Source organism: Asterias rubens, chromosome 1 (genome assembly GCF_902459465.1).
Source record: "Asterias rubens chromosome 1, eAstRub1.3, whole genome shotgun sequence".
Lineage (NCBI taxonomy): Eukaryota > Metazoa > Echinodermata > Asteroidea > Forcipulatida > Asteriidae > Asterias > Asterias rubens.
In genome coordinates this window covers 15,117,366-15,328,738 of record NC_047062.1, presented here as the reverse complement: position 1 = coordinate 15,328,738, position 211,373 = coordinate 15,117,366, and the positions used below count along the sequence as shown (strand labels likewise).

The 211,373-nt window shown below is 38.4% G+C and overlaps 11 protein-coding genes across 20 annotated transcripts; 7 read left to right on the top strand and 4 right to left on the bottom strand.

Moving 5' to 3' along the window:
* Nucleotides 1-1,467: 1,467 nt before the first annotated feature.
* Nucleotides 1,468-19,005, bottom strand: LOC117294165 (mitotic checkpoint serine/threonine-protein kinase BUB1-like). Its single transcript, XM_033776602.1, has 22 exons — nucleotides 18,759-19,005; nucleotides 17,448-17,652; nucleotides 16,895-17,094; nucleotides 16,185-16,348; nucleotides 15,481-15,692; nucleotides 14,941-15,041; nucleotides 14,077-14,167; nucleotides 13,521-13,653; nucleotides 12,976-13,069; nucleotides 12,548-12,695; nucleotides 12,247-12,329; nucleotides 11,558-11,643; nucleotides 10,934-11,350; nucleotides 9,742-9,904; nucleotides 9,056-9,197; nucleotides 8,181-8,533; nucleotides 6,586-7,889; nucleotides 5,682-5,905; nucleotides 4,942-5,183; nucleotides 3,855-4,044; nucleotides 3,283-3,389; nucleotides 1,468-2,300 (listed from the first exon to the last, which is right to left on the bottom strand). Exons 1-22 carry the CDS (start codon nucleotides 18,893-18,895, stop codon nucleotides 2,132-2,134), a joined length of 4,965 nt encoding a protein of 1,654 aa, XP_033632493.1. The 5' UTR covers nucleotides 18,896-19,005; the 3' UTR covers nucleotides 1,468-2,131.
* A 157-nt stretch (nucleotides 19,006-19,162) lies between these two features.
* On the top strand, nucleotides 19,163-40,712 carry LOC117289848 (zinc finger protein DPF3-like). 4 transcript variants are annotated; one of them, XM_033771045.1, is made up of 10 exons: nucleotides 19,163-19,221; nucleotides 21,665-21,954; nucleotides 23,347-23,564; nucleotides 24,515-24,608; nucleotides 26,522-26,644; nucleotides 32,057-32,152; nucleotides 34,923-35,051; nucleotides 36,488-36,600; nucleotides 37,921-38,002; nucleotides 38,520-40,712. In XM_033771045.1, exons 1-10 carry the CDS (start codon nucleotides 19,196-19,198, stop codon nucleotides 38,621-38,623), a joined length of 1,275 nt encoding a protein of 424 aa, XP_033626936.1. In that variant the 5' UTR covers nucleotides 19,163-19,195; the 3' UTR covers nucleotides 38,624-40,712. The 4 variants fall into 4 exon arrangements, with proteins under 4 accessions (XP_033626936.1, XP_033626944.1, XP_033626937.1 ...); XM_033771053.1 differs by lacking the exon at nucleotides 26,522-26,644; XM_033771046.1 differs by lacking the exon at nucleotides 32,057-32,152.
* A 1,332-nt stretch (nucleotides 40,713-42,044) lies between these two features.
* LOC117288464 (polyribonucleotide nucleotidyltransferase 1, mitochondrial-like) lies at nucleotides 42,045-57,536 on the bottom strand. Its single transcript, XM_033769345.1, has 25 exons — nucleotides 57,358-57,536; nucleotides 56,540-56,600; nucleotides 55,746-55,820; nucleotides 55,169-55,274; nucleotides 54,762-54,811; nucleotides 54,555-54,618; nucleotides 53,563-53,724; nucleotides 53,042-53,228; nucleotides 52,353-52,404; nucleotides 51,807-51,864; nucleotides 51,537-51,633; nucleotides 50,732-50,834; nucleotides 49,913-49,983; nucleotides 49,613-49,649; nucleotides 49,298-49,361; nucleotides 48,191-48,280; nucleotides 47,489-47,542; nucleotides 47,263-47,372; nucleotides 46,492-46,563; nucleotides 45,152-45,296; nucleotides 44,478-44,561; nucleotides 44,038-44,144; nucleotides 43,314-43,369; nucleotides 42,770-42,848; nucleotides 42,045-42,511 (listed from the first exon to the last, which is right to left on the bottom strand). Exons 1-25 carry the CDS (start codon nucleotides 57,534-57,536, stop codon nucleotides 42,350-42,352), a joined length of 2,325 nt encoding a protein of 774 aa, XP_033625236.1. The 3' UTR covers nucleotides 42,045-42,349.
* Nucleotides 57,537-57,751: 215 nt separating this feature from the next.
* On the top strand, nucleotides 57,752-77,946 carry LOC117288446 (BTB/POZ domain-containing protein 17-like). Of its 3 annotated transcripts, none has more exons than XM_033769334.1 (3): nucleotides 57,752-57,936; nucleotides 67,122-67,493; nucleotides 73,036-77,946. In XM_033769334.1, the coding sequence occupies exons 2-3, from the start codon at nucleotides 67,149-67,151 to the stop codon at nucleotides 74,128-74,130; spliced, it is 1,440 nt and encodes a 479-aa protein (XP_033625225.1). In that variant the 5' UTR covers nucleotides 57,752-57,936; nucleotides 67,122-67,148; the 3' UTR covers nucleotides 74,131-77,946. The 3 variants fall into 3 exon arrangements, with proteins under 3 accessions (XP_033625225.1, XP_033625208.1, XP_033625216.1); XM_033769317.1 differs by lacking the exon at nucleotides 57,752-57,936 and adding an exon at nucleotides 62,241-62,894; XM_033769325.1 differs by lacking the exon at nucleotides 57,752-57,936 and adding an exon at nucleotides 63,490-63,637.
* Nucleotides 77,947-78,547: 601 nt separating this feature from the next.
* Nucleotides 78,548-101,328, top strand: LOC117287913 (N-acetylgalactosaminyltransferase 7-like). 2 transcript variants are annotated; one of them, XM_033768551.1, is made up of 10 exons: nucleotides 78,548-78,881; nucleotides 85,896-86,197; nucleotides 88,118-88,284; nucleotides 88,646-88,859; nucleotides 91,706-91,879; nucleotides 92,491-92,608; nucleotides 93,485-93,607; nucleotides 95,587-95,805; nucleotides 96,329-96,547; nucleotides 96,733-101,328. In XM_033768551.1, exons 1-10 carry the CDS (start codon nucleotides 78,732-78,734, stop codon nucleotides 96,874-96,876), a joined length of 1,830 nt encoding a protein of 609 aa, XP_033624442.1. In that variant the 5' UTR covers nucleotides 78,548-78,731; the 3' UTR covers nucleotides 96,877-101,328. The 2 variants fall into 2 exon arrangements, with proteins under 2 accessions (XP_033624442.1, XP_033624432.1); XM_033768541.1 differs by lacking the exon at nucleotides 93,485-93,607 and adding an exon at nucleotides 93,282-93,404.
* Nucleotides 101,329-102,173: 845 nt separating this feature from the next.
* LOC117287903 lies at nucleotides 102,174-105,512 on the bottom strand. Of its 2 annotated transcripts, none has more exons than XM_033768529.1 (4): nucleotides 105,410-105,512; nucleotides 104,240-104,358; nucleotides 103,203-103,331; nucleotides 102,174-102,513 (listed from the first exon to the last, which is right to left on the bottom strand). In XM_033768529.1, exons 2-4 carry the CDS (start codon nucleotides 104,297-104,299, stop codon nucleotides 102,391-102,393), a joined length of 312 nt encoding a protein of 103 aa, XP_033624420.1. In that variant the 5' UTR covers nucleotides 104,300-104,358; nucleotides 105,410-105,512; the 3' UTR covers nucleotides 102,174-102,390. The 2 variants fall into 2 exon arrangements, with proteins under 2 accessions (XP_033624420.1, XP_033624411.1); XM_033768520.1 differs by having other exon boundaries at nucleotides 104,240-104,338.
* A 220-nt stretch (nucleotides 105,513-105,732) lies between these two features.
* LOC117300497 (programmed cell death protein 2-like) lies at nucleotides 105,733-110,360 on the top strand. Its single transcript, XM_033784220.1, has 4 exons — nucleotides 105,733-106,284; nucleotides 108,102-108,346; nucleotides 109,405-109,521; nucleotides 110,011-110,360. The coding sequence occupies exons 1-4, from the start codon at nucleotides 105,765-105,767 to the stop codon at nucleotides 110,170-110,172; spliced, it is 1,044 nt and encodes a 347-aa protein (XP_033640111.1). The 5' UTR covers nucleotides 105,733-105,764; the 3' UTR covers nucleotides 110,173-110,360.
* A 181-nt stretch (nucleotides 110,361-110,541) lies between these two features.
* Nucleotides 110,542-120,181, bottom strand: LOC117298704 (tRNA 2'-phosphotransferase 1-like). Of its 3 annotated transcripts, XM_033782131.1 has the most exons (8): nucleotides 120,095-120,181; nucleotides 116,530-116,648; nucleotides 114,933-115,102; nucleotides 113,894-113,992; nucleotides 113,243-113,315; nucleotides 112,340-112,396; nucleotides 111,607-111,714; nucleotides 110,542-111,396 (listed from the first exon to the last, which is right to left on the bottom strand). In XM_033782131.1, the coding sequence occupies exons 1-8, from the start codon at nucleotides 120,160-120,162 to the stop codon at nucleotides 111,362-111,364; spliced, it is 729 nt and encodes a 242-aa protein (XP_033638022.1). In that variant the 5' UTR covers nucleotides 120,163-120,181; the 3' UTR covers nucleotides 110,542-111,361. The 3 variants fall into 3 exon arrangements, with proteins under 3 accessions (XP_033638022.1, XP_033637948.1, XP_033638101.1); XM_033782057.1 differs by having other exon boundaries at nucleotides 110,542-111,714; XM_033782210.1 differs by lacking the exon at nucleotides 120,095-120,181 and adding an exon at nucleotides 119,788-119,828 and having other exon boundaries at nucleotides 110,542-111,714.
* An 80-nt stretch (nucleotides 120,182-120,261) lies between these two features.
* LOC117294065 (zinc finger protein OZF-like) lies at nucleotides 120,262-122,952 on the top strand. Its single transcript, XM_033776586.1, has 2 exons — nucleotides 120,262-120,354; nucleotides 121,464-122,952. Exon 2 carries the CDS (start codon nucleotides 121,466-121,468, stop codon nucleotides 122,888-122,890), a length of 1,425 nt encoding a protein of 474 aa, XP_033632477.1. The 5' UTR covers nucleotides 120,262-120,354; nucleotides 121,464-121,465; the 3' UTR covers nucleotides 122,891-122,952.
* A 2,993-nt stretch (nucleotides 122,953-125,945) lies between these two features.
* Nucleotides 125,946-134,812, top strand: LOC117299182 (beta-1,4-galactosyltransferase 4-like). Its single transcript, XM_033782644.1, has 8 exons — nucleotides 125,946-126,280; nucleotides 128,904-128,966; nucleotides 129,533-129,637; nucleotides 130,172-130,440; nucleotides 131,157-131,273; nucleotides 132,105-132,292; nucleotides 132,919-133,149; nucleotides 133,672-134,812. Exons 1-8 carry the CDS (start codon nucleotides 126,091-126,093, stop codon nucleotides 133,805-133,807), a joined length of 1,299 nt encoding a protein of 432 aa, XP_033638535.1. The 5' UTR covers nucleotides 125,946-126,090; the 3' UTR covers nucleotides 133,808-134,812.
* Nucleotides 134,813-140,941: 6,129 nt separating this feature from the next.
* LOC117290007 (ALK tyrosine kinase receptor-like) lies at nucleotides 140,942-210,904 on the top strand. The gene is made up of 26 exons (XM_033771227.1): nucleotides 140,942-141,284; nucleotides 156,965-157,078; nucleotides 157,994-158,140; nucleotides 165,633-165,846; nucleotides 171,885-172,018; nucleotides 192,376-192,504; nucleotides 193,403-193,561; nucleotides 194,227-194,354; nucleotides 195,134-195,300; nucleotides 195,938-196,119; nucleotides 196,516-196,699; nucleotides 197,404-197,560; nucleotides 198,041-198,166; nucleotides 199,380-199,539; nucleotides 199,786-199,974; nucleotides 200,443-200,538; nucleotides 200,929-201,021; nucleotides 201,483-201,578; nucleotides 202,258-202,441; nucleotides 203,152-203,239; nucleotides 204,119-204,313; nucleotides 204,856-205,046; nucleotides 205,460-205,561; nucleotides 205,942-206,076; nucleotides 207,537-207,627; nucleotides 209,390-210,904. Exons 1-26 carry the CDS (start codon nucleotides 141,161-141,163, stop codon nucleotides 210,458-210,460), a joined length of 4,656 nt encoding a protein of 1,551 aa, XP_033627118.1. The 5' UTR covers nucleotides 140,942-141,160; the 3' UTR covers nucleotides 210,461-210,904.
* Nucleotides 210,905-211,373: the final 469 nt, after the last annotated feature.

The window sequence follows — 211,373 nt, the reverse complement described above, 5'->3', positions numbered from 1 at the left end:
AGTATTTCAGAAGGAAAACAATTCTGTCGTTCTATAGGTTTTATAATCGGAGAGCTTTCAGATATAAAAAACTAATCAACTGTATAATTATTACCAATCCTGTACCTTTTCGTTGAGAGATTTTGATTGGTACGATTTACATGTAATGAACATGAAAACAAAAACGACCACATTTAGTGAATTGCTTTTCTTGAGCAACAAGCAATTTACTTTCTTCAGAATAACATTTAGTTTGAATCAGCACTAAGGACGAGACCAGGTTAATTGAACCATGTCATGGCCTCTGTCTAATCATAGAGCAAGGACCAGATGGTCTAATTATAAACTTCTTGGCATCATTGCGATAAGAAAGAAAGACATCTTAATCAAACCAGCAAGGATCACATTCACCTGGAGAAAAGGGTTCCATTCTACCTTTGATTAGTTATATTATTCCAATGGGAAACTTTTTAGATTCAAAAAGCAACTTTCATTCTGGGTGCGTTCGTTTAGCTTCCCCGGGTCGACCCCGGTGTGTGGCGTTTTCTTTTTCCAGGACGAACGTGGGTCATTATCTGCACACCTGGAAAAAAACGCGACACACCGGGGTCGACCCAGGGAAGCTAAACGAACACACCCTATGTATGAGATGATTTACATAGTTATGCAAATTCACACAGTACATCTGCTGCCATGTTGTGAGGCATGGGTTATTGTCTTGGCAAAGACATATATCCCCAAAAGGATAGTTTAAAAGAATGTTTTTTGATGCTGGGGACCCACTGACATTCTCATATTTAAATAATACCACAGAGTAATTACTTCTATACACTTATTACAGTATTGTCATTATATAATTAAGTAAAATTCTTATTAATCATCACTTATAATTGTGTGTTAGTTTGGATAAAAATCAGACCTCATGCTTACTCCCCACCATACTTTAAACACTAGGAACATTAACGCATGCTGCTATGTAGATGTAACAAAATGTGTTTGTGTTGCTCAAAGAGATTTGCTCATTGTGTTGTACTTTTCTTTGATTAAATGTTCGCATTTAACATTGGTATGTGAAAACTGCCAACTTTTCATGAAAACAATGTACATGTACAAAGATTCATGTGATTATCTTACATTTGTCTGTAATAAAGTATCCATATAAAAAGGTTACAGCATCTTAAAGGCAGTGGACACTATTGGTAATTGTCACAGACTAGCCTTCACAGTTGGTGTATCTCAACATATGCTTAAAATAACAAACCTGTGAAAATTTGAGCTCAATCGGTCATCGAACTTGCGAGATAATAGTGAAAGAAAAAAAACACCCTTGTCACACGAAGTTGTGTGTGTTTAGATGGTTAATTTCGAGACCTCAAGTTCTAAACCTGAGGTCTCGAAATCAAATTCGTGGAAAATTACTTCTTTCTCCAAAACTATGGCACTTCAGAGTGAGCCGTTTTATACCATTAACCTCTCCCCATTACTCGTCACCAAGAAAGGATTTATGCTAATAAATATTTTGAGTAATTACCAATAGTGTCCACTGCATTTAAAGGGACAAATTTCTCAGAACCAGTGTTCCCATTACCCACTTATCTTCAAATTGGGTTAAAACGTTTTCCTTGATACTACCAACAAGGGTCGAAATTTAACCAAATAGAGCTGCTTAACAGAATTTAAAGTGCTTAATGAAAATATGTGCACCACATTGTAGTTCAGCTGGTAAAATATTTGTGTTTGATTCGAAGGCTAAGTTTTTCGGTGCTTGAGAGATTTTGTTTATAAAAATTGCTTATTGAAATCAATCCCAGCACTCGGTTCCATCGAGCTGTTATAAGCACCATCAAATTCTAATCATAGAAAAATCATACTCAGCAAAAAAGAAGAAGTTACCAGCCAAAATACTATGTTATATTTGACCTTTGCGATTTCCGACTAATTCCTTGTAAGTGTTTGCTTAGCGGAAATATTTTCTAAGCACCATTTTCTGCTAAATACCCACATAAAATTGGGCACAGGTGCCGTAGACTAGTTTCCCAAATGAATGGCACACTTCAAGTGCTGACAACCCTTCTCTCAATAAAACACCATCGAATCGAATATTGATCAATCACACATGACCTCAAAACCGAATCTCGAGTTTCTCAACTTATTATCTAAACATGGCAAATAACTTCATCTTTTGGAGGTCCAAGTTGGTCTGTTTCGTTTGCAGGGCATCCTCCAGATCTTGTCTGAGCTTTGCAAGCGATGGTATCGCATCACAGCTTGGGATGTTCAGCAGCGTGTCGTAGAAATTCTTCCAACAAGGGCTGTAGAACCTAGATTCAGTAAACCAAAAATCAACACTTTTAGGAGTATGATAAAAGGTAGACCTTTCAGTGCTAGCAGAGGAAGCAGTTGATTGTGGCTCGAGGATGTCCAGACGAAATTGCAATAGCCAAGAATCAAAGAGTGGATGGAGGAAGAAAGGTGTGTAGTTTTGATACGACAACCATTTTGGCAGTGGACACTATTGGTAAATACTCAAAATATTTATTAGCATAAAACCTTAAAGCCATTATACACTGTCGGTAAACAGTATTGTCCAAGTCCCACACTTCGTGTATCACAACTTATATATAAAATAACAATCCTGTGGAAATTTAGGCTCAATCGGACATCGGAGTCGGGAGAAAATAACGGGAAAACCCACTCCTGTTTTCACGCGTTTCGCCGTGTCATGACATGTGTTTATAACAAATCCGTAATTCTTGCTAACGAGAATTTATATTGTTTTACCGTTTTCTCAAAAAGTAAAGCATTTCATGGACTAATATTTCAAGAGAAGTCTTTCACCATTACCTTCTGTAAACCCTGTAAATTATTTGTAAATCTGTGAACTTTTTTTTTTTTTTCTGTACCGAAAGGGTCCAATGGCTTTGGTAATGAGTAATGGAGAGATTGAAAGTATCAAACAGTGTGAGAAACGGCTCCCTCTGAAGTGATGTAGTTTTTGAGAAAGAAGTAATTGTCCACGAATTTGACTTTGAGACCTCAGATTTAGAATTTGAGGTCTCGAAATCAAGCATCTGAAAGCACACAACTTCGTGTGACAAGGATGTTTTTTTTTTCCATAGTTATCTCGCAACCTCGACGACCAGTTGAGCTCAAATTTTCACAGGTTTGTTATTTTATGCATATGTTGAGATAACTGTGCATAACGAGTGAGAAGACTGGTCTTTGAAAATTACCAATAGTGTCCAGTGTTTTTAAAAACTCCATGATATGGTGCTGGGATAAAAAACAAGTAATTATACTGACCTTTTGATACTGGAGGTGTGTTTCACACGTCCAGATTCACTGTATAAGTTCATGTAGGATCCAAACATCAAACAGTGCACAGTGGCAGCAACCCCAAATAAATCGGTCTGAAAAATCATTTCATAAAAAAATACACGCATTTTGTTTAAGAAGCTTCTTATCAGCATGGCTCACTATCATATAGAATCAAAAGGCAAACAGTGTTCCTTTCATGTTTACGAACTTGTTAAATTAAATAAAACTGCTTGTACTTGTGAAAATGTTTACCAGCATTTGAACATTTGCACACAGGTGATTGGTGGTATAAACAAGAGACTTAAAGGGGTGAACTTATACCCGATTTGATTTGAGACGAGCCTTTACTTCATAGTTAAGATTTTATTTTTGAAAAATACTTGGTAATGTCTGCACAACCGTATGCATTTGTCTAATGTATTTTCTATAAACATATACATGTTTTTGTAAATAATCTTATATGTAAAAACTTTCTTAGTTCGGCCTTTGGCTGCAATGACGTTTTTTTTTTCAATTAACCATTTCAGTTCAACTCGATTCAATTGATATATAATCACCTGATAGGTCCATGGACGGCCAGACTGCATCTCTGGGCACATGAAACCATCAGTATTGCAAGTAGCCGTGAAGGTAGTGCCGTGTGTGAACAATTGCATATCGATGCTGCGGCCGAAATCGATAAGCTTGATGTGTTTAGTGTTGGTCATTGTAGCATTTCCTGAGGGACTCTCTGTTTCATCTTCATGCCTAAGGAGGAGTAAGAGGTAAAGGGGTTTAAAGTCAATCTAACTCAGAATGTACTGAAAGTGACAGGACAAAGGCATGCTTGAGGGCCAGTTTATAGTCAGTCGCACAATGTCAAATGGCGAACACTGATAACGGCAAGTGTCATTTAGCAACTAGTCACTGATGCCTCAACTGTTTTCTGTAATCGCCTGTCCCATTTTCAGTTGCACAGCCAACTATAAACCAACCATAAAAAATAACTACATTGTACTGGTAGAACTTGCTTATTAACAGAAACATCATTATGATACAGGATTTTTAAAGGAAACATATACCTTTGGTTTTTGGAACTGTTTGATTATTTTAATCTTGCATAAATGTAGATGTATACAATGAAACTAATTACAAATCCAAGGACTCGGATCAAGATTGCAGGAAATTTATTGTGAACCAAAAGTTTATCTCTCGGTCCAGCTCACATCGCAAGAACTCCATCCTTTAAATGCCTTCTCTTTGAAATGGATGGGGTGTATATTGGATTTGAGACATTGCATGGTGAAGTATTAACTATCAATACATTACCATGAGTGTATCGGCTTGCCAGGTAGATGTTCTTTAGAGAACTGTCTTGCTTTGTATTCTACTTTGGCGGAGCAGATTTTCGGAATTCGGAAGACTTCTCAATTCTGAAAAGAACTGTCCTGCTTTTTAAATACTACCTGGGCAGTAGGTAGAATATCAGCTTTCAGTGGATTGATATTAAATTCCCTACGGCGGAGTGAGTTCTTAATTGGTCTAAATGTCTCGACTTGCTTTCTCTAGTCATCTTCCAGGAGACGTTTTGACTAGCTTGCTCTAGTCATTGTCAGGAGACTGGATGTGGGTCTACAAACGAATGTATGAAATCAGTGAACTCACGCTATGAGAAGGAAGTTATCGGGTTTGATGTCACCGTGGATGATGTTGCAGGCGTGCATCTGTTCCACCACATGGAGAATCTCAATGGTGAAGAGGAGTAGAAGCTGCTCAGGCATGACAGCCTTGGTCCTGTTGTAAGCGTTGATGGCATCCAACAACGTCAGGTTCTTGTGCATCTTGGTGACGAGGCAGCTACCGTTGGGGAAGACATGCATGCCGTTAGCATACATGAGGGATGCTCTCTGAAGATGAGAATTAATGAAGAAGGCTGAGGACGGTTCTTTAACAAAACACTGACAGTTGAGAAGAGTATTGGAATTGTTGGGAAATTCTTTTAATCTTTTGCAAAAGTGAGCCGAGTACAGATGTGCCTAATGAACTCTTGCACCAACGTCATATGTTGCTGTGGTCTTCTATGCTAGTCACAATGGATGTCGAGGGTCTGTAAACGCAGTGTCAACAAAAATGCCGACCACAATAAAATGGTGCAACCAAGATTATTGTAATGTTGACAAGGGAACTTTAAATCTGTGGTGGGTGTGATCCCTGGCTATACAGCAGTGACATATTGCATGGCTTCTAACTGGCACCCAACTGGCACCCAACAAAGATATTGATTAAATAGGGAGACTGCCAACATAAGAGCTAATTAGCCCAGTTTGTTGAGCGCTGGTCGAGGTTTCTTTGTTAAACAACCCAAATTATTTGTTTATTAAAAAAAGTATTTAGAGTCTTCCTACCACATCTACTGGACTTCTCATTGCATTAAGTCTTTGATGCAGCGCTCGACTGACGTAGAATTCCCACGGACAGGGTTGCTTCTGCACCTTCAGGACCACTTTCTCATTCTCATCTGGTTTTGGGTTGCTGTGGTCGTCAGTGTACAGAGACAATATGGAAGCCTGGTAGATCTTTGCAAAGGCCCCCTCACCGATACACTTCTCCACGTTGTAAAGCTCTGTATCTGTTTACAGAGTGGAACAAATTATATTATAACACACTTCTTGCTTGTTCTGTATTCTGGTTGGTTGAAACACGGTCGCGTGGGACGAACTTATATAGTCTAGTGATTGCATGTGCGTTCCCGAGCAGGCACTAGTCTTTGAAAATAGTGCCCAGTTACAGCGCCCTCTCCTGACTTGAACCGTGAACAGCAACTACAAAACTTCCTTTATTTTCCAGATTTCTGTTCTTATTTCACATTTAAGACCAGGCTGTGCTATAAAACACACATTGACTGGCATAATTCGGTAACTAGTGTACGTCTATTCCCCCTCGGGCCTGTGAGTGACCAGAAGAGGGGCCTTTTTCCCTCTGCCTTCGGTCTTAGGAAATAGGTCCCTCTTCTGGTCAATCAAAGTTCCTCGGGGGAATAGACGTACACTTGTTACCTCATTGCCAGTCAATATGTGTATAATAATATCAATAATAAAGAACAATAACACCAGGGTATTATATAGCTTACACACAATTAGCATCCCATTAAGCCCAAGTGGAATAGGGGAACCCGTATCACTTTGAAAAGATTGGTTTTATATTCAGAAAACTTTCTGCAGAATCAGGGTTGAGTTGACAGCTCTGCCCCTTTTTGTTATCGAGTGAAAAGACCAAGTAATTTTCCCCATACTCTTCTCAAATACTTACTAAGACCAACTGCTTCATCGGGCACCACCTCAGGCATAGCACAGTCACTCTCGGTGTATCCATCGTAGTCCATCAGAGGCACTGGAAGAATCTGCAGTAAATTTTCAATGACCTCGTCAGAGAATGGGTTGATGAATGCGTCTGCGTTACCGGGAGCTGCTGCGCTGTCATCCGGTACTTCAGAATAATCCATGAGCGATGTATTCATGTGTTGACTCGTCTCCATCATGGATTCTTGTCTCCCGTTGAGGTGCATCTCGGCCATCAACGATGTGCTGAGATGAATGGAGGCTTCAGAGGGGTGTACCTCCATTAAAGATTCGTGTAAGCTCTGCTGCTCAGGGCGATTCGAAGGTGGCTTGAGATTTGATGATTGTAAGGATCGTTCTAAAGAGGCCGCTGGTGCGGTGTCATCAAAAACTTGAAATGACTGATGGGGGTTTGTTGGTTTTCCAACGGAGGAGGATTCATATTGCGTTTCTAGAGCACTGGTTTCAAACGCGCCATTCCTTGGTCTGGTTGCAAAGGACTTGTATTCCCTGAAGACGCTGTCATCAAGAGCTGTGTGTGATTGGGACGTCGGAGCGGGAATAGTCTCCCTGATCGAGATGCTCTGAGCAGACTGATGGAATATGTCGCCTGATCCAAGATCCTGCTTCTGAGATGGATCTTCAAAGATTTGGAATGATTTGGAAGTAGACGTCTCGGACAGTTTGAGATTCGTAGAATCATCAAAGATTTGGAATGGCTGAGCTTTCTTGCTATCCCTAAGAGATATATTCCCTTCGAAACCATTCCTCACATGTTTCAAATCCATGTTTTGGTCTTCAGTTATTCTACTCATGTTGGAGTCAACAGCAGAGGTCCCATGCCGTAAAGAACTTTGAGAGAGACCGTATGCCGTCTGACTCTGATGTTGAATGCTCACATTGTATTCATCTTTGATCTGTGCACTAGCTGAGGGGCCGGAAGCTGTGTAGAAATCTCCGTTTGTGTTTGATACTAAACCTTTACGGGAGGTACTTGATGAAAAAGTGGCAGAGGTGCTGTGAGGATTCGATTGGGTGACTGAATGACCCTGGTGGGCGCTTGAAACGCCTAGATGGGTGGCACTGAGACCAGTGCCTGGATGGCCTGGGTTAGTCATAGACAACCCCTCATGTTGGGTGCTTGAGTAACCAGGGTTGGTTGAAGAGAGACCCTCATGAGAGCTGGAGAAGGTTGGATGGGTGGAAGAAAGCCCAGTTGATGATGAATGCGATGATCCTGAGGAGCGGTCTTCATTACTGCGTTCCATGATGGGACTGTTGAAAACACAGGAACCAAACAAAAATTAATCAATAATTTAGAAATTTATTCAAAATTTTTTATTTAGTGTAATTGTTGGTGGCTTCAAAAGAATCTTTGTTCTCTTGAGTTTGTTAAGTCATGGTCTCTTTGTGCCGGCAGAAAAATCAAAGAAAAATAGTTCCAGTAATTCCGCTAAAATAATCCCATCAGGCTTGGGGGAAACAAAAAATGAAAAACCTGAGCTGCAATTGGTTGAAACAGAAAAAAGGACAAGTGAGTTATCAAAATTGTCATAGAAATCTCACCTGAGCTTGATCTGGTTAGAAGTGTTTACAGTACACTCTGAGGCTTCAAAGTTCTCCTGACTGCCAGCGTAGACACGGCTAGCTAAGATCACCGACCTCCCGCCGCCATCAACACACCCTCCGTCCACCAAAGAGTCATGTGCCAAGGATGAAGGGTCTTGCCCCAGGGATGGTTTGATGGAGCTCAGCGGGGGGAAGGATGGGACGCTGGATGAGGTGAAGGGAGTGGAAGCCATACGGGAAGCTGCCTTGAAGGCTGATTGGGCATCTTGATGGTTCAAGATGGTCACGTCTGGGGGGTGTTCTTCCTCGCCCAGGACCTTGAGGGGCTCTATACCTTCCATTGCATCCGTCTGTGTAGGGAGAATATCACCATGAGTTATTTTGGTAATTGTCAAAGACCAGTATTCTCACCTGGTGTATCTCAACATTTATGCATAAAATAACAAACCTGTGAAAATGTTGACATAATTGGTCATTGAAGTTGCAAGAAAATAAAGAAAGAAAAAAAAAAACATTGTTGCACAAGTTTGTGTGCTTTTAATATTTGAGTGAGAAATTACCTCTTTCTCAAAAATTAAGTTACTTCAGAGGGAGCCGTTTCTCACAATGTTTCACACCACTCTCCACTGCTCGTTACCAAGTAAGTTTTTATGCTAACAATTATTTTTTATTTATTACCAATGGTGCTCAGTGCCTTTATGGATCAGGTTATATTTCATAGCTCATATCTTTTTGAAAAATTTGATTATTTTTCCTAACTTTTTTTAGCTTCTTGACTAATCAGTCATCAACAGCTGCAGTGATTCTTACTAAGTATGTTTTTTAAAGTCATTATTTTTTAGAGTAACAACCAAAGGTTAACATACACGTACCTCTTCTAATAACTTTAAGTCTTGCTCCCTGGCCTCTCTCTCTTGGTCTTCTAATGACATAAAGGGGATGCCATGGGCAGGTTGTAGGATACCAGCCCGCTGTCGTCCACCTGGCTTGGGTTTGATGAAGTCCCGGGGAGGCCTGTCAATAGAAAATATACAAAAAAAACATGATTCAAGCACCTAGCCAAAACACAACCATTCTTTTTAACGTTCCCAGCCTTGGATGATTAGTTAGGATTAGGGGCGGAAGTGTCAGTGATGGCCAGGTATGTGGCAACTCCTTTGTTAGGTGTAAACCACAGTCAAGCAGCACTCCTTTTAACCTAGCCTTCCTTAAACATTGCTACATTTCCAGCTTTTGTGCATCACCAAGCTGTCTCCATCAATAGCACTTAAGCAGCATGCAGCATCAGAGTCCAGCTTTCTCCAGAAGACGATCAGAGCATACTGATCGAAACGCCTAGTTGAAACAAACGGTTCTTTTCAGAACCATCCCACAACTCATTTAGAGATTGTCATTACATGGTGTTACTGCAAACCTTTCTATAGGCACTCCTTTTGTCTGTCACCAGAGCAAGTGCGCTGGGGTAACCATGGGATAAACAAACTCCTGAGGCCTCCCTAGATCTGTATTCCCTGGGGATAAGAAACACAGTGTGAACAGGGCTTATTAAAAGACTCACATGTTCTCTTGGTTGTCCAGGTGCTCAAGTTCATCTCCATCGATCAACTCTCTTCCATTGTTTTCTGCAGCGCTCTCATTGAAAATTGTAAAAGCAGTGAAGGCACTTGGTTCCGAGATGTGCTCAAACGTGGGAGCACATTGTGGATCGGACTTCTTTGATGCTGTAATAAATTGTTAAACAAGCTTTTATATTTTGTCTGTAGGCTAGAAGAATTTAGAAAGATCTAGAGAGTACGTTTCCAAAATTGCTGTGCAACACCAGGGGCCAATTTCATAGAGCTGCTTAAGCAAAAAAATTACTTAAGGACGAAAATAGCTCGCTTATTTTACACATGTTACTGGCAAAAAATTTCATGCCATATACATTGCTTGTGACTGGTATTTAGCTGTTGTTTACTTAGCATAACAATTGAATGGAGTCTTGGCCGGTAATCTGATTTCACTAAGCAAGGATTTTTTTGCTCAGGCAAAATTTTGTGCTTATAAGCAGCTCTATGAAATTGGGCCCAGATCGAGTAATGAGACCTTAGAACCAAAAATGTTCTTTCAAATATTTAACATTTTAAATGGAGTGCATGTTCTGTAGACATTCTTCAAAGTATGTAAACAAAAATCTGTCATGCCCAGTGGAATAACTCTTTGCAGGATTGAATTGATGTTAAAGTTGCACTGAGGATAAATAATATTATTTGATTTTAACCATCGTGGGTTCCATTCTTATCGGAGTAACATGCCAGTGGATAAGATTTTTTCTTCACAGGTTTCGGGAAAGTACTGAATTTACAGGACTTTACACACATCAGTGTATGGATACAAAAGTAACAAATATTCTTTCCAGGATGTTGAAGAAAAAATTTACAACCATGTAAAGCAGACCATGAATTCTTTTGTATTTATTTTCAAAAAAATTGTATACAACATATAGGCTGACTTTTCCCATTAAAACACAACTCAATCTGTAAATAAAAAGTACAAAAGAAAAATTGCTCTGAATTTAACAGCAAGTTTCAGATCTTTCCTTTATAACAAAAAAGTACAAGGGGATACATTGAAAAGAAAATATCGTTTTGAATTCAATAGCAAGTTCTAAAACCATCCCTAGTTCCTGCCTTTCAAATTGCTTTTTTATCCTTCTGCAAATAATTTATTATTTGAACCAAAATGGGGGAAGGTTTTCAAGAAAAAATTACCAGTATTTGCAAATATATCCTCAAAGTCGTTGTCTCGTTGAGCTGGGAAAAAACGCCCTGACTCCAGCATGAAGTCATCATCTTCACCTAAAGGGTTATTCAACATTGCCATCACCACGCCCATTGCCTCCTTGGTGTTGACTGTCGGGGAGGGGCGTGTCAACCCACCAGGGGTGCGGCTAGGGGTCACCCGACTTAAATTCAAGTAGGAGGAGTTCCTCGAGTGGGATGAGCCTGGGGTTGGATTGTTGGGTTTACCGGGGGTTCGGTTTTGTGACATGTTGGAAGCAGCTGCACCAGGCGTTATCTGCGCAGAGCTGTTCAGGGCAGTCCTGGACGACGGAGTAGGGTTATAGGTGGCAGCAGGGGTAGGGTTACAGGCAGCTGATGAAGAGTCATTTGCACCCATCCAACTCGCTGTAGGCATAAAACCAAACACAAATGTGACTTAAAGAGATGAATAATGATTTCATGCCGATTGTGAAGATGTGAGAGTCTAGGATCATTTACCAAGGAAGCATACACAAATCAGCTTATGTACTGAAAACAAAATACAGGTTCAATATTCTGTGAATGTTTTAATTAATGGCGAGCCATTTCATTCAGTCTAGTTCAAAGAAATACCTTGATTTCCAGTGTCTTCATATATTAGCTGTCTTGTTACTGTAGGGTCCTTATCAGTCAGCTGTCTTGTTGTCACTGCAGGGTTTCTGTCAAAAAACAGAAGGAAAACAAGTCCACAGGATCAGTTGAAATGAATGCACATGTTTCAGATGAAGATCTTTTTCCAGATCCCTGGGCCTCTGTTTTTCGGGCACAGTGGTCTGAACAGGTATACTGCAATATTTATATTTAAGGGCATTCAGGGCCCAATGCTTTCGGCCGCCATGGCGTTTCCTCCTTTGTAGAGGGCACCCTACGAGGAAATTGTTAACTTCTACTTCAACATTTCAAGGGGGCACCAAGGGGCATGGAGGCAAATGCCTTTGTTGCCTTTGAGAAGCATCGGGTCTGGTCATTCACATTGGCTAGTGGTTTCTTCCCTGTATTTCACCTTTGTGGATCGCATTTCTCACTTAGGAACGCAGCCTTCCATGTAGATTGGGTTTTCAGTCCCTTCCCTGATTGCACGAGTTTCCTTATTTGGGGTTTTTCTCTCGAATCTACAAAACTGACTATTTCTTCACCAGGTACTTTTCAGGGTTCCTTGGTTCTGTTACAAAAATAGTAATAATATTCATAAATTTGACACCTTGATTTTCAGAATAAAGCAAATAGCAACTAAAACAGATCTCAAAATATAATTGTCTTACCTTGGACCAATGTCAGGTTTGGTGTCTTGCACTGTGGACTGACCATGTGAGCCATGCTGCAGTGGCACAACCTCCTCACGCACCTATTAATGGCAAATATTATAACATAATAGACTTCAGACAGACATACATCAATGGTTGGAAAACTGCTACTTTAACCCTTACCAAGTTGCAAACACACCTTATGACACGCCATTTTTAATATTTTTGTTTCTTGTGAGCGCCTTGAGCACCCTTTGGGTGGATATGTTTTTGCGCGTGATAAATGTCTTTATTTTTATTATGAGAAGTTTGTACATACCTGTAGGGGCTGTTTACTAGGCTGCAGTTTGAGCCCTTGCTGCATTTGTTGCAACTGCTGCTGCATCTGCTGCTGTTGTTGCTGTAACTGCAGCGTCAGCAGTTCCTGTGCCTTCCTCTGCTCTACCAGCTGCTGCTCATGTTGCATTCTGAAATCAAACGCAACAGAATGTTTACTGCTTAGTGACGCAAAGTGTTGTCACCATGGTGGGCAGTGCTGGGAGGGCCTGCCCAGAACTAACAAATTTCGCCAAACACTCTGAGCAAAATACACTGTGCTTTGCCCAGTACAGATTTCCCCAAGATTGCAGTTCAGTAATGATGGCCCCATATCTAAACATAAATAATGTTGTTGAACCGTATCACATTCGTAGGAAGTATGAACCGGGCTGAAGCCGCATTGCTGATTTATCTCTATGGTCGACTCACCGTTGTTGTTCCATTTGTCTTTCAAGTGCCTCCTGCTTTTGTCTCATGAGGGCTGCATACTCGTCTTTCTGCCTCTGCAAACCAAGACGTAGCTCTACAAAAAAAAATTTACTTTTCATTTGAATCAAGATTTTAAACATTACAAAAGGGATGAGAGTCATTGCTGACAAAAAAGTCTGAAAATAGGATCAAAATATTAGGAGGTATGTTGAAATAATGAAAATTACACCTATAGATATGAATAGAGGCTTCAGAGAATGTGCATCATCAGCACTAAGAGGTAGTTCAAAGAGCAGGATTTCTCTAGCAAAGAAAATAAAAGCTGGACAAAAAAAAAAACGAATTAAGATAAAAGTCAGACATTTCTCGCCCATGTTAAAAAAATCAATCATATCAATTAGGAGCAAATGTTCTGCCTAAACAGCTCCATGAATATTTGAAGACATTTGTGGTTGAAAATATAAATGTTAATGTTAATGATTATATAGGACTTTGATGTCAATGGCGAAAAGAAATATATTCACAGACTTGCAATTGCTACCTACCTTCTATTCTTTTGGCTTCCTTTCTGGCGTTGTACCTGATAGCTCTAAGCTCCTCTAGAGACATCTCCTGAGCACCGCTATAGATAAGATGCTTACAGTACATGGCTCTTGTCTTATCATCTGCAACGGGTTGCTGTTTAGAGACAGGGTTTTAAGATTGAATAAGATGGAAAACAATGGAGAGAGAGAGAGAGAGAGAGAGAGAGAGATTTTTAAAGGACACATCTAAAATAGGGAATAGTTTCTCTCTTAGGAATAGTTTCTTAATAGAGAGAAGATTAGGCACTAACTTCAAAACCAGGGCATGGGGCCAGCTGCTTTCAACGAGCATTCAGGCTTGATGCTTTACAGAGGCAATACAGGTGATTGCCTCCATGCTCCCTGGTCATTGCATTGGTGCCCTTGAAATGCTCTAGTAGAAATTTACAAATTCTTTATATGGTGCCTTTTACCATGTTTACCAAGGAGAACAAGCCTTGGAGTCCTTTCCCTTTCAAAAACGAAGCGTACTGGCCTGAGCATTCATGAAGTCTCCAGGTATGGAATAAGGACTTACCCGAGCAATGTTTTCCAGCAGATTGGAGGGCTTCTCTGGTTTGCGAGCATTAAGCACTTGACTGCCTATCTGTGGCATTTTCCTTGGGGTCCTATGATGAAAACAAATCACAGCTTTATCAAGAATCTGGGTTGTTATCAAATCCCATAAGAATTCAGGCCAAAACAAATGCATTTGTGATAGGCTCTGTGAAATTGAGTCACAGGTGGGCAGTTACCTGTTTCGAGTTTTATACATGTTTAAAAAGAGCATACCACAAGTTGTTACACACCCAGTAATTTTTTGGTTCAAAAAATGACCTTTTGAAAAATAAGTTACGTCATAATCTGAAAATGACCCGTTATGGAGACACAGCTGTTTTAAGAAAAGAAAAAAAACATATTGCAAGGAAAGCAAAGTTCACAAACAAAACAAAAGTGTCAGATTTTTGTTTATATATTCATCTTGATCAATAAAAAAAAAGACATTTATATTAGAGAAATATAAAAATATAGCCCATTAAGAGGCAAGAAACCGCACATAACAAAAAAAATTATTTCAATTTATTTTCATCATGATCATCCCAACACGAAAACCTTACATTTGTGAGGGCAGAGATGGTTCTTGTGATTGATTTAGCTCAGTGCACTACATATTTGGCCGCACAGGCTGTATACCGGTACTCCCCAGGGAGCTGAGATGGTTTAAGAAATGAATACGGCCCAGTGACCAGGGGTACTAATGTTGAAAGCACTTTGAGACGCCCTTCGGGTTTATAAAGCTCTATATAGAAACCGACTATAATTATTATGATTTTTTAGTAAATTCAAATAAATAAATTAAATATCATTCAGCCAGTATTTTGATATTGTTATTTTCACTTACACGATATCTGGGGCCGACTCATCCTCATGGACCGTAAAGGAGGGTCGAGCAAATGTTGCAGCGCCGCTGATGGCAATTCCAGCACTACGTGACTGACGAATCTATAACCCAAAGAAATGTACACATCATCACATCACAGAATAGATACTGTCTTTCTATCTCAAGTTGTTTTAGAAAACCTACTTGTGTATGACATAAATGTAGCGTGAATTGTACTCGCTATCTAATCGCTAAGTCATTAAAAAAATTACTGCAAACATAAATAAAGGGGAACTACTTGCTTGGTCATAAGGGATCATTTTGCATTTTTGGCAATTCAAACTGAGATTGAAAGTACTTTCAGAAATTTTGTTGGTATTTAGGTATTTGTTTTATTTTTATTTAACCGTTATATTATGGTTTTCTCTGTAGTTGTGATCTATAATTAGTTTTTTTCATTCGGCTGTATTTTTTAAACTCTTTAAAACTCAGTTGCAAATGTCATTTTATCGCAATGAATAAACCATTTCAAATCAAATCAAATTATTGATCGTCACGTACTTTCTGACCAGCCCAGGGTACAGGTCCTTTGAGGTTCTCCTTCTGAGCCTCCTGTCGTACGGGTATATGTTCCCACTCCCCTGTGGGGGGTGGCAGGGAGGCGTGGCCACCACCAGATGCCCCACCCCTCGAGTTCTCATCATCACAGAACAACGAAAAGGATTGTCCAACTTGTGGGGTCGGCAATACTGTACCGAGACCTCCTCTGCTGGCTGTGAAAGATGAAAAGGCAAAAATAAATTTCATGAGTTAAAACATTCCAAATGTATTTTCTTTCAAATCACAATGAAATAATAATACAAAATAGACACAAGCACGACTATAAAGGTCTTCCAGGAGTAGGGCAGAACTATTCCTATACAATAAACAATCAAATTTGACTTCTTAAAAACCATTTTTGAAACAAATTAGGTCATGAGATTTACCTGAACCAGATATTCGGTTCGGATTTTTCAATCAATCACCTGATCTTTGAAGTAAGTTTAACTTCCTGCATTATAAAAGTAAGCTACCTCAACCAAATTCAGCTCTTTTTTTCTACAAAAACCATCAACAAACTGAACAAAGTATTGCTTACAATTTTACACCTCTGAATTACATCTGAAATGTTCCTTAAAGCACTGACTCCATACCCCTGCCCCCCCCCCCTCCAACTTAAAATATTATCATGTTATCATTACTTCTGCATGCTGACTATACTTTACCTTGTTTGGCTGACCCAATTCTCCGACTGCTGACCTTTTGCAGCCGACCTTTGGCCCTGAGGTCACCCAAGTGATCCCGTTGATCTTCTGGCTTTGAGGGCGGCGCATTTATCCCTTCTTGAATCTCATTCATGGCTGCCCTAGCGACACGAGACTGAAAATCCCTGGCAAAATCAAGATAATAAAGCATTGAGTTTTTGTTATGAGACGAGAAACATTGCAATAAGGGATTATGTACTCTTTCCAACATTATAGTTTGTTTGGGTTAGTTGCCAAGCAGTAAAGAATGAATATGTTTTACATGTACTGTAGTGTAAAGCAACAACAAAGCACTACATGTACAGAGCTTGGGCAGGAACAGTAGTTTGATCACGGTCCGCTTGTGTTTTACTGCTATTTGTCCAGCGGACCACTGTTAAGGGAGAACTCCGAGTATAATGACAGGCCTGATACTTCAAGGAGTCAACGAAGGCGATTGCCTCGATGCCCCTCGGTCATTGCCTTGGTGCCCTTGAAAGGCTCAAGTAAAAATTTACAATTTCCTCATAGGGTGCCCTTTACCAAGGAGAAAATGCCCTGGTGCCATTCCTTTTCAAAAAGGAAGCACACAGGCCTGTAATGAGCTGAGCAATTGGCCACCAGACTTGAATTTTGAACATCCTCAACTTCCGACAGAGACCCTTACTGATGAGGGTTTGGTTGATCCCTACCTGTGAGCTGTCTCTAGGGCATTCCTCGGCACAGCGTTACAAGCTAACCCTTCCCGGTACACTGCATCAGCTTTCTTTGTATTTCCATGCTGTTCCAGCTCCCAAGACCACGCCTCATAGAAAACGCTCAGTACAGTGCCGATAGACTGGTCTCTCATAAACTGAAACACCTCCAACGGGTTGTCAAGAAAACTGTTTGCCTAGAGTACAAGGAAAAAAAAAGCATTGAGACAATTATTATTAAGCAACATGGTAAACAATAAGGTTGAACTTTAATGCAATCTTTTCAAATTGGGTTGGAAAGATCTGAAACACCAAACACCTGTATTGAGCACCATGGTCTTGCCCTTTTAACATGTAATGATTATCTCTCAATAAGTTGGGGTGGTTCTGAAGTAAACCATTGGTTTTAACTCCTTTTCAAAACCACCCCAACTCACTAGAGATTATCATTACATGGTGTTACCGCAAACTTGTCCATATCGTAATCCCACCATGCAAAGTTTCAAATCTTACTTATGTTCAAAGGTGAGATTCCAGGCCTGAAACATACCAGTTTAATCCAGCAGCCGACATATCTAACGTCGTTCTTGTAGCGCTGCTCATTCTTGAAGGCAGCTACACATTTCTCTAGAAGCACCTGCAAGTTGCTCTCCTTGCCACCGCTAGGGTAGGCTTGCTCGGTCCACTTGATGTACTGATCCCAAGGGTCGAGTGGATCGTCCCCAGTGTAACTCCGTAGTGCTGCTTCCATCGACCTGGTAAAGAGATTGGCAAGATTGGTAGTTGACGATGGATGTGAGTGTTTACAATTGTATAATACATAAACTGGGATGTCGGACACTTCGTACCTTTGCCACTTCGTACCCTGGACACTTCGGGACACTTCGTACCGTAACCAAATTGGTCACTTCGTACCGTTGGCGGGGTACGAAGTGACCATCAGCTGAGTCACTTCGTACCTTCATTAAAATGTGTATTCCTCAATAATTTAATGTTTGTTGAGATACAAATTAATAAAACATAATGAATTATAATTTTTGTTTGAATATGTGAATGTCATTTTTAATGTGAAACTAGTTACCGCCAAGGAAACATCTTCCGCCAATATTTTTTACAAATATTTTAAAGTCAAACAATCACGCAATCGTCGAAATGGCTCCTTGGTCCCAACAAAATAGTAACAGTTGGTTTGATTTGCTTATTCCCTAATAATCCGATCACAAAGCACAAAACAATCATAAACGATGCAGAAATCCCGAATTAGAACGAAGGTACGAAGTGTCCAAAGTCACTTCGTACCTTGAAAAGGTACAAAGTGTCCAGGGTACGAAGTGGCAAAGGTACGAAGTGTCCTGACACCCATAAACTGTAACTATATGAGGATGTTATTTCTTCCATTCATCTATGATCTATTCTTAGAAATCTAAAATAATTTGACAAATAAATTGTTTAAAATTAAACTTTAATTATTAAACCAATGTCTATATTTTTATAGAAGTTAGCACTCGCATAAATTTATTCAAACTACCAGTGGAACTTGTTTATAAAATATGCAAAAGTGAAAAATAACAAAGACACTTTCTCAGTTCAGGACACTTCTTTAGAAAAAAAATTTTATAGGAAAGAAGTGATGACTGTTTGTGAATTCAAAATTATAAAATAACAACGAAAACTTTTTTTTGTTTTCAATTCAAGAAATAAATCAAATAATTACATCAAGCCCTTCCAATCAAAAACTGCGTATCTCTTCTCTTACATTCAAATCCCCCCCCCCCCCTGGCAAATCCGTACCAGGGCAATACTTTTTACCACAGGCGCGGTTGCACCGGTAATTCTACCTCCATGGTTTTACCATACTTACTGTCGTTGGAGAATGAGTTGTTGATGTTGGTCAACGTTATGTGGCTGTAAAGCCGCCGTCAAACTTGCAACTTTTCGTCCATGTTTAAGAGGCTGAACATTCTCTTTACTGAGCTCCCATTCGTCTGAAGCATTCATGATTGCTCTCTTTCCACCAATCTCACACAAGATTAAAAATACAACTTATTTAACCACCATTTATTTGAGGTAAATTCTCAGTAGCTGTGAGCTAACCAGCGTCACCAACACTAAACAGTTCGGCGGTGAAATTTTAAAAACAAATTACGTGAGCGCATGCGCAGTACTTGTCCGAGATCCTGTCGTCTCACATGTTGTACATACAATAGTTTTGCCCCATCAAATGTACACGATTAAGTACGTCAAATTACCCGACTACCCTAATATTATAAGTTGGACAAAAGAAATCCAGCGTTGAACATGACGTCGCTTACACGGAAAAATGGGTAAATATCGTCCTCTTATATTTCCCAAAATTTTTTCTAATATAAATTGTTGAATTGTACTGGGTTTTGTATTTGCATTACGGTAAATGACGGTGAATTTGGAAAAGGGGTAGGGCTCTCGTTGTGGAAATTAACATTTCTATATTTTTGTATTTATTTTTTGTGCGACTCACGATTTTGACTGAACAAAAACCCATGACCAACTCGGTCCCGAGTCAACTCGGGTCCAAAGACCTACCAAAGTCAACTCGGTCCTGCGGCGACCAACCTTAATACTTAATTATAGTGTTTTTAAAAGTATTTTATTGGTACTGTAGACTGTAGTAAACTGTGTTTATTGTTTATTATTATGTGATAATATTATTAATAATATAATGTACGTGTAAGTTTACTTACTTTTTGTTTTCAACCAACCTTAATGTTTTTATTTTGTTTTTAATTATTAGGCCTAATAGTTGCGATAACGTAACCCTCCTCCCGACGGCCGCCAGGCCGGAGGGTTACAAGTTTGTTTCGAGCGGAAACGGTTGATCTGGTCCAACACGTATCGTAGGAGGTCCTGTTTTCGAGGTGTCCCTAAAATCGTGGCAAATCTTTTACCTCTCTGTGCGCGATGTAAACAGTCCCTAGATAAAAATTGTGTGGTTTTATTTGCCAAGCAAAGAGTCTCCTCTCCCTTGACCAAAACTTAGAAACACGTAAGGCTCCACTAGTCATTTGCACTTGTAATTGCAAAAAGTTTGGTATTTTAGGCATTTCTACAAGGTACAAAAATATGTCGTAATGTTGAGGCCATATAAAAATATTTGCCCACCGAAAAAGTTTCATCAAACGCTATTTCAATTCACAATTCATGATGATCAAAATCATGTGACTGAATGTTTTGCTGAGCATTCTTGAAAAAAAAGACCGAGGCTTAAAGAAGCCATGTGCCTTATATCATTTTCTAATATTTTTGGAGATTTTCATTTTGTAACCCTGGTATCAATACTATTATTAATATTAAAATTTAAACATCAGCTCGTTGATTCAATTATCACTGTTTATTTATACGCTTTATTATAAATATTAAGAAAAAAACATCTAAAAAAAATTTATAAAAATCAGATTTGGAAGCCAGTAATTATTCACACTTTTTATATATTTTTTTATGTTTTAAATTTTTACCATGGTAATTTAAAAAATGTAATAACAAAATATTTTGAATAAAATGAAGGCAACTGCTGGCTATACAGTCATACATAGAGTCTCAAAGAACACTTGTAGTCACTGCAGATGTTTCTTCCATGTATGGCTTCACCGGGAAACCATACTTTCTCGTTTGCGGTGAAAACAGGAAAAACTCGAAACAAATGGGGCCAGTTGAAGTCATTGAAGATCGATGTGTGGTGTGAACATTTCAATGTCCATCAAGTTTTAATAATGTTTGCATACTTCATATTAACAAATGAAGATAATTAGGGCATTGGTTGATATATGGCATCATTATTTTTTTCCCAATTCAAAGAAAAAGGCATAATAGCGTAAAAACTGGTAAGCAGAGGATACAATTTCGACAGCTAGTCACCAGATTTGCCCCATTTTTACCACTTTCAAAAATCATGACACAAATTCTGAGGGTACGAACTTAATCCGCAATGTCTAATGCAGCCTGCCATAATACTCAAAACACCATTTAGGAAATATTTCAAAGAAAAATGGACAAAAACTTACCAGATCCCGGAGCGAAATCCCAGGTTCATATTTTGAACCTGTCGCATCGCTTTGCAAACACATTATTTTGTTGTTGGGCTAAACCATTCTGTAAAAGGGGTGTTAAAATGTTGCAGTGCTACAGTGCTGAAAATACACGCTGGGACCGAGTTGACTTGGGACTGAGTTGACTGGGACCAAGTTGATTTTTATAGACGGTAAAAAATATTACAAATATTCAATTAATAATTATTATAATATAGAAAAAAGGGCGGAGAAAAATACCATATAAATAGAAATACAGCAACAAAACAAATTTTAAGAATGGATTGTACATTAAAACTGTGTGAGGTTGTGATTTTTTTCTTTCATTCATCTATTCTTAGAATTTTGAGTGTTCAAGAATCATTTTTTTATACAAAATTTAACAACTTTTTTTTTAATTTTCTTAAAATGTGGCAATAAAATGAATAAACCAATTTCTAATTTTATTGGTGTCTGGCCTGGCATATGAAATGTAAATGATAATTTTCTAAAAGTTTCAATTCCATATTTTCGTACAATCCAAATGTGATGCTTTAAGCTCGGTTTGGTAGGTAGAATGATTTATTTTGTATTTTTTTGTTCAAGCAAGATTCTGTTCTTGCCACTACCTTTTTCCCCCAATTTATACTCAAGTTGGATACTAAAGTTTCTGAGCTAAAATGTCTTAACAACCATTTCTTTAACTTGCTTTTTATATAAACATCAGAGATTATGAGCAGTTCTACCGTGAGGCATTGGAGAATGCAGCGCACTTCAACACACGCCTCGTGGCTGAGAGAAGAATGCGTCTTCCCTTCTTGGACTCACAGACAGGCGTCGCTCAGAACAATTGTTTCATTTGGATGCAGAAACGCCATCGAGGGCCAGGCTTAGAGGAGGGTCAGTTATACACATACCCATCACGGCGATGGCGTAAGAAACGCAAACCCCAGCATGCACCGCTGGTCGACTCCAGCAACTTGTATGCTCAACTTCAACAAGGTGAATCTTCTAATGGTAAGATTTTTATCAGTTCATCTTAAAGGCACTGGACACTATTGGTAATTACTCAAAATAATTATTGGCATAAAACCTTACTTGGTGACGAGTAATGGGGAGAGGTTGATGGTATAAAACATTGTGAGAAACGGCTCCCTCTGAAGTGCCATAGTTTTAGAGAAAGACGTAATTTTCCACGAATTTGATTTCGAGACCTCAGATTTAGAACTTGAGGTCTCGAAATCAACCATCTAAACGCACACAATTTCGTGTGACAAGGGTGTTTTTTTCCCTTCATTATTATCTCGCAAGTTCGATAACCGATTGAGCTCAAATTTTCACAGGTTAGTTATTTTATGCTTATGTTGAGATACACCAACTGTGAAGGCTAGTATTTGACAATTACCAATAGTGTCCACTGTCTTTAAAGGCACTGGAAACCGTTGATAATTGTCAACGACCAGTGTTTTCACTTGATGTATCCAAACATGCATAAAATAATAAATCTGTAAAATTTTTTACTCAATTGGTCATCGAAGTTTCAAGAGAATAGTGAAAGAAAAAACACCCCTGTTGAACAAATTGGTGTGCTCTCAGATGCCTAATAACAGGCTTCAGGCTTGAAGACTTTAATATTTGAGTGAGAAATTACCTCTTTCTGAAAAACTACAATACTTCAGAGGAAGCCATTTCTCACAATGTTGCTCGTTATCGAGTAAGTTTTCATGCTAACATTTATTTTGAGTAATTACCAATAGGGTCTCCAGTGCCTTTTAATTTAAATCATCATCATAAATCATGCAGTTTTTAGTCTGCCATTTCTACCTGAAACCCTCAAGACACCCATGGCTGAGAACCGTCCGCTCTTCATTGGATGTCATAGTATTGTCTGCCAACACCCAAACCTTAAAACTTTGAAATAGTTTTATGCCTTTAAGTATCAACAAGAATAACGGGTTTGACATTGCTCTAAATCAACACAAAAGAATTTTTTTTTTTTGCAGTGCCTCAAAGTTCTGTACTTGATTTTCATAGATTCAGTCTTGTCCACACTTCATTTCGTAGCATAACGTACATATGTATGTATCAATGCCATCTGGTATTGGTGGTGTTAACCAGTGTTGAGAAGTTGTAGGCTTCTGATGGATTCCTGAAGGCATCATAAAGCCTGTAAGCACAAAAACTTGCTATGTCGAGAAAATAAATGCTTGGCAAAAACAGGTTAACAGTGTTTTCTGCTAAACGGCTTTATGAACTTGGGCCCTGGTGGCTTTTAAGTGTTATTGGTTAAAACTCTGTATACATCAAATTACTTCCATGATAATTATCAGATGTAATTGAAATAAATTTCATGTGACAAACCGCATGTTCCTTTGTTATTGTGAACGCAATGTCTCCTTATCACCTCAGATGGAATAGACACAATTCAGGAAATATCAGGTTTCACTGAGACTGATTCCAATCATCCAGAGACATCAACAAACTTGGTGGATAAAGACCAAGAGGAGTTATTCAGAGAGATGGAGGCAGTGGATGACATCCCTGATGCAGGAGAGATCGAGAGGGCCGACTCAGAAAGCGATGAAGACTTTGAGGTGTCATCTCGTAAGAGAAGGGGAAGAGGAAAGGTAAATAGGCAAATACGTCAATGTATCTGAGGCAGTGTTGTAGCCACGGTGGGCGGTGCTGGGCGGGCCTGCAATTTTTGCCCAGCGCTCTGAGCAAAATACATTGAACCGACCAGCACAGATTTCCCCCTGGAATAAATCAAAATAATTTCCACTGTGCATTGATCGGAGGCACAGCTAATGATAAGGAGTATCAGAAGTCACAGTGAAAGAACAGTTTGGAAACATTGCATCATGCCTGAGCTTGCATTTCAGCAATGATGGCCCCATAGTTAAACATAAATAATGTTTTTGATCCACTCCCCCTTGGTTGACTTTTCGACTAGTTTGCTCTAGTCATCACCAGGAGACTGAAGAGGTAAGAGAAGAGTGGGCTTCTCTTACCACTTCAGTCTCCTGACGATGACTAGAGCAAGTTGTCGAAACTTTGAGAACAATTTAAGAACTGACTCAGCAGTAGTACAGTTAATCACGATCCTATAAGCTAAAGTAGTAGTTCCAGTCTAATTTCTATACAATCCGACCGGGTAATAGTTAAAAAAGCAGGACAGTTCTTTTCAGAACTGAGAAGTCTCCCGAACCCCAGAACATCTACTCCGCGGTATTTAAATAAAGCAAGACAGTTCTCTAAGAACAAACTCTACCTGGCAAGTAGATACACACATGATGTTACAGCAAACCAAATATATATACAATAATATTAGATTAAAAATACACAAGACAGCTGGAGTTGTCTGGTCATAACTTTACATAATACATAATACATAATACATTTGTAATCTTCCTTTTCTCGTGTAGATGGGTAGTTTCTCTCTAAAATGTTGTTTAACGTGCAGGACTTGCACAGTCTATTAGAGCCCATCTCAAGTAAAATAATAAGTTCTTTAGTCTTCAGAAACATTACATTTATCAGTATTGACCCAATGTCCCTTTTACCCCTACCCCCACAGGGACGTGGTGGCGGAAGGAAGAAAGCTCCAGCCATCGACGCAGACATGCCCATTCTACAAGCAGAAGAAAAAGAGAAACCCTTCGGCTGTAAAGGTAAAACAATCCACCGTTCCAACCTGTATCTTCATTAGGTTCAATGGCTGACGCCCGATTTCATACTTCCTGCGAATGCGATTTGGATGTTGATGTCGCAATTTCGCAACGAGCAGTTCACAGCAGTTGAGTTGTGCTCAACTCCTGCGAAATATTTACTGGGAAAACAGAGATGTGATGCATTCGTAGGAAGTATGAACTGGGTTTAATTCCCATGTATATGTTGGGCACGGTCAGTTGATGTGTGCGATCAGTCAATCATGTTAGGCATTGGGCAGATTCTGTATTCATCTCACACGCTTACAAGAAGGAAAAAAGAAATCCTCAAGAGTTGGGAATTAGAAAGGAGAGGGGTTCAACTTGTTGCAGCTGGATCGACTGATAGTTCAATGTAATTGGCCGATCGGGCAGATTGACTGATTGCGACCAACATTTGTATCTAGAAGAATCCTACAGAAAAAGTAACTGCCTCCAAGAACATTAGAATCGCCTACATGTATTCTGTTTCAAAGTAGTGGACACACAGTATAGTTCTTTGGTCAAGTTCATTTTAGACTTGCTAGTTCTCAAGTAGTCCTACAGCTATACTCTTTCAGACCATTGCAAGAAAGACACGCCCTTTTTTGCATAATTTTCTTCAGTCGTTCTAGGACATTTATTATCTGAAACATTAGACTACATTCTTCACATGCAAAGAAAGTCATGCAAACAAATTTTAAAAATTGGGCTTGACTGCTAGACCTGTAGTGTTTGCCCTTCCTCTGTGATTGAGCTGCTTTACTTTTTTAATAAATCTGGAAGAATTGGTTTTAAAAGCCATTCTGGAGTTAAATTTATTAACGATGTCTGGTTGTACAGTGCCTTGTTTGGTCACAAGTGAATGCACAATTTGAACTCTTCAGACTACATCCAGTGTGGGAATGTCACATGGTTATACCTTAAAGGTTTCATCCATTTTGTAAATTTGAGTCTTATAAACGAAAATTTATTTAATTTGTATAAGCTTCGTCCACCATTAACTTTTGACGTTATCAATTAACATTTTTTTTAAATTCATATTTGGCACTATTTTGCACATTTTTTTTACCACTTTGTTATCACAAAACTAACTTCTGAGTAAAGCTTCAGAAAAAAAAGTATATTTTTAAATTCATCAATTAAGTAAAACATTGTGAGAAACTGCTCCCTCTGAAGTAATGTAGTTTTTTTAGAAAGAGGTGATTTGTCACTCAAATATTGAAAGACTTAAAGTCTGAAGCCTTTTTTTATGCATCTGAAAGTACTCAAATTGTACAAGGATGCTTTTTCATCATTATTTTTTTTGCAAATAAGATGACCAAATGACCCCACATTTTCACAGATGTGTGGTCTTTGACAATTACCGAAGGTGTCAAGTGCCTAAAACCAAAACAATTGAAAAGATAAGATTAGATAAGATAAGATAAATGTGATTACAGTAAGATACTGATCATAATCTCAGAAAGATTGAAATTGAGGAAATGTGTGAGAGCATAAACCTTTATTATGCTGCCTCCATCTTGGTCATGTTCCTCGTGTTGAACAACAATAATGGATGCTATTAGTCATTTTGCAAATAGGAACCAGACAATTTTGTTCTTCCAGCTCCGGTTTGGTAACATTGATATCAATGGGAGAGATTCAAGATGGCTGCACCATGATAAAGGTCTATTGGATTACTCAAGTGTTTCTAGCACTCAGAGGAAACAACCTAATACATGTATTTACAGGCTGGAATTTAATTCACTTTGAGGGAATTCTCAACGTGATTACAAGAAATGCATTAAAGTTGGCAGAAACAGGTTCATCTTTGACGATAATTAGCACAATCACAGCAAGGTCCACAGTTTAGTTGGTAACCATCATCTGACACTGTTACCCTTCTCTAACGCTAGTGTGCGGCAAACGGTACAAGAATCGACCGGGTTTGAATTATCATATGAGTCACTATCACCAAGAGATAGAGGCTGTCTCGGACGAACAGTCCCAACCCTCCCCTCTCCAACTGACGGATCCACGTAAGTCTTCGCCCCTCCACTGCCACCCGCACCATTCACAGAAGATTTTGTATCGGAACGAAGCTATCTTTAACACTAATTGGTGGAAGCGCACATTGCTAGGGCATCATTGAGGGTCACTGACCTCTTTAGCTATTGTTTTGTGGCATTCTTTGTCATTTGTCCACCACTCACAGAGGACGCTGCTTTGTTCTTTAAAATGGCATGTTTTTCAAGATGGCGGCTGACTGTGTTGACTATCACTAATATCTGCATGGGTAACTCTAGCCATTATTATCTCCTGCTGCACATTGGCACTAACAGTAACCATGGTAACTCATTCTATCTAATCACTGATTGGCATCAATTCAACCTTAACTCATTGTTGTTGGTCTCTCCTCTCAAATAATTCTCTCTAAGTCTGAAAATCTAGACATTTCTGATATCAGCTGCAAATATTTCAATTGTGTAGCTCATGTGGATACACAATGTAAACAGTCCAAGCAAGTAGAGCGCAGTGTGTATTGAAAATTCATGGCTGCCTCCCTCCCACCTTCAGGCACAAACACTTGGAAGCTGCCATGCTTTTCATGCTTACTGTGCGTTACTTCCTTGGTTTGTTAACATTGTATACCCCTTATGAGTTGCGTAACAAACTGTTTCTATTAGACAAGGTATGTTGGCACACACAAGATTGACAGATCAGGCATCTAAAAGTGGGATTCACATTATACACAATGGAAGTTACAGAAATGTTAATAATGGAAACAACTTTAAAGGGTCTATGTAATTTTTGTAGGACAAAAACACAATGTCCACAGATTTACACTAAACTTACACAGTTTGAAGATAATGATAGTAGAAAGCTTCCCTGGAAATATTATGTGCTGATGTGCTGTAATTTTTTGGGAAATGAGTAAAACAATGTCATGAAAATAATTTTCGTCTTATGAGAAATTATTTTAATCATTTACAAACGTATTTTCATGACATTGTTTTACTCATTTCTCAAAAACTACAGCACCTCAGTAAGTAATATTTGAAGAGAAGCTTTCCACTATCATTATCTTCAAACCCTGTAAGTTTAATGTAAATCTATTGACATTTTGAAAAGGTACACAAATCCTTTAATAGGTCCAGATTTCAGGACTAGATTTCAGGACTTGTTTTACTTTGAATCTAGAAACTACTGAGGGAAAGAATCAAAGAAGCTGTGTTTTGATGCTGTTTGTTATTTGTGATGACGTAAACAATCTGCTTGCAATTACACCCAGGGGGGGCTTCTACCTCAGCACCTAAAATAGAGAGACCCAGACCTGGCAGGACAAAATATTCTACATGTGTGTCTCATTTTGGCAATAGTTTTGTCTTCTTAACAAAACTTTATTTTAGGAAAAAGGAAGCACCGCTTTGGTATAATTACTTCGCCTTCATTATTAAAGATGCTCATAAATGTGTCACAAATTCCCAAATTGAATTTAGCATTTAATTTAGTTTCCGTGTTCTGAGACAACCCTTGCATCTGAGGCAAACTTCTTTCAATTCTGTACCATTCCTTTTTTTGTATTAGTACAAAAGGTTTTATGTATATGCTGTTAATGTTAGTCTGATAGTGAGGAAGTTAACTGCATGTCACTATGCATGCACTTGGAGCTACACAAAAGGGCCTTGGTAAAGTCGGGTAGCCAATCATTTATAAACAAAGACTTGCATGGTAATGAAATCTTATAATCAGTCTAACATTAAAGTCACCTGGAAATAGAATTTATTTTTTCTATCAAACATAAGAGTATATGCTTGCGAACAATAAAACAATGTTTTTAGTAATTGTTTGTCACGATTTATATGTTTAAAAAATATATAAAGTTGTTTGGGAGGCTGACTCCGCCTACCCCTTTTGTGACGTCAATCGAGGCAGACATTGCCTGCAATTCGTATAGACGATGTGACCTATGTTTACATTCAAACCGCCCTCTGTTGACAAAACACTATACACATCATGTTTCGCCGGGCACTGAGTTGCGTAGTCATAGTAAGATTACGTACACTTTCTAGCTGGCTGCCAAAACACAAAGGTTTTGCCCGGCGGTATGCGCGCGAATCATGTTATGGTATTCGTGTGACGTCAGAGGTCACATCGTCTATAGTAAACACACGTGCAAAGTACATGTACGTCCAAGTCGTGAGTTGGTACGTTTCAAAAAGTGTTTTTCTGCATTCAGCAGCAATACACCTGGTCGGCATATTTTTTTGAAACGTACAAACTCACGACTCATGTACTTTGCAATTGTGTTTACTCTATGCATTACAGGCAAAGTCTGCCTCGATTGACGTCACGAACAGCACCCTCTCGGGTCGGGGTCTACTCTTAAATTTGTAAATAACATAAGAACTGATTTTTTTAAAACCTTAGTTAACTGTTTATTCACAGTCCACTCATCAAAACACATATATTAGTGACAAAAGCTTTATTTTGAAAAAATACCACTTCCAGGTGACTTTAATACTGAAAGTAAAGACTGAAACATAATTTTTTTTGTAAAAATGTCTACAACCAGGGGACATATTTGTATTTGTCATTAATGTTTTATTTTATTTTATTTAGTTGAATGAAAGGTTTTCCCCCGTTTGGGGGAGGGGGTGATTGTCGTCAGTGACTTGCCTGTGTGTACAGGCAGTGGTGTTCTGTTTTTCTGCTCAACATAAATTCTACCTCTGTTTAAGGCAGTGGGCACTATTGGTAATTACTCAAAATAATTATTATCATAAAACCTTTCTTGATAACGAGTAATGGGGAGAGGTTGATAGTATAAAACATTGTGAGAAACAGCTCCCTCTGAAGTGACGTAGTTTTCGAGAAAGAAGTAATTTTCCACGAATTTGATTTCAAGACCTCACATTTAGTGTTTTTTCTTTCATTAAATTCGACGACCGATTGAGCTCAAATTTTCACATGTTTGTTATTTTTTGCATATGTTGAGATAAACCAACTGTGAAGACTAGTCTTTGACAAATACCAATAGTGTCCAGTATCTTTAAAAGGTGGCATTTTGTTAGCGTTGTTGGAAAGGAGTCAACAGTGCATCACAACAGTTATTTGAATTTTGTTCATTTATAATGGGTAAGCCTTTCCTGCCCTGTATCCTCTGAAATCATTTCAGATTCTTATGCAACTACCGGTAATTGATAAAACTTTCAAATTTGCTTAATGGGGTAAATCATAGATGCTAACATGTCGGTTGTTGGGAGCTATCATGTGCTGGACGATCGTAAAATTTCTGTTAATTCTTGAACATTTCCACAACCAACTGTAAATCAACATGGTAATGGCAGTGCTACTCGCTCATTCAGCTCACCAAACATGACCATTGACCTCTGGTAGCAAGGACCTCAACTTCCACTCCTTATGCTCAGGGTGATCTTTTCTCCTTAATTAATATTCATTTATGCAAATAATAATACCACCGCTTCAATCTATTTACAACATTTGCTGCATTTTGCGAGAATTTCTTTACTCCATAAAACTTTTCAGGTACCTCATCTCCCTTTTTTTTCTTCAAAGAAAAGGTTTAAGTTTTGTTGTTCTTTTCTTCAGTTGCTTACTTTCAGTGTAGACAGAACGATTTGATTTGTTTCCTTTTGGAGAACAGTCATCTGTTCATTATCAAATTCAAACACCACATCTTCATATTTTGGTTAATGCAAAAGTTTTTTCCTCAGCGTAGGCCTACACATTTGAAAATATGTGGGGTTTATTTTTAGACTTGCAGGTGATTATTTTGTGTTGGATTTGATAGTCCTGCATGCAAAAGTGTAACTTTCACACTGTTTCACACACTTAGGTCTGCTGCTCAACTGTATCTGCACATTATTTGCATTGTTCCTTGTGACACCTTAAGTTCACTCAATGTCACACTGCTGTCGTAAATGGATATTTGTACATTGCACATACGTGTTAATAACTACGTGTTAATAACTACGTGTTAATAACTACGTGTTAATAACTACGTGTTAATAACTACATTTTTGTCAGGCCTGGAAACTCACCTTGAGAGGGCATGGCCATTTTCGTTTGGGGTTTTCCAGTGGAAAATCTTAAAGCCCAGGGGAAATTTCTTAAGGGGCACCAAGGCCAAGGTAACAGCAGCCAGGGCCTTTGTGGTTTCTGTTTAATTCCAAGCTTGATTTGTAAGTGATAATCCTTGAGTTGTGTAATTGCAAATGAGTGGTGTCAGTTGAAACAATTTTATTCAAGGACAATATTCCAATAACTGCAATGGAGGTTCTTAAAGAAAAGAGCTAAATGTTTCAATATTCAGCCAAAATTCACTCGACTTTGCTTTCAAACTAATTACTGAATGGAACTAAGTAGTGGGAAAACACATGTGATTTTTAGTCCCTTAATGCGTGATTAAGATTTGTTTAGAAGTTCAACCTCCAGCTTTGGATCATCAAACAGCCATGGAGTGTTCTTCTCCTGCCATAGATTTTTTCGCAAATACCCATTGCGCAAGCGCAAACTGTTAAACGGGGTGCATGCTGGTCTAGCTATGGTCTAGCTAGTGATCAAACTTGATCCACGCTTTGGAACATCAAACAGCGATGGAGTGTTCTTCTCCTGCCATAGATTTTTTCGCAAATACCCATTGTGCAAGTGCTAACTGTTAAATGGGGTGCATGCTGGTCTAGCTAGCGATCAAATTTGATTCACGCCTAACGTGCGTGAATCCACGAAAAATGGTTCACTTGAAAAAAAGTATTTGCGATAAGGTCTATGTGGCAGGGTAGTCGAGACCAGTGGTAGGTGCCATACAGTCCATGAGTCTGATAGTTTGATATAAGAGGGTCCAAGACATGGACCTTACGGGTTCTATTTTTTAGACCTACAAATACTGTGACGAATAGGACCTAGACTTGAAACTACAGGTCCTATACTAAACATACTAAAAGGAACGTTACAGTCGTGACCCAAATGGCCGACCGATCTCGAACGTTTACATGTTTGTCAGTTTATGTATATGGTGGATCACATGAAGTGCTTACACTGCCAGCAACTTTTTTGCTAGCAAAACCAATTTTGTAATGCTCCTTTAAAATGGTCCTTGAGTGAAGGAAAAAGGTCATAGACTGTGAAATACAGGACAGGTCTCATACTGAAACATAGCGTAGAAGTCTAACATTTTGACCTGCAGATGTAAAACCTGGACCTCTTTATACATGTACAGTGTATGTTCTTAATTAACCAATTTAATATGCCATTTCTGCGAATGCCTGGTGTGCATTTTCAACTTAAATGCAAAATAACCCAAATTGTTTTTCTCCATTCATACATTTGAAAAATACTAAGTGTTTTTGATCGAATGTTAAATGGCTTTTTGCTTCAGAGAGCGAACTTTTCAGATTGTATTGACATTTACTTCTGTTTTGATTCAGACTTTGGAAGTTCTATGGCTTTAGGGGAAAGTCAGGTTGTCCGCCATCTTGGAATGGGATCATGTGACTGGAGGGCAAAAGCAACACAAAATAAAAGTAATCAACATTGTTATCGTTAAATTATCGTTGCCAAAAGGAATGTGTACATGTTGGTATACCGTAAGTCATTGCTCCTAAAGAAGGCATTCTGATTGGGAGAGAGCTGATCATGTGACTAAGATTGGTTTATGTATTTGGAGGCCAGCAATAAAAAGTCTCTGGTTTCTTGTGCCTAAGCATGTCAGCTGTTTATCCCACTCCATTGTTTTTTTTGTTTTTTTTTCAGACTCATCCATTCATGTTTAAAAAAGAAAAAATTGAACTGGTAAAGACCCAAGTCAAAACTAGTTGACTATCTCATTTATGCTCATTTATTCATACATGGTTCTACATAAAAAGCAAAATGAAGCCAAATCAAGTTATTGATTCAATATCAGTGAAAAGGGCAAGTTACACTGCAGCGATAACGAAAACGATAACGATCACAACGCAAAGAGAAAGCATTCTTTTGATTGAATCGCTCCTTGCAGAGTACGCACACACTTATTCCACCAATCGAGGGCGTGCCTTGTTAACGTAATCGTTTTCATTTTCGTTATCGCTGCCGTTTGACTGGCCCTTTAGGCTGATGTGGAAATATCATCTTCGGACAAGTTGTTTCAGTGTTCAGAAGAATAAAAAGTGTAAGTTGTCCCCACGGACATCTTAAAATAAAGTTACATGACTTTTCTATGACTTGCAAGGACAAAATTCAGGTTTTCCCATATTGCATAAAACTGTTGGCTTTTGTAGAACTTAACCACACCAATGCATCACATTTTAGAGTTAGTTCCCCCCCCCCCCAATGAAAACCAGAGACTTTTAAGCTTTTTTTTGTTTTGCATGGCGCTAAAGGCAAGCGATTCACAGATCGCACCGATCAAAATGCAGCAAAGTCATGTGACAGGTTTGTTCAACGCATGCATGAAAGTTTTTGAATATTGTGCCGAAACGGGGTGTGCAACCCCTAAAAAATGAAATTCAATGGTTTATTGAATTTGAAAATGAAGGTATACTGTCTCCAAAGAAAGATAAATGAAGTTGGTGGTGAACTTTTATTGGACAAGTGATTTCCAGAAAGATCTTAACGTATAATTTCTAGAAAGTTGCTTATTGCTTTTTTGATGCTCCAATATCAAAATGAAATTTAAAAAAGAGAAGTCCCCTTGGTTTTCTACCTTCTGCCCTTGTAGTAGAAGGTAACAAGCAGTTAGTAGAATCTAAAGAAAGACAAGTTCTCAAAAGAACATCTATCTGGCAAGTAGATATACACACGCTGCCTAAACATAGGATTCGAACTGCCTCTAGCTGCCGGGCAACCTCGGTAGTCTAGTTGGTAAGACACTGCTCTAGAATTGCAATGGTCGTGGGTTCGAATCCCACCCGAGCAACATGCATGTGATATTTTTTCACAGGACTCGGGGAAAGTACTGAGTATACAGTGCTAACACACATCGGTGTATGGGTAAAAACCAAAATTAATATTCTTTATCCCCGATGCAAATTTAACATCTATTATATACACATGGTGTTACTGCAAAGCAAATATATATTGATAATCGACTGACCATCACCTTCATGCCAAATAACTGAAGTCACTAGTTTTTTAAAAGTTCATTGCCATTTAATCAACACACTGACAATGTTGATTGTTTTTGTACAATTTAACGGGGCTACTGTCTGCCATTTTGGGAGTCAAAATTGCTCCTATCAATTGTGGTAGGCATGTAACTGCAGTGCCGCCCTAAAAGTGCACTACACTGTATAGCTTAGAGGGACTTACATGTAAACTCCCAAAATGGTGCAACCAAGATTATTGTGATGATGATGATTTCAGGTGAATCGGTGGGTCAATATATGCCAAAATGTACCCCTGTGAATATCTGTGTGTTGCTCTCCAGTCTGAGTTATTGTTTTTAGGGTGCAACGCTTTACAGTTGAAAATGGTGGATAACCATGATTTTCCAGTCAAATATTTAAATTTCAAACAAGAAGCAAATGCTGTGAGATATATGCTTAGTACGTTTTATATAAGTGTAACATAAGTGTAAAAAAAATGATGAATGATGTTAAGGCATTTTTGTAATGGCTCCCCGTGTAGTCCAACTGAATGTAAATGTTTCCTGTTACTACCTGGGGTTTGTCTGCTCCTTTCCACAATGTTGTACATTTATTGTCTACCTATTTGTCCTAACCATTTATCCACCCGATTATATTACCGCACTAACATTACACAACCACATTCCCCACTTAATTCACCCAACTGTCTGTCCATAATCCACAAATACGTATTCACAAACAGTGCATGATGTTTAACTTCTACCAAATTTAAGAGAAATATCAACATATATTGAATTCTGAAATGGAAGATAATGGTCCTCTTTTTCCACTGTTGGTGTTGTTGAGGAATTTGCGTTGAATTCATCTCAAATGTAAGGAAGTAATTTTTAAATTTAAAAACGTTTACCTCATAAAGTCAGCTTTTCTTTCTGAGAAAAAAACAAAATTAACAACACTGTCTTTGAATTAAATAAATGTTAGTCCGATGAAAAGGAGTTTTCGAAAAACTTTTCGGATTTTCAGAAATTAGTTAATATAGCCTGTATGTAGTTTGTATTGTTTGTAGTCTGTATGTTTTGCGTTTTTCCCCCCTTTTTTTTGTAATGTTACGTTTGTTACTATGTTTATTGTTTCTTTTTGTTTGAGGTTTCTTTTTGTTTTTAAAGATAGGGATCCCCAATTTAGCATTGAAATTGTTTTGTTTATGTTATCCATTGTGTATTTTCAGCCAAGAAGAAAATGATCAAAGGCATCGCAGAGCCTAATAACTATTGCGACTTCTGTCTGGGTGATACCTATAGAAACAAGGAAGGTACTCAGGAGCAGCTGGTATCCTGCGCTGATTGTGGACGTTCAGGTGTGTACTCGAGGGGTACCAGGCCATGTCTGAATTGGCAGCTTCGGCTAGAGCTATGGCTTGATTGCCGCGTCGTCGTGCGTTCAAGTAAAAGACTTCCTTAACAACACCCTTAGCCATGGTCGTAGCTGCTAATTCTGATACGGCCTGATTAATAACAATAGGCTTATTGGGGCTTGTTTACATTGAGTTGAACTAAAAGCTAGTTTCTGCAGGCAAGTATCTCAAAAGATTACAACTACCCTAAACAAAAATCGTCTAAACTTGTTATACTGGTTGTTGGGGTTTGATGTTTTCGGTGTTGCATATTCAGAACAAACCATGCAATGTGAACCCAGACAAACCATTAAAGAATTATCTATTCTCATCGAGAACAGTATTGGCTGTTATTGATGATGAGCTCAGCTATGTTGTTGCGCAGTATCGGTTCATTGTTTAAAGGCAGTGGACACTATTGGTAGTTACTCGAAACAATTATTAGGTTAAAACCTTTCTTGGTTACGAGTAATGGGGAGAGGTTGATGGTATAAAACATTGTGAGAAACGGCTCCCTCTGAAGTAATGTAGTTTTCGAGAAAGAAGCAATTTTCCACGAATTTGATTTTGAAATAGAGGTCTCAAAATCAAGCATCTGAAAGTGCACAACTTTGTGTCACAAGGGTGTTTTTTCTTTCATTATTATCTCGCAACTTCGACGACCGATTGAGCTCAACTTTTCACAGGTTTGTTATTATATGCATATGTTGAGATACACCAACTGTGAAGACTAGTCTTTGACAATTACCAATAGTGTCCAGTGCCTTTAACATAATTCTATCTGATCTTGTGGACTCTAGTGAATTGGAGAGGGTATATTTTTAAGAAGTGCAGCATGGCTTTAAAGTATTTTGTGGAAAAGAAGAAGAATGAGAGCATGTTATTTTTCTTGTAAGTATGTTCTGCTTGTATTGTGCACCTTGATGAATGGATAGAATTTTGATTTGAGGAAGAGTTACATTTTGCTTATGATACAATATTTAAGATGAAAATAACACAGTGGAGCTGAAGGCAGGAATTGATATATTCCTCTTAAAACAGTCTAGATTTTAGGATGGAGGGAAACATGCACCTGGCAGGGAGTTTCATAGTGATTACATTGAAAATACAGAATCAATATAAGTGGTCATCATCAGTGTGTATACGGTACTTTTGAAAGGGTGGGTCAGTTAAAAACAGGCATGACATTCTTCCTACTTTAGTCTGATATCCGATTTTTCTGCTCTCAGGAAAAATTCAGAAAATCTTTGATTGAACAACCTAAAAATCTGTTAGAGCCTACACCATGATGGGCCCTTTTACTTGATAAAATGAAATAAAAAGGACCAAATATCATGCCTGTAAAAGGGAATTAAAACAATCATTAAATTGAGAGGAATCTTTTTTGCTCTAAACCTCAGGCCATCCTTCTTGTCTACAATTCACGGAGAACATTACGGCTAAAGTGAAGAGTTACCGCTGGCAATGTATTGAATGCAAGTCATGTGGCTTGTGTGGTACGTCGGATAATGATGTAAGTAATACAATGTCGACTGTCATCAACTTTCCATTTTTACTCTGGAAACATCTTTTAAGAAAAGCATTTAGTGATGTGCAGTGAACTTTGTATCTGCCGGTTTTTATGCTTCATATTTTATTGTGTATTGTGAGCTTTATTGTACCTAAGTTGCATTGGTTTTGTTTTACTGTATTATGGTGTTCAAGCACCCTTTTGTCAATAAGGCTCTGATTTCTATTTTGCTTATATTTTTTACTGGTGTACTTTTTCTTAAAGTCACCTGGAAATAGAATTTTTTTTCCTTTCAAACATAAGAGTATATGCTTACGAACAATAAAACAATTTTTTAAGTAATTGTTTGTCACGATTTATATGTTTAAAAAATATATAAAGTTGTTTGGGGGACTGACTCCGCCTACCCCTTTTGTGACGTCAATCGAGGCAGACTTTGCCTGCAAAGCGTATAGTAAACACACGTGCAAAGTACATGTTCGTCCAAGTCGTGAGTTGGTACATTTCAAAAAGTTTTTTCTGCATTCAGCAGCAATACACCTGGTCGGCATTGTTAACTGTTTATTCACATTCCACTCATCAAAACGCATATATTAGTAACAAAAGCTTTATTTTGAAAAAATACCACTTCCAGGTGACTTTAAACTGTTTCTGTGTAATTTTCTTATGGTATTTTTACTGGTTATGCGCCCTCGATCAGGCTGGTCCTGGATAGAGCGCAATACAAATTCAATAAATTATTATTATTAACTTTCTAAAAGGCTTCTTTGGTCAATAGACTGACGAGACCAAAGCAGTTTCAGGTTTTTTAAGGAAGGATAAATTCATCCATTGTAATCTCTATTCTACTTTTATTGTATTTTGATATGATGGGTCATTCTAAGCTCCTTGCGAGTTATTTTTGTGGTTTGTTTTTTTCATCTGTTTTCAAGATGAGTGTTGTCTTTTTATAATATTGATATATTGTTTTTTTAATCTTCTTTTGATTGTGGTAATTTTAACTGTAATTTTAATTGTTCATCTTTAATGTAACTTTATTGATGTTTCCTTTATTTATTTTTATTTATGTAATAGCGCGTATGGGTATACTTTTATAGTGTATTTATTGTCTTGTATTTTTTATTAATAGTTTATTGTTAAGCACATTTTAACAAAATTTTATTTAGCTCTTTATACATGTATGAATAAGTTACTACTAAGTTATTATTCACCAAGTATATTTTTCCAGTGTTGACAACCATTCCAAAGTTTAGACACAAGTGAAATTCTAGGTTACTATTTTGTGTTAAGTGTTTTTGACTTTTGCCGATTGTTTTTCCTTAGGATCAGCTTTTATTCTGTGACGACTGTGATCGTGGTTACCACATGTATTGTCTTAAACCACCCATGTCAGCACCGCCAGAGGGTAAGCATACAAATAGTCCAAATATAAGGGGAGGGGCCATTAGCATTGCCAAGGATTGGGCCAGGGTAGGGAAGAGGCCTGCAGCCGATTTCACAAAACACTAGGATTAATGCTAACTCGTGTTAGGACGAGTAACCCGTCGTAACTAAGGATGGGTTCAATGCGTCCTGAGTGTTTGGATACGGAACTGAACCCGTCCTAAGTCCTAAGATTAATCCTAAGTTAGGAAGAGTTTGGTGAAATTGACCGCTGGGGCCCTTTCCAAACCTTACATTGTTGTTTGTTCCCAGCAGATATTTGTACATGTCACGTATCTGAAACTCTCTACCACTTAATCTTAGATCTTTTCTTTGTAACATAAAACCAAATCTTTTTATTTTGTTATTTAATGTGTCTGATTTCTTTTGTTTTGTTTTTGGTTTTACTGCGCCTTGAACACCCACTAGGGAGGATATGTGCGCATTAAAAGTGTATGTTAATACTTGAAATCTGTGTTTTTCTTGATCCTACTCTTAAGGTTCTTGGATATGTAACCTGTGTAAATCACCCCAAGTGTCGCTTCCTCTACCAATGCCCCTACCAGCTCATCTACCCCAGCAACATCTCCCTATGATGACCTAATAAGCTTTGGTCACAGCGCCTCGGAGATACATCCAACGGGGCGGGGAAGGCGCAGTTGTAGCATTAAGACATTAGGGACCATTAAAAAACGGTGCGCGTACAGTATGTGTGTGCATATTTGACATCACAGGACAGTTGTTTGTTCCAAGTAAAAATGACGTACTTGCATACGTTGCTTAGGAATTCCTTTGTATCGCAACTTTAGACGCCACAAACTTTTTTCTGTTTTAGCATATTATAAGCAGGTTCTTTTTGTACCATTACTAATATTATCTCTACACTATACCTGAAATTTGTAAAAAGTACAGGTTCATAAGATAACTATTTTTGCTGTTATTTATCAAAGGAAATCCATACGTAAGTCTACCAGTTTGACGCACGTTGCAGAAAACACCGTGCGAGTACGTTGACATTTTTCACACAGACTATTGGTGTCATCTAAGCGCATCCTGTTTTTACACCATTTTCTAACGGTCACTCTCGTAGATCTTTATAAATATACGCAACGTAGATTTGATATACATGTAGTAATGTAGCCTGTAGATATGATAGCCTGAATTAATGTATGTAATCCACCTTAATGGTAGCATATTGGGCTACAGCACCTTGTAAACCATTACATGGTGCTATGTTAAAGGAGTAGGTCTCATAATTCAAATGTAGTCACACATGTACGTACCTTGCATGAAAATAGCACTTCGAGTGTCACCGAGTGTGACAGATACGCGCGCTGTGTAAGAAGCCACTATTATTATTAATGTACATGATGACGAATAATAAAAATGATCGTGTTTGTTAACTCTGCATTTCCTGGCAAAGTTTCTGCTTTCCGTAATGAGAATGCCTACAACCTCAAAGTGCTACATAACATCAAGTATAGCTACCTCTTTCATTCGGTCGCCATCGCCGAGGTCAAACAATAGTAACGTGTGGCTGCGCACAACTCTCAGCCAATGATATGTCCTCAATGACCTCAATGAGGGCGCTGTTTGGGTCTTGTAATGTCATGTGCGAGAGATCTATGAGAAATTTTTTCCCTATTACAATGCATGTATATTGAATGTAATCTAAATGTCTCCCGGATTATTGAACAAAACCTTCCTGATTGCAAGCTGCAAATATTGGCCGCTCTGTAAAGAATAGCTTTTTCAGTGAGAAAGGCTCATGTTATTTTAAATTGGCGCAAGTTGTATATACTTGTAGTAGAAGCTGTACAAAATGCAAGATTGACTCAATGCACGCTTTGTGTTTGACTAATTTGGACGCTGGTGGTCTTTTGTATACATGTATATTTTATGTTGTATCATCTATATATGATGTCAACCTAACTGTATTTAATTTGGTATATAACTTAGCACCCTGTTACTTGTACGCTCAAGGTCACAAGTGTTTATGGCACGAGAGTAATGAACATTGAAAGACTGGTGGCTTTGTATGGTTGATAACTAAGAACAAATACCGGTAATTACGATCCTTTGCCATTTGATTCTTTAACTTTTTTTATTATGGAAGAGAAAACCGAGGACTTTACTACTAACATTAATTGTTTTAAAACAAATTCTTCATGTTGTTATTATTATATATATATATTTAAAAAATGGGGGGGGTGTAGCCTTACATCTTTGGTATGGAAGAAACACCGCCCTTCTAGAAACTGTTCCTAATTGTACAATATCATCCACCGTTATCGGAAAACTAAAACACTCAATAATGAGCCATCTTCATACATTGGGTTTATAATTAAAAATAGCTTTATTTTTTGTCAAAGCAAATATGAAATGTCTTTAATGGATTTATTACATTGTACAGTGGTAGTGATATATACTTTAGTTCCTGTTGGTGGTCTATTAGCATTGTCATTACTAGACTTGTGGACAAGTGATAGCATTCAAACTCTCTCTGCGATTCCCTGAGAGCAGTATTCAATCATGGAGACCTGAAAGTATTATGCAGCCACCACGACTCGACAATCAATGCGAGAAACATTAACGACTTGTCCACAAGTCTACATGTATATTATTACTAATAATACATAGTATTTATAAAATGGTGATTATTTAATGGGGGGGGGGGGGCAGTTCATTGCTTTGTAGAATCAAAGGTCCACTGAACCATAACACATTTTAAGAGGTTGTCATAAAGGGCAAATGTTTAGTTAAAAAAAAGGGCATTGAACACGTTTAGTAATTGTCAAAGACCAGTGTTCTCACTTGGTGTATCCCATCATAAGCATAAAATAACAGGCATGTAAAATTTGGGCTCAATCAGTCATCGAAGTTGTGAGAAAATGATGAAAGAAAAAACACCCTTGTTGGACGAAGAAATAAAAGACTTCTAGCTGGAAGTCTTTTATTATTTTAGTGAGAAATTACCTCTTACTCAAAAACTACGTTACTTCAGAGGGAGTCGTTTCTCACAATGTTTTATACTATCAACAGCTCTCCAATACTTGTTACCGAGTCAGTTTTTAAGTTAATATTTGTTTTGAGTAATTACCAAAACGTGTACCTTCCCTTTAAAGAAGTTAACAAGAATTGTGTTCCAACATTCCATACCATTTTTCAAAGGTAAAACAAATTGAAAATTATTTTGAAATCAAGCCCTAGTCGCATACATGTATGTACCATGCTGAATAATTGCACCAGCTCGTTTTGTATTATTATCTGTTATAACAACTCGTGCACTTCAAATGAGAAGTATTAAAGAACAGTGTAACAAAAGTGGCAGATGATGCGTTAAATTTGTGAACGATTTTTAGAATCACCTTGCTCATAACATGAAATGGACTGAGTAAGTCAGTGAAAACTTTTGCTTTGTGCACGTGTCACTCTACGTTACTAGGCTTTCCTCGCTTACACAGCTAGCACAGAAATTCGTCGCTTGCACGTAAGCGCAGAATGGGGACTTCAGCGCAGAATTGGGCCTAAATAAGCATGTCCTAAAATCTGGTCCATGGAATACATTCCAGACCTAATTGAATACAATCGTTTGTAACATAGGATGACCCTTTATCAAAGTGGAGCTATTTGCAGCCCTGAAACTTCATTTAGGAACATGTTGAAAAGGCAAGACCATTTTGCAAAGGGCACTTCCATTCGAAAATCGTATAGTCAATGGGGAACTTTGGAAGGGCACCAAGGCCAAGACTCATACAGAGGCCGTGGCCTGTGTGTATTCTAGGCCTGTATTTGGCGGCCATTAACAAGAAATTTGCTTTGCCACTCGGTACATGATGAGTCTCGGTTCATGACGCTGCATAACAACTGAATGCATGCCCACCAAATTCCTCTCTTTCAAATGCACATTTTTGTACCATAAGTTTGTCATATTTAACAAAACTAAAACATTGGGTTTGTGGTAACACCATGTGTGCATCTATTTGCCAGGTAGATTTTATTTTTTAGAGAACTGTCTTGCTTTATATTCTACTACCGCAGAGTAGATATTCAGAATTTGGGAGACTTCTCAGTTCTGAAAAGAACTGTCCTCCTTTCTACAATCTGCAGATGACAAATATTCTCTTTCTCTACTCTTTCTCTGGGATATATCCCAGTTTTAGGCCTGTATGCTTCGTTTTTGAAAGGGCAAGAGCATCAAGGCATTTTCTCCTTGGTAAAAGGCACCCTATGAGGAAATTGTGAAAGTCTACTGTAGCATTTCAAGGGCACCAAGGCAATGACCAGGGGGCATGGAGGCAAGCGCGTTCGTTCAGGCCTGCAGTTCTCTTCATGTAGTTTTATTGCCAGTAAGATTCTTGATGAGAGCCGAGGCAGGGGCCATTAGAGCCTTCCTTGATAACCTCATCTTGCCACTGACGGGGTCTCGACCAAAATATTTGACGGAGATCTCCTGGCCGACTTCAAAGCCCAACGCACTTGGGTGGTTGACCTAAAGGAGAAACAAATTTAGACCTGGGTTTTACAATCTGATTGTTGTCTATGTACACATTACTGTAATTAGTTTGTCGTTTTGATGGAACTCCAGCCAAAGTTTATGCAAGTTGGGTAAAAGAACTTTGAGTCCACTTCTGTTAACCAGGGAAACTAAAGCAAAAACAAAAAGCCCTAATTCTATTCATTACTTTATTAAAAGTTAAGTCAAATGAAGATTGAACACTTCTGTTAATACTAAAAATATTCAACTTACCTTCCGTTGGTCGAGTTGTGAGTTATGCAGCAGTGTAGGTTGCATTGTGGGATACAGTTTGACCATCACACCAGCCTCTCTGCATAAAAGAACAATTTTAAGAAGTCAACAGTGATCCAAACAAATGGATGACAAATCATTTTGAATACGTCATGAAATCTCCACTGATCTTAGCAAATTTGTTGTTCATTGGATGAATATTCCACCTTTTTACAGGCATGATCTTCGGTCCTTGGAAATAAAAGTAGGACAATTTCATCAAGTACAAGGGCCGTCCTGCATGTACACATATGTAGGCTGTAAAAGACTTTTCGGGCCTTATTAATAAAACTTTATATTTTTCCAAGGGCAAACAAATCAGAGAACAGACTTAAGTAGGAAGAACATCATGCCAGTTTTTAAAACTAGGTTGGATTTCTTACAGCTGTTCCCTTATCCGATCCACGCTTTGTCATAAATTATCTCATGCACATTAAACCCTTCCTTTCAGCATAGTGTTGGAATGCTGTTGCAATCCAGACTGAAACAGGTCAACTATTCTTACCTAACTTCCATGATTGTTGCCACATATATAGCTCCAAATGCAAGGTCTGGCTCCCTCTGTTGGAAAAGAAATAACAATGTCAGTCCTAAGTAAATGTTCATTTATCTCAAGTAAGTGTCTAGTTGGTAAGACACTGCTTTAGAATGCAAAGGTCGTGAGTAATAAGCCTGTAATTTTTTTCACAGAGCTCGCGAAAGTACTGAGTATACAGTGCTAACACACATCGGTGTATATGGGTAAAACCAAAATTAATATTCTTTATCCTCGATGCAACATTCCTTCTATTATATCTCAAGTCACTTGTGAAATTGAGCTCGATACTAAACTTGCATTTCCTTAATAATAATAATAATATAGATTTATGTGACGCACTTATCTGGGAAACCCAATCAAGGTGCCTACACACAAAAGAAAAACAGTAGAAGCTACCAAAGCAAATGAGTTTTCCGTTTCTTCTTGTCTTGATCAGAAGTGAATGGATAACTTTTTGTAACTTTATTCTGATGAGCATCGTTTGTTGTGCTTAGTCATTTTGTATGCAGTGCTTAAGCAGCTGAATGAAATTTGGCCATGTGCTTAACCATTGTCAAGATTTACAAGTACACCGAGTTTTTCTCTGAATTCCTAGCATCCCAAACTCTTATACGTGAGGATCACGCTGCTGATCATCATCATGCCAGAAAAACAAGTCATTTGTATAATGTAGATTAATACAGAATCTTACGTCCTCTTCCAACAACTCTTCAATGATTTCTTTGGCCTCTTCCATGGCGTTTGGCGTTGGTGCAAAGATGGAGAAATGATTCTCATCCAACTGGGAGATTGTTACCCCTGGTATAAATAACAAAGGATAAAAAAAAACTATGTTACACGGTTTTGGTGCATTTTGTAGATCAAGTTTTTGGCCATGACATGAATCCTTACATAATAAATAAAATAATAAATTTACCTGTAGAAGTTTCAGCTTTTAGAAGAAAAAGTGAAAATCACAGAGCAATGTACAGAAATATTTTAGTCTGAAACGATCCGATTACCAGAAATAAAATTCTCAGTGTAGGTTAGGTACCCCATTTTTTTTCTTGTTACGTGAAGGTGGCCATGTATGTTTAACAGTGAGTAACCACACAACTTTGTTATGAAAATGAACCATGCTTGTTTTCTTACCTGTTTCTGCCCGTATTTTCTTCAGGTTGTATCCCCCTGGTCCAACAAACTTTGACCTTCTCGGGATGGGTACTTCAAGGTTTTCTGTGTGTACCAATGAAATATAGAACCTAACAAGTCAGTTTCATGATTTCCGTTGTAGACTTCCATTTACCAAGTTAGTTTTATTTATAATTTTTTGTATAAGGCCTGAAGGCCACTTGGGCTACAATCAACTATTTGTTTCAGAGGGGCAGTTACCACCTACTCCTGGGGCTGAAACAGGGTTACCCCCTTTACAGTCCATATACGGATGTAGTCTTGGGTACCGTCCATCAGATACCTATTATCCAGTAGAAAGCACCCCCTCCTCAACTTAAACTCTTGCATTTGCAGAAGTTGAACTGTACACTTCTTTCAGTGATTTGGGATTCTGTGGAAACTCAATTTCATACAGCTGATTCTGAGAGGGTTTTGCTTAACAATTTTCTGCTCTGCGGAAATTTAGCAGGCAACCACAAAGACGGTATAATATGGTTCCCCACTGGAGCCCCACTCTTAAAATTAGTTTAAAATTAATTGTTTACTTTCCAGCATTGATAAATGTGCTTTTATAACCTGATATTACCAATACACAAAGTATTCAATTAACATGGCCGTAGCATAAAGATAATCTATAGAACTTATCTATTTACCTGTGACTGGGCTATTATCCTTGTGTCCATCTCGTGGTTTGGCCAAGGCAGTTGCCATAATGTTCAAAATCTCACTCTTGCCTGCCGTTGCGTGCTGAATAGCTTCATGTATAATCTTCATTGAAACTGGCAACTTCAGATCAGTCTGTTTAGAAAAAGACATGATAAAGAAAGAAAAAATATTCTTATTCATTATCGGCCTGGTTTGAATTCCAGTCATGACACTTGTGTCCTTAACTACAATTGCTTCTCTTCATACAGGGGTAAATGGGTAGCTGTGGTGGCACAGATGGTTATTGTAATTGATTTAGCTTAGTGTGCTACATACTTGGCAGCACAGGTTTAAGGGATGAAGTAAATGACCCAGTGAACAGGGGTCAATTTCACAAAGAACTTAGGTTAGGACTAGTCCTGGGAGATATTAAAAACTTAAGGCTAGTCTGAGGTTAACTCAAGATAAGACTAGTCTTAAAGCCATTGGACACTTTCGGTAAACAGTATTGTCCAAGGCCCACACTTTGTGTATCACAACTTCTATATAAAATAACATAACGTTAATCCGGAGGTCGTTGGTTCGAATCCCACTCTAGTCAATTCTTTGTTCAACCCCAAAAATCATTTACAAATTTACCCAGTCAGTTTCCCTTGTGGTTTATATTGATATCTGAAACAAAAAGTCGCATCCCCTTAAGGTGATCCCCTAGCTGCCGCTTCCCAGGTTGTATCGTAATTTGGGTGTGATCCCTGGCTACACGGCAGTTAACGGTTGTATGGCTTCTGACTGGCACCCCCGAACAAAGATATTGACAAAATAGGGACACCGCCAATATAGGGCTAGAAAGCTCAGTTGGTAGAGCGCCGGCACGTTAATGCGGAGGTCGTTGGTTCGAATCCCACTCTAGTCAATTCTTTGTTCAACCCCAAAAATAAAATAACAAACCTGTGAAAATTTAGGCTCAATCGGTCATCGGAGTCGGGAGAAAATAACAGGAAAACCCACCCTTGTTTCCGCATGTTTCGCCATAAATCCGTAATTCTTGTATATCGAGAATTGATATTGTTTTAATGTTTTCTCAAAAAGTAAAGCATTTCATGGAATAATATTTCAAGAGAAGTCTTTCACCATTACCTTCTGTAAACCCTGTAAGTTATTTGTAAATCTGTGAACTTGAAAAACAAATTCTGTTCAGAAAATGTCCAATGGCTTTAAATCTTTGTGAACTCCTGTCCACCCCAGGGGTTGTAATGTTGGAGCACCATGAGCATCACTAATTGATGGATTTGGGCGCTATATAAGAAGGCACTATTATTTATAATGATGGGAGACAATGGACATTTACCTGTAGTGCTGTAATTCCTTTCTTAGTACCTGACATCTTGAAGTCCATGTCACCCATGTAGTCCTCGATACCCTATCAAATCAAAATCAAATCATGTGATTTCAGCACTTGTACTCCTGAGCACGTTTTCATAGACGTACTTAAAGGCAGTGGACACTATTGGTTATTACTCAAAATAATTATTAGCATAAAACATCACTTGGAAACGAGAAATGGGGATAGGTTGATAGTATAAAACATTGTTAGAAACGGCTCCCTCTGAAGTGACGTAGTTTTCGAGAAAGAAGTAGTTTTACACAAATTTGATTTTGAGACCTCAAGTTTAGAATTTGAGGTCTCAATGTCAAGCATCTGAAAGCACACAACTTCGTGTGACAAGGGTGTTTTTTCTTTCATAGTTATCTCGCAACTCCAACGACCAATCGAGCTCAAATTTTTACAGGCTTGTTATTTTATGCATGTGTTGAGATACACCAAGTGAGAAGACTGGTCTTTGACAATTACCAATAGTGTCCAGTGTCTTTAAGCACAAAATGTAGCTCAGCACAACAAAATTATGCTATAAAAATGTCAAAATAGATTAGTTGCATATGACGTTGCATGCTTGAAATAGTGCCCTCACTAAGGTCTATGAAGACCTATCATTGGCTTAGAGTTGAGAATGGCCCATACATACGTGCACGTTTCCATAGATTGACCTCAGAAAAGGCGGCAAATACAAGGTAATTTAGATAAAAGACAGAAGCTCCTCGTCCCAAAATATGAACTTACCAGCAGGTCTGTCAGTAACCTGTAGTCAGTGATGTTATGTGAATCACCAGGTTCAGTTGCAGTCATTAAACCAATGGCTACTCCAGCTACTGCATTGCTAATTGGTACCCCTTCAGAGAAAAAAACACGATTATCATTGATTTGCAAATAATGGTTTCTCCAAATAATCAACAGTTTTAGTGGAAAATACAAATGAAGGAAAACAGAAAGGAGAATAATTTGTTACCTGCATCCATTAGAGCTAAACTGCCTCCACATGCTGAGGCCATAGATGAAGACCCTGCAAAACAAAGCAAAATAAATAATTAAAATAGTCTTTGCAAATGAGAAACTGGTATTTTTAATAATTATGACAATAGTACATAGTTTGTATACAGCGCTTTTTTCACATCCGATGAAGAGCTATGCTTAAAACCTATTTAATCAAAACAGCACCTTGTAATGGTGATATGGCGCAATCTACTGCAAACCATGCCAGAAACACAGGGGCAAATCTCTTAACAAGTGTACTAGGTTCTCTTACATTTCATTGCAAAATATACAGAACTTGCGAAGGACAAAACAAGGTTAAGTATGTTGCTCAAGGCCACAATTGCCATGACCGAGACCAAAATGACCATGACAGTCAATTGCCATGACTCTGGCAAAATTTGACATGTTCTCCGAGATACAAGTTCTGAGCTTCTATTTTTTAAAAGCATTTTTGGCAGAGTCCTACTCAGATATGGCCTCAGAGACACATCTAATGAATCACATGCAGTGTACTGCAAACCAAAATCCCCAACACTCTTCCACCATGCACAATCTCACATCTCTCTATCACTAAAACTCATTTAAGGAAATAAAAAAAGCAATTTTATTTAATCTGCGCACACTCTTACAAGATATTCAAAAGCAGTCTTGTGATTTGTACTGAGGATCATCTTACCATTTGATTCCAAAACTTCACTGGTGAGCCGTATTGTGAATGGAAAGTCACTGGGTATCACCGGTTTCAGAGACTTCTCTGCTAGGTTACCTGGAAAATGTGCAAAACTTTTCATTCATTTCACATAATTAATATCACATATTAATTTCATCATACCTTTGATCTTGCTATTCTTATTAATTGACCATTGTTAGTTGCATCATGATGCAACTTGCTCTCTAATCCTACCCTTTCATGTCTCCCTCCATTGTTGTCGAACAATACATTTACCACTTTTATGGTCCAGTAACCCTTCCTTTCATTCTAAACATCCTTTGTCCTCGCCACTTCACTCCTATTGGTTCATAGCCCCCAATATTGTTTCTGAAATAGGAACTTTGATTGGCTGTTATTTTCCCGCTTCTTTCTGGATCCTTTCCTTAATCCCTTTCCCCCTCTCTTTTTCTATAAATGGATATGTATTTGTTTGTACTTGTCTTATGCCTCTGAAGAAGGTCCGGATTGGATCGAAAGCTAAGGCCATCTACCCTATTCATTACATATTAATTTCACATATATAGGAAATTGTTATTAAAGACAAACAAACTCTTTAAAGGTCGAAAGCTAGTGTCCAAAATGGCGGCCATGGCAACAGCTACAAAATGAAAACAAAAGAGATGTCAATCATTCTCCCTGGATAGCATATGTGCCCAATTTCATAGAGCTGCTTAAGCACAAAAAGGAGCTAAAAGCACAACAAAATTATGCTTACCAGCAGACTAAGGTTACCAGCCAAACTATCATGTAACATGAACATTTTGTGACTGATATCCTGTTCATTTCTGCTAAGCAGAAAATTGTTGAGCAATATTTGTTGCTTAAGCCGCTCTATGATAACACTTCACTTTTTTTTTTTTTTTTTTACTGACCACTTCGTTAAACCATTAGGTCAGTTTAGATATGGTTTTCAAAGTCTTTTTTTTTTGCGGTTACTTGGTTACAACTGATGAAGTGTGTCCCAACTCTATCGCATAAAGGTCTAGTGATGGGCACTATCTATTGGTACCATTTGAATATTTCCTCCTTATATCCCATTGGTTTTCCTAGGGGTAAAAACTCACTCCTTACCATGCCCAAGTTCCCTCCTTCCAGCCATTAATCTTCCAGTCTCATTGGTTGCATACGGCGGAAACTGGCAATTAAAATTACAAAAAATATCATAAACAACGGTCAAAGAGCTTTAATTCATAAATATTATTTGTTACATCTGAAATTTCATGGACCTTTCTCTATTTGAAGAACAATCGTTATGTCACCAATCACATGTATAAATTTATTTGTTACACATCCAGTAGCACAAGTAGCACCAACATCAATTTGTCTCACCTGGTTTTACAAGTCAAATTTATTACACTTAAACGATACACTTGAAAACAAACTCACCTCGTAATGTAACATGAAATTCTTGTCTTTCACTCCGCTGTCAAAAAAAAAATTTTTTACAATCCAATAATTATCGGGGGGAAATTTGACTCAGGTAAACAAAACAAAAGACAGTTTCGCTATTTTCACCAAAACGATTTTCAGGTTGATCAGGTTGTTTCCTTTGAGAATGGCAATGGATGTTCTTTTCCGAAGTAGGCAACATAAAAAAAATCCAGTCAAAATTTAATAAAACGTTCTTCTGTATTTGCTTCGCTCCAGAGCTCTCTTTTAAAGAAAATTAGTTCCCAATTTACGTACCCTGCCATCTCCATGATTGGATCCGTTCTAAGAGCGGATTCAATAGAGTCAAACGTCACTGTACAAAGACACTAGGAATAAAAAGGACATTAAAATGCAGAAATCATTTTAAAAAACAAACTATTTATAATAAAGCTTGAACTGCAATAAGAAACTGGACAAATAACATTTGACACTGACACCACAAACTGACACATAGTGTACAAACCAATTTCCCCCTTTTTAGCAGTCATTTTTCTGAAAAACATTTGTCAAGCCCAACAATTTCAAAAAATTTCTTCATGCATATGCCCACTGCTACAATATTTTGCAGTTGGTTATACTCCATGCCTAGTTTTTGAAAACGATGGTTTCGGTTTTGGCTACCGTTTTGGCACCAGCCTGTTTAGTCCCGTACAAAAAGTGTTAATTTTTACATTGTTTAGAAATGAGCCAACAGACTGTGCAAGTCTCGCACATAATTTGAACATTGGGACTCAATAAAATGTGCTAGTTTGTTTTCTTATGTGGGACCAAGGTGGTCCCAAGTGTTTCAATACATGTATGTGCGAGTACTACACAGTCAAATCAGAACTTTTCAATCACCAAAATATTGCAACACAATCATCAACCCTACAGACCTGATACTTTAAGGAGGCAACGAATGCAATTGCCTCCATGCCCCGCTAGTCATTGACTTGGTGCCCTTGAAGTTCTACAGTAGAAATGTACAATTTCGTCATAGGGTACCCTTTAAAACGATTTGGCATAATTCGGTGGGTTCTCCTTGCAATTGACTCCCTTATTTGGCAGGCTCAGTTTATTCTCATTGATCCTTACTTGCGTTTGACCTCTTTGAAACAGCGCTGACCCATGAAGAGGTTTGAATAGATTGACTTCACATCTAATATCTCTCAGCTGCTTTAGATCTCGTCCGTCACACCTTCAAAGGAACACAATGCAGCTTTTAAAAGCAGTGTATTTCCTAAATAATTTAGAAATCCTATAGAGAGGACACTTTACAGAATGTAAACGATGTAGGTCTCATAATTCAAACGAAGTCCCACATACCTTGCAGAAAAATACTGAATGTTGAAGGACATAGGAAGCCACTATTATTTATTATATACCTCATTTATAGATTCCTCTAATGTGATTGGTTAAACATTGAGTCAATGAAACAGCTGGCCCCTCTTTTCTACCAAGATGACGTCATAATTAACAGTGCCCAGGGCACAGCAGTGCCCACCTTTAAAAGGTCGCTCGTGTATGTACGCGTCCATTGTATACGCTTGTAATCCGTATCACGGCGGGGAGAACTGTGACCATTCTTCACATACAACCTTTCCCTGTGGTCAGGTTTTTTCGTGTTTAGGTCAAACTGAGATAATATTTGGTACATCAAAGAAATATTGACTGCTTAATATTCGGGGCACAATTAAAATTATAGGCCCTCGGTGATGTCAAAATCATGACTATGCCCTCAACTTCACTTCGGGCATAGTCTTGGTTTTGACATCACCTTGGGCCTATAATTTTAACTGTGCCCCTCAAAGCTGTCAATATTTCTATACTGTTTAAGATGTTAAGGTTGATAGTGAAGTGTCTTTGGTTTCGTTGCCAGAAATGTTCAATAACGGCTCACCTTCTGTCTTGCTCTAGTATGAGACCCCTGAATACTTCTTTGGCAACAGTGTTGAATGCTTCATTGATAAAAAATGACTCTTCAGATGGAAATAATTCTGAAAAGGAAAAAACATGATTCTTGACACATATATGCATGTAAATTTAGTTCAGAAAATTTAACTAAGGTGTGTTTTTTTAAAGAATAAATCAAACTGAACCCTAACGTAGCACAAGCAAAATCTATAATGTGATAATGTCAGGTGAATCGGGTCTCTCCATTTTTTTTTACCTTGTATTTGTTCAATAAATTCATCTCGGACAGCTGAAGAAGCCTGATCCCTGGAAAACTGAATAAGGAACAAAAGAAAGTTCAGTTCTGATTTCAAGTCAAAATACCCACCTTCACCCTAACCCTACATAATATGTTTTTCAACTATCATGTATCAATCATAATCAAGTAGCATTATACAAAAACCTGTGCACCAAATATATTTATTATCTCATGTTACTGTGTTACTTGGGTAATTTCAACATATGTGCTTTTTTTGTAATGAATTACAGCATTGAAATAAATGTTACTGAATTGAATTGAATTGAATATTCTTTATCCCCGATGCAAATTTACTTTAAACCACAAAAGACGTTAAAGTTGACTGACCTTATTTAAATTGGTGTTTTTTTGTTTAATTTAGATACTTATTTATGGAGGGCAAACACAGCAGGGAACAACATATGACACTGGTATTGGTACTGAAGTTGTTATCATTGTATTACTGTATTATAAATTAAATAATTCAGATGTTATTGAGGTTTCTATGTAACGTTCCATCTTTACCTTATCGTGTGTTACATCTGTATAAACTTCATAATATCTATCTCTTGTTAATCTGAAGGAGACAAAATACATAATAAAAAGATGTTTACAAAATTGATATATTGAATTAGAGAATAACAGTGCGAGGACCCGGTCTTCACTGCATGGTAATTGCCGGGTTGGTGGCTGGCGCTGTTAACAAACTGAGCCGAAGCAGGGTCCGTTAATAGCGCCAGCCACCAACCAAGGTCATTACCACGCAGTGAAATACGGGTATGAACACAGTGTTATTCCCATTAATAAATAACTTTTTAACGAAATAAACGGCTAAAACTTTCAAAATTTTGTAACTTTTCTCTCGGCGATACTTCCAGACATGTTCAGGGGTTTATATTGTTGGGGGAATTTTGTAAATTTTTGTTAATTATGCAAGTCGCCAGAGACACAAGGCCTGGAGGTCACTTCACTGGGCTACAAATCAACTATTTTTCAAGGGGCTGTTGCCACCTACTCCTAGGGCTGAAACAGGGTTACCCCTTTACAGTCGGCTTGGGTATCATCCATCAGAAGCCTGGCAGAAAGGACTTCAAAACAATCGTGGTTAAGTGTCTTGCTTAAGGACACAATTGTCACGACCGGTACAATTGATTGCAGAACCTTGGATTGTGGGTTTGAGGATGTTTTCTGAGACAAATAGAACTGAACCTCACCTACTGACAGCCTCGACCACTTCCTCTGAGGGCACAAAGAGTTTCTCAGGAACTCTCTTGTCCTTGCCGGCCCTCTTGGCTAGTTTCTCTATCTGTTGAATTATGACCTGGGTTTCCTTTAAGCCAGCTCGAATAGCCTTCACAAAGTCATTCTGTAAGATGTTGTCTGCTGAAGCCTCCAGCATGACTGTGTAAAGAAATAAAAATATTAAAAGCCTTCAAGGAAGACTCTGCCAAGGTCGAAATGTCAGGCCATTCACTGTTTTCTGCAAGTAAAAATATGTGTGGCTTTTATTGTGCAAATGTGCAACTTTGGGCTACATTTTTTAACCACTTTACCTTAAATGATGTCTTTATCGGATTTGCCTAAACAATTTTGCGACAGCCTGTTTTTGTTGGAAAGGGGAATTATTCTGTACTTGGCATGTTCTGCATGGAGCTGTTTAAGAGCAACAGTTACTCAGCACACAAGGGGATCTATGGAATTTGGGCTGTGGTTCTTGAAAGCTATTAATGCTTACCTATGCTGCTCTTCCTAGCACCAGCAAGCACCAAGTTAAGACGACTCTTACTCAGCTGCAACCTTGTGGGATTAATGATGACGTCATCGTTTACGAGGCCAACCCTAACTGCACCCACTGGACCATTCCATGGGATGTCAGACAGGGCTAGGGCTGTGGAGGCTGAAGGAATAAGTCGGAACATTGTATGGGGACGTATTACTCATTTGTGGCCCTTTAGTAGGTGTTTGAATTTTCTACCTGTGTTCATATTTGTATCATTGTCAAGTGACACTTTCAGCTACTGCTGCTGGTCATTTTATCTGTGACTACCAATACAAAATATAATGCAATACAACAAAAAAAACATTCTTATAAAGCACATAAATTATCACTATGATTCCCTATGCGCTGTAAAGAGAAGATCAACAATTGTACAAAGTAAACAGATGTGTTTTCACCCAGGTTCCAAATTGTTCTGACATTTGTCAATCAAGAGCAACTGTCTTACCAACTAGACCACTGAGAATGCTCAGTAGCTAGAGGCGATGCGAATCCTATATTTTGGCAGCCGGTACCGCAATGATTTAAAGCCATTGGACCCTTTCGGTAAACACTATTGTCCAAGGCCCACACTTTGTGTATCACAACTTCTATATCAAATAACAAACCTGTGAAAATTTAGGCTCAATCGGTCATCGGAGTCTGGAGAAAATAACGGGAAAACCCACCCGTGTATCTGCGCATTTCGCCGTGTCATGACATGTGTTTAAAATAAATCTGTAATTCTCGCTAACGAGAATTGATATTGTTTTACTGTTTTCTCAAAAAGTAAAGCATTTCATGGAATAAAATTTCAAGGGAAGTCTTTTACCACTACCTTCTGTAAACCCTTTAAGTTATTTGTAAATCTGTGAGTTTTTGTTGTTGTCTGTACCGAAAGGGTCCAATGGCTTTAAGAGATGTTAAATTTGCTTAGCCATGACATCCTTTATTGTTCATACCGTACTTACCAGCATTTATACAGACCACATCAGGATCATGAGCTCCATCCACAGCAAGAAGATTACATACAATCTGTAATTAAAAGAACATTGGGATTGGTGCCAAACTACTCGGGTTTATTTACTTATGTTTTTCTCAGCAAACAAATGTGCTAATCAAAAATTTCTGCTTAACAACTTTCTGAAATTGGCACTGAACTGAACAAATATACCAACCTGCGTTTCATAGAAATAACCCTTCGGAAACAGCGGCCTGATTGACCTATCTGTAAATACATCAAAAAAGAATACTGAAGCATAAATTTCAAGTTAACAACACTACATCATTATACACGTTTAGTTATGTTGTGTTATCATTTAGCCTTCAAGAAAGATTCTGATAGAGTCAAAATGTCAGGCCATTAAAAAATGTGTAATACATTTATACCACACGTCCCTTTGGTTGGTACACATTTTTCAACTGCTAACTGAGTGGGCTCACATCAACAGTTGCCCCAGTCTCATTTATTTTGATTTGTGTTAATTGTCGACAGGTTTGTACAGTGTGACTTTGTACTGCTCAACAAATTATTGTCTGATAAACAAGGTTTCATTTTAAAGATTGGTGGTTCTACATCACCGACCAATCATTCTGCTTGTAAGAATCTCCAGGTTACTGTTTCCCATCTCTCGTCTCAGGTGATTGGTTGGAATTCTACCAGCAGCTGCAGCCTTTTGTCTGTAATCAACCTGATGAGGGTAGGTGCATACATTTAAGCAGCTGTTACAATGAGATTTAAATAACGGTTTTCTTTTTACATTTCCTTTTTTTATTTTATTTTTATCTTTTTAAGTTACAAAACAAGGCTTAAAGCTATTCTTATTACGGGGGCTACAATAAGATAACATCTCAGATAAAATAACTCAGGGGAGCTGAAGGTAGGAATTTAAATTTATTCTTTTGAGAGACATATCAATTTCTGCAATAAAGACGGTGTAAAAACAGACTAGATTGTTGGATGGACATCTGGTGAACTTGCTTCTTGAAAAGCTAATCCAAAAAACTATTTTCTCCCAAAGGGTTTGACTTTTGATTTGTTTTTGTGAAAGAATGTTTTAACATTCTATCTAGTTCTCCGAAATATTTTGACAAATTTGTCTGTTCAATGGTTCTGAAGAAAAAAAAAATGATGAAAAATAGTTTCTTCATCGTCCACTTACTGTTAATGGAAGGAAGTTTGTTGCTGTAGGCTTCTTCCTTCCCACAGCTGTCACAAGAACTGATGTATCACCCAACTTGAATGAAAACAAAAAGCAAAATGAAAATCTGAATGAAGGTTACACTTTGATATAGAAATACACTTCAACAAGGCTAATGACATTTTTTGTTTTCTGAGCAACAAGTGTCTTTTAAAACATATTGACCCTATTGGAAAAACATTTATTGCCCCCTAAAAATGTGTGTGATAATTCCAATAGGATGCTTTGTCAAATAATTCAAACTCAGATCCAGAACATTCAAGATATTTGAAAGAGAATAACTTCGGTCCAAGCACTCTTCTAATTACAATTAGCACATACCAGGCCTCAATTTATACATTTTTTAGGGCATGGTACTTTGGCCTCAGAGCAAGCCAAAAATTGGGAGGAATCAAGTCCACTGTATAGGGCACCAATGCAAAACAAGTTATTGTTTTGTATCATTTGCAAAACTTCAACCAAGGAAAAAAAGTTCCCAAAAAGTAGCCAGCCGCAAGGAAACCCAGTATGTGAAATTGCCAGCAGCCAGGCTTCCAAACAACACTGAAAATGTATGTAAATAATGAACTTCTACTAAAGAGAGGCACAGAGGCACACAAGGATAAAGGACACAGCAATTATGGCTGTAATGAAGGTAATCTTCTAAGGGCACAAGGGCATCAACTGCACTGACCGCTGGTTATTTGAGGCTTGCTACTGTAAAACCAGTCAAATGGATATATTAATTATAAACAAGTCATATATAAAGTGTGTACCTGAGCAACTGCACATCCATCTGTTAATCTTGCTAACTTTCCAGTTGATAAATGAAGTGTTCTTCAACAACAAAAATTAGAAAATTATAATGTAAAAATGTAGTCAGCAAATGTAATTGTCAGGAAGCTGTTTTAGCCAATGTGGCTAAATAATTAATGTCCTATTCGACCTCTTATTCAATATTTAATTCAAATTTGAAGTATTTATAAATGTAAAATTGTTGTAACTCAGCCTTTCTGCAGTGACTCACTGCGAGGACAGTTTTTTAATAAACCACTCGATATGTTAGACCAGTGACTGGGGCGCTAGATTCCTTTTTTCAAAATTTTGACAGACCGATAATGTACAAATTTTGAAAAAGGATTCTAGCACCCCAGTCACTGGGTCTATTGATATGTCTATCTTGCTGTCTATCAAGTCGGGATTTACTACAAATAAAGACGGTCTCTATGTATGTATCCTCCGTGGTATGATGAGGTTTGTGGAGACGATAGCAGTATAAACAAAATACTTCTGCTCTGTGTTTAGTGTGAGTGTGACACTCAGTTCATGACGGTTCTACTTCTAAATCTAATTCCCTAATTTCTACTGTGAGTGACAGTCCTGCTTCTAGGAATTTCAAGGCCCCCACCCAAATGGGCCATAGATTCAGTGTGGATCAGACACTGATGCACAAAGCACAAAGTCACTCCACCACACCACACTCACTCACACTCACAGCAACTCCACAGAATCACACACAGTACACAACACTGCTGCACAGATATATCGATGACAGACAGTGCAAATCTATCTGCGAATAAACAAAAGCATTTACTTGTTTCCAACAATGGCTTCAACAGAATCTGTATCATCTACACTAGAAATTGGTTTCATATGCTTCCATCTCCTAACTGTACACTTTCGATAACAGTTTTCACATCTCCAAAATAGTCTTTTGATCGGTAAAACGAAAGCATTTTGAGCAAGCATGATTTTTGTCATGGAGGCTGCCATCTTGTTTACTTTATCCTCGTTCTACAAGTATTTATTTGTTAACTTTGCAACAACTTTCAAGATAAATATAGTTACAAAAAGAACACTAAAAATAATCTTTTATTAGTAAAATTGTTTTTATAATTTACTTATTTATATTTTTATTTACAGATCAACTTAGATCTTTAACTGTTAAAATAAAAGCCTGTGACATCATGCATTGGACCCCCGCAATTGACCCAGTTTTTTGTTTCACACCGTGGCTGAATGGTGTTCTTTAATTGAATGGTCTACTGCCGACTGGTCAACTTTACTTTTGATTTCCGGATCAACGTTGCCGAACAAACTTTTGACCAATGTTTGCGTTTGGCGTCAATTTAATTAACAACCCCAACTTGGCTGTACTGAATACGATCATAGGGTGAGCTTTTTCTGTCGTATCTCATCTGTCAATGTCATTCATTGTCTTTCCAGAGTGATGGGGTGGCCTCCATAGTGGGTGACCCTCTCGCTTGGCTGGGGGCGGGGCGGGTCCATTCTAGAGTGTAAACATGACCAAATTAAGTCATTTCTTGCCAAGCATTTTCCATGCATTCTTTGTGAAACTCCGTGGTTAAACTGACAGCATGTGATTTATCCATTTAAAGTTCGAATCCGACCATCACTTTCTTACTCATAATATTGACTGTTTGACAAGCATCACATCATTTTTATTTTTGTAATGTTTTTTGCAGTAATAATATTTGCTACTCTGCTCGCTAAGTTGATTCCTCTGTGTGCTTTTTATGTATGGGCCGTTTTTTTCATGTCAAACCCACCTTGTTCTGTCTGACTCTGAGTGTAATTTTAATGTTTTAACTGTGAATTTTTTAAATTCAATGTAATTTTGCATGGCAACTAACAAAAAAATTTGTTTAATTATAATATTTATAATAAACCATAAATAATAATGTTAATTTGTGTCATTGCCCACGTTTTATTATTTTATTCTAAAACCATGGATGAACTATGGAGGGAAAATTGTTCCTCCATGATCTAATAAGTAAGTCAAGAGAGGTTTTGCCAAGATTGAAAAGTGAAAATACATGTAAAATACATGTATTGTGTTGAATGTTTACATCTTCATTACTTAAATTTGAACCATAATCTTAGACTTAAACTCTGAGTTGTAATTGTATTTTTAGTATAGTTAATATTCCTGATGAAAATCTAATGGCTAATAACTATTTGACCTATATCTTTTATTTATAAAAACAGTCCTCCGAAAACTGCATAATTTTTTCTGCAAAATTAAAGGCAGTGGACACTATTGGTAATTGTCAAAGACTAGCCTTCACAGTTGGTGTATCTCAACATATGCATAAAATAACAAACCTGTGAAAATTTGAGCTCAACAGTCATCAAACTTGCGAGAAAATAATGAAAGAAAACACCCTTATCACACAAAGTCGTGTACGTTTAGATGGTTCATTTTGAGACCTCAAGTTCTAATCTTGAGGTCTCGAAATCAAATTCGTGGAAAATTACTTCTTTCTCGAAAACTATGGCACTTCGGAGGGAGCCGTTTCCCACAATGTTTTATACCATCAACCTCTCCCCATTACTCATTACCAAGAAAAGTTTTATGCTAATAATTATTTTGAGTAATTACCAATAGTGTCCACTGCCTTTAAACTTCTTTATTTCTGACTCATTTAAAACTGTAAAGCTCCTTGTTGGCCCCTTTTACGCAAGAAAAAAAATTCTGTGAAAATGTTGTTGATTTTTTTGCACTTGAATTGGTGGCAAACTCCTGGGAAATACCTGCCCCTGCTTTGGATTGGGTTTAAAATGCTAGTAAACCCTGGGGTTACCAGGGAAAATGGCAGCGAGGCAAACATTCCTCAGGAATTTCTGGTGTTTTATTGTTTGCACAATCTTAAAGTGTGTCTTTTGGTCTCAAATTTCAAAATTTTAAAAATTTAATATTTATTTCACTCAGACAATATTATAGCAACTTAATTGGGACAGTGGAGAACGATGCACTGACACTGACAATTTTTTTGTAGTTTTTGATTGAAAGGAGGAATATGTAGCAAAGTTGTCAACTTTCCTAGACATAAAGACAACAAACTATGATTCCTCAAAGTCAAATGTCACACTGTAGTGACCATTTCACTTTGTAACTTGGTGTGACATTTGACTTTGAGGAATCATAGTTTTTTGTCAAATGTGTACATTAAAAAGCTTTATGGATTTGCCTTTAATACAAAAACTTTGTTATTGTAATTGATCATCTTGAAGATTGTGAAGTTTACAACAGAGGCTGACTTTTTACAAATTGATAGGAAAAACATTGAAATAAATTGATTCACTTACTGTAGTCCCTTTACAAATGCAGTCAGACCCTAAAACTATGCAGAATTAAGACAATCCTCCGATTAATTTAGACCTTTTTTATAGGCTCTATGCTACATGTTATTTCCTCAATACCCAAAGGAATGTCTCAGTTTTGACTTGGTGTGATATTATTACAGTGTAGGGGTGTAAATTGAACAATGTAGGTTAACTGACATCTTCTAAAGTCATATTCCTGTCCAACCTGTCTGTCTCTGTAGTTTCTTAAATACCCTTAACTCTTTCAGGTTTGCTTGGGTTTTTTTTTGGGGGGGGGGGGGGGTAACTGGTAGTATGCTTATCATCATTCTACAAAGACTTCCGTCGGTGGCTGCTCACCCTCAAGTTGTAATGAGGGCGCACTCCTGAAGTCTCCACCATCACCTGCTCTCTTTCAATCGCTGCTCTTCTCAGCTTTCCATAGATGCTTTTTACCACTCCACTTTGTGACAATGTCTATCCAGTGCAGCTTATTAGGGCCGCCTCTGCCTCAAAATTGTACCTGTAGGCAGGACCATCTATAGCTGCGCCGGGTAGGCCTCCAAGTCTCATCACGTGAGCGCACCATTTCCCCTTAACACCTCTAACACCTCGTCACTCGTGACCACCATCCAGTATGCTTAGTTACTTTTCAAAAATACTTGAATATCTTTGTAATCTCATTGCCAAATATCATAACTGTATTCAGTTTAATGACCTTGCTGATAGATTTAGACGTACATGGAACCCACTGTTTCAAAAGTCAAACCATTACACACTACACTTCACTGATCGATCATGCATGGCTGAATACAAATATTTCATTTCTGTATCTGTTGTTGGAATGTGAATTTCACTAGGTCGCCATTACAGCAAGCAATTATGTTGTGGTTTCATTGTCTGCACTGATCTATATTGTTGAATCCAAAGATTTGCTTGCTGAAATGGGGTCCAGTGAAATCTTAGTCCAGTGCACATTACCCATTTCAGCCCCAGCTCCCCATCCCCTGGTGCTCTAAAATCTTTGATTTTGTACACTTTAATCCAAGGGTTAAGCTAAACTTGTGTTGAGTGTAGACCTAATGAGCCAAATGTATTGAATGAACTTAAAAAAAAAAAAAAGTATTTTCCCCCAACTATGATTCTTTAAATTGGCCCAGAATATTGTTTAAGGGACAATGACATGAACCAACTTCACAAGGTGGGGGAGATACATTTGTCCTTTGAATATTGTTTTTGTCCAAATTATTACAAAACAAAGCATTTCTCTCGAAACAACAATGGAAAGCTTGGTTAACAAAAAGAACTCACGAGATTTTAAAGCATTCTGAAATGCCTCTGGCCGACTGTATCCAATTTCGGTTCAGTTGCACCCCATGGTCATATATGGTAGACCCTCTACTTACTTCCATGGTCGCATGCCATTCCATTTGATGAAATTTTGGGTTGCCTGTTGCTAAATAAGGGCATAAAAAGGAGAACATGTTCATGCTGTTGTCCCCTACTTTCTGTTTTCATGAAATTTCAGGATGTACAATGTAGGTTGAGATGAGATTACCAGGAAGAGTTTTAAACAAATCTCTTTTTGTATGAATAATTGTTTTGGGGTGGGTTTTTTTTGTGTTTGTTTTTTTGAGGGGTCCTTCTTTTTCTGTTTCTTGTTGTGTCTACTGGATTGTCATGACATTTCCAAGAAGTATACAATGCACAAAATACACAGATACACACAGAATTGTACACAGAGTGAACTGTACCGTGTGAATGTACCATGTGTCATTCATTGTTTATTATCATTTGTTAGAGAAGACCTGAATGATACAAATTTGCAATGTGAAAGCAAATCGTACCTGGGTGCAGTAAATGCCATTTACATTGTATGCAAAACAGCAATCAAGGATAACTTGCAATGCCCTCTCATTCACCTTCCATTTTCCATACCACATTAAATAATAGCATCCTACAGAGTGTATCAATTAAAGTCTGTGATGTGTGTCTTCTACTCTAAATATTGCTCCTCTCTTTATTGTAGTTATGTAATATGAGCATTTTTTTATATTTTTTTCATCCTCGTCTTTATGTCAGTGGTTAACCTGTTATCCATATTTGAACAATGAGTGTAGAAATAATGCATTCAATCTTACTTTTTCTTTCAATGTGCGCAAAATTTGTACCAGCACCAATGAATGTCATTTGCATACGTGTACACAAATTTGTATTCTTTATTTAGGCTGGACAAACATGTGTGGGTAACTGTGTTCATAAATAATGTACACGATGTAATCATAGAGCAAGGACCAGATTCTATAATATAATGTACAAGGTTTACATGTAGTCAAGGTTTACTCTGTGTAGGATGTTTGTAATTTATTCCTTTAAGATGTAGATTCATGTTTTTATACATTTTACATTTGATCATCATTGGACAACCTTAAAAAGTTTGATCATCTTGTACTGTTGTTAGCTACATAACACACTTGGAATTCTGCACATGATTTGGTCCACAATGACTCCTCATCTCAAGAATGATTCTTCTAGAAGATAAGCTTAAGGAAGGGATAGATGCCAAGATGCTGAGCTTGTCCTTGAGGGCATCATATCATTATTCATTCTCCAAGCTTGAGGAGTCAAGACGTTGTGATGTCATCACCAGATATCACTGTTGGTTTGGACGTGGATAAACCAGAGGTGGTCTGTGGACAAACTTGTGTGGTGTATGCAGTGGAGGAAGTTATTATGACACACCATCTACTACAGGACTGTTCATAAACATTACTTGTAGGGGGGCTTTGCTTGGCTCACTGACAGATGGTGTAGAAGATTGCTTTGTGCTCAGTTGAGTGAAAAGTTCAGACCAGAGCAGATTGGAGTTTGGAAACAGTCTGATGAGGCATGCATTGTACTGCACTGTACATCCACGTTTCTTTATCTTATACCTTTGTTTGGAGTTTGTTGGGAATTATTTTGTTCTTTGATGAGAATAGCTGATTATTCATGTCGGTTGCACAAATTCTTCAATTCTATCAGGTATGTAAAATGTGCAGTGAAGGTCTTCTTTTTTTTTAATGGGCTAACCCTGTTTACTACTTTAAAAAAAAATTGTACATTGATTTTTTTTTTATATACATATAAATTGTGTGTAAATTTGTGCATAAGTTTTCTTGTGTTAGATTCCAGTGCAAGAAAACATTCATCTTAAACATTGACGCACAAGACTGTTGTTGTATCTGGATTGATATTAAAGCATGCAAACTGGCCTTGAATAGATTTGGATTAATATTGGAAGACTCTAATTTGATATGAAGAAACTGTCAACGGTTTCCTGTGCCCCCCTTTGCTCTGTTTCTTTCTGTGATTAAATTATCAACATTAACGTTATCCTATTACACATTAAGGCACCTCCTTTTGTTGGAAGAGGAAATGGTCAATTATACCAGCCTTTGTCCATGTGAACTACATATTGTACCCATATCAGTGCTGTGCAGTTGATTTTGGTCCTTTGTGTGGTTGGTGAATTGTCATGCAGTATGTACAGTACAAGCTATCATGAGTGTCCGCATTGAATGTCTGTCACAGTGCTAGAGATGTACCTGTACTGCGTGCCTTGCGTGTGCATTGTGTACGTCCGTGTTTTGTTGACATCGGCTCTGTACCACTTTGCACTATTGTGTTATCCCAGTCAGTCGTGTATGCAACTCAAATCAATATTATAATCGGGTAGCACACGGTACGGCACTGTTTATGTTCCCAGTACTATGGTTCTTATTATGGTAAGTGGATGTCATTTTTTTTACTTCTTCCGTGTTTCTGATGCTGACCTTAGGTCCTTGCCCCTAAGGTCTACTTGTATGTGTACACCTAGCTTTATGTAAACATTGTAATTAATATTTTCATTTCATATTTTCAGTAGTTAGGATACAGGGACTGTATCTATTTTGATTCAGGCTTTTTCCTTATGTTTTCTAGAGTAGTAGTGTTGAATTCATATTTTCATGGATACATACTTCCATGGAGGAAGGGATAATATTTCCCATCTATATTTTTAAATGTTTGTATAGTACTTATTTATTTTGGAAACCAGGTTAAGTCTGCTATCATTTCAATTGGAATTTGTGAATCTAGAATATTTTGTCAGGGCTAGGAAACTTTGCTCCGTGATTAATTTCATCAATTGATGAACAGCTGTACTGTGGCCACTATGGAGAGAGGAGTGTGTTTGTACAGTGAATGATACAAGTTTTCACACCCTTCCCAGACACACACTGTCATGGCTGTGTAGACTATTTGCAACATGGGCGTCATTTCAACAACCTGTGCGAGACTGCAATGTGAGATGATGTGAAATTCACACATTAAACGCATGCTACTGGGTCATCAGAACAGATGATGGGTAAACCGGTGAGGCAATGGTAAAACACCCATACAGATTGTTTTAGTGGCAAATTGCGATCAAAATTTGCATCATGTTTCCTCTGTTGTCGTGATGGAAGCACCTTTTACAACAAAATATTCACTTATTGTTTTTATGATATGTCTGGAACACTAGGCCCTTTACGAAGTAATATTCCTCCAAAATCTAATGTGTTTTAGTATGCCTCTAGGCTGTGGGTTATTATAGTGCATTCATAAAGATAGATAAATTGAACATGAATGTGTACGCTGACAGTGACACATGTAATGCAAATAATGTACACAAAAAAGCTTTGGGTGTGACTGTGAGAGAACCGAGACAAATGCTAATTGTCAAAAAAGAGGGATTTCTTGTTTACGTTGATATGATCACATTCATAATATTAAGGCGGGCTATAATATATTCTTCAATTTCGACAAAATGTAAAAGACCGTTTCATGTAGGTGTATGTTTAGAATAGAATAATGGAATTAAACTTAAATGATGTAGGTGGCTACATTGTGAAACATAATTTATCGGGATGGTGATTCTCTATGGTCCAGCTACGTTGTAGACCTACATGTTGTAACTTGTAAGCTTGGTTGGATCATAAATAAAGAACCATTCTATGGTTAGATTAAAGCCATTATACACTTTCGGAACAGAAAAAAAAAAAGTTCACAGATTTACAAATAACTTACAGGGTTTATAGAAGGTAATGGTGAAAGACTTCTCTTGAAATATTATTCCATGAAATGCTTTACTTTTTGAGAAAACGTTAAAACAATTATCAATTCTCGTCGTCGAGAATTTCGGATTTATTTTGAACACATGTCATTACACGGCGCAACGTGCGGAAACAAGGGTGGGTTTTCCCGTTATTTTCTCCCGACTCCGATGACCGATTGAGCCTAAATTTTCACAGGTTTGTTATTTTATATATAAGTTGTGATACACGAAGTGTGGGCCTTTGGACAATACTGTTTACCGAAAGTGTCCAATGGCTTTAATTGTACTGCTAGCTTTACTGTGTGTGGAACTGTATTGTATGTACATTTGTACATCCATAGAGCAAGAGAGCAAGCACTTCAAAAACACTTCACATCGTGTAGGTTGCATGTTTTGCCTTGAAAACATTTGTTGTTGAATTGATTTTCTATAAAAAAATACTTGCAACTCCTAGTTTCAAATCAACATTGTCTTTCTCTGAAAACAATTTCATGCAAAACATTTGCCACTTGGAAGAAAAAAAGTTCAGGGTTACGACCTTTATTGTTGCCAGGCAGGCTTTGTCCGATGTGTGTATTCTGTCTGTGTTTACTGTTTACAATAACCGCAGGCACCATAATAATACTTTTTATGAGAACGAAAGCATGCCCCTGTACATGTATGTAGTCTGGCCATGGAGGAAGGAAAATGCAGACGGTATAGCTAAGCTAAATGTTGAAGAGGTGAGTATTATACCAAGGGTAAAATTGTCCAGTGGAAGTGAACCAAAGTATGCATGCCTTAAAGCTGATTGGCCAACATTGGTTATTTGTAAAAACAAACCACTATCCGCACTTTCTGAGATCCAACATATATTTGAGATAACAAATCTGTGAAAGTTTCGGCTTCTAGTCATCAGTCATTGGAGTCATTGAAAAATAGCTTCCCCCCCCCCCCCTCCCAATCAGTATTTTCACTGAATTCAGATTTAAAGCTTGCAAGATCAAAAGTGATTGTTTTACATCTTTGTCAAAACCTTTGGCACCTTTTAGGTGACAAATATTTCTGGTTCAAATCCCCTCTAGTCAATTTTTCTTTGTTTAGCCCAAAATTTTAATATTACTTAAATACAAGTTGATAGTTGATAATTGGTTTGTATTGATGACAATGGTAGCATAACACCAGTGTGGGAACACTTTTGATGTAAGTTGACTCTCTTGTATAAATAGTACATGAGCTTGAAAGTTGTGGTTAGTAGAAATAGAAATGACTCACAATATTTGGCGAGCAATGCAACCACTGAAGGCCAGTTTTTGTATTTTTTTTCTTTAACCTTCAAATATTTAGTGTAATGAATGAATGCCTTTACATTCACAGTTCATTAAATGTTTTGCTCATTTAAGTAACTTGTTTTCCTATTATTTTTTGGTGAAAGCTTGTTTTGTGTTTTGGCCTTGCTAGGATTTTGTAGAAGGTTTTGGGGTCCAAGTTCTAGCCTGAGTATACTTTGTCCAGACACACTTATTGAGGTCTTTAGAAAGTCTTTGTTTGCTGAAGCAGTCAACCAATTTGAGGTGAACAAATAAGAAAATTAGGCACATGTTTTGAGTTGGGCTTGAACCCTGCTATGGGTTCATAAGGACAAGCTTTTAGGCTATTGGTTAACCACTACTTATTATAAAACTTATTATAATATCCCAACTGCCCATATGTACCCTTTAGGATTGTTTATGTGGTATTTTTAATATTGAAAAGCAGAATTTTAAGTGTACTTTTCTCCCCTTTGAATAAAAATAAGATGCTTGTAACAATGTTGTATTGAAAAATTGTTTAAAAGAGAAAAAGGCTGTACCCTTCACCTATGGTTGTACTTCAAAATATTTCTTACTTTTGTTCTCTTTTTTTGTTCTGTTGAAGCATAAAGTCTGTGAAGTCTTTCATTCAAACTTAGACCCTTTTTTGAAACTACAGCTTCGGCTTTGGATTTGGCCTAAACTCCGTCTGGCTACGTGAGGCCTGATACCAAAATAGCGTGCTTTCATAATAACTTACAAAGCCCAAGCTGGAGCGGGCTGTTAGTCATACACAGGTTGAAAATGTTTTACAAACTTGTCACTAATAATTTCATAAAATAATTTTTTGTTTTGCATATCTAGGCAGATCCTCGAACCCAGGGATACAGAATGATGCAAGCCGGTCCAGCAGGTGGGGGTGCAGCGCCGAACGACATTCCCCCAATCCAAGCCCTCTACCTGGCAGCAGCCAGCCAGCTCCAGCCCCCTATCACCGTATCTGCCAAGGAAGAGGACGATGTGGATGACAGCTTACCGCCAAGTGGAAAAGATTGCTTCGGTGACGAGCGACACACTTTAGGGGACATGGCCCGTTTCTTCAACAGTGGTCTACTGAGTGATATTAAGCTCAGGGTTGGGTTTGAGTGTTACAGCGCTCATAAACTCATCTTAGTACGATCCAGTGAGGTGTTTGAGAGAATGTTCAGCAAGGAGTGGACAGATCCCAGTAAAGCAGTAAGTCCCACATTCATGTTCAATACATGTATGACCAGTGCACATTATTTCTTAAGCCTGTAAGCACAAAAACTTACTAAGCACAATAAAGTATTGCTAAGCAAAAATAGGTAACTGTGAGCAAAAAAAAATATAGTTAGCATTGCTGTGACTTGTACCAGTCATTTCTAGAAAGATGAACGGGTGAAAAGGGTGATCAACTACTTCTGGCCAGTCAGTAAAAAGGTTTAGGGCAAACCCTGAGATTCATTGATAACCTTAAAGACACTTGACACCTTTGGTAATTGTCTTAGACCAGTCTTCTTACTTGGTGTATCTTAAACATATGCGTAAAATAACAAACCTGTGAATATTTGAGCTCAATTGGTCGCCGAAGTTGCGAGATAATAATGAAAGAAAAAACACCCTTGTCACACGAAGTTGTGTGCTTTCAGATGCTTGATTTCGAGACCTCGAAATCTAATTCTTAGGTCTCTAAATCAAATTCAAATATTTGAGTGGAAAATAACTTCTTTCTCGAAAACTACATTACTTCAGAGGGAGCCGTTTCTCACAATGTTTTATACTATTAACATCTCTCTCTGCTGATCGCTAACAAGTAATTTTTTGTGCTAACTATTATTTTGAGTAATTACCAATAGTGTCCACTGCCTTTAAGTTTATCACCTGTCAGTATTCAGAGTCAACTGTATTAATTTCTTCCTCCTGTAGTGCCCATGCCTTTGTTTGTCAGCGTGTTTCTTTATTGCCACTTCCTGTTGATTATTTTATTCACCAATTTCATAAAGCTGTTTAAAAGCAGAAAATACTGCTTGACAAATTTCTTTGTTTGAAGCAAAAATTGAGTCATGCACCAGCCACAACAATGCAAACTTAATGTAATTTGGGCTGGTAACCTGATTCTGCTAAGCAATTCTGTGTTTAGCGAGTTCTTGTGCTTACAGGCTTTTGGGCCCAATTTCATAGAGATGCGAAGCACTAAAATTTACTTAGCATGAAATTTCTTCCTTGAAAAAAACAGGATTACCAACCAAATTTCCATTTCTTGCATATCGCTTATTACTGGTGTTCAACTATTGTTTGCTTATATCCTGAAAATCATGTGGAAATTTGTTTGGTAATCTTTTTTTATCAAGGCAACAATTTCATGCTAAGCATATTTGTGTGCTTAGCAGCTCTATGAAATTGGGCCCTGATGAGTTTTATATCAATCTTATTCTTTTCCTTAATCATGTTAAATTATAGACTGATACATGCGTGATGTTGTGTCTATTGACCCCTGATAATAATATCACACACGGCTACTGTCTGCCATTTTGGGAGTCAAAATGTGCGTAAAGACATAGGCCTATGGCCAGTGCACGTCTTACTGCATGCAAATAACTTGAAATTCACCTGGTGAACCAAGATTTATGGTATATGAAAATGTCAAGATAATTCAGCAATCTTACATGAAAAGAACAATCAAGTTAGGTCAAATTTCTCTTCCATCGTCTTTCAATCATTTGGCTAGTGAATGTGTTATGGGGAAATGGGAGATGTGACAACTACATAAGCTTCAATTATGTAATGTGAAACTTCAAATGAGATTTAAGTGAGCAGACATCTTTGTAAAACAATTTAACAATTGTTTGTTATCCTGCATTTAAAAGGTCTTTAAATAAAACACCATACAGTTAAAAAAAAAAATTAAATAAAAAAAAAGACATTTTATGATTTGTAACATTAAAAAAAGCAAAAAAAACAATGGCACAATTGGTGGCAGATTTTTTTTTTTTAAAGGGGGGGGGGGCACATGTACAATTTTATGCATGGCCATGTTGGAGAGAAATTGAGTTGGTATTTAACTCCAACACACAGATTATAGAACATTTTTTATAACATTCTGTGGCAGGATGGTCATTCCCTTTAATTGATGTACATAAGGGCATGGAAGATTTCCTCCTGTATGTAAATTGTAGCTCACTTGCAACTTGTGCTGTAACTCGACCAACTGGAGAAATAATTAAGGACTTTAAAGCTAAGGAAAGGTTGCATTTACTTGGAGTTGGTCATCATATTGAAACACGCAAGTCATGCCAACTTTGAAATGTCACGTTGCTATACTTGTATCTGATTCAAAGAAACTCCAGTGACTCATGTTATTGTTGCTCTGGAAGAAGATCTGACGTCGTTAATCGTTCAGATTCAACTCCTCAAAGAAAAATAAATTAGTACATCTCAGGCCCGATACTCCTTTTTTTTTCTTTTTTTTTTTCCGAAAAAAAAAACCATTTTTTGAAAAAATCTGCGCAATTGTGTACTTGTATGGTGTGTACATTGTCAGCCCTTGTACTCGATAAAATTATACCAACTTTTTTTCAAGAACCAAATATCATGCCTGACATCTCATACATTAAGACGATCGAATCATTATGGTTATTTCATGGGGGAATATAATTTAGGGACAAACAGTTCAAGGAAGATGATAATTTAGATTTCAAAATATCAGATGTCTGAGTAGTGGGTAACATATAACTATTCACTTAAAATTAATTGTCTTTTTTTATTTTGTTTCATTCCTTTGTATTTATTATCGTCCGTTTGTGAGAATGTCAGATGTCTGATGATGTTGAATATTTGTACTCGTCAATTTAAAATTTGACGTCGCCAGAAAGGAGAAACGCCAAGATCTCAAAAGGGCAAATACAATTTGCAGCCCGTTGCACGTTCAGCAGTGATAACATTTCTAACAGCTGGCTATGATTGCCGTCCCATTTCTGACTGCATCATTGGGCTGGCCTTAAGCCAATAATTATACTCCACATGTTTTTACAAGGATCTGTTTTTAACTTGTGTTACTAGTAGCATAGTCATTTCTTATTGTTTTTTGAAAAAACAGTCATGGTCCACATCTGACTTGATGCACTAGTCTTGGAACAAGACGTTCTTCGTTGATGCTAGTGACTCAACACTATGGCACTACTATATCGCTGATAGAGGGCGTTCACTCTAGAAGCCATTAATCATGTCAATAAGAATAGTTAAGGTCACAATCGGTGTGTCATGTATTATTTAGTGTGAGGATAGAGTGGGAATTAGGATAGTCGAGTGATAAGGAAGAACAGCGTTTGCACCATTAATCAATAGAAAAATTAAAAGGTATTGTACCAGACTCAAAGTCAACATTTGAACTTGATTTGTTCTTGTTCAAAGACACGTGTGATATTGGAAAACACAAGACTGCCAAACTTATCCGGTCGTGAGTTCACTGGCCTGGCACTTAAAACTACTGTCCTTGGGCCTGTGGCGCAGAGTTAAATTGTAGCCCTGAAGTACACAAGTATTGATGCGGGAATTTCTTTTACATTGTACATAGTTCAAAGCCTGCAATGTTTATTTCCCAGTGGATCTCAGCATACCTGACCTTGTGAGGTTGACCTATTTATGTGAGTGAATCATAACAAATCGGTTTTGTACTGCTGACTGATAAAGAACCCAACGTATTTAACCTCTCTTCCTGTGTGTTGACTCCTGTTGAATTCCCTAGCAATGAGGAGTTTGATAAATAGTCGGAGCCAGGATGAACTTGAGGGAGGATGGTTTCTTTTCTGGTGTGGCAGACTGCTTCGATATTTAAAGTACTGTGGTTATTATGACTCTCTCGATGATCCCCTGAGCGTTCTATTTTCCCTCCGCCCAAAAAAAGAAATTTAGTTACTATCAGGCCTCAAATTTCCCGATTTTTAGGGCAAGGCCACTTTGGCCTTGAATTTGTCAAATTTTGTAAGGGCACCAAGGCCATGGGGTAGGGCACCAAGGCCAACTTAAAATTTCAAAAAGGGCATCAAGGCCATAAAAAATAAAGATCATGAAACAATTTCTGTTCAGGTCCATGAAGGCTATTTTAATGAACCATTTCATTACTTTTGCTTTCCTTTAACAAAAAAACATCAAGTATTTTTAAATGTATTTAATGTTATTGATTAATGGGAAGTAAAAGTGTGCATCCATTTTTTGTTGCGATGGCCAGACGTAAACAATGAACTGTCACTTGACTGTGTGCATGCAGAGCGGAGATTTATTCAACGGACATACATGTACCATACGTGTACATGTACCTTTCATGTACATGTACATGATGCGTGATTTACGTAACATGGCCCACGTGCACAAACATGTACGAGTACCAGTGAACAAGCACAATACCAGTGGAATAGGCGGACGCCCAACCTCGAATGGAACCGAAATTGTGATTAGCTGGTACCCATCATGGACAACCTTGCGTGGGTACGCGTGTTGCAAGATGAGTACCAGTGCGATTGTTCTCAAATGGTCGTTGCAAGTACATCCGGCCCGTGTATAAACTTCGAGTACACAATGTCTATGGATGCACGTCTGTCGTTCGTTCTGCATCGTGCACACACACATGCACTGCATGGATATGCTGCCGTCCGTTTAAATTCCGTGTGATGAGCATTCAACCGACCGCGCTCTGTGTGCGTGTATTAATATAGAATGTACATGTAAGTGTTTGATTTTATGTGCACACAGACGGCGGATGGTGTATCAAAACATAAATTTTGATCTCAAAAAGGGCACGGCGGCCATCGGAGAAAAAGGGCACGGCCTTTTTGGCCGCGAAAATGTCCGATTTTCTCGGGGCACCACGGCCAGTAAGCAGGGCACCGGCGGCCATGGCCGTCGTGGCCGCCGGGGAAATTTGAGGCCTGTACTATGAACCTGCGGTTGCTACGGGTATATTACAGTGGTTGATATGGGTATTGTGCATCAGTTGCTATGGTTATAATTCCTCGCTCAGCATTCTAGAAAAAATAAGACGTATCTTAACCAATCACAAAGTGTTTTAAAAACCAATCCCTTCCTTCTGGATTCTTGCCTGACTTGCCTGGTTGAGTAAACCATGAAACGGTTAAGACGTTAACTGGAGTCCACTGTGGGGATTGATGCTGGAGGCATGTGAAGGTGCATGGGTTTTTATTCTACTGTGTCATAGGTTTGGCTCTGTACCAACAATGATAACTAACATCATCCCATGACCGAGCTTAAATTATTGGGATGATTTTCTTGGTGGAAAGAACCGTGGAATTTGTGGGCTTGATTGCAGGAGTGCTGAGTTGGGAAGAGGATATAGATTTTTATTCTGCTGTGTCATCAGTTTGGCATTTTACCAATAAGCACGAAACAATGTTGCTTCCCATAGCAAAAACTTTTGTCATAATGCACCATTTGTGACTGGTTTCCTGCTAGGAACCTACTGAATTTTGGCCATGTTTTGAAAAAACATTGATAAATAATTCTATTACTAGAGTTAGCAAAACATTAAGCAGGGAACTAGTCTCAAGCATTTTTTTTATTATATAATCTGTTCAGCAAGATTTTTCTCTGCAGTTGAGCGGGACCACAGTTGGGGGGAGCCCAAGATCAATACATAGTTTCAAAAAAGGACTATTTATTGAATGATATTTTAAGTAAAATGCCAATTTCAACCAGTATGCAAAGACTCTAATAACACTTGTCTTTTCTTGTGTGTACTTTTTAGGAAGTTGAGTTAATAGAGGAGCCAGAATGCTGTGATGTCTTTCCAGCCTTTCTCAAGTTTCTATACAGCTGTCACATTGTTCTTACTGTTGAGAACACCCTCCCCATCCTCATGCTTGCAGATAAGTACAACGTAGGTGACCTGCGCCAGGTGTGCGTCAACTTTGCCACCAAAAGTATCATCCCAAAGCTACCACTGAAGGATGTGTTTCATGTGTGGTATCAGTATGCCACAAAATGCTACCACCACTGTTTGATCTCGTCTTGTATTGCAGCTCTCTCACCTAAAGCTGATGACATAATGTCCCTACCTGAGTGGAACCTAGAGTGGTTGGCCCTTGACACAGAGCAGTTGATTCAGTTCTTGAAGAGCTCAGATCTGACCATCAGGAATGAGTTGACTTTGTTCAGAGCTCTCGTCAAGTGGATAGAATCTCCAAAACACCCTGAACGACAGAGTAAGCAGAAGGAGTTTCTCCAACAGATGATCAGTTACATCCGCTTCCCGATGATGACTTCGGAGCAGTTGGAGCAACTTGAGCATCATCGCATGGTAGAGCTCCATCCTGGTCTGTTCATCCCTTACCTGTTGCAGGCCTACAAGTACAATGCCATCTCCCTGGAGGCCCGATGCAACAACAAAGATTTCACAGCCTCAAACTTTCTACTGCGGAATTACACTGACCTACGCTGGGACAAACGTATCGTTCTATCTGGATACTCGTGCTTTGGGAGACTCACTGAATTCATGCCGCGGTTTTCAACACGATCATCTTCATACCCACACACCAGCTGGGACTGGGAGTTGAAGATTTACCCCAAGGGTTCGTCCACAAATAATGAGGACTTCCGAGTGGTTCTCTACTCAAATGTTGTCTTGGATTTGCCGCGGCCAATGGAATACATGATCTCAATGGTGAATAGTGAAAATGTGCTGGTATCCGTCTCAGGAAAAAAGAACTTTACAAAATCACGATACACAGCCGACTCGGATCTGGATAAAAAAGTATCGGTGGACGAGTTGTCAGCACCGAACTCTCGCTTCCTGGTGAATGATAACGCCATCCTACAGGTCATGATCAAACCATTACAGTGACGGATTTACTCCGGAAAAGAAAAGCTTACATCTACAGAGAACAAAATGAGCCAAATCAACAGATAACCAAAGTACATTTGAGGCATTTACAAAGTGTCAGTTTATAATCTTCCTTCATTGTTGGAAGTTCAGTGTTGTTAAAACTGTCTTTAAAGTTGATGAGGTTCATAACCCTGGCCTTCACTCAGACTGTTTAAGAAGTGTTGCCAAAATTTTTGCCGGGCAGTAGTGCAAGTGAACAAATAGATTTAACCATTTAAAATGGACAATTATTGTGCAAGATTGTACTGCTCATCTGCATGAAGCTATTTATATAAAGTGACCAAAGTTTCATTGACACTAATTGTGTGATGTCTGGAAGTGATGAGAGGTCAAAGTTCAACTAACAGAACAATCAAAACAACATGTGGTTTTTCAGACTGTAGCATCACATCTTGCCAAAGGAATCTTTCATACCCTTGAGACGGTTGATAATCATGATTGAAGTGAACGAACTATGAGTTGATCATGTGGAGACTTTGAATGAGCACGGCTTCTTCAAGTGTTTTGTGTGTGTCCATTGTTGAGCCTTTCACAAAACTCAGGAAATTTGTGTGAAGGAAAAGTGGATAGTGTGAAAAGCATGAGATGCCCTGTTGCATGTTGACAGCTTAATATAGGCCTAGTGTTCTATTTTTGTATTTTGAAGTTAGGAGTATTCAAGCATTGTTTGTTGTCATTTTGTCACAATATCCAAAACCAGTGCAGTATAATAATAGTAATGCGCGGTTTAAATGCTTTATCATACCATTGGGTAACTCAAAGCACTCTTTTCTTTTTTATTACAAGACCCATTTAATTACTAAGCACCTTGTATTTGCAAGGTTTGCTTGGTTTACAACTTGTTATATGTAACGCAATCTGCAGCCAACCATGTCAAAACACACTGGGTTGAACCCCTTCTCATCAATAAGTGTACAGTTTAAATAGACAACTCATGGGACCTACGGCTTTATGTCCCAAAGGAAGATGCAATTAAATGGTTAAGTGTCTTCCTTAAGGGTCAATACGGGACTTGAACCTGCACTCAACAGATCAGAAACTCAAGAGTTTGAGTCCAGGGGTTAATTTCACAAAGCAATAAAAGTTCATCGCAAGACAAATTTCCAGTATTGCCATAGTAATTTGTATTGTGACATCACACTTTACTTAGCAACTATGATTGATTTGCAGTTAAAATCCATCTCAGCTCTTTGTGGAATCGGCCCTCGTGTGATTGACGGTCAGGCCCCGACACCCCCATAAAGAAGTTGTTCAATGTTTGTTAACAACACTAAGCGAAAGAATGGTACAAGGTCTAGAACATTAATTTAAAACCGTTAGGGTCGTGGCCTTGTGCCATGGCTGTAGGATAAAGGAATGCGATAAAGGACAGAGCCAAAGGCTCAAAGGCTCCATCCTTTATCACACAGCTATGACCCTGCATGGTTTTAAACGAATGTTTAAGACAGAGTCACCACTTTTTATTCCCATTCATAAATGCCCTTTTTGTTAAAAGCGTAACAATGTTAAAAACTCTATCGAAAATTTATTGTAAATTTTCAGTTCTTGTCACGATCTCATACTCCATTTTGCGAAGTGTCAAAATGCATGCAACGGTCAACCGCTCTGCGCGCGCACTTATAACATTAATTACTGGTGTATTTATTGAATTACGCGTAAATTAGCGCCAAGCATAAAGCTTGGGCGCCACGCCTATGTTTAAATACTTCTAACCGTGTTTGTATCACATGTTTGTAATTCCGTAAATAACATAAAACAAGTGGAATCAAAATATAGTTTTTTCAAAGTACCTGCGTAGGCCCACACTTAAAATAACATTAATCCTTTCATCACCAATCCCAGAGTGCAACAAAACAACATGGCCTCAAATCTTACTACTCTATCTCAGGCGTGTAATTTTATTCTCGAAAGGGCAAGGCCATTTTCAGTTTGCAAAGGTACATTGGAAAAGTTGAAAGTCAGTTGGAAACCTTTGAAAGGGCACCAAGGCCAAGACAAGGGGCACTGGAGGCCACTTGGCCTCCGTGGCCTGCATGCATTTCCAGGCCTGATATCAATCAACATATCAGTTTGCAAAGGGGGGCACTATCATTGGAAAATCTTAAAGTCAGTGGGAAATCTTTGAAGGGGCACCAAGGCCTGATATCAATAAACACATCATAGATTGAAGGTGTGTCACCAGAGTTTTCTTGAGTTATTCAGTTCATTATTCCCCTACCACAGCCATCTTTGTTATAACCAGTAAGTGCAATTTCAGTAGTAAGCTACAGTAAAGTATAATATCCTATATATTTATAAAAATAAACATTAGTGAGCTTAATTTGTTGGCCTAGTCTCATAGAGTAGGCTACACTTTCAATTTGCCATTTATAAGTTAAGTATTTCCTCAACTGTAACTTAAAACATCCATTTTGCATGTAGATGAAATCATTCACTTTTGCGATACTTGTCTTTTAAACTCTGTATTCAGCAAAAAAAAATTTGTTTAAGCTATGTTATCTTTATGAACCCTTTGGCCCTTTTTAAATATCATATTTAAGTCAAAACTATTTATTGAAGGTAGGTTCTAATATTGGTTATTGTTAATTGGCTTGAAATTTATCACGTACAATCACGTTGGAATATGTAGTAAAATTAGAACTATGACTGCAATTTCTTACAGGTATTGGAACATAATTGTAATAATCGATTTGTCTGTGTGGAGTAGTTTTATTTGGCAGTTGCCCAGGTATTGCCCAATGAACATAAATTATTTGATATCTTTTTATATTTCATTGATTCATCTCAATCTAGAAATAAATACGTGTGTGTTTTTTCTTTCCATTGGAGCAAAATTATATGAAATTGTAAAAACATTTAAACATTTTGCTAGCATAAATAGTTTATTTTTTGCAAGATAACTGAGGTTTGATGCAAGAAAGCTGGCTGGCATCATGAGTAGCAATAACAAGAGTCTTAAAGTTGTGGTAAACTTTGCTTCTAGTCGACTCATAAATTGGTTAGAAATAGAAAGCCTGTTTATTGGCAATATAAAAACAATTTACCTACCGGTTATTTTTTTTTTTTTTGAGAACAGGATGAACACCCCCACTCCCATTATAGCACTCTGCACTAATGCTAAAAATAGAAGCTGGGTTTTAGACAGTACGGTGTACATGTCAAATTTCACTATGAACATTGTGCCCATACAGTTCAAGTTTTATGTTTACTCATATATGTACCGCTTGTGCAGTTTGACTCGTGGATGCTGTTGTGATCAAGTAAGTTGTAGAGTTGTCTGACAGGAGGGTAGCAAAAGTGACATTGTTAGACTGCGCTACTTTGATTTGTGAGTTGTTGAACCAGAGTCGTGCAACCAAAAAGTAGTCAAAAATAATGGTGGTAATGCACAACATTGAAAGAATAACAGGACCAGTCTACCATTTTTTCTGAATAACTTTTTGTGTCTTTACTTCATTATAGATGGGATGCAATACGCGTCATCGACCGCCATCTTTGATGTATAAACAAGGGAAAAGTGTACGTGCTGCGCGTGACCTCAGCCAATGGTAGCTCTTCATGCGTGCACAATTCATCAAATATGGCAGCCAGTGACGCCTATTGCAATCCATCTATAGTTATATTTATGGGGGGCGGGGGGTAGTTCTTGTGTATCTTTATTCAGATACAGTGCCTCTAGATATTGATTCTTATTGGTGCTGATGGGCTTTGTTGCTATGGCAAATGTAATAAACAGCAAATGTAATAAATAGCTAACTTATTGAATGCAAAGAGCCCCAAGCGTCTCTGTGCTGCTTTATTTAGGATGATTTGAAAATAATTGTGTTTGATGTTTGTTTTTTTGTTTCCCAATGCATAAGTGCTTTGAATCGTATAGGTTGACATTGCTAATAAGAACAAAACATCTTGAACCTAGCTGTTCCTACTCCCAACATTGCTCGGGTGACGACAATTTTCTCAACATCCTCCTCTCTAAATCCCCCACTCTATATTCACTCACAACAGCAACATGTTTAGAATTTGATAAGGTTCTCTACATGTATGCCTGCGGTCCAATGACAAGCAATTTTTTGTCATACAATCTTCAATCCACCATTTGCCTGGTCATTTTAGTTGACTCAAAAAAACATTATTTTTCACAAAGTTTGTTTTGAAGGGGTCAGGGAAATCTAAAATATTCTTAAAATTCTGTTAGTTATTTAACTGAGCACCACCTGAATTATAATTGTGTCGATTCCCGTTAGCCTTGATGAAGTTTTTCAACAAAATTAAAATAAAAAGTTTGGGAAATGATTTTTCTTTGGAGAGTGGTAAAGGGCGCCATCTGTTGACACCATGCCAATAAATAACTTGGGTCAGCTGTGTGTGAGTCGAGTGTGGGGGCCCGGGTGTACTGTGCTCTAGTGCATAGTGCATGCAGTGATTCGTTGCATGTAGTACGCATGTAAACAAGACCGCAACGTGTCACACGCACACTCTCACGACGTAGGACTCGGAGCGGTAGCTAGAGTAGATAACTATTTCGTCTGCATTACAACTCAATCCTGAATTGTTTCTAAATGGCTAGATTTCGAACCAAAAGATGTGTCCTTTTCGTTACCGTTACTGTGGTGGTAGTTTTTATGTTGAGGACGTTTTTAATGGCGGGTGAGATGTCAGGGAATGCCAATGGAAGCAAGAACAACCAACCCAATCAGGCAAACAAACTGGTAAGTACTATTCTAACTCTAAGACGACTAAGAATTTCTACTCAAATTGTCTTAACTCCACTGCACTGCATGTGACCTCAGCAAGTGCCTGGATGTGCTTTTTTGTACTCACAAGTTACAAATTATTCAATGTAAAGCCACAGCAGAGTACAGTCCAGACTGCTGAACTGCCATAATGTCATTGCACACAGTTGATTGCAAAACTGGGCTTGACTTAGCCCCACTTGTCTTGTGTGGCTAAGGATAGCTAAATCCTTATCCTTGGCCACACAAGTGGGGCTAGGCTTGATTTGAAGTTGAATTGAATGAGTGTCAATAATTTTAGTATTCAATTAAAAACTGCAAGCAGCAATCCTGTCTTTTTGTTTGTGTTATTTTGCAATGTTGTTTTTTTGTCACTCAAATACAAGATTAAACTATATAACTTAATTAAGTTGCAAGTCAAATTCACAAAACTTTACACAACTGTGTAAGTCCACTTTGGACGCTTATGGCGAAAAAACATTGCGCAAGTGGACTTACGCTGTTGTGAAAAGTTTTGTGAAATTGACTGCTGATGCGTTTACAAAGTTTGATAAAATTGTACAGTTCTGAACCCAGTACATAGGCAAGGAATTCTGGACACAAGGAATGTGAACGAAGCTTCAGCTTAATTCCTCTATTATTACTTTTTAGGTATAACTATAAAATATATTGCAGTAGTCAGTACCTTTATATTCTGGACTCCGTCGCATTGAGTGTCAGAGTCTAACCTGGGCTTAATATGAGCCATCTTTTCAAAGAAGGCGCAGATTTGTCTAGTTACCTGTAGTTACCTGTCTTCACGGGCTCTAATTTAAGACTAAGTCCTATAATGCCCACCTTATTTCATTCAAAATCCACTGCATGGGTTATCATGTTGTACAAAGATTAATCTGAACTTGGAAAGCAGATATATATTGATGCTGCTTCTACTGCCTTCTTTTAATAGGGACCATGTTCCAGTGGTCAACTACTCTGTGTGTAAAGCTGTTCTTTCTGATGTTCAATTGTGGACATGTTGCGTCTGAATTTTCTTGCTATGGCCTCTCAGGTTTATGGTTCCTTCCTTCATCAAAAAAAGGCTATCTTTGTCCACGTCACTGAGTCCTTTCGTTATCTTGAACACCTGGATCATGTCACCTCGAAGGCGTCTGTAGGCCAAAGTGGGCAGGTCAAGCAAATCTCTCCAGCCGGTTCCTGTATGGGAGATCCTTTATACTTGAGACCATTTTTGTTGCCCTTCTCTGCACTTTCTCCAGCTTAGTGATGTCTTGACTGAGAAATGGATTCCACACACAATTTGCATATTCCAGGTGGGGTCTAACTAACGGTTTTGTGTACATATATAGCAAACAAAACATATCTTCATCCATGCGCAAATGTCCTCCTTTAGACCCACTATTCTGTTTGCTTTGTTGGCAACCACCCAAACATGTTTGCTGCACTTCAGTGATGGGTCAAATATGACACCAAGATCCTTCTCGTCAGCCCTTACTTCCACATTTGTCCTCGTTAGACGTTGTTCCATCTGGCATACTGTATGGACTGGTTCCGTCTTGGTTCCCATAATGCATTATACCGCAGTTACCAACATTGAACTTTAACTGCCATTTCTCTGCCCAGTCGTAGAAGCTGTCTACATGTAGGTCGTGTTGGAGTGTTTCTCTGTCATCCTGAGTTTTAATATAGGGGTGTATACCTTGGTGTCGTCTGCAAAAATTTCTGCATGACGTCACCTGTGATTCGTTGCTTTAACTTGCACACACCTTCACACATGGGTGTGTGAAGTTGAACTAAACCGAGTTGTGAGTTGTACTTGTAATGTTTAAAGTGGTTTCTGAGACAACAACCCCCATCTCTGATCGGGGTATTCCCGTAAAGACCTAGTGCCGATACACTGGCCTCTCTCCACTTCTTGGTCCTACGCCCACAAATATAGCATCAGGATAAAAGATAATTTTTCGATAAAAATTCACACAGTTTTTGGCCGAGATTTTCCCCAGTTGTAATTTGTCACTCACCATTCCTCGTTTGTGGGAGCATACTAAAAAAAAAATCAATGCTCTTGTTTTGGTTTGATGAAAAACATCATTTTTGATATCATAAAATTTTATGGATTACACTAATTCAATTTGCAATCATGGGTATTATGAATAATAATTACTATTTATGTTAATATAATAATAATTATATTCAGTGCATAAATTTCAGTTATGGGAGAACTCTCAAAGCGCTGCAAACAATGTTACCAATACAAGTGTAGGAGCTTATCTTCAAAAAACTTAACTATTAAAGATACCAAAAAGATTGAGCAAACAGGTCAGATTTTAGGTGTATTTTGAAGAGATACGTGTCCTTCTGAGAATGGAGGGTAGCAGTTCCAAATAGAGTTCCAAAGGGTGGGTGAGCTGAAGGCAAAGTATTTTTCCATGTTCCGTTCAACTGAAATGAATGTTTTGTAGAGTGGAACCGTGTGCTGTTTGATGAATTAACCACATCCTATTGCAGGCTTGCTTAGTGCATCATCTGTCTTTTAAAATCGTGTTGATGAATGATGTTGAATGGTCAGACAGTAAGGGGGTTAACAGAAAATGCTTCTAAAGGTTCAACAATGATTAGCGTCAACGTTTTCCTGAACAGAACAGCATCTAGAAAGCAGTTCATTTTGACAGTAAAGCCAGAGGCACCACCATGCAGACACGTGTCTCTTTGAATCTATGCTAAGGAATATCAAGAGTAAGCTGAAAGGAGTCTTTCCTCCTCAGATCTCTCTTTCTGGACAGGATTGTCCTTTAAAGGGTTTTGATACCCTTTGTAGATCAAGTTTGTGACCATAACACGAATCCTTACTCACACTGTGAATGAAGAGATATAGTATAATTTACCTGTAGAAGTTTCAGCTTCTCAAGACGTCAAGTTTTTTTTAGGAAAAAATTGAAAATCACAGAGCAATGTAAATCCGTTGTACATGCTTAAATAAATTTTGCCTTATGAGACAAAAATTATTTTTGTGAAATTGTTTTTTCTCAATGACTACAGCACCTCAGCAAGTAATATTTTAAGGGAAGCATTCTACCATCATCTTTAAACTGTTTAAGTAACGTAAATCCGTGGACATTGTGTTTTGTGTCGTACAAAATGTACACAAACCCTTTAAAGACGCTGGACACTATTGGTACTTGTCAAAGACCTGTCTTCTCACTTGCTGTATCTCAACATAATGCATAAAATAACAAACCTGTGAAAATTTGAGCTCAATCGGTCAGCGAATTTGCAAGATAATAATGAAAGAAAAAACACCCAATTGTTGTCGCGCAAAGTTGCGTGCTTTCAGATGCTTGATTTCGAGACCTCAAATTCTAAAACTGAAGTCTCAAAATCAAATTCATGGAAAATTACTTCGTTCTCGAAAAGTACTCCACTTCAGAGGGAGCCATTTCTCACAATGTTTTATACTATCAACCTCTCGTCATTACTCGTTACAAAGTAAGGTTTTATGCTAATATTTATTTTGAGTAATTACCAATAGTGTCCCCTGCCTTTAAGGACTCCTTCCTGTTCAGATCTCTCATTCTGGACAGGGTTGTCCTGTAAGTAGAGAAGCCCCTTGAGGCGATAGTTACACCTTCCTCCATGGTTACACCATGCAAGATGATGTATTCATGTAAATGATAGCCTCTGTGAAACTTGCAGTCAATTTAATACATCAGGGGTCGATTTCACACACTAGTCCTTACTACATGTAGGAATAAAAAACGCATGGCTAGTCCTAAGTTAGGACAAGTACTTGAGATAAGACTAGTCCTAACTCTTTGTGAAATCCACCCTAGGATCTTGACCATCAGTCTAGAGTAGGTTACTACACTATTAATTATGACAAGCATGGATTACTGCAGACACGTTCGTTCGTTCATTATTCCAGATTATGTACGTGTTCTCTCAGTCTCACAAAATCAGTTGCATCAGCATTCAACAGACAGAAAAGGAATTAATTTTAATTTAAACAGTTTAGCATACGTTCATTACGTGGCATACATGTAGATCATTCACCTTTAAGTTAGAGAAGTCAAGATACAACAACAGAAACTCTGAGTGTTCCTGCCCTCATCCTTTTTTCTTAGTCTCCCCGTCCCCTTAGGCTATCTAGGTGATTTAATTATTTTCATTTCAATGTTGTGACACTATTTTTGTGACCATCCAATTATAGATATCTAAGCTTTTAAAGCCAGCAAAATATCAGTCATGGCCCTTGAAACAATATTTAAAAAATAATCTTACTGGAAAAATCGTGAACTGTCTCAAAACTCCAGACCAGGTTGCAAGTTGTTTGGCCAGTGTTTTGTGTGCCAGAAACATTTCTGAAGTTTGTGGTCATTGGCACCGAACAGTTTTGGACAACAGAAATAATAGCTTTCAAATTGTTGAATTGTGTTCCTTTATGCTTTTGAATTAGACTGCTTGTTCCAACTGATGGTTTTCAGCTCATTGGGTGTGTAATTGGTATTACAATTTGTCCATATAACCCTTTTATATCAAGGTCTGTGGTCTTGTTAACATAGTGCATTGCATGCATAATCAAAATGTGTGTATTGGTTGAATTGATGTTAACTTTTTAAACAATAATGTAGAAACTGCTTCACTACTGTTCTTCTTTGGTTCAAGTCATCTCTTTCTGATAGACAAAGTCAGGTTTCTATTATAATAACTACTCTTATCCAGTTGAGTACGGACCACCGCAAGGGTCCATTTTAGGTCCCTTGAATTGTTGAAGTTACACCCTCTCATTTGTCAGTGTCTTAAAGGCAGTGGACACTATTGGTAATTACTCAAAATAATTATTATCATAAAACCTTTCTTGATTACAAGTAATGGGGAGAGGTTGATAGTATAAAACATTGTGAGAAACAGCTCCCTTTGAAGTGACGTAGTTTTCGAGAAAGAAGTAATTTTCCACGAATTTGATTTCAATACCTCAGATTTAGAATTTGAGGTCTCGAAATCAAGCATCTGAAAGCACACAACTTCATGTGACCATAGTGTGACAAGGCTGTTTTTTCTTTCATTAATATCTCGCAACTTCGATGACCGATTGAGTTCAAGTTTTCACAGGTTTGTTATTTTATGCAATGTTGAGATACACCAAGTGAGAAGACTGGTCTTTAACAATTACCAATAGTGTCCACTGCCTTTAAAGTCACTGCAGTACAGGTACATGATACACAGCTGTATTGTTCCTTTGACTCTAGAATACCTGGTGTATGGCAAGTTGCCATAAAAAAAGCTGCTGCTGTGTGTTACCATGACAATACTGATGTTCAACAGTGGATGACTTGCAACAAGTCATTAGCTAAACGAAAAACTAAATTGAGATCATTGTGCTTGTACTCCCCAAAACCTTTAAAGAAACTGCCTCAGGTATCTTTTCCTATGGGTGTTGCACACATTGGCCATTTGGGAATCATATTACTCATATAAAAAAAAATAACAGTCGGAAGTATAAGCAAGTTTCTAGCCTCTGCCAATCACCTAATTTTCAATTACAAAACATGGGAATAATCAAAAGCATACTTTCTATCATGTTGAGTCTTCTCCCATTTTGAATATATGGCATTAATCCTATATTGTGCTACGTTTTAAAGAATTGGACAGAATTAAAATATTACAAAATAAGGTGCAAATGGTTTGGCATTTTCCAACCTTTGAGCTGAGAGAATTACCCCATCACTCGATCCAGGAAACTTTCTTGAGCCTACCAAGTACCAATTTTTTTATTTTTTTTTCAAAATGTATGAAAGGTCCCTTTTCACACGATGATACACATCCTTGGTAAAAACTTCCGCTTGCATAAGATTTTGTCATTGGTTTGGACTGCTGAGAAAATATACCAATGTTTGACCCTGGACAGTACAAAAATTGTTGTATTCTCATACCAGGTACATTTTGTAAAACTTAACAACCATGCTACAATAGACCCTTCACATGAAATGTAAATTGCACATAGCGCATGCGCACTAACGTTTTGGTGGGCAAAATGAGGGAAAATCGCGCTATTTTGTACACGGCTAATGGGTGCGTGACGCACACACGATTGCGCGTCTGCTTAGTGCACAACTCTATAGTGTTTGCCAACCAACAGGGTCTGTACGCATGCGTGAATGTAATTAGCATATTTCATGGAAAGGGTCAATTAAGCAGGGGATCCTTGCTAAATTGCTCTTGTATGTGAGGCCTACATGTAAGACCCACTTCTAGCCATGTTAATTTCTATTATGTGGACAATGATACTGATGGAAAAGCGCCTTCTAAAAATTGTAACTGCTGTAATTTTGTTATTTGATTTTTTGTGTCTGGCCAAAACCAGCTTCTACCATTTAAAGAACGTTTGTTTGTCGAGCATGAAAATGCTTAGCAGAATCCGAACAGGTTTTTAACTATGTCGTACAGTATCTGCCAGTTTTCCGTATCCAGTCTGGATGAACAAATCAATAGCTCACGGTGAGATAATTGCTGGGGGAAAAAATTGAATAAATTGCAGCTGTCACCACAGCTGTGCGGCTTGAGCCTGGTGGTCCATCCTGTATGTGTGCGCATGATGCACACTAATACATTTGGCTTTTTATTAAGGATTCGTGTCCTTAAATCCAACATTTCAGTATTCGTCCACAAAGTCTTACTTACCTGTACATTTGCGAATGCAAATCACGTAACACGTATCAATAGTTTGGTTGAAAGTCTGTTTTCACAGGCACACCACCTGTGTTTGGGGTAAACATCTCTTTCGGTTTCTCCACTGGAATAAGTTTCCCTGAAGAACGTGATAAGAGAGGAAAGTATAGATGTGGTGATTACTCAGGTTTGTGTCTGGTGTTCTTTGTAATGGCATACATGTACATGAACATGTATGTATGTGAGATTGGTTAAAACTTTAAACATGATAGTTTCTCTGTCCTTACTCTATCCTACGGTTTAAATGAGATTTTTTTTTTATCACAGAAAATTGCCGATCTGGCCCATGATTCCCAAGCAGCTGGTATTGATCGCCCACCAATGCACAAAGACACTCACAGCTTTCAGTTACCAGCTCATCAAGGGGCTTCCTTGAAGAATATACCTGGGAATTATGAGCCTGACATACCCCCTCCCCGTGATGGACCGGGCGAGAATGGGGTTCCGGTCAGAACCGGTGCAGGCGAGAAAGAGGCGGTGGAGAGAGGTATAAGGGAGTACGGTTTTAATCAATATGTCAGTGATAAGATATCATTGGACCGGAACATACCAGATCTAAGAAATGCCCAGTAAGTATTTTTATTCTTAAAACAAGATTTGCACTAAAGTAGAAAAAAAATAATAATAATAAAGGCACTGGCGGGTTTTGTAATTGTCAAAAACCATTATTTTCAGCATGCATGCAATAGCAAATCTGTGGACATTTTTACTCAATTGGTCATTGAAGTTGCAAGAAAATAATGATAGAAAAAACACCCTTGTTGCACAATAATTTGTGTGTTTTCAGATGCCTAATAAAAGGTTCAAGGCCTGAGATCTAATGTAAACAAAATTATGTTCCTTCTAGGGGAGTCGTTTCTCACAATGTTTTATACTATCACGAGCTCTTCATTGCTCGTTGCCAAGTAGGTATTTAAAATGCTAACAATTATTTTGAGCAATTACCAATAGTGTCCAGTGCCTTTAAACAGGATTGTGTTTTGGAGATGTTTCTAATCCAGGACATAAGTAATAAAGATCTAGTGGGAAATAAAATACACTGTTTGCGTCCATCAATGCCGAGGGTTGGATAATAACAGACACTGTTCATCATGCATTGTCATGCATGACATTTGATTAAAAGATTGTTTGAAGTCCCAACACGTAAATTCTGCCTGTGGTGACAAAGTCCTTAAAAAAACGCCAGGGAAGCGCGAAAGAAAAACATGCTACTACCAAATAGAAAACTTGCACAATTAATTCCCTCATGCCCTTCATCATTGTGCATGAGTACAGATCCTATGGGTATTTAGAAACATGTTATATGTTTTAAAACTTAAAAGGCAGTGGACACTATTGGTAATTACTCAAAATAATTATTAGCATAAAACCTTTCTTGGTGACAAGTAATTGGAGAGGTTGGTGGTATAAAACATTGTGAGAAACAGCTCCCTCTGAAGTGCCATAGTTTTGGAGAAAGAAGTAATTTTTCACGAATTTGATTTCGAGACCTCAAGTTTAGAACTTGAGGTCTCGAAATCAACCATCTAAACGCAAACAACTTCATCTTTGAAGGCACTGGACACAATTGGTAATTACTCAACATAATTGTTAGCACAAACCTTACTTGGTAACGAGTAATGGGGAGCTGTTGATAGTATAAAACATTGTGAGAAATTGCTCCCTATGAAGTAACATGGTTTTTCAGAGAGAGGCATTTTCTCACTCAAATAATGAAAGACTTAAGCTGAAACCTTTTTTATGCATCTGAAAGCACACAAAGTAATGCAACAAGGGTGTTTTTCTTTCATTATTCTCTTGCAAATTCGATGATCAAATGAGACCAAATTTTCACTGGTTTGTTATTTTATGCATATTTTTTGGGATACACCAAGTGAGAATACTGGTCTTTGACAATTACCAAACGTGTCCAGTGCATTTAATACTCCTTCCTCTCTCTCACATCAGACATTTTATTGTAGCCTAAACTCCTTGACACCCCTTAGCAGTGTTTATGCATGAATTTAGTTTCTTTAAGAAATAAGATACTGCTACATGTAGGTGTAAGGATGCAGTGGACTTGAGGCAGGGGTGTAATAGTGTTTTGATAAGAGCGGTAACATTATACAGGCAGTGTGTCTCAATCTATATATTAAGCTAAATGTAATTGGCAGTTACAAGATTACTTTTACACTACTGAGGAAAGCTGTGCTACGTTAAAGGTGCAATGGGCAAATTCCACATTGAATAAGGTTGCCCCAAACAAGCCCGTAAGCCACTCTTGTTGAGGGGCTACAAGAACAAAATATTTCAGATAAAGATAACTCTGGGGAGCTGAGGGTAGGAATTGATATTCTTCTTGAAATAGTCTAGATTGCTTTATTGGGGAAACATGAACCAACCTGATTCACAAACTCATTATTATGACATGATATCCATCATGATGACATAAATGATTTTGTGGTGTTATTATAAAGTTCTGTTTTCTTTACTGTCTTGTGGTAACCCAGATGCAAGTATTGGCATTATCCTGAGAAGTTACCAACCACCAGCGTCATCATAGTATTCCACAACGAGGGCTGGTCTACGCTACTCAGAACTGTACATAGTGTGTTCAATCGATCTCCACCACAACTCCTTCATGAAATCATACTAGTAGATGATGCAAGCACTAAAGGTCAGTTTCCTTCAAAAATCTGAAGGGGTGGAATTTCTAGAATCATACAAAAATAGCCTGTATTCAAAGAAACTGTTGAACACTTTAGCATTATACTGACTACACTTTTACAAAATTGTATATCCGTCTGAAATAAATAGATTTTTTAAACCAGGGACTGTTCTTTCATTACAACATGTACTATGGCCAGATTTATGCACAAGATTCTTGATCAATTAAAGGTGATGTCTTTTCTTGGTATACTCTTCCCTTGTTTTGCTTCAGTTTGATTGGTTTAATACAACACACATGGGAGTTAGGGACCTTAAACAAAATTGAGCGATTTTGAGCGAGTGTTTTTTTTCTTTTTCGGATGAGACAGAGCATGTGAAGAAGAAGCTAGACGATTACGCCCTGTCTGCGCGGTTCAGTGGTAAACTGAAAATTGTGCGGAATGAGAAGCGTGAAGGGTTGATCCGGACACGCATCAATGGAGCCAAAGCCGCAACGGGGGATGTTCTGCTATGGTTGGATGCACACTGCGAGGTTGGAATTAACTGGTTGGCTCCTCTGCTCACCCCGATAGCACTCAATAGGTAAAAAGACATTTCCAAGTAGAGAGTTAAAGGGAAGGTATATGTTTGGTAATCACTCTGTCAAAACTAAAGGCAACACAAGACGAATTTACTTGGTGACAAGTACAACAGCTTTCGAATAGTACAGAACAATTTGAGAGTCATCTTACTTTGATGTAATGTGATAAGAAATTGAGTCTGAGAAGCGCTACTGTCGGAAACGTTTCTCAGATTGTGTATTCCAATTACCACCTTTTGAAATTAAGTCTACACATGTTAGTTTTAATTTATATAGGATTAAAACAATCCAACGTGTAAAAACAAACAAATACTTTCCCATTAAAAGTATTTATTTTACTTGATTTTTGTGGTAACTTCCAGGAAATACTAGGATTATTTGAGTAATAATCACACAATGTACATGTACACTGTAAGCTGTGCGTTACATACTGTGCATATATAGCCTCCTGAATTTTTGCTTTCTTTTCTTTCTGGAGGTATTCAGTCTCAAAGAATCATTCATGTTCATGTATAAATGCTTTCGTGTTATCTGTTGCATGAGCCTCCATTATCAAACCATTTTATCTACATGTATTATTTATTTACTAAAACATTTACAGCTCCTGTATGCACTGCATAATTGTTATAAACAATTATGCCTCAAATTAAGTTTGTTAGTTTTCTGCCATGCAATTTGTGTCAGTGCACTTTTCTTATGCAGTCACATTATAAAAGTGGTAAATAGACTCTCTCAAAACTGATGCGATAAAAACTGCACAAATATGCATGTTAGTCAGTACAGGTGGGTAAACATATAACTTGGACCATGTATGCATGCAATGTTAGTGAAATTTTGACACGTTTGTCTGAAATCCAAGAAAAAACATGAGGGAAGAGTTTTAACTGTGTCATCAACAAAAGTCACACCTGTATGACAGGACAAATATTAACAGTTTGCGCATTAGGGAAAAGACTTGTCCACCTCTGGACTGCTCTCTTATCAGCATAGCCCTGTCCTTGTTTTTAAGGGGCAGCCATGCCAGAAGTAAATTTCTGCACCATTTAACAACGGCTGCAGATGCTGGAAGGGGAAAGCTGATTGTGTTTATATAGCAACGGCTGAGATTGATGAAGAGGGTGGGTTGAGCACGTGGAGGAATCACCGACTAGAATCCTTTAGGCCAAATATAGAAAAAAAACATGTTTACCGCCCTGTCTGCTACCTTTTTAGAAGCTGGTCTCCTTTTTCTTTTCTTTTTTCTTTTCTTCTTTTTTCACCCTTTTTAATGAAAAACAATTTCCCCCCCCCTTTTTTGTCTTATTTTGAACATGTGTCTTTTTCATAAAAAAAAAGATACATTTAAAGGATCTCATACTTTTTAGTTTTTTGTTTTTAATGTGTCAGGTGGCCATTTTGAGAAGAAAAAAATGTCCCTCCTTCCTTTTTTCAAAAAGGCAGGACGCAAAACATGTTAATTCTTTTTTATTTGGCCTTACATTCTCGACAGAGACGGGAGATGGGGATATTGATTTTAAAGAGGCAGGGGTTCATTCTCTTTACCCTTTGGAAACTGACTACAGTCAATAAATGTTCGAGGAAATACAAATTATATTCTCTTGTCAAATTTCATCAATATTCATTTAAGGAAATATTGAACATGGAAAAAAAAAACAGGGAAAAAAACCATTCAGACATTGAATGGACAAATAGACCTTGACATGAGATCTACATGAACAAAAAGACAAATAAACAGATACAAGGAACTTAAAAAGCTAGGAACTTATCTAAAGCCATTAAATTTTCACATGTTAGTTTCACATGTTCTATATTTATATAGGATTGAAATAATCATCAAATGTCTTGAAATGAAAAATCAAACGGTTATTTATATAGGATTAAAATAATCAAATGTCTTGAAATGAAAATCAAACGGTTCCAGAAACCAAATGATACTTTCCCTTTTAAGGACAAAGCGCCTGCTATTCAAGTGTCAATGTCTGTGTAGAATATAACATCACTTCCCTGTAGGAAATGGTGTTAATGTAAGAATATTAGATGGCCAGTATGTACATACAGTTGCCCCACCACCTTAATGAAGCACCAGTCTAAACACTTGACCTTTTGACAATCTCACACTCTTGTCGTAGGAATGTTATTTAATATAATAAAGACAATGTGTTTTTTGACAGTGACTTTTTCCCCTGCATCCTACAGAAGAGAGAAATTGATATTTCTTGAAAATATTAATGTGCAAATTTTTGTGTGAAATTGACATACATTCATATTTCATGCTTTAAATTTTGCTTTGTTGAATGAGTATGTCCAGGAATTGTTTGAGGCTTGCGGCAGCACCATGTGTGGATCTCTTTTGGGTTGTGTTAGTTCTTAAAAGAACAGGTGGTTGACAACTCAACATTTGTATCAGTATGCTCCGGGCCCAATTTCATAGAGCTGCTTAAGCACAAAATTTTGCTTAAGCGAAAAAATCATTGCGTACTAAATCAGATTACCGGCCAAGACTCCACTCCATTGTTATGCTAAGTAAACAACAGCTAAATAGCAGTCACAAGCAATGTATATGGCATGAAATTTTGGCCAGTAACATGTGTAAAATAAGCGAGCTATTTTCGTGCTTAAGCAAATTTTTTACTTAAGCAGCTCTATGAAATTGGCCCCTGATCGTCTTTAGAAGCATACGTTGAGTTGTGAATCAACCACCGATTCTTCTCAGAACAAACACTACTCAGATATGATTCACACATGGTGCTACCACAAACCTCACCTGATTATACTCCCACCATGCTAAGTTTCAAATTCTTCAAACTTTTGTCTTATTCAGTGTTTCCTTTTTTCGTTTTTTTCACAGAACAACAGCTGTGTGTCCCGTCATCGACGTTATCGACAACCAGAATTACAAAGTCTATCCGCAAGGAACGGGAGACCAAGATCGAGGAGGGTTTGACTGGAGTCTGTACTGGAAACATTTTCCCATCCCAGAGTTTGAGCGAAAGAGAAGACGCTATGAGACAGAGCCATACAGGTGTGTTAAACACTTCTGTGCAGTCAATTTCGGAGAAGTTGTTTGTACCCCAGTTTGGCTTGTTTAACTGTGAGCAGATTAATGAGCAGATTTTGAAACAGCCCCTTGCCTACCTCACCAATCTTGTGAACACTGAAATCACATTTTAAGGCTGGTTTTTTCTCCTTTCTGGTTTTTAATTGTAGATATATTCTTGGTGCATTTTTACATAATATGTTTTCTATTGTGCAGGTAACGATCTGGAATTTTTTCGCAATCCAGAAGTATGCTGTGATGACATTTTTATGTTTAGTTTTATGTGATGTCTTTTCTAACTTTTAATTTTTTTTTATAACAAATCCAGTCCGATTATGGTTGTAAATAAACTATCCTTACCTTACCTTTACCTTTTAAATAAATAAACCATAAACCATAAACCATGACAGGGATTGTTTTGGCTTAGCTGTAGAATATGAAAGTGAGAAGCAAGTAGACACTGTATTCAGCTAAAACGCTAACATGTTGCTATCAATCATGCAAAGTTTTAAACCTTTTTTGTGTTGATGTGTGTTTTTATATTATTGCTGATAATAATTTGCTGAAGTTGTGATTTCCAAATGTTAAACTCCCAGATCACCAGCAATGGCCGGCGGTCTGTTTGCCATGGACAGAGAGTTCTTCTTTGAGCTTGGAGCCTACGATGATGGCCTGGAAATCTGGGGCGGGGAAAACTTTGAACTCTCTTTTAAGGTATTGTAACCCTACCATCCTGATAAGATGTTATTTGCCCATGGCTTGCGCTCATAGACGGGCTTATGAACTCATGATGACAATATCCTAGTTTTGAGTGTGTTGTGGTGGGATGATCTGGAAGTTTTCCAACAGCGCCCTCTTTTGTTCAATAATAATATGTGCAGCTAGAGGAGAATTAGTGGAGCCGGGATCGCAGTAGCTGCGCAAACACTAATGTGGCTATTGCTCACAATAGACCTTATGCACATGACATCATTTTAGTTGGGCGCTCTTGTCTAGAGATCAAAAGATGGTTGCTCATTGGCCACCTATCTGTTGTGCAGTGCATAAATGTGTGTTACATAAAAAGAATGTTATCACAATGTGTTGTAATTCTTGTTTCTTTATTATTTTGAATTTGAGAAATTGCTGTGGAAATGATTTAATCCACACCACACACTTTACCAGACACACCAGTTTCAAGTCATCTTGATTTTATTCTTACTGTCAGTATTTGATTAGTTTGCTATATACATGTACCTTTCTATTTAGAAAGACTCTGCTCGGGTCGAAACTTGGCCACTAACAGTTTTTTGCATTTATGCCATAGGTCCTTTTGGTTGGTGAGCAGTTTACAAAAGCTAATTCCTTTTTCAGAGTCAGTATTTTTAGTTAAATTCCTATCCTTCAGATCTGGATGTGTGGTGGATCCCTCATCTGGGTCCCATGCTCCCGTGTGGGACATATCTATAGAATCCTCGGCAGGGTGCCATACTCGGCTCCAAACGGGAACATGGCAGTATTAAGTGAAATGGTAAGACAGTTATAATCAAGGTGTAATCCTAACTGGCGATGTTATTTTTGTTTTATCTTTGTTGATTGCGTGACCCTCAGCTGTGGATGTGCGGGGGGTCCCTTCTGTGGATACCTTGTTCCCGTGTTGGTCATGTGTATCGGATTCATGGTAAGGTGCCCTATTCATCTCCAGGTGGAAGCATGATGATGCTTAGCGAGAGGGTAAGAATGATCCTCACTCTCGGTGGCTAGATTTCTCTCTCTGCTCTGGTGGATGGATTTCTCAAACCCTTCTCCTACTTGGTTTAAGTTTCCCAGTAATTGTTTTGTCATCTTTATTTACTGGATTTCTTCCTCTGCTGTGTTATGAATAATGACGATCTTATTCTGAAGATTGTGCTTGGCGTAATTTTTGTTTATGCGATTGATTGTTGGTTTGGATTTGAATATCGTTACACCTAATCTCGATGTTTATTCAAACTCTTGGCCAACTCTCTCTCTGTCCAACCCCTCCCCCACCCCACCCCTTGTCTCCCTACCAATCCCAATCAGGGTTGGCTCTCTCATTGTGGAGTATGTCTGTCCCTTCTCTCACATTGTCAATATTGCCCGGGGTGTGGGGGACAGGGAGGGGTATGTTTTCAAATATCCCAATCATGTTGGTCTTGGTTGTCAGCATGGATTGAATTTTTGACTAATTTGGGAGAGGGGTGTGTTCTTACTGCCGAGTGTTCTAAATTCCAACCATTTAAGGCCGGGATTGTTGGTTGGATCCATTGTTAAACTGACGAACTGAAGACACTAGATGGAAGTCTCACCGGGTTAATTCTTCTTAGTATTTCTGGGCATGGGCAGAACGGATAATACCTGGTCAGTCTGATGAAGCCACATACACATAGTGTTTTTTTATTAATTCTAGTTTGTTCAGAAGTTGTAAACAAAAATGTCAGAGTAGCTTATCATCCCCCATTCAAGTGACGTTTTTTTTGTGATTAACTCTCACAAATGTTTACGTTGGATTATTAGACTAGTTGCTAACAATTCTGAACACTCATGTAAGTTTGATGGATATTAATTTGTTTGCTGTTTTCTTTTCTTCTTCATGTGTTGATTGGCTGAGTGTTTATATTGCTAATTCTGTGTATTTGATTCCCGGTTAAACTGCGCAGCATAAATGTCTTTATTTAAACCTCACTTTTTCCTTTGTTTGATAATTTAACTTGACACAACTAGCTTGAAATAATTTTGACATTTATTTGTCTTGTTTACTCTTTTACTCTTAACACGTTTGTTTTATCAAATCTTACATTTGATAACATCACCAACACTTCTCACTATTTAAGTCAGTTATTTATGATTAATTATTGTTGTGTGAATGGAAATGGTCTTTTTTTTAAGATGTCAAACTATGTAGGCCTACTTTAGTTATGAATGATTTTCCTTTGTGATTAATGAATTCATAGAGCTCCAAAAGTAGAAGGGTTTCAACAACCTCGTTCCCAGGGATGATCGAGCCCAGTGCGCTTGATCGCTTGGCCACAACATGCCACCTTATGCACAACACACATTCTGATATCACTTACTGTAGTGTAAATCAGGTAGTGTACCGGTAGTGTAGTATTGCACAGGCTTAGTACGTTACTTCAGAGGGAGCCATGTCTCAAAATGATTTATACTATCAACAGCTCTCCATTGCTCATGTTTATGCTAACAATTATTTTGAGTAAATACCAATAGTGTAATAAGCACTGATTTTGGCTTACAGTAAGCAGCACCCAAACCTTTTGCTCTTGTCTACATGTAGGTCTCATGCCCCATCCTCAAATTCTCGTTATAGTTCTTTACACTGTTTTAAGTCTCTGTTAAGAACTCATTTGTTTGAAGCTGCTTATTTGTAATCTGCTTATTTGTAATTGTATCTTTCACTCATTGTATACTTTATTGTTCTCTTAATGTGCTTATGCGCATTAGGCGCTTTACAAATGTCCTTGTTATTACTATATTAGGAAACTCAAGCATAACTTAATATTTGTTCTTAAACGCTCCTTCTTTGTTGTGTTATAAGTTTACATATTGTTTTTGTTGTAACTGGGGTTTGTTCCGGTTTTGGGGGAATAAAATTCAATACAACTATTTCTATTCTTTCTGGGCATCCAGTCTCAACTAGGTCACCAATTGAAACATCTCTGTTATCTTTCTAGAATCTGAAGCGTGTGGTGGAAGTCTGGTTCGACGAGTACAAAGAGTATTTCTACCGCAGTAAGCCAGAGGCCCTGCTGGTCTCTGCAGGAAATATAGACAAACAGCTTGAGTTCCGTCGTCAGAAGAAGTGTCGATCGTTCTCTTGGTATATGAGTGAGATTGCGCCAGATATTGTGGAGAAGTTTCCTCTACCTGCAGCTAATATACAATGGGGCGAGGTGAGTGCTGATACTCCATGAAGCGTTTTTAAATTCAGTTGCCGTCGCACAAAGACAAATTAACCTAGTATGAGAATTGAGCCTGTGATCTCCGAATTAACGTGAATTAATATAGAGCTATCAGGCCCTAGTGTTGGCAGTCACCCTATTTTGTAAATGTGTCAGTGTGGCTAGTCAGAAGCCATTTAACTTGTAACTGCAGTGTTTATGGGTAACAGGTTGAACGGTTTCTGATTAGCATCCCGGTCAAAGAAATTGACCGCCATTATTAGGGCTAGATAGATAATTGACCACCATTATTAGGGCTAGATAGATCAGTTAGTAGAGTGCCGGCACTTTGATCCGGTGTCGCAGGTCCAAATCGATCAAGTAAATTTGTCTTTGTTTATAACAAATTTGAGGTTAAAGTTAAACCTCAAATTCGTTAAAGCTTACTCATCAGGAATAATTCCATCTGAAAATAATTACTACTCATTTTTATGTATTCTGGGGAAATAAATAAACTTTTTGAATTGTGTTTTAGGTAAGAGTAGCCGGGGGTCATGTCTGTGTGGATTCAATGGGTCAGAAAGATGGCGGTAAGGTCGGTATGTCGTACTGCCACGGTGCTGGAGGCAATCAACTCTTTAGAGTAACGCAAGACGGCCAGTTTCGTATTCATGATCAATGTGCCTATAAATCATCATCAGATGTCAGGTTACGACGGTGCGACTCTACGAGGTATCAGTGGGTTTACAATTTGGTGAGTGTGATGAAAATCATAATCATATTCCATTATCAATTCTCTGATTCAGGCTTTCTTATTGTTGCTTTTTATTTTGCCGTTCGTTTTTAAAACAAAGATCACTTACTACCATCGATTGCTTGTATAGTGTTCATCATTATAAATAAAGTTCTTGCATTTGTTTGTCTTTCCTTGCTTTGCAGAACACACAAACATTATACTTGGAGGATCTACACGAATGTTTAGATCATAGACCAGCCACCAAAGAAGTTTATATGACAGCGTGTGTACCAGACAAAAAAACACAACAGTGGGAAATATCATCAAAGGGACTCAAACATCATTGACACATATCATCTTCATTTATTTTGCTTTTCTTAAATTTGTCTTGGATTTTGTATCCAAGCCAAGGACATCTTGGAGGTAAACTGTTGTGTGAGTAAACAGAACAGTGTTAAGGTTTGGCGACTGTAACCAAGGGCCCGATTTCATAGAGCTGCTTACTAGAGTAGGCTAAGGTTATCAGCCAACATACTATTTCACATGTCCCATTGACTGGTATCTTACTCACTTTTGCTTAGCAGAACAATTTTAAGCAATATTTACTGCTTAAACACAGTACTAAGACATCTATAACCATGCCTTTTTACATTTGAACATGCAATAAAAGAGATGAAACAGCATTAGTATTTCAAACAGCAACAACGAAATCAAAATTTTAAAACTCGCACATGTATGCTTTTAAGGTGACTTGGGTGTGATCCCTGGCTTTATGGCAGTAACAGGTTGATGGGCTTCTGACTGGCACCCCCGAACAAAGATAATGATAAAATAGGGTGATCACCAACGTTAGGGATAGATGGCTTAAATGGTAAAGCTTGGCACGTTAATCTGGAGTCAAGCTCAGTAAATTTTCTGTTGTTCACTTTAAAATGTAAATGTAAAATTGGTACAGAGAGTCGCCCTGAAATTTGTTTACCTCTGAAATATTCTAATGGCTGAATGATGGAAGTGTGATATCTGTGTCCTTGAGCAAGACAATAACCTTAATTGCTCCTCTTCACCAAGGTGTATCCTGAGGGAGTTGAGAAAGTTTGAGGAATGGTCCAAGTATGCCTGACGAGCAGGGATAATAATGTTGTAAAGGGCCTTGATGTATTTGGATATGTGGGCTCTTTAAGAATCCAATATTATTCTCATTTTATTATCTGTACATGTACATGTAGACCCTTTGCACTACGTGCAGTGCACTCACATGCGCCTATCCTGTTGGCCATTTAAGGGAGTCAAAATGGAGCACAAAAATGCACAAACGATTTGACTCGCTCTAGTTCTATTATAAAATTCTTTTATTTCCATGGAGAGCTACATATTCATATTAAGAGATGGTATTTCAAATTCAAGATGTAACCTATTTCATTTATTGTCTATTTTACTTTATTATATTTTAACAATAAATTATAAACGATTTGAGATCCATCAAACACAGGATCAAGGTTTTAGAAAAATATTGTTCAGTTTTATTTTTTTAAAGACCTAATTTAACATAAAGTTTTGGTAAGTAGTAAGTACAATTTGCTAGCGAGTCCATCCATGGTTTGGATTTGGAATAAAGTCAGAATAGAATTGGGAATTTTTATTAGTTTGTTTAAAATCGAGTTTTTGCATTTTGATAGGTCACTGAATATGTCCATGTGGCAGACAAGTTTTTCATTAGCTGTCTGAAGTTACAATGGGTTTTACACCACTCGTAATGCATTATGGCATTTTGCTGTATTAGCAGGCTTTAGTTCATTTGTATTATAAATCTTCAAAAGTTAGCACTTGTACACCATACATATTTTGTCTCGCCAGTGCAAAAAACATTGTTTCAAAATGCAAAAGTGTTTGATGACATCGCGTTTCAAATATATAGCCTACATTTTTTTACAGAGAATTTTGAGGTGATAGATGGTAAATTTGCATCGTGTTAACTCACATTAGTGTATATGGGTAAAACCAGAATGAATATAATTTTAAGTTCATTCTGTAATTTTGATGATATTAAGTCAAAGCATTATTGAATTTGACCTTTTGACTTGTGCAACAAAAACCCTCTTTGAAATGTTATTATGTTGATTGACTTTGTGTTCGTTTTAAAGTTTGCTCTGAAAGAGTAGCATGTATGGCATTTTAACATGTGGTTCGAAACAGAGCTTGAACAGAGAGATTTGTACACATCAGCCCAAAAGATGAAGAAATAGAATCTTACATTTCGTAGAGTCTGGTTTTCTATCAACTTTCAATGTGAAGAAAGGGGGCAGATCTCAAAACGTCCTCAGCTGTGACTTTTAGAACCTTGGATTAATGGAAATTAATAACACAAAATGTAGAAGTTCTTGTATGACCAGTGCAGCATCTTGCCTGCCAGGGAAATGTCCTTGAAAGTAACTTTTTTGTGAACAAAGGTAACATGGACTATAGCTGTACTATAGTTTTTTAGCTTATCAGCAGCTGAAATGCTAGGATTAATCCTATCTCGAGTTAGGAAAAATAACTAGTCGTAACTTAGGATTAATCATAAAGTTTACATGTTACAGTGAAAAACTGAGACTCGGCCTAAGATTAATCCCAAGTGAGGAGGAGTTTGTTGAAATTGATGGCTGGAACCTCAAAATAGAACATTATTTGGCTCTTTGGTGTTTGAAACCCTTTGGTAATTGTGAAGCAAATCAGATAATGGTTATGGCCCTTGTGTTTGGAGTTAACTATTGCTTGGATACTCATTTGAAAGTTCTGTTAACGTGTATACATTATTTATAGAAATGTGACATAACAATACTTTATACAAACCACTGTGTAAATATTATCTTAGGAATGTTGAAGGTATGTGTAAATATTAAATATTTTGTATACAGCATTAAAATTTTTCCTGCCAATTCCCATTTGGCAAAACAAAATCTTTGTATTTTTAATTCAGTACAGGTCTTTTACTCAAAGGGTTTGTTTTTCATTAGGAGACTTTTTAGTAATGGCGGCAGATATAACGGGACTTTTTTGCAGTTCTGAGCGCGCATGCTCAGTATTGCGCACGTAGGTCTGAGCATGCGCAATACTGTTAAAAAGGACTGTCTAAGAGTTCCATTGATCAATTGTGAATGATACAGAACTTGAATGATTAGTCAACATTTGGTCTTTATACAGAAAGAAAGAGTGCTACTGCATTCAATTAAACTCAGTGACAGGAAACAAGATTGCATTTTTAATAAATATTTATTTTATTTCCACATACATGTGTCTATATAAGTAAATGCAGGAGAGCAACAGACTTTAAACGACTCAAAAATATATTTTTTACAAAGATACAAGTAGCAATTTAATATACTTGTGGACAAGTCATTAAATGTCTGTCACATTGAGAGCGAAACAGCTCTCAAAACTAATTCTTGGAGACTGCTGCTCTGCGCAATATTACTATTCTCATCAGGACTACTGCTTCCATTTAACTATTAAATGAGAGCAGTAGTCGTGAGAACAGTAGACATGAGAGCATTAGTCTTGTGAGAGCCATTTTGCTGTCACAGTGACTTGTCCACAAGTTTAAGTAGTAATTGATACTTAATTTAGATTAGAGATGTTAATCAAAGTCTATTGGTGAGCTTGCTTACGGGCAAAATCAAACAAAGACAACTCTTTAGCAGACAATATTTCATCCAAGACAAATTCTTGGTTTTGAAAAGAGTCAGTGGTGAGACAGGCATTGACCAAAATAAAGTTCCTATCACTTGTGTAAATTTGTTTTGCACATTATTGTCCAGCTAAACATTTTTTTCATCACATTTGGACTAAATTCCATGAAATTGCTTTCCAACGAATACCGCGCTTACTAACCAAAGAATCATGCCTTATACAGGGTGCCATAAGCATAAATTTCGCTGATGTGTTGATATTGTAAAACAAAACATATTTTACCAATGCTGCACAATCACTTCCCTCCACTGATAAAAAATTATTAATGATTATACAAAAATTGATCAATTATCAAACTGAAGAATATGCTTTTATAACATGACTAAAATAGTACCAAATTTATATTGTTTATTTACAATGAAACAATGAAATATAATTAAATTTGTAAATAACTACCTCGTACAAAACTTGTCAGACATTGAAGTTTTGAAATAATAACCAATTTTGGGTGAGGCTTCACCTAGAAGAGGCGTGCGTGCAGCCCTGTCTCCTTTAAATTCAGATGCTTGACATAACTGCAACTGATTTGCCAAGTCTGTTTATTTAAAACGAATGACTTATACATCGGCTACTCTGTTGTGTGTAAAATGTGTTTCATAAGACCAACAGAAACTAAAGTTATTCCTTCCTGCTAAGATTTCAATTGATGGATCCATACGAATGGAATTAACAATTTTGAGGGCTCAATTTGTTTCGTGGGTTTCAACTTCAGGCATGCCTTAAAAACTATCTCTACTCCATGGGAGTTTGCAAACCCTGGCTGAAATGTGCATATAAGTCACCACATTTGACCAGACTAGGTAACTCCACATTCTGTCGCCATGGAAGGCCCCAAACTTGGGTCCACTCCACCGTGGACCATAGGGGCACCCAAAACATGGGTCCACTGGGGGAGGGGGGGGGGGAGATCCTGGGACCCCAAACTTGGGTCCACTGGGGGAATCCTGGGACCCCAAACTTGGGTCCACTGGGGGACAAGATACCAGCAAAACGGTCTGTGTTCAGACAAGCTCAATTTAGAAAGAGAACCTTATATTGTTGTAGCTTTATATACACAATATTCAAGTCAATACAACAGGCACAATCATATAATACATGTAAAATATACGGTAAGCAGGTAATCTGCTTAAACTCGGATATTGCATTATTATTAAATTAAAATAAAATAAAATTAAAAGAAAACTGCCCTTATCCTGAAACGCCCAACTAAATGATTGTTGATGCTTTCAAAAAATTAAGGTAATACAGAACAAAATTGAAAGTTCCATTACTGGTGACATGATTTATGTTATAATGTTCACAACAATCAACGGAACAATATTAACACTTGTGCATAGGCGCGTGATTTACATTGAGTACCAGTATGTATTGATACCTTTGGTAATTGTCAAAGACTACTCTTCACAGTTGGTGTATCTCATATGCATAAACTAACAAAGCTGTGAACGGTCGTCGAAGTTGCGAGTTTTCGAGAAAGAAGTAATTTTCCACGAATTTGATTTCGAGACCTCAGGTTTAGAAATTGAGGTCTCGAAATCAACCATCTAAACGCACACAACTTCGTGTGACAAGGGTGTTTTCTTCTTTCATTATTATCTCGCAACTTTTATGACCGATTGAGCTCAAATTTTCACTGGTTAGTTATTTTATGCATATGTTGAGATACACCAACTGTGAAGGCTAGTTTTTGACAATTACCAATAGTGTCCACTGCCTTAAAGCTTGCATGGCAACACGCGAATTTTTCATCACTTTTTACATCACTGTCTATTTAAGAATATCAATTGAGACTTTCAGGCCTGGAATTTCATCTCTAGGAGGGAAAGACCATTTTCATTTTGCAAAGGGCACTTCTATTGGGAAAATCTTAAAGTCTATGGGAAACAGAGGTCATGTAATTCCAGGCCTGCAGCCGATTTCACGAAACGCTAGGGTTAGTCCTATCTCGAGTTAGAACAAGTAACTCTTCCTAACTTAGGATGGGTTCAATCAATGCATCCTAATGTCTATGCTTACAGAACTCAACTGGTCCAAAGTCCTAAGATTAACCTTAAGTCAGGAAGAGTTTTGTGAAATCGACGGCTGGACTTCTTGTGGTACTTTGTTGATATTTACAGCGATGGTCAGAATTCCTATAGAGCATCAATCTTTTCTACAAAGAGCTGCACATGTTTCTCTATCTCTTTGGCCATTTCATCCTGAGATGCACGTGGGTTCTTCTTGACGTAGTCAACAATAGCCATTATGGTTTGTACCTGGTTTGACATAAAGATACAGAAACACTTCATTACTAACATGTTATCACATAGCTTCAATCACATCTCTTTTTGCTGGAATTTAACAGATACACCCCACCGGAGGGTGTCGTGGCCGAGTGATTAAAAGCATCCAATTCAAGTTGAGGTGGTTAAGTCATCAGAGTGTGGGTTCAAATCCCATTCATGACATTTGTGTCCTTCAGCAAGATACTTTACTAAAATTGCTTCTCTTCACCCAGGGGTATACATGGGTACCTGCAAGGGTAGAGGTTGATATTGTGTTAGCCTTTGGAGCGCTATGGTTGCCCAGGTTGTAAACTTTTTAGGGAGCTGAGAAAGATTAAAAGGAATGTAATTGGCCCAATGAACATGGCACTAATTTATTTATTACATTGAGATGGTTATTGTGAAATGCGATATATAAGAACTTGAACTTATTATTATTATTATTAAAATACTGCATTTCCAAAGTGCCACAAAAAAATCAACCAATCTCTACATAGTAGACATTTATGTCTTAAGTTTTTGTTTTTTTAAGTAGAGGAAAATTAAATTTAAATACTGAAAATATTTTATCCCACACATTCACTTATATCTGTTATTGATCAACCAACCTTAGCAATCACAATTTCACAGTTCCCCCCCCCCCGAGTCAAAACAAAATAAAAAAACACATTAAGACTTGCCTTGGCTGCATCTATCTCGTCGGTGCAACTTATCCGTTGGTACATCTCATACCAGATTCTTGCTTGTGTTATCAACTGATAGAATTCTTCACCTCCCTCAGCCTTGTTCATCCAGGCCAACAAGGCCATCTAACAGGATATAGGGTGAAACAAACATTCTTGTTATATCTCGGAAACAAATTGTGAAGTTTGGTTGGTCAAGAACCAATCACCTGAGGTGCAACAAAAAGCGCATGTACCATGGCACGGCAGGTAACATGAGTTTTGTTAACCTGTGTACATTACCTGGATCGTTCCCAGCGTTGGTCGATTTCCAGCACTAAGTATGAAATGGCTGCGGGTTCGAGGGAACAGTGAAGAATTGTTTCTTACATATACTCGTCGTAAATAAAGTTTAAAGATGACAAGTTTGAAGAGGAAAACTATGTTACCAAGGGATAACAAAACAACTGTTGCACGCTGTGAAGGGGGTCCATGGATTTTGTACACCCTCACCTCGGGTGCCATATTCCCCCTCGTGTGTACAAAAAGCCATGGACCCCGTCACAGTGTGCAACAATTGTATATGTACAACTGTGAGCATGGTGATTCTTTCATTGAACCCCCCCCCCCCCCCCCCCCCCGAGGAGGGTTATGTTATATCGCAACTAGGTGATTCTTGTGATAAAGAACAATTGTATTTAGTTTTTTTTTTTAGGTGTGTGTTATTTTTATGTTCAAACAGGTTGTTTTAGTTTTATTTCAATAAAAAACAAACCACCCCTCTCATACACAGGTACCACTGACTGCCACAAAGTACCATACCGTCCACCCGACCTCCAGATTGATAAAAGTCTGAATTCAGATACAAATGAATTTTTGTATCCCTGCCTTTGAAAAGTTCCAATACAAATTTACATTATCCTCAACCATAGAAGTGCCCCTCACCAGAGGGAAGTTGCTGTGCCCCTTCAAGATCCAGGCCTGACCCTTAACATCCCTATTCGACTACAAACTGACAATAATTGACACTTGAAATTGTTTCATTTTGTTCCTACCTGCTGTATCAGTTCTGGTGTTCCCAATCTCCATGATTCACTTTGTTGGCCACTACTCATACTGACAGAGTTTGCTGGAAATATGTGCAAGATTTGCTCCTGAAGTCAGAAGGAGAGTTCTGTTAACAATCAATGAATCATAAATTTGCAATTTTTATACCACATTTGGAAAAAGAAAATGCAAAAGATCTGAAGTAGCAATTACTTTTTTGATACAGTGAATATTTATTAGCCCACACACTGGCTTTCTTTTAAAGAATAGTTAACACTACCTTCATAGTTAACAGTAAAAAGCACATGCACTGTAAAGTGGATTATCTCTCGCAACAGAAAAACAAAACTTCAGATTTCAACACACGATGAAGTGTAATAAGTGTCATTGTAAAACAGTTGGATAGATGATTTTTTTTTAATTGTTTAGTTTTTTATTACAAGTGAACAATTTTCCTGTTATCCTACTGAAAACACATGACACCAGGATATGACCCTACGATTAGTACACAGTCTTCTTCATGTTAGTTCATTCAACCAACACGACATGATCAACGCTCAAACCTACTTTTAGTTTTATCATATGTATGATGTTTATGGTACTTTACAATAGCATTAAAGCCATTCGCATTATACACTTTTGGAACAGAAAAAAGAAAAAAAAAATCACAGATTTACAAATAACTCACAGGGTTTACAGAAGGTAATGGTGAAAGACTTCCCTTAAAATATTATTCCATGAAATGCTTTACTTTTTGAGAAAACATTATAACAATTATCAATTCTCGATATCGAGAATTACGCCATTTACGGATATTTTAAACACATCATCCACATGTCATGACACGGCGAAATGTGCGAAAACGGAGGGTGGGTATTCCCGTTATTTTCCCCCAACTCCAATGACTGAATGAGCCAAAATGTTCACATGGTCGTTATTTGATATGCAAGTTGTGATACACGAAGTGTCGGCCTTTGAACGCCTTTGAACAATACTGTTTACCGAAAGTGTCCAATGCCATGCCAATGGCTTTATAACACACCCTCCCCCTCGCTCAAAATTAAGAATAAGTTGCTGCATAATCAGAGGAACGGCAAAAGCAACAGCCAAACAATATCTAGGGTATTATCAATCTATTGTGCATAATAATTGTTATAAAGAAACATAAAAACACTTACGAAATAATTGACAGCTTGACACAGTATTTAACCAAACAACACAGCTAGATCTTGGCCGGGCTAGGCTAAAATGAGTCACTTCTACTAGCTTTGCCGATGAGGGCGCTACCCAAAACATTTTATTTGGTATTGGTATTTGCGATAAGGTCTATTTTGGGCATATTGAAAACAACTTCTAAAAGACACATGTATTTTGTTAACTGCAACAAAAGATAAACAACATTTTATTTTTGATAGTAAATCTTGGTGAACATTTAATTTATTTTTTATAGTTTGAAGTAAAGTAAACATTTAATAATGTAGTCTTTTTATACAACTTGAAAACTCTTTGTGGCTCTGGAGCTAAGATTTCAAGATGGCTGCGCCCACGGAGAGCATCAAAGTTACTTTGGGGTTCGTTGAAAAAGTAGAAAAATGCAGGCTTTCCAGGAAATATTTTCCAAGCAAAGTTGGTGGAAAGCCTGCCTGGCTATCGATAAAAGATATCCCAAATTCTGACAGGCTCAAGTGTCCAAAGTGTGGTAAAGTGTGTATTTTTCTGATACAAGTTTACTGCCCAGTTGTGACATTGGAAAGGTGTTTTCATCGGACTTTATTTATTTTCGTATGTAAAGCTCCGTCTTGTCATTCTCAAGACACTGCAGCTTTCGTGGTTTTACGAAGCCAGCTCCCAAGAGCAAATGAGTTTTACGATTATGAACCACCTGATGAAGATAATCCTGTTGACGAAGCCGAAGGCCTTGTTGTTGGTCTGTGTGCAGTGTGCGGTTGTCATGCAGGAAATAAATGCTCAAAATGTCAAGTTCGTTACTGTAGCCGAGAGCATCAGAAAGTCGATTGGAAAGCGGGACATAAAGCGAGCTGTGGAGTGAAAGGTATGAAATGAATGTTTATAAGCTGCAACTAAGCTTGGGCGGTTCCTTCGGTTACCCGGTTCTACCCGGTTCCAAATTGAAAACCAGACCGGCGGTTTCACTCTTCTGTGGAACCGGGTACCCGCTTTTGTCGGTTCCGATTTCAAAAGACCTAGTCCCAATTATAAAAGACTCTGTGGAGCCGATCCTGGGACGAACCGGCTCCAGAAAATGAGGCTTGATGTTGAAAACGGTGACCGCAGATACACTGTGCAAAGGCTTCATTCAAGCCGACATGAGCATCAACTATCACATGTGGCTGCTTTATATACAACACACAGTGCACAGATGCATAGGCATCTACAACCACCACCTGTATATCTCATGCATGCTGAGATATACAGAGTCCAAAGTCCAACCAGACAGCACGTTGTGATTGGCTGCCGATATATCCATATTCATAAAAGCTTGTCCCATGCACAAAACACACAGTACTGTATGCATGTATAGGCATGTACACTTCTATGTACAGAGACGGCACACTGCATGCACTACGGACGTACTGCACCACGGACGTACTGCTGCACTACGGACGTACTGCTGCCGGCCAAATCAAAGACTTGTATAAATGCATGGAGAATAGGTGCTCGGTGGCACGATGTCTGATTGACTTGGTGGGTATTCTGGTATTAATTTTTTTTTTTAAATAGATCGGCTCCAATTGTCTGTGTGTGTGTGTGTGTGTGTGAGCTCCGGACCGATGTCTGACTAACTTGGTTATTTTCAGTTAAAATAGATCGGCTAAATTGTGTGTGTGTGAGCTCGGGAAGGGCGACTTATGTTTTATATTGAGTGGAACCGGGTATGTCTCAGAACCGAGCTTTTTTTTGGAACCGGAACCGAGCCCCAAATTTCTGGAACCGCCCAAGCTTAGCTGCAACATTAACATAGTAAACCAAACTAACCCTGACCATGTCGACAGTCAATCTCAAAGACCATCATCGACATAGAGGATGGGTTGTTTGGTTTACAACAACTCCTTTTTATAAATACATAGCAATTCCTTAAATTAAAAGACTACGGTGGATACTAATGGTAATTGTCAAAGTAAGACCAGTCGTAGGACCGGTCGCATTAACTACCGACCACTCACGAGTTGTCGTGAGTTGTCGGTATTTGGTGCGACCGCACGGGGGAGCCTTATACTATAGTTTCTAGAAGTACTTTGTGTAGACAAGAGTTGTGTGCTTTCAGTTACTTTTTTCTCAAAAACTATGTTACTTCAAAGGGAGCCGTTTCTCACAATGACATGTTCCATACTATCAAATCAACAGCTCTCCATTGATCGTTAACAAGTCAATTATGCTCACAATTATTTTGAGTGATCACCGAAATGTGTCCAGTGCCATTAAAGTTACATAGAACGTGCTATTAAATTGTTGGTAACTCTCTAACTAAAAAGTCTTGAGAGCCATACACAAAGGCCTTACTCATACTTGTTTGTACTTATGTGTTAGACCAGTAACTGGGGTACTGTAGGCCTACTAATTAATTTTTTGTTTAATTTCGATATTTGCATATTTGTATATCTTGCACTTCTTGGAAATGTTTCCCCTTGGCAAAATATAGACCCCCCCCCCAACTCCATTAAAGACTCACTTAAAGTCAAATGAACATTTCTTTGACCCCCACCTTTTCTGCTACCCCAAAACAGGCTGCCCCAAATATATGAATCAAATGAAGAAAAAAAATTAAACACAGGAAAATCAAAGGAAAAAACAAGTTAAACACAGGAAAATGTCTAGTTGAGTATTATCTAAACCTTAAATTGTCTACAGGTTCTACAGGCAATGGTGACAACAACATCCTATTTCCCGAGTTTGAATTAGTGACAGAACCAGAGGACTATGATCAGCTGGATGAGGAAGAAAACGGAGCAACAGAGCACCAGGAAACCAAAGAGACGACAGAGGTCGATGATGAGCTGGATGTGGAAGAGTTGGAGAAGATGGCCATGGCTGAGAGTCAAGATGACAGACAGTTTGCTAAGTTCAAGAAACGCATCCAACATGAGCCAGATCAGGTACAGTATTTGTTCAATTTATTAATTTAGAGTTGCTTATTCTCATTTCAAATAAAACGGTTACTAAATGCATTACAAGTAACATTTAGATTTACACTAAACTTACACGGTTTGATGATAATGGTGGTAGGAAGCTAAGCTTCCCTTAAAATATTAGCTGCTGAGGTGCTGTATTTTTTGAGAAATAAGTTAAACAATGTCACATAAATAATGTACTTCTCAGGAGACTACAGTGCATCATTTACCATAATTATTTCGTAATATTTTAAGGGAAGCTTTCTACCATCATTGTCTTCAAACCAAAGTTTAATGTACATTACTGTGGACATTGTGTTTGTTTTACAAAGAGTAACCCAATCCCTTTAAAAAATTACTTTGTAAACTTACATAGGACACATTTTAAAAGCATATTCACTTAATTTAAAAATAAATACAGCTACAAAAATCATGAATTCCTTTAACATTAAATATTCAAAAACAGTTGTAAAAATTATTGTTTGGCATACTATTACTATTGTATATTTCTGGTAATACAACCATCCTTAGGATGCTTCAGAAGCTAAAGTTAATCAATGTAGCTCGCAAGTATAAGGAGACCTGTAAAACAGGGGGGGGGGGAGGCTGGAATGATTCTTCAGGCACAAGTTTGTCACAGATATCTGATACAGTGCTTTGATCTAAAATGCTTTGATCTAAATAGTGTTTATGATTTCTACCTTCAACAGTACAAGTTTAAAAACCCAAATCAAAGTAGTTTTGAAAGTGGCAGTGCCGATTATCAGAAAATTAAATTGTTATTCATCTCCTTTTTGTTCATGGTAATTTTTCTATCAGAAAATTCAATTGTTATTCATCTTCTTTTGGTTCATGGTAATTTTTCTCTCTGAACAAAAATTGTAATGAAAATGTACACGTTAAGTAAAAAAAATTAGAACATTTTGCACAGTTATTTAAGATAATTATAAAAGCATTCTTCTGCATGATATTTGGCCCTAGGAAAAAGTAGGAAGATTTTCTTCAGAAAAAGTCATTGTTTGCTTATTCTGTGCTGATTGTAGGTGATACGATATGAACGCGCGGGACAGCCACTTCTTATATCGAGAGAGAAACGACCTCAGAAAAGCCAGGTCCCACCCTGCGGCAACTGTGGCTCAGCAAGACAGTTCGAGTTTCAGGTAAAATCTAAATAATCTAAATAATAATCTCTCTTTTTGTACACAAAGGATGCTACCAGAGGTTTTGTTGCACCCTTCTGACCAAATCACTGGATTCACTGACCTGATCGGACCCCCCCCCCTCCCCCCCCCCCCCCTTTATTGGTCAAAACCCCTCTAAGATGTTTGGCTTGTATGTGTTCTGTCTGTTGTGGTTGAAGACAATGGAAACAAATGGGAAAATAGATTTAGCTGTTGCAAACTGCTAAGCAACCAAAAGGACCTATAGTATAGAAACATTGACTGCTATGAGGGGCACATTTAAAATTAGAGACCCAAGGTGATTTCAAAATCATAACTGTGCCCCAACTATTAAGCAGTCAATATTTCTTTTATATATCAAATAATAATATAGATTGAAGGCCACTTCAAGGTGTGGGCTACAATCAACTGTTTTTTATGTTACAATACGCATATAACATCCCCCATTGCTTTGTTTTGCTGGTCTAGGTTACACCTCAACTACTCATTCATCTCGGTGTTGACAGTCTGGAGAACAGCATTGATTGGGGCACCCTCATCGTTTACACTTGCACCAACAGTTGTGATGAAGGAGCACCTTATAAGCCAGAATTCTTGTGGAAGCAGGACATTGTAGACACTACAAAGTAACCTGTGATGTCATCTCATCCACCAACATCGCGGCCCAATTTCATAGAGCTGCTTAAAGGCACTGGACACTACTGGTAATTACTCAAAATAATCATGATATATAAACTTATTTGAATACGAGCAATGAGCTGTTGATAGTATAAAACATTGTGAGAAACGGCTCCCTCTGAAGTAATGTAGTTTTTGAGAAAGAAGTTATTTCTCACTGAAATATTTGAATTGAATTTGAGACCTCAGCTGAGGTCTCAAAATCAAGCATCTGAAAGCATACAACTTGTGCAGCAAGGGTGTTTTGTCAACCGTTAATCTCTTGCAACTTCGCCAACCAATTGAGTCCAAATTTTCACAGGTTTGTCATTTTATGCATACATGTTGAGATATTCCAAGTGAGAAGACTGATCTTTGACAATTACCAAAGGTGCCCAGTGCCTTTAAATACTCCTGGTCTAATAGTGATTTAAAAAGATGCTAAGCACAACAAAATTATGCTAACCAGACTAAGGTTACCAGCCAACCTACATGGCAGACTGGTGACTGGTGTCCTGCTTAAGCAGCTCTGTGAAAGTCAGCCCAAATGTTTTTAGTTTTAAAACACTTGTAAATGGGCGGTAAGTAAATTTTGGAGGATGTTATCATTCATCTCATCTCCATGTACATGTATTTCAATCATGTAAGCGCGTCAGACTGTTGTGTTTTATCAAACTCAAAGAATTAATGGCCTTAAAAACTAACTTGGTGACAAGCACTGCAGCTGTGTAAACTATTTTGGTATAAACTATGATGGTATAAACTATTTTGAGAAAGTATTCCCTTTGTAGTAATGTGATTCGGATAATTTTTCATCCAAAGACATTTATTCTGAGAAACCATTGCTATCTACTTGACAAGTAGACTCTTTTATTCAGCTTGAACTTTCGTATGTGACTTTATTGTGTCTATGTTCACAAAAAACACCTTTTACCCTACCTAAACCATGAGCTGTTCAGTGTTGTATGCAAAGTCTAAAAGTTGACATATTATGCAGATATTATTCTCAATTTTTTACACCGTTTGAGCATTCCAAGAAAGTGCATTTCTGCCACTCTTGGTGATGAATTATGAATAGTTATCTGATGTTACAAATACAGCTGCATCCCGTTAGACCTGAGAATTCCATAGAAAAGTTTTGATTTCTTTCTACTAGAAAGAGTCAAACAGCTTTTCCATCGCTAAATATCAAACAACCTGAAATAAAAAATACAAAAATGCAATGTGTCAAACCTGTACTTGTTTGATTGTTTTGATCATAATGTAGATGCATGTAAATACAATTAACCTAACCTGCACAAATTTCATTTCAAAAGGTCATGAACTTTGAGACAAACCATAAACAGTGAAATCTTCAAAATACCTTGCCAAAATAAATTGAGTTGTTGACAGAAATGTTCAACTTACGTGGGCGCGTTTTGATGACTTGCTTGAAGTACTGTGGATGTATAAGACCATTCGCATCGCCTGAACTCAAAATCACTCCATTTTTTGATACTTGAAATGAGAGCCCAGCTGCAAAGAATATACAAACCAACCAGTTGTTTAAAAAAAGTGCACTTATCAAAAAGAGAATGGGTTCGCCCCTGTGTTCCTGGTCTGATCTGCAGAAAATTGCGCCACAGCACCTTGTAAAACATAACATGGTTCTATCAAAGGATTAGGTCTCATAATTCAAACCCAGTATTAGTATATTTTAATTAATTTGGGGTTGAACAAAGACAAATTTACTAATGAGCTTCTGACTGGTAACACAAACACAGATACTGACATATTAGGGAGATGGCAACTAGAAGATAGCTCTGTTGGTAGAGCAATGGCACGTTAATCAAGCAGGTTCAACTCCCGCTCTAGTCAATTTTCCTTTGTTCGTGATTACTCAACAACAATGACATCAAAAATGGATAGCAAAGTTGTTAAACAAGATTAGCATACCTTAACACTGATCTTGTATTACATTAGCCATTTTGAGATATGGTGGACATACTTTGATGACACTATTAGATTTGAGTAAATATGTTTGTACACCCAAACCAAACAGTGCACTTCTTATACAGGTTAATTAGGAGGACCCCTTTCATACATGTTTTTAAATGTTTAAATGTTTAATTATTCTCAATGTGGATTGCTTTTTTCTTACCACTTAACGCTTTTTCGAGATTCAAGAAGATCATCACTTCACAGGAGCGCCTCATCCCTAGAAAGGGAAAGCAAATACGTTTTGTTACTGATTTCTGTCCTAACGGCTTTGTACACAACACAACATCCTATCCGAAGAGTAATTTTGCGATTTTACAAAAAACACTGTCGTCTTAAAAAAAAGGAACAATATTGACAATAATCTCCAGGTTTTATTTCAAGCTTTCGTAGACTTTTCCAACAGTTTATTCGCCCGACTGAGCCTGTTCATTTTAATTTTAATTTACCATGATAAACTGTTTGCAAATATTTAAACCGTTTCAACGGCATTTATTTGTGACTTCTGGGTTGTCTTCGAAGAATTCGATAACCCAAATCAATTTATTCATCTCGTGTTTTTAAGCAAAGCTTTTATCTGTCATGTTTTTTATAATAATAGTGGCTTCTTATAAAGCGCTCAGATCCATGACACTCATGGCGCCTCAACATTATTACCCCTGGTCACTGGGCCTTAAATCATTTCTTAAACCATCTCATCTGTATACAGCCTGTGCCGCCAAATATGTAGCGCACTAAGCTAATCCATCACAAGAACCAACTCTGCCCTCACAGGTACCCATTTACCCCTGGGTGGAGAGAAGCTTATGGTCAAGTGTCTTACTCAAGGACACAAGTGCACAACCGGGATTCGAACCACACTCTGCTCAACAAAAACAACCAGAGCTTGAGTTCGGTCCTCTTATCCTCTCGGCCACGACACCCCGTGGGGCTCTTTTTATGTACTGTACTGGCACACTATATTATAAACAACTACCACAAACATAAATTTAATTGATTCATGCCATAACATCTACAAATTTAACCAAAGGTGATTATATAAATCCAGAAAGACTTACACTCTTACCACTAATCACATTACTTTCTCCTGGTTCACCCTGAGCAAAATGAACATGCGTTCGATTCATTCGACTTAAGCCCTGAAGAAGAAAAAAACACATCAAATCGACATAAGTATTATTACTTGGATTGTTGGCAGATACAATTTCACTAAGACCTTTGCATGACTGGTTGAAAAAGGTACATATTTCTGGAAGTGTTTTTCCTCCCCCAGCACTTTTTCAATAACCGAACAGTCGGTCTTTGTGATAGGCAAATCATTCGACAGAACAATATCCTTGAAGGAACTGGACAAAACTTGGTAACGTGCAATGGAGAGCTGATGATGGCCAAAATATTGTGAGAAACGGCTCCCTCTGAAGTAACAGTTTTTGAGAAAGAGGCAATTTCTCACTCAAATGTTAAAAAGGCCTGATCTGAAAACACACAAATTTGTGCAACAAGGCTGTTTTTTCTTTCATTAGTCTCTTGCAACCAATTGAGTCCAACTTTTCACGATTTTTTATTTGTATGCATTTGTTGGAATACACCAAGTGAGAATACTGGTGGTCTTTGGCAATTACCAAAGGTGTGTAGTGCCTTTAAGTGAGTTGCTCCAGAGATAAATATTTTTACAATTTGTCTTTGTGATAATTTTCATTATGTGTTACATTCTAACCTGGGTTTTTATTGAATCCCAAAACTTGAGGTACGTGCCGTGAACCACCGTTGGATATTGAGATACATCTGTGATAGGTGTCAGCTCCAAGTCTGGCAACTAAGGTTGGAAAAGGAAAGACATATCTATGATGTTATAATCAATACAATGCGTATTAAACTGATGTCATTACTGCATCAGAGTAAGTAACGCTGTGGGCTAGTAGTTAACAACTGCCCTGCATGTGGTCATGGATTCAAATTCCACTCAAAATGGCTTTGGTATTTTTTTAGTATGATCGGGCAGGGGGGGGGGGTGGGACACACCACATGTACAGTATTCAATCATACCTCAGAAAAGAGCATAAAATTTAAAGTTTTATTAGTGGGGTGAGAAAGAACAGAAGCCTTAACAGTGTGTACATTTGCTTCTCTTTGCCTACAACGTGTGATTATATTTTAAGCATGATTTTAAAGGATAATTTTAATGAATTTGAAGAACCATTCAGGACAACCCTTTTTTTCTCCTGTTTTTTATGCAAGTTCGGCCAAAACAAGGCTTAAAGCCACTCTAGGTAAAGGGCTACAAGGAAGAAAACATAGAAATACAGAAACTCCGAGGAGCTTAGTTTAGTGTTATTTTAAGATGCCTGCCAATCAACCAATTATTAGAATAACATTTTTGCTGCAACCCAGGACCACAGTTGATTCTCAATTCAAATGTCAAATTAGCACTTTTTCACTTTCGTTTCTGTTCTACTTTATTTCTGTTTACCAACTCTAACAAGAACCTCTGGCACTAAGACTATTTCCTTTCTAAAGAAATGAAAGCATTTTAAATTTGGTTCACTCCAATAATTGTGTTCTAAATGTACTGCATCACAATCAAACCAGATTTGAATGATTGATAAAACCAACAAGGGAAATTATCGGAGTAAATATAAACCAATTTTTGGGGTGGAACAAAATAACTAGAGCGGGATTTGAACCTGCAACATCCAGGTTGACATGCCAGTGCATTACAATCAAAATTACTCAATCTAAATTAAGAACACACTTACCACAAAAGAATGCCCTTGATTGGCACATATTTGAAATTGTTCTGAGGAGGGGCATTTCCTTAATGTGAAGCGTTGTTTGTCGCTATTAGCAACCGCTTCCTTGATGTCATCCAGTGTGTATTGACGAAACAAAGAATGTGAAAGGAGATCATCTACATTGACGTAACCACCTGAATGCAACAAAATAAACATTTGTGGTAGTGATTTTAGATGAGGTGCTTTTTTGTTTTTACTGTATTTAAAAAAAAGCAATGTTCATAGGCTGTCTATCGCTAAGCGATAACGACTTTGTAGAGCAAACAAGTTAAAAACAACTGATGCAGGTACACCTTGGTGGATTACATTGTGTTTGTTTGGCAAAACATGCCTGGGCAGAGTGTTTAAGGTACCACCACGGAAGACGCGCCTCACTCGGCCAGTACCCCCCTGGATCAGCATGACGCTACCCAGTGGAGAGCAGAAGCCCGATGACTGGACACCATGTTGATCGCCCTGCAGTGCCCCGCTAACTGGGTTGAGTGACCTCTGCCGTTGTCCTAAGTATAGGATCATTCGCCAGACATCGGTGGTGGAGAGACTTGGGAAGACCTCTTGTCTGTGCTTTCTTCCACCTGCATCGCCCTGCTGCCAGCGAGCATACGTAGTTTGTTTGAAATCAGAGTTTTCCTTCTCCTAGGAGGGCTGCTTCCCAGGTTATCGAGCCCCTCTTGCCCAGGTTTGGAATCGAAGTACCCTCTCCTAGGTGAACTGCCTCCCATGGCTAACGAACCTCACCTGCCAGGGTTTGGAATTGGAGAACCCTCTCCTAGGTGAACTGCCTCCTATGGCTAACGAGCCTCACCTGCCCGGGTTTGGAATCGGAGTACCCTCTCCTAGGTGAACTGCCTCCCATGACTAACGAGCCTCACCTGCCCGGGTTTGGAATCAGAGTACCTTCTCCTAGTTGGATTGCCTCCCATGGCTGACAAGCCTCACCTACACGCAGCAATCTGGTTTTTAAGGCGCCAGAAACCCGGATTTACACCTCTGCCCACAGTTCGCAACAGGGATCAGCATGTGAAGCATGGCAATAGAAGTTTGACCAGGAGAGGCTATTTGAGGCGCAGACCATATGGGACATTTCATGGGTGAGAAGTGGCTTAGTACTTCCCACAATCCTGGTCAATCCTAATTATTGACCCCAACGACGCTTGAAGGTATGTAAGCAGAGAATGGCGATTGTCAGCGCATAATTCAGCGGTAAGCAGAGCCATGAAATTGGGCCCTAGTTAGTTGTGATGATTGTATATATTTATATCCTCCAAAGTCCTGAAAAGGATGGAGGGTTATGATTATCACAACTTAAGGCCAACCGCTGAATTCTGTGCTTATGATCACCATTCTCCGCTTGCACAGCAAGCGCAGAATTTCTGCACTACACATGTAGCTGTGTAAGCGTAGAATGCCTAGTAACATGGAGTACACACGTGCACAAGCTTAAATTCCGAGCTATCCCGTGAAATACGCTGGGCGTTAGCACAGAATTCATTGCTTCCGTTCGCCCCGATTCTGTGCTTACGGTAAGCAGAGCCATGAAATTGGGCCCAGGTATACTTGCCTGAGTTAATGTTGAATCCAAGCTCAACAGCCTTGTGTCTCAACACGTAGGTCAGTGTCTTGGACAGATGAACATCCTTCCTTCCATTCCAACCATGATGAGCCATATCAACAACAATTCTGTGTTTTGAATTTTAAAAAGACACTCTTTGGATTGTAATACGAGTTCAGTTATACAGATGGAAAAACATGTTGCTGTTTTTTTTTACTGGGATCCTTCCATTCCAACCTCTGACCATGCTGAGCCATCAAAAATATATTTCTCTTTTGAATTTTAAAAAGACATTTTGGGGATTGTAATAATATGGGTCCACATTAAGGTTACACAGCTAAATTCTGACACCCCTATGTTCCGGCAACTCATGTTTTCACAACTCGGCCTATATATTCCGACATCCATAGGTTCCGACCCCCCTATATTCCGACACTCATATATTCCGACACCCCTATGTTCCAACACCCTTATATCAACACCACTATGTTCCGACACCCCTAATTTCCGACAAGTTCGCACATTATTACTCTGTTGAGCAATAATAAAAACACAACTTGTTCATGGTGAATTTAGGCCGCGAATAAGTTTGATCATTCATAAGATCGAATAACATTATCAAATTGTACATGAATTTGTTGCATATTTCATTTGTTGTGTGCATGGTTATAAACATGAGTTATTTACCAGGCTAAGCTAGTAATACCACTTGGTACTTTACTACTTGTTCTTTGTTAGATGCGTGTCCGTGTTGATTACATTTCATGAGTTCTATTTATAAAAATTCCAACTCTCCCATGCGTTAATTGCTGATGTGTAATTTCTTTCATTTGCCCCCTCCCCCACCCAAATAAAAATAAATAAATAAGTTCTACCATGCAACACAAAATGTTATATTGGTGCAGGTTGTCGGAACATATGGGTGAATGGGTTGTCGGAACATAGGGGTGTCGGAATTAATGGGTGTCGGAATAAACGGTTGTCGGAATAAACGGGTGTCGGAATAAAAGGGTGTCGAAACATAGGGGTGTAGGACCATACTACATATCAGAACATATAGGAATGTCGGAATATAGAACAATAAAGTCACCTGGAAATATTTTTTTCTTTTCTTCAAACATTAGACTTAGAGTAATGATTTGAGTAATTGTTTTTAACGATTTATATGCTTATAAAAAAATTAAAAAATTGTGTGGGGGTGACTCCGCCTACCCCTTTTAAGACGTCAATATTGGAACTTTTTTTCATTTACAGACCCGAACGACGAGGCCGTCGGCCTGACGGCCTCAGCTTGCGGTATTAAAGGGGTACGAGTGCGGATGACTTGTGTGCGCAGTAGTCGTACGATGTGACTGTGTATACGGGGTCGTGTGGTGTGATTACACGCATACGGGTGGGTTTACAGCGGCGTCTTTTTCGGAGTGAATAATGCGACTGCCTTGAGCAAGGCTACTATTCCACAAAATATATCGTAGCTTCATACTTTATCGACCCTCATATGTTTTCGGTCCCCAACTTTGATTCCCGTTTACCGCGAGATTGTGCAAGCTGCACCGGTGACAGAAGCTATGCAGTTTACTCACAGTCTGTATTTTCATCAGGCTTAATCATGCTGAGAAAAAAAGTTTCCTGTCGTTGGTTATGCTCAAACATTTATAAAATGATTGATTTTTGGTACTAATCACCAAGTGCATTATTATGCCAACATTCAAATGAGTCAAAGAAACATCATCCAACCTCAAAAGTTCAAAACAAAATTACTATCTGCAAGATTGAGTTTCATTCTGCTCTAGTCACTAGATGGATCACGTGAGGTGGTTACTATTTGGGATTATATGGTGTGCCAATATGGGGAAAATATTAAAATATTTTAAGTGAAAATTACCAAAAAAATTTTTTTTTTATTTACTAAGTACTGTAATAAATTCCGATAAGCGTAATAAATATTAAGTCTACATTAAAGAGAAAATATCATAGATTGGTTTCTTATCTCCTGAAACCAAACATTACTGGTCTGAAATGGGGGAAAACGGATTGTTATGAAGTGTGTGTGTTTCAAGGGGGGAGGGGTGTTTTACTTTCATGCCTTATGATATCTCTGGATTCTAATATATCCTCTGCTTACCAGTTTTCACGCTATTATGCCTTTTTCTTTGAATTGGAAAAAAAATAATGATGCCATATATCAACCGATGCCCTAATTATCTTCATTTGTTAATATGAAGTTTGCAAACATATATTAAAACTTGATGGACATTGAAATGTTCACACTACACACCGATCTTCGATGACTTCAACTGGCCCCATTTGTTTTGAGTTTTTCCTGTTTTCACGGCAAACAAGAAAGTATGGTTTCCCGGTGAAGCCATACATGGAAGAAACATCTGCAGTGACTACAAGTGTTCTTTGAGACTCTGTGTATGACTCTATAGCCAGCAGTTGTCTTCGTTTTATTCAAAATATTTTTAATGAACTTTTAAAATTTACCATGGTAATTTGCAAAAAATAACAAAAATAAATAATTAAATAAAAAGTGTGACTAATTATTGGCTTTCAAATCTGACTCTTATTTAGTTTTTTCCCTTTTTTTCTTCTTAAAATTTATAATAAAATGTATAAATAAACAGTGATAATTGAATCAACAAGCTGATGTTTAAATTTTAATATTAATAAAAAATATCGATACGAGGGCTAACAAATTAAAATCTCCAAAAATATTAGAAAAGGAAAACAAATTTAATATAAGGCACATGTCTTCTTTAAGCCTCTGGATATTTTTTTCAGAATGCTCAGCAAAATATTCAGTCACATGATTTAATATTCATTCACATGATTTGATCATCATGAATTGTGAATTGAAATAGTGTTTTATGAAACTTTTTGGGTGGGCAAATATTTGTATATGGCCTCAACACTATGACATATTTGTGTACCTTGTAGAAATGCCTAAACTACCAAATATTTTGCATTTACAAGTGCAAATAATCAGTGGAGCCTTACGTGTTTCTAAGTTTTGGTCAAGGGAGAGGAGACTCTTTGCTTGGCAAATAAAACCACAATTTTTTTGTATCTAGATTCTAGGGACGGTTTACATCGCGCAAAGAGAGGTAAAACTTAAAGATTTGCCACGATTTTAGGGACACCTCGAAAACAGGACCTCCTACGATAGTAGCCAAAATGCCTTAGGACAAAATTGTAATTAAATTTGTTAAGTAGTAATTGATTTATTTTGCACACCATACTAGCTTCTGAATATAAAATACCAACCAATGAAAGATGTGAAAACATGTGACGTTGCTCCAATGTCGTGCATGCATAAGCACTGTTAATGGCGGACTGTCTCTCGCAACGTAAAACCAAAACTTGAAAAATGTCAACACATCATGAAGTGTGTGTGTTATTGTTAAAAAATTGGATAGATAATTTGAAAAAAAAAAATAGTTTTTGATTGTGAACAATTTTCATGTTATCCTACTGAAAACACATGACACCAGGATAGGGTATCCCGGTATTATATAACCATGGAGGTAGAATCTGACATACAGATCCTTGTCATTTGATTGGTGGAACTTACTTCACGTGACATTCACTATCACTCCCATCCGCACACACCGGCCGGCGATCAAAAAGACCTATTCGCATTTCCCAGTCTATTGATACTGTGATCATCTACCCCCCCCCCCCAACCCCCCTAGCTGCCCTTCCCTCATACTTGCTAAACCCAAACAGTAGAGGGGGCTGTTTACTCGGAGTTTCTTACTTCGATCTCTCGTGTGTGACTGACTGCGCCACCAGAAAATTTCATCGATTGCTCCTTGTTGGAGGAAAAACAAGGTAGTATTTTGAGTTTTTGCAGTGCGTATTTGTCACAGTCTGTTGTAAGATTTAGTATCGTACGCAAAACTTAAGCATATTTTGTTCTCTCCGATCCGAGCAAATCCGGAGTTCAGATCAGACAACTCGTCCGTCGCACAATACAACAATTCAATTAAATTGCCTACCTAGGCCTAGGTAGGTAGGAGTAGTGTACTACAGTCATTTGACCAGTTCGGGATCACTTCAAAGTTCAACTTGCAATAACCAAATAATTATATAACTTCTCATTATTACCAATTTCTGTTGATTTTTGAGGAGACGAAGTTACCAAATCTTCTTTGGGGGGGCAACTTCCCTTGACCAGTTCGGGATCACTCCACATCTCATTGCGTCAAATGGTGACGCACTAACTTACTATTTTTTTTAGTAAGGTAAAATCATACTACTGCAGTAGAAAGTTTATTTAGTTGATTTTGAGAAACATTACTTCAACCTTCAACAAATTCTTGTAGATTTTTTTTTGTGTGAGAAAATTAAACTTGGAGGGGTCAATAATGCTTTTTAGGTTCGCTTCACTTTTCCATTTGCCTTTGCTGTTGTTTTGTGGTTTTGTCATTGGGTTTTTGCGCTGCTATTGAAGACACTTGCATGACATTTACTAAAGAAAAGAAGTCCAAGTCCATGCCAACACACCTCTGAAGTTTCGTGTCCTTGAGAGACAGTTTTATGAATGGGAGTATGGGTTTGCAATAAAGGGCACTCTACTTATTCAGAATAGATTCATCTTATCCTGAACTGGTCAAACTTAATTCTTACCCAGCCGTAAAGTAATATTTTATGAATTTGGAATTGGGACATGCTCCGAGTTGGGGGCGGACGTTGAGGGATCATGGGTCGAGGGGGTTTTAGAACATATTGAGTTATCTGCTGAGGTCTTTCAAAAAGTCTCATTTCGAAAAAGGACAAAATTTCGCTTTGAGTAAGAAGGTAACAAGAATGAGTATATCCCCTGCTTTATTCTTTTAAGAGTAACAATACAGTGGGTTGGCATGTACACACGTATAAATTTATAATATTTTTGAATAAGAACAATTGGCAAGTAACTGTTTTATTTTTTTATTCTGCAGATATGAATTCTCGAGAGAAGGAGCTTATTTGTGAGCTATGTGGAGCAACTTACTCAGAAAAAGGCAAACTGGAAAAGCATAAACAAAAACATGCTTGGAAATCATTTGATGACTTTTTCTCTGACATTTGTGACAAATCTGATCCACTTAAACATGAATCAAGAGAGCACCAAGAAGTCCACACTGGAGAGAAACCATTTGCTTGTGATATTTGCCAAGAAACCTTCTCGCGAAAACATCGCCTGACCGCCCATCAACGTATTCACACTAGAGAGAAACCGTTTGCTTGTGACATTTGTCAAGAAACCTTCTCGCGAAAACATCGCCTGACTGCCCATCAGCGTACTCACACTGTAGAGATGCTATTTTTTTGTGCCATTTGTGGAAAGTTCTTTTCACAGAGAGGTGACCTGATCACTCATCAGCGTGTCCACACCGAGGAGAAACAATTTGTTTGTGACATTTGTGAAAAAACGTTTTCTCAGAAAGCCCAACTGATAAGTCACCAGATAATCCACACTGGAGAGAAACCATTTAGTTGTACCGTTTGTCAAAAAACCTTCTCACAAAAATTGAAACTGACTGTCCATTATCGTGTCCACACAAGAGCAAAACCATTTGATTGTGACTTTTGTGGAAAATTCTTTACACTAAGAGGCGAACTGACCGCACATGAACGTGTCCACACTGGAGAGAGACCATTTGTTTGTGACATTTGTGACAAAGCATTTGCTCAAAAAAACAATTTAACTAGACACCAGAAAACTCACACAGGAGAGAAACCGTTTGTTTGTGACATCTGCGGGAAAGCTTTTCCCGTTAATACCTCCCTTGTCGGCCACATGAGAGTCCACACTGGAGAGAAACCATTCGCTTGTGACATTTGTGGAAAAACATTTTCACTTAAAACCACTCTTGCCTGCCACATTCTGGGGGTCCATCCAGGAGACAAGCCATTTGTTTGTGACATCTGTGGAAAAGCCTATTCCAAAAAAACCTGGCTAACTACCCATCAGCATATCCACACTGGAGAGAAACCATTTGTTTGTGACTATTGTGGTAAAGCTTTTTCTCTTAAAACCAACCTTGTCCGCCACCAGAAAATCCACACTGAAGGGAAACCATTTGTTTGTGACATTTGTGGGAAAGCATTTGCTCATAACAAAATTCTGGTTGACCACCAGAGAATCCATTCTGGAGAGAAACCCTTTGTTTGTGACATTTGCGGGAAAGCCTTTTCGGTCAAAACTTCCCTCGCTAGCCACCTAAAAATACACACTGGAGATAAACCATTTGTTTGTGGTGTTTGCGGAAAAGGTTTTTCACATGAAACTTTTCTGAAAGTCCATCAGGATGTTCATACTGATGAGAAACCATGTTTGCAGCATTTGCAGAACAGCCTTCTCAAGCTAAACCAAGTTAAGTAGGATTTGAAACTTTGCATGGTGGAAATAAGATATAGAAGAGTTTGCGGTAACACCATGTAATAACTATCTCTTATTGAGTTGGGGGTGGTTCTGAAAAGCGTTGGAACTCCAACGGTTCTTTTCAGAACCACCCCAACTCAATTAGAGAAATAACTATCTCTAATTGAGTTGGGGTGGTTCTGAAAAGAACCGTTGGAACTCCAACCTTTTCAGAACCACCCCAACTCAATTAGAGATAGTTATTACATGGTGTTACCGCAAACTCTTCTATAGCTAAACCAAGTTGTTGGGAAGAAGACTTCCGTTGCCCTTCTTTTGTGAAACCAAAGTAAAATTCTGTAATTGACTGTTAAATTGGTAAAGATCTATTTCAACAAGATCATAGCAGATCCTTATTATGGAAAAAAAAAACGTACTTGTTTAATATTTTTTTATGGAAAAGTTTTCTAAAACAATCTTAATCGTGATTGGCATAATCAAATTCACTCTAGAGATGTAAGATGTACAAAGTAAATTGTTGAACCAATATTTGTCTGAGTAGAAAAATAAACATGCTAGTCGAAACTCAAAACCAAAACCCCCAAGTTTCCCAGAGTGATAAAACAAATTAGAAAATATTTTACTGTATTTTCATGATGGCATAATAAGGTCAAAAATCCTGAATTAAGTACATTTGTTTTAGCTATAGAGTGTGTTGAATAGATTAAGTACATGTAGCTACTCTGGTCTACTGAAGATTTTCTTTTTATTAGAAGATGGATATACAAATAAATCTGTAAACCAAGAAAAGAAAAACGTTGCTTGGATTTTGTTTTCTTTAAAGGCACTGTACACGTTTGGTAATTGTCAACGACCAGTGTTCTCACTGGTGTATCCCATCATAAGCATACAATAATAAGCCTGTGAAAATTTGGGCTCAAAAACTTCCCACAATGTTTTATACTATCAACAGCTCTCCAATGCTCGTTACCAAGTCAGTTTTAAAGCTAATGTTTGTTTTGAGTAATTACCAAACGTGTACCTTCCCTTTAAAGACCCTTTTCAAAAATCATTATCAATAGGACATGCCCAGGAAGTTCCTTGTGCCTCAACATCGCAGTTTCCAGTCCACCCTGTTCTTAGCGAGTCTCTAATCAGGGCTTACAGCTGGACACCTCTGGTAGTTATCAAAGACCAGTCTTCTTTTGTATGTCAACATAATGCATAAAATAACAAACCTGTGAAAAGTTGAACTCAATTGGTCGTCGAAGTTGCTAGAGAATAATGTAAGAAAAAACACCACTGTCGCACAAGTTGTGTGCTTTCGTCAGATGCCTTGAATTCGAGACCTGGGCTGAGGTCTCGAATTCAATTCAAATATTTTAGTGAGAAATTACTTCTTTCTCAAAACTATGTTACTCCATAGGGAGCCGTTTCTCACAATGTTGTTGTTCTTACCAAAATAACATCATAAGATCTTCAACATTTTGCTGCCATTTTGTTGAAGAAATGGAAGACAGGCCTATCCAGTGGAGCTATATGGGAGCTGGTTGCCACAGTAATAAGGGTTGACTTCAATTATAAGCTGCGAAAAAGTGGCGTTAAAGGCAGTGGACACTATTGGTAATTGTCAACGATTACTCTTCACAGTTGTTGTATCTCAACATATGCATAAAATAACAAACCTGTGAAAATTTTAGCTCAATCGGTCGTCGAAGTTGCGAGATATTAATGAAAGAAGTTGTGTGTGTCTAGATGGGTGATTTCGAGACCTCAAGTTCTAAACTTGAGGTCTCAAAATCAAATTCGTGGAAAATTACTTCTTTCTCGAAAACTACGGCACTTCAGATGGAGCCGTTTCTCACCTCTCCCCATTACTCGTCACCAAGAAAGGTTTTATGCTATTAAATATTTGAGTAATCACCAATAGTGTCCACTGCCTTTTAAGCAAGACAAATTTACTTCAAGTTTAAAGGTGCGTCCCGAGCCTGCCGTTGTTGTATAAACTTGATTCAAGTCCCGTTCTTGTGCGATAGGTCCCCAAGCATATCCGCCGTCAATGTAGCTATTGGTCCCGAGAACGGCACATGTTTGGGGTGTTTTCTGATGTTATTAGGCTATGGGATTGAAAACAAAGGACTCTCACGAGATTGGGTTTTGAGTCAAGTCTAGCAAATGAAATTGTGCTCTTAAATCATTTTCCCTAGTAAGCCAAGCTGATCGGTTTTTGGCGCGGTCCGTGGGTCCGCCAGTGTAGGCCTATACACCAGACATGTCAAGCACATCCAACTGTCAGCACAAGTATGTACATTAATAAACCTATATTCATAAATACCTCAAACAGTTTCGCTATTCCTATTGGTGGAGAGCGCGTCACGTGGGTGTGTATAACCTTCGTTTGTGACCAGGGCCCAATTTCATAGAGCTGCTAAGCACAAAAATTTGCTTAGCATGAAATTTCTTCCTGATAAAACACAGGATTACCAACCAAATTTCCATTTTTTGCATATTGCTTGAAAATCGTGTGGAAAAATCCTCTTTTTATCGAGGCAGAAATTTCAAGCTAAGCAAATTTGTGTGCTTAGCAGCTCTATGAAATTTGGCCCTGTAAAAAGTGTTAAACCCATCAACACGCAGGGCAGTCGCTGATCCAAGCCGAGTACAAACTATTCCTACAATTTATGAAATTACGAATAATTATAACTCACTCCTACACACCGATGTGTTCTGGTGTCGATTTCACAAAGAGTTTAGATGGGACGTGTTCTGAAAATCCCATGGATTATATGGAGGATTTAAAGGGGGAAACCGTAAAAGAGGAAAAGGGTGTGACAAAGTGAAAATAATTTTTTTGTGTGGGTGGGGGGGGGGGATACCCTCTGCCACACATCGGCCAAGGTGTACCGAGTGTACAGTAAGTATTGTTTGAAGCATACAGTGTTTGTCACACATCAATTAGGAATTCAAAGTAGGTTTAAAATGCAAGGACGAGTGCGCAGGCTGAAGTTTTTTATGCTGAGGCACCGATGCGTGCATATTATATCCATAGATTCACATCATGCGGGCCTGTATTCTGCATTGTTATTTTTACGGGGTTAGGGCATAACCAACCCTGTTATTTCACTACAGGACGTCGCCATTTGCTTATTATGAGCACTTGTTGGCTTTAAAGGCCAATCGTCCACGGGTTAGAAGACAGGGAATATGATTCACAACTCGAGATGATTCTACGTCGTGCAGGCAAGAATGTCAGATCATTCTTGAAACGACATTATAACATCTGGTTCAGCACAAAACTTGTGGTGTTGTGTTTTTGCTTCATGCAGCTTACGTTCTTTCTACGTGTAGCAGTGAAAAGAAACACGAGGCCACCATGGGAAAGCGCTTCGCTTTTTTTATTACCGACAACAGGTAAAACGTTGAAACCCTTTCATTTTCTAAACAAATTTGTTTTTATATTGTATATGACGGTTTTGTATGTAGACTGACTGTTGTAGTGAACCCCCCCCCCCCCCCCCCCCATGAGTGAACTAAGTGCGGGAGAGTGTTGCTGGCGCACCCGGTTTCGACACACCCAAATCATTCCAAACTGAATTTCACTGCATTTCACTGAGCTGGTGAATGTTGAAAAAGCAAAGGGATAACTTTCCATATGACGCCTCCACTTTTTCACTAATTTTACAAAAAGTGATATCTCATTGAGGTAAATAAGATACTATATTATTTCACGACTGCGTCAGTACTTCAGCCAGCAATTTTATGGTTAAGTACGCTGATGACACGACTGTATGTGGATTAATTAAAAATGACGAGACATCGTACCGAAATGAAGTACAATCTATTGTTAACTGGTGCACTGAGAACGATCTAGAATTAAATGTCAATAAAACACAGGAATTTGTTATTGATTTTCGCAGAAATCCTGCAGCTATTGCTCCCTTGGTCATTACTGGTTCTGAAGTGGAAATAGTGAAATGTTTTAAATTTCTAGGTGTACATTTATCATCTGATTTGAAATGGGGATGTAATGCAGATTCAATTGTTGAGAAAGGTCAGCAAAGATTATTTTTCTTGAGACGGCTGAGAAGCTTCCATGTCAGTCAGCCACTTCTGTTGAAGTTCTACCGAGCGGTGATTGAGAGTGTCTTGGCACAATCAATGATCGTTTGGTGGGGGGGGGGGGGGGGGCATGGAGCAAGTTTATTGCTCCATGGGTGGGGCAATGCAACAGCCGATGACCGGAAGCGTATCAGCCGGATTGTTCGCACCGCTAGTAAAATCATAGGTTGCCAACTTCCATCACTTGATGAACTGTATCTCTCTCGAGTTAAAAAACGAGCCCTCTCTATAGTAGATGACCAGTTTCACCCAGCACATTCCCTCTTTCAGCCCATGCGGTCTAAGAATAGTTTTCGTTCAATTAAATCTGTATCCAACCGTACTTTGCAGAGTTTTTATCCCACAGCTGTTCGTGTTCTAAATGACAGGTTTTAATCATGAATGTCTATTTCTGATTTTAATTCTTCGTACTATTTTTATCTTTCGTATTTCGCCTGTATATTGTAATACTTTTCAGAGTTGTTTATATTATATTTCCATGTATTTTTGTAAATGGTTAATTTTTAGTGTAATTTGTATACAACATGATATTTTTAGACACGCAACACCAAAACGAATTTCGCTGTACTAATATTTGTTTTTTTACAAGTGACAATAAAACATTCTTCTTATTCTTATATCGAATGAAGTTGACATGTGCTGCTGTACAATTTGAATGTCCACTGTATTCGCTGTACAAACATGCATGGCCAATGTCCAACCCTAAAACTTTACTGCCGTGCAACAAAATAGACGTTTTAACAAAACCATGCATGAAGCTGTAACTTTGGGAGAAGTACATGTGCCAATTCCAGACAGGCAACATAATTTCCCCTGTATTTGAGACAGTAAAGGCTTGATAGTAATTAGATAGCTTCACGCTCTAACGATTTCCCAAAACCTCATTCGAGTTATTGCTACACGCATTATGTAAATGAATTCAGAATTACGTAACGTGCATGGGAAGATGACGCCCGATTATTCGGAATAGTTATCCATCAGCTACACCGGTGTGGCGGTTTCAGTCTTCCGCCGTGTTCAGTTTTCCGGGTGACGTAGTCGAACATATCATCACGTTGTTCGAACGGTTTTAGCTTTCCGGCGTGTTCAGTTTTCCGGGTGACCTGTCAGATACCGCCGCGAGTACCCTGGCGAGTACTGTAGTTCTCTCAGCAGTGACCCCAAATTGTTTATTATTACGATTCTTTTATGTGTATAGTCACATAATCTCTTGCCCCATCTTTACATGTATTCATGGGTACAACTTTAGGCAGGTCACACTCTGCTTACATAAAAAACAACTCATACGATCCACGCGTTTGCCGCTAGCTAGTTGTACTACACTCGTGCACGCCGCCATGACAGCTACCGGAGGGTAACGGATGACTCAATACGGCACTAAAAATGGACTACTTTCGCTTGCTGTGCGCAGGCATCGCATGACGTAATGCTACCGTATTTGGTCATTCGGAAAACTGAACACAGCGGAAAGTTGAAACTGCCACACCAGTATGCCGATACCAAACAAGACTAAATTCTAATATCAATTTTCCTGTTGAATTTTAATAATCCACAACCATTAACTAGTATAATAGCCTTTGCAAATATTAGTTTAAGTACAGTTTTCGAAAGCTATTCCGTAAAATCAAAAACCTAAAACAAATAACTCAAAATTAGGAAACATTTTGCCCATTGTGCAATGGCTGATGCATATAATTTTGAGGACATTTGCATTTTTATTTTTATTTTATTTTTTTTTACAGAAAAGTGGTATATACTAGTTAATAACGGTCATGTACTTGTTGCAGCCTGATGTACACACAAAGAAAGAAAATTTGGTGCTGTATCGGTGCCGATTGTACCATAGAAATAATGTTGGTTTACAGATAATAATATAACAGGGCCAACTGGTTTTCTTTCCTGCTTCCCTTTTCAGACACCAGGAAATATGTAAATTCAACCTCTTCCCTAACATTACCAGCAGTACAGATTTTAACAGGTACGTATTAAATAAACCTCAATGGTACTGTTTACCTTTCCTATCCAAACCTCAATGGTACTGTTTACCTTTCCTATCCAAACCCAAACCAAAAGTATTGATAAACTGCTTAAAGTACTTTATATATTAGGCATATACATGTACGCCACAACAACTGGGGTATCAAATTGAAATTTGCTATTAATGTCTCACAGGTTGGGTGATGTAATTCTTGAGAACCCGGGGATTTGAATGAATTAACTCTCCATATTTCGTGTGAGGAACCATGCATAAAAAAATTAAAAATTCTTGAACATATTATTTGCTTAAAATAAAATCCTGCATAATAATTATCGGCATATTGCCCTTTGGTTGTAACAACCGAAATTAGCCGTTGCATGTTTTTACAGAATTTCAGAATGCAGTTTTCTTAAATAATATGATTTCAATTCAGGTATAAATATATCGTAGAAGAACATCGTTCTTAAATGCAATGAACTTCATAATCAGACTCAAATTAAACAGAGGTGTTTTTATCCTTACAAAAAAAGTTGACATCATGCACTCGTTTTTTTTTTCATTCTCAGCAAAAGATAACAAAACAAGCCCCGCTCCCGTACTTGAGATAAGAAACTCTCACGTGGTGCAGCAACTTATCTCGTGTCCAGCATTAAAATCAATGGGTAACCTCGGTAAGTGTATAAACTATTTAATCTTATTCAAAGCAAGACCCGCATGCCTTCTTACATTTTATTTATTTGTTTGTTTATTTTATGTGTGGGGGATCGGAGGGGAGGGATGTGAAAGGGAATGTTTATAGACCTACCGTAAAATGGGTGTAACTTTTGCAGGTTTTTCTATGAATGTTTCAGTAATATTTTCCCATGGTCGTAGCTGTGGATGCTTATTTAAATTGTGACATTGTGATATATCCTGCTGATCAGAAGTTTTAAAATTCCTTTAAAAGTTATTTTTTGTACTGTTATAAAGTATGGAAATAAATAAAAGTTTAAATTGACTATTCAACATGGAGGTTGAGTGTCAAGCAAACTCATGCTTCATAAACAGGCATGGAGCTTCATCTTTAAAAGGGCAAGGCCATTTTCATTTTTCTAAGGGCACTTCCATCGGGAAGTCTTTTAAGATTTCAAAGGCCTCCATGGCCTGCGTGTAATTCCAGGCCTGCATGCATGTATACAAGGGGTCTCTTCTTGTTTCCTTTCCAGACGCAAACAGACAGATGGACCTGCAAACTAAAGTTTCTCGTAGTGAGCTGGATGATTATGTTTTCCAAACCCAACAAGGCAAAGCAAATGACGCTGTGGTATCCGGTAATGCCCAACTCATGGGCGGACTCCATCGAAACCGAACAACCAATGCTTACCTTTCTTTGCTCCGGGAAGGTTATGGTGTAACAGCAGAGATCCGATGTGGGAATTACATCTACTTGCCAGGTGGACACTGGAGACCAGCAGACTGTATACCTCAATCGAAGGTATCTGTGTTAATGCTTGTCCAATCATCATAGTATAACATACTTTGGACACTATTGTTAATTTCCTAAAATAATTGTTACCACAAAAACTTACTTCAGGTGATGGAGAGCTGTTGAAAGTTATACAACATTGTGAGAAACGGCTCCCTCTGAAGTAACGTAGTTTTTGCGAAGAGGTAATTTCTCACTCAAATAGTAAAAGACTTCAGCTGGAGCCTTTTATTATGCACCCGAAAACACACAAAGTAATGCAACAATGATGTTTTTCTTTCATTTAATTTATTATCTTGCAAATTCGATTACCAATATTTAGCCAAAATGTTCACATATTTCTTATTTTATGCATGTTGGGATTGTAGTCCTGTAATTTAGGAAAAGTCCTATGAGATATTAAAAACGTAAGATATCTAACTCGAGATAAGACTTGTCTTAATCCACCCCAGTGCCTTTTAAACACAAATGAAACTCAACTGCCATCTTCTTTACATTGTGTGGGGTACGGGGTCACATGAATATAATACTCCCTTTGTAACAGATACCTGTCCAAGGTTTTGTTTTCTGCTGTTTTGCCCTTGCTGCTTGAGCACAGACGATAAATGGATAAAGGGAGTCCGTGTTTTGGAAGGATATGAAAACTTAAACCATTGTTGAATATAATAATTCCAAATGCAGGACTTTTAAAATGCCTTTATTTTGTCTGTTTATACATTTCGCAGATTGCAATTATAATTCCATTCCGTAACCGGCATTATCAGCTGATGATATTTTTACGGTACATGATACCATTTCTACAAAAACAGCGCCTGGAGTTCGCTATTTACGTCGTTAACCAGGTAAACGAGAAATAATACGGATGTGTCTGCACGTATGTTACGCGTGCAAACACGTGAACGTCAACAAATTGTGTTGTGACGTCACCACTTTGGGCTTATTTCATGTACACGTATGACGTCTGCACGTATACATACCTGACGTGAAAAGTGGTAACTTCACGTATATGCTTAAAACGTGAGATTTTTTGCAACCAAAGTTTCTGACGTTCACGCTCACGTCTTTTCTCGCATAACGTGCAGCTAAACATTCCTATGTAACAAGACGGCACTGAACTTTTTCCAGTGTAATTTGAACAAAAATGCAATACTTATTATCACACAATGCCATTTAGTCTACTAGTTTGTGCATTGTTCTTGCATAATGTTTTTGTTTTGTATTGTGTTCAGCAGCTGTATACAATACGGAGTGACAATTGAAGTGATAACATTGGTAATTATTATCGTCTCAAATTTGACGAGTTTTAGGAATGTAACCGCCATTGATTCCGCCAAAAGGGTTTAATAGTCAACAAACAACAGAGGAACAACTTAGGGGGTACGCGCTAGGGCGTTCTTATCACGTGCCCTTGTGGGGTCTCTCACTCAATGAAATAATGGACACAGCAAAGTTGTCATTTTCACCAGTGTTGTGTGGTGATTTTATTGCAAATCGTAGAGGATGCACGCCAAAACAAAGGGTTTTGCCTTGGAAGATTTAACTGACAGTTTTCTAGCAAGGAAGTGGACAAAATCAGCCTTAATTGTGCAACTCTCTGGCAGAACCTTTTCACTGTCTGCCTTTTGAAAACAAAATCTTACAATAATAATTGTTATCAATTTGTTCTTCAACAGGAGAACGATTTTCTGTTCAATAAAGGAATTCTGATGAACGCTGGTTTTTTGGAGTCTCCCAAGTTTTCGGAGTGGGACTGCATCATATTCCATGATATCGACCACATTCCACAGCATGAGGGCAATCCGTATCATTGCGTGGATTTACCTAGACACCTGATGGGAGGGGCAGACAACAGAAATTACAGGCAAGAGAGGTTTTTGTTTTCAGAGGACAGTCTTTCGTTTAGCCAGTGGCGGCGATTAAAGTTTTCCGGGTCAGGATGTGTTAGTCGGCAACAGGTTGGCAATGTTACCCCTGGCTGGATGACGCGCTCATGAGGTATCCTAAGCGGGTCAGCTACAAGGGGTCAAGTTAAGACTATTGTTCAGAGGCACTGGACACCTTTGGTATTTGTCAAAGATCAGTATTCACACCATGGTGTATCACGAAAGAAGAAACACAATTGTTGCACAGCTGTGTGTGCTTTCAGAAAATGCTTCAGGCGAAGTCTTCAACAATATATTATTATTTGAGTGAAAAATTACCTCTTTTTCAAAAACCAAGCAAGTTTCAGAGGGAGACATTTCCTCACAGTGTTGTATTATGTCAACAGCTCTCCATTGTTTGTTACCAAGTAAGTTTGTATGCTAACAATTACCAATAACCTTTAACATTCATAGATAGATACGTTTATTCAATGTTGTAAATAGTGTGTAAATACAGAGTGTTAAATATGGTCAAAATTATAGTAAATACAAAAGAGACACAAAAGAAGAACTTTAAACAAAATGCAACATCGTGATATCGTTTTGTGATTCTTGTCATACTTAGACCGCCGTACGGATCAATCTTTGGTGGAGTGACAGCCTTTAATAGAAACCAATTCAAAAAAGTGAATGGATTTAGCAACAAGTACTGGGGTTGGTGCTGCGAGGATGATGACATGGGGTGGAGAGTGGCAGTTAGTGGTCTCAAGAGGACGCGATACAAAAGCGACATTGCTTTCTATAAAGTTATCAGCGAAAAACACACCCGGGGCTCGCACAAACATGAAGCAGAAAAGTAAGTTTTCGAATCATGAGTAAAGCCATTTTCACCCTGCTCTTTTCCCTGAGGTTCTTTGTCCCCGTGGAAGAATGCAGCTGAAACCCCGTTGAATTGTATAGGGACATAGGCGGGGACAGTGTGAGTGCACCAGATTAAAACCAGGCGGTGAAAACAAAACTCCCAGGCCTCCCCTGGGCTGCATTCACCGGGATAGATAGTGTGAAAAGGGCTATTTTGTTATCTGCCCGAGAGGTAGGCACATGTCACTTCTAAAGCCCCTTTTATACCATCTAACACTATACCCCTCGCAGGCTACAGTCGTAGTTTGTGGATTTGCTCAGTAGGTCAAATCCAATTCCATTTTTATTGCTTTTGGATCTTGAAAAAAATCGTACTATAATGGAATTATAATCCCCTCCCACGATTAACATTAGACTCTATAAAATCAAGAAATTTATAGTGAATCACAAAACTGAAAATGAAGAAGACGTCCGTCGTTAATGCTATTTCTTTTTCTGTTTCCTTTTCTTGTTACAGTCGTGCGTACCTTCGGAAGAGAAGTAAGGCGCGTATGCTACAAGACGGTGTTAACAGTGTCAAATACAACATTACACACTTAGAGTTTCTTACGCTATATACAAACATCTCTATTACTTTTGAAAATAACGAATGACGAGAACACGCCATAGCGCCAAGATGTTGAATGCAGTCGGCCCAAGTTTTTGGCTACATGGCATGCCATTGATTGCGGCAGCCCCCCCCCCCCCCCCCCTTCCCAGTTACGGATCCACCTTTTTTTGTCAGGTCCTGATTGTTGTCCTCTTATTCCCTTTTCGTGAAAGCATTCCCTTGTTGGGTCCATGTTGAACATTTTGTCAAATACCCCACAAGGGCACTACAGTAAGCGCCAAGCTCTGTGTTGCAGTCGCTGTGTGGACATAAATTTGTTTTTACTTTAGTAAAATCCTACTCATCAACACTTGAATAACACTATGTTTCAATTGTTCTCAGGTCAATTCCGTATCAAGCGTTGGGGACATACCGCATGTAATTATGTCATCTATGCAATACTATCTGGAGGACATTATATGCAATAATGTCAGCCGGACACATTTGCATATGTAGTTATGTCCGCACCCGTGCAAAACCATCCCTGCAGTAAATTTAACGCCCCTGGTCGACGGAACACGTTCGCCATTTTGTTTTACAATCTAAGTGCATGTCATAAATGACATGGGAAATGTTCAGCCGTTGGGTATTCGCTGCAATCTTAAAAATACGTGAATATTCATAGTCACTACACATGCCTAAGCAACCCACTGGTTTCTTTGTAAAAAGAAGTTTCTGTGCCACTAAAATTGTGTATTAATTTTAATACTTTATTTCGTTTTTCTTCAATATGTATATCTTTGTTTCTCTTTTTCATTATTTCTGAAATGTCTCTTTGTTTGATACACTTTTTCTTTATCCGTGTTTTACAGTTTGTTTCACTGACATCCGTTTGTACTTTGAATTTCTTTCCCTTATTGCGGTCTTTCGGTTTGTGTTTAGTTCTGCATTTCTGTGTTTTCGTATCTTGTTTGTTTTGTCCAGGTGATGTTTGCAGATGTATTATTTTAATTGATAGGTTATATTTACGTTGTTTTTTTATATCGGTAGGCTAGGGGCTATTGTTGTTAAGAATGTTGATATTAAAGTTTAATTCTTTATATTTTTATGCCGTTATTTAAGTTTTTAAAACTTGTTTATTTGTTGATGTGGATGGCTCTCTATTTCGATCTTCTGGATTGTGTTCATTTGTTCATTATCAATATTTTTTTAAATTGTATAGTTGTGTATTTTCCTTGACCACGGAGCAAGGACCTTAAAGTTAAACTTGTATTCATTATAAATTATGTATAATAAAAACACAAGTATAAGGTGTGTTCCCTTATTCTTTCATAAGCCTTTCTTTTTGTATTTTATTTATTGATTTATGTATGTTTGGAGGAGGTGCTAGTTTTGGCCTCCTTTTTGGTGAGCTGTTTTAGCAGTATGCGAACCTATAATGTAATATCGCGGGGGGGGTGACGGACAGGGGGATATGTGTGTGTCCCCCCCCCCCCCCCCCCCCAAAAAAAAAAAGAAAAAAAAAAAGAAAAAGAAAAAAAAAAAAAAAAAAAAGAAACGGATGACACCACTTTTTTAAGAAGGGTGTGGGACACGTACATCAAGCGTCCCATTAAAATTGGCCTAAGATTGCACCACAGAGCATCTAAACCCCTAAGCGAGCCCGGACACCATGCCCTAAAAGGCTTAAACAGCTACCTGAGCGGAATGGTTTCAACAGAAATGGTATTTTTACTTGTTTATAATGCACTTGTTCACCATTATAATGTTATTTTGATATGTGTACACTTCTGAACTTTTCGTAATTATCGATTAAAAAATCAGGCCCCTACCTAAAGGTTTTTTGAAAACTAAAAACACTTCTGCCGTTGAGAGCGGGCGTCAAAGGACAATGCCGCTGACGTCATTTGTGGGAGTTTGCTTTGTTATACATCCACGCTGCAACAAAGCGGCTTTATCTACTTATGACGTTTTGAGAGTGATTACGTAACGGGGCTTTTCGCAAATCTCGCAAAAAAGCTCTGGACAAGGGCATACAAAATGATTGTTTTTTTACACAATTGAAACCTATTTATAACCATATGACTCGATTTCCTTATTCATCGAAAACATTTGAAGTGGAATTCAGCAAAGTTCACGACTTGACATTTTCGTTCAAGCAGGTCTTTAATCGCGTTCAGCATTAGCATGCTCCGTCATTGATAGATTTGCCCCATTTAACGCCGTCTGAGCATTAAACATGCCGAAAAGAACTGCTGACAAAAAGTTAGGAAACTTTTTTTTAAATAAAGTTTGTCTTTATTATGTATCACTCTCTTTGTATAATGTTATGTATCAATGCAAAGCTGAAGTATTCCTCTTTAAAATGATACCATATTTGCAATGGTTACATGTAGCTGAATTTGGCTACATGAATGACATTCGGAACCATAAACGGTTTACGCAAAGATTTGCACCAGTGCACACTAGCCCTCATTTCTTGTTATGGGTATTTACCGAACTTCTTGTCTCAATAAAGTGCATTAAATCAGTAAGTAATCAGTAAGTTGTCTTGCTTGTTTGAATTTTAGTGTCAACTTGTTTGGTCACACAGTAACAAAGAACTGTTTATTTTGGCAGATTTGAAGTGTGACTTTGCCTCATTCTCATTAATGTGGCAAAGTCCGGCATGTTTCAAAAATGAAAGTCTGTTAACTTTAAATTTATCTTAATTTATGTTTTTATCAAGGTAAAATATCAGACTGATCAACCCCATATATGCCCCCTCAACCAACAAGTCCCCTACCCATGTTATGTATAATGTTCCTCATCCATCTTGGTGTTCCACTCTTTCACAGACATTTCAAACCAAGTAGGTAGTGGTCAAGTGCATACAATTTTGAGAATACCCCCACCCCTAACATCAGTTGATCAAGTGATTGTTTTCTGTAAGTAACCGGGCGATGGGCAGCTCGCAATGGCATCTTCGCTTCGCTGTTCTATTTTGTGTATTCACTGTGTTTTATTTATGGTTGAAATAAGTAGAATAACAGTGATCCACACAATATGCCATACAGTTTTGTGATTTTCCCCTCCATTGGACACTTTCGGTAAACAGTATTGTCAAGGGCCCACAGGCTTCGTGTATCACAACTTATATATAAAACAACAAACCTGTGAAAATTTAGGCTCAATCGGTCATCGGAGTCGAGAGAAAATAACGGGAAAACCCACCCTTGTTTCCGGACGTTTCGCCGTGACATGACATGTGTTTAAAATAAATTCGTAATTCTCGATATCGAGAAATGACATTGTTTTAATGTTTTCTCAAAAAGTAAAGCATTTAATTCATGGAATAATATTTCAAGAGAAGTCTTTCACCATTACCTTCTGTAAACCCTGTAAATTATTTGTAAATCTATTACCTTTTTTTTCTTCTTTCTGTACCGAAAGTGTCCAATGGCTTTAATTCATGGTTTAAACAACGTTATAGCCAGGTGATACGTGTCGGGCCGACACACTATCGCAACATTCCGACACTCCTTTATACACTCGGTAATCATGATTGTTTTCTCTATTCGGATAACATTATTGGTGCGTTTTTCTTTTTATTCTGGTAATGTTTAGACCACCATCCAGTCATTATGCCGCTTGTTCAATCGGTGTTACTGCATGCTTATCACATAGGCCCTACACGGGGAGGTACACTCACACACGATGTATTGACGTTTTTGTGTTTTCGAGACTTCTTTGAAAGTGTATAGGAAAGGGCTTCGTAGGGCTTCGCCCCTAGACCCCATCACCCCCCCCCCCCCCCAGGGGCCCTTAGGTGGGCTATGGATGGACCGCATTCCATGTAAGTGCTTAACTCTTCCCTTTCTCAACACCCCGTGCCCCCGCAAATAATATTCTAGCATCGCTGTCAGATGCAATTGTGTCGGCCATGCAATACTGTCCGCTCCGGACACTTTTGCATATGCAATCGTATCCGGGGCTATGCAAGACCGTCCAGCGGACATTCATGTGCATGTATGTACATGACTAGACTGTACATGTATGTGCGTGCGTAAGCGAGCGTGCATGCACTGAACTATTCACGTATTAATTTATGATTGCAGCGAATAGGCCTTCCCAACGGCCGTTAATTCCCATGTCATTCATGACATGCACTTAGCTTGTAATGGCGAACGTGTTCCGTCGACCAAGGGCGTTTAATTTACTGCAAGGACAGTTTTGCACGTGGGCGGACACAACTACATACATGCAAATGTGTCCGGGCAGACACAATTGCATTATGCAGCAGCGTCCGGGCGGACACGATTGCATATGCAATTATGTTCTCATCATAGTATTGCATAGAGGACATAATAATTGCATGCGACACCGCCCCTCACTGCGTTCTTTTCGCCGTACTTTCGTAAACTACCCCCTCTAGTGGCAAATTAAATCTGCTTGAAATGACGTTGAGCACTTCAAAACTTTTGATGAATGGAAAAGCTCTTGTGGTTTCGTACGGTGTTTATTGAAGTCTTGTTCTGAACTCCATTGTTGCTTTATCCACCAGCTCTCGTTAGAGCACCAGACGAATCATTTGGATTAGACAACAACACTTCAGCATGCAATGCAGCGGTTGGGTCGGGTAACTCGTAAAATGAAAGCAGATTTTACTCCAGTTAATGTAAGTCAATTACTGATTTGTTTTGCAGATGATGTACATAACCAATCTACTTCTTCAATGCTTCATGTTTTTTGTACGTTGAGGTTTTTTTTCAGTTTAAACTTGTTGGCATGTCGTACTTCGAAACTATGTAAACTGTAATAATGTAAGGCTCCCCGGGGGAGCCTTATTTATAGTTTCTACACAAGTAGGCATGTCGTACCCCGGTAGGCCTACACGTTGACGTTGACTTGTTGAGTATTCAATATAATTTGTGTGTGTGCAGTGTTTTCTGTCATGTCTGTGTATGTTTAAGCATGTCTATGTTCTGATTCTACCTTGATGGTGTCACATAATTGAATGACATATGAAGCCTTCGAAAAAGACTCTGCTTTGGTAGGTTCGAAAATCGGGCCAGCATTTATATCTGCCGGTCCTTTAGTTGTTAGGTCGATAAGTTGTTTACAATCAGCTAATTCTATTTTCCCGCAATTGAACGATGAATGACTCATATTTTTGTGGGAGGAATATACAACTTTAACTTACTAAGAATAATCAAATCTCAAATAAACTCCTCAACAATTGTCAACATGGAGCTACAGCTTCATGCTCTGTAGCTCCATGGTGACATAAGGACAAGCCTCCCAAGTTTGTAACTAGACCAGGGAGTTATAACTTAAAATGACGAACTAGTTGGTTAAAATTTGGCAGTCCAGTCAACAGTTTGCCGCCACCAGCTATTTTTAAAGAAAACCTCAATTTGTTTTTACCTTTGCTGCAATGAACAATTCCCCTTGTACAGCAGAGCAAAATGCTATGCAAAATGTGTCGTCTTTTCCTACTCAATATTTAAGCAATAACTGTGCACAAAATCTGTTGAGTCAAAATATTTTGCCATGCAAAATTGCATGATCTGGAAATTTAGATAAAAGTTAGAAGTCAATAGTTAATAGTACCAGCAGTTATTGATGGGAATCAGAATATTTATTTAAAAATCAGATTCTTTTTCTTGGGAGCCACAACAATTCAGGAAGGGAAAAGATAGGACTATACTTACTTTTAATTTGGATGAAGAAAACAAATTGTAGGAAACACCCCAATGGCTCGAACCTTGAACTTTCATCGTCATAGACAGGAATGCTACGCAATCTGCTCTGCAGCAATAAGCCCAGTTCAAAACTTACATAATACTAGCTTCTCATGTGTTGAAGGGGGCGCTATACTCTAAAGCCGATTCATGCAATAGGCCTACAATTTTTTTTAGATTACAAATAAAACCCCCAGAACAATGACACTTGTAAAAGCATTACACCAAGCCCAAAGCTGACTTACCCAAAAATGCGTTGTCAAAACTTGTTTGTTACAAAAAGGTTGTCAAATGGTGTGTTTGAAATATAGAGACTATGTTTTCCACTGTTCAAAAATTGTGCAGGTACATGTGGATGTAGGACACATAAATAGGAACTTTTCTTAGAAATACAGCAAGGGTTAAATATTGCCAGTGGTTTAGTTTTTCCATAGAATTTAGTTCCCACAATTTATTGCTACCTTCTACCGTTTCATTTTGACACCCTACAGCATTTTGACAGTGTACCCCCACAGAGGCAGGATGTGTCTAATCACATCACATCACATCAGATCACTGAGCTGGTGAGTGGTTCTGCATTATACACGAGTACTTCATTTGTATGCACCAACGTTGATGGCATCACACCAAGCTAGTTCACCAATGACTAACCTTGCTGCATGTTGTTATGACGATATAAAGATATTGGCTTAGTCTTGTCAATAACACTAAGAACCTGCTGCACAGTACTCTACTCATCATCTGAGATCTTTATGTCTCACAAGAGAGTCTTTTATTGCCGGCATTGTGTAGTGCATAAACATATTTCAGACTTTCTGATGCTTGTTCTGCCCTCACTTAATAGACACTGATGATGAGCAAAGACAACTTGGAATTAAACCAACTCGTAAGCAGTGTAGCTATGTGACAAATTCGGATTGCAAGTTTTTCGCTGAAACTTTTAAACTTAACCCAGGACGGGGTACTCTAACATAACTATTGTAATATCACTGTAAAGTCTATTTAGCTGCAGTGAGTACGGATACACATTTTGCATGCACTAAATGCCTACAATAAGATCATGGCCTGAGCTCTCTATCAACATGTGCAATTTGTACTGTTACGTGCTGATAGTATTTCTGCTGATACAAGTGTCATCAGCACAGATTAACTACGAGCGTATGTATCATCTCATCCCAACCCAAGATACGTTTATTCATGGAAGCAGAAGCACAAACTATCAGACAGAGTTTCTCGAAATCGGCAGGAGAGGTGACGGTTTGGACAGCAGGATCTTGCTCAAGTTCAACATTGACGAATTCAAAGAAAAAAGCAAATGGGGATCAGAAGGTAACTTCACTAACTTGGACAACTCTGAAGTCCTTCGGGCAAGTCTTAGACTGTCCTGTATTGGCGTTGTGGATTATATGAGTGGCACCGTCCTGGAAAGTGTTTTCAGCGGGGTCGTCCAAGTGTCCCAATTACATGTACTTCAATCGTGGGATCAGTCTGCTGTGACATCATCAAACAGAAATGTTGGCAAGGTTTGGTGGGCAGAGGGTGTGGACACGACCGGGCATGATGCCACAGTTGCCACGGCGAGCAGTAAAGTTGATATAGATTACTTCACTTGTCAAAGTGGGGTGACTTTCCAAATTAACATTACAACGATCTTCCAGTTGTGGCTGGACGAGCCACAAACTAATCAGGGTGTTATGGTTTGGACTGACTTGGCGCCTGGTATGGAGACTACCCTGAAGGTGGCATCCACTGAGAGTGGCTATGTGGGCAGACACCCTGAACTTTTAGTCTTGCTTCAAGACACCGTTATTGATTCTGGTGAGTATTATAATAAAGGGTTTTCCCACATAGCATAAAATCAACACTAGTGTCAATATTAATATTATGAATGTCAAACTGTGATACAAAAGTTCTGATGATTTTCTTGCTTTTTGGTTGTGGTAAGTTTTTTACAACGGCAGTATGCAAAATTTCAGTATTCAGCTCTGAAGAAAGACTACACTTTCTGCAAAATCTACATGCAAAACTAATTTATTTGTGATGCTTACTGTGTTGTTGTAATTGTTTTGTATTCCCTTGGTGTACATTGATTACCACAAGCTACTCTATCATGCATACCCGGCGGCAATAACGTATTGTTTGTACTGGTACATAATTACAGCCGAGGACACATTTATGATCTAAATAATAAGTCAATGAAATCGAGCCCTACAAATGAAAATCCCCCAGCTAATTACAGAATGCTATTACTTCAGCTTCAACAGTGCACACAAATGTATGTAGAACAATACCAACGGAGTAAACAAAATGCGTAGTTTGAATTTCTAAAGCTAATGTAGGAAATCCCTTCATCAATGATGCTTAGTTTTTCACAAAAATGCATTTTACTTGAGATTGCACTCTCTCATTGATTTTTTTAGCCCATCTGCTTGTGTCTATTATTACATTTACTAATAATTAAACTCACATGTTTTTAGAATTTAAAACCAAATGAGCCACAAAGGATGTGTGGCTCAATCCAATCTCAATGGAGCAATGGAAGGGGATTCTGAAGAAAAATTTTAAGCTCAAATAAACGGGGGACTAAAATTTACTTTCAGTAAAATATATATGCCATTTGGTAATGATGTCAACCTAAACACATCTAATCATGGAGGCAATCAGATAGAGTTTTCTTGACAATTTGCAAAATAATTGTTTGAATACTTTGTTATCTTTACAAGGATTAGAGCTAATCACGCTAATCCTTTGCAATACTCTAAAGCAGGTGGTGGCAGTGAATACGGTATTTATATAAGTCTGATTCACCCCTCAGGGATTTTGAGCAGATGATCTGAACAGAAACTTGATAAAGCCAATAATTCAGTGAGCATATAATACCATATGATAATACAGGCCTACATAATGGTCAAATGGAACACATCACAAGACCAGGGCCCAGTTTTGTAGAGCTGATTCTGCAGAAAATTGTGTTAAATAATTTTCTGTTTAAAAGCAAAAATAAGCAGGATACCATTCCCAAATGGTGCTTGTGATGGTATTTTGGCTGGTAACCTTATTCTGGTAAAAAAAAAAAATCTTATTCTGGTTAAGCAGAATTGTGTTGTGCTTTTAAATGAATGTAACTTTTCTGTCTAAATTGGGCCCTGGATTTAAAGTTGGCGTTTATTCATGATCAGCTTTAACTTTGGTAGTTGTCAAGACATTCGCTCTAAAAATTATGTCAAGTCTCAGGTTCGAATCCTATTGACTCTTTCCCAAATCGTAAAAAAAGCTCTGAGAAAAAAACAACAACATCTTTTAAAACTTTATCGTTGAAGAGCATACCAACCAACTGACCTTCAAAAGATTGGTGTTTGAACCATTGGGTTACTGCTGTCTAGCATACTGCTTCCCATGGTTGCTACTGTCTGTAGTAATGCCAATGTGTCTACCAATTTAATTTGGACATGGCCAAACAAGCAATTTGTGTTTGCAGACTTCTTGTTTGATGTAACACAAAAATATACTAGATACGCAACTCTCTGTAAATCATCAGCCCTAATTACGCAGAGAGGCATTGATCTATTTAATATTAAACAAAACCCCTTGAAAAACACACCTAAGAGATTTATGCCTTTGAACAGATGTTGGTAAAGTAACAACATGGGAACTGTCTCATCACAGAAACACCACATCTTCCAAACAGATCGTTACATATTGAGCCAGTTAAAGCAAACATTACCCAGATGGCATTCACATGAATTTGTTGTGTTTAAAACAATGTTTTATTGTTAACAAATACAGTTGTCAGATAGATAATGTGTTCTTGGGTAGGATCTCTGAACTGAACTACTTAATGTATCATAATTTATCAAATGGAAAAAAAAACCGAAAGAGTTCTCAAAGCAAGCAAAAAACTTAATTGGTTACCATATTTGCTGACATTTTGTAAAATGTAAAATATGAAAATCATCATCCATGGTCAAAGTATGATTGAAAGGAATGATATAGTCAGAACTTCCTCCAAGATTAAAAGTTCAAATTATCCTATTCAGTCACGTTAGAAAAAAAAACAAGTTCTAAGAACTATGGTTTTTCAATATTTTGTTCGGACATGCGACTGACGTTTTTATAGACCTTGTTGCATTGTTAACAAAAAGAGTGGCCTTGTAACATTCCTGGGCTTATTCCGGTAGGCAAGATTAGGCATGCAACTTTTCAGCTGATCAGCTTATTTCCTCTTTTTCTTTTGAAAACAAGCTCTTAGAAAACAGTTAAATGTGAATAGCCATTCCCCTTATTTTTTTGAAAAAAATAAGAAAGCTGCAAGATACTTCTCTGGTGTAAAAAGAAAATTTGGCACTTTACTATTTGAAATAAAGAATTGTAGAAAGTATCTGAACAAGTTTTCAAATCAAAAATTGTAACAGATTGCAATTTTCATAAAATGTAAGGTTTGATGCACTCTTCAGTTGAGCCATGGAGGAAGAATATATTCTTCCTCCATGGTTGAGCTGTGTACAAATTAATGCCTTCAGGAAGTCCAAGCTCTATCTCTTTTGTAAACCACATTTTCTAAAGGATAGTAAATGAATTAATTTCTTGTAATGTGTATGTAGGTTTTTTTAAGGCACTGAGAAATCCATACATGTGTGACAAATGCAACACTGCTGATACATGTATGTCTACAAGTAGATGATAAAATAATCACACAACAATACAAAGTAATGTATCAAAATAAAATAAAAACCTCAACATTGCTCATCAAAGTCCAAATCTTTCAAGTTGATTTCTTATAAATCTCACTCAACAAATCACCCAATGTGGCGTATATTTTCCCCTTGTCTTATGTTAGAAGCGAAGTCATCTCTTGTTTCAAATCAACAAACCTTATTTCTTAAATAGCAATTTGTGGAATCCATTATTGAATCTAAATGAAACCTGAAGATGAGGCCTCAAGACAGTTTACCAAGAAACCTTGGAATCTTCAAGATGAGTAAAAGATGTGTATACCTGTACACGTGTAGTTTACAAGTGTGCTCATTTCATGGGCGCAGTGCTCAATCTCAGTCTAGACCAAGATCTTCGTAGGCCCAGTTTTTCTTAGGTAACAAGGTGATGAAATTTGCACCACCACAAGCCTGGTTTGTCAATGTTAAAATGTCTCACTGTAGGGTTGGTGTCTTGAATTACAGTAAATTTATCTTTATCCCTGAGTAGCATTCCTAATGAACAGCATAATTTACTTCTTGTCCTTGTGCCAAGACTAGTTTAACCTATTGAATGATTGTGATTACCAACTAGCATTCTAAGGAGGGTTTAACCTTGCATGGTGGGAAAACAATCTTAGGACACTAAGGTTTGTGGTGTCACCTTCTGATCCTCTTCGAGCAAAAAGAGAAGGGGGGAGGGAGAGTCTCAGAGATTAATTTTAAATGTCTCAAGTTTGTCCGTCAACTCAGCAATTAGGTGCTTAAACATAATAGATCTGTACTCTGATCCAAGTAAGGCAATTCCATCTGTAGTTTTTCCTTCTCTTTCTAAGTATCTTGCCACTGACTCCTACAAGATGGTCCCCTAAAAGAATTTGAGCAGATTCAAAGTTCTGGAGTGGTTTCCCAATCAAACCTGTCCAAGCCCTTCCATGAAGTTCGTAAACAGACCGTAAAACACTGCTACTACTACATGTACGTCCACTGTCTTTGCACACAGTTTAAGCCTGTTTTTGGCTACTTTTTTTCAAAATGTAGTGAGAACAAGTTCGGCGTGTATATGGGGCTTAAGGAAAACAAGTGACATTAAGATTGAGATTTTGTAAGCTTCCAATGTTATTAGATTATGTTTTTAGCTTTAGTTGGTTGCTGTTCTGCGCCTAGTAATGTATTTCTGCTGATGGAACCGAAGCTCACCAGCGATGGCAACTTACATACCCTTTTCTTTTCTTTAATACTCACCTTGAAGGAGAGTAACTTCTTAGGTAACACAATTAATCCCTCAGTTTCCCTTTGCTTAAGCCCCTGAGTTTCCAATGGTAAATATTTGCTGCTGTGAGGATAGATTGCATACTAGCAATGTAAACCACTTAAGTAAACTTTTCAAGTTTTCTGGGTTCTTTACCACAACAACTGAAGCTAACAATCTAAAGCCCTTTTCACAGTGTGTATCTCTTATTCCAGTGGGATACAGCACCTTATGGTGTCAAAGAATCTAATAATTCATACATATAACTTCAAAAACTGTTTGAAAAGTGTCTCTCTTTTAACTTTCTAAAAAGTGTCTCTCTTTGTACAGTGCCTGGAGATGCTTCTCGATGGTGATACATGTACTTTACCCTGCTTAAAGAATTTGGGTACTTTTTGTAACACAAAACACAATGTCCACTGTTTTACAATAAACTTACATGGTTTGAAGATAATGATAATAATAATAATAATAATAATAATAATAATAATAATAATAATAATAATAATAATAATAAGACATTTGTAAAGCGCCTAATGCAAAAGCCTCTAAGCGCATAATGATAGTAGAAAGCGTACCTTAAAATATTAGTTGGTGAGGTGCTGTAGTTTTAGAGAAATGAGTAAAACAATGTCATGAAAATACGTTTTTACATGCTAAAATTTTTTTCGTCTCATGATCATTGAGACAAAAATTATTTTCATGACATTGTTTAACTCATTTCTCAAACTGTGTCAAGTTAAATGTAAGATCTGTGGACGTTGTTTTTTTTCCCTACAAAAAGTACTCAGACCCTAAGAATTCAATTTCTTATTCTTACCCTAATAAACAGTAGAAAGACCATTAGGAAAACGAATCCTTGATGAGTCTATGGAAACCAGCTCCCCCCCCCCCAACCCCTTAAGCCACCCACACTCACTCCCTCACTCTAATCAAACTTCTAATCTATAGATCCATTTTTGAAAAATTGCAATCATGTACACTCTGTGTGACATCACACCAAATGTAGTGGGATGATAATTCTCAAATTTGGAGGCCAACAAGACTGAATGTCTGGCTGCAAATTATAGCTGTATGAGGGTCTGTATTAAGGTGATTGATTCAAAGAGCATGTTACATCAGGGACACAACTTTATCTACGTCTGTCATTTCTGAATCATACGACAGGATATGACAATGTTGGAGTTAGTTTCACAGATTCATGAAGAATATTACAGGTTTTTAAATGGGATAAAAAGTTGGTTTCATGTTTCAAAAAAATGTCATGAAAATACGTTTGTAAATGATTAAAATAATTCTCGTCTCATGAGACCAAAATTATTTTCATGACATTGTTTTACTCATATCCCCAAAACTACAGCACCTCAGCATGTAATATTTTCAGGGCAGCTTTCTACTATCATATTTTTCAAACAGTGTAAGTTTAGTGTAAATCTATGGACATTGTGTTTTTTGTCCTACAAAAGTTACAACGACCCTTTAACTTGAATCATTCTTGCATTTTTTTGCAGTTGCATCTAAATAAGGGTTTCCCTCATGCAAGCTAGCATATGGGGCCAATACATGTACATTGTGAGTGTCGTGTACCGATATGCCCCGCCCCCAAGAAAATTTAATAAATAAACAGTTAAAAAATCGTATACAAAACAATTCATAAAGATAAAGGACCTTCCCTTTAAATGGTTTGACCATTTCTATCCACTCCAAAATTCCAATCAATACTAAGAACTGCCCTGTAAAAGGAGCAGGTCAACACACTTTCCAAGATTGAAAATGAAAAGCTACCTGTGTCTTTACAAACAGTCATAAAACCACAAACCACTGTTATGATGGTGTAAGAAACAAAATGGATTAAAAATAATGTATTACAAATCGTGGGGGGATTAAAAAAATGTATAATAAATTGTAGGTGATTAAAAAGAATGTACATATTACAAATTGTAGGGATTAAGGTAGACAGCTCCACCAGGGCTGTCAGTCATTCTCCTTAGATGGTGTCCGGGGCTTACATCATTAAAGACAATGAAGGTCTCTTTTGTATTTTTGTACTATCTGCTTCAGTTGGAAACTTTGAACAGATTTCAAGGTGTGCCTTTTATGGTTAACCTGTTAATTGTCCTGCCATAACACTAAAAAATGTAGTCATTTTTCAATTTGGCAAATTTGATATGAACTAAGGGCAAATCGTTATACTCATTGAAGTGTGTCACTACACAGACAAGACTAATGTGTTTCTCACCTGGACAATTTGGCATTGCTACGCATCAGAACCCAATTTCATGGCTCTGCTTTACCATTAAGCAAAGAATCAGCGCTTGCGGAAGCAGGGAATTCTGTGCTTAGTTCAAGCGTATTTCAAAGGTCAGCAGGAAAACTTGACTTGTGCGCATGCACAGCTATCGCAGAAATTCAGCGCTTGCCACGCAAGCGGAGAATTGTGATTGTAAGTGCAGAATTCGGCTTTAAGCAGAGTCATGGAATTGGGCCTAGGATTACAAAGAGTTGGGTTAAGGTTAACACTCCACCCTCCCACTAACAATCCTAGAGCTGCATTTACACCTACAAGAAAAAGAATGTGTTACTGATGCACACAATATTAACCAGCTTTAAAACTATCTTTGAGACTGCACAGATGGCATGGAATTTCTCAAAAATATCTCAGAAGGGAGATATAAGTTGTGAAGAGGTTTTCTTCCAACTTACAATGTATAACACTGCAGAATAAGACACATTGAGAGGTAGGCCTACAATTAAAGGGATGCTGCAGTGAATTAAAATAAAACAGTTTGTTTTGCTGTCATTTATTTCTGATATGTACTGAACATCAATAAAATGTGTTTTTTTTCCCCCCGACATATCTCACTTGCGTAATTAGCGAATAAGTCCTGCCCCCCTTTTGTGGATTGTTACCGCCCCCCCCCTACCATCGACGTCACGTCGGGAATTCAAACATATCGTCGGCAAAAAGAGTCTGTCCCTAACTACGCGCGCCTAGGTACCAGGCCACACAGTGCACACGTCTCTAGATGCACACAGCCAGGGGGCCCGACGGCTCGGGTTACCGACATGATGTCACGTTTATGCAATTGAAGGCTCCCTTTTAGGGGCAGGTTGGGTTCCCCTAATCTCTTGAAAACCATTTTTAAAATACTTGCGCATTTAATAAAAAAAAAAAAAAAATATTTCAGGTTTAAAAAGTCAAAAAACACTGCAGCCACCCTTTAAGTTTTGTGATGTGCTAATTTTCCAAGAGTTCTTATGAATCTGGAAAGAAAACTATTCATAAGTCTCTTACATGTACCTTACGTTAAGGTGGAGTAAAATACCATGGTAATTGATACCCTTTCAGAGCTAAATTTGAAACATGACATCATTGGATGTCAACAATAAGTGAGGCCGTACTACTAGGCCTAGGCCTAGTCTGTAGCTTTCAAGGTAGAACTAGAAGTGTCTTACATTCAAAAGGTCAAACTCAGGGTTGATCCTACAATTTCCTGTAGAAATTGTTTTTAGATTCGTTCATTTGAAATGTGATGTCATTAGATGTTTTTTTATGTTGACAAGTTTTACACTGAGAAAATAGATTTAGCTGTTGCAAACAACTGACCAACTATTTAAAGGATCGAGGGTATAAGAAATAGTTAACGGCCTGATGTTTCAACCCTAGCAGAGTCTTTCTCGAAGGCAAAATTTTTCACTGCAATGGTATAAAATACACTGTATGAGGTTAGAGCCTTTTAACTCCCCTCCCACTTTCATAACGACTCAATCTATTGGGAAATGAGTTCATTACGAAAATTGTAATTGACCTTGTAGCCCCTCTTTAATGCTCCAGAAGGCATACACATTATTTACACACAATGTTTTTTAGCATGTACTCATTCAAGCCAACAAAACCTTCCAAAGTCGCCCACACCCTGTGTGCCCTGACTACATACCTTCCATTCAAATGAATTTATTTAAATGATAATTCCTACCTGCTGTGTAATCAAATGGGCATTCATTCAACGCATGGATGAACTGCCATGGAGCCATGCATGATGAGAGAAGTGTTGTATTTACATGTTTTTTTCTATTTTTAAATGAATCGTTGAATTTTTACTTTTAAGTTCCTCGCTTTATTTTATGTTTTGTCCATCTATACTGCGTGTTTTATGCACCATGAACCCTTTGGAAAAACATAAACAACAGCTACCTGGGTGGAATGGTTACTGTGTATATAAATAAGTTCAAATAAATATATAAAATAAGAAAATTGTGCAATTTTCTAATCAAACAATCTAGCTGGCAATTAATTTATCCTATAAACATTATGTTACTTCACAAATACTCATGAATGCAATACGATATTTGTAATGCATTAGGGCAATTTTAAATTTGATATTTTATTGAGAAGCTGTAGCACATCCGACCTAGAAATTATCAAAGTTAGTTCTTGATGAACTTGTTTTTTTTTTTTTTTTGTGTGCTGCATGTTACTGATTGTGTTGGAAACGAGTTTCTTACTTAGGAGTAAGTCTTTATAGTCATTCTTTTTTCAGTAAATTACCAAAAGTATACCCTCCATTGGACACTTTCGGAAAAAAAAAATAATAAAAGTTCACAGATTTACAAATAACTTACATGGTAACGGGAAAGCCCCCCCTTGTTTCCGCACACTTCGCCGTGTCATGACATGTGTTTAAAATAAATCGTAATTCTCGATTTACAAATAACTTACAGGGTTCACAGAAGGTAATTGTGAAACACTTCTCTTGAAATATTACTCCATGAAAAGCTTTACTTTTTGAGAAAACATTAAAACAATTATATTACAAACATCTTCATTCACACCGAGTAGGGATTCATGCCATGGCCGAAAACTTGACATACAAAGTAGTCAAACCCTTTAAAAGCGCACAGCTGGAAGATCATCACCACTAGTAGATTCGACCATATTCAACCTAGCATCCTCTACAACTACATGTGTATATAAAAGATACAATTAAGTGTGATCAGATGAATAAATGCAAGACCTCCATGAATAGCCTTTGTCGGTGATCAATCTTCAGTAGTGACTCAAACTAAGAGATCTCGCTGTCTGCGTTTGTATGCTAGACCATGATCATTTAATTAATTCAGAAACAACCAGCTTTCAGACTGCAGAGTCTCTGACTTTCTGAAGATGCCCCATGTTCTGTTGTCCTGTATTGTGTGCACATTCTTTAATCAGTTCATTATGTTCAACTAAGTAGTGCAACCATTGCATATTATTAAAGGAAATTACTTGTGTGTTTGAATCGATGTACACTGGTCAACAAGGTTGGAACACTTGAGAATGTCCGTGCTACCCCTAACATAGTTGTTACTAGGCCTGGGTGATTAGTGTGACTAGTCTATAACCCTAACCCTAACCCTAACCCTAACCCTAACCCTAACCCTAACCCTAACCCTAACCCTAATCCCTGCTACCCCTAACATAGTTGTTACTAGGCCTGGGTGATTAGTGTGACTAGTCTATAACCCTAACCCTAACCCTAACCCTAACCCTAACCCTAACCCTAACCCTAACCCTAACCCTAACCCTAATCCCTGCTACCCCTAACATAGTTGTTACTAGGCCTGGGTGATTAGTGTGACTAGTGTGGTACATGTAGTCTTGACTATTGATTGATTAGGCGAGTTATGACTACCATTATGACTATCATTATGACTATCAACAATTTGATTCGCCACGACTACTAAAAAAATTGTCGCGACTACCAAAATAATGGGCGTTAACTACTTCAATAAAAGTTGTGACTACCTGTTCAGTGAACCAATTTTGTCACTCACGCCTATTCGCTAACATAACTTGCTTACAAAACAAAAGCCGACAATCAGTGACACAATCCTTTAATCCTCGGCTTCCAGATGATGCATCCATACTCTATTTATGTTTTTCTCACCCTCATTAAATAGCTTTGTTTATTGGTTATTCCTTAAAAAACATTGTTCGTACTCTTTTTTTCATGAAGTATGGAATTAAATATAATTTTGAATGAATGAATCCTTTAAGCTTGAATTTTACAATATTGCGCCTGCCTCAAACATTGCAATAATGCATCTTGAGAATTAAAAATAAGTTGGACTAGTGTCATAGTCGCAACTATATGAGGTGTGACTTGTCAATATTTTATTTCACCAGTCGCCCAGGCCTAGTTGTTACCCCATGCTGCAGTGCAGACCGCGTAATAAGAACTTGGCAGTAACACAGGAATTTGATTCCCCCATACAGATGCAACCAAGATTTACCTGCAAGTGAAATATAGGGGATAAAAATAGGACTCGTTTAAACAACTTGAACAATATGTGATTTTTTAAAACTTTGTTAAAAGTACTTTCAATTAGTGTGTTGAGTCAGACTTTTTAACCAAATCTAACCTAGGTTTAGGATAGTTGTTCGTTTTAACCATTTTTAAACCATGAAAACTTTAACACCTGTACCGTATCCATCTCCAAATTTGCTTCTAAAACGGTTAAACAGACCTGACAGTTACAAAAATAGAGGCTTTCCTTTTCTTGAATGACGCCCGCAGATGCTATCCAGGGAGAATGATCGATATCCCATTTTGTGGATGAAAGAACTGTCAAATCTTAATCTCCTACAAATTGCAATACATTGTTTCAATCTCCTAATCCTGATGATCATGGAAAGTGTTTGGACATCTGCTCCTTTTATGTCTGCTCATTGTTCAGATTGGAATCAGTAGAAACGGTTAAAGGCAGTGGACACTATTGGTAATTGTCAAAGACTAGCCTTCACAGTTTGTGTATCTCAACATATGCATAAAATAACTAACCAGTGAAAATTTGAGCTCAATCGGTCATCAAAGTTGCGAGATAATAATGAAAGAAGAAAACACCCTTGTCCCACGAAATTGTGTGCATTTAGATGGTTGATTTTGAGACCTCAAGTTCTAAATCTGAGGTCTCAAAATCAAATTCGTGGAAAATTACTTCTTTCTCGAAAACTATGGCACTTCACAGGGAGCCGTTTCTCACAATGTTTTATACCATCAACCTCTCTCCATTACTCGTCACCAAGAAAAGTTTCATGCTAATAATTATTTTGAGTAATGACAAATAGTGTCCACTGCCTTTAAACAGTAGGAAAATAAAGGTAAATGCACGACCCTAATCCATACATCTGCCACACCATTTTCCCATTTCTCATCGTTTTTTTGGTTTTACTTTCGAGTCTGTTTAACCATACTGTTAATTAAAGCAAATTTTGATTTGGTGTTAAATTTGTTTACGGTTAAATTGTAAAACCAGTTAAATATCCAGACCCTTGTATTGATTTGGTTAAAACTTCTCTCCCTCTACAGACTATTTGAAAATACTTTTAACAACGTTATAAAATATCGGATATTGTTTAAACGTTTGAAAGAGTCCTGTTTTGATTTGATGTGTAACCAAAACCTAACCGTAACCCTAATGCATTTTGCCCATAATGCCTACATCAGCCACGTCAACTTCTCCCTTTTTGTACTTATCCCCCGCCCCCTCCCCTCCGACCTCCCTCCACAGCTTTCCAGCTTCAACAAACTGCCTGCCATCTTAGCCAAAGCACCCACAATTACTCACTGACAATAACCATTAGGATTGCTATTAAGCAGTCTCTTTTAGAAAACTATGCAAACGAGCTGCACCTTAATCACTCATTCTTTCCATAACTCAGCTGAAGAATGCTTCCGGGAGACAAGGAATCATCCTCGACACATTTAGCTCAAGGCTTGCACCTGCTGCTTTTTAATTTAACTCATTCCTCTTTTCTCTTTACTCTTAAATCATCTTCAAAGCACTTTGCTGTCCCGTAGTATGCTTTGTATCTTTCTCAAAAGATTGTCAATTTGGATTTAAGCACTTGAACCAGAGAGATAGAGACTATTCAATCAATTCCTTATTCTTATCATTGTTATCTTTATCATTTGTGTCTTTGTTCTACCTGTCTGTCCCTACTTTCTTGATCCTGTTTATGTTATGTTTGTCTGTTCCAAACATCTCACCACAAGTCTAGCTTCTAGATGATTCCTCAATACTTTTCTGCCTTGTAAAAGAGCTTTGTTATCATCACCCAAAGTGACCATGTTACTGACCTTAACCTATCAAACAGAGGGCACTCATATTTATTTCTCTCCACTTAAATTTAATACTTCTTCCCAGTTAAATATTTATTGGTACTTGAATTTTTCTCAATGACGGTTTCCTCCACCAGAGAGGACTCCACCTGCGGGGAGAAGTCATTCACTTTGGGTAATTAGACAATAAATTATTGATGATCACTGCAGAAACTGTTAAGGGCCAAGAAAATTCCCCACATTGTTCTGGAGTACAGTGCCATTGCAAATTTTATTCATGGTTGGCACACTCTGCGCATGTAATAACTGGCTTAAGCTCATTATACTGCAATTAACATGGAAACAAAAGCTTTTAAATAAAGCCTACTTAGGGCCTGTAATGTAGGTATTTCTCAAACAAATGGAATGTCTAATAGATGCCTTGTCACATTGATATCATGGCTCAATTAGTTGTCTCAGTTATACCATTTCACTATTTCTGCAAAACTTCCTGATTTGAATTTCTTGTTCTATGGGGCAAGGCCATTTTCATTTTGCAAAGGGCACTTCCATTATTGGCAATTCTTAAAGTCTGTCAGAAACTTTTAAACGGGCACCAAGGCCAAGACCAGGAGAAACTGGGGCTATGGCCACTGTAGCCTCTGTAAAATTCCAGCCCTGTTATTTTTAACCTTGTCAATGCGTCCTATATGTCTAAGTCCTAGTTAGGAAAAGTTTGGTGAATACAACGGCTGGACCACAGAGTCGTCAGCTAGCATTATGTCACATAGACCATCGTCCACACTCTGCGAAAGCTGTCACACACATGAGTAATGGTTGTTTGTAAAATATATTTGCTTTTGATTCATTATCAGGTCTGAATAGGGCAAAAGTCACTCTTATCTAGGTTATTCATAGTAATCTAAGTTCTAATTTGTTATTCATACAACTACAGATATCAAACGTGGTGTATAGGATAATCCTAGTTGATCAGATAGAATGTTTCATGAAACTTTTGCGTCTAATTTTAGAGATCGTTCTGTTTTGATCCATTGTTTGTTTGTGTTTATTCTTAAGAGTTGGCTATCTTTGTGTAAATGAGTTGTCATCAGTTCCGGGGTTCCTGTGGGAGGGGGAATTAAATCACAATTCACTACAAAGTGGCAGTTTGTGACTGCGACCGTACTGTTAAAGTGTATACAAAATTGTATTTAAGATACAGTTATTCAAATTTGAAAAGAAACGAATTTCAGCGTGTTCTCAAACACAATGTCATAATGTAGAAAAATGTAAGGTCGACAGATCTACCTTAGTTTGAATTCTTAAAAAGGGTATTAACCCTGTAGTCCCTGCACCGCCCGAGTTTGCTGAAAACTAATATATCAAGATTCTTGCAGTTAATTACTAGAATCGTAGTCCAAATTTTAAAAGATAGCCACAGCTTAACTTTTATGCACAATTTGAACCTTGATATTTGTATAAAAGTACAAGTTCGCATGAGAACAATGAATGTCTCTCGTTAAACGGCTACGGTAATTTTTATGGCGAATAATATTTTTTGTTTGTAAGGATAAAAATGGACACAATAGCTTTTCAAGGCTTTTATCTGACTCAATTATTATACTGATTAAATGCGAAGGCGTGAGTTTTCGACAATATTATCATGAACGATGAATAAATACAGTTTCCTCGGTGTTTACTAATGAGCGTTTTGTTGGGGTAAGAGCTAAATTATTTCATCATCATTAGCTTCATTAGCTTAATAATGACTATCGAGGATTCTTTTGACGTTCCTTTTTTTCTACAAACACAAGCAAGCAAGGTTTCCTCCTACCACATACAGTATATCGATAGGCGGCTGGGCGGTCCAGTGGCTAAATGGTTAAAATAATACTGGGACACGTTTAGTAATGTCAATGACCATAGTATTCTCAACATATGCCAACATATGTATAACATTATAAAATAACAAACCTGTGAAAATTTGGGCTCACCTAAGTTGTTCACCCGAGTTGCAAGGAAATAATGAAATAAAAAAATACCCTTGTTGCACAAATTTATGTGCTTTGAGATGCTAATAAAAGGCTTCATGCCTTATATTGTCCAGTGCCCTTAAATTTTCTGGTCATTCACACGTTTAATGTTGTGTATAAAGTCTATGGGAGGATGGACAAAGTAAAGAAGAAACTATGTCTTAATATAGACGTTTATTTAGGCATAGTGAGCGTGTCTACATATTGACATCAAGGACTTGAGGGCATCCTGGTATTTTGTTGGATCGAGGGCACTTTCACTTTGCTTATGTGTACCAAACCAGAGTCACTCAACTAAAACAGTCATAGATCGAAAAGAAGTTTTCCATTTAATGTACCATGACGACAAACAGGGGTGCGTGTGCATGTGTAAGCCAAGACATGCCCATACAGTATTCATTGTCTGTAAGATTTAATTTAACCTTCAGTATTTAGAATATATATGAGTATGTAGAATTTAGTTTAGAAGGTTCTTTTTTCCATGGTCTAGCTGTCTAATGTGAGCGGCACCAATTACTGCATGGATTTCAGTCATGACTCAGAAATTTACCTTTTATTAAGATCAAGATTAGTCACGAAGACTGTTGTCTCTTAAAACTTCAGAACATTTACAGGAGGGGAGTGAAAAACAGAAGAGTCGTTTAATTGTTATTTCAATTAACGTTGACAGTTTGGAAAGATCTCAACTTTGGTTCTTTTTTCAATGGGATGCTGACGTATGGCAGAAACAATGGAATTTAGTGGATTTTGCAAGTCTGCATTTAATAATAATATCTAAGTCTTATGTATAGCGCACAAATCCACCAAACATGGTACGACTCAAGGCCCTTAGTATTTACAAACTTTCGGAAAGATAGGTTATTGCAGTGATGAATTCTGAGACCCAGTTTATGTAGCACCTTATAAGGGTTTATAAGGTGCTACGGCGTATACAGCAGCCACAGCCAGGAACACCGGGGTGAACCCCTTCTCATTTTGATAAGTGCACTGGGTTCTTTTTCATGCATTACACAACACATGAAACCAACGGCTTTACATCCCATCCGAAGTGTCTTGCTTAAGGACACAAGTGTCACGGTTGGGGATTCGAACCCACACTCTGCTGATCAGAAAAACCAGAGTTTGAATTCAGTCATCTCGGTCACGACACTTCCACATTTGTAGTATTGTTGCAACTTCCAGCTGCTACAATCAAAAAATAAAGAACAGCTTGTTGTCCCAAGCATGATGACGATGAGAACTCTTTGGTTGTGGGGAGGAGGAGGGGAGGGGTTGATTTGCCTACAATTTTACAAAAGTATAAACAAATAAGTGTCAGAAAATGTTTTGTTAAACTTTTTTGTTTGTTATTTCGCCTACTGTTAACTCATTCTCTCATCTTATTCTGAAATAGATTTGATTCTTCTTCAATTATTTGATTGATCTGTATTACCATTTATAGGATCCTCTTGTGCCAGTCATCTTTTCCAATGTTTGGATGGAAGCTGCCTTGATCAAGACATAATCTGTAACTTTGTTAAAGACTGCCTTCACGGAGATGATGAAGAAGCATGTGGTAAGTTCTATCCAAGATTCAAGGTAAATTATTTTTAGAAAAACTCACAAACCCTTCTACAAAAATTTTCCTTTACATCTTATCGAGGAGTAACCAAGTAATCTTTATAAATTCTGAATCCAGTTCCCTTTTTAAATCTAATGACAGGGATCTAATCCCTCCAGCTTTGGTCCCACATATGGAAGTTAAAATATGGCTTTGGTTCCAATCCACATGCTCAGACCCCGCCCACACCCTTCCCCCTCCCCAAACCAAATGGATATTGCATCTGGTACTGCATATGGATTTAACATTTCAACTTATCAACCATATCCCCTAAGGGATTTTTAGCTGACCCATATGTTACAGTGAATGATTTCCCTTGCACAGCAGAGCAAAATGCCATGCAAAATGTGTCAGTTGCTACTCAAAAGTCATCATTTGTACCCAATATTATTATTCAGTGTGCACAAAATTTGTTCAGTTGAAATATTTTGCTATGCAAAGGTGCTGGATAAAAGCATTCAGTGTGTTGTAAATGACAACTATATGTCCCACTGATCTTCATTTAGGTGACAGCTTTTGGAAACCTGTTCATATGTTTTCTTAATAAGCCACATGGATGTTGCTAGGGCTGATTGCTAACTAAAGACTATTTTAGTGGAAACTTATTTCTTTCTTGAAAACTACGTTACTTCACACAATGTTTTATACTATCAACAGCTCTCCATTGCTTGTTACCAAGTAAATTTTTATACTAATTCTTTTTAAAAGTATTTAATTTGAAGCCCTTTAAAGCAAACGATTTTCTAGTCAGTATTTTCTGTATAAGCCTCTCTTATGAAATCAGGGTCCCTATTTGTAATTATTATCCTGAGACCAAATGTTCACAGTTCAGCAATTTTCAATATGATTCCTCGTCTTCCCTGTCTACAGGTATAAAGTGTGATTTTGAGGAACCCTGTCTGTGGGATGCTCCGCCAGTCTCAAGCCAGATTCCTGGATGGCAAGTACACAGTGGCTCTACAGAGACGTCTGGTACCGGACCCTCAGGAGGATACCACAGTGATAGTGGTAGTGATTGTAAGTAGAAGTCAAGCTTGTTTAAAATTGGGGAAATATGATTCAGTTTTGTCTTTTATATATGCCGCCGGTGTTGTTATCAAACTGTTTTATAGACATCGTATAATCGGTGCTTTCAGAATTCTGTGGAGGAAAAATCACAGGTACCATAAGAGGGATTTAAAACTCACGTAAACTGCAGACTGGACCTTCATGCCTGGCCGTAGTTATGATTATTTACATAAACAGCACCAGTCAATATTGCACAAGAATGTTTTGACAATTGCAATGGCTAGTAAAGAGTTAAATACCCTGCTCCTTGACCCTTTTTTGATTTCTTTTTCTTGTTAATTACGTGCCATTTTGATGATTTTTTTCTAACAACCAGCCAAAAGTTACTTTGATACTACATCACTAAATTACATAAATGGTGAACCATTGTGCTCCTATAACTAATTTGATTAATCACTCTGCAGGCAGTGGTGTATGTAGACACAATGATCTTAGCTGATACTCTAAGAAAACATGACTGGTCCTTGGGTGTTTGAGCTGTCATTTGGCCAGTACAGCAAACCACTGTTGAGGGAGTTCACTAGGGTAACATTAAAAGTGGTGGTGATTGGATCAGATTTTCATGAAAAGCCAGCTCATGTACAAAACAAAGAAGGTTCAGAGTTTCAGTGTTGTATGTAACCAAGTAATTTTTCTCAAGTCAAGTCAAGTCAATTCGCATGTCATCTTTGCTCAAGTGACGAGTAATTTTTGGTCCAGTCCAAGTCAGAAATGAATTTTCCCCAAGTCAAGTCAAGTCGCAAGTCAGTGAAATTGGCGACTCGTGTCTGACTCCAAGTCAACGAGTCCAAGTCACCGACTCGAGTCAACAACACTGCAGAGTTTTGACTCTTCACATCCAATTTTGGAGTACTTAGGTCTTGAGGGATTATACCTAATTCATAACATAAAACAAATACTTGCAAACAGGGAAAGCTATTTTAGCTAGACAAACTTGGGTGAATTCAAGGGCGAGGGGATCAACAAAATTATTCATGTTTAATTATGAGGCCACTATTGCTGAAGTGGGCCCAGGTTTCCAAACCATTTTGAGTTATGGGGCCATTGAAGAAGTGGAATTGCTTTTTGACTGTGGTTTTTTCTCTGTGTGACATTTGATACTCCTTATCATTAGCTGTGTCTCAGATCAATGCTCATGCGGACAATATTTTAAAATCTGTGCTGGGCAAAACAATTTATTTTGCTCAGAGTGTTAGGCAAAAATTACGAGTCCTTGGCAGGCCGCCCACTGTGGCTACAACACTGCTAGCAGATCTTTTTTGAATAAGGTGGGGTGACATTCTTAGAAATAACTGGAACTACTTATCTATGCTCATGGCCCTAATGCAATGACTGTTTAAAAAGAAATTTAGTATAAATTTCTGCACAGTCAAAACGGCAGTCCAAAGAAAAGCAATAACCTTGCCATTTGCCAATTGAAGTTCAAGGTATGAGTGACTATAACTCCTCGGTTTTAAGTGAAGGGGCAAATGTATAAATGTAATGAGCCATGGGATTCAGCTGCACACGTGTAGAAACAGCAATTGTAGTTACAGCCAGTGTAGGTGGGTGTTTGTTGTCTGACTGAAGTACCAAAGCTTTTAAAGTTTGTTGTAAAATGTATATGGTTAGAAAGATATTGTAAAAGTAGAATACAATGATCTACACCAAATAGAAGAATAGAATACAATGATCTACACCAAGTATGCCTCGAAATTGCGTGGTTTACTTTTTACCCTGTCGACTAACATAAAATTAATAAATGGCCGACCGTGATAGTTCGCGATGTAAAAGGAAAACCGTGCAGTTTCAAGTGATACTTGTGTGGATCATTATATTCTACTTTTAAAACATCTTTCTAACCATATGCATTTCATAACAAACGGTTTCAAACGCTTTTAATAGACCAACTCGTCCGATCCAAGGCAACGTGTTCCTTTAATGTCTCTGCATGTATACATGAATGTTGACATGTTGTGTGACTGTGCATCAGCTGCCAACTATAGTCAAAATGATTTGATTGTAACGGACATGATATTCTTCCCAATACAAATATAATCATTACAAATATAAAGTAATAAACCACAAGGGAAACTGACTTGGTAAATCTGTAAATAATCTTTTGGTTGATCAAAAAAGAATTGACTAGAGGGGGACTTGAACCTGCGACCTCCACAATTATGTCGGGGGGGGGGAGGGGGCTCTACCAACTGAGCTATGTCACCCTATTGACAAAAAGTACCACAAGAAAGCCTGAGGAAATCTGTAAACAAGGGTGCTTGCTATGTGAGCCAGAAACACCCCAGCTTACCCCCCTTCTCTTCCATGATATAAAGTGTATTAATTGGTTACATTCACTACCAAACACTGGACCTCAGCCTAATGTGGCACCCGAAGGACAAATCAATTATGGTAAAGTGTCATAAACAGGGCTTGAACCCACCATGGAGGTAGAATTATACCATGAACCCACACTCTGCTGATCAGTCACACCAGAGCTTGAGTGCGACGATCTTAACCGCTCGACCATGACACGGCATGATTATAAGTTAAATACATTGAAGCACTTAAGGTGTGGGCATCTTGACCTTTACTGTAAAGGTCAAGATGCCCACACCTTAAGTCACAGTCCCTTTAAGAAGGAACTGGAACAGTTGAGATGAAACTTGTTTCAACTGTAAAGGGATCAAGTTTATGACATCACTTCCTGAAATAGTCCCTCATAAGGTGATGATGCAGTGACACATTCTCTCACATCAGGTTCCCCCCTGGTCAGGCAGCTTTTAGTTGTGAATAATTAAAGGGTTGGGGAACTCGGGGAACTTTTTGTACAACACAACACAACACAGTTCCACAGATTTACATTAAACTTACACAGTTTGAAGAAAATTATGGTAGGAAGAAAGCTTAAGTTGAAATAGTACTTGTATTGGGGCTTTAGTTTTTGAGATATTAGTATAACAATGTCACAAAAATAACTTCAGGAGACTAATTTTTTTTAAGTATGTACAACGTATTAACGCAACTCTCCCAACAAAAAAATGCTCTGTGATTTTCACTATTTTTTTCTCAAAAACTTGACGACCCAATGAAGCTGAAACTTCTACAGGTAAATTATTATATTACATAAAGCTTCATTCATAGTGGTGGGTAGGGATTCAGGTCATGGCCAACCAATTTATCTACAAAAGGTATCACTACCCTTTAAGGTAAAACATTATTGTACATGGCATGTGGTTTCAGCTGCACGTCTGTATGTTAAGGTGAACAAAAAGGTCATGGGAATTTGTCAGAGTCGGGGAAGTGAAGCATTCAGAATGTTCACCCCGTGAAATGTTTCGCCGAAAGAAAATGGGTTGATTTTATTGATGGAACGTAGTGTTTGTCAGGATTGTATGGCGACCCAAGCAATCGCCATGGGAGACTACATTGTGACATTTGGAAGCATAACCTGTGGCTTTCTATAAAGATTTCATGCAGGAGTGACTGCCAGGAGTGACTGCCATGAGCTGACAACCAGTCTCTGACCTTCTTGTACCAGGAGTAAAGATAGGATCTCTAGAGTCAGTTTTAAATGACAGATGTTCTACACTGTGACACAAAATCAATATTTTATACATCCTGTTGCCATTTAGATAGGGGGTTATTTTTTGTTTATACAGAGACCATGCAGAGACTAGATGTGTAGCATGCCTAGTCTCTGACTAGATGTGTTACATAGAATCGTAGAGAATACTACAATATCAGAAGTAAAGCACTTTTAGCACACTAGTGGTAAGACATCTCCCTCTAGCAATGCAAAGGTTCGAATCCCACTTGAGTGATTTGCCTGTGGGCTTTTGTTCACAGAACTCTGGAAAGTACAAAGTGCCTCATACACATCTATCTAGGGGTAAAAACAAAATTATCTCCAATGTAAAACGAACGTCTATTATAGCACTTTTGCCAACTCTTTACAATGTAATATTATCTTTGATGCTCGACAAGTGTCTTTTATAACATACTTGTTGCCAACTTTTTCTTTGGGACCTGGAAACTTAGGCTTCCTTTCATTAAACTTCCTTTCGAAAAGTACTTTTTGAGCTTCTAAGGAAAACGGCTCAAGCACTGTTCAGAGTAACCCAACCTTACGCTATCAATCTTATCAAAGTAATTGTTGATGATAAACCGGATGCCCTGGACTAGCATTGTTCTCACACAATTCGTTTTTGTTTTGGAACGGTTTTACTTTGTTAGAATAATACACAGAAGTTTTAAAGATAATAAACATTTATTATGTTTCACTTATCATACAAAGACATTTCAAAGAACGTTGTTAGTTTTTGGTCAACTTGGTGGGGAAAGAAGTTTCACTTTAAAGCGACTTGGTTTTGAACCGAGCGTTTGATAACTTCCAATGCTTATTAACAGCAAAAAAGAGGGAAATGCTTCAGCTTGGCAGACGTGGCATTATCAATATGACTGGGTATTAGGGTTTTTTATTGGTTAAAGTTAGAGCATAAATTGAGGCCAGGTTTGCAAATTTATTTTGTCACTTAGAGATTTTTTTCTGTTAGAATACAAAGAAGTAGAGTGGTATTGAAGAATGGACATCCGGTCCGGATATTTTGAAGGACTGAATAGTGAGGAAAAATTGCAAAAAATACTGAGAAATACTGCAACACATTACCGAGAAGTTTTTCAAAAGAATCCTGAGAAATACTGCAACAGAATAATCTTTCTGGGAGGTATTTCATCCTAATTTTGAGAAATACTGCTACAGAGTGCTGAGAAATATTACAACAATATTACATTTCTGCTTAGCAGAAATGAGCAGGATACCAGTCACAAATTGTACATGTGACATGGCAGTTTAGTTGGTAAACTTTCTGGTAAGTACAATTTTGTTGTGCTTAGCTGCTTTTTGTGCACCTATATGAATACTAACAAATACTGCAACAGAATACTGAGAAATACTACAACTGATAACGGAGAAATATTGCAACTGAGTGTTAAGAAATATTGCAACAGAATACTTCATAAATGCTGATGAACAGAATACTGAGAATTTATAGTAACTGTAGTTTGTATCTTGCTAACTAAACAGTCTCTGCTGAAAAATACACGCATGTACATGTAGGTTCTACATGGCAATTTTGCAGTATGTTTTGACTTTTGTTTTAAACTAAGAAACAAAACCAAGGGGAGTTCACTGTTAATCTTATTATCAAAATAGATCACTCCTTGTATTTTTGGAGTGACGGCGACTAATTATCCTTTGACATTCATGGCACAGCGGAGACTAATTTCCGATAAAGCACCATGTGCAGGAAGCGGGGAACGCCTCAAAGAACCAAATAGATTTTGTTGTTGTTGGCCTTCTTGATTAGACAGTGGCAAAGAAATGACATTTGAATTCCACACATGGTCGACCAAGGAGAGCGAAGAAGGCCTATGGCTGCATTGTTTGCTTAATGAGTCTAGTCAGGGTTCATTAATTCTTGGCTGTGTCGTCCTCACTCAGAGGACAAATTTACAAATGACTCTTCTTCGCCCACTCCTTGGAGGCAACAACTTGAAGATGGTCAGAAGGGGAGGGGGGGGGTCTGGGTAGGATGGTAATGTTGTTCTACTGCGTCTTTATGTTTCTTCTTCTTATTTATTCAACCTTGACAATACAAGAACAATAAGTGCAATAAAAGGCATAAAAAGGATACAAACAGAAAGGGAAAAAAAGGACAAAGCAAATGTTCTACCTTTTCTTTCTTTTGATAGGATTATATAGTGTGTATTTTGTGTGTGTGTGTGTGTGTGAGTAAGGGAGGAGGGGCAGGGCTGGACATGTAAAGCATGTAACGGATGCAAAACAACGTCTGTGGGGCCACGACGTACTTGCGTAAAGTGCTCAATAGCCAAAAGTATGTGTTTGTTGAAGTTGATTTTTTTTTTGAGCTGCTGTTTTTGAGACTGGGTACTTTTTCTTGAAAACAAATTTACTACCAAAATAATGCTGACTTCTTCATTTGTACTGAACTGCAGTCAATAAGTTTTCAATATTGCAACTGTTTAATTAGTTATGATTTCCTAAACACCCACATCACTTTGTGAAATTGAGAAAAAAAGTGTGCTGGGAGAGCGCTGTGTGTAAGCCATTGCATACAACATTTCATAAAAATAATTAACTTTAAGGGGTCTACAGATATGCCACTAGGTGAAAATGCAGAAGTCGTACTACGATAATGTGTTCTAATGGAGAAAGCTTTAATATAGCCTGTGTAAACTAAGATCGTTTCTTCCCCTTGTTTTGCTTCAGGCTTCCCTGCTTTGATTTGCAACATTTTGTGGATTTTTACCCATTTTGTCAGTTCTTGGCGCAACCGACAACACACAATTTGATGTTGTAAAGATTTCCAAAATAAAAATAAGTTTTCCAAACTAAGGCAGACCATATTTTTATTAAGTGAGTATGAATTCACTTGATACAAAACAAATCTGTCTTATTATGCTTAAGTTCACAGAAAGAAGAAAAAGAAAAAATAATAACAATAATGTTAATCAAGCTGATTTTTCCAATCCCACCGTCAATAAGGAAAAATGTGGTGTTAGCGGTTGGCTCAATCATGGTTCATGCATGGAGTTAATTCTCCATCCATGGGCCATGTTAGCACATACATATTATATGGAGTGACTCATGATTTCATATGTAAAGATACAAGTGCAGATGTCTTTTCCTATTCTAGCCTTCACCGACCACTCCACTCCGTGAAAGTTTGCAAATGTAGATTTGTAATAGAGCCTGTGTTAACTTAGTCTCTTATCATCTTTTCTGGCTGGCCCAGATTTTGTTATTCTAATTGCCTCGGTTATACTGTATTGTAGTTGATTTTATAAACGTTGCCTCTGTGTCTTTCAATTGCTTCTCTCATCTGCCTTTGTTCATGCCTTGTACACTTTTTTTTTTTTCTTTTTTCATTCATTAATGTTTGTAATTGCTGGGCACTGTTTAAAAACAATCTTTTCCTGGAAAGATTCACAAGGAAAAAAATAAAATAAATACAAAGCTAAACATAAATCTATGGGTCACAAGCGCAGAAATGGTAAGCAGTGACATAAAATCATGCCCAGATATTACACCCAACTCTGAATCAACAGGGTCATACGTTGAAAACTTTTTGTCCCTAATTTATAAAAAGCATTTTTAAAGGACACAGTGTGACGAGCTGAATTAAATTTATTCTAAGGTCGTATATTTTGTCCATGTAGGGTCTACACAGTTTCTTGATTCTTTTTCCGAGTAAGCTTTAATTGATTTGCAACAAGGTTGCTTCCTAATGAATAGAATACCCTGCGCCAAACAAATTTAATCAGCAAATATTGAACAGGCCAATTTTGAAGAAGTAAAAATCAACCAATGTCTAATTTGATTGTAAGATCTTGGATTGTTTAAACTAAACTATAATTTCATTTGTGTGTTTAATTTCAGTGGAAGGCAGATACCTATACGTCAATGCGTCAAACCAAGACATAGGAACACCGTCGTACTTCGTTAGTTCGCGCTACTCAGAGTCTGGTCCCCAATGTCGTTTCCATTTCCAGTACCACATGTATGGCAGCAATGCTGGTAACCTGCGAGTTATACTCAACCGTGCTGACAGCAATGCAACCATCTGGGAGGTTACAGGAAGTCAAGACAATCAGTGAGTTATAGGGGGAGAGTGGGGGGGGGTTGGGTGGGGGGAGGGGGTGACAGAAGCATTACGCAGGTGTTTGAGAGAGTCATATAAACGTTTATTTATGTTTGAAAGTGTATTGAACTTTAGTTTGGATTGCAGAGGAGATTAGTCGCAAATCCTTTATAATAACAGTTCTTGAGATGCTTTGGGTGTTAATGTAATTAACTTGTTAATTAGTAGACCTAACGATGACCGGAAGTGGTATGGTAGTGATTGCTATTGATTTATTTATAGACGTGTTTTGTTTATTTATTTATTTATTTAATGTTTGTCTATTTAGAATATTTACAAATTCATTACTTAACAACGCGGGTGCAGGATGAAAATATTTAAACTATGGATACAAATATAAAACAGGCAAATTTCGACTTCAAATAAAAGCAAGACTAAAAATGCAAGTGAGATTCAGATATGTAACAGATCAACATAATAATTTGAGTTTCAGACGCTTGATTGTGAGTTTGGACACTCCAGTCTCTTTTTTTGCTATATTAGCGTAAAAAAACGTAATCAACCAATACCCATTAGTGCAATCCCACAAAATAGGCTGTCCCTTATCAACAGGTGTGATCACTGGCTACTTGGCAGCTAACAGTTGTATGGCTTCTGACTGGCACCCCAAGCAGAGATACTGACAAAATAGGGAGACCGCCAACCTTACGGCTACTCTACAGTGGGTAGAGCACCGGTTCGTAATCAAGAGGTTGTTAGTTCAAATCCCGCGCTAGTAATTTTTTCTTTGATCAACCTCTAATTATTATTTATTTACAGCAAGAGTCTTTGCAGGAAAAAATAATTTACTCTAAGAATATGTTTAAAAAATGCTCTGTTTTTAGTTGACTTTATTTTTAAGATCAAATACCTTTAAATAATATGATGTATTCAGCAGTTGAAATAGTCTTAATGTGGTATTCAGGCCGGATACTTAACAGAGGCAATATAGAGGTAATCACCTCCGTTTCCCCGGGGCAAACCCTGGGCTTTTTGCCCCTTTGTGCCTCTTAAACCTGTGCCTCTAGAAATTTATCAGAGAGGAGAAAATCCTTGGTGCCCTTGCCTTTTCAGATCCAAAGCATCAGGCCTTCGTATTGAACCATTTAATGACACAACTGACTTTAATCTTAGGGAAAGTGCAAAGATATGTCCATGTATGGCCTGAAAGGAATGAAATGATTAGTTCAAAAGGAAAACATATTGGGTCTGCAATCTTTGATGGTCGACAAAAAGTCACCCACCACTGGCATCATAATCAGGGCCCAGATTCATGGCTCTGCTTACCATCAATTTCGGTGCCTACGATCAGCAAGCGGTAAATTTCTGTGCTAGCTGTGTAAGTGAAGAATCCCTAGTAACGTGGAGTACGCAATTGCACAAGCCAAAATCCCTGCTTGACGTAAGCGTGAGAATTCCCTGCTTCAGTAAGCGCTGATTCCTTGCTTTCTAGTAAGCAGAACCATGAAATTGGGCCCAAGTGTACTGAACTGAGGAAAAGTTCAATCCTCTACAACCAGTGTTTGCCTCTCCCTGTCATCATCGCCTCTCAATTAGTAGACAGCCAGAGGTAGGCCTGTGGGACTCAAACAAGATGGTTGGGTGCAGCCACCAATCTCCCTGAAGATCTTTAAGATCAATGGCTAGACCTTTTACTACAGGCATCTTTGTTTTGTTCATACTTTTAAATTAGTCTGGTTAAAACTGAGGCTGGAAGGGGAGCGAATAGTCTAGCCTCATCTTCACATTTACAGTAGTTATTCCATTCATCAAGTTGGCCTCAAGTAAAATGGCTAGGATTTTTTCACAGGACTCGGGGGGGGGGGGGGGGGCATTGAGTATGCAGTACCTTACACACATCAGTGTAGGGGTAAACACAAATATTTTTGTCCAGATGCAAAATAAACACAAATAAATAGATGCATTAACCGCTGCTTAAGTATAGGATTTGAACTGCCTCTAGCCATCGGCGATCTAAAAGCAATAATGATAGGTGACAAGGAAAGGTACCACTATGCCAATATGATTCCCTTTAAACACATTATTAATGACACCTAGGAGAAGCAAACAAATGAGAACACTCCTGTCCCTTTAAGGAAAACCCATCCACCTAAGGCTTTATTATGAGATGAGATTCGAACCAGGGTCCATAGAGGTGGAAAAAAAGAAAAGGTACCACTACACCAACATGGTCCATTTAAACACATTATTAATGATAGTAGCACTTAGGAGAAGCAAAGAAATGAGAACACTCTTGTCTCTTTGGAGATAGACAGAGAAAAAAACCCATCCACATACAAGGATTGTTATGAGATGGGATTCGAACCAGGGTCCACAGTAATTAAAGACAGGGAATGGTACCACTATACCAACATGATCACTTTTAACACATTATAATGATAGTTGCAGTTTAGGAGAAGCAAAGAAACGAGAACACTCTTGTCTCTTTGGAGATAGACAGAGAAAACCCATCCACTTACAAGGATTGTTATGAGATGGGATTCGAACCAGGGTCCACAGTAATTAAAGACAGGGAATGGTACCACTATACCAACATGATCACTTTTTTAATGATAGTTGCAGTTTAGGAGAAGCAAAGAAACGAGAACACGCTTGTCGTGAAGATTGACATAGGAAAAATCCATTCACACACAGGGATTAGTTTATGAGGTGGGATTCGAACCAGGGTCCACAGTGGTGGAAGAGTTAGACATGGAAAGGTACCACCATGCCAACATGTCTCCTATTAATGACAGTAGCACTTAAAAGAGTAGCAGGGAAATAAGAACACTCTCGTCTCTTTATAAAGAGGGGAAAAAAATCTACCCCCAAGGCTTCAAGATCCATCAAGTGTGCGAATGTCACGCCTTGGTGAATGCGGTGACATGGAGCCAAGGGCGTTTGGTCCCGGCAGACTGGGTCCTGCATACCTAGACAACATCTTGGATCGTTATGTTGTCTCAAGAAAACTTCATCCCCATGGCAATATAGATTATACAAATTGTATGGAGGCTTGTGTTATAAGTTGTGAAATCAGTAATATAGGTGTCTTAATCTTTAAATTGATGGGGGTTTTTTTCTCTCAGAGAGAAACCAAGAATTTTAACTAGTGGTGACTTGGGGCTTGTAATTATCACTTGACCGCAGGCCTTAGGCCAGTGATTAATTAGCAACAGGCCAGTAACCTTAAAATGGGACAAGCCTAGAGGTCTTGTGTTTTTCAATTCAATCTCCCTCATTGAGTAATAACTCTGTGAACAAATCTGATCTCTTTCAATTCTCTTGGGTATCAAAGTACACTTACATGTGATACCCATAGTCTTTGAAGACACAAGTAAAAGCCAATTTCTATAATTGTAAACTTTCTCATCGAAGAAAGAATAACAATGCAACTTTCAATGGCTTCTAGTAATCAGTGGAATGGCCAGTTTGTATGAAGTGGGGGATATGGCTTACACTACAGCGAAATTACGTCGAATTTTCAAACAGGAGAATGTATAACCATCAACATTTATAGAATTTATTCAATCTCATACTAACCCTGAAACTCGCATCTTACACCAAATGCAGCTGTCGAAATGTTGACAATAAATAACGTGATTATTTCAGTCCACAACACCTTTTGGATATTTGCATTCGGGCATCATCAAACTTAAACTGATTGGAAACATAATTGATTTATAGATGCGGGTCTCTGTGTGACATCGGTCGCTGAATAAACCATTCCGATGCCGAATTAGATTTGTAGAGAGAGAAAAAACAACTAGATGAATAAATGCTACGTCGCATGCAGCTTTCTGTTCAAATCAAATCATATTTGGGTGAACGAAAACAAAGTTGACTAAAACAGGATTTGAACCTGTGACCTTCAAATTTATTGCCAGTAGTCTACCAAGAGAGCTATCTATCTTGCCCAATGTTGGCTGTTTTTCTATTTTGTCAATATCTTTGTTTGGCGAGCACCAGTTATAAGTCATACAACCATACACTGTGGTATATAGCCAGGGATCATGCCCAGTTTACTACACAACGAGGGAACCAGGATATATATTTAAAGGCAATGGACACTATTGCTAGTTACTTGAAATAATTGTTAGCATAAAAAATTACTTGGTAATGAGCAATAGAGAGCTGTTGGTAGTATAAAACATTGTGAGAAACCGCTCCCTCTTAAATAGCATACTTTTTGAGAAAGAAATAATTTCTCACTCAAATAAAGAGACTTCAGACCTGAAGCCATTTTATAAAACATCCGAAAGCACACAAATTTATGCATCAAGGTTTTTTTAATTTATTATTCTCTTGCGCGCAACTGCAATGACCAATTGACTCAGAGTTGTTATTTTATGCATATTGTTGGAATACCCCAAGTAAGATTACTGGTCTTTGACAATTTCCAAAGGTGTCCAGTGCCTTTAAGGCTTTTTCACACTGTTGATGTCCGATCTGTTATTAAATCTACGCAGCTCAAATCCGCTCACCATTCACACATAGCTCTGAGTAAAATCAGCTTGTGGGTTACGCATGCAACTTTCGATCCGTGTATTGTGTGATTGTTTCACACTGCCACGGGCCTACACAGATCAAAGCCGAAAACGTACTCCAGTACTACAGTGTGAGGATACACGGATCAAAAATGAATCCAGAGGTGTTCACACTGTGCTTTTGACACGTGTTGGGAATTATTTTGACGCAGCTGGAGAATTGCACAGGCTGTTGTTTTTTAGTATATCCCTGTAATACACTAGTTCCTTGGCTGCCTGTCTGTCATTAAAGGCAGTGGACACTATTGGTAATTACTAAAACTAATTATCATCACAAAATTCATTATCATTCACATCTTTACTACCAGTAATGGGGAGAGGTTGATAGTATAAAACATTGTGAGAAATAGCTCCCTCTGAAGTGAAGTAGTTTTTGAGAAAGAAGTTATTTTCCACGAATTTGATTTCGAGACCTCAAGTTTAGAACTTGAGGTCTCGAAATCAAGCATCAGAAAGCACACAACTTCGTGTGACAAGGGTGTTTCTTCTTTCATTATTATCTCGCAACTTCGATGACCGATTGAGCTCAAATTTTCACAGGTTTGTTATTTTACGAATATGTTGAGATACACCAAGTGAGAAGACTGGTCTTTGGCAATTACCAATAGTGTCCACTGTCATTAAGCCATGCTTCACTAAAACCAGAAGATTCGTCAAAACTTCTATCAAGTCAAAAATATTGAGTAATAAGCCACAAGGGAAACTGACTGCAATTATTAACAATTTTGGGTTGAATGAAGAAAAACTGACAAGATCAGGACTTGAACCCATTACCTCCAGATTAACATGTACTTTCTTATGTGTTAAATCCAAAACTTTCTACGTAGTATACGTACAATTCAGATTTTATTATTTCACAGTAACTGATGTATGAATAATTTGTATTGACAGTGTTGAAGGAAAAAGGTGTTAACACATAATTGAGAATTGTTTTGTAGATGTGGGATCACAAATTCACAAATGTCGCATCATGTGCTAAATGCTGGCAAAAAAAAAAAAATACATCCACATTTCAATTTGTGCAGAAATTTCCTTGGGGATAGACAGTAAAAACCAAAATACCAAAAAATGTCCATCAAATTAAGTGCAGCTGTTTGACCCCCATGAGTACTGAACAAAATAACTTGCTCTGATCAACAAGGCCTCAGGGGTACAATTTCCGAGTATTTTGGGAGTAGGTTACAACAAATGGGATATGTACTTACACCTCCTCAATGGGAGTATTAAGGGCATTCTTTTGGCATTGCAGGAAAAGGAAAATCGGCTTTCAAAATTCATAGATTCCATAGCCAGGGGCCTTTTTGTTGTGAACTGATTTGGGTAATGGACGTTTGTTTCCGTTTCATTCTGTCTTAACATCCGCCAAGAAAATGGGGCAAGCTTTACCTCTAAATCTTGCAATCGAGACAACCACCTCTTTCAAGTTTGTTAACCATCCAATGTTTTCCTTCTGTTTGTGGTTGGCAGGTGGCTTGGTGATGTTCTGCACCTTGGGAGGCAGAGAGAGCCTTTCCGGATTATCTTTGAGGCTGTAAGAGGAGGAGGAGGAGATCTCGGGGATGTTGCTCTTGACTCCCTGGAGTTCAGCGATTGCTCCCCAGGTTAGTGACATTGTTCCCTGTGTCAACCATTGCAAAAAATATACACGGATACTCCGGATAATTAAAGGCACTGGACACCTTTGGTAATATTGTCAAAGACCAGGGCCCAATTTCATAAAGCTGTTAAGCAGGAAAAAATGCTTATCAAATTTCCTTGCTAAGCAAGAAGTGAGTGGGGTACCAGACGCAGCAATGGAAAGGGTATGATATTTTGGCTGGTAACTTATTTTTGCTAAGCATGAGATTTCGTGCATATTAAGTTTTTGTGCTTCCAGGTTGTTTTAAATTGGGCCCGGTATTTTCACTGGGTGTATCCGAAAATAACAAATCAGTGAACATTTTTATTGGTTGTCGAAGTTGCAGAGAATATGAACGAAAAAACACCCTTGTTGCACACATTTGTGTGCCTTTAGATGCCATAAAAAGGTCTTGGACCTTAAGTCTTTTAGAATCTGCTAAAATGCAAGGTTGATCCACCATGATTAACAGTCTTATTTCCGAGTAAACCCATAAAGTTGATTAGTAATAAAGTAAATATCAAGTACATGTACATCAAATTGTTTGCAACTACATAACAAATGCGTTTACTTAGCGTGTTAGTTTGCTGATAAATATTTTCAGCAACCCGGTGGTCACAGGTTCAAATCAGGTTCAAATCGTGCCTTCATTTTCTTCATTCCCAACCCCAAACTCAATATTGTCACCTCTACAAACTCATGGTTGAGTCGAGAACCTAAATGATTTAACTTTTATTACGCCCACTTTAGCATATGTTTGTATTATGAATCATTGATGACCTCATCATATGAGTGTGGAGACACAATCCAAATGCTCATTAAAAACTAATGATTAAATGATCAAATATTTATAAATGGCGTCTTCAAGAAGTGTGTGATTTATCCCAGTTTGGGACCGTCAATATGTTAATATTTTATGAGGGCGAGTGAATTTATCTACTTAAAAGCAAATGTCCTATTGCCTGAAGGGGTTTTTTTTTTTTTTTTTTTTTTTGGGGGGGGGGGGGGGCGAAAAGCAGACACTTTGTTTGTATTGACGTATGGAGTCTCTTCACCCTAAATCATCAAAAATGTATAAACACTAAAGAGCTGCAGGGGGCTTCATCCTCCCCCCCCCCTCCCCCGTAAGAGATGCATCCAGGCCCATGACACTACACTATCTCAAACTGTGAATCATCCTAAATGTAACACATTGGAGTTTCATCAGGGGGCTTCATCCTAGAGACTGACGATGAGGGGGTGGGGAGGGGGGGGGGTTACTAGCCTCAGTGTGCAGCATATTCTGTCATCATGTACAATATTTACATGTACGCTGATGTGTAGGGTTAGTCTGGATTCAAGGAGGCTTTATCTCCCAGACCAATGGGAGCCCCCTTGGCCCACTCCCCCGAGTGGTCCATTCTGCAACATCTAGTTCCCCTTTGTGTTATTGTAGAGAGTCTGTAAATCCTCTGAAAGTTCACAGGGCTTCATCCTCTAGGACCTGTTGTCTGTCAGAGTTATATATTTGTGTTGATGTATAGAGTCTGTAAATCCTCTTGAAATGTAACACCCAGGGGGTTCAAGTTGCTCCCTATTTCAGTACAAGAGATAAACCATGCCTGTCTGCCCAAGATCTTATTTTGTGTTGATGTACACTGTATAGAGAGGTTGGAAATCCTCTGAGGCTGTTCAAAGGGCATCATCCTTTCACCAAAGGAGACCCAGGGCCCGAGGTCTGTCACATATCTCTATTTGTGTTAATCCTCTGAAATGTAACATCCAGAGCTGCCAAGCTCTGCAGAAAGTTCTTGTGAAAACAAACCAATCTTTCCATGTTCTGATGAACGTATTTGAAAATCTTCTGGATAATGGAAACTTCTTTCCTGATTGTCTTTTACAAAATCTCCCTGATTGTATGATGCAGATGTTTGCAGCTCTGAACACCGAGGAGGTTCAAGATGCTTTATCCTCTGGGCCCAAGGAATGAACCAGGCTTGTTGTGCCCTATGTCTTAATTTGTCACAATGTGGAGAGTCAGTTATAACAATAACAATAGCACCTTCTTATAGCCTATAGCGCTTATATTCGTTATTCATTGATGCTTCAACATGCACTTTTTTCCTGTAAGGTATATGTGGGTCTTTGTTTTGAGTTATGAGACCTTCTCCTCTAACATAGCACCATGTAATGGTTAACAAGGTGCTGTGGCACACAATGCTGAAAATCCAACCAGGAACACTGGGGCAAACCCCTTCCCTTTTTGATAAATGCACTGGGTTCTTTTACGTGCAATACACAACACACAGGACCAATGGCTAAAAGTCCCACCAATAGGAGACTTTCCAACGCTAGGCGGCAGCAGACATACCGGGTAAATTTCCATTGTTTACGTAGTTCTGAACATGCGCATAATTCTGAGAACAATGGATTTACCTGGTAAGTCTGCTGCCCTCTATCGTCCCAGAAAGTCTCCCATTAGCAGGACGAAGCATCATGGTTAAGTGTCTTACTTAAGGACACAGGTGTCACACGGGACTGAAAACCCACTCTGCTGATCAGAAACGCTAGTGCCTGAGTCCAATGTTCTTAACCACTAGGCCATGACACGGCATGGATAACAATGCAGGATACTTGGGGCTCACCGTGCGTCACCCTGACAATGTCAACTGCCCACAGCAGTCAATAACACAAGGTGCAAGTTTTGATAAATTATCCAGATAGCGCCTGGCAGTTGTTTTTTATCACTTTCATGTCGCCGAAAAGAGTGAACAAAACATTGGACAATGGTCTTTGAACAAGGGTCTTTAAACAGAAAAAAGTAATTAATAAGAAAGAAGAACTTCTGAACCTGATGGCACAACAATTTATTGCTGGAGTTCAGGAAACGTGGAGCTTTAGCTGCCTTTACCTCCAGCAATTTATTCAAATTGTTTTGCTTCAGAGCTTTAAACAAGGTAGATGTATTTATCACAGCATGCCAATAATCTACCTCCATTTAGAGTCGCGAGAAGAAGCTTCAAACGTGTTTTTGTCTATTTTAGGCTTTTAAGGGCTTATGGAAATTGCCCTGTTGTATAATAAAGTGACTGAAAAAGCTTTTAAACTGACCTGCAGCCAAAACGTAACAGTTCCTCAATAAAAAAGAACAAGCAATGGGGGGGGGGGGAGGGGTCATTAAAGGTGTAAAACTTGTGTGGACTTGTAAGTAACACTTCTCAATTTCTTTACTTGCCTTATGAGTTGTTATAAACTTTTTCTTTTAAGTATTTTAGTGTGTAAGTTCATATGACCACGAAATTGGTCATGATCACAACCATTTAGGCATCAGAGATTCATTTTTTGAAAATGCATGGTTTAAGTCTTAGCTACTTTAACCTCCTGTTACTTCCTTGGGGCAAGTAAAATGCGCAGTCTACTTGCCCGGTGGACTACTTTACAAAAAGTTTCAAAGCAAGGCATGTCAGGCCCAGAGACCATTCTATTAAGAGACCATTCTATGGATTGAAATTCTATGGATCGCTTTCAAAAATTTAACTGAATTTTCCTTGATTGTTTTGGCCTCGGTGGCTCTCTTGTGAGATGGGCAATCCTTTTATCCTAACCGCTTGTGTCATTTATCTCTTTGGTTGAATTCATGTGTCTGTGATATTGAAGTAAATCAGAATAAATTGTAGCACGGACGTCTGTATACATGTACATACTTAAACCATAGCCCAGCGAGGCGCAATTCAATTACCACTGAGGACAGCATTCTCTTTGCATTCGTTAACTCACTCAAGAGATTCTTCACGGTGCTAGTTTCAATTTGAGTGTGTTGACATTTTAGCCGAGTCGGAACTACCCGCGTCAACAAGCTGATGGTTTGCTGATTGTGAAAGGTATATTCTCTTACTTTCCATCTGAATATTTGCACATGGAATGTGACATTGATTCCAACATGCATATGGAGGAAGAACAAATCACCACTTGCATGCTTGAGATATAACCATTTGGGTAATCACCCCATAATTAGAAATGCCCTGTTTTAGAGCAGTGGCTAGTGCATAAAGCACTCGACTGTCACCTCTGTGGCCCTGGTTCAATTCCAGGCTAAGGCCATGAGTAGCTAGAGTTGTGCATTGGTAAGGGTGACTAACCTTCCAAATTATTATTCTTCTTATTAAAAGCGATCTGTCTGTTTGAAGAAATTCTTCATAAAGCACTCGCCTCTCACCTCTCACCTCTGTGGCCCTGGTTCAACTCCGGGCTAAGGCCATATGTGAGTAGAGTTCTGCATTGGTTAGGGTGATTAACCTCCCAAATTATTCTTTTTATTAAGAGTGTTTTATCTGTTCAAAGAAATCCTGCATAAAGCACTCGCCTCTTGCTTCTGTGGGCGTGGTTCAACTCTACTGGTAAGTGCTGGTAAGGTTGATTAACCTCCTAAACTATTCTTCTTCTCAAAAGTGTTCTGTTTAAAGAGGCCCTGCAGCAGCTGGATCGTCAGTCTAAAGATTTGGTGTAATTGGCGAGTTACAAAAAATGTATTTGGTTACTTGAACATGACACCTCCTCAGTCCTTGTTGTGACACATTAGGACAATTACAGGGAGCAGTCGGGTGTAAATGTTAGAGAGAGACCTGTCACACCTTGTGTCATCCCCAGCTAATTGGCTAACAGTTGTCGCACAAAGTCAAGTACGCGCAGGTGATCACCAAGACCAAGCAATTGGTTGGGATATAGGAGCATTAACTGCATAAGGCCTTTAGGTCAAAAACAAGGTTTTTAATTGAAATGTAAGGGATGATTATGTCATGCGTACCCCCAATCAAAGTTTCATGGGGCTGCTTACCACAATGGTGCCCTGTAAATAGGGGAAAGTTACACTAATTTCAAGTGAGAAAATAGAATTAGCTGTTGCAAACAACTTACCAACCAAATGGACCAAGAGTATAAATGCAAAAAATAGTTAATGGCCTGACGTTTCGACCCTAGCAGAGTCTTTCTCGAAGGCTAAATGACAACACAACAAACATGAACAGGTAACTAAGTGAAACATAAGCAGTGAAGTGGAAATACATGAATGGGGTTAGAAAGCATACATAAAAAAGCAGGGGGTAAACAATGAATAGGGGGACAAAAAGGGGGGGGGGTGAAGGGAAGGGACTGGCTTGACCACAAGCAAGAAGATGGAAACACAAAGGACAACATCAAGGGTGGTGAGGTTGGGTAAAAAGTAATTTATTAGTGAATGAGGCTCAAGGTAAAAGGCTATGGGGAAAAAAGGAGACTGCAAAACAAAAGGTTTATTAGTCGTTTCCTTCTGTGGAAGTGTCGTGGCCGAGCGGTTAAGAGCACTGAATTCAAACTCTGGTGTTTCTGATCAGCAGAGTGTGGGTTCGAATCCCCAGCCGTGACACTGTGTCCTTGAGCAAGACACTTAACCATTGCTTCGTCCTTCGGATGGGACGTAAAGCGGTTGGTCCCATGTGTTGTGTAACGCATGTAAAAGAACCCAGTGCACTTATCGAAAAGAGAAGGGGTTCGCCCCGGTGTTCCTGGTTGTGGCTGCTTAATGCGCCGTAGCACCTTGTAAACCCTTATAAGGTGCTAAATAATTGGGTCTCAGAATTCATCACTGCAATAACCTATCTTTCTGAAAGTTTGTATATACTCAGCGCCTTGAGTACCTTGTTTGGTAGATACGTGCGCTATATAAGACTTCGATATTATTATTATGTTCAGACCATGGGGTTGAATGGTCTGGAGGCGTCTAATCCAGAGTTTCTCCCTATTCAAACGCACAGTCTCTCTGTGGTTGCCTAGTGCCTCTATGCCCTGTAAGATCATGTCAGAAATGGAGTGATTAGGAAGATTGAAGTGATGACCTACAGGTGTATCTAGCTTTTGGGTCTTGACTGTAGATCTGTGGCCGTAGAAACGCCTCTTGAGTGTAGTCCTTGTTTCACCTATATATTGAACACCACAGACTCTGCAAGATATGAGATAAATGAGATTAGTGGTGGTGCAGGTGACATGACCCCTTGTCTTATGGGTGGTACCGCCGGTGTTACTGGTGAAGGAGTCCGATTCCCTGATGTGTTGTCTACAGACGGTGCAATTGGAGATGTTGGAACACCTAAAAGTTCCCTGTGGTAGAGGGGGATTAACATCATCATTAATGGGAGGGACTTCTGCCTGGACAATGAGATCCCTGAGACTTGGTGGGCGTCTGTAGGCAACTATGGGTTCTTCCTGCACAGCACGTTGAAGGCGATCTGATGTGTGAAGAATATGATGGTTAGAACTGGTTATTTTACGAATGGGAGGAAGTGAGGGGTAGAAAGTGACAACAAAAGGAACTTTCCCCGTAGGACTCTGTTGTTTCTTGGGTCCTTTGGAAAGTACTGACTCCCTAGAACGAGCCTTGACTTTCTGGATAGCTCGATGGACTGCTAGAGAGCTATGACCCCTGGAAACAAGGTGTTTCTTAAGTTCCTGTGAGTGGTGGATAAAATCAGAATCATTAGAACAGATTCGACGGAGTCTGAGGGCCTGACTGTAGGCTATGCTGGTTTGCAGTGTCGGGGGTGACAGCTAGTGGAATGTAGGTATTGGTGTTTATCTGTGGGTTTAACGAAGAGATCTTTGGTTAAGCCTTCATCCGTCTTGAGAACCTTGACATCCAGAAAGTGTGTATCCTTGGTTGAGTATTCGCTCGTGAATTTGATGGTCCTGTGGAAGGAATTTATGTGATTAATGAAAGCTTTGAGGCTTGCTTCATCGCTTGTCCAGATGAAAAAGATGTCATCGATATAACACCACCAGACCCAGGGACGGCAAGGGGCTGATGCCAACATGCGCTGTTCAAGATGGTTCATGAAAATGCCATTGATGGTGCCGTACGTGTGCCCATTGCAGTGCCCTGTACCTGTAGGAAATTCATACCCATGAAAGAAAAGTTGTTTTTTGTTAGAACATGTTGCATGAGGGATACAATGTCTGAAATGGGCGTCTGAAATTTCTGCATCTGAAAGGGTACACGGTGAGAGGTTAATTACTGTGGATTGAGGGGCCGACGGTTCAGCTTCAGTGGGTACATTGCGTTTGAATCGTCTCCGTCTGTGATGCTGCTGTTTGGAGACAAGACGACCAACCTTGGTATTTCTCGTAGAAATCAGAACAGATTCAAGTTTAGTTAAACCAGCATCGATCTCACTGGTGAATGGCTCAAAACGGGCACTTGAGCAGATGGACCTAAGTTCCGCTTCAAGATAGGATATATCTCGGTTGAAGCTGTTGAGACAAACATCACAGTGTTTTGTTAGAATACGAATGAGACTAAGTGAAGTACTATGGAGTGTGTTGTTCCTAATTTCAAGTGTCATCATAACTCAAGCTTGTGGCGTTGTCGTGGCCGAGCTGTCTAGTGCATGGACTTAAGTTGTGGTGGTTAAGTTTTTGGAGTTTGTGTGTTCGAATCCAAGTCATGACACTTGCGTTCTTGGGCAAGATGCTTGAATGTAATTGCTTCCTTACACCCAGAGGTATAAATGGATACCTGCGATGGTAGATGTTGATATGTCAATGTAAAATGTGCTACATGTACATCAAAATAAGTTAGTATTATAATGAATAGGGTAGATGGCCTTAGCTTTCAATCCAAACCAGACCATAATTTTAAAGGAGCGCGATCGCGCTCGCGCTCCTCCGCGCTCCTTAATGTTTTCCAAGGAGAGCAAAAAAAAGCGCTCCTTACAAATTTAACAAGAGCATGTTTTTTCAATACCCTAATTGTTGATTAAAATAAGCCGCTTGAATCTCGGAGTTTATAAGCCTGCTGCCACTTGAATGTTGCGAGTTGGCAGTGGCAAACGAGTCCTATTATAGTCTGCTCTGACTGTGTTTGCGTGCGCGCGTGCTTGATGATTACCGCAGCCGGTCACACAGACGAATGTGAGCGATTCCACACTGGTTGTGTTTTTGCGCGCACGTGCTTGATGTTTACCGCAGCCGGTCACACAGACGTATCTGTGTGGGGCCTATAGAATTCCACACTGGTGGGCGGGCTCTTACACTAAAGAGTGGTACCGCAAATACACGCTCATGATTGGTTAAGTATTTTGTCATGATAAAAGTATGCCGTAAAGGGGGGGGGGGGGGGGGGGATCTCCGGCCACCTAGCTGGACAAACGCATTTTGGAGTAAAAACAATTGAAAGGAACTGGGATCATGCACAGTAAACTACAGTAAGAGCCCCATGCTGCTCGACGTGAAAATTTTGTTTGCTTATGCTGGATTATGACATCAAGATGTCAAGTGTTCAATTATCAACATTCTTGAGGTGGAATTTGGAAAGTTATGGTTACGAGACGGCACCAATAAATGACAGGGTCATGGTAACCAAAATTTGGTGTAAGGTTTGTCGGACATATATCGACAAAATCAAGCAGGATAAAAGAATTCGTGGACAAGCCCAAGACATGAGCTAGATAGAACGCCAAGGGACAGCCGACCGGAACTACTCCCATTTTGTGCATTTCGTCCGATACTTTTCGTGGATTCATGAAAACATCGTCAAATAATTATTCTCAAGATATACCTGCAACTTTAAACACTTTTACAACCCCACAGTGATAAAAAGGTACACTGATTCGAATAATAAATACTTGTTGCTCACAAAAACGCTGTTTTAATGGCGAAAATGTGTGTCAAACTTCATAAAAAATGTCCCGCTGAATTACACACAAAATGGTGGCCATTGAGAAAGTTTTCGCCGTTACGTCATGAACTTGGGTCTCACTCGGGCCCACACAGCTTTGACGTCAAAGCTAATCATACGCACTGGGGATGGTCAGATCTGGGTCGACCCGGGAAATCTAATCGAACGCACCCGCAAGTAATTGTATGCCCCCCCCCCCCCCCAACCCAAAGGATATTTTTGGCTCCAATTCAAGTCCCGCCCGCCCAGCTCTCGAGCCCAGCCCTCAAACCCCTCGTACATTTTAAATAGCGCCATTGCAACAACTACTGCCAGCGCGCGTCCTTCATTCTTGGCGCTTGCAACGCCGGTCCAATCACAAGTCACATAATCGCGTACTGATGCATATGGAAGATCCCACGTACTACCCATTGTATGCAGATATTTTTCCAGACCAATCACAAGCACACATGGTGTTGTAGCTCATGCATATGGATAAGTTTGCACTGTGTATAATAATTATGTACTGCATGTCCAGTACAAGTGTACAAAAGTATGGCCCGTGGTCGGCCCTGTGTGCAGTATGTGAAGCTGGCCGTACCAAGGCAGGCTAATCAGTCGCGGTCGTTTTGTGGCGCGATCGACGATCGGCAGCAGTCGGTGGTTCCCCACACTGCTTCATAATACCAATACGGATTACGCTGACGTACATGTACACACTACGGTGCCGATGTGCACAGCCACAGACAAGAATGTTTCTTTGCTCTGGAGAGAGCTACAGACAACTACAGTATTAAACAAGCCCCAAGAAATAACAAAATAATTGAAAAATAGCGGACACAGTTTTTCTGTTATCTTTAGGCAAATTCACAAAAGATAATTACTATAAAGTTAAGACAATTTCATTCTCTGCCATATTTTGTACTTAGGCCTATTCTTTTTTTTCTCAAAGGGTGGCAACATTAACAGCGGATAACCAAACTTTTTATTTTTAGGGGGGGGGGGTGCCTGGGGGATATACATAATTGTGGGGTCTATTTAATTTATCGAAACATTCATTTTGATTGCAAAAAAGTTGTTTCATGATTAAAGTAAACTCATTAAATTGAGTAAGAAAAAGTTAAACAACTGGTGAACTTTGTGTTCATTTTCTTGAGTACGTGTTCATTAAACTTGGGTTTTGTTAGCGAGAGCAAAACGCTCTCCTTAATTCATTTTCTTGAATTAAGGAGAGCAATTTACAGCTCTCCTCGGATTTATTAAAATGAAGGCCTGCCAAACTGGACCTTCAGAGGCATAAAACCAGTACAAACAAATACATATCCATTTATAGAAAAAGAGAGGGGAAAGAGATTAAGGGAAGGATCCAGAAACAACCAGTTAGTATTGATATAATTATTTGAGTTTGGTATAGCTGCATAGATGAACCCAAGGTAAAATGTTTTCAATTCCAGTCATTCTATTCATTTTATCGTTGACTGTATGGTTTTGTAATCCAATTTCTGCCAAGGCAATTGTCATTATGGTCATCTGTTTAAACATCTATCTATCTAATTTCTTTCCAAAGTTGACAGCTTTACATCTCCACATACCGGGAATACAGAAAGTCCTTGTTGTGTATGGTTGTTTATACTTGTTTGTCAACTTGAAGAATGTTATGATGATATTACTTCTCATATCCATCAACCAGTGGCGCTCAAGGCGACTACTTTGAATTTGCTCCTTTAATGTAGTGCCATGTCAAGTTTTCCATGGTGCTGTGGTGCAATATGCTGCCAATCAAACCAGGAACACCGGGGCGAACCGCTTCCCTTTCTGATTTGCATTGGGTTATGTACACACAACACACGGGACCAACGGCTTTACGTAAATTTTGTTTCAGTGAAACTGTGACAAGATGGTATCTTGAAACAGCAAGAGGAACAACTCAAATCAGATGGACTTAAAAAATATTTTGATCTAACCTCGTCTTTGTTGTTTGATCCATTAGGGATTCAAGCAGCATTTCAAATTGTTTATACTTTGATGGCCTTCGGAAACGAACGGTTGCTCTGAAATACATCTACTAGTGGATTTTATAAAAGGCACACAGAGAAGCAAAAATAGAAAACTAAATGGTTGATTGATAAGAGGAATTGTGATGACCTTGATCAGATTGGCACTTAGGATGGCTTGCTTTTATTTTTCTTTCTAGCGGATGGGGGAGGGGGTGGCTTCGGGATAGATATGTCAAAGTAACTACTTGACGGTTGGGACATTGAAGAGGGAAGAAAAATAAAAGTGGAGTTGACATCTTCACTGCTTGGCATTTGTCAATGTTATGCTCGGTTCATACTTCCTGCAAATGTAAATGCGATACAAAAAGAATTTTGACGTCACAAATCCGCAGCAAATAGTTCGCGTGTTCGACTCCTGCGAAAAATATACTGTGAGACATTCACTGGAAAACAGCCCTATGACCAAATTTGCCTCGCATTTGCAGAAAGTATGGATCGAGCTTTATCCTTGTGCTGTGAACGCTTCAAGGGTTTTTGTCACAGCTCACTTTTAAGCTTTCATCTTTGAGAAGTAACAGAGCATGCTAAGATCAAGGTGATGCAAGGGGGTTAATAGGGATGTTACCTGGAGAGAGATCACCACTGTAAGCACTGAGCTGAGGAGAAGAGGAATGGAATTGAGTTAAAACAAGCTTAAAACAAAGCACCTGGACTCAGGGGAATGAAGATTTTGGGTTAACTGGTAATAAATTGAATATATCAGTCTTCCTTGTCGATTTGGAAAGTAGTTGGTATAGATTATGTTTCTAAACGGAATAGCACGACTCCCATTGAAGAGAGTTTTAAAAGAAAGAAAAAAGGATTTTTTACCTCAAGAATTTGAATCTTAAAAAAAAAAGGCTTCAGTCTGGCTGGCATCTGTTTGTTTTCTTTTAGTAATTTCTAGCAACTTTGTTGATGACCAATTGAGCCTGAATTTCACTGGGTTGTTATTTTATGCATATGTCGACACGCAGTTGATAATAACCACAAGTGTATCCTCTCTTTAAAGGCACTGAAAATTGGTCATCAAAGGTGCAGGAGAACAATGAGAGAAAAAACACCATGTTGCACAAATTTGTGTACTTTCAGATGCCTATAGAAGCCTTCATAAAGAGATTGTTTTTTATTCTTAAAACCCAACAAATGGATTGATAGATTTCATCGACCATTGAACAAGTTTTCCATTCCAAGGGTTTTAGTGGAAAACAGATTCCAATTAAGCTTTTCTACGCCGCCGTCCGGATCTTGCGGGAAGAGCAGGAGATTGTGATCGAGATGGGGAGAGGAAAAAACAATTGACTAGAAGGGAAGGTCAATCATCTGATGAAAAATATCTCTTGATCTCACCTGCTTCATACTCCCAATCTCCATATTACGCTTCCGGGGTTTTCGTTTCTTCGCAGGTGTGCGTTATGTAGGAATATATGAATGATATTTTACCTTGATGAGATTCTGGTCTTTAGCGTTAATTACAAGGACGCTTTGATAGTCACGCACACGCCGGCGTGTTCAGCTGAAGAGAAGCTGTTGTGGTGATTTAGACCATAGAGCCAAGGACATGTTTAGACAAAGGCAGTGGGTAATATCTAGGGGGGGTGGATCCAGGGGGCGGAGCAAGCCCCCTCTTTTTCACATCACTCTTTTACACACTTGTTTTTTTCTCGCTGAGATTACAAGAGCTTAGTTAAACCATTTCAACTGATATTAAAGAGTTTCTCGAAAAAGAAAACCCCAAAACAAAAAAACACATAAATAGTGAACTTTTTATTTTAATATTTTTGTATGGAAGTCGCCAGACAGACAGGGCCTACAGGCCACTTCAAGGTGTGGGTTACCACCTTTACAGCCCATGCGGATGTACTGTAGGCTTGGGTATCATCCACTAGTAGCCTGGCTGGTAGAGCAGAAAGTACTACCTCGCCAACTTTAACAAAGCAATCATGGTTTAGTGTCTTGCCTAAGGACACAAGAGTCACGACCGGTACTCGAACCCACACTCGGCTGATGAAATACCAGAGTTGGAGTCCGGTGCTCTTAACCGCTATGCCATGACACGCCACAAATAAACTGAAATGTAATGGAGGCAGTAGGGTTGGCGTAGTTGCATTGTGTCCTCATCATCTTTAGGACCAGGTTTGAATCTTGCCAGGTGGATTGGGTTTTTAGTCTCTAACTGATTGCATCTAGGCTTTTTATTGTTGAGAAAGATAACAATGGAGTTTGAATTACTGAATTAAATAGTGGAGGGTGGACTGATCTGATGTAAAAAAAGAAAAGGCCTGAAAATCTGACTTGTTATTTTTGTTGTGCCTCATTGACTGAAATAGAAAAAAGTGAACTTTCATGCAGATTATTTTTATTTTTCAAGGTAGAACTTAGATAAGAAATAAAAACTCAATCCTTAAATCAAATGAAAATTATCTCCTTCCAAAATTCCCTAAACCGTACATGATCACTTCGAGAAAAACAAAAACCAATAATCAAATAATTCCACAGATTCAATTCCACAAATTCAATAACTTCTGTACTTGATGCACAATTATTGAATTAATATCCCTTTTCTGATCTTAAGCTGAGAAATACACAGACATTTACCGCAATGGAAAGTAGGTTAAATAAGCCCTAGGCAGTTTGTGCTTTGACAGGAAAAATGAACCGCTCCTGTAAAAAGTGCAGCGGAACAATTTGAAACGAAGCATAAAATACTAAAGAAAATTAAACGAGTTACACTTTCCAGGTGCACTGTACTACACAAAAAAGACAGTCCTATTCCATGAATGGTTCACAGACATCTCCCGGAGAATTTTCAAATGATTAAAGAAGCATTACAGAATTGGTTTATATTGCTAACAAAACAGTTGCTGGCAGTGTTAGCATTTTATGTCATCCACCACTTACATAAACTGACAAAGTTTGAGATCGATCAGCCATCTGGGTCACAAGAAAAATAGTGCAAAACCAATTACACATTTTGCATGACATCGATTTAAAAAAAAATGAATAAAATGCTCAGTGAGCCATAAACTCCAAACGGGAAATTAGTTTTATTTATTTCTCATCAAATATGACATTTCAGACAGAAATATTTCAAGGGATGTTTTCTTCTATCATCATTACTAGACACCTCGTAAGTTTTATGTAAATCTGTAATCTTAGACGATTTTTGTTGCTGTACCAAACCTGTAATGTTCCTTTAACTCCTATTCATTTGAGCATTAAAGAATTCCCTAAAAACCTCTCCAATTACAAAAGCACTTTACAGACATTTCCGTATCCATCTTAATCAAACGCACAAACTAAATCTGACATATTGGAGAAAAAATAGTTATATTTGGGTTTTACTCTTAAACACTGAAGGTTAGACGGTCGCAACAAAATATTTTTTGTCGCTGTTGAAATATTTACATCTATTTTAATAAATATTTAGCCCTTTGGGGAAAAAAGAAGGAGAATTTGATTGAGTACAAGGGCTCCCCTACATGTACATGAGGCAAAGGTTTTAAGAGACTTTTCAGGCTATTTTATAACGATTTTGCTTAGTTTTCTGAGGGCCAAAGTATGAAAAAATCATCAGGAAAAATAATCGAAAGTACACAAATGAATTCCCCTTGCATGTAGAGTCTCTTTTGGGGCTCAAAGAATACTTGTTGTGGAAATAAAACTTGAAGTACGTACAAGTGGCCAAAATTAGCAGAGCTCTTGTCTAACTTTCACTCCCATCCCATGGGTTATTCTGTTTAATCCATTAAACTGAATTTACAGTTTCCCCTGAGGCTAAGTTAGCAAAGGGCACTTTGTAATCAGCCACGCTTCCCCCGGAAATTTTCGTTCATGGACCGTTTGATTCCGATCTCTTGAATTACACATCCAAGTTGCAATGAGATATGCTGGTGAAGGAATCTAAAGTGCTTGAGAAGAAATGATGATGCAAAAACACGCTAAGGTATTCAGTGAACCCGTTGGTCTGACAATGTCAAGTGAGTAAACGGGAGGACGGAATTCTTCTGAGCTGCCCCAACACTAGTGATAAAAATCGGTTCGACTAAATTGCATGTTTTATGCATATCTGGCATAGCTTTGGAAGACTCTATTTACCCAAAGGATTTCCATATATTAGCGGAGACAAATTTGTTTTTGCAGGTGAAAAGAGAAAAACCTTGGCTTAACCCGGCTTTTTCTGTCACTGCCACTCGGCTACAGAATAAATTTCCTATTTCTGTTAGAAATTCGACTGGTCTCACACCTTTTTGAAAGGCCCAAAGACCCATGTATTTCCTGTCTGCCTCTTCCCTAACCCCCTTTTTCTGTTTTTCTCATCCTTCCTTTTTAAAAGGCGCTTTATAAAGGTCCTGTTTTATTAGTATCATTACTTTAAATGTCTCTTCTCCATTACTTCACACACAAATAATCACACAGATGATGTAGTGCCACTTTAAAAAAAAACTTATTTTGGTTCAAGACTGCATCGGGGGATGGATCAACATGCTGAGATGTAATTCACATTCTAAATACCGCATTTAATTTCCCTTAAAATATCAGTGTGTCGGATGTAATAAATTCTTGGTATTAATTTCATCTCTGATTTCATTTGCACTTACAATAAGTCACATTTACACAGATGTTCGCCGCATAAAAGTTAATGGTTCACACTTTATCAATAAAGGGGCATTGACAGACAGGAATCCACTCATGGTTTTCTATTAGCTGTACAAACATAAAGAAGGACCCCCAAAACACAAACAAAAATCTCATTTTTTAAGGGGTGGTGGATTCTGAGCTACATTGATCACTGTTCAAAATTAAATTTGTCAGCGAACATTTGTATAGTATTCATGCTAATGACCAAGACAACCAACCAGCCTTCACAGTTGGTGTATCTAAACATATGCATAAAATAACAAACCTGTGAAAATTTGAGCTCAATCGATCTTCGAACTTGCAAGATAATAAAAGAAAAATCACCCATGTCACACGAAGTTGTGTGTGTTTAGATGGTTGATTTCGAGACCTCAAGTTCTAAATCTGAGGTCTCGAAATCAAATTCATGGAAAATTACTTCTTTCTCGAAAACTATGGCACTTCAGAGGGAGCCGTTTCTCACAATGTTTTATACCATCAACCTCTCCCCATTACTCGTCACCAAGAAAGGTTTTATGCTAAAAATTATTTTGAGTAATTACCAATAGTGTCCACCGCCTTAAAACAAAAACATGCAAAAACTATTTAAAAACACAACTTGATGATACCATTAACTTGACTAATAATAACCACTGATTAATCTTGACAATTTCCGTAGTAATGCACTTGTAAATTGTCATTTAAACTTCCCCCTGAGCTGAATTCACAAATTGCTGCCGAAAGGTCTTGTGTACTCTCACTTTATTTGATCAGGGGGGACGGCTATGAAAGTAAAAGGGAATGTTTGCATTGTCTGCTGGATGTCTGGCCAAACCTGTTTGTGTAAACCTCTAGCAGAAAGGAAACAACAGTAGATTCGAAGGCTCATCTCAGGGACTCCCACTACGGGCAAGCATCAATACACCTGCTTCATATAATGTTGATAGTCAATTTAAAGTTTCATTTTGAGTTGCAAGGAGCTTCAGGTTTTGTTGTTCCTGGGCCTAACACATCAGATCATCATCTTACGTCGCTTAAGCCCGGCTCAACCTCCTGCGAATGTGAATACGAAGCAAATTTCGACGTCACAAATTGGCAACAAATAGTTTGCATCGGTTGATATAAATGTGCTTAACTCCTGCGAAGCATTCCCTGCGAAAAACAGACATGTTATGTGAAAATTCGCTTCGCATTCCTATTTGCAGGAAGTATGAATCGGAGTCCCTGAAAACCAAAGGTTATGTGTGTGCAATCTTTGGTGTGTGGTGTTTAATTCTACACCAGTAAAATGACTTTCCAGCGTGTGTAATAGGTAGTCAGACCTAGAATGGAGCAGGGTCACCCTGTACCATGCCTGAACTTTCTATTTGTCATCATATAACTCCTGAGAATCTGGAAATTGAGTTACTTGTGGAATTTTATGGTGTTTACAGACTCATCATTTTCCACTTGGATGGGGGTGAGCTACTCACCTCAAAAGCATTGGAATCAACCCAAATCATACAAGCTTATTCAAGGGTATGGACTTCTTCCTGCAACTGCAGAGTCATCCCTGATTCTGCAGAAAAATCCCTGACAATTATCAAACTTGTTCATGTTCTGTTGAACAAATTTTGAAAAACAGCTAGGGAAATAAAGGCAGATGTTAGGAAGATGTGAATCGTGAGATATTTCTTAAGGATGAGATGAGATGATGGAGGTGATTGCTCTTACTGGGGCCGACAATCCAGAGAGTAAACATTGCCTTCTGTTGTTTTGAGGACAGACATCTGTTACGCTGGGGGGTTTTCTTTTATAAATAGAATGGGTCGTCATTAGTAGTGGTACCTGTAGATGTTGTTATATGCAGGGACCAATTTATCAGAATTTCATTATAGTTTGTTGGGGCAGTCAAAGACTATATGTCTACTTCAAATTATTTATTTCAGGTGGCGTGTCATGACCGAGCGGTTAAGAGCATCGGATTCAAGCTCTGGTGTTTGGCCAGGCTTCGGACTGATGATACCCAAGCCTACATTCGTATGGACTGTAAAAGCGGTAACCCTGTCTCAGCCCTAGGAGTAGGTGGCAACGGCCTCTGGAAAAAATCATTGTAGCCCACACCTTGAAGTGGCCTTCCGGCCTTGTGTGTCTAGCGACTTGCATAAAAAAAATATAATAATAAAAAAAATAAAAAAAATAAAAAATCAACCGTAAGTTGAGGTAAACTGACTGGGTTAATTTGTTTTGATATTATTTCCCCAAATTGATTGGAACGGGATTTGGACCTGTGCCCTCTGGATAATGTCCCACTGTTCTACCAACTGAGCTATCTAGCCATATTGTTGGCTGTCTCCCTATTTAATCAATATCTTTTGTTGGGATGCCAGTCAAAAACCATACAACCTGTAGCTGCCATATAGCCAGGGATCACCCAAGTTTACGATACAACCTGGGAAGCGGCAGCAGAGGGATTATTTCAAATATCAAGTAGGCTTTTATATAAACCACAAGGGAAACAAATTATTTATAATCATTGTCTACACCATGTTTTGAAGTTATAGCATTTTGATAATTTAAAAAACGGTTTAACAAGGTTCTAATTAAAAAAAACAATGCCCAATTTTTTCAGGAATATAAAATAAACTGTAAAGAGTTGTATCAATATTTGAATTCATACATTTTTTTTTATTCACATCAACCTTTTAGAGACCATAGGCCTACATGTTGCGGCCCAAAACGGATTGACTCAAAATAACCACAGCAGCCTTAAAAACGCCTGCAGGATGTGGCCTACATCCACTCAACAAAAATGGTGAAAGTGAAGGTTATGACCCGAATTTACATTTTCCATTCCAATCTTGAATCTTAAATGGTTGTACTCTCTCAAAAGCATTTCTGCTCTCCTGGAGAGGGTGGGTTGCAAATCCCATTTGTGGCGTGTGTTTGTGCTGTCAAGATTAGGCTTATTCAATGATGATATTGCCAATTTGTTCTGCTGAGAGATATTGTGATCCCTCGATCCCTCGTCTGACAGTGCCTCTCTCTGGAACCCTTGTCAACATAGTATCTATACTTCTGATACAAAACAACATTTATGATTAATTGTGTGTGTTTTTCCTGATTACTATACAAGAAAAAATAACGTTTAAAAAATCAATTGTAAAACAATGTGTGGGTGTTAGGTGGTGATTATACAGAAATGAGTGGTCGTTAAAAGGTTCATAAAATTCATTAGATGCAATCGTTAGTTTCTCAATTGGTGATTTCACAGAAAAGTCTTAATCCCAGATCTTATTTATTTATTTGTTTGTAAATGATTCGTCAGACGTTCAGCTAAGCCTGCAGCACGTTTAATTTGTATTTTTAAAAGTTTTTCAAGTGGTTTTTCTGAGCATAAATAAACCAAAAGTGAGCATGGCCACTGTTGTTTCAAAGCAACATTCAATAGTCACACTTTCCAGAGAATTTGTTTATAGTCTCAATAATTGCCAACCAGCAGATTTTATGTCTGAATTTAATGAGGTGGAATCTTTGTTTGAGTGACCTAATAGCAAGCCATCTTTTTTTAATTTGTTATTTTGCTGGCGTGTTTATTTGATATTTTGAGCTATTTTCGTCTTTACATGTGTTATCTACGTCAAATGTCTGTGACCTCCCCCAACCCTAAACCCAATTTGATATTCAAAATTACCTATATATAATGTTGCATTTTTTAAATGGTTATAAATGTAGTACTACTGCATGGTCACCCTGTACCACGCCTGCTATAGTTCTACATGTATTTGTCATCATCCTGAGAATCTGGAAATCATCTTACTTGTGGAATTTTATGGTGTGTTTACAGACACGTCATTACTTGTATATGGGGTGAAATTGGTTGAGATTCAAAATTTCCTATGTAATGTTCGATTTTATTAAAAGTCATGAATGTTTGGAACTGAACGAATGTAGTATTACTGTTCGTATACACTCCACATTTTTGGAACTGAATGCGTGTGTGTGAGCATGGGTAATAATAATGACAATTTAAATAGCATCTATGAAACATGCTCCTGGGCGCCTTAACAATTGAGAGAAAAAAAATCCATATAAAACCTTAGAGAAAATACAAATATTATAGGCATTATTGGAACGCTAACAAATCAAATAAGTAAGAACATTTTGGGATCAACACTAATAAAAAAAAAAAAACTGGCATTGCTATAAAAAAAAAATTGGTAATTTTACACATTTAAACCTAGGACCAATAACAGAAGAAGATAATAAGCCTTTTTGAGAAATATGGCGGACACAATGATACAACACTATAAGGTTTGGGTAAATTTGTCTGTATGAACCCAAACCAAACAGTACACACCTATCACCTCAAAAAGGGTTATAGATGAGGGACCGGTTGGATGCAGGTAAAACCATATCATCACCAGGGGGAAAAACAAATAAGTTGTTATTACCATATGCGGCCTGACCAGTTTTATCTTGTTATTTTTAACACACAAACCACAACCTGCACCTGAAGAGAGCTTTGACATCATAGTGATTTCTGTGAATGACTAATAAAGTTCAAATGGGGCTGATTGTTCATTCATGCGAATCTCTTATTTTAATGTCTGCAACTTCTGTTCTGAATAACAAATGTTCGCTTACTTTAAAAGCGAAATTAATTCAGGGAGGCCTTCTGTAGAAAGTTCAATCCCAAAACTTTCAGTTTATTATGTCAATATATGTCTTTTAGAAGAAACTTATAAATTGCATTTTGTTATTTATTTATTTTTTGTGGAATGTGGGAAAAATCTAAACGTTTCCTTGCTGAAAATATATCAGGTAGGCTTCTCAGAAATAATTTAATCACACCTTTTATGGTTTCTCAAAATATTTATGTTATTCCCTTGAATGATCAACTTTAATGTAATACTTAAATATTAATAACATGATTACATCTCATATTTGTTGACACCCTCACACCCTCTCACATTTCCGTCTGAAGATTTTCCGTCATGTCTTCTTTTTGTTTTGTTTCACACTATCATCTTTCATCTTCAGATGCACTGAGGGAGCAGTGTCCGAAGACATACTTCGTCTGTGATAACTTGGCTTGTGTTGGTCCTGATAAGGTGTGTGATCTCCACCTAGACTGTCTACTAGGGGAGGAGGAGACAAGCCAGCAGTGTGGTAGGTTCTTAGTTCCACACCGTTGCACTTTTTACCAGAAGCCAATTTCAAGACCAATTAGGGGCTTCAAATTAGATGTGCGTACTTCAAAAATTCACATTGATTTATGTCCTGAACCAAGGTTTGCTTTCATTGGAGAAAATATACCACAGAATTCTGGGCTAATATTCTATTGGATGAATACACAGACCTGGACCCAACTTCATAGAGCTGCTCAAAGGGAAGGTACACGATTGGTAATTACTCAAAACAAATGTTAACTTAAAAACTGACTTGGTAACGAGCATTGAAGAGCTGTTGATAGTATAAAACATTGTGGGAAACGACTCCCTCTGAAGTAACATAGTTTTTGAAAAAGAGGTAATTTCTCACTAAAATAATAAAAGACTTCTAGCTCCAAGTCTTTTATTCCTATCTGAAAGCACACAAATTCGTCCAACAAGGGTGTTTTTTCTTTCATAATTTTCATGCAACTTTGCCCAATTCGAACCCCAAGTTTTCACACTCGGAAATTTTATGCTTACAATGGGACACACAAAGTGAGAACACTGGTCTTTGACTTACCAAACGTGTACAGTGCCTTAAACAGACAAAACATAAACAGACAACATTGCTTAACATTTTTCTGCTAAGTACAAGTAAGAACTAAGTACAATATAAGTACCACTTACATTGTGCAAATGCAAAATGGTATTTTGGCTGTTAATTTTATTCTTGTAAGCTTGATTTTGTAGCTCTATAAAATTGAGTCCTGCACACTAAGCAGGGCCATGCTATTGGCTACTGGTTTCATCAGGCTTCCAGGGTGCAGTGGCTTTTTGCTCTTGGTACAACTTTAGGCTTTTTAGCTTTTTAAAGAGTTTTTATTTGACATTTTCCTGGTTTGGTTTGTGTACAGGAGTCATTCCATTTGGTGGAGCATGTTCATTTGAGGATGGCTGGTGTGCCTGGCAGAATGTACTACAGCAGGATCACTTTGACTGGACGAGAAATAATGGAAGCACACCGACCAGTAAAACAGGCCCAAGTATAGACCATACACTCGGAAATGATAGAGGTAATTGGGACAAGATTTTAAAGGCACTGGACACTATTGGTAATTACTCAAAATAATTATTAGCATAAAACCTTTCTTGGTGACAAGTAATGGGGAGAGGTTGGTGGTATAAAACATTGTGAGAAACAACTCCCTCTGAAGTGCCATAGTTTTGGAGAAAGAAGTAATTTTCCACGAATTTGATTTCGAGACCTCAAGTTTAGAACTTGAGGTCTCGAAATCAACCATCTAAACGCACACAACTTCGTGTGACAAGGGTGTTTTCTTCTTTCATTTTTATCTCGCAACTTTGATGGCTGATTGAGCTCAAATTTTCACAGGTTTGTTATTTATGCTTATGTTGAGATACACCAATTGTGAAGGCTGGTCTTTGACAATTACCAATAGTGTCCACTGCCTTTAAAACTTTATTGGTAACAATTAATGGAGAGCTGTTGATAGTGTAAACATTGTGAGAAACGGCTCCCTCTGAAGTAACGCAGTTTTTGAGAAAGAGATAATTGCTCTCTCAAATATTGAAAGACTTCGGGCCTGAAGCCTTTTATTAGGCATCTAAATGCACACACATTGTGCGACAAGGGTGATTTTTCTTTCTTTATTCTCTTGTAACTTTGATGACCAATTGAGCTATATTATTTTAAACTTTTTTTATAATTTTTTTTTAGGTCACTATGTCTACACTGAAGTTTCTGGTGCCGAATCAGGTCATACAGCTTTTCTCAGAAGTGTCTGGTTTCAGCCTCCACCTGCAGAGACATATGACAGAACCTCCCAGCACTATGAAACTTGTAAAGTATGACATTCTGAAGCCAGCCTAACGAGCCCTCTGACTACTTTTATGTGTTTTGACAACTATTTCAATGGTTTGGGGTACTTTTTGTATCACACAAAACGCAAACATCTACAGATTTACAGATTTATGTTAAACTTAAATGGTTTAAAGGTAATGATAGCAGAAAGCTTTCCTTGAAATCTTACTCGCTAGGGTGCTGTATCATTTGAGAAATTTAGCTATAAAAATCAAAGACCTTTAGAAGCATTAAGAAGTATCAAATTCAGTTATTTGAGGTCTTAAGAAATGGATGCACAGTTGAGAAAAGAGAAAAGAGCCAAATTACGCTGCGTGTAAAACCGTCGCATAAAATGTGAGAGGGTATAGCTGTTTTTCCCCTATTTTATTCACTTATTTTTGGTCTTACATTTGGTTTACGTAGCATTTAAAGGGTCATAACAAGCCTTTAAAGTGACTTTGTAAAGTGTGCATATACCCTGTGACTGCCGAAAATTACACAACTGACATTTTCATCATGATGACGTCAGGGCTCAATTTCATAAAGCTGTTTAGAAGAATACTGCCTGACAATATTCTTTGCTAAGCAAAAGTTGAGTGGAGCACTAGTCACAACAATATAAACTTAATGTAATTTTGGCTGTTAGTCCGCTGCTGTTAAGCAATACTTTGCTTTGCTTATTAAGTTTGTTGTGCTTTCAGGCTTTATGAAATTAAGCCTAGGTGAATTGGGTCAAAAGCCAACTATGCTGTCTGATAGTTAAATCTTGTTCTTCTTCCAGGTGCGTTTTTCATATCATATGTATGGATCGGGAACAGGACAACTGAAATTGTACGCTATTCAGAATGGATCAAGTCATACTGGTATCAGTCAGCTGTTTAGTCAGTCTGGTGACCAAGGTGACATGTGGATGACGGACGTTGCTAGTCTGCCTGCCATCACAGAGAGGTAAGAATAAACTATGAGGCTGTTGTAGGTGCTGATCTTTAATAATATTAATAACAAAAATCATAAAGACTTGTAATGCGCACATCCATCCATAATGGGTGTCGTGGCCGAGCTGATAAGAGCACCGAATTCAAGCTCTGGTGTTTGTGCTCGGCAGAGAGTGGGTTTGAATCCCAGATGGACACTTGTGTCTCTGAGCAAGACACTTAACTACATGCCTCTCTCAACCCAGGGGTAAATGGGTACCTGTGAGGGCAGAGATGGTTTGTTTGATTAATTTAGCTTAGGGCGCTACATATTTGGCAGCACAGGCTGTATACTTCACAGGGAGCTGAGATGGTTTAAGGATTTAATTAATTGGCCCAGTGACCAGGCGTAATAATGTTGGAAGCGCTTTGAGACGCCCATCAGGTATGAAAAGCGCTATATAAAAACTGATTCTTACAATTCTTCTTACCCTGGTGATTGTTTAGTAAACAAATCGAAAGAAAACAGACACAACAAAATTAGTCCTTGAAAACTTGTGAAATAAAACAAGTTTTGAGACGTTTTCTTTGTGCCGGCAACTGCCAAGTCAGGCTAGTACTGTTATAATTTTTTTTATTATAAAGATTTTCAATACTGTTGTACCCTCTAGTTACTATCTTCAGTTTGAAAGTACTCGAGGTTGGAGGTATACAGGCGACATAGCATTGGATGATATTTCACTCAGTCCACAGTGCTTTCAGCTCCTAGATCTGACCCTTGACACGACGACCCCTGACCCTGCAACAACGATCACGATGACTGAACCACTGTCATCCCAGTCGATTGAATCAGGTGGGTTTTATGGCTGCATGATAGAGGGGTTAGAGGGCTTTGTGGATGTCATGTCCGAGTGGATAGGAGCACTGGACTCGATCAAGGTCTGGTGTTTCTGTTTAGCAGAATGTAGGTTCGAGTCCCGGTCATGACACTTCTATAATTGCTTCTCTCCACCCAGGGGTAAATTTGTACCTGTGATGGCAGAGATGGTTCTTGTGATTGATTCAGCTGATTAGCGCATATTTGTTGCGCAGGCTGTATACTCCCCAGGGAGCTGAGATGGTTTAAGGAATGAATTAAGGCCCTGTGACCAGGGGTAATAATGTTGGAAGCGTTTCCCCACGTGCATTAAAGGTAGGGTCATAAAATGGTAAATATGACAAAAATAATAATGATTATTTCTCATTGCAGTGAGCAATTTGCCAACACCGGTCTCCAGCAATCAAACAGTGTTTCATTTCAGCACATGTGGTGCCTTGGAGGATCAGGGACCTACACAGTCACAGTGTGATGTCGCTTACAGCTTTGAAAATATCTCAGTCAGGGTTGAAGAAGGAATTCAGAAATGGATTGTTCCTTCCAATAAAACTTACAGGTATGCAACATCCCTTTGCTCCCTAATAGGAGACTTTCCAACGCTAGGTGGCAGCAGACATACCGGGTAAATTTCCATTGTTTACGTAGTTCTGAACATGCGCATAATTCTGAGAACAATGGATTTACCTGGTAAGTCTGCTGCCCTCTATCGTCCCAGAAAGTCTCCCATTCTTTAGGACTTAAAAAACCTCTCTTTTAACTCATGGGCTCGATTTCATAGAGCTGCTTAAGCAGAAAATATTGCTTAACTAATGTCTGCTAAGCAACAATAAGCAGGATACCAGTCACATTTTGTATAATGTGAAATATTATTTGAGATGGTAACCTTTTTCTGGTAAGCATTATTTTGTTGTGCTTAGCTAGTTTTTGTGCTTAAAGCAGCTCTATGAAATTGGGTCATGTAACCATACTCTTACTATACTTCCATCCCCTGTTCTGGTCCCAAACCACAAATCCTCATCTCCGCACAGCCATTTTAACTCCTTTCTCCTCTCACTTGAGTTACAAAGGACTGTATCTAACCTACTGCCTCCAATTCCCATGTTCCTCCAGGCCTGAAACTTCATGGAGGCAATGCCTCCATGCCCCCTGGTCATTGCCTTGGTGCCCTTGAAATGCTCCAGTAGAAATTTACCATTGGGGTCCATTGTAGACTTTTTACTCACTCACTCACTGTTTTTTTAATTTTGTTTTTCTTGTTAGCCTGAAACTTGAAGGAGCAGGTGGAGGGACTGGTGTTGAGAATACAAGCCCCTCGCATGGTGCCGAGATTCAGGCTAGTTTCAATCTATCGGCAGGAGATCTCCTCTTCATCTTAGTGGGACAGAAAGGAGAGGATGCATGCGACGATGCTGGATCGGTAAGCATAGAAGACTTACATGTAAGCCGTCTTCCCATTGGACTTTTGGGGTTTAAAGTTTTGGACTTTTCTGTAGAAGAACCAAATTAAATCCAATGGGGATGCATGGTAAACTGCCCTCCCTGTCAACTTACCGTGATCGTAATGTAAAACTAACAGGCCAAAAAGGTCGCAGAAGACTTTTGTGCAGCAACGGTAATTTAACAGGGCCACTAAAAAGTCCAATGGGAACAGCTCCACGCTGTACTCTCAAACAACGCCTTCACTGAGGCAAAAGAAGGCAGGCAGCTCATTGGACAATAGCTGCTCTCGGTCAGAAAAAATGTGTGCGTGACCTCAGCTTTCCAGCAGCGTTGCACGTTTTGCAAGGGGGGTCTTTATTGTAAGTCTCAGATATCTCAATGTCAATTTATATCAAAGTATTCTTAATTATATTTGATCCTTTTTCAAAATGAAGAGTTTATAACTATTATTTTACAGCCCCAATTTGGAGCCAGTGCTGTGTGTACCAATGATTTGACCGATGCTACAAGACAACAGTTTGGAGTGGGCGGATACTTGGCTGGAGGAGGCGGTGGGGGTGGAGGGGGTACCTTTGTTGCTAAGGTGAGTTAATTAGGGAATAACCGTGCGAGGACCTGGTCTTCACTGTGTGGTAATGACCGGGCTGTTAACAAACCGAAACTAGTTGTACACAATGTATGCTGGTTTAGGGGCCATTTATTCACTAATTCCAGAAATGGTCTATATATCACATGTTCATACATCCCCACGTGATTGGGTTTTGACCATTCCGAGTCTGTAAACTGTCCAAGGTATAAAGTGTGAACTAATGTTGCAAAGTCTGGCAGTCCTTATGCTCCAAGAATGTTCAGGACATAACAAATAGAGAAAATGTTACAGTGTATGTTTTAGGATACTATCCAAATTTAATGGCAACTTAAGAACTAAATGATTTCTATTATAAAAAATTATTTTAGATCATATTTAGCTTCAACCAATGCCAAGTAGCATAGGACTGGGTTTAGCTGTCCCAAAAATGTAAGGGTTTTATTATTTCACACTTTAGCTTAGGATTAGGTTTTCAGTCCCTACCTGACTGCGTGGGCTTTCCCTATTTGGGAGTTTCCTCCCACATATATTATTAAAAATAATAATTATTTTATCATCATCTTCTCTACAATGGTCTACTGGTTACATCACTAGTCCCTCTGGATGGTTCATTGGTTTAATTTCCAGAAAGATATGATGATGATAATTAAATCTGCCATGTAAGATCGTGACTAAAGACAAATTTTGAAATGTCATTTTATTTGAGGGGTTCTCTTTCTTTTAAAGTCAAGTCCTTGTTGTTAACCTTTAAAGACAGTGGACACTATTAGTAATTGTCAAAGACCAGTCTTCTCACTTGGTGTATCTCAACATATGCATAAAATAACAAACCTGTGAAATTTGAGCTCAATTGATCATCAAAGAGGCGAGAAAATGATGAAAGAAAAAACACCCTTGTCTGTGTACTTTCAGATAGGAATAAAGCTAGAAGTCTTTTAATATTTAAGTGAGAAATCACCTCTTTCTCTCAAAAACTACGGTACTTCAGAGGGAGCCGTTTCTCACAATGTTTTATACTATCAACAGCTCTCCAATGCTGGTTACCAAGCCAGTTTTTGAGGTAATTACCAAACGTGTACCTTCCTTTAAACAAAGATTCTACTAGAGTTGAAACATCAGGACATTACTTAAAGTGTATCATAAAGATAATCTTGAGCATTCTTAAGAAATGATGAAACTAATTTGACACCCTGATGTGTGTTTGTAGTTGGATGTCTCATCTGGTGAGTACATACCACTGCTGATTGCTGGGGGTGGAGGTGGTTTGTCCTTCAGTCCTTCCCAGACATTGGGTGATATTCACGGATCAATAGACGCCCCCGGCACGGGTCAACCAGGGATTCAAGGATCATCCATTGATGTCTCGGGTAAGATTTTTGTAATAATTGATTTGCATTTTGTACATCATGAGAGGGTCACTGTAACCAGTAAACAATTGTAAGACTTACAATTGTTTACTGGTTACAGCGACCCTCTCATGATGTGAACAGTGAATAGCAACTCAAAAACTGAAACTAGTAAAACCCTGAAAAATTCGTCAGTCAATATGTGTATAATTTTGAGACATGAACATTTTGATTAATGAAACTCGACTGGTTTGCTCGCCTACACAGGTTCTGGAGGTGGCTGGAACGGTACCAGTCTTAACATTACCCAAGCCAGCGGTATGTCCTTCTTACAAGGAGGTATGGGTGGGTCAGGGTGTGCCTTGGCTCATCTAGATGCTGATTGGAGAATACAAGGAGGGTTTGGAGGAGGGGGCGGAGGATGTACTTCAGGGGGAGGTGGGGGCGGTTACACAGGTAAGTTCTTTAAAAATTTCAATATTATTTATCTTTTTAAAGGGTTTGGGTACTTTTTGTAGGACACAAAACACAATGTCCACAGATTTGCATTAAACTTACATGGTTTAAACATAATATTTGGTAAAAGGCTTCCCTTGAAATAATTATTTGCTAAGGTGATATAGTTTTAGAGAAATGAGTAAAACAATGTCACAAAATTAATTTTCGTCTCACACAACTCTCCTGAAAGCATTGCTCTGTGATTTTCACTTTTTCTAAAAATCATTGACATTTAATCAAGCTGAAACTTCTACAGGTAAATTATATTACATACATGCACATCTTCATTCACAGTGAGTAAGGATTCATGTCTTAGCCAAAAGCTTGATCTACAAGAAGTGTCAAAACCCTTTAAGTGATTGAAGACGTTACATTTCTGGTTGGCTTCCTTAATTAATCTGTTTTCATATTGTATTTTTTGATCAGGAGGAAATGCTCCTCTTTTTAAGGACTTGACTGGAAGTGGGCAAGGAGGAACTTCTTATGTGCATCCTACAGGATTCAATGTACAAAGGAAATCAGGTAGAGACACAAGGAAAATGTAAAGTCTTTTTAAAAAAATACAACAACACCGCCGGTAACACATACAAGGCAACGTTCTAAACATACATGACTTATTTAAAAACTTCTCAGCAGATAAAATGCTAGTCATTGACAAAATAATAGGTATAAACCAGAAGCAATCATTGGGTTAATTTCTCAAGATAAACATGAGAAAATAGAATTAGATGCTGCAAACTGCTAACCAACCAAAATGACCTATGGTGTTAATGCTAAAAGCCTTCCAGAAAGACTCTGCTAGAGTGGAAACGTCAAAGCCTTAGAGAAAGACTCTCCAAGGTTTGAATCGTCAAAACTATTTTGTGTAAGATGAACATGTTGAACTTTTGTATCTTGATCCTCTTCTACAAGGGAAGAACACTGGATCTGGGAGTGTTATCATCAAAGCCATCCTCTCCTGTCCAGCCAATGAGATCCTCACTGACGATGGGACTAGCTGTGTCTGTAAGTTCACTTCATGTGGAAATATCTTTTAAGTAGTGTTGGTTCTTAGAAGAACTAGTGGTTGATAAATCAACGTGTTGATCAGTATGCTCTGCTCTTCTTCGTAAAGTTGTGATCAGTATGCTGTGATCATCTTCAGGAGCATGAAGAAACTTTTGTGTGACGTTCGTGTGACTGTCCGCTTCCTTTTAAGAAGCCGCCTCTTTTTTTTCTTTTCCCTTTTTTTTCCTTCTTTTTTGTTTTTACGAAAGTAATAGGATACATTTTAACGATCTCAGATGGAGAAAGATTCATTTTAAAAAATAGCCTAGCCGGTGGTCTTAAAAAATGTGTCAGGTGGCCATTTTGGGGGAAAAAAGGCCCTCCTCCCTTTTTTTGTTTTGTTAGAAAGGCAGGACGCTAAACAGGTTTGGATTTTTATTGTCCTTAATGTAGAATCTGTTGTTTTTGTTGTTTTGCAGACCTCCCTGAGAATGGCCTACCTGTAGCTGTGATAGTTGGTAGTATCCTACCTGTACTCATCATTCTCATCTGCATCATGGTGTTCATGGCAATCAGTGAGTACATTCATGTATATGTCTGGTAATGAAACCAAGGATGCCTCATGAGTGAACTTTATTCTCTGAGGACACGAAGAGTTCACAGTGTTGACTTTGTTGGACGCTGAACCAAAGTGAGGTTCCTGCACAAATGCAGCGTGCTGACAATGTTGTTTATCGTAACTGCACCTGATTGGTTGAAGAAGGGTGCCCTGCCCATTTGCAACAAGGAACCCCAGAAGTGCCATGGGGAAATATGTGTGCAAGGTCGCAAAAATACCAACTGGACAGGATTTGGCAAGCCCACCAAACATGACAAAACTACCCAAAGGTGGCACCACAATGTGACCCAACATAGTGAAAACTCTCTTTTCATGTTTTCGCTGTTTTCAAACATCAAATAATTTACTTGTTTCTCAAAAAAAATAATTATTTAATTTCAAACAAAAGTATTTCAGTGGGAATATTCCACCATAACATCTTTATGCATTGTCAGTCATTGGCAAATCCATGAACTATACTTATTTTTGTCTTGTGAATGCATTTAATTAGGGTGTGCCGCATAGGAGTCAGTGTTATTAAAATTTCAAAGATAGATCTTCAACGGAGCAGTTGATTTTAAACATGCTCTGCAACTGTGTCCTGTTTTGCTGAACTGTTTAGGAAGAAATAATATTTTTTGAAATGATTTTCAAAGGTTACCAACGGAAGAAAAAAGAACTCGCAGGGACTGTCCGAGGGACGGACACTGTGGACTACCAGCTAAACCAGCTTAGACACAACGCTTCATCGGACTTTAATCCATGCTATCAGCTTGGTGACGGAGCGGTTACCGTCAAAGATCTGATGGAATTACCCAGAGAGAATCTTAAACTCATTGGGTAAGACACGAGGCGCCAAAGGAAAAGTTGAAACTTATGTTAATCTTGTTGGTGAAAGGTTGAAACCAAAGGTAACAACCTCTTTCCATTGTAGCCAGTCTCTGTTTTTCTACAGATATTTTCATGGTCAATGTGCCACCAGTTTGTGTGAAATGGTTTGTCCTGGAAAGTTTTAAAAGGCACTGGACACTATTGGTAATTGTCAAAGACCAGTCTTCTCACTTGGTGTATGTCATTATATGCATAAAATAACAAACCTGTCAAAATTGGGCTCAATTGGTTGTCAAATTTGCTGGAGAATAATACTAGAAAAAAATGCCCTTGTTGCACAAGTTATGTGCTTTCAGATGCAAAATCAAATTCTGAGGTCTCAAAATCAAATTCAAATATTTAAGTGAGAAATTACTTCTTTCTTAAAAACTACGTTACTTCAGAGGGAGCTTTTTCTCACAATGTTTTTTTTTACTATCAACAGCTCTCCATTGCTTGTTTCCAAGTAAGGTTGTACGCTAATAATTATTTTGAGTAATTACCATTTGTCCACTGCCTTTAATTAATTATAATAATGATGCTGTTGATCTCCCCATAACAAATTTCAGTTGAATTGGCCATTGGTTAATCACTGGCCAATCGTAACAATGAGAATGATGGTATTCAGGCATAGCGATCAATGCTAATGTGCTGTATGTGTAACTTTTGTTCTTCTGCAGTGCTTTGGGTCAGGGTGCTTTTGGGGAGGTTTATCACGGTCAGTTCCAGCCACCTGATGAGAAAGAACCATATGAAGTAGCAGTCAAGGTAGGAGCAATCATTATGATGTCTTAAGCCTGGTTCATACTTCGTGCAATGCAAAGCGAATATTGACATCAGATGGCTGTTTTTGCAGAATATGTTTCGCAGAAGTTGAGAACATCTCTACTCTTCCGAATTACTCGTTGCAAATTTGTGTTGTCAAAATTCAAATGGTATTCGCGTTCTCGCAGGAAGTATGAACCGGGCTTTACTAGAACTCTGATTGAAACTTTTGGAACTAGTTTAATAGATTGGACCTTTTTTACAACAGTGAGCTACCTGAGCGCCAACTCCACATTTTTTGCAATCATACTTCTTTCCAATTTAGTCCCTTATTTAGTCTTTGATTCTTGTAGACTCCAGAGGAAAACCATTTACTTACGTACTCATTCATTCTAGTTGTAAAACCAATGATTCTCAGATAAATGCACTTTATCACTGTATTAGCCAAGAATCCTATAGAGGGAAGGCAAGGAAGAAAGTTTCAGCTGAGGTGTTGGGGCAAAAACACCAGATAATTATTCTGGGGAAAACCCACGCAATCAAGTAGGGACTAAAATCCCAATCGACATGGGATTCAAACCGGGGTCCTAGAGGTTGAAAGGGAGAGAAGTCACTGTGTCAACCCGACCGCCACCAAGCCTGGAATTTCATCTTTGAAAGGGCAAGGCCATTTCCATTTCACAAAGGGCACTTCCATTTGAAAATCTGAAAGTCATTGGGCAACTTTTGTAGGGCACCAAGGCCAAGACCAGGGGCAGTGAAGGCCATGGCTTCCAATACCTGCATGTAATTCCAGGCCTGCGCCATTTTACTAGTGTTTTCACAAACCTTACTTTCTTGAGTCTTCCCCCTCCTTCTTAACCCATTTGTCTTCCCCAACAGACATTACCTGAGAGATGTACGAGCCAAGATGAGACGGACTTCCTGATGGAAGCCCTGATCATGGGTAACTTCAGACATCCCAATATTGTCTCGCTGAAGGGTGTATGTTTCACCCAGGCTCCTCGTTTCATCCTACTGGAATACATGGCAGGGGGAGAGCTTAGACAGTTCCTCAGGGATTCACGACCAAGAAAGGTGACATTTTTATTTTATAAATTATGGCATTTTAAAAAGAACTCAAGTGTTATTGTTTCAAGAGAACTCCTCTTTCTGCCCATTTAATATTGCTTTTATGAAATGCAGTTTTACAACTTCATGTGATGCAATATTAAATGGGACTTTGAGCAGATGTCTTGGTGTCCATCTGTAAATGTTGCTAAAGTGATTTATATTCTAATTTTAACCAATCTTAACTCCTTGTGAAATCAATCCCTGGGATGCTAGATACCAGCAGACTAAATGAGCAATCCATTGTATAAAAAAAAAAGTAAATGATGACAAGTATATGTCTTCTGCCACCATGTGTTTAGAAGTGTCCCATTTGAAAGGAACTGTATTTGTTGATCAGTTGGTGGAAAGACGGTGTTCTGGGTGCACGGCAAAGTGCAGAGTAGGAGGCACTCGTCGGAGAGGTGGCTCGTGGGGGCCAGCGGCGCTCCGTCCCCCACGAGCGTTAGCGTGAAGACCCGGTCCGTTATTAATATTTTCTTTTTCTGTCTGTCTGGGTCTTCTTAAAGGGCCAGCCATCGGTACTGGATATGTCCGACTTGTTATTGATTGCCCATGATGTGAGCAGAGGATGTGAATATCTGGAATCACGTCATTTCATACACAGAGACATCGCTGCCAGGAATGTCTTACTGTCGAGCAGAGAGAGGGGCCGGTCAGCTAAGATTGGTGACTTTGGGATGGCTAGAGACATCTACAGGTAAAGAGCTTAAGCAGCAAGGATCGCTGTGAGCAAGTTGAGCAAGTTGATAGTTGACTAGGCTTCCAAACAAGTCGTTCGAGTGAGTGCGCCACTGCCTATGTGTGTTGCTGATCAGCAGTCGACCAAATGTGCGCATTCGAAATTGCTTTTGTCTTAAAAAGTTAGGCTTCCGGCGATAACTTGGTAATAAATGTTATTTGGCAATATAGGTTTTTCATGTAAAGTGGGAAGAAATAACATGTTAATAGACATTGTTTTCAAAGCTAAAGAAACCATGATTTAGCAGGTAGAAGGTGTGTTGGTGAGTTTCTTTCAAATCATGTGGTAAATTGAAATTTTAAATGCTAGCAAAATTAAGTATATTTGAAGTTTTTATCGCTTTTTGATGATGGTGATTTTTTGCTTTTCAGAGCGGACTACTACAGAAAAGATGGTCTTGCATTACTCCCAGTCAAGTGGATGCCACCAGAAGCATTCCTAGATGGCATATTCACCTCCAAAACAGACGTCTGGTAAGACAGACAGAAAAGACAATATGATTCACCTTCACCTTTTTGGGGAGTGGGCATTTTAATACCACTCACTCCATGGCATATGGCTAATTTCACAAGAGTTAAAACTGATCTTATTGGCAAATCAGTAAGCAAAGTGTGATACTATGGTGATATAGAAAACTCATCTAAGATGAATCGTAGTGCTTTGTGAAATCGAGCCTTGTGCTATTTTGTTTTATGGCATTGCTTATCCCTATATTCTGGGCTTATGTTGTTCTGTAAAATACTTGATTCTTTGGGCAGTTAGCACATAATTTTTAGTATAGTGCTTAGTTACACTGAAAAATCAACGATTACAGGAGTCCTGTATTATTATTCTTTGTTGTTGGTATGACCAGGTCGTTTGGTGTGTTGCTATGGGAGATCATGTCGCTTGGTTACATGCCGTATCCAGGGATGAGTAATCAAGAGGTTATACATTTTGTGACTGCAGGACGAAGGATGAATTCTCCAGCGCAATGCCCCAGACCAATGTAAGCTGATAATAATAAGAATAATTCATTTTTGTTTTACCCGTATACACCCATGTGTGGTAGCACTGTATACTCAGTATTAGCTCTGTGAAATGAATCACAGGTGAATTTACTCGGGTGGGATTTGAACCCATGACCCTGCAATTCTAAAGTAGTGTCTAACCAATTAGACCACCGAGATTGCCCGGTAGCTAGAAGCAGTTTGATTCCTAATTTCAGCAGCGGGGGGTGCGTTCCACTCGCGCAAACGTTGCCATCAGTTGCGCACGTTCGCCAACAATTTCAAGTGGAACGAGTTGTTCGCCGCCACCGTTGGCGAACGTTGGCAACTTTAGGCGAACATACTTCTGAGGTGTTGGCGAGTGGTTTTTAAAACAAGCATACGGTATTATTTCTTTGTCACAAACATAATTACATTGTATTTTCGGTGGATTAATGCAGATTTGGATTAACAAAGTTAATTTGTTGATGTAATGATGTCAAAAAGAGGACTATTGCAGCAAAAACAAAGTAACAAAAAAAAATACGTATGGTGCGCGCCATCTTCATTTCAGGGCGCCGCCATATTGACATCGCGTATACGCACCAATCGTTCAAAAGATGAAAAACGTTTGCGCGAACAGTTGCGAGTCGTTTGCGCGAGTGGAACGCACCCCAGGTACCACAACGATTAAATAGATGGACAGGTGTTTAATATAGGTAACGCACCCCAGGTACCACAACGATTAAATAGATGGACAGGTGTTTAATATAGGTAACGCACCCCAGGTACCACAACGATTAAATAGATGGACAGGTGTTTAATATAGGTAACGCACCCCAGGTACCACAACGATTAAATAGATGGACAGGTGTTTAATATAGGTAACGCACCCCAGGTACCACAACGATTAAATAGATGGACAGGTGTTTAATATAGGTAACGCACCCCAGGTACCACAACGATTAAATAGATGGACAGGTGTTTAATATAGGTAACGCACCCCAGGTACCACAACGATTAAATAGATGGACAGGTGTTTAATATAGGTAACGCACCCCAGGTACCACAACGATTAAATAGATGGACAGGTGTTTAATATAGGTAACGCACCCCAGGTACCACAACGATTAAATAGATGGACAGGTGTTTAATATAGGTAAAACCCAAATTAATATTCTGTATCCCTGATGCAAGTTTCCATCTTTTAAATCGTTGCGGTGTACCATCCAGTGTCTCTGGATGATTTTTTAGGATGTCTATTATTTTAGATAACCATTTTTTTCATTTTGGCATAACAACAGCCAAGAAGAAAGAAAATTCCAGTGATCATTTCATAACTTAGTTTGTGTTAAAAATTTAAAGTTTTAAAAACACTCAAACAAGGGAATGTTTAAAATGGCTTTGTGACGGCCGATTATGAACTCTTTATAATTAACTGTTCCTGATTGAAATAGATATTTATGTTTATTCTGAGCAGACATGACCTGATGGCGTTGTGCTGGCAGCAAGATCCGGACAACAGACCACTCTTTGCTTCCATCATGCAGAACATTGCCTCCTCTCTGCAGGTCAGTAGAAATACTCCTCCAACCCACCCCCATTCCCTCCTCCCCTACCCCTTAAACCATCCCCTACTTGCTCCCAGACAACAGACCACTCTTTGCTTCCATCATGCATTCCATCATGCAGAAATACTCCTCCAACCCACCCCCATTCCCTGCTCCCCTACCCGCTAAACCATCCCCTACTCGCTCCCGGACAACAGACCACTCTTTGCTTCCATCATGCAGAACATTGCCTCCTCTCTGCAGGTCAGTAGAAATACTCCTCCAACCCACCCCCATTCCCTCCTCCCCTACCCCTTAAACCATCCCCTACTTGCTCCCAGACAACAGACCACTCTTTGCTTCCATCATGCAGAACATTGCCTCCTCTCTGCAGGTCAGTAGAAATACTCCTCTAACCCACCCCCATTCCCTCCTCCCCTACCCCCTAAACCATCCCCTACTCGCTCCCGGACAAAAGACCACTCTTTGCTTCCATCATGTAGAACATTGCCTCCTCTCTGCAGGTCAGTAGAAATACTTTTTTTTTTAAATGCATATGGTTGGAAAGTTGTTTTAAAAGTAGAATACATCGATCCACACAAATTTGCCTCGAAATTGCATGGTTTTCCTTTAACTGTGCGAACTAACACTGTCAGCCATTTATGGGAGTCAAAAATTCGACCGTGTTAGTCAACGAGGTAAAAGGAAAACCGTGCAATTTAGAGGCATGTTTGTGTGGATCATTGTATTCTACTTTTACAACGTCTTTCTACCCATGCATTTTATAAAAAGCAGTTACAAACACTTTTCAAAGACCAACTCGACCGATCCAAGGCAACATGTTCCTTTAACCATCCCCTACTCGCTCCTCGACAACAGACCACTCTTTGCTTCCATTATGCACAGTATTGCCTCCTCTCTGCAGGTCAGTAGAAATACTCCTCCAATCCGCCCCCATTCCTTTCTCTCCATCTCCTACTCGCTAACTAACACCCTAACCCTACCAGCCACTAAGTGTTCATTGAATACAGAAAACAACTAAATGCGTTCTGCCTTTTCTAGTAAATTTCTTACATATTTCAGATGCAGCTGGATTTCATTAAAAGTAGAAAATTACATTACATTACAACATGTGGAAACCTAAAGAAAGGAACATTTTAAAAGATCCAGCTCGTTGGTGTAACTACAACACATCCGAGTATTATTTTTCTTGGGTCCTTTCTTTTTTCATTTGAGAAAACATTTGCATCAGTTCCCCATTTTAATTAAAGGAGCACGTTGCCTTGGATTGGACGAGTTGGTCTATAAAAAGCGTTTGAAACCGTTTGTTATGAAATGCATATGGTTAGAAAGATGCTTTAAAAGTAGAATATAATGATCCACACAAGTATCACTCAAAATTGCGCGGTTTTCCTTTTACGTCGCGAACTAACATGGTCGGCCATTTATGGAGTCCAAAATTTGTTTGACTGCCATAAATGGCCGACCGTGTTAGTCAACGAGGTAAAAAGAAAACCACGCAATTTTGAGGCATATTTGTGTGTATTCTACTTTTACAACATCTTTCTACCCATAATGCATTTTATAACAAACGGTTACAGAACACTTTTCAAAGACCAACTCAACCTATCCAAGGCAATGTGTTCCTTTAACACAACAAAATCAAGTTTACTTCGAAAGTTTCCTTGGTCAGTGCTGAACTAACAAAGTTTCTGTGGGCAGGACTGTAATTTTGCCAAGTTGACTGATGCCTTACAAATTTCTTTCTTTCTCAATCACACAGGATGTGAGTGTCTTGAACACTCCTCTTCCACAAGACTTATTTGAGGAGGAGACAAACCCTGCTGTTATGAGGCCGCGAGATCCCAAACGCTCCCCCGTCCTTAAAGTGAACCAGTCCTATCGCCAACCATCTTGGGGAGATACCAATGGCAGAAAGAGGGGAGTTAGTGCATCCGATGGGGAGGAGTTCCTGAATCCAGATTGGATGTCTGCTGGAAGCATGAAAGATCACCTCCTGCTGGACAATAACAACGTTAATAACTCAGCTGATTGTCTGGGAGCTTGTGGAACGACTCTTACATATCATCCAAATGACAGGAAACTGAACCAAAACGATGCGGAGAGAGGTGGCGAAGCCTGCAACGAATCTGTGAATAAGTTAAAGAAGAGACGGCGGGACAGAACAGAAGAGATGAGAGGGTCGAGACCAAACTCTGACACCTCGTTCACCCCACCGATAAATATCAGCGAGCTCGCAACAGAAGGATCTGATCTTCTGGACAGAGAGAATGAATCTGAAGAGGAGGAGGAGGTCTCATGTCACCCACCGAGTAAATCATCGACACCAAGAAACACCTTCAGTCCAACCTCGCAGCATAGACTTGCCAAACAGTCTGCCATAGATTCCTCACCACAAGGATCCATCAATAATGACCAATCTCCATGCTGCAGTGACAGGGCAGATGTGCCCCGCCTGGACTTGAACAGAGAGTCACCCGTCCCTAATGGCAACGCCACCGGCGGCACGGATGCACACTCGGCTTCCCTGTCGCCAAGAATTCTGAACCGCTTCCGGTTGCCAGTCTTCTCTCGGCACAGCAGTCTGGAGGCGTCTCCATCGACACATTCCTCACCACCTCTACCAATGTTAAACAGGATGCAGAGTCTTCCCGTTAGGCCAAATCCATATACCATGACAGACCTGAATGGTCTAACCACGCCTGATGATACCAGGAGCAGTCATGCTGACAGCAACAGCCTCCAAGACGCTGCAAACAGAAGAGTTATGTTCAGTTCAGAGTCTGGCCATGTCATGTTTGAAGGTGATGAAAGAAATGGTTCAGTTGTTTAAATGGTATTTTGCCATTTCAGCATACTCTTCATTAACTTGATGTTCAGAAACAATTCGCCTGACATGGTTACGCCATTTTGGGAGTCAGTTTCTGTGTGTGTTATAGCTTACACTCTTAGCATTCTCTTTAAATGCAATTTGACTCTCAAAATGTTAGAACATGCGAGACAGTAGCTCCATGTGAGGCCAGTTCAAGGGGTGGTCCAGAACAGTGGAGCAGTATGGAAACAACTCTTGTATATGTAGTATACTTAGAACTTAATTATTTTGCATTACTTTTTGAGTTGATGCAGTATAAGTTTTACCAGTTTATTATTTTTCAATCTCTTACTAGGTGATATATAATCACCGGAAAAACTTGGTGGCCTTTCTTCCCATGCTTTTTAAAGGAACACGTTGCCCTGGATCGGACGAGTTGGTCTATAAAAAGCGTTTGTAACCGTTTTTTTTATAAAATGCATATGGTTGGAAAGATGTTTTAAAAGTAGAATACAATGATCCACACACATTTGCCTTGAAATTGCGTGGTTTTCCTTTTACTTTACAAACTAACACGGTCGGCCATTTATGGCAGTCAAAAATTTGACTCCCATAAATGGTTGACTGGGTAAGTCGACGAGGTAAAAGGGAAACCGTGCATTTTGGAGTCCTGTTTGTGTGGATCATTGTATTCTACTTTTATGCATTTTATAAAAAACGGTTACACACGCTTTTCAAAGACCAACTCAACCGATCCAAGGCAACGTGTTCCTTTAAAGTAAGCTAAAAATCTGCTGTTTAGCAATGCAGTAAAAAAATGCCTTAAGATCATTCAAGATGAGTTGTTGATCTTTTCATGTAGGAGTTATATACCTGCATAATGCACTACATAAATTAACATAGATTACTTCAAAGGTCAATTTGTTATCATGAG

Bases quoted from the DNA above. Each gene is read 5' to 3' on its own strand.
- LOC117294165 (XM_033776602.1), bottom strand. From the start codon at position 18,895: ATGAATGCTTCAGACGAATGGGAGCTCAGTAAAGAGAATGTTCAGCCT. The intron at 11,351-11,557 runs GTATTTCTTTGA...TTATGCCTACAG, and splicing joins TGAAGACACTGGAAATCAAG to CGAGTTGGATGGGTGCAAAT. The intron at 3,390-3,854 runs GTGATTATATAT...ATGATTTTTCAG, and splicing joins GCCGTCCATGGACCTATCAG to ACCGATTTATTTGGGGTTGC.
- LOC117289848 (XM_033771045.1), top strand. From the start codon at position 19,196: ATGACGTCGCTTACACGGAAAAATGG. The intron at 21,955-23,346 runs GTAAGATTTTTA...TTATCACCTCAG, and splicing joins ACAAGGTGAATCTTCTAATG to ATGGAATAGACACAATTCAG. The intron at 32,153-34,922 runs GTAATCAACATT...GTGTATTTTCAG, and splicing joins AAAAGCAACACAAAATAAAA to CCAAGAAGAAAATGATCAAA.
- LOC117288464 (XM_033769345.1), bottom strand. From the start codon at position 57,536: ATGGCAGCCTCCATGACAAAAATCATGCTTGCTCAAAATGCTTTCGTT. The intron at 49,984-50,731 runs GTAAGGATCAAT...TTTTATTCCTAG, and splicing joins TTCAAAGAGGTCAAACGCAA to TGTCTTTGTACAGTGACGTT. The intron at 44,145-44,477 runs GTAAGAAAACAA...TATTTATACCAG, and splicing joins GAAAATACGGGCAGAAACAG to GGGTAACAATCTCCCAGTTG.
- LOC117288446 (XM_033769317.1), top strand. From the start codon at position 62,862: ATGTCGGTTGCACAAATTCTTCAATTCTATCAG. The intron at 62,895-67,121 runs GTATGTAAAATG...TTGCATATCTAG, and splicing joins AAATTCTTCAATTCTATCAG to GCAGATCCTCGAACCCAGGG. The intron at 67,494-73,035 runs GTAAGTCCCACA...TGTACTTTTTAG, and splicing joins GGACAGATCCCAGTAAAGCA to GAAGTTGAGTTAATAGAGGA.
- LOC117287913 (XM_033768551.1), top strand. From the start codon at position 78,732: ATGGCTAGATTTCGAACCAAAAGATGTGTCCTTTTCGTTACCGTTACT. The intron at 86,198-88,117 runs GTAAGTATTTTT...GTGGTAACCCAG, and splicing joins CCAGATCTAAGAAATGCCCA to ATGCAAGTATTGGCATTATC. The intron at 88,285-88,645 runs GTCAGTTTCCTT...CGGATGAGACAG, and splicing joins AGATGATGCAAGCACTAAAG to AGCATGTGAAGAAGAAGCTA.
- LOC117287903 (XM_033768529.1), bottom strand. From the start codon at position 104,299: ATGAGTAGTGGCCAACAAAGTGAATCATGGAGATTGGGAACACCAGAA. The intron at 103,332-104,239 runs GTAGGAACAAAA...ATATCCTGTTAG, and splicing joins CACCAGAACTGATACAGCAG to ATGGCCTTGTTGGCCTGGAT. The intron at 102,514-103,202 runs GCAAGTCTTAAT...ATGTCAAACCAG, and splicing joins ACGAGATAGATGCAGCCAAG to GTACAAACCATAATGGCTAT.
- LOC117300497 (XM_033784220.1), top strand. From the start codon at position 105,765: ATGGCTGCGCCCACGGAGAGCATCAAAGTTACTTTGGGGTTCGTTGAA. The intron at 106,285-108,101 runs GTATGAAATGAA...AATTGTCTACAG, and splicing joins AGCGAGCTGTGGAGTGAAAG to GTTCTACAGGCAATGGTGAC. The intron at 109,522-110,010 runs GTAAAATCTAAA...TTGCTGGTCTAG, and splicing joins CAAGACAGTTCGAGTTTCAG to GTTACACCTCAACTACTCAT.
- LOC117298704 (XM_033782057.1), bottom strand. From the start codon at position 120,162: ATGCGAATAGGTCTTTTTGATCGCCGGCCGGTGTGTGCGGATGGGAGT. The intron at 115,103-116,529 runs GCAAGTATACCT...TGTTGCATTCAG, and splicing joins TGGATTCAACATTAACTCAG to GTGGTTACGTCAATGTAGAT. The intron at 113,993-114,932 runs GTAAGTGTGTTC...TTCCAACCTTAG, and splicing joins ATCAAGGGCATTCTTTTGTG to TTGCCAGACTTGGAGCTGAC.
- LOC117294065 (XM_033776586.1), top strand. From the start codon at position 121,466: ATGAATTCTCGAGAGAAGGAGCTTATTTGTGAGCTATGTGGAGCAACT.
- LOC117299182 (XM_033782644.1), top strand. From the start codon at position 126,091: ATGATTCTACGTCGTGCAGGCAAGAATGTCAGATCATTCTTGAAACGA. The intron at 128,967-129,532 runs GTACGTATTAAA...TTTCATTCTCAG, and splicing joins AGCAGTACAGATTTTAACAG to CAAAAGATAACAAAACAAGC. The intron at 133,150-133,671 runs GTAAGTTTTCGA...TTCTTGTTACAG, and splicing joins CACAAACATGAAGCAGAAAA to TCGTGCGTACCTTCGGAAGA.
- LOC117290007 (XM_033771227.1), top strand. From the start codon at position 141,161: ATGGTTTGGACTGACTTGGCGCCTGGTATGGAGACTACCCTGAAGGTG. The intron at 158,141-165,632 runs GTAAGTAGAAGT...GTTTAATTTCAG, and splicing joins CAGTGATAGTGGTAGTGATT to TGGAAGGCAGATACCTATAC. The intron at 200,539-200,928 runs GTAGAGACACAA...CTCTTCTACAAG, and splicing joins CAATGTACAAAGGAAATCAG to GGAAGAACACTGGATCTGGG.